We start from the raw sequence: 288358 nt of genomic DNA on the forward strand, positions 1-288358 counted from the left end.
GGTTCCCTGAGGGCAATGAGGTCTGGACTCCCATCCAAGAGCAGGACAGATGTCATGAAGCTCTTGAACTCTTTCAGCCCCACTCACCGTCATCTCCTGCCTTGGTGTTCTTTGGGAAATGGGAGGAATACCTCCTTTATGCATTTGAAAATACTGTGCAAATGCTCAAGGAAACATTATTGACAAGGGGAATGGGCCAGCGAGAAAACTGCCTGGCCCAAAGTCACTCACAGTCTATCTGTGAGAGAGCCAGACCAGAACAATAATCTCACTTTGCTCTACCCTCCCATATTCCCAGAGCAGTGAAACCATCTTGTGCTCCCACAAGCATACTCCAGGATGACCACAGCCACTCTACTTCCCACAGGTGTGCTAGGGCTCTTCCATCCCCTGGCTTCATCCAGATAGAGCCGGGCCCAGCAAGAATCAAAACAGAAAAATCGGGAGACTCAAGGGCCAGAGTTTGGGGATGCTTGTGAGTTGTACATATATGATCAACTCCACATAAGTTGTTTAAAATAAGCTTTCTGTTCTCTGAATTATATAATTGGGCATTTAAAAGAAGCAAACAAATACAAAAAAATCAATTTAGCCCCATGCAGAGTCTATCTAATCATACATAGCAGCCATTGAGCTCCCATACTGCCACTGCAATGCTCTGGACAGGATTCATCCTAGGAACCATCCCTCCCACCCCAGAAGGGAGAAGGGACCATCTGTAGCCTCCTCTGGAGCTTAGCTCAATTGCCACCAGACATCCAGGACGACAGGCAGACAAGATTCAGACTGCTGTACACCTGCTCTGAGAATGCCAGCCCCCCAGGTCTGGCACAGAAACCACAAAATTCCCTAAGTCCTGGTGTATACAAGCTGTAAAGGCAGTAGGTCCCTGATGCTTCATTGGAAGTGAGTTTATGATTTTGGTGGAGACAATAGGTCTCTATCCATAGAATGCAACCACCAAGACACCAAGGCCACTGGAAATACACCAGAAGTATATCACCCAGGTCCTCTTGCTCCCAGCAGCAGCGAAATGTGCCAGAAATATACCAACCCCTGGGAAACATACAAGCTTCAAGGTGTTGGTTCCCTATCTCACTGCTCACTGTCCTGACACACTGGTGTGAGCCCAGGGACCCGTCCTTAAGCCCCAGCTTCTAACGGAGTGACAGTGTGCACTGCAGTTGCAGACTTAGCTCAAGCTCTGTTATGACACGTTTTTACTCTCCAATTAATTATTTGACTCCTGCTCTAGCAGTGGGTTCCTGAGAGGCAATGGGAGTACATATTCCAGATGAATTGACCCTGGCCCCAAATGTCTTCTCCAGACGCCTATAAATATCCCATCTCCAAGGCTCCTTGTGAGAAATATATGATTGGCTCCCAGGGTCTGTGGAGGACCTCTCCCGGCTTCTCCCCACATTTTAGGAAAATCCTGCCTGTTCTTCTGCAACCAGGATCACCAGCCAGAGGTCTATGCCCCAAAGAAGCCACTCACACACACTGACGGTTGTTGGCGACTAAGCTGCATCATTTGGTTTGATTACAGAAAGGAACGCCTGAGTGATTTTATTTGTTTTTATTTGGGGAGAATGAAGGAGGAGGGAGATTTTAGAGTTCTAGACTATTTGGCAACTACAGCTCCTCTCTCTTTGTACTGCAGAGACCCTGCTTATAGCCCCCAATGCAAAATCCTCATCTGCAGTTGCCAGACAGCCAGAAGATTTCCACCTGTGCCAGAACAAGACAGAAGACCACAGGAGATTCTTCCTAGGGACAGGTCTCAAGCAGACCCAATCCCCCATACAGAGAATTTCTTAGAAGAAAACAGTCTCAGCCCTTAGACCCAGCCTCTGGTCTCTCCTCTGGGCCCACACCAGCACAACACCCTGGAGAAGCCCCAAGCCTGCACAAGTACCAAACCCACCAGGGAACAGCACCACCATCCTCGCCTCTACCAGAGTAGAGGGGTGTTCCTGCAGCCCCACCCTAGGCCTCAGGCCCGGGGTCAGGGCCCACTCGAGCTGGGACTGCACTAGCCAGGAAGGCTGTCGCCTTCTTCCTGTGGGAGCTCCAGGCAGAGTATGCACCACCCGGATGCAGCCGCCCCAAAGTTACCGGCCTTGCAAAACGTCCACAGAACCGGGACCAACGGGAACGGCCTGGACGACTAAGTCCAAATAACTGGTTTTACCCAGGGCGGAAAAGGGAAAGAGCCGCTGGAGGCCACAGAAGCAGCTAGCAGCAATCAGATCCCGATTCCAAGCTCTGGCTGGTCCTCCCCTCCCCCCACCCCCAATCTGAGACTGGGCTCTCCTCTGTCCTGAGCCTTCCTCACCCCAGGCCGGAACCCGAGGCCTTCCTGGACACTGTTTCCACCGGCACTATTCCCCTGAAAACTCACCTGGGGCATATTTAGAGAGACTGGCCCCTCTGAATAGGATCTCCACTCCGCCGGAGAGGGGCGGAAGCCGAGGTAGAGGATGCAGACCCGGGTCTTTGCTTTCCCCTTTTGCGCTGAGAGGCCTGCAGTTACGCTGCGGTGTAGTCCTGGGCGATCTGCCGCGCCCAAAGCGAGTTTCCAGGAAAGATAGGGGTGGAGAGAAAGAGGCAGGGCAAGAGGGAGGGAGAGAGAGAAATGGGGGTCAATGGCTGGGAATTACCTCCTGTCCCCGACCAACCAGTCCAGGGAATCGCAAACAGCTTTCCGCCCCCAACCTGCAGGTGTTTGGAGCCTTCCCTCTACCCCCTCCTCCCCCCACCCGCCTTAAAAAACCCTATACATGACCAATCAGGAATAGCTATTTAGTCCAACAACAACAACAGCAACCCCTCCCGACAGGCTGTCTGGAACATTTTCGAACCCTCCAACTGGGATCGGTCTGGTTCAGTGTTTGTTTTCTAAGCAGGGAGGTGTCTACGCGGTTGCCTCCGCAGCCAGATCTCCGACTGCCGCTACACCGGGAAGGGGTAGTCCCGGGCCTGGATGGGCAGAGGTCTGTGTTGGGAAAGGCGAATAGTCCTCAGACTCTGGTCGGTGGGACAGAACCTTGGAGTCCACCCCACCTCATTCTCTCCCTGATGCGCATCCACCCACCTCCAGCCCAAAGCGAAACCAGAACCCAATTCCAGGGGTTGTACTTTCCTACAGAAATGGAGTTGGGAAGGGGGTTTGGGGAGAGATATCTGATATGTTCAGGTCCTTTCTCGTCCGCCTACTGACTAAGAGAAAGAAAAAAGAGAGAGGAAGAGAGAGACAGAAAAAGAAAAGGAAATAAAGACCAACAAAGAGGGAAAGAAGAAAGGGGAAAAGTCCCCCATCTTCCCCTCCACCACCCCTACAAAACGATTTTCGATTTTTCAGGGTTTAGACAGAGTAAGGGAGAATTCTAATGATGTCTTACAGCAATAAACAAGGTGAAAGGAAAGGAACGTAAAAACAAACCCAATACTACTTTCAAGGATGTAGCAGGATTTAGCTTGCTTTTATTTTTTCCTGGTGGATTTTGTTTAATTTGTTTTGCCTAAATCGTCAGGCTTATGATCACACATCGAAGTCTTGGATTAACTGCGAAGCACTCCTTCTGTTTGCCGCGGCTTTGGTGGAAATATAGGAATAATTCTTCCCTGGATTGCAATACAATGCGGAAGATTTTCTTTCTCCGCTTCTAATCCAAAAGAGGGGAGGGGAGGAAAGCAGAGGGGAATCCATCCATTCCCGGCGTGTTATCGGGGGGTTAATGTTTGCGTGTTCGCTGGGGGTTAATGTTTGCCTTATGACCAAGTCTCTGTGTCCGTGCCTCTCTCCATTTTCTCTTCCTACCTCAAACCCAGCAACTTAGAAAACGGCGGTAGCGGGGGGAAAAAACCCGCTGCTTTGTTCTCCCGCCAAAGGAGCCAAAAGGGACAAACTGCTGCGCTCTACGATGATTATTTTAATTAAAATAGGATGTTAATGATGACGATTGTGATGGCGATGGCATTAGCAATTACAATAATTGACTAAACAAAATCCTTTCAACCCGAGTTAGGGCCCCACTAACCCGGTCCCTTCAAGAGCCCGGATTCGGCCTCGGTCTCGGATGCCACGGGTACCAGACCCAAGCGGCAACGTCGCTCACCCGAAGAGGGGGCGGGAAAATCTTCCCTGGAGGTGATCCCGAATGTCCCCACCCGAGGCGCGAGGCCAGGTTAATATGCCCATTGTCCTTTCGGGGCCTCTCCCTCGGACCCCGGCGGCCGCACCCACGAAACTGACCAGAAATGGACGAAGCCGGAGTGCAGCGGGAACCGAAGCCCGCAGCGACCGGCTCGAAGGCGCCGGCCTCGGTGAGCGCTGCTCAGCTTCAAGCCTGGAGGAGCCTCCCATTCACCAACGGACCCCTCAAACACCGAGGCACAGGCGGGCCTCTGGGCAGAGCAGCCGCCGGCCCGGCTCTGTCCGCCCATCCAAGCCAACAACTGGCTCCCGAATACATCATAATTTGGAATAAAATGTGAAATCCCGCTCCCCGCCCCCATGCCGCCGCCCCCACCAGCGCCTCGATCTCTCGCTCGCCCTCCCCCCACTCCCGCCCCCAGCGATTTGCAAACGCACCTCTAAAGGACACAGGCACACAGGCACACAAGTCAGTGCGGACAGGACCACACAGGGTCCAGCCCCACAGAAGGGCAACAAACAAGCACCACTCAGCACTGCTCCAGAAGCCGACTTGGTCAGCCCCGCACACTGCCCAACAGGACACAACGAAATCGGTTAAACGTATCGGCTCACGGACACACAATCCAACACAGTCGGAATCACACACGCCCGACATAACGAAGACACCACCCAAGCACAGTCGCAGAGGCCACACACCCCCCCCTACAGAACCAGATCCCTGCTGAGAACGCCAACGGAGCACAATCGTACGCAACGAAGAAAACGCAGAAGGGCCTCAAAGGGTCCACATCTACACACCCCAACCGCGCAGGCACACCACACTGGGACACACAGCCTGTCGCCAAGAAGACCACACTCAGAAGCAGCCAACGCCGCCCACAGCTCTCATGAACGCACTCTCACAATCCCACCGCATGCACACAACCACGAAGAAGAAATGAAAACCAACCACCGCCTCGCGCATTTCTGTATATTGCGTAAGGAAAAGGGGGAAGGAAGGAAGAGAGTCTCCGAGGCGGGAGGGGCGGCGGCAGCCGGGGCGGTGGCGTCCGTGGAAAATGCCCCCCCATCGAAAGGAACCGAGGGAAAGGGAGCGAAGACCTCTTTTGCGGACGTGGGGAAAAAGAGGAGGAAATTGATGAGGAATTCGGTGGGAGGCCTCGGGTTGCTTTTCCCCTAGAAAAAGGCCAGAATGCTCACGTTTTTCCGCTACGGGGGTAGGTGTGTGGCCATTTTGAGGCCCGGTCCTGAGCGGCGGCGGCCCGGCCCCTCCCGCGGCCCCCGCTCCCCCGCCCGCGCCGCGCCCGCCCGCCCGGCCCCTCCACCGACGCGCTCTAATCCCACTCACGTTCCAGGCCTCGTTAGCATGGGCCGAGGCGCGCCGGGGCCGTGTGCGCTGCGGAGATAAGGCAGTGCCGCGGGTCCGCCCGCCCCCGATAAGCGCCTCGGCCATTATGGGCCAAATGATTCATTTTAATTTGGCAATTTCACCGGAGGGAGTGGGGACTGGTGGAGCGGCGCTAGGACCGGCTCCGGAACGCGCTGCGGAGAGCGTTGGACGCGCTGTCTAGGACCCAGCAGATCCAGCCCCCATCTCGGATCCCAAGACCTCTCAGGAACCCCAGCTCCCCACAACCTCAGTCCCTTGACCTTCCAGACACCTTTCTTCAGCGACTCTCACCCCAACACTCTGTCCCTACCTCTGAAGACCACCATGATATCAAAATCGTCACCTCCCAGCGCTTCTTTCTTATTCTTCCTCCAGTGTCCCAGACACCCAGATTTCAATGGCCAGCCTCCCTATCCCAGAAAGCTCCCCAGCCCTTCCCTACCTCTTCACCCCCTTCTAAAATAGAGCCGGTAACTCAAATTCATGGGCTCTACGGCGGCCTGGCAGAACCCCTGTCAACAGGGATATTAAAATGCCCATTCTGCTAGGTTTCAGGCTGAGCCCAGAGCCCAGGAACACTGCTCCCCCCATGCTAAAAAGTCGGCTGGGCGCAGTGGCTCAAGCCTGTAATCCTGTGCACTTTGGGAGGCCGAGACGGGCGGATCACGCAGGGTCAAGAGATCGACCATCCTGGCTAACACGGTGAAACCCCGCCTCTACTAAAAATACAAAAAATGCCAGCCGGAAGCAGGTGGCGGCCGTAGTCCCAGCTGCTCGGGAGGCTGCAGGAGAATGGCATAAACCCTCGAGGGCGGTGGAGTTTGCAGTGAGCTGAGATCCCACCACTGCACTCTAGCCTGGGCGACAGAGCGAGACTCCGTCTCTCAAAAAAAAAAAAAAAAAAAAAAAAAAAGTTTAGTCTAGTGACTGAAACACTATTCTAGGCATTTTACAAATACTAACTAATCTGCTCTTCATAAACAATCCTGAGAAGTTGGATCCTCAATTTACAGAAGAGAAAACTGAGGCACATAAAGTCAAGTAACTTTTCGAATGATACATAGCTAGTGCTTGATGGAGTCTGCCTTAGAAGAAAATTTGGCACGGAGTCTTCTCTGCAACTCAGTTGATGAAAAGGGGCAGCCAAAACCTAGCCAGGGACAGGGACCTGGGATCAACTCATTGCAGGGACCAAGGTCTTTACTGTGGGGTAGGAATCTGAGTTCAGTGCCAGCTGGATGATGCGCTCAGCCCACGGAGGATCTCTGGGTTCATTCTTTCATGGTGGAGTGGAAAGAACACACGGTCGAATTTTAGCCACTGATCTCTGAACCTCAGTTTTCTCATTTGTAAAATGGGGAGATAATGTCGATGTCACAAAATTGTGAGAACTAACTTATGTGACCTTTAAAAGGTGGTGGTGAGGATAATAATGTACGGAAAGTCCATAGCCCAGGAAAACAGCATATGCACTTGCATGGGAGTTCTGGTTACCATCATAGAGAAAGAAATTAAGACACAGAGAGATGTGACTTAGCCAAAACTTACAGTAACCCAAAGGAAAAGCCAGCACCCGAACTTTGGTGTCCAATTCCCAGTCCACAACTCTACCCTCCATGCCAGGCTGATTTGTCCTTCTAGTATCTGCTTTTGAGCTTTTTTTGGAGCCTGAGAACTGGGGAAAAGCCCCTTCTCTGGTAACAAACTGAGTCCCAGTCAAAGATTGAGCTGAGAGCATGGCCCCAGTCTGGGATCTAACTTCTTCTTGGTCATCAGGATGATTCCCTGAGAAGATACAGTTAACTCAGTGCCGCCTGTCCCCTCTGTTCCTCCTGTGCTCTCTGAAGGGTCAGGCTGTCATGGGGATACAGGTAACTCTCACAGAATCCCACGTCCTAAGAAAAAGTCTAGTTCCTCCCTGCCATAAGGCCTTTGCTTTTGCTTGGCTCCACCACTTAATAGAAAATGAGAGTCATATAATTCTGAGTCTGAAACACAACTCTGCCATTCCGGGGCTGTGGGACCCTTGGACAAGTGATTTCATGTCTCTGAGCCACTGTGAAAACAGGCTAGCCATTCCCATCTAGAAGAGCCCAGGTGGGGACTGCTTCTCTGAGAAAATGAGGCCTGGACTGCGATCGAAGAGTGAAATTTGGGGGTGCGAAGAAGGGTGAGTATCCAGAACCTTCCAGGTGGGCTGAGGAAACAGCTGGACCAAGGGCTAGAACAGAAGGGTGGTAGGTTCATGAAAAGAAAGAGAAAAGTGTCCAGTATGGCTGGAGCATGCTTGTGGACAAGTTACAGGATTTTTTGGCATTTTTTTGTTTGTTTGGTTTGAAGGTGGGGGTGGTACCCTGTATAGAATAAGATTTGCATTTCTAGAAAGTTCTTTGGCTGAAGTGTGGAGGGGGAAAGACTTTGGGAGGCCAGTTCTGGAGCCAGTGCAGTGGTTAGGGGAAGGGGATTAGAGCTTGGACCACTGTGTTGGCAGAAGAGATAACAAGAGGCAAGTGAAGATGACATGTATTTGGGGTATAAAACTGGGTTTATAAGAATTGAATTTGGGCCAGGCATGGTGGCTCACGCCTGTAATCGCAGCACTTTGGGAGGCCCAGGCAGGCGGGTCACAAGGTCAAGAGATCGAGACCATCCCGGCCAACATGGTGAAACCCTGTCTCCACTAAAAATACAAATATTAGCTGGGTGTGGTGGCGCATGCCTGCAGTCTCAGCTACTCAGGAGGCTGAGGCAGGAGAATCACTTGAACCCGGGAGGCAGAGGTTGCAGTGAGCCGAGATCATGCCACTGCACTCCAGCCTGGCGACAGAGCGAGACTCCATCTCAAACAAACAAACAAACAAAAAAGAATTGGGTTTGGGGGGATGAGGGAGAGGAAGGAATCTGGGAAAACCCCTGGGTTTCTGGCTCTCCTGCAGAGCTAGTGGTGGTTATTCCTGGAGATGGGGAACGTGGAGGCCAAAGGGATGTGGGGAGGGCTTATACATTTTGTTTTGAACTCCTTAAGTTTAGATGCCTTTGAGGTACCTGCAGACTGTTGGATTATTTTACAGTGCATTAAATGTCCCCAGCCAGCACCTCCAAGGAAGGTGTCCTTTCCTGTGGTGAAGGAATATGGACAGGTGGAAAGGCATTTGTCAGCCCTATGGCAGAGGGTGTGCCCAGGCCTCTGTCTGTGGGGCAAGGAAGTGACGTTCACTAACTCCCCAATTCCACCCATTTGTTCTCTACCAAGCTCCAGATTCTGACAGTCAGGCAGCCACTCCCAACCTCATCCCCCAAACCCCTGCCAGGGGCTGGGGGCTCATGACGTCTACACCCGCCCCCTCCCCTGTTTCCGATGGTCAGTGGAAAAAAGGAAACTGCGCGCTAAGCGGGGCTCTGCCCAAAATAGCATCTGGTGCCTTTCGGTCAGTGAGTTGTCCGAGCGTCCACGAGAAAGTGACAGGCCGGGACCCAGCCAGGAAATGCCACCCCTCCTCCACCCGCCCCAAACGGAGGCCCCAGTCGGACAGGAAACCCGGAGCGCCTGGGGTGGGGGTGGAGAGGAGGGAGGGGAGGTTGAGACCCAGACTGGTAAGTCTGGAGTCTGGAACTGGGGCAGCAAGAACAGGGGACAAGAACAGGCTAGCTAGGCTCTGGCTCTGAGGCCGTTGTTCACCACCACCACCACCACCACCACCACCACCACCAAAGGTTGGGTTCTCCCTAAACCCCAAAACTGAGCCTCTTACCATTTTTCAAGTGTTTCTGCCTGCCCTCTCTGAGTACTGGACTATCTCTGAGCTTCTCCCCTGAGTTTGTTCTCCAGAAAGATGTCGTGCATGCACTCTGATAAGCAGCCAAGTTTATTTTTAACAAATTACATTGCAGTTACTGTGTGACAAGTACTGTCCTAGGCACGTTATAAGTATTAATTCAGTTAAACCTTGCAAGAACCTAATGAGGTAGGGACTACTCCATTTTGTAGGTAGCACAGAGAGGTTGAGCAACTTGCAGAGAACACCCAGCAGGTAAGTGGTGGAGGCAAAATTCACACCTGGGGCAGTGTGGCTTCAGGCCACAGTGCTTCGAAGGCAGCAAAGCAAGCACAATGATCAGGCAGACCTGAGCTCCTATCCCTGCTCCCTTAGTTGCCAGCTGTTTGATACCAGGCAAATTACTTAATCTCTGAGTTTCACTTTCCTCATTTGTAGAAGAGAGGTGATCATTTTCCATACATAATACTGTTTATATAAGGATTATTTTTAATGAGGAAAATTTCAATTTGAGGAAATGTCATTATTTCCCTCTTCCACTTTCAAAGGACTATTCTCTCCATTTTTGCCCTTGTCCCTTGCCCTGGAAGAACCCCTATCCCATCAGCAAGCAGGCCTCAAGAATTCCGAGCTTGAGAGTCAGGTCTGTGCTTCCAAACCCCAGGACTGCTGTCAGAATTCTCAGGGATGGAAGGAACTCCACTCTCAGTGGCTCTCAAAGTGGATGGTCAGCATCACCTAGGAACTTGTTAGAAAAGCAAATTCTCAGGCCTCACCCCAGGCCTACTACTACTGCTCTGAGGGTGAGGCTCAGCAATCTGTTTTCCCAAGCCTTTCTGGTGATTTCTGACACACACACAAAATTTGAGAACCACTTCTCTAGTTTACAACCCACATCTGTAGCAAAGGCCAAAGTAAAATTGTGTTAAGAAAACACCGTGCTTTTTGTTTTTTTGGGACAGAATTTCGCCCTGTCTCCCAGGCTGGAGTACAGTGGTGTGATCTCAGCTCACTGCAACCTCCTCCTCCCGGGTTTAAGTGATTCTCCTGCCTTGGTCTCCTGAGTAGCTGGGACAACAGGTGAGCGCCACCACGCCCAGCTAATTTTTTTTTTTTTTTTTAGACAGAGTCTCCCTTTGTCACCCAGGCTGGAGTGCAGTGGCACAATTTTGGCTCATCACAACCTCTGCCTCATGAGTTCAAGCAATTCTTGCACCTCAGCCTCCCAAGAAGCTGGGACTACAGGCGTGCACCACCACGCTCAGCTAATTATTTGTATTTTTAGTAGAGGCAGGGTTTCACCATGTTGTCCAGGCTGGTCTTGAACTCCTGACTTCAGGTGATCCACCTGCCTCGGCCTCCCAAAGTGCTGGGATTACAGGCATGAGCCACTGTGCCTGGCCTTTTTTGTATTTTTAACAGAGATGAAGTTTCACCATGTTAACCAGACTGGTCTGGAACTCCTGACCTCAGGTGATCTGCCGATCTCAGCCTCCCAAAGTGCTGGGATTACAGGCATTAGCCACCGCACCTGGCCTGTGCTTTTTAATGTTTCAAAGCCATTTTCCTTTCCCTAACCCATGCGGAAGACCAAAGCGTGCAGAAGCATGCAGAAGACTGAAGTTGCTTTCCAAACTTACAGAAGAGATAGTGTCTAAGCTTAACTGTCCTTATGAGCAGAGAACCCCAATAGCTCTGCCATCAATGATTTTATTCCCAGAGCTGTTAGAAAAGGACAGAACATGTGCACAGCCACCAGTTCTCTGGCTAGCAAGTAGTTGTTGATACTTACTGAGACAGAGCCCTGGCCCAGGAGTACACATTAATACATGTGGACAAGACCCCTTGGCCCCTGAAGGGGACTGTATGTCCTGGGGACTGCCATGTGTGCCTGTACTGCTTCCTACTTCTGCCTCTGTTCTGTCTTTTGATCCTCCACTATAACCTGCCGGGCTGCTTGTGTGATCACCACTTTAAAAATGAGGAAACAGGCTCATCTCACCCAGTCACTCAGTTGGTATACATCCAAGTCAGCTTAGCCCCAGTGCCTTCTCCATTCCTGCTGATTAGAATGAACTATGTATTACTTTGGGAGAACTATTTCAAAATCTTGAACACTTTGGATAGCACTGTGATATCCCCTGGTTTCAATCCTTTACCTTAAAGAAGATAAATAGCCACAATTATCATGAAAAGATTCTTCAACTTGTATTAAGGAAATATAAATTAAAACCACAATGAGATGCCATGACACATCCACTAAAATGGTTAAAATTTAAAAGACTGACAATACCAAGTATTGCTGAGGATGTGAAGGAGCAACCGGAGTTCTCCAGCAACATTGTTGAAGGAAATGCAAAAATTACTCAACCACTTTGGAGAACTCTTTTGCACTTCCTATGAATGTGCAGTTTATAAACATACATTTACTGAGATAGCTGAAAAATATATATCCACAAGAACACCTGTACATTAATATTCATAGAACCTTTATTTGAAAAGCAAAAAACAATAAACAATTCAACTATCCATCAACAGGTGAATGGTAAACAAATTGTGGTACATTCATGTAATAGAACACTACTCAGCAACAAAAAAGAAACAAATTACAAATGCCAGAAACAAACTGACACATGCCAGAATATAGACCTCTCAACAACAGGCTCAGTGAAAGAAGCCAGACACAAAAGACTAATTAGCGTATGATTCCATTTATATGAAACTCTAGAAAAAGCAAAGTTTTTTTTTTTTTTTTTTTTTGAGACAGAGTTTCACTCTTATCACCCAGGCTGGAGTGCAAAGGTGCCATCTCGGTTCACCGCAACCTCCGCCTCCTGGGTTCAAGTGATTCTCCTGCCTCAGCCTCCCAAGTAGCTGGAATTACAGGTGCCCGTCACCACGCCCGGCTAATTTTTGTATTTTTAGTAGATTTGGGGTTTCACCATGTTGACCTCAGATGATCCGCCCACCTTGGCCTCCCAAAGTGCTGGGATTACAGGTATGAACCACCGTGCCCGGTCAGCAAAGCTAATTTCTAATGGCAAAGCTCAGATCAGGGGTGATGGAAGAGGACGTATGACTGCAAAGAGGCACAGGGAACTTTCTGCGTAAAAGAAATATTCTATATCTTGATTGTGGTGGTGGTTATATGAGTGTATGCATTTGTCAAAAGTCAACAAACCATATACTAAAATGAGTCCATCTTATTGTATGTAAATTATGCCTAAAAAATTGACTATAAACATTCTTTGTGGCCCCACATCAATCTTACATCGTCCAGGAAGACTTTTCTGATCAATACTGTCCTCAGCTGCATTGATATCTCCTCCTCTCACCACTTGCTCTCCTGATTAGCATACCCTGGAGCGCTCCGTTACAGTCTAACTCATGCTGCTCAGGGCCAGGCACACAGGGCATGAAAAAGGATCTGGAGATAAGGGAGGAACAGAATTAATGGTATTTGAAAAAGTGACAGAGACATCTGCCAGGAAGTAGGATTATGTCTTCCTGTGAGCCTCAGTTTCCCTATCTGTAATAGGAATGGGGTGGGGCAACCACAGGATCTCTCTCTCCCTTTTATCTCTTATCATCTCTTTCACTCTGCTTCTCATCTATGCCATCTCTATTTTAAGCGCATGTGCATTCTCTCTGTCTCTAAGTCTGCTCCTCTTTCCTACCCCTGCCCTATCTCTCCATCTCTGTCTTTAATCTGCTTCTCATCATTGCTTCCTTCCTCTTTTTTGGTCTCTGTTCAGGCTCTCAAAAAGAACTCCAGCTGTGCACGGGTACCCTATAGAAGCAAGGCATGCCGATTCTCTTGTCACATTCCTGACAGGCTGGACCTGTTAGAAAGTCATAAGCTGGTCTGTCAGTTATATGGGATTGGGGAGACGGGGAAATGAAAAGGAGGGTGGAAAGGGAAGGGGAGAGACTTGGAAAGGCACCGTTCAGGAGGCATACAGGCTTGGCACACTGGATGCAGGGGATTAGGCCTGCTGGACTCTGGCAGAAGCTCTGAGTTCCCAAGAAAAGCTGTGGCAGGAGGCCCGCTCCTCCACACGGCCTGTGTGCCCAGTCCAGAACCCATGCCACAGGACACGGCCTGTAGCTGATTAAGAGCACATGGTTGACTCTCAGGCCACCTTGGACTAGAATGCCTCCTCAACAACTTAGCAGCTGATAACCCTAAGCAAGTTGCATCACTTCTCTGTGCCTCAGTTCCCTCATCTCTAAAATAGAGGTAAAAATAACACATGAGGCTAGGCGCGGTGGTTCACGCCTGTAATCCCAGCACTTTGGGAGGCCGAGGCAGGTGGATCACCTGAGGTCACGTGTTTGAGACCAGCCTGACCAACATGATGTAACCCCGTCTCTACTAAAAATAAAAAAAAAATTAGCCGGGCATGGTGGCATGCACCTGTAATCCCAGCTACCAGGAGGCTGAGGCAGGAGAATCCCTTGAACCTGGGAGGTAGAGGTTGCAGTGAGAAGGAGAGGCAGGAGAATCCCTTGAACCCCACCTCCCAGGTTCAAGGAGTTCTCCTGCCTCAGCCTTCCGAGTAGCTGAGATTACGGCACCAGCCACCACGCCAGGCTAATTTTTGTGTTTTTAGTAGACAGGGTTTCATCATGTTGGCCAGGCTGGTCTTGAACCCCTAACCTCAATGATCCGCCTGCCTTGGCTTCCCAAAGTGTTTGATTACAGGTGTGAGCCACCATGCCTAGCCTCATTTATTCATTTTATTCTACATTTACTAAGTATCTTTTTTTTCTTTTTTTTTTTTTGAGACGGAGTCTCACTTTGTCACCCAGGCTGGAGTGAAGTAGTGCGATCTTGGCTCACTGCAACCTGTGAGGAGGGCAGTCATTCACCCTCTCTGGAACTCAGTTTCATAGTCTGTACAGTGGGCACGGCCCTTGCTTCTTTGTTTATTTTAAACAAACACTTTTTGAGCGGTAGTGCTGGGCCCTGTACTGTCTGCTGGGGATGTGAGGGAACCCAAGAGTCCATTTGCACTGCCTCAGGAGACTAAGGTGTGTGCCTACTACAGGCTTACCAAAATTGAGAGGAATAGAATAAAATTGTGTACATAAGCTCAGTTCTTTTGTGGCACACAGGTGGGAATCTTGCTTCTCCCAGGTTATTCCCACATTGTCTTTTTTTTTTTTTTTTTTTTTTTTTTTGAGGTGGACTCTCGCTCTCTCGCCCAGGCTGCAGTGCCGTGGCGTGATCTCAGCTCACTGCAAGCTCCCCCTCCTGGGTTCACACCATTCTCCTGCCTCAGCCTCCCGAGTAGCTGGGACTACAGGCGCCCACCACCACACCTGGCTAATTTTTGTATTTTTAGTAGAGACAGGGTTTCACCATGTTAGCCAGGATGGTCTCGATCTCCTGACCTTGTGATCTGCCCACCTTGGCCTCCCAAAGTGCTGGGATTACAGGCATGAGCCACCGCGCCCGGCTCCCACATTGTCTTGTTTCCCCACACCCTTGGGGAATTGGGCCCTGCTGAACTGGGTGGCAGGAGGAGGGGGAAGGGTGAACACCAAGTGAACCTCCTCGAGGCAGAGAGAGCCAAGGTGTTTGGTTGCCCTGGGACTCCCAGTGGAGCTGAAGGTCCGTCCTCTGCTCCTGTGTCCCTTCCTCCAGCTCCTTCTCCTGTGTCCCTTAAACATGCTCACAGCGTGGTACCAATCACACTTATCTGGGTGTCTGTGTACCCCACCAAGACCCTAAAAAACTGGGACCACGTCTATGGTTTGTCTATACCCCAGCATATCATGGAGGCAGAGTAGGAGCAAATATATGTATGTTTTAAAAATAAGAGGAGCAGAGACAGAGCTGGAGAAAGAAATTGAGAGAAAGGGAAATCACCCAGCAGGAACCTGGGCCATGAACTTGAAGGAAGCGGGACTGGCTAGCCCTCCTGGCCCTAGAAACCAGCCACAGGGAAATGTGAAAGTATATCCTGTATGTCCTTGTGAGGAGAGATAAATATTTCCATGATTGCATGAACTGTGAGTCCCAGCCCCTTCCTGGGACAGCCCAGGAAATGCAGGCCTTAATGGGGGTTTGGGGATGGGTAGACTCTCCGTATCTCCACAGAGGGTCTCTGTGCTGGGTGGGGAGGTGAGGGCAAGCAGAGGTCTTGGAGAGTCACAGCACAGGCCCCTCCATGGTGGTTTTGGGGGTTTGGAGCAAGTCACTCACAGGAGTGACTCAGCTATGAAACATGAACCTGCTCCCCTTCCAACCAACATCTAAGACCTAGTGTCACTTTATCAAGGTAGGACCAACAGTTTTAGGGAACTGAAGCACATGCTTATTTCAACCTGTTGCTCCCAAGGGATAAGGAGGAGAAAAAGAAGGAGAACATAGGCTCTGAAGCCATACAGACCAGAGTTCAAATCCTGACTTCACCACTTACTTCATCTGTGTGGCTTGGGCACGTCATTTTACGTTTGAGTCTCCATTTCCTCAAAGGGATAATCCCAATCTGATGGTCAGGTTAAGAGCATGAGATCTGGGCTGGGTGTGGGGGCCCACACCTGTAATCCTAGGAATTACAGTTGTAAGGAATAAATGAGTTAACAAATGTAACAGACTTAAGACATAGCAGATGTGTTCAGTAAAGGTTAAATACTGTTATTACTGCACCAAATTGTGATGATTAGATGAAGGAATATGTGTAATAATGCTTTCCTTTAAACCCTACTGATCCCCAATGTGGCAAGCAAATAGTATTGGTTCCGTAGCAGGCAGTTTCTGGTCTTTAAAAAGATCTCTAAGAATAGTTTCATTTTCCTTCCCTCAATCTCATTCTTATTCCACCATCCTGAACCAGGAGTTTGTCTCTTGTTGCAGGTGGTTTCTTCTGATTTGTCCCAATTCTTGGTAATTCTGAATACTTCTGAGTGTCTGCATGTGAAGCTGCATGTCTGCTTCCTCTTACCAGGAAAGGCTATTGTGAGGTCTAAATGAGATACTGAGTAGGACTCTGATCAGTGTTAGACGAAGGTGATTCTGCATATATGTGTCCGAGCATGCATACATGCACACCTACAACAGTAGGATCTAACAGCACCTTCTCTTTCTTTGTTATGCTCCCCAGAGTCTAGCACAAGGCCTCTGACATAGCAGGAGCATTTGGCAGATCTTTTCCATGTAGCTCTTCCTTGGACAAGGGAATCACACACAGTCCCTGCTCTTGAGGAGCTTCCAAGCTGGTTGTAATGAATTTTGTGAGAGGACAAGAAAAGGACCAGAGAAAGGGCTATGGAATTTCTTTTCTTTTCTTTCTTTCTTTCTTTTTTTTTTTTTTTTTCAGCCTTGATCTCCTGGACTCAAGTGCCTCAGTCTCTCGAGTACCTGGGACTACAGGTGCACGTGGCATCATACTCAGCTAATTATTTTGTTTTTATTTTTTTGTAGAGACGGAGCCTCCCTATGGTGCCCAGGATGGTCTCAAACTCCTGAGCTTAAGTGACCCTCCCTCTCAGAATGTTGGGATTATAAGGCATGAGCCACTGTGCCTGGCCTGCTATGAAATCTCAAAGAGGGATAATATCACTTCCACATGAGGATTACAGGATGATTCTTTTAGGATGGGAGGGGAGGCAGAGATTTTCAGGGGTCCACAGGACTTTGAACCTGTAGAGAGTTTGGAGGCATAGGAGAAATGTAAGCAAAGGTAAGAAAGCTGAAGAGTGTCTGTGCGTGTGGGGGATGCCTTCCTTTTCTGTCCTTTGTGCTATGTCCAGGAGAACAGAGAGGCCTGGGTTTGATTGCTCAGTACCTAACTTTCTGACTTACATGCCATGGTATATGGTAGTAAAACCTGGAAGGCTGGAGTCCTGAATTCCAGCCCCAGCTCTTGCTTACAACACGGTGTGAAGTTGAGCAGGTCCCATCTCTTCTTTGGACCCCAGGGTCCTCATGCATAGGAGGACTAAGTGATTGCTTAAGGCTCTCAAGCTCTCACACTCTTGGATACCTGATGTCATCTTCCCATTGTGTTTGTGATTAGCCCCTCCCTCACCCCTTTGTGGCCCCAGACCTCCCATGAAGAGGCAGGACACAGAGCTCTCCCCAAATCCATCCTTTTCCTGGAGTTCAGCCTCTGACCAGGAAGTGGGAAAACAGGATTTCCTCTGAGGATGTTCTCTGTGACCCAGACAGTTCCGGTATGGGGAGTGGGGAGGAAGAGATAGGGAGCATCGTCCAGGATTCCAAACCTTGAAGCACCTTTTCATGGGCTTTATGTTTTGAGCTCCTTAGAAACTGAATGCTTAATTCAGAGCTGAAGAAAGACATGTTGGTACTTTGAACAGATATTACTTAACATTGTTGTGGGGAATGACAGAATTTCCTTTTAAATTATGAAATATATTAAACACTATATTAAATAAAAAGTGAGGAAATCTCACTTCTGCCTGTGGAAATCCTTCAAAATCTTTCAAAGCCCAACCCCAGTGCTTTCTCTTGCAGGAAGCCTTTCTCTCCTCTGGATTTTCAAATAACTGCTCACATACGATTTCCACACCATCATTTCATGCAATCACAGCATATCAGAGACACTCAGGGTTAACCGCTTCATCTCAAAAACTGGGAAACTAAAAACCAGTGCCTTGTCCATTGTCACAGAGTTTGGGGCAGAGCAACAGGAACCCAATTGTTGCTGACTCCTAATTTGGTGTTTTATCTACTTGTGTGTCTTTTCTTTCCTATGTTTGGTTCCCTTCCCCAGATCCCCTGTTCCAAATGCTATACCTATTTATAGCTCCCTGCTTTTGCAGAAGTGGTTCCCTCCATCAGAAATATCCCTGACTCCTCTTTTCTTTCCTATTGCTCCTGATTCTAGGAAAATGTCACCGCCCCTCTAGAATATTCTCAAAATAACCTCCCAGCTTCTCTCATATTCTCACATGTTGTGTAGTTTCATTATAAGCACTTATCTAATGGTATTGCGAATGTTTGCATGTCTCTCCCTCATTAGACTGAATTCCTATAGGATACATTTTGTTCATCATCTTATGCTCAGCTTCTAGCTCACTGTCCAGCAGGATCAACATTATTTATCTGTTGAGTGACTAGGTGCAAAAATGATACTTGTGTGGAGAGGAAAGGTGGAGGGAGTGGCTGCATTGGGCTAGATGCTGTGGAGGGACACTAGGCTGGTGTCCTGGTTGTTAACTATAAGTGTATGATTTTACCCTGTTATACTTTGTGTCTGTCTCATCATTGGTAAAAAGGGATCAATTTTGCCTGTCATACATATTTCAGTAGGGTTTTGTTGTGAGAATTCTGTGTAAAAAATATGTGGAAAAGCACTTTGCAAAGTGTGAAGGAATTTGCAAACGCCAGACATTATCAGGAAATTTATATTGCTGGTATAAGGGCCTCTCAGTTAATCTAGGAGGCTAGGAAAGGTTCTGCCTTCATGAGCAATGCCTAGAAAACAAGGGCACAGAAGGAACTTTTTGTTCCTTCAATTTCCTAGAGCCCTTATAGTACAGACTCAGTACTAGTTTATCACATTGTAAAATCAATGGAAGTGAACACTTTAACATTAACAGAGCTGGGGTTGTTTACTTCAGAACACATGAGTAAAAAATGATTGTCTCTGGTCTTGGCTAACAGGCAAGAGACTCCTTCCTGAAGAAAATGAAAGTGGGGCAGCTTGGAGGACAGCACAGTATTTAAAGACAGCATTGGCTGTAGTATTTGAAATAATTTATTCAGCTCAAGATCTATTTCTTGCAGAAAGCTCTTCCTGAATTCCTCAGGCCTGAGAGGTTGTATTTCTCAATGGCTTAGTAAGACCTTGAGCTCTAGAGTTATACTGAAACTTGAATCTCTGGTAGCAACTTACTTGGGTAAATTACTTCCCTGAAGCTCTTCCCTCAACTATGAAGATAACAATCACTGTCTTAGTCTGTTTTTATTGCCTATAACAAAAATATCTGAAACTGAGTAATTTATAAAAAGGAATTTATTCTTACAGTGATGGAGGCTGAGAAGTTGAAAGTTGAGGGGCTGCATCTTGTGAGGGTCTTCTTGCTGGTGGGGACTCTGCAGAATCCCAAGGTGGCACAGGGCATCCAAGGTGAGGGATGCATCCAAGAGCATGCTAGCTCGGGTCTCTCTACCTTTTCTTTCTTTTTTTTTTTTTTTGTGAGACAGGGTCTCACTCTGTTGCCAGGCTGCAGTGCAGTGGCGCAATCTGGACTCACTGCAACCTCCGCCTCCGAGGTTCAAGTGATTCTCCTGCCTCAGTTTCCCGAGTTGCTGGGACTATAGGTACGCACCACCACGCCCATTCACCATGTTGGCCAGGATGGTTTCAATCTCTTGACCTCGTGATCCGCCCACCTCAGCCTCCCAAAGTGCTGGGATTACAGGCATGAGCCACCAGGCCTGGCCTTCCTTTTCTTATAAAGCCACCATTAATCTATGAATCTATGAACGGATTAACCCATTTAAGAGGGCAGAAGGCTCATCACCCAATCGCCTCTTAAAGTCCCCACATCTCAACACTGCCACATTGAAGATTAAGTTTCAACATGAGGTTTGGAGGGGACAGATATTCAAACCATAGCTATCACCAACTGGGGTCAGCCAGGAGGCTTAAATGAACTAATGCATGTGAAGTGCTCTGCACAATGACCCGTGAGCACACAGTAAGTCTTAAAAAGACGGACATGATCACCAGTACATTGTTGTGGCTCCTTAGAGTCTAGATCACTCATGCTGGCTTTTCGTCACACTCTCATAACTCTTGTGACTATTTCCTGGGTATATCTGTTTTCCGTGGAATCTTTACAGCTGGTAAAGGTAAAGATTTAAACAGTATCCTTGCTGTTACTGTTTAAAATGTCTACGTTTTAAAGGATACTGTTTAAAATTTCTACATCCACTTCTGGGGGGCTTAGCACAGGGCAGGATAAGGCAGAGGACAAAAGTGGAGCATGGAGTAGTTATTGATTTAAACTAATCGGCAAGGGGATTAGAGGTTGAGTGAGGAGACTTTTGGCGAAGTGGGATAAGAGTGGTTGCCAACTGGCCAGGACTCGCACTAACGGGTTTGTTACCCAGAAGTTAGGTAATATAAGTTCCATCATTTTCCTATGCCATTTTGAAGTAGCATCCATGTTATCTTATAAACAGTATGTTGCAGGACTGGAGGAAAGAAATTCAGAGATATGTCACTTGAGAGGCAAGTATCTCCAAAGTTTTTTTTTTTTTTTTCTTTTTTGAGAACAGAGTCTAACTCTGTTGCCCAGGCTGGAGTGCAGTGGCACAATCTCGACTCACTGCAATCTCTGCCTCCCAGGTTCTAGTGATTCTCCTGCCTCAGCCTCCCAAGTAGCTGGGACTATAGGGGTGCGGCACCACACCTAGCTAATTTTTGTATTTTTAGTAGAGGCAGGGTTTCACCATGTTGGCCAGGCAGGTCTCGAACTCCTGACCTGGGGTGATCCACCCACCTTGGCCTCCCAAAGTGTTGGTATTACAGGCGTGAGCCACCGCGCCCAGCCTAAAATTTTAAAATCCAATTTTCGCAGTACTAATGCTTTCTCTAAAGATGCCTAAAAGTTATCATAGCAACTAATTTACCAAATAACTTGTGTTAGGCCATTTTTGCATTGCTCTAAAGAAACATCTGAGACTGGGTAATTTATAAAGAAAGGAGGTTTGAAGTGGTGGGGAGGGGGGTAGGCGCCATACACTTTTTAAGCTTTTAAACGACTAGATCTCACCTGAACTCACTATCTTGAAGATAACACCAAACCATGAGGGACCCGCCCCTGTGACCCAAACACCTCCCACCAGGCCCCACCTCCAGCATTAGGGATTACAATTCAACATGAGATTTGGGTGGGAACAAACATCCAAACTCTATCAACCTTCTCATAGTAGAACACCTTCTAGAGTAGGCTTTAGTAATGGTTCCTCTTCTCTTGGCACATGTTTAGTAGAAAGAGACATTGTTTTGTTGAATTAATCTGCAGTCTAAATTCAGGCTCCAAAACTCCTTAGACATTTTAATTAGATGTGGCCTTGGCCAGGTGCAGTGGCTCACGCCTGTAATCCCAGCACTTTGGGAGGTCAAGGTTGGTGGATCACCTGAGGTCAGGAGTTCGAGACCAGCCTGGCCAACACAGTGAAACCGTGTCTCTACTAAAAATACAAAAATTAGCTGGGCGTGGTGCCACACCCCTGTAGTCCCAGCTACTCAGGAGGCTGAGGCAGGAGAATCACTTGAACCCGGGAGGTGGAGGTCGCAGTGAACCGAGATCATGCCACTGCATTCCAGCCAGGGTGAAAAAGTAAGACTCTGTCTCAAAAAAAATTAGATATGGCCTTAAATTAGATGTGGTAATAAGTGATCAAATTAGACTTTGCCTAAAAAGCTTAGGCTCCATTTTTTAAGATAGCTTCTTGTTTGGTATAAACATTACAGGACTCCCAGTGATAAAGGTACTTGATGAGGCTGTCAGTTAATTCACTTTCTCTGCTTCAATAGTGTGCAATATAAATCATACCTACATTCGTTGAGTGAAACTGAGGGCTAAACAGAAGACACTTGAAGTGGCATTGACAATTCCATTATGTAAACTTACCCCAATAAAACATGTAAGCGAATTTTTATGCTATTTATTAAAATAACTAAAGCCCCAAACAATGTGCATGGAAACACAGGGCAAGACATTGCCATTTACATGTCTTAATTTTAATCATCATTGCCATTTACATGTCTTAATTTTAACTTGAAAGAGCAATGATGTAGGGAAAGATGCACTAACTGGTCCGTGGCTCCAGTGGGGAACAGTAGGGAGCCACCATGTTGCTATACTTGGGCTTGCTACTATAAAGCGGTATCAGGTTGTCTTGGAAAGCCACAGCTGGGTTGAAAATGGATCCAAAGTCTATGTATTTCCAGTTTACATATCAACTTTGATATGAAACGACATCTCAATTTAACTTCATCAGAAAAGCTTTATCTTTCAAGTCAATGAAGACTCTTTCATCTATATTCAAATATAACAATTTAAGACCTTTTAAAAAAGGTTGTGGGGGATGTGCTAGGAAAGAACTGATACACTCAAAGACTTGGATGTATCTTAGGACATCATGCCAAGTGAAAACAGTCAATTTTAAAAAGGTACACACTGTATGATTCCTTTTATATAAAAGATTCTTAAAATGCCAACATTCTAGTGGTGGAGAACAGATCACTGGCTGTTGGAGGTTAGGGTTGGAGAGACCGTGTTTCAAAAGGCTAGCACTAGGGAGTTTGTGGTGATGGAATAGTTCTGTATGCTGACTATGGTAGTAGTTATGTGATTCTATAAAAGACAAAATTTCAGCCAGGCGCAGTGGCTCACGCCTATAACCAGCACTTTGGGAGGCTGAGGTGGGCAGATCACGAGGTCAGGAGTTAGAGACCAGTCTGGCCAACAAGGTGAAACCCCGTCTCTACTAAAACTACAAAAATTAGCCAGGCGTGGTGGTGTATGCCTGTAATCCAAGCTACTCGGGAGGCTGAGGCAGAAGAATCACTTGAACCCAGGAGACAGAGGCTGCCGTAAGCCAAGATCACGCCACTGTACTGCATCCTGGGAAACAGAGCAAGATTCCATCTTGAAAAAAAAAAAAAGGTAAAATTTCATACGGCTATACACCAAAAAGTAAATAAATGAGTGCGTGTAAACACTTGTGAAACCTGAGAGGTCTGTGGTTCAGTTATTAGCATTATAGCCAATGTCAATTGCTTGCTTTTGTTCATTTACTATGCTTATGCATGATATTATCACTGGAGGACACTGGAAGAAGAGTATATGGGAACTCTGTATTATTTTTGTAATTTGGGGGCAGGCTAAGAGTTTTTTAAAAAGTGGGGAATAAACTATAACAGAGAACAAAGGAAAATAGTCAATCTAGACATTTTTATTAAGTTCTATTAAAAAATATTAAGACATTTGAAAAACTCAGAAAGTTTATAAAACATACTCATACTCAATAATTTTCTTATTCTTTGATAGCCAGCGTGACATGTTGAAGATGTTACACTAAAACCAACCCACCACACTGCAAAAAGTTGTATCTCCAGAGTTCACTAAACATGCATCCTAATTAAGAGGAAATACTCTTGTATAAAAGAGTGTTATTTTTACTATTTTCAAAAATAACTTTTCCCTTAAACTCAGAAAGGGCTGATTTCGCTAATTTACCCAATACCATGATAACTTATGTTCTTGTAGTAATATGGGATAAATGCAGAGATGAAACTTGCTAGAACTTCTTAAAATGTACAGTATAGCTGGGTGCAGTAGCTCATACCTGTAATCCCAGTACTCTGGGAGGCCGAGGCGGGCGGATCACCTGAGGTCGGGAGTTTGAGACCAGCCTGACCAACATGGAGAAAATCCGTCTCTACTAAAAATACAAAATTAGCCAGGCGTTGTGGCACATGCCTATAATCCAGCTACTTGGGAGGCTGAGGCAGGAAAATCACTTGAACCTAGGAGGCAGAGGTTGCAGTGAGCCAAGATCGTGCCACTGCACTCCAACCTGGGCTACAAGAGCAAAACTCCATCTCAAAAAAAAAAAAAAAAAAAAGAAAAAAGAAAAAAAAAAGTTAAAAAAGTACAGTATAAAAGAGCAGTTGAGACTCAGAGCTGGATAGTATTTATCTACTTAAATTTGTAGGAATAACTGATCTCAGGGTTTGTTTTTCTTAAAGGTTTCAGTGATGTTGAACAACTCTATTTGAATAATGAGAACTTAGTCCTATCACTAGTCAGCCATCTCACAGAAAAAGTCACTCTTCCCAGTTGGCTGCTACTAAGAAACAGACTGACTCCAGAATGATCAGGAAATCCCCAAACCACCACAAGGCTCTCTGGCTTCCCTAAGTATCTTCAGGAGACACCCTGTCCCTGTATTAAAAGAGCAGGGAGTTAAAAGGTTAAAATAATTTTGGTAACTGTCTGAGATGTTTTACATCTAAGAAGGTGCCTACTGAATTCATGCTATTCATCTGCTTTAGAGTTTCAGAAGGTTGCAGACTTTCAGGAAAAATTGCAATGTCCCTTTCATTTTCTTTCTCAAGATGTTGAGTGAACTCTGCTTTCCCGGTTCGAAGGTTCACTGCAGGACTTGGTTTAAGGTTCTTTAATAAGAAAGCTGGCTTTTCAGTCAACTGCTGTTTTGCTTTTGTCTGCAAAACTTCATTTGTAATATTTCTTAATACTGGCATATCTGCGTTGGTGCCCACAGATTCACAGTTAGAACAATTAATTATTTCATGGTCATTCTTAGAAGGCTCTTTCTGACCACCAAGCTGTTCAGGTATGGACGTATGGTTCTGATTCAATAAATGTTCACTCTTGCTATCTGCATTGTCGGGAGGCTCCTCTTCATCTTCACTATTGTCACTGCTTTGTAGGAGTCCATATCTCTTCATATATTTTTTGGTTGCAAATGACATGTTGTTTGGTGAAATTAAACTAAGCCCTACTGTGCTTTTGTCTGTATTAATATGGAGAAGGCTGAATGGGTCACAATTATTTTGGTTTGATCGAGTGACAGACAGTTGTGACAGCTGATTTTCATTTAAATATTTCAGAGCTATAGCATTTGCCTCCATGCTCAAATCCACACCATTGGGGCTTAAGCCACTCATGCCAACATTAGCAAATGACATGCAGTTTAATCCAGAGATCACTGCTTCTGGGCTGATGCATGCCAACACACTGAAAGACACAAAGCAGTAAACCATCATTTACCATATTCTAAGTAATACCTAGTTCTCAATGCGTTCCATTCTATACAAGCAACAAAAGATCTTCAGCTTTAAGTTCATGGTCCTTTTATCTAAGTACTCAGACATCTAAGTCTTGATGATCCAGATACACAAAGGATAGATATGGGCTGGGTACTGTGGCCCAAGCCTGTAATCCCAGCAGACTGGGACACTGAGGTGGGAGGATTGCTTAAAGCCAGGAGTTCAAGATCAGCCTAGGCAATATAGCCAGATCTTGTCTCTACAAAAAAATTTAAAAATTGGCCAGGCATGGTGGTGCACATTTATAGTCCCAACTACTCAAGAAGCTGGAGGATTGTGTGAGCTCAAGAGTTCAAAGTTACAGTGAGCCATGATCATGCCACTGTACTCCAGCCTGGGCAACCGAACAAGACTCTGTCTCTTAAAAAATAAAAAATAAATAAAAAATTAAAAAAGGGATAAAAATAATAGCCTAGAAGGTAATCCATGATTTACAGGTTGAAAGTGGAATACAAATTAATTTTCCTAAATCTGTATATCAGTCATGGTTTTAACAACAAATACAAGGCCTCAAATGTAAAAGTCATTCAACATAGCTGAGTCATTTAATTTATGACTATTAACCCAAACAGCACAAGAGATCAGCTAATGTTTAATGTAAAGTAAAACATAAAAATAAAATCAAACACAAAACACATTTGATTATATAACAGTACAAGCTTTGGTAAGTAGCTCAGAAAATTAAATTGTTCATAGTTGAGGAGATTCCATTTGCAATGAATAAAAAACATCAACCAGTCTCTGGATATGGGCTTATACACACACACATACACGAATACTTTTTTCATTAGTCATAATCTTCAACTTACTTTGATTAGTGTTAAGTCAACTGACTTACCTTTTCCTTAGTATCACATATATAATAAATAGCTGCTATTTTTTTTTTTTTTTGAGACAGGGTCTTGCTCTGTTGCCCAGTCTGGAGTGCAGTGGCAACTGCATGTCATTTGCTAATGCTGGCACAATTACAGACTCAGGCTGGTCTCAAACTCCTGAGGTCAAGCGAGCCTCCCTCCTCAAACTCCCAAAAGTGATGGGATTATAGGCGTGAGCCACTGCACCCAGCCTGCTAATTATTGAGTCCTTATATATGCCAGGTACTCTGCTAAATGCTTTACATGCATTATTCATATACATTCCTCACAGTAACCTTTCTCAGGGAGGTATTCCCTATTGAATATTTCTATTTTATTCTCCATTTCAACACCTTACATTCCCTTTCCACTACTTTTCTGTTTTCTTTTTGGCACTTACCGTGGTCTATACATTGAATACACATATCTACATATTCAATCAATGCTTGATTCTTATTTACTGTCTAGCACCCTCATGAAAGCCAATGAGGGCAGAGTTTTGTCTGCTCCCCCGGCCCCCACTGCAGTATCTTTGATGCCTGGGACACGTAGTAGGCACTCAGTAAGTACTTGTTGAATGAATAAAAGAAGTAGGTACTATTGTTATATTTATTCTCAGTTGAGAAAGCTGAGGAATAGAGATTTGAGCTAATTTTCTCAAGCTAAATAGTACATAGCAAGCTGAGATAAACCATGACTGCCTTACTCTCTGGGGCTCTGTAACCACTGTTTTACTGTACTATATTCAGTAACTTGGATTTTTTCCATCAGAGTCCTTTGTGCACTATTTGTTGTGGTGAACATTATATTCTAGTCAAATATGCTATGGCTTTCTACATCATCCCATGAAGAAATTCAGCTGTTTTATATGTGCTAGCCACTGCTTGCATTCACAGACCCACAAAAATCAAACAACCATTTTGTATTTTCATTCTTATAAGCACCTGAAATTTGCAAAAAACTGTTTCCAACCATTAATAATCCCTGAAACCAGGCTGGGCATGGTGGCTTATGCCTGTAATCCCAGCACTTTGGGAGGCCGAGGTGGGCAGATCACCTGAAGTCAGGAGTTCGAGACCAGCTTGGCCAACATGGCGAAACCCCATTCTACCAAAAATACAAAAAAATTAGCCAGGTGTGGTGGCGGGCGCTGTAATCCAGCTACTCTGTAGCCTGAGACAGGAGAATCGGTTGAAGCCAGGAGGTGGAGGCTGCAGTGAGCCGAGACTGCGCCACTGCACTCCAGCCTAGGCGACAGTGAGACTCTGTCTCAAAAAAAAAAAAAAATTCCCTGAAACCAGTGATGCCATCACCAAACAATGGAACAGTGTGCTCAATACTGCTGGTCTTTATAACCTTGAAATTCTTCCTTAACCTTCTTGGCATTTAATGCTTTGAAGACTATTTTAATAAGATTAAAGAGATACTACTAATTTATCCAGACATTATTCTTTCATTCATAGTGACAATACTTTTGGAAGTCTTTTTCTACTTTGCCTATTTCCTCAGTCTATAGATAATATTAATGTAAATAATGTGATAAAAGCAAAGAAAACTTCTAATTCAAAATGTTAAATATTTAAAGAAAGCAGATCTAATTTGGGTGTTTTTTTTTTAATTAATTAACTTTTTTTTTTTTGAGACAAGGTCTCACTCTGCCACTAAGGCTGGAGTGCAGTGTCGCAATAATGGCTCACTGTGGCATCGACCTCCCAGACTCAAGTGACCCTCCTACTAAAGCCTCGCAAGTAGCTGGGACTACAGGGGCATACCACCATGCCCAGCTAATCACAAATTTTTCTTTTTGTAAAGATGGGGTCTCACTATGTTGTTCAGGCTGGTCTTGAACTCCTGAGCTCCAGTGATCCTCCCAAAGTGCTAGGATTACAGGCGTGAGCCACCATGCCCAGCCTCTAATTTTAAGCAGAGCTTCTTTTATAGAATGGTTAAAAGATCCATAAAGTAGTTAATATCAGTTTAGAAGGCTATTCAAGTTTCGATGCCCGACACAAGCTAGCCAATTTCAATTTGGAGGGTGGGGCAGGGGCAATAAGATATCATTACTTTAATAGCAAAACAAATCAAGACAGGCACAGTGGTATGCACACCTGTAGTCCTAGCTTCTCAGGAGCCTGAGGCAGGAGGATTGCTTGAGCCCAGGAGTTCAAGGGGCCAGCCTAGGCAAAATAGAGACCACATCGCTAAAAAAACAAATCAATAATACTCAGAACCAAAGCATATAAACACTAGGGTAATTAAGACGAAAAGCAAAAAGGAATCCGCTCCACTAATCAAATCCTAAAAACCTAAGCACAAATATATTCCTATGTTAAAATCTCATTAGATGTGCAGCTACAAGGAATGATGAAAGTCCATGAATAAATCTGAGTAAGAGAGCCACATGCCAACAATTTATGGGAAGCTCTAAAATTATTCCAACTCAGATGAAAATCAAGACTGCCATCTCTACAAATAAAAATAAGTCGGGTGTGCTGCTGCACACCTGTAGTCCCAGTTACTCAGGAAGCTAAGGTGGGAGGATCACTTGAGCCCAGGAGATTGAGGCTGCAGTGAGCCATGATTGTGCCACTGCACTCCAGCCTGGGCAATAGAGCGAGACCCTGTCTCTCAAAAAAAAAAAAAAAAAATCAACTTTGATACATGATCCTATTTGAATCCAGATTAGTTATCTACTACTTATCCTAAACAGAGTTTTTCAACTACTAACCAGATAGCCAGGAAGCAAGGAAAAGAAGCAACTAGAGAGACTGCTTGAGACAGGTTTTGAATTCAAAAAGTCGCTCCAATTGGGAACCTATGTGTAGAGGTTGCTTCTAGACCTCGAACCCACAATCTCCATTTCCTGCACAATTTCTAGGTTTGTCTGGCACCCTCTTTCCCTGCCTTCCTGCCTTTAGACTCTCTTAATCTCTGCGGGATTCTATTAACAGGAAAATAGAAAGCAGGTCTTCTTTCCTCTGCCTTAGCCACTCTTCTGGTGGAATGATGTGCTCCTGGAGTCCAGAATTAGAACATGAAATGAGTTTTCACATCAATAGAATGATGAAAGATGTCTGGTTTACAGAGCTAGAGGAACAGTATGGATTATAAGGATTAGTTTCCTAGAATATTTAACCTATAATTTGTAATAGTTTCTATAGAAAAATGTGTCTTCATGCACACGTATGTTTATTGCAGCACTATTCACAATAGCAAAGACTTGGAATCAACCCAAATGTCCATCAGTGACAGATTGGATTAAGAAAATGTGGCACATATACACCATGGAATACTATGCAGCCATAAAAAAGGATGAGTTTGTGTCCTTTGTAGGGACATGGATGCAGCTGGAATCCATCATTCTTAGCAAACTATCACAAGAACAGAAAACCAAACACCGCATGTTCTCACTCATAGGTGGGAACTGAACAATGAGATCACTTGGACTCAGGAAAGGGAACATCACACACCGGGGCCTATCATGGGGAGGGGGGAGGGGGGAGGGATTGCATTGGGAGTTATACCTGATGTAAATGACGAGTTGATGGGTGCAGCACACCAACAAGGCACAAGTATACATATGTAACAAACCTGCACGTTATGCACATGTACCCTACAACTTACAGTATAATAATAATAAATAAATTTAAAAAAAAAAAAAAGAAAAAAGAAAAATGTGTCTTAAATTCTAAACAACTGCCTTATAAACTTTTAGTATACCAGTTATATTATACCTACACACGTTAAAAAGATAACAATATAAGGTCTTAAATACTGACAGTAAATACTACAAAGACACTAAAAATGAACCTTCACTGTACGCTTCAGTGATGACCTAAGTAGGAGGAATGTTGTTTGTTCAGCAAATGACTCATTGAAGGCCCACTAAGTTAGTGGTAGAGGCAATGAGGATTTAGAACTATGCAAAATCTTCGCCGGATGTGGTGGCTCATGCCTGTAATCCCAGCACTTTGGGAGGCTGAGGCTGGCAGATCACAAGGTCAGGAGTTCGAGACCAGCCTGGCCAATATAGTGAAATCCCATCTCTACTAAAAATACAAAAATTAGCCGGGCGTGGTGGTGCGCACCTGTAGTCCCAGCTACTCGGGAGGAAGGCTAAGGCAGAAGAACTGCTTGAACCTGGGAGGCAGAGGTTGCAGTGAGCCAAGATCATGCCACTGCACTCCAGCCTGGGTGACAGAGTGAGACTCTGTCTCAAAAAAAACAAAAAAACAAAAAAAACTTGCTGAAAATGCTGTCACAAGTACATGCTACAATTTACTGAGAACAAGGTAATTTAAGAGTACAAAACATCGGCCAGGTGCAGTGGCTCACACACGTAATCCCAGCACTTTCGGAGGCCGAGGCAGGTGGATCATCTGAGGTTGGGAGTTCAAGACCAGCCTGACCAACATGGAGAAACCCTGTCTCGACTAAAAGTACAAAATTAGCCGGGCATGGTGGCACATGCCTGTAATCCCAGCTACTCAGGAAGGCTGAGGAAGAAGAATTGCTTGAACCCGGGAGGCGAAGGTTGTGGTGAGCCGAGATCACGCCATTGCACTCCAGCCTGGGCAATACAAAAGAAACTCCATCTCAAAAAAAAAAAAAGAGTACAAAACATCAATACACTCTGAGAGGTCCAAAGAGGTGACATCTGAGTTCAGCTTTGAAAGATAAGAAGGATTTTGGCAAGGAGAAAGGTAAAAAAGAGCATCTCAGATAAAAGTAACATCAAGGAGTCTTGCAAGTGCCAATGGCAAGTAGGCTGGAACTTGGTAGAGAGTGGTAGGCCATTATACTCAAAAACTAAGTTTAAGTCAAACTGAAACAATGCGAATTAATCAGGTAGGCCTCAGATAGGCTGGGAGGACATTCCAGACGTAAGCCTAAGATAACTGGGAAACAAAATTTGACTCTTATGTTGGAGAAACTATTGCAGTACAGTTTCATATTTAATCAAAATGACATAGAGATGATGGCACATGCCTCTGGTCCCAGTTACTCAAAAAGCTGAGGCAGGAGGATTGGCTTGAGCCCAGGAGTTTGAGGTTATCTAAATTATGATTGTACCATTGTATTCCATTGTATTCCAGGGTGACAGGCCTGGGTGACAGAGCAAGATCCTATTTTTAAAAACTAAAAAAAAAAAAATTTAAATATACAGAAATTGCATCAATAATAAAATATAACTTTTAAAACTTTAAGGTATTTTTGGTCTTAATTAGTACAGATCTTTAAAAGGGACCATTTTGATGTAATTACAACACAGTATGAAAATACTCTTAAAGTTAGCTACCTCTCCTATGTGATTCCATGGCATTCTCTATCCTTCCATTTCACAGCAGGTATAAAAGATATTGACTATCTGTGTCTTCCCCACTGAACTGTAAACTCTATGAGAACAAAGATGTCTTTCTTTACCAGGTTATTTTGTGTATTATGATATCTCTTATAAGCTGGCTCACAGTAGAAACTCAGTATGCATTTGTTGAAGTTAATGTATTGGTGAAATGGTAGCTGGCATACATGTATACATGTAGCTGGTAATAATACTTACTCTTTCAGAAAGCAACTTAGCAACGGCTTTAAAATTTTTGTATCATTTTACCTTAGTCTTTCCATTTCCAAGATTCTATTCTAAAACTGAAAAGCAATATTTGCAAAAGATCATCATAGCAACATTTAAAATAGTAAGAAACTGCAACTAACGTGACAAGTTCGTTCGCAGTTCTGACAAGAGGGGAAGGGTTAGGATACATAGCCTCTATCTTACAACATGGATAAAAAACTCCAAAAATGCTAGCCTCGCTCTTCTACACTATTGGCAGGAATATAAACTGGTACAACTATTTGGTGAGCAATGGTACTAGTATCTACTAAGACTATTCAGGAATTTATCTTACAAAGATACTTGTACCTGTAGAATGATGTTCACTTAGGATTGTTTGAAATAACAAATAAGAGATTTGGCTTAAAGGTCCATTAATAGAGCACTGGGATTCAATATATTCTAGTACAAGGGTACAAAAGAATATTATGCATCTGTTTAAATACATGAGAAAGAACTGTATATCCCTATAAGGAAAAGTATCCAAGATATTATAATACCATGTTTAAAACAAAAACAAAAACACAAAAACAGACCAGGTGCAGTGGCTCACGGCTGTAATCCTAGCACTTTGGGAGGCCAAGGTGGGAAGATTGCTTGAGTCTAGGAGTTTGTTTGAGACCAGACTGGGCAAAACAGCAAGACTCCATCTCTGCAAAATATAAAAAATTAGCCAAGTGGTGGTGCATGCCTGTAGTGCCAGCTACTCAAAAGGCTGAGATGGGAGGATCACTTGAGTCCAGGAGGTTGAGGCTGAAGTGAGCTGTGATCACGCCACTGCACTCCAGTCTGGGTGACACAGTGAGACTGTCTCAAAATTAAAACAAAAAAATCAAATCACAAAGTTTATCACATACACATATATGTGAACATGCATGGAACATTTCTACAATACAAAAGAAATGTTTAAGAGAAGTAACTTTTTAAAAATTTTTGTGAGACAGTCTTGCTCTGTCGCCCAGGCTGGGTGCAGTGGCGCAGTCTCGACTCACTGCAAGCTCCGCCTCCGGGGTTCATGCCATTTTCCTGCCTCAGCCTCCCAAGTAGCTGGGACTACAGGTGCCTGGCACCCAGCTTGGCTATGTGTTTTTAGTAGAGACAGGGTTTCACTGTGTTAGCCAGGATGGTCTCGATCTCCTGACCTCGTGATCTGCCCACTTCGGCCTCCCAAAGTGCTGGGGATTACAGGTGTGAGCCACCGAGCCCGGCCTTTTTTTTTTTGAGACTGAGTCTTGCTCTGTCGTCCAGACTAGAGTACAGTGGCGTGATCTCGGCTCACTGCAACCTCCACCTCCCGGGTTCAGGCGATTCTCCTGCCTCAGTCTCCTGAGTAGCTGGGATCACAGGCTCCTGCCACCGCGCCCAGCTAATTTTTGTATTTTTAGTAGAGACAGGGTTTCACCATCTTGGCCAGGCTGGTCTCAAACTCCTGACCTCGTGATCCACCTGCCTGGCCTAAGAGAAGTAACTTTGGAATAGTCAGGCAGGAATGTGGGGAGTTGTGGCTTTTGCATTTTATCTTACACTCTCTTCTGTATTGTTTGTTTTTTAAAACCATCAATTTTTATTACTTTTTAAATTAGAAAACAAAAAATAATTAACAGAAAATATGCTAGCCTTAATAATGTAATCTCCAGACTTTATTTTTTTTTTAATAAGTTATGTGCTGAGGTCGTCTTTGGTAGAAAGGAATCTGAACAGAAGGACATGACCAGTTGGGCACATTCCTAGAAAAAAGAAATGGTTTTGTTTTTTAGACAGCACGATTGTGTAACTGTACATCCAGTAGCTGGCACAGACCTTATCACCTCCAGAAAGACTTTTCAGATGCTACGAAGCGAAACTCCTTTCTCTTTCCTCAAGTCTCCTATTTTGTTGGCCTATCCAGCCAGGAGTCATCCCATAATATCTCTCAAATTACTTATGTATGTAACCCTCTCTCCCACAAAAATGAAGAATCTCTTATTCATCATGCATATGGTAGGCCCTGAATAAATGGTGAATCAACTGAATTGAGGCACAAACATAACTTTTCTGATGAGATTGCCACAATACATCTAGCCAATGATGGGCAAAAATAAATAAACATTTTTTAAAAATAAAATTTATTCTCCCTTTAAAACAAAATTGTAAAAGTTACCTGGCGTGATCCACGTTATGTGCATTTTTCTTCACTTTAGTGGGAGAATCAATTTTTACTCCAAGGCTTCTTAGTTGCTTAAGAGTTGCATTAAGAACACAATCTTTGTCCACCAGTCTTGAATGATGTGTGTTTTTCTTTGTATGGTAAACGTTTTGGGTTCTGGTGCATTCATGACTGATAATTACTGCTTTGGTAGATGGCTGCTCAGTTTCCTTGGAGGAACTACTCAATAGGTGGTTTACTTGACCCTGACAAAAAGAAAAAAAAAATTTTTTTGAAAAATCACTATTAACAATGTTAGGGCTGGGTGTGGTAGTTCACGCCTATAATCCCAGCACTTTGGGAAGCCGAGGCAGGAGGATCGCTTGAGCCCAGGAGTTCAAGACCCTGGGCAACACAGTGAGATCCTGTCTCTACAAAAAACTAAAAATTAGCTGGGCATGCTGGCACACGCCTGTAGTTCCAGCTACTAAGGAGGTTGAAGTAGGAGGACCACTTGAGTCACAAGGCTGAGGCTGCAGTTAGCCGTGATTGTGCCACTATATGCTGCGTGACAAAGTAAGACTCTGTCTCTAAAAAAAAGAAAAATTTAAAAAAAGTTAAAAAACAATTTTACAATAAGACCTTAATGATACAATAAGGCCAGGGAAAATCAGTATCTTGTCAAATTCCACAAAGTATCAAGTAGGCAGGTATTATGTATTATTTGCAGGTATTATGGAGTTTTTATAGAAGCACATCCTAATGAACAATTTCATCAGACCCTAGAGAAAACAGAATGTTTGTTCAGACTTCATTCACTCAAAAACCAACATAGGCTGGGCACGGTGGCTCACACCTGTAATCCCAGTCCTTTGGGAGGCCAAGGTGGGCAGATCACTTTAGGTCAGGAGTTCAAGACCAGCCTAGCCAACATGGTGAAACCCTGTCTCTAACAAAAATACAAAAATTAGCCAGGTGTGGTGGCATGTGCCTGCGGTCCCAGCTATTCGGGAGGCTGAGGCATGGGAATCACTTGAACTCAGAAGGCCCAGGTTGCAGAGAGCTGAGATGGCGCCACTGCCACTGTACTCCAGCCTGGGTGACAGACAGACTTTGTTTTTTTTAAAAAAAAAAAAAAAAAGAAAATAAATAAATAAAAATAAAAACCATCATATTTAAAAATCATTTGAGTACAGGCGCATGGCTCAAACCTGTAATCCCAGCACTTTGGGAGGCCAAGGCGGGCCAGGAGTTCAAGACCAGCCTGACCAACATAGTGAAACCCTGTCTCTGCTAAAAATACAAAAATTAGCCGGGTGTGGTGGCGTGCACCTGTGGTCCCAGCCTCTTGAAAGGCCGAGGCAGGAGAATCACTTGAACCTGGGAGGGATAAGCTGCAGTGAGCTGAGATCATGTCACTGCACTCCAGCCTGGGCAACAGAATGAGACTCTGTCTCAAAAGAAAAAAAAAAAAAAAAGCCAGGTGTGGTAGCAGGTGCCTGTTAGTTCCAGCTACCTGGAAGGCACGAGAATCGCTTGAACCCGGGAGGCAGAGGTTACAGTGAGCGGATCATGTCACTGCACTCCAGCCTGGGCGACACAGCAAGACCCTGTCTCAAAAAACAAACAAACAAAAAAACCTCTTTTGAGTAATTCTCCAAGTATTTTCGAAGATTTATGCTAAATTTTTTATAAAGAACTTTTAAATAATGCTTTCATTTGAAAAGTGATAATATGTTTCAGTTATAAATTAGGCCTTTATGATATTCACAGAATTAGGCTCCTTTTCTTCTCACTTTCTAAAAGAATGACCTGTGATACTATTTCTGCATATTTCATTCCCTGAGCATACAAGCTGCTAGCACCAGTCTAGGACCTAGCAAGCAAATAACAAATAAGTGTTCATTGATGAATACATAGGGCCCTGTGCAGTATGTTTAATTAGCCTTCTCACAAATGGACAAATCAAATGTTCTACAATTTGTATGAAAGTAACAGTCAGGGTTTCTCTATCTTTTAAGTCCCAGATCACATTTTAAGTTTTATAAGACTAGTTCCTCCAATCAGAATTATCCCTTTTATTCTGTGTTCTTTGCTTTACACTACTACTCCTCAACAGCCTGTCTTATAATTGTTTACTAGTCTGCATATGCTGTTGTTTCCCCCAGGCTCTCAAGGGCACAGAGTGTCATATTCACCTTTATATTATCGATTTCACTGAGCCTACTGTCTTAGACTAAGCTAAGTATTTAATAAACATTGGCTTACCTAAACTAAAATCAGTAAATATTATCATAAACATCCCACTACTTTCCAATTTTCAAATTTCCAAGAAACTTGCTTATTTTCTAATACTAATTTTGGTTTGAATTAGGCATATCAATATTTATACTTTAAAAATAAAGCTGTGTTTTTCTAAGTACTTAAGTATGTTTACCGTAAATTACTGAATTTGAGTTATAATTTATGAAAAGCTAAAAGAAATGCTACATTGTTAATTAGGCAAAAATCTTTTTATGTTAAGGTCTCCATCAGTTTAAACCTAGGAAAAGCTTAACTAGTATATCCTATACTAAATAACCTTCTCAAAAAGATGAAATGATCTACATTTTCTTACCAATAAATCCTGGTAAATTTTCTGGTTATCTGATGGTTGATGAGGCAAGGGTTGCATTACTTGCTCAATTTTTGGTTCCTCTGATGTTTCAGAATTGTTACTGGCACCCCCTGTTGGTCCAGTCTGTAAACACATGCTTATACTTTCTGCCAGCTGGCCATTTGGAAAGAACACAGGTACATCAGGTTCTTTTCTCACAACTAGAGAAGAGCTGCTGGGAAGGACATATAATGTGTTAGTCACTGAGGTACCTTTAACATATAATTGAAATGTAGTAACTTTACAAGAAAGGGTTAAGACTCAAGCAGCATCTGGTTTGTATTTTTAGCTCTTAGTTATGCTACATAAACATCCCATCTTAGCCAGGTGCAGTGGCTCATGCCTGTAATCTGTGTTTTGGGAGAGCAAGGCAAGAGACGTTTGAGGTGAGAAGTTCAAGATCAGACTGGGGAACACATGGAGACCCCACTTTCACAAAAACTTTGTTTTAATTAGCTGAGTGTGGCACCATGCACCTGCAATCCTAGCTGCTCAGGAGGCTGAGCAAGAGAATCACTTAGCCCAGGAATTCGAGGCTGCAGTGAGCTATGATTGTACCATGTACTCAGCCTATGCATCAGAGCAAGGTCCTGTTTCTATAAGAAACAAAAATGAAAACACTCCATTTTAACAGGCTGCATATAAACGAAACCATGGTACTTTTTAACTTGTGTTACTTATATTTAAGACAACTTTCTTTGAAGCCTGGAAAACAAGCTGTTGACTTCTCCTGAACTTGATGGCAGTGGAAATTTTTAGAGCATTTAAGTATTTTAGATATGTTATTTGTTCATTTCAAGTTTTTTATTTTTATTTTTATTTTTTTTGAGACGGAGTCTCACCGTGTCAACCAGGCTGGAGTGTAGTGGCGTGATCTCGGCTCACCGTAACCTCCGCCTCCCAGGTTCAGGCGATTCTCCTGCCTCAGCCTCCTGAGTAGCTGGGATTACAGGCATGTGCCATCATGGCTGGCTAGTTTTTGTATTTTTAGTAGAGATGGGGTTTCACCATGTTGGACAGGCTGGTCTCAAACTCCTGACCTCAGGTGATCTGCCTGCCTTGACCTCTCCAAGTGCTGGGATTACAGGCGTGAGCCACTGCACCTGGCCTCAAGGATTTAAAAATATCTGTCTTGGTGTCTAACCTAGGAAGCGAAAACCAAAACTGAAAAAGAACAAATCCAAAACATTAAAGATTATAAGGGTCCTTAATAAAATAACACCAAGCGCTAGATAGCTCCTTTCACCATGTGAGGACACAACGAAGAGGCATCAACTATGAACCAGGAAATGGGCCCTTACAAGACATTACATCTGCTGGTGTCTCAATCTTGGAGTTTCCAGCCCTCAGAACAATGAGAAATAAATTTCTGTTGTTTATAAGTCAAAATAAATAAATAAATGTCTACGCTCTTTAGGGGGAAGAAAAAGAAATAAATAAAAATGCCAAATCTCAACAAAAGATTAAATAAAAAATTTAAAATGCTTCTAATATGCCAAGTATTATTAGGTATGTCCAAAGCACAGCTTCTAAAGAAAAATATGGATCATTTTAAAAGAAAGTCTCTATAAATACTACATACCACTACTCACTGCTGGGAAAAGGTAATCAATAACCAATTAAGCTGCAAGGCAAATAAATTTATCTTTCACAGACTGCTTCAACATCAGAAACACTGATCCAACAAGACATCTAAGGGGGACTGGAAGCCCCAGAGTTGGGTTTCATCTGTGAATACTCAGCAGTGGGAACCAGAGCACGAATCAGACCAAATGTGCGAGAAGGATCCCAGAGAAGCACCAAAACCACCATAGATAACACTGGAGAAAGTATTTATTCCAAATCAACAACCCAAATCGATGCTGAACAAAGATTAGATTTACATCTAGTTATGTGGTGGGATCAGTTAATTAATTGCTCTGAAAAAGCAATTAACTTCATTCTATCCATTAACTCAGATCTGTTTCTAAAGTTAAAAAAAAAAAAAAAAAAAAAAAGGGCAGAACAAGGGCATGGTGGCTCACACCTGTAATTCCAGCACTTTGGGAGGCCGAGGCAAGTGGATAACTTGAGGTCAGGAGTTCGAGACCAGCCTGGTCAACATGGTGAAACACCATGTTCACTAAAAATACAAAAATTAGCTGGGTGTGGTGGCATACACTTGTAATCCCAGCTCCTTGAGAGGCTGAGGCAGAAGGATCTCTGGAACCCAGGAGGTGGAGGTTGCAGTGAACCAAGATCACACCACGGCACTCCAGCCTGAGTGACAGAGCAACACTCTATCTCAAAAACAAAACAAAACACCGCAACAGATTGGATATTTTTAAAAATTCCAATCTGAAAACCCCCATTATTCTAGGAAGTAGTCTGAGTTTACAGAGTTAAGTCAAGGAGAATAAGTAAAGATCCCATGGTTTGCTCCTCTTTGTCCTCAGTTTCTATAATTATTCTAAATAAACTGCAGACCTAGTTTGGGGCTCACCCCATGGGGAACCAGATACTCAGTCAAACTGTAGTTTTTTTTAATTAATTATTTTTTTTGAAACAGAGTTGGCCGGGGATGGTGGCTCACACCTTTAATCCCAGCACTTTGGGAGGCTGAGGTGGGCGGATCATTTGGGGTCAGGAGTTGGAAACCAGCCTGGCCAACATGCAGAAACCCTGTCTCTACTAAAAATACAAAAATTAGTCGGGCGTGGTGGCAGGTGTCTGTAATCCTAGCTACTTGGCAGGCTGAGGTAGGAGAATCGCTTGTACCCAGGAGGCGGAGGGTGCAGTGAGTCGAGATTGCACCACTGCACTCCAGCCTGGATGACAGAGCAAGACTCTGTTTCAAAAAAAAAAAAAAAACCAGTCTCTCTCTGTCACCCAGGCTGGAGTGCAGTGGCGTGATCACAGCTCACTACAGATTCAACTTCCCAGGCTCCAGCAATCCTCCCACCTTAGCCTCCGGAATAGCTGGGACCAAGGGCTAATTTTCGTAATCTTGGTAGAGACAGGGTTTTGCCATGTTACCCAGGCTGGTCTCAAATATCTTAGCTCAAGCAATTGGTTCACTTTGGCCTCCTAAAGTGCCAAGATTACAGGCATGAGCCACCAAGCCCAGCAAATTCTAAAAATATGGAAATTACTATGATCCTTACCCTGTAGGAACTCAATCTAACATACACAAAAGAGCTTTTCTGTATACTGTGGCACATACAATGAGTGCTTAATTGAATCTTATAATTAAAACATATACTATACTAAAAGGAGATGTTTCTCTGTAGTTTTCTGAAGGGACATGTTTACTATTTTAACCATGATTGTAATAACAATGATTTAAAATGTCAAATATCACAAGGCTTATAATCTCTAAAAAGTAATCTACTGCCCGCCCCATGCCACCTCACCAGTTCACCTTTTTTTTTTTAGAAATGGAGTCTCACTCTGTTATTTAAGCCGGAGTACAATGGCACTTACCATAGATCACTGCAACCTCAAACTTCTGGCCTCAAACCCTCCTGTTTCAGCCTCCTGAGTAGGTGGAACTACTATAGGCACATACCACCACACCCAGCTAAGTTAAAATATTTTTTTATAGACAGGGTCTCACTATTTTGCCTAGCCTGCTCTCAAATTCCAAATTAATCTCTTTAAACTGTTTCATGTGCTATTATCCTGGGATGTTTTATACCTACATTTTTCTTTTACCTTCAAAATTTATCCTACACCTGATCCCTTCCACGAATTCCACAAGTCCAAGGCACCTTCATCTCACTTTGTCTTTAGTCTATTAACCAGTTAGTATCCTCGCTTCCACTCTTAACATCCTTCGGTTCTCCAAGAAACAATTAGAATGGCCTTCGAAAATGAAAATCAGATCATAACACTCCCTTATCTAAAATCCTCCACTGGCTTTAATGAGCATGGAATAAATTCAAAATTCTTTTCTATATTGTACAAAGCCCCACATAATTTGGCTTCTATCTGTATCTCAGACTTCATTTCCTGTACTCTCCCTCTCAATCACTATGTCCAGCCACACTGGCTTTCATGCTTACTTCTGTAACTTTTAAGCTCACACTTGCCATTACACTTGCTGTTTCGTCCACCTGGAATACTCATCCCCAGATATTATCATGACTGGCCCTTTCTCATCATTCAGGTCACTACTCAAATGTCACCCCCTCAGAGATGGTTTCTTTCAGCACTCTACTTAATATAGCACCTTGTACCCAGGCTACCATCCCAGTTACACTGCACTTGATCGTTCCAGTTTACTTTGTCAGAGCAGTTGTCACTATATGAAATTATGTTATTTGCAGCTCATGTGGTTAAATTCCATAAAGTGAGGAGCTTTGCCTAACCTAGTATTTGATATTTAGTGTCTAGTTTTGTGGTAGCACATACCAGAAACTCAAATAATATTTGCTGAGTTTGTTTCCAAATTTGCTGAGGATATAAACCACTTTAGGCTGGGTGCAGTGGCTCACACCAGTAATCCCAACAATTTGAAAGGCTAAGGCAGGTGGCTCACCTGAGGTCAGGAGTTCAAGACCACCCTGGCTAACGTGGCGAAACCCTGTCTCTACTAAAAATACAGAAATTAGCCAGGTGTAGTGGCCTGCGTCTGTAGTCCCAGCTACTTGGGAGGCTGAGATTGCAGTGAGCCGAGATTGCGCCACTGTATTCTAGCCTGGGAGACAGACAGAGTATAGAAAAAAAAAAAAATTACTTTAGAATCCGTTTTTTGTTTTGTTTTGAGACTTAGTATTGCTCTGTCACCCAGGCTGGAGTGCAGTGGTGCAATCTCGGTTCACTGCAACCTCCACCTCCTGGGTTCCAGTGATTCTCCTGCCTCAGCCTACCAAGTACTTGGGACTACATGTGTGCACCACCATGCCCAGTTAATGTTTGTGTTTTTAGTAGAGATGGGGTTTCCCATGTTGGCCAGGCTGGTCTCAAACTCCTGACCTCAGGTGATCCACCTGCCTCAGCTTCCCAAAGTGCTGGGATTACAAGCATGAGTCATTGAGCCTGGTCTAGAATACTTATTTAATGGAAAATTTCATAATGAAAAATTTCAAACACGAGAGAATTATTTTACAAATCACCACATACAATCAACTTCAAAAATTACCAACAAATAGTCTATCTTATTTCATTTATACTCCTAGCCATTTCGTTCTCTCACAGAATTAATTTGAAGCAAATCTCAGATAACATTTCATATACAAATATTCAGGTTCTATCTCTCAAAAATAGACTCTTTTATATATAATTGCAATATGGAGAATCTTTAGAAATTTCCCCATCTCACAGTGGCTCATGCCTGTAATCCCAGCACTTTGGAAGGCTGAGGCAGGTGGATCACCTGAGGTCAGGAGTTCGAGATCAGCCTGGCCAATATGGGAAGCCCCATCTCTACCAAAAATACAAAAACTAGCTGGGTGTGGTGGCATACGCCTGTAATCCCAGCTGTTTGGGAGGCTGAGGCTCAAGAATGGCTTGAACCTGGGAGGCAGAGGTTGTAGTGAGCCAAGACAGTGCCATTGCACTCCAGCTTGGGTGACTCTGTCTCAAAAAATAAATAAAATAAAATAGGCCGGGCACAGTGGCTCATGCCTGTAATCCCAGCACTTTAGGAGGCCAAGGTTAGTGGATCACCTGAGGTCAGGAGTTCACGACCAGCCTGGCCAACATGGGAAACTCCATCTCTACTAAAAATACAAACAAAATTAGCCCAGTGTGGTGGCAGGCACCTGTAATCCCAGCTACTCAGGAGGTTGAGGCAGAAAAATCACTTGAACCCAGGAGGCGGGGATTGCAGTGAGCCAAGATCGCACCATTGCACTCCAGCCTGAGCAACAAGAGCGAAACTCCATCTCAAAAATAAATACCTAAATAAAATAAAATAAAGAAAAGAAATTTCTTGGCTGGGTGTGGTGGCTCACGCCTGTAATCCCAGCACTTTGGGAGGCGGAGGTGGGCAGATCACGAGGTCAGGAGATCGAGACCATACTGGCTAACACAGTGAAACCCCGTATCTACTAAAAATACAAAAACAAAATTAGCTGGGCTTGGTGGCGGGCACCTGTAGTCCCAGCTACTCGGGAGGCTGAGGCAGGAGAATGGTGTGAACCCGGGAGGCGGAGCTTGCAGTGAGCCAAGATCGCGCCACCGCACTCCAGCCTGGGCAACAGAGAGAGCCTCCATCAAAAAAAAAAAAATTTCTCCATCTCTATCTGGAACCTAATATTATCAGAAACTCTAGGGTGAGGCCTGAGCTTGTGTATTTTTTTTTTTTTTTTTTGAGACGGAGTCTCGCTCTGTCACCCAGGCTGGAGTCCAATTTTGTGTATTTTTGAAGTTTTCTTCCGATTTCTGATTGATGCAGACTGTTAATATACCCAATGACTGACATCTGGAAATGGTTCTAGAAGGCTCACAGTTGACAGTTACGTAGAAATCATATCAAGTAAAGACATAAATGAAAACATCAGTTAGAAAATAAATCATTTCTGAGTTAGAAGACTTCAAAGAAATTAGAATTAAAAACAAAAAAAAACCTGAACAGAACGGCAACTGTAATGAATAATAATGCATTGTATATTTCAAAATTGCTAATAGTAGATTTGAAATGTTTTTACCACAGAAACAGTTAAGTATGTGAAGTGACAGATTTGTTGGTCTGATTTAATCATTCCACACTGTAAACATGCATCTAAACATTGTGCCCCACAAATATATACAATTATTATTTGTCTATTAAAATTTTTTTTTCAAAGTAGGATAAAAGACTAAATCAAAGAGACCTTACTTGGATACAGAAAGTGGCTGGTTAAATTCTTCTTCCACAGCAATGTTGCTCTCTTCAAAACTGGGAATATCAACTGCTTTTAATGAAGATGCACTACCTGGAAGACTTGTGACTTCATTATTAATATCAACAGAAAAATTCATGTCCTCACTGGAAATTTTGGTATCATCTTGCTTCAGTTGAGAGTCAGGCTCTTGATCCTCACCAGCTGCATTCCAAAACAAGCTAGCACCTGGAGGTTAAATAATTTAAGATACTGAAACAAACATTCAACTTTAAAAATAATACTCTGCCAAACCTTTGTTAAGAATAGCCATATTGGCCAGGTGCAATGGCTCATGCCTGCAATTTCAACACTTTGAGAGGCAGAGGCGGGAGGATCACTTGAGCTCAGGAGTTCGAGACCAGCCTGGGCAACATGGAGAAATCCTGTCTCTACAAAAAAAAATACAAAAAAATTAGCCAGGTGTGGTGGTGTGCCTATAGTCCCATCTACTTGGAGGCAGAAGTGGAAGATCACTTGAGCCTAGGAGGTCGATGCTGCAATGAGCTGTGATTGTGCTACTGCATTCCAGCCTGGGCAACACAGTGAGACTTTGCTTAAAAAAAAAAATGTATATACACACACACACACACAATTACTTAGAACTAAGTTTTTAGATTATATTTCTTCAGAAATGCCAGGAAGAGGTAGGTGGAAGACAGAAAGACAAAAAACTGGGGGATGGGTGGGATGGAAGGGCACATTCTGGGTTCTGCTTTTTCAAGGAGGGTGGCTCTGAAATGATTTGTTTTACATATTAAGGTTCTGAATATGATCTGTGGGGTGGGGTGTGTATGTTGAAAACTGCTGCTCTGAATAATATGAGATAATATATAAAATACAAATCCCTAGGTTCTCTGATTTTGATACTTAAATGCAATATTTAAGAGACTATATTGGTGATGCATCAGACATGTTTAATATCTATAATATCAGGCAGGTATTTAAAAAAAAATCAAATATTTCCGAATCTTTTTTTTTCTTTTGAGACAGAGTGTCATTTTGTTGCACAGGCTGGAGTACAGTGACACAATCATGGCTCACTGCAGCCTCAACGTCCCTGGGCTCAGGTGATCCTCCCACCTCAGCTTCCTGAGTAGCTGGGACTACAGGTGTGCACCACCATATGTGGCTAATTTTTGTATTTTTTTTAAAGATGGGGCTTCATCATGTTGACCAGGCTGGTCTCAAACTCCTGGCATCAAGCAGTCCACCTGCCTTGACCTCCCAAAGTGCAGACATTATAGGCGTGAGCCACTTTGCCCAGCCTATTTCTCAATCTTTATGAACCACTTACACCTATCTTCAGAGCTACTTGCACGTAATATTGTTTACTTACTCTCTTTCTTTAAATTAACTCGTTTTTTTTACTGAGCCTCATTATTTCTGTAAAATCACAGATTTGATATACTTATTGTATTTACACCTATAAGTATTGGAAAAGATGTATTTACAAAATATAAATATTAATTTGTACAACACCCTAAATCATCTTTTGTACCACGAGCCATAGGCATTCTATAATTTGAGGAATATTGCTAATACATAAGGGTTTAAATACATGGTTAAAACCAAAAAGTAGCCTGGGCGCAGTGGCTCACGCCTATAATCCCAGCACTTTGGGAGGCTGAGGCGGGCGGATCACGAGGTCAGGAATTAGAGACCAGCCTGGCCAACAAAGTGAAACCCCATCTCTACTAAAAATACAAAAATTAGCTGGGTGTGGTGGCACGCGACTGTAGTCCCAGCTACTCAGGAGAATCACTTGAACCCAGGAGGCGGAGGCTGCAGTGAGCCAAGACTATGCTATCGCACTCCAGCCTGTGTGACGGAGTAAGACTCCGTCTCAAAAAAAAAAAAAAAAAAAATCCTAGTCAAAATGGTTTCTACGCTGAGGATATACTTGGGTGATTTTATGAAAATAAATTAATACAACCAAGACTGGTTGGACACAGTGGCTCACGCCTGTAATCCCAACACTTTGGGAGGCTGAGACAGGAGGACTGCTTGAACCTAGGATGTGGAGGTTGCAGTGAGCTGAGAGTGCACCACACTGCACTCTCATTTGGGGAACAGAGGGAGACTGTGTCTCAAAAAAAAAAAAAAAAAAAAAAAAGAATTCGGTCCAGTCTAGAAAAGTAGCAAAACCAAACAATACATCATGTTTGCATGTTTGCAGGTGTAGTTTTATTTCACAAAAACTAAAATTACACAAAAACTTAAGTCATACTCTCATCACCTTGGTTTTGGTCCTATTGCACTGTGCACCAATTTGAACATAAAATTCAAAAACCGGATATGAAAAGCATTTTTTAAAATTTCCTTACAAATTAAAAAAAACTGAAATCACCTGTGCTCACAGCAATGCTTACACTTTTTCTCATGTGCAAGCCAGGGGAAGACTGTGCTTCCATGGAAACCAACTCCATTTGTCTTCCAGCTTGCACTGTGTCTTCAACGGTGGTTGTCTTAGGGGAACAGGGCGTCAGAGACTGTGCTTCCAACAAACGCTGAATCTGTATCAATTAAAAACATACTTTAAACTGACAGGGAAGTAATCAACAAAACTGGCTGCAGTTTAATAATGAATTACAAAGCACCCTAGTTATAAGAAACTGACTTTCAAGTCTATTTTCTCACATTTCAACTAGACCATACCATGAAACCTATTCAATATAGAAAGCCATTATCACTAGTAATTAAGAAGCACTTTAAGTATACTTTTTTTTTTTTGAGACAGGGTCTTGCTCTGTCACCCAGCCATGCTGCAATCATGACTTACTGCAGCCTCAACCTCCCGGGCTCAATCGATCCTCCCACCTCAGCCTCCTGGGTAGCTGGGACTACAGGCATGCACCACCATGCCTGGCTAATTTTCGCATGTTTTGTAGAGACGGAGTTTTGCCATGATGTCCAGGCTGGTTTCGAACTCCTGGCCTCAAGCAATCCATCCACCTCAGCCTTTTAAGTATACATTTAGAAGCAAAACATAAAGGTGTTTAGCTTAGTATTCATAAGTAGATACTCATGTAAAAAAGTGTGAATCGTTAATATTTCAAACAAACATTCTATTCCTATTTCACTTATAAATCAAAAGTTAGATTGGAGGTATACTCTGATTCCATATACCAAATACTGAACATATCACACAAGATTATTATAAAGGTAAATCAGAATTGCCCAGGTTTGGCCATGTTGAAATTGGATATATTAATAACAATGGCTAACAGTTACTGAGCGCCTGTTGTTTGCAAGACCCTATTACTACAGGCATTTATGTATGATTTTTTACAACAATCCTCTGAAGAGTATACTACAATTAAACCTTTTTTTACAAGTAAGAAAATCTGAGGCAAGGAAAAAGTTAAGTTACTTGTACAGGTCATATAACAAGTAGCAAATCTGAAAGCTGAGGTTCAAACACCAAAAGCCTCCCCTCTTCCTTTTTAAATTGAGATATAATTCACGTACTATGAAATTAGCTGCTTTAAAGTGTACAATTCAGTGGTTTTTGGTATACTCACAGTGTGCAACAATCACCACTATCTGATTCCAGAACACTTTCATCAAACCCCCAAAACTCTGTACCCATTAGCAGCCACTCCCTATTGCCCTTCTTCCCAGCCCCTGATGGTCTAACATGATTTCTATCTCTGAATTTGCCTGTTCTGGACATTTTATATAAACAGTACCATACTGTGGCCTTGTATCTGGCTTCTTTCACCACTTGGCATAATATTTTGAAGGTTCAACAATGTTGTAGCATTTACTAACACTTTATTGCTTCTGATTGCTGAATAACATTCCCTCATATGGATATGTCACATTGTGCTTTTCCACTCATCAGTTGACAGACATTTAGGTTGTTTTCATTTTGGGCTATTAGGAATAACGCTACTATGGACATTCATATACAGCTTTTTGTGAGGACATATTTTTTTCACTTCTGTTGGTTATGTAACTAGGAATGGAAGAGCCTCCCTTTGTAAACACTATGATTTTCTGCTTCTCTACAAATGGCACTACTGTGCTCAATATAATTAATTTTAGTGGATTAACCTTATTAATATAGGAAAATCAGTATCATCAATCAATTATTAAGGTCAGTAGAAATATAAACTGCGCTAATAGTATAAAATGGCATGTGTATTTATAGTGGTTTGGAGTACGGGCTTTGGTATCATATGGTTATAAGTTTAAATCCTACCCTGCTACCTTTTGGAAAAGTTAACCACTATGAGCTTCAATATCACCTAAAACTAAGATTGTTAAAAGAGATAAATGAAAGTTATAATTTGTTGTGTACTTACTATAGCTAGATCCCATACTAAGCACTTTACATACATACATACACACACACATACACTCATTTAACCCTTAAATCTGCAGATAATACTGATAATTTTTCCTATTTTATAGATGAGAAAAGTGAGGTGTAGAGAAATCACATAGGAAATGCACAATAAAAGACATTACACACACTCAGGTCCTAAAATTGATCACCCAGTGTTTTTAAAACATTAATCACTAGAATTCTGTAGTACATTTTAACATTTGAAATAGCTAATATTCTTTCTTTCTCAAAACTTTTCTTTTTTGTTTTTTTGAGATGGAGTCTCACCCTGTTGCCCAGGCTGGAGTGCAGTGGCACATCTCGGCTCACTGTAAGCTACGCCTCCCGTGTTCACGCCATTCTCCTGCCTCAGCCTCCCAAGTAGCTGGGACTACAGGCACCAGCCATCACGTCCGGCTAATTTTTTCTATTTTTTTAGTAAAGACCGGGTTTCACCATGTTAGCCAGGATGGTCTCGATCTCCTGACCTGGTGATCCGCCCATCTTGGCCTCCCAAAGTGCTGGATTACAGGCGTGAGCCACCACGCCTGGCCTCTTTCTTTTTTTTTTTTTTTAGACGGAGTCTCGCTGTGTCGCCCAGGCTGGAGTGCAGTGGCGCGATCTCGGCTCACTGCAAGCTCCGCCTCCTGGGTTCACGCCATTCTCCCGCCTCAGCCTCCGAGTAGCTGGGACTACAGGCGCCCGCCACCTCGCCCGGCTATTTTTTTGTATTTTTTTAGTAGAGACGGGGCTTCACCATGTTAGCCAGGATGGTCTCGATCTCCTGACCTCGTGATCCACCCGCCTCGGCCTCCCAAAGTGCTGGGATTACAGGCTTGAGCCACCGCGCCCGGCCCTGGCCTCTTTCTCAGAACTTTTAAGGATCATCTGGCAGGACTTCAGTGTTATTTTTCAAAGTTTCTCTCCTCAAGCTGCATCTTCTCCATTAGAAAAAAAAAAAAGCCATTGAAGTTGGAATATTAAAATATAAAGCTGTGGGTGATTAAAACAAATGGTAACTAGTAGTGGTGGGGCAGGCAGATCAGTGGAGCAGAATATAGTTCAGAAATAGATGCAAACATATGATACTTTCATCATACAATAAAAAATGCATCTCTCGCTGGGTGCGGTGGCTCATGCCTGTAATCTCAGCACTTTGGGAGGCCAAGGCAGGTGGACTCCCTGAGGTCAGGAGTTCAAGACCAGTCTAGCCAACATGGTGAAACCCTGTCTCTACTAAAAACACAAAAATTAGCTGGGCGTGGGGGCGCATGGCTGTAATCCCAGCTACTCAGGTGGTAAAGGCAAGAGAAGCACTTGCACCCAGGAGGCGGAGGTTGCAGTGAACCCAGATCACACCAGTGCCCTCCAGCCTGGGCGACAGAGCAAGACCCTGTCTCAACAACAACAACAAAAAGCATCTCTAAATCATTCATAAAAAGATATGTATTTACTAAATAAATATATGAGGCCAGTCATCTGATTAAAAAAAAAAATTACTAAATAAAAAAGAAGCAACAAATATAATCCTGGAGGGAGAGGGAGAATTTCTTAAAAATATTTTTTTGCCAGGTGCAGTGGCTCACGCCTGTAATCCCAGCACTTTGGGAGGCTGAAGCGGGCGGATCACGAGGTCAGGAGATTGAGACCATCCTGGCCAACACGGTGAAACCCTGTCTCTACTAAAAATACAAAAAATTAGCCAGGCGTGGTGGCGGGCGCCTGTGGTCCCAGCTACTCGGGAGGCTGAGGCAGGAGAATGGAGTGAACCCGGGAGGTGGAGCTTGCAGTTAGCTGAGATTGCACCATTGCACTCCAGCCTGGGCAACACAGCGAGACTCCATCTCAAAAATAAATAAATAAATAATATATATATATTTTTTGAGACAGGATCTCAATCTGTTGCCTAGGCCAGAGTACAGTGGCACGGTCTTGGCTCACTGCAGCCTCAGCTTCCTGGGCTCAAGCAATCCTCCTGCTTCAGTCTCCCAAGGAGCTGGAATTACAGGTGCACAACACCATGGTCAGTTATTTTTTTATTTTTAATTTTTTGTAGAGATGGAGTCTCACTATGTTGCCCTGGCTGGTCTCATATTCCTGGGCTCAAGTGATCCAACCACCTTGGCCTTCCAAAGTTCTGGGATTACAGGCATGAGCCACTGTGCCCAGCCAAGAATAAATTTTTTATAATCTTGAAAGGAAGAAGGCTTTTCTAAACATAAAACCCAGAAAGAGAATGACTGATACTTCTTTTTTTTTTTTTTTGAGACAGAGTCTCGCTCTGTCGCCCAGGCTGGAGTGTAGTGGTGCAATCTCAGCTCACTGCAACTTCCGCCTCCCAGGTTCAAGCGATTCTCCTGCCTCAGCCTCCTGAGTAGTGGGATTATAGGCGCTCGCTACTACGCCCAGGTAAATTTTGTATTTTTAGTAGAGACGGGGTTTCACCATTTTGACCAGGCTGGTCTCAAACTCCTGACCTCAGGTGATCCAACTGCCTCAGCCTCCCAAAGTGCTGAGACTACAGGTGTGAGCCACAGCACCTGGCCTACATTATTTAACTGTATCTAAACTGGAATATTCTATACAAAACAAATAGTTAAAATGCAAAACACTTAAGACTAAGAAATACCACATACATATACATATATATGATAAAGGACCAATTTCCTTCATATACAATGAACTCTTATAAATAATAAAATAATCAATTACATATTCTTTTTTTTTTTTTTTTTTGAGACGGAGTCTCGCTCTGTCGCCCAGGCTGGAGTGCAGTGGCCGGATCTCAGCTCGCTGCAAGCTCCGCCTCCCGGGTTTACGCCATTCTCCTGCCTCAGCCTCCCGAGTAGCTGGCACTACAGGCGCCCGCCACCTCGCCCGGTTAGTTTTTTGTGTTTATTTAGTAGAGACAGGGTTTCACCGCGTTAGCCAGGATGATCTCGATCTCCTGACCTCGTGATCTGCCCGTCTCGGCCTGCCAAAGTGCTAGGATTACAGGCTTGAGCCACCGCGCCTGGCCACATATGTTAATATAATGTAAATTAAAACAACTTCTAGGCCAGGTATGGTGGCTTACACCTGTAATCATAGCACTCTGGGAGGCCAAGGCAGGTGGATCACCTGAGGTCAGGAGTTCGAGACCAGCTTGGACAACATGGTGAAACCCCTGTCTCTATTAAAAATACAAAAATTAACCAAGTGTGGTGGTGGGTGCCCATAATCCCAGCTACTGGGGAGGCTGAGGCAGGAGAATCACTTGAATCCCGGGGGGCAGGTGGTGGTTGCAGTGAGTGCAGACTGCGCCATATCACTCCAGCCTGGGTGAAAGAGTGAAACTCTAACTCAAAAACAAAAAAACAAAAAAAAAACACCTTCTAAGACTGGTAATAATTTAAGTTTGCCTAATGTTGGAGATGTGGATGTGGAAAAATGGTTTGGGTATATTAGATTGGTATAATCCGGCATCATTCATCTCATCTAGAAAAATAAATAAATAAATAGATATAGCCTTTCCAGCAGCCATTTTCACTCATTCAGGTAACAAACTATGTATTAAGCAACAATTACACATCAAGTACTATTCAAGGTGCTAAGAAAACAGTGATGAATGTGAGCTCCTTCCCTGGAGCTGACTTTCTATCACAAATAGAACAGAAAAACGTGATTAAGGACCTGAATGATGAGAAGGAAATAGCCATTAGAAGGGCCCCAGGAGGATTACTTCAGGCAAAGGGAACCAAAAGCTGAAGAACCTAAAGTATAAACATGTTCTGGCATTTTTAAAGAATAAAAAGTTAAAGAAAAAAGCACTAGTGCATAGCTAAAGGGTAGTGAACACAGAAGACAGTGATAAGAGATGAGTTTGCAGAGAAAGACAAGCCAAGTCACAAAGGGCTTTAAGGGCCAAAGTAAAGCATCTGGATTTTATTCAAATTGCAACGGAAATCCACTGGAGGATTTTAAGCAAGAGTGCTACAATCTTACCTGGGCTTTAAAGATAGTGTGGGAGGCCGGGCGCGGTGGCTCAAGCCTGTAATCCCAGCACTTTGGGAGGCCGAGACGGGCGGATCACGAGGTCAGGAGTTCGAGACCATCCTGGCTAACACGGTGAAACCCCGTCTCTACTAAAAAATACAAAAAACTAGCCAGGCGAGGTGGTGGGCGCCTGTAGTCCCAGCTACTCGGGAGGCTGAGGCAGGAGAATGGCGTAAAAACCCGGGAGGCGGAGCTTGCAATGAGCTGAGATCCGGCCACTGCACTCCAGCCCCAGCCTGGGCGACACAGTGAGACTCCGTCTCAAAAAAAAAAAAAAAAAAGATGGTGTGGGAAAAACAAACAAACAAAGATGGTGTGGTGTTTCCAAGTATAGAGAATATGAGGGAATAGTACTGGATGGAAGTGGTATGTAAGGGTGTCATCAGACAGTGGTTTGAATTAGGTTAGTAGTGGGAAAGATAGTAAAGAGTAGTTAAGTTCAGGATATATCCACAAAGTAGAGCTGGGTTTGTGACTCCTGAGAATTTTCCCTGAGTGACGAGATGAGAGGTGATACCATTAACTAAGATAATAATAATGTAATAATAGTAATAGTTAACATATATTGAGTACTAACTATATGTCAGCAATACTTTACACCTTTATCTGGTAATTCATTCAAATCCTTAGAACTCCATACAACTTTGCCATATATGTTAAACAACTGAAAAAAATAAATTAAAAAAAAAAAGAACTCGATACAACTTACGTATATCCCTATTTTGTATGTGAGAAAACTGAAGTCAATGAGGTAAGGTAACTTATCCAAGATCATATAACTTACACTACCCACAAACTAGATTAGAATCCAAGGAGTCTGGTACCACAGCCCACTCTCTTAACCCTTATACCAAAATGAGATTTGCAATACTAGAACAGGAACAAATTTGGGTATCTTTGAACATTTAAAATGTTTATGCCCTTTGGCTTCACAGTTTTACTTCTAGATACTTGCACATAGGTAGTAAGATGCAAATATAGGAATGTTCAGTGCTGAACTGTTTGCAATAGCAGAAGCTTTAAATGGTTGAAATAATAGGAGAACAATTAGAAAATGTATTATATATCATTATAATAGAAACCCATGCAGGGTAAGGGAGTTCAATATATACTTATACAGAAAATGTATAAGATACTTTTAAAAAAGCAGTACCTAACAAAAATGTAAGTTCATATATATATATATATACACACACACATAAGGAAAATACTATGTGTATTTACACATAGAAGCATTTTCCATATATTTCATATTTTCTAAATATAATGATTCAGATAGTCTAGACCAGGGCCTGTGATCTGTAATATTACATTTTAAGTATACAAATTCCAAGTAACTAAGATTTCTAAATAGCATAATGGGTCCTTTTAGCCTCTGATTAGCCTTTTTTTGGACACGACAGGAAATAAGTGACAAATAATTATTTTCAACGTAAAAATATTTAGGTATATTCAAATTTTTGCTAAGTGTTTATAATGTTAAAATCCAATTTATATTTTACATTATCTGGGAGTGGTGACTCACACCTATAATCCCAGCACTCTGGGAGGTCAAAGCAGAAAGATCGCTTGAGCCAAGGAGTTCAAGACCAGTCTGGGCAATATAGTAAGACCTCTTCTCTAAAAAAAAAAAATTAAAATTAAAAAAAAATTATACTTTACAATTTCAAATTTACCTACGTTTAAAAAAACAGCAGAGCTAAATTCTTCTCAGGTGTTCCTATCCAAAGCGTTTTCACTGATTTGAAAAATGTCATTGTCTTTTTTTTTGATAAAATGCAATTTTATCAAATTTTATGAAACAAAGATTTTTTTTTAAAATCATGTATGGCCGGGCGCGGTGGCTCACGCCTGTAATCCCAGCACTTTGGGAGGCCGAGGCAGGTGGGTCATGAGGTCAGATGATCGAGACCATCCTGGCTAACATAGTGAAACCCCCTCTTTACTAAAAATATAAAACATTAGCTGGGCGTGGTAGCAGGCCCCTGTAGTCCCAGTTACTCGGGAGGCTGAGGCAGGAGAATGGCGTGAACCCCAGAAGTGGAGCTTGCAGCGAGCCGAGATTGCGCCACTGCACTCCAGCCTGGGCGACAGCACGAGACTTCATCCAAAAAATAAATAAATAAATAAATAAAATCATATGTATATATGCACATTATACATGTATTTGCATAGTTATAGGAGCAAGAAAAAAATTAAAACTACATTTCAGGTTGTTCCCACTGGTGCTGGGGAGAAAGAAAAGAACAACTGTTTTGGGGTAGGTATGTGGAGGAAGGACGTCAGTGAGGAAAGAAGAAAAAAAGACAACACTTACACACTAAACACTGTGCAAGGATATAATTAAGACAAAGAACTCCGTCGAGACTAGCCTGACCAAGATGGCAAAACCCCATCTCTACTAAAAATACAAAAACTAGCCAGGCATGGTGGCGCGTGCCTGTAATCCCAGCTCCTAGTGGGGCTGAGGCAGGAGGATCGCTTGAACCTGGGAGGCAGAGGTTGCAGTGAGCTGAGATCATGCCACTGCACTCCAGCCTGGGCAACAGAAGAGACTCTGTCTCAAAAAAAAAAAAAAAAAAAAAAAAAAAAAAAAGACTAAGAACTCTGCAAGAGAGGTTCTGAAGAAAGGGAACGTTTCAGAATACAAGAAGTAGAGTAAGTCCAGTATAGATATACAGAAAGGTTCCAACTATTTGTTTAAGGGCAGACTGGCTAAGAGTTATATAGGGTTGACAAACTAGAGATGAAGCAGAAGCCACTGTCCAGACTTTATATTCAGCTGTATATAAAGGTTTAATTATAAGAGACTTTTCATTAGAGGCAAAAAATAAAAGAAAAATACAATTCTATTGTAGGTTAGGATATGCGTAAGATGGTTCTACTACTAACTAGCAATGTGGCATTGGGTTAAATTATTCTCTCTAATCCTCACTTTACTTACCTGTAAAACAAGAGGGCCTAGAATTCAGTTTCCAAGGTCCTTTCTAATTCTGACATTCTATAATTCTATAAAACGTCATTATGGAGGAGAGGTGCCAGTTTTTAAGAAATCATAATACCAATAATTTAATAGAACTAGGAAAGCACCAAGCAAACCTGTGCCTGAAGTAGTCTCAGCTGTCTGTCTTGTTCTGTGAGAAACCGATATGCATCTGGAGATAGTCCCATCATTCCATTATCTGATTCAGTCTTGGGTGTGTGCATGCACACTGTGCAAAGCTGTGGGTTACATAAGTCCATATGTGAAGGTAGTCTTGCCACAGGCGATGGTTCTATATTGCTGTGGGGAGAACAACTGTCCATACCTCCCTGAGGTCTCAAGGTTATAGGACTACTTGAAGAACAGAATGCATTACAGTTCAGAGCTGGACATTCACTTGGGTGAAATAATGAATGCTTTTGAAGGGCTCCAGACTGGACATCTTGAATGGATCCAACTGTGTTTGCTCCTTGCCAAGAATTTAGCGGACTATATTGAATATGACTATGATGCTGACAACACCTGCAAACGCTTGTGGAACAGTAAGATGGCGGGGGGGGAGTAGGTATCTGAAGTTCCATTGGTCTTCCTGAATTATGGGGTGAAAAAACAAAATTGGGTGGTTGGGACTGCGGGGCAAGAGAAGATTGCCTAGAATTAAGTTTGGAGGGTCTTATAGGATACTCTTCATTTTGTACATTTCCAGCAGAAACTGTTTGGAGCTTTTCAAATATATCAGGAGATGTTCCATTATGAGAAGATGGTTTAACAGTGTTCCTACTATGGGGGTTCCCTTTCTTACAGGCAGGTGGCTGTCTTACTTTGCACTGTCTCAAAAGAGCTGGTTTATCCTGGTTTAACTGATTTGGTATTCCTCTCAAGGAAGGCTTTCCAGCTTCAACTTCTGGACTGTGTTTCTCATCATAAAGCTGGGGTTGCAAAGGCTTCAAGTGTTCCGAGTGGTTAATCAAAGGAGGATTTTCATTATTCACCATTTCCAATGGAGTAGGCAGAGGGTTTGATTCTACGAAATTGCCATCCAACACAAGTGAAAGTTCAGGAACTGATGGTTGGATCTTAGAAATCTACAAATAAGAAAGAAATAGAAAAAAAAGGTTTTAGGAGAAAATGTATACTTTACTTTCCTCAGACCAGTATTTCCCAAATTATATCTAATTACATATTAACAAGTGTTCATTCTTTTTTTTTTTTTTTGTGCAGTGGCGCAATATCGGCTCACTGCAAGCTCCGCCTCCCGGGTTCACGCCATTCTCCTGCCTCAGCCTCCTGAGTAGCTGGGACTACAGGCGCCTGCCACCGCGCCCGGCTAATTTTTTGTATTTTTTTCAGTAGAAATGGGGTTTCACCGTGGTCTCGATCTCCTGACCTTGTGATCCGCCCGCCTCGGCCTCCCAAAGTGCTGGGATTACAGGCGTGAGCCACCGCGCCCAGCAACAAGTGTTCATTCTTTATTTAGACCATCAGCAATTTTTTTCTGGGCATGTTTTATGTGCTAAGCACTAGGAATACAATTGTAAGCAAAATAAACAAGGTCCTTGCCCTAAAAAAACAAAACTAAACACTTCCCAAACTTACTTAATGGAACTCTTTTTATTAAAACACTAACACTGCTAAGATCACAGAACATAATATGAGAAACTGTTTTATACAACTTTTTAAATCCTCTCTACAAAAAATTGTCACAGCAGAATGTCTTCACAGATCTAGTAGCAAATGTTTATGTACCTTAAATAGTAAAATCTTCCAATAAATATGTCAGAATATTTCTCCACTAAGAAGTCACTCACTGTTATCCCTTCTATTGATATCAACTAAGAGTAAACAAAATACTCGCTGTGATGATTTTGGTTATAATTTGATATTAACTTTAAAAAATCCCTCCCATTACTTTTTCTTCTAAAATAAGTAATTACACCAATTAAACAACAATTCTAAAATAACCCACAGGTTGGTAGCAATCAAAAAATTATGACAAGAATTTTAGCAATTAACCTCTGAAATCAAGTATAATGTTTTCTCAGAATATAGTGATAAAATCCAACGTCAAGCTCTAGTGATAGTATACAATGTTGAGTCTATATGGTTATTAAAAGCACCAGATTCTAAAACCAAACCTCCTGAATTAGAATCCCAGCTTTACTACTTACTAGTTGTGTGATCTTGGGTAGGCAACTTAACTAATCTATGTCTCAGTTTACTCTAGGAAGAAATACATGCTTATTACATAGATATTACACATATGTATATATCATTACATATAACACGAATTATTATATATAACTGAAATACTTATATCTCTCTATATAGATATAACCATAGAGACAGAAATAGCTAGATATATCTAAGAATGATACTTAGGTTTCAGGTAGTATTATTTAGTGTTTCAACCATGAAGAGACTTAGGTCTCTAACCACAAAAGTGAATGCATTTTAAAATCAGTAATACCTTCTGACTCACTGGATGAGGACTAGGAATTGGTCTTGGAGAAAAATCTTCATCTTCAGCACCAGAGTTGTGATCACGTATTGGCATTTTCCCAGGAGATAACTTTTGGGAAGACCTAAAGAATAGAAGGGGAGACCAGAAAAGCCTTCGGTAATCCAGTATTCTTTCTTCTTCTAAAAATTGAATAAAGTCCTTTAATAAGTTGCAGTAGTATCAGATCATTTAATTTAGTATCTGACAACCACAAATTATTTTATATTTCAGGCCAGTGTTAGTTGACTAGGGAAGCTGGCCCAGCCAGCCTAACTACCCTATTTACCTGATCATGGCAAGTTTAACCTTGTATTGTTAATGTCACAATAAATCAAGTCACTGGGCACCCTCTAGTTGATCACTTTGATAAATATAGAAACAAATAAGACATAGTACTTGCTGTCAAAAAATTTATAATCTAGTATTAAAGGTATTAAACACACTATATTACAAACCCTCTGTATTACAAAGGAAAACCAAATAAGGAATTATATTTTCCTATGTACTTATATCTGTGATGGGAGAATACTTTGAGAAATCAATGTACTACCCTCCCATTGAGTCAGGAATACTCATTGTATCACAGATGGCATGCCCTGGCAAAACAAAAAGTTTCTGAGTGCTGGTACCGAGTTTTAAAAGCTGAAATTAGTGTTTAAGACTAAAGATTTGGAATACTATATGCATCAGGCTTTTTCACATCCTACACTAGACAAAGTCTCAATAGGATGCGTTAGGGAAAAGAAAAGCCAGAATGAAGCTAACAGCACTCAGGATTAATGGGATCTCTAAAAAAGCATCCTGCATTCTGTTTCATACAAGTTGAATCCTACCTAGCAGGAAGAACAACAGAAACTCCAAGGCAGATTTGAAAATCAAACAGCAGAAGAGACCTTTTGCCCTAAACTCTGATTGTCTGAAGAGGCAGATCTTCACAGAGTTCTTTCTGTACAAGGTATTACAATGAAGCAGTCAGAATGTCTGCATGATTATGTCTAAGCAGAAATGTGTCTCCGACAGCCCCACAAAGCTCTTCTCCGACACCCAAGACAGCTTGAGATATATAATGATATTCCAAAGCGCTCAGTGCAGCATGGACAGGAAACAAGAAATCCAGTGGCCTGAATAGGGTCAAAAGTTGCAGCAGGAACTTGCACAAATCTGACAAAGACCAGATGCAAATGAAAACACCTCAGCAGATTGTAGCCAGATGGATGAGAATCATGTCACCCCATATCACCAGTACTGGCATACCACTGGTCCCCTCTATATTACATATAACCCCAGAGACAAGGAAATAAAGAAACCTTGAATTAGGTGAAATTTGGTGTCTATAATCCAGTAGAATAAATAGGGGCTTAAAATAGATATTAATTTCAATTACTAATTTTTTTAAGTTACATTCTTTTGTACACCTGAGTTGTGGCATGGAATTAATATCTGTTTTGTACTTAAGATGAGCACACACACAAAACTGTTGACACTGAGCAATAAAATCCATTTCTTAGCTTTTTTTTTTTTGCAGGGGATTGGGGGCGGGGTGGATACCATCTCGCTCTGTCACTCAAGGCTGGAGTACAGTGCCACGACTTCAGCTCACAGCAACCTGCGCCTCCAAAGTTCAAGGATTCTTGAGTCTCAGCGTCCCAGTAGCTCGGACTACAGGCACGTGCCAGTATGCCCAACTAATTTTTGTATTTTTAGTAGACACGGGGTTTCACCACATTGGTCAGGATGGTCTCAAACTCCTGACCTCAGGTGATCCACCCACTCTGCCTCCCAAAGCGCTGGGATTACAAGCGTGAGCCACTGTGCCTGGTCTCATTTCTTAGCTTTTTTAGTACCCAAGGCAAAAAGGAAAAACTTCAGGTTGTATAGTTATAACAACAGTATTTTAGGAGAGACAAACATTTTGATAAAATTTAAAATGACTGTTCCTCATTAAAGCTTTGGCCAGAGTGGAAAATAAACAAGGTTTTTTAACTTTATTTTTTTTGAGGCAGGGTTTCACTCTATTACTTAGGCTGGAGAGCAGTTGGCGTAGCATGATCATGGCTCCCCACCTTGACTTCTTGAGCCCAAGTGATCCTCCCACCTCAGCCTCCTAAGTAGCTTTTAATAATAATCTTAAAGAAAGTGCTATTGTCTCCTTAGTTTGGCTACTTCTTCCATAATTATTCAATAAATGTTGAATAAGGTCTTACAATTTAAGACAGCAAAGATGTTCCTGGCTGGGTGAGGTGGCTCAAGCCTGTAATCCTAGCACTTTGGGGGTCCAAGGCGGGTGGATCATTTGAGGTCAGGAGCTTAAGGCCAGCCTGGCTGGCCAACGTGGTGAAAACCCATCTTCACTAAAAATACAAAAATTAGCCGGGCGTGGTGATGCACACCTGCAATCCCAGCTACTCGGGAGGCTGAGGCACCAGAATTCCTTGAACCTGTGAGGTGGAGGTTGCAGTGAGCTGAGATCACACCACTGCACTCCAGCCTGGGTAACAGAGTGAGACCCTATCTCACAAAAAAAAAAAAAAAAAAGATAAAGACTGACTTCCTGGAGGGAAAAGGAATTCTGCCAGCAGACTGCCTTTAGACTGAAACTGCAATTCTTCCCTGGGTGTCCACCCTACCAGCCTACCTGTAGACATTTTTTGTTTGTTTTTGTTTTTTCTTTGAGACAGGGTCTCATTTTGTCACCCAGGCGGCAGTGCAGTGCCATGAACATGGCTCACTGAAGCTTTGACTTCCTGGGCAAATGATCCTCCCACCTCAGCCCTACAAGTAGCTGGGACTACAGGCATGTGCCACCACACCCAGCTAATTTCTGTACTTCTTTTTTGTTTTTGTAGAGGCAGGGTTTCGCCACATTGCCCAGGCTGGTCTCGAACTCCTGAGCTCAAGCAATCCTCCCGCCTCAGCCTCCCAAAGTACTGGGATTAAAGGGGTGAGCCACTGTGCTTAGCCCCTACCTGTAGACTTTGGATATGCCAAACCTTCACAAATACAGAAGTCAGTTCCTTAAACCAAATATCTCTACATACACACATCTTGTTGTTTCTGTTAATGTGGAGAACCCTAATACAAGATAGTATCTTTTTTTTTTTTTTTTTTTGAGATGGAGTCTCACTGTGTCACCCAGGATGGAGTGCAGTGGCATGCTCTCGCCTCACTACAACCTGTGCCTCTTGGGTTCAAGTGATTCTCTTGCTTCAGCCTCCTGGGTAGCTGGGATTACAGTGATGCACCACCAGGCCTGGCTAATTTTTGTATTTTTAGTAGAGACGGGGTTTCACAACATTGGCCAGGCTGGTCTCGAACTCCTGACCTCAGGTGATCTGCCTGCCTCTGCCTCCCAAAGTGCTGGATTACAGGCATGAGCCACCAGGCCCGGCCAGGAATGTCTTCTTTACCACAAAAGGTAGAATATACTGACCCAAGAAGTCACAAGACTTTATTTAATTAATATTCTCCAAGTGTGTTTTAGAAGTTTTAAAACAATTTTTTTTTTTTTTTTTTTTTTTTTTTAAGGTAGGAGTTACTTTTTTTTGAGACAGGGTCTCACTCTGTTGCCGAGGCTGAAGTGCAGTCGTGCAATCTCAGCTCACTGCAACCTCCACCTCCCGTGTTCAAGCGATTCTGCCACCTCAGCCTACCGAGTAGCTGGGATTACAGGCATGCTCCACTGTGTCTGGCTAATTTTTGTATTTTTAGTCGAGATGGGGTTTCACCATGTTGGCCAGGCTGGTCTCAAACTCCTGACCTCAAGTGATCTGCCCGCCTTGAACTCCCAAAGTGCTGGGATTATAGGTGTGAGCCATCACACAGCAGCTAGTAGTTACTTTTACAGTAGTTTATCTGATAGGTCCAGATTTAAAACTATAAGGAAGCGCTGGGGACGATGGTTCACACATGTAATCCCAGCACTTTGGGAGGCCAAGGCAGAAGGATCACTTGAGGCTAGGAGCTCAAGACCAACCTGGCCAATACAGTGAGACCCCACCTTTGATTTAAATATTAAAATAAGAAACTTATAAGGAAGGAAGAACAAATGGAAAGCACTAAACAAAACAGGAAGCAGATTCTTTCTAAGCAAGATAATTTTTAACAAATACTTTTGTGTTTTTCCTATATAATACATCAACCCAAATGAAAACCATATTAGAGTTGCCATTTCATTAAAATTACTATCCAACTTCCTAATGAATATGAAGGAATGCATTTAAAGCAAAGACATTTATGGTACATAAGATTCAAAAATCGTTTCATCAGAAATAATTTACAGTTATTTTAATTACTCGCCAAAAACTAATAAATGTAATTTTCAAAAAAACATACACATAATAATAAAAAGATCTTTTACCTCTTAATTGAAAAATTCTTGGAAGCCTTACTGAAAAACTCTGTTTCTACATTTTGGCTTTCAGCACTCAGTTCACAACGGATTGGATTTTTGTCAGGAGGTTCAACATTCTGAAATGAAGTAGGTCATATTTTGAGATCTGACTTAAATAAGAACACCAGAGAATTCTATTTAGATGAAAAGTAGCTCTGAAACACTAGATGATGGAGTGGCAGACTTCTGATTTCTGTAACTGTAACCTTCTTTTGTAAACTGTCCAGTTCCCTGCTACATAAGTGAAAAAGTTAATCACTTGTGTTATAATCACAGATTCAGTGAATATAACTATGAAATGAGAATACCATCTAAAGAATAAAATGATAAATGATATGTCTCTAAAACAGAAATAAAGTATTAGATCTCAATTAAAATGATTATATGTATAATTAAAATACAAAAACTTCATAGCTTACATAACCTATATATAAAATGTACATAGATATATAAGTATATTTTATATATAACATATATGTAATATAATGTATATATTATATCATATTAAAATATATATTTATATAAAATATATAGATTTATAACCTATACCTGATCTCAAAGAAGGTACTAAATAAGATCAGAGTGGACACACGTGGTTATTTAAAAGTATTCAGTATTTTTCTAATAAAGAATGTACTTTTATTAGTCTGAGACCTAAAATAACCAATAATTTTATTGAAAAGTAGCCTTTGAATATTTTCGTATAATGACACGTAGTTTCAAAGATCTACTTCCTCTTTTTTTTTTGATACAGAGTTTCACTCTTGTTGCCCAGGTTAGAGTGCAACAGTGCGATCTCAGTTCACTGCAACCTCCACCTCCCAGGTTCAAGCGATTCCCCTGCCTCAGTCTCCCAAGTAGCTAGGATTACAGGCACCTGGCACCATAGCCGGCTAATTTTTGTATTTTTAGTAGAGACAGGGTTTCACCATGTTATCCAGGCTGGTCTCAAACTCCTGACCTCTGGTGATCCACCCGCCTCGGCCTCCCAAAGTGCTGGGATTGGAGGTGTGAGCCACCATGCCTGGCCTAAAGATCTACTTTTCCTACGATCATCATCTAGTTGTGTTTCTAGGTATTTTATTAGATGATATAGTAACAACCTATTCTGATTCCTTAGATACATAATATAAATAATGGCCTTTAAGTATAAAAAACCATTTGTTATTCCCACACATTTTAAAAATAATAAAGTCATGGTCAGATGCAGTGGCTCACACCTATAATCCCAGCACTTTGGGAGGCTGAGGCAGGTGGATCACCTAAGGTCAGGAGTTCGAGACCAGAATGGCCAACATGGTGAAACCCCGTCTCTAATGAAAAAAAAAAAATTAGCCATGCATGATGGTGGGCTCCTGTAATCCCAGCTATTCTGGAGGCGGAGAATTACTTGAACCTGGGAGGCGGAGGTTGCAGTGAGCCGAGATCACACCACTGCACTCCAGCCTGGGCAACAGAGTGAAACTCCATCTCAAAAAAAAAAAAAAAAAAAATACAGTCAGGACAAAGAAAAGTACTGAGATCCCACAAAGTTAACCTTCACAAGTATAAAATGATATACTATATGAACTGATAATATTCTTCAAAGATTTTAGAAAAACATGGGCAAGTTATTTTGTGGGGAACCTCTGGGTTCTCTATTGTAATTTGGTTGAAGATATGATCTAAGATTTACTTAAAACATTTAACCATAAATGAATAAAGTTAACATTTAGTAAGATTATTTGTAAGTAAACAAAGCAAAATAGTTTGGATTACTATTTTAAAGGCTAAAATCTGTTGGGTTTAAACTGCCAAAGAGCAAAACCTAAACAGTCACTAATGTGCTAGGTAATCAAATCACTTACTTTGAAAAGATGTAATGTTTCCTTACTGGTTAGCAACTGAAACCGAAAGTCAGGTATCTTGCCATCACAAGGGAAGCATTCATAAAACTCAGGCTTCTTATGTGTCACAGAATAGAGAACTATGATGAAATTTCCAGATTCTGAAAAAACCCTGCACCAAAAAAATGCCATTTAATTAAAATTTAATGAGGATAACATGATTACACTCAAATAACTTCATGTGAGTCTCCCAATCTAGTTAACAAAATGACTAAAGGGTCCAATTTTTGTTCAAAAACTGGGGCCCACCACTTAGGAAGGCAAAAGGTGGGAGGATCGCTTGAGGCCAGGAGTTTGAGACCAGCCTGGTCAACATAGCAAGACCCCTCCTCTCTACAAAAAAAAAAAAAATTCTTTTACTCGGGAGGCTGAGGCAGGAGAATGGTGTGAACCTGGGAGGTGGAGTTTAGAGGGAACTAAGATCGCGCCATTGCACTCCAGCCTGGGCGACAGAGCGAGACTCCGTCTCAAAAAAAAAAAAAAGGCTGGGTATGGTGGCTCATGCCTATAATCCCAGCACTTTGGGAGGCTGAAGCAGGCAGATCACAAAGTCAAGAGATGGAGACCATCCTGGCTAACATGGTGAAACCCCATCTCTACTAAAAATACAAAAATTAGCTGGGTGTGGTGGCACATGCCTGTAGTCCCAGCTACTTGGGAGGCTGAGGCAGGAGAATCACTTGAACCTGGGAGGCAGAGGTTGCAGTGAGCCGAGATTACGCCACTGCACTCTAGCCTGGCGACACAGCGAGACTCTGTCTCAATAAAAAATAAAAATAAAAAGAGAAAGTAGGCCAGTGGCTATTTAAAATAGGTGGCTCACACCTGTAATCCCAACACTTTGGGAGGCCAAGGTAGGTGGATCACCTGAGGTCAGGAGTTTGAGACCAGCCTGACCAACACGGCAAAACTCCATCTCTACTAAAAACACAAAAATTAGCCAGGCGTGATGGTGGCCGCCTGTAATCCTAGCTACTTGGGAGGCTGAGGCAGGGAGAACTGCTTGAACCCAGGAGGCAGAGGTTTCAGTGAGCCAAGATCACGCCATTGCACTCCAGCCTGGGCGACAGAGCGAAACTCTGACTAAAAAAAAAAAAAAGAAAGAAAGAATAAGAGAGCAATTCAAAATTAATTTTATTGAGGATTTACTGTCAATATGAACTTAAAGCATGATCAGTAATTGATAATAAAACTTAATTGTACTAAATCATAGCAAAGGACCTAAAACTAACATTTAATTTCTGCTATCTAAATATAACTAATTATCTTGAAAAGTTAAAATAAAATGTTAAAAGTAGAACTCCAAAAGCATCTGAAGAAAATACGAATGATTTTTTTTTACTTCAGTAAATATACGTGGAGTGGGTGAATCTTTTCTAAGCATGATAGAAAACAGATTAATAAATATGACTAAAAAACGGTAAGTCTGTTTGGGAAAAATACTGTTAAATGACAGTCTGGGGGGGAACTGTTGCTATATATTATAAATATATATTTCTCTATGTATTTTATATTATATATAGAGAGAGAGCTTGCTAGCACAAGCAATATGAAAAGATGCACAATCTAAGAGAAAAATGGCCAAAGACATGACTAGGCAGTTCCTGGAAGATGAGGTACTGGAAAAGATTATTTTTCATCTATCAGGTTAGCAGAGGTCAAAAGTTTAACGACAGCCCTCTACTTACCTCTCTGAGCTCATCTCCAGCTACTTTCCCCTTCCTTCACTCCTCTCTAGCTACAGTGGCCTCTTTGCTGTTCCTTGAAGATGTAACGTGATCTTTCACCCAGAGCCCTTACACTTAACACATCCTTTGCCTAGGACAGTGCCCCAGACAGCCACAAGGCTTACTCCCTCACCTCAAGTCGGTCTCCCTGACCACCCATTTAAATTGCAACTCTTGGCCGGGCGCGGTGGCTCACGCCTGTAATCCCAGCACTTTGAGAGGCCGAGGCAGGCGGATCACCTGAGGTCAGGAGTTCGAGACCAGCCTGACCAATATGGAGAAACCCCCGTCTCTACTGAAAAAATACAAAATTAGAAGGGCGTGGTGGCACATGCCTGTAATCCCAGCTACTCAGGAGGCTGAGGCAGGAGAATTGCTTGAACCCGGGAGGTGGAGGTTTCTGTGAGCTGAGATTGAGCCATTGCACTCCAGCCTGGCCGACAGAGCGAGACTCCATCTCAAAAAAAATAAATAAAATAAAATAAATATACAAATTTTAAAAATTAAAAAATAAATAAATAAATGGCAACTCTTTACCTGCCACTATCATTCAGACACACAACATCCTCCTCTCAGGCTTTATTTTTCTCCACAGTACTCATCGTCTTTTAACATACTATTTATTTTACTTATTCTGTTTATTGCCTGTCTCGCAGGACTATTTTATTTTATATTTATTCATTTATTCATTTATTTATTTTTTTGGTCACCCAGGCTGGAGTGTAGTGGTGCGATCTCAGCTCACTGTAACCTCTGCCTCCTAGGTTCAAGTGATTCTCCTGCCTCAACCTCCCAAGTAGCTGGGATTACATGCATGCTCTACCACACCAGGCTAATTTTTGCATTTTTAGTAGAGACGGGTTTTCACCATGTTGGCCAAGCTGGTCTCTAATTCCTGTCCTCAAGTGATTCACCCGCCTTGGCCTCCCAAAGTGTTGGGATTACAGGTGTGAGCCACCATGCCCGGCCTATTTTATTTTTTTAAGATAGGGTCTGTATTGTTCAGGCTGGAGTACAGTGGCACAATCATGGCTCACTGCAGCCTGAACTCCTGGGCTCAAGCAATCTTCCCATATCAGCCTCCTGCTGGGACTACAGGCATGTGTCATTACACCCAGCTAACTTTTTTTCTTTTTTTTTGGTGGAGACAAAGTCTTGCTATGGTACCCAGGCTGGTCTGGAACTCCTGGCCTCAAGCGATCCTCCTGTCTCAGCCTCCCAAAGTCCCAAAGTGCTGGGCTTACAGACATGAGACACCATGCCTGGTCTGGGGACCTTTATTTTGTTTGCTCTCATCCCCAATATCGTAAACATAATAGATATAATAGGTGCTCAATAAATAAATAAATAAATAAATAAATAAATAAATAAATATTTCTTTCACAGTGTTAGTGCAGGTAGAGAGAAAAAGGCACTCTCGTGTACTGCTGGAAAAATTATAATCTGGTACAGTCTTTTTGAAGGGCAATTTGGCAATATCTACCAAATTTTAAATTACACACTCTTTGGCCTAGAAAAAAACACTTTCAGAAATTTATCCTACAAATATACTAGCATATGCACACAAAGATGCATGCATAAAATGTTCAGTCAACCACTATCTGCAAGACAAAAGGGCCAGTTGTTTTTAAAATACAGTATGTACTATATACTCTTTAGCTGTAAAATATGTATATTAAATATGTATATGCCAAGATGTAGTGATCTCCAAGGTATAATTTATACAGAAAAAAGCAACATAAAGAAAAGAAAGGATGCTATGGTTTAATTTTTACAGGCCAGGAAAAGGTGATACTTGTCTATGATGAATATTGAAATATTGACTATTTCAGGAAGGAAGCACAAGATATCACTTAACAGTGATTGTCTCTGAGAAGGGGGTCTAGGGAAATGGGGAGGAAGAGAGATCTATTCTATTGTAGATATTTACGTACGTCAATTTATTACTATGTGCTTGTATTGCCTTTTCAATATAGTTTTTTTAAGTCCTTTACAGCCACCTAAGGTAGATAAAAACAGACCTCCTCATTTAATAGATAAAGAAGGTGACAGACAAATACTGACATTTGTCTCTCACCCTCTTTATCTATTAAGAGTTGAGGTTAAAAGTAAAGTTTCCCTAACTATTAATTCCAATGTTTAGGCTTCAGTTCCAGGAAGAAATTAAAAATCTTGTCTCAAGTATTTATTTGTGTATTAGTAGTAACACTGTGTAACTTAATAAAACACCTGTAAGGTAACAAATTCAAACTCATTTGCAGTCATTTCACTGAAAGTTAACTTCCTTAATTACAAAATAGGATGCTACAGTAGACAATCTCTATGGTTTTTTTCCACCCCTAAAAGGTTTGTGTTTTGTGGTTAGGCAAGTGAATTCCTTCGTATTTCCAGGTATACTGCAACCTCATCTTTTTTTAATCTGGTTTTATTCTCATTTAATATAAGGTTTGTTTTTTCTTAATGTACATGTTTATTTATAAGTATTGTAAAAGGTTAAGGCATTACGTGAATTTTAAATGGGACCATAAACTATGAATGGGGGAAAGGATCAAAATAAAGTACTACAGAATAAAATATCACTTGCCTTTCTTGAACAGAAGAATTGAATATGTATCGCAAACAGCAAGCCCATACCTGAGGACTATAGATATGTATAATTCCAGACAGCCAACTAAAAGAAAAAACTAGAAATTAAAAACCATAGTCACTTACATATATAGCATACTTTACATTCTTCCTAAGATAATAAGGTAGATGTATGGCTTTTATCTGCCATACATTAAAGAGTCTTACTAATAAGAAATCTAAAAACGTGCCAATAATTAAGAGGAAGAATATATAGACATCTGTATCTATATAACTATATCGATGTATATAGACAGACATATAGATATATATTGAGAGAGAGAGAAGGACAGAGAGCAAGCACATGTATCTCTGTCCTCTTCTACCTGAGATGTGGGAAAGAAAATGGTTAACAGACATGAAAGCAGTATACTAGAATGAATTAGCTTGGACTGGAAAGAATGGGCTGAAGTAGTACAGACTAGTTTGTAGCCTAAAACTACTTCACGGCCGGGCGCGGTGGCTCATGCCTGTAATCCTAGCACTTTGGGAGGCCGAGGCAGGGGGATCACCTGAGGTCAGGAGTTCAAGACTGGCCTGGCCAAGATGGAGAAACTCCATCTCTAATAAAAATACAAAATTAGCCAGGCGTGGTGGTACATGCCTGTAATCCCAGCTACTCGGGAGGCTGAGGTAGGAGAATCGCTTGAACCCAGGAGGTATAGGTTGCAGTGAGCCGAGATCCTGCCATTGCACTCTAGTCTGGGCAACAAGAGTGAAACTTTGTCTCACAAAAAAAAAAAAAAAAAAAAACCAAAAAACTACTTCACAGAGTTGCTGAGGATTAAATGCTGTAACATATACAGGTAATCAGAAACAGAGAAGGCTCTTAATATTTACTTAAGCATCAACAATCCATTGCCTATACTAGGACTGTAGCAAACTATAAGTAGATTTCATGATCCAGAGAACATCTGTGCATTCTCATTCACTTTGCATGTGCCATTCTCTCACATGGGTTCCCTTCCCCATCAATCTTCCCTTCTACTATCCAAACAATTAAAAGTCTAGTTCAAGTTTGTCTTCTCTAGGAAAATGCTCCCTATCATATCTTTCTTACAAATACTAAGTGTGCACTTTCTATACTGGTCATTTTATAGTAAATCATATTCTTTATTTTTCTGTGTATGAATATTTGAATGTTTTATCACCTCACTTTGATTTTAAATTAAGAAGCTTTAAACCTCAACACATTATCAAGCATAACACTGTATATAGTAAGTACTCAATACTGAAAGAATATAAATTTCTAAATATTCTGTCTAGATATCAACTCAGATGGCTTGAGCCCAGGAGTTCCAGACCAGCCTGGGTAACGTGGTGAAAGTCCGCCTCTACAAAGTATACAAAACCTAGCCAGACGTGGTAGCTGGTGCCTGTGGTCCTAGCTATTCAGGAGGCTGAAGTAGGAAGATCACCTGAACCCCAGAGATTGAGGCTGCAGTGAGTCATGATTGTGCCACTGCACTCCAGCCTGTGTATATATATATATACACACACACACACAGATCTATATATATATATACACACACACATATATATATATATAAAACACATAAATATCATTAACTACTAAAGAGAAGACCGTTAACACTAAAGGAGTTTCTGCAAGATTGCCTGACAGTAGATTTTAAATGGTATTATTATGAGCCGTGAGTTCTTTAGGGTGACTTAAGGATGAGTGGTAGTGAGAGAATATTGAAGAAATAGGGCTCTAAGGCTTCACCTTCAACTAGGAGAATTCAGCTTTTATTTTTTATATTTTTTGAGATGCAGTTTCACTCTTGTTGCCCAAGCTGGAGTGCAATGGCACAATCTCAGCTCATTGCAACCTCCACCTCCCGGGTTCAAGTGATTCTCCTGCCTCAGCCTCCCGAGTAGCTAGCATTACAGGCACACACCACCATGCCCGGCTAATTTTTTGTATTTTTAGTAGAAACGGGGTTTCACCATGTTATCCAGGCTGGCCTTGAACTCCTGACCTCAGGTGATCCGCCCACCTTGGCCTCCAAAAGTGCTGGGATTATAGGCGTGAGCCACTGTGCCCGGCCATAGAATTAAACTTTTATCTGTTTTATATATTAGAGTTCCTCCTAGGGTTGGGCAAAATCTGGCCAAGCACGATAGTTCACGCCTGTAATCCAAGCACTTTGGGAGGCTGAGGCGGGTAAATCACTTGAGGCCAGGGGTTTGAGACCAGCCTGGCCAACATGGTAAAACCCCGTCTCTACTAAAAAAACAAAAATTAGCCAGGCACAGTGATGCATGCCTGTAATCCCAGCTACTTGGGAGGGTGAGGCATGAGAATCACTTGAACCTGGGGGATGGAGACTGCAGTGTGCCAAGATCTCTCCGCTGCACTCCAGTCTGGGCACACAGTGAGACTCCATCTCAAAAAAAAAAAAAGATTGGGCAAAATCTTATTTTAGCTGATTCTACTAGTAAAATAAGAAAACCTGACAACCACTTATCTTTGTGGCTTTATAAAATGATCTAAATAGTTATAGTACAACTGAGTCACACGCTCTTATCATATACATTTGAACATTTGGCTGATAAGGTTTTCATAAATAATGTAATACTTACATTCCCACTAATGGTAGAGAATAAACCTTGGGATCAGATTCCAACAAAAGTAACAATTTGCGTGTTTCATCCATGGTAAGATATCTAAACAGAAGACATTCATGTGAAAATAACTGAAATTATGTACTTTTTACCTAAAAGACATAATCTAGATGCTGAAGCATACTTTAGAAAGTGGAGATAATTCAAATGAACATTGTCTTGCACACACAAAAGAAACACAACAGAAACTTTGTACTGACTCAGTAAAAAGACTCTGGTAAGAGGAAGACATTAAAGAGATTTAATACCTTAAAACTTCCATCTATCAATTAAAAGACATTGAAGATTATACAACTTTTTAAAAAAGTTTTGCTCTATAACTTTACTTACAATTTACTTTAATCAAGAGTGTTAACATTAAGGCAGACAATTTCAGAACCAAGTAGGTTTCCTTGGAAGAACTGAATTCCCTATTACTGGAAAATGTTCATGCATCCAAGTGATTTGACAAGACTGCAACAGATGTGACTTCTAAGTGAAGGAGGCTGAATTAGGAGAGGTATAATCAACCCTCCATGTGCCACATTCCTCCAAACACTGTCAAAGGACTTTGGAACCATCATGATAAAACCCAAAAGCTCACTCTTCCCTAAAAGGACATTATACTATATTTATATTTTATTTATTATTGACAGTAGGTTATAAGAATACAAAAAAACCAAAATAGAATTGTTTATTTTATTGTTATATCTTTCTTCGAAAACAATGCCATTAGTGGGCCAGAAGTGGTGGCTCATGCCTGTAATCCCAGCACTTTGGGAGGCCGAGGCGGGCAGATCACTTGAGGTCAGGAGTTCAAGACCAGCATGGCCAACATGGCAAAACCCCCATCTCTACTGAAAATACAAAAAAAAATTAGCTGGTCATTGTGGCACACGCCTGTAATCCCAGCTACTTGGGGAGGCTGAGGCAGGAGAATGAATCACTTGAACCCAGGAAGTGGAGGTTGCAGTGAGCTGAGATCGCACCACTGCATTTCAGCCTGGGCGACACAGTGAGACTCCGTCTCAAAAACAGAAAACAAAATGCTATTATTGATATAAAGCCTTGGTATTACCACTGATGATATATTTTATTGCTCTAATAACACTAAAACACAAAGACAATACATTTGTCAGGTCTTGTGACAAGAATATTAAGCCTGAGTTGGCCTAAGATTTACATATCAACAATGACACAGCTGCTTTGAAAGTTCTCCCGCATGTCTTGCTCATCTGATACATTTCTACTCCTTAAAAGAATTAGTTCAGGCTGGCCGGGCACGGTGGCTCACGTCTGTAATCCCAGCACTTTGGAAGGCTGAGGCAGGTGGATCACGAGGTCAGGAGTTCAAGACAAGTCTGGCCAAGATGGTGAAACCCCATCTCTACTAAAAATACAAAAATTAGCCGGGTGTGGTGGCGGGCGCCTATAATCCCAGCTACTTGGGAGGCTGAGGCAAGAGAATCGATTGAACCCGGGAGGCGGAGGTTGCAGTGAGCCGAAATCACGCCACTGCACTCCAGTCTGGTGACAGAGCGAGACTCCGTCTCAAAAAAAAAAAAAAAGAAATTAGTTCAAGCTTTCTATGATTTCCCCAGGAAATTTGGACATCCCTCCCCCTACTTTCCCAGCACTGTATATAAACCTCCATTATAACACATCATGTTTAGATGTCAACATATTCAATGGATAGTAAGTATAGTTTTTAATCTATTTGTTTCCAATGTCTAACATAATGCCTATTCCATAATGGGCCCCAGTAAATATTAGAATATATAAAGGGCAAATGTCAATTTTTTTTTTTTTAAATGATGGGGTCTCACTATATTGTCCTAGCTGGAGAGCAGTGGCTATTCACAGGCACTATTGTAGCTTACAGCAGCCTTGAAACCCTAAGCTCAAGCCATCCTCCTGCTTCAGTCTCCCAAGCAGCTAGGATTACAGGTGTGTGCCAATGCACCTGGCATGGCAAATGTCACCATAGATGATTCTAGATAGGAAGGGGCAAGGGGAATAGGTGATTGACAGAATACTGAACATTCTGGTTATTACCAGCATGCCCAGCAGTCACAGATGGATAATTCCAAGAAAGGTAAATTCATGCTATTCAAGTAAATGGGCATGGGTACTAAGGAAAACAAATTAATTTTTTTGTTAATTTAAATAAAAATCCCATGCTCCACTTGAGAAGTACTTTATTAATTCAAGAGAATTAAATGTTTCGTTTAACTCTAACAAGTTTTGCTCACTTTTGACCACTCCATGATTTTGGAATATACCAACAATTTTTCTTTTGGGCCACCAGAAAGCACAGCTCTGGTCAGAATCTGGTTCTGAAAAGGTATTTTTAGAGAATAAGACTTGGAATTGAGTGTACTTTGGCAAACATTTTTAGATTGAAAGGCCTAACAGGAACTAGGGTGGAGTCACTGGGAAAGGAAGCCAGAAGTGTAATATTTGGAGCAGTCTCTGGTCAAACTTTAAAGTAGAGAATGCTTATATTGTCTAACCTAGTTTTGTAGATAATAGATAAAGAAAATAGATGAAGATTCAGGGAAGTAGCCCTGCTGAGGATTAGAAAGCATGCATTTTGGCTTATATTTCCTAAGAAATTAAGAGTGGAGATAGGAAGCTGGAGAGGATTCTACTCCAGCTCTGTAAGGAAACTCCACCCTCAAGTAGTTGGCAATTTGGTAAGCAAGACTACTGTAACTTTTTATTTAATTATCTCCTTTCTCTATCTGCAATGCTCATTATTCACAGTTAAAACTGCATACTATAAATAAATTATCTAGCCTCCCTTGGGTTCATAATTAGTCAGGTTATAGTTAAGAAAAAAAATGGCCTAAAACCTAAATAAAATATGAACAATAACACAGAATATGTAATATAGAACATAATTTCTCCTTACATTTTCAAATAATAAATTATCAACCAATTTTTTTGTTTGTTCTTTTTTTTTGAAATAGAGTCTCGCTCTGCCGCCCACACTGGAGTGCAATGGTGTGATCTCAGCTCACTGCAACCTCCGCCTTCCAGGTTCAAGCAATTCTCCTGTCTCAGTCTCCTGAGTAGCTGGGATTACACAGGCATGCGCCACCACACCCAGTTAATTTTTTTTTCTTTTTTTTTTTGGTATTTTTAGTAGAGATGGCGTTTCACCATGTTGGTCAGGCTAGTCTCGAACTACTGACCTCGTGATCTGCCCGCCTTGGCCTCCAATTTTAATATATTTAACACCAACCTTTTTTTTTTTTTAGAACTGAGGTCTCCGGGACTGGGCATGGTGGCTCACCCCTGTAATCTCAGCACTTTGGGAGGCTGAGGCAGGAGGATCACCTGAGGTCTGGAGTTCAAGTCCAGCCTGGCCAACATGGTGAAACCTTATTTCTACTAAAAATACAAAAATTAGCTGGTATAGTGGCGTGCACCTGTAATCACAGCTACTCGGGAGGCTGAGGTGGGAGGATCGCTTGAACCAGGGAGGTAGAGGTGGAAGTGAGCCAAGATCCCACCACTGCACGCCAGTCTGGGTGACAGAACAAGACACCATCTCAAAAAAAGAACTGAGTTGTCCAGACATTATACTTTATGGCCACTCAGTTTTGTCTTTTTTGTTTGAAATGGAGTCTCTGCTGCCCAGGCTGGAGTGCAGTGGTGCGATCTCAGCTCACTGCAACCTCGACCTCCCAGGTTCAAGTGATCCTCCCTCCTCAACCTCCCGAGTAGCTGGGACTACAGGCATGCACCACCACGCTCAGTTAATTTTTATATTTTTAGTACAGACAGGGTTCCGCCATGTTGGCCAGACTGATCTTGAACTCCTGACCTCAGGTGATCCGCCCACCTGGGCCTCCCCAAGTACAGGTGTGAGCCACCGCGCCGGGCCCTACCACCAATTTTTTGTAGGTGGTGGCACAACTTAAAGAAAACTTTATATTCAACAAAAATAAACCACTTCATTTTTTACTTTCCCTTGTTATTAACCAAGCCACCATATCTCTGGCATGTAAACTGACTGCACAATTCTTTCATATTACACGGACATTCTGAAAATATACTAATGCAACTAATGTTTAGATTAATGTATCTTTTACTTACCCATATTTATAAGTCCCTTGAACTTGAGAAATATTCAGATTACTGCTCAAGTTTCTTGCCAGAGCTGTTGGAATAATGGGGATGGGCTTCACAGGTGTGCATTTGAAGTTATTTGCTAGAGTTACTGCTGCCCAATGCAAGTCAAATTCCACACTGTCCAAAGTCTCCCTGGAAGTGATATGAGCTCTTAGGGAAAGCAGCTTACCACAGTCCAAGGAATCTTTGCTACATATATGGCACTGTAGAGCCTGAGAAATCAATATTAAATAATTATTTTACAACTTCGAAACGTGCAAAGTTTATTTTATACTGATACATATACATATATAATATCTTGCACTAATAAAATTAAATGAGTTCTGACTTACATTTCAGTTCTCATTTCTTCCATGTGACCAAAAGATTATGTGAATAATTATATCAAAGCAAGTAAGATTCACTGTCCCAAGCTCCACTACACATTTCCAATGCAAATATCCTAGCAGCACTTCAGTCATATTGGGAAGCCACCCCCAATAAATACTTACTACATGGGAAAAAATGGACATAAAATAAGTCTTATTTTTTTTCTGAGGAGTCTCGTTTTTTTGCCCAGGCTGGAGTGCAGTGGCGCAATCTCAGCTCACCACAAACTCCACCTCCCAGTTCAAGCGATTCTCCTGCCTCAGCCTCCCAAGTAGCTGGGATTACAGGTATGTGCCACCACACCCAGCTAATTTTTTGTATTTTTAGTAGAGATGGGGTTTTACCATGTTGGCCAGGTTGGTCTTGAACTCCTCTTGATCAGCCCGCCTCAGCCTCCCAAAGTGCTGGGATTATAGGCGTGAGCCACCGTGCCTGGCCTCATAAAATAATTCTGATTGAGTCTCAGAGAATCTAAAGTCCATTCCTCTTTGATTCCTTTCTTGCTACCACAAACTGTCAAGTTAGTTCTCCCTCTGTATTTGCCCATGCCCACTGTGTCCTTCCTAGTTTCACTGCTACCATTGTACTATAGGTTAATACATCCCTCTGTAATACACACCAGCCCAACTACCACAATGGCTACTCTCTATAACTTCAGTCAGCCTACCCTACCAGATTAACTTATTTCTGATTTGACACTGTTTCCTTTTCTCAAGAACCTTCAATTACTACATGGCCCGTATAACAAAGTTCAAATTCCTAAGGCTGGCAGACAAGGCTCTTTTTTCTTGAGAAAGGATCTTGCTCCCACCAAGGCTGGAGTGTCGGGCTCAAGCAATCCACCTGCCTCAGCCTTCCAAAGTGTTGGGATTACAGACACAAGCCACCATGCCCAGGCAAGCCTCTCTATAATCTGACCAAATTAATACTCCAGTCCGACTGCCCACAAATTCAGCAAAAATGTATACCCCGAACACTACCCTAAGTACATCTTGAACTTTCTTATCTTGGTTACACTGCTTCTTCTGAAAGCCTTACCTAGAATTTTTGCCCTCAGAAATACATTTAGTTGGATTTTAGGTTCACAATAATTCAATCAAATTATTGTGAATAATTCTCAAATATGGTTTTACTAAAATACAGCATACTAAACATAGTTTGATTCTTGTGTTGAATTAACTATCAAGTTGTCAATGAATCGCACCTTTAAAGCTGAACTGAAGTCATCTGCACTGTGAACTATCATTTCTCTTGAACAAAGTTCTTGAACATGAACTTTGCATGGAATCAAAAAGTCCCCAGGAAGAGAAGCAGTAGGGGTTATTTCTAGACATTCAGGTACTTCTCGACCAGGATCAAAGCGATCTACTGTCAATGTCACACCTTCTTCATCTGTAGAACAAAAATAACAGCTATTATATAGTATACTTATTAAAAACATAAAATCAACCCAGCAAGACTACATTATAGCAAAGCACTTTGTTCATATCAATAATACACTAAACTCTTAAATACTAAACTAAAATCTTACAGTAAACTAAACTTTTACAAGAGTATACTAAACTCTTACTTGCTTATATACATTCATCCATCTGACCAGATAGTGAAGTCTGTAATTGATGGTTTTACTCATCTTCATATCCTTAGTACACAGCAAAGAAAATTAGCACAAAGCAAATACAATAGTTGACCAAATCAATAAATTCTATTGCAGTCATACAAGTAATTTTTAAAAAGGTTTTCTTGTACTGATGGGGTCTCACTATGTTATGCAAGCTGGTCTTAAACTCTCAGGTTCAAGCAATCCTCCCACTCCAGCCTCCCAACGTGCAGGGATTACAGATGTGAGCACTGGTCAATTTTTAAAAGTGTATTACCTTCGTCTACTGTCAGAGAACCAAGTAAAAAGCACGATGAATTTTTTTTATTCTGCTTAGCATGACGATAAGCAAGTCGGATGGTCTTTTTAGTCACTACAAGCTTTGGATTTCTGAAAAACAACAAGTCTTTTATGAACATGGTAGATCTCATATCTTAAAAAAACCTCCTGCCATAAAATGCTGTCTGAATTATAACACACATTTTTAAAAATGTACAGAAAGATCATTGTCAGGAAATCCCAGGGTCAAAGGCAGGGGATAGGGAGGGCCACCTGGAAACTGGAATGGCAATAAACAGACACTGAGACTACAGTTGTTCTCCAGGCATTTTGTTAACTTGATGAACCTCAGCAGGTAGGTCTCCTGTTTTTGTAAGTTAAAACAATCACATCTATTTCTTTACATACTGTGGATGGGCTTCAGATATAATTAGCATTACAGTGGTGCCCCCTTATCTCTGGGAGACATGTTCCAGACCCCCACGTGGATGTCTGAAACCGCAGATAGTAACAAATCCTATATATACTATGTTTTTTCCTATACATACATATCTATGATAAAGTTTAAATTATAAATTAGGCACAGTAAGTGATTAACAACAATAATAATACAATAGAATAATTTTAACAGTATACTCTAATAAAAGTTGTATGAATATAGTCTGTCTCTCAAAATACCTTATTGTACTATACTGTGGGTAACTGAAACCACGGAAAGTGAAACCATGTATAAAGGGGGGAAACTACTGTATTGAATACAAAATACAGTATGATTTAAATGTTTTAAAAAATGTAAAAGGAAAACCAAAATATGAGCCAGGAATAAGATACTATGAAAACAGACCAGGCAAATTTGAATAAAAAAGCCATATGGAACTTAAAGAAATAAAAAATATAATTTGCAAAAATTCAATGAGTTATATAATTAACTGGGGATAGGTACACAAATGTGTATTTTTATTCTATTAACTATGCATATATACCATAAGTATCCTTTCATATATATGGTACACCGCCACATTTAAAAAACCTAAATGAGGGCCGGGCGCAGTGGCACACGCCTGTAACCCCAGCACTTTGGGAGGCCGAGGCAGGTATCACCTGAGGTCAGGAGTTCGTGACCAGCCTGACTAACATGGTGAAACCCCATCTCTACTAAATATAAAAAAATTAGCCAGGCATGGTGGCACATGCCTGTAATTCAAGCTACTTGGGAGGCTGAGACAGGAGAATTGCTTGTACCTGGGAGGTGGAGGTTGCAGTGAGCCTACATCACGCCATTGCACTCCAGCCTGGACAACAAGAGCAAAACTCCATCTCAAAAACAAAAACAAAAACAAAAACAAAAAAACCCAACCAAACCTAAATGAACAGGTTAGATGGCAGCTAAGCACAGCTAAAGAGAAAATAAGTAGACTTGAAAAACAAAGGAAACTACTCAAAATGTACAGAAAGATAACAATAAAAAAAAAAACAGGACTAACCATTATTTAGTTGAACTTCCGTAAGACTCTCCCTATTTTTCAATAGTATCACCCTTCTCTGCCAACCAGTGTTGAACCTGAATACTTTCTGACTTGTATCTTTCCTTCATTCCTCTAGTCAGTCAATCATCAAATACTACAAACTATTTCTTCAAAACACCTTGTTTCATTCTTTCCTCTTGATCTGAATACTGCTACATTGCTCTAAGTCCTTATAATATATAATAGATGCCATTTATGAAATACTTTCTATTCCAGGCACTGTGACAATTGCTCTACAGAGTCTTATTTAACCCCTAGAAGAGAACTGTGAAACTGGTATTATTATAGTCATTTTATAAAAAAGGAACCTGATCCTTGGCTACTTTACTGAGGTCGCATAAATAAGCAGTAGAATCAGGATTTGATTTCCTAGGCAGTCTTCCTCCAGTTATTGCACTTTTTTTTTTTCTTATTTTGTTTTTTTTACTTTTTATTTTAATTTTTTATTGAGACAAAGTCTCACTTTGTTGCCCAGGCTGCTTTCAAACTCCTGACTTCAAGCAATCCTCCTGCCTCAACCTCCCAAAGTGCTGGGGTTACAGGTGTGAGCCACCACACCCAGCCCAGTTACAGAACCTTAAACCATTACAGTATACACCTGTGTGATTACAGAAAAGCATCTTGAAGCTAGGCTGACTCAAGGCTCTCCCCACCACAATCTATCTTTCTTAGAATACTACTTTTAACAAGTAACTCTTAGGTACAAAACCTCAATAGATCTATTTTCTATTACTTTACACCTAAACTTCTTTCTTGTCTTTCTGTCAAGGTCCTGGAGGTAACCACAAGGTTTTATACTCCTTCTAATCTGATCCACTCAAAAATCGGTTCAAGCTTCTCAATGTTCTACAAAGACACCATGCTGATATGATAAAAGACACTTTCAGTTTTTATTATATTTCACCTCTTTTGAATTCCTACAATATGCAGAATTTGCAAAAAACTGGGAAATTAAGATTATCTCTCAAAAGTACAAGGAACAGATGTTAAGAAGCAGCAGAAGGAAGATTTTGCCTGAGGGGAGCTTCTAAAAGAAAAGTAAAGAAAAATTAATAATTGGTCATAGTAATCAACTTTGCCTTACACATCTTTGTATTACTCTTGTTTATACTGGTTTGATTTGAAAAAAAGAAACATGTTATACCTGTAGTAACTGAGATGTAAGTAGATGAAATCTCCAGTTGGCGTTGGGTTCCAAAGTGCACATTTTGATGGAGGAAAGTGGAAAGGTACCATTCTGCTTGAAGGAAACCTTTCAAAAAACAATTTAAAATTAAAGCACAAGGATTAGCAAACTTGGTAGACATTTGGTAGGAAACAATTAACTATCTTTAAGGTGATGGTATTTCCAGATTACTTTTGTAATCTGCAAAGAGTATATATACATATATATATATATATTTTTTTTTTGAGACGCAGTCTCACTCCATCACCCAGGCTGGAGTGCAGTAGCATGATCTCAGCTCACTGCAACCTCTGCCTCCCGGGTTCACGCAATTCCCCTGCCTTAGCTTCCTGAGTACCTGGGATTACAGGTATGAACCACCACATCCAGCTAATTTTTGTATTTTTAGTAGAGACGGGGTTTCGCTATGTGGGCCAAGCTGGTCTCGAACTCCTGACCTCAAGTCATCCACCTGCCTCGGCCTCCCAAAGTGCTAGGATTATAGGCATTAGCCACTGTGCCCGGCCAAAAAATACTCTTTTTTTTTTTTGAAACAGATTCTCGCTCTGTCACCCAGGCTGGAGTGTTGTGGCGCAATCTCGGCTTACTGCAACCTCCACCTCCAAGGTTGAAGTGATTCTCCAGCCTCAGCCTCCCAAGTAGCTGGGACTACAGGCGCATACCATCATGCCTGGCTAATTTTTTGTATTTTTAGTAGAGACAGGGTTTCACCATGTTAGTCAGGATGGTCTCGATCTCCTGACCTCATGATCTGCCCATTTCACCCTCCCTAAGTGCTGGGATTACAGGCGTGAGCCACCACGCCCAGCCTTTTTTTTTTTTTCAGACGGAATCTCACCCTGTTGCCCAGGCTGGAGTGCAATGGCATGATCTCAGCTTACTGCAACCTCTGCCTCTGGGTTCAAGTGATCCTCCCACCTCAGCCTCCCAAGTAACTAGGATTACGGGGGTGCACTACCACATGCAGGTAATTTTTTGTATCTTTAGTAGAGACGGGGTTTCACCATGTTGGCCAAGCTGGTCTCAAATTCCTGACCTCATGATCCACCGCTTCAGCCTCCCAAAGTGCTGGGATTACAGGCGTGAGCCACCGCGCCCGGCCCAAAATATATTTTTTAAAAAAGAAAACTCACTTGTAACTCTACTACCAGGAGAATAGACACTCAAAATTTGGCTTATTTGTCCTTTTTATCTATGCATATGTAAATTTATATATACACAAGCTTTTAAAAAAGAACAAGACAATCTTATAAAGTCCCTTTTAAGTAACAGAAAAACGAGTATAAATCATAAATTTACATTTAAATTTAAACTAAAATCTTTCTTTTCTTTTCTTTTTTTTTTTTTTTTTTAAAGAGCAGGGCCTTGCTCTGCTGCCCAAGCTCGAGTGCAGGGGCACAATCGTAGCTCACTGTAGCCTTAAACTCCTGGGCTCAAGGGAGCCTCTAGAGCAGCTAGGACCACAAATGTGCACCACCACGTGAGGTTCACTTTCGTATTTTTTGTAGACACAGGGTCCCACTATGTTCCCCAGACTGGTCTTGAACTCATGGTTTCAAGCAATCTTCCTACCTTGGCCTCCCAAAACACTGGGATTATAGGCATTAGCCATGGCTCCTGGACTAAAATCTGTCTTTCTGAACTAATTTCAGATAATTGCTAGACAATACCCAATAGTTATGAAAAGCAAAAAACCTTAATAGATTCTTAATTATTTTCCAGTGTTTCCAAAGTTGGTATTTTGGAATAACAAAATACTGCACAAGTTTAATTACTGAAGCATCAAAAGGACATAATTATAAATAATTCCTCAACAAAGATGGCAGGGGCAGTGTAAAGCAAGGTTTCAATATTAAATCATATAGGCTACCATAAAAAACTTTTCATTTTACATGAATGAATAATACAGGAAAACCACAATAAGAAAAAGACCACTAAAGGGGCCAGGCCCGGTTGCTCACACCTATAATGTCAGCATTTTGGGAGGCCAAGGGAGGTGGATCACTTGAGGCCAGGAGTTCGAGACCAGCCTGGCCAACAGGGCGAAACCAGCATGGGCGACAAAGTGAGACTCTGTCTCCAAAAAAAAAAAAAAATAGTAACTAAGTGTACAGTTGGATTGTCTGTAACACAAAAGATAAATGCTTAAGGGGATGGATAGGCCGGGCGCGGTGGCTCAAGCCTGTAATCCCAGCACTTTGGGAGGCCGAGACGGGCGGATCACGAGGTCAGGAGATCGAGACCATCCTGGCTAACACGGCGAAACCCCGTCTCTACTAAAAACACAAAAAATTAGCCGGGCGAGGTGGCGGCGCCTGTGGTCCCAGCTACTCGGGAGGCTGAGGCAGGAGAATAGCGGGAACCCGGGAGGCGGAGCTTGCAGTGAGCTGAGATCTGGCCACTGCACTCCAGCCTGGGCGACAGAGCGAGACTCCGTCTCAAAAAAAAAAAAAAAAAAGGGGATGGATACCCTATTTCCCATATATGATTATTACACATTGCATGCCTTATAAAAAATGTCATCTACCCCATAAATATATATACCACGTACCCACAAAAATTTAAATTTTGAAAATTAGAAACAAAATATACTGAACTTGTTACACAACTGTACCCTTCTAAGAACAGAAGTTAAGAAAATTTTTCTGTCTACACAGGGTTTCCCAGGTTGCCCAGGCTGATTTTGAACTCCTGAGCTCAAGCAATCTGCCCACCTCACCCTCCCAAAGTGCTGGGATTACAGGCATGAACCACCTGGCCCACTGACAAATTTCTTTTTTTTTTTTTTTTTGAGACGGAGTCTGGCTCTGTTGCCCAGACTGGAGTGCAGTGGCGCCATCTCGGCTCACTGCAAGCTCCGCCTCCCGGGTTCACACCATTCTCCTGCCTCAGCCTCCCAAGTAGCTGGGACTACAGGTGCCCGCCACTACGCCCGGCTAATTTTTTGTATTTGTTTTTAGTAGAGACGGGGTTTCATCGTGTTAGCTAGGATGGTCTTGATCTCCTGATCTCATAATCCACCCATCTCGGCCTCCCAAAGTGCTGGGATTACAGGCTTGAGCCACCGCGCCGACAAATTTTGAAATAAGAGATGGCAGGGGGGTAGAACACAAGAGCCAAAATTAAAGCAAAAGGAATGTATGATAGCCTCCTTGGGTCATGTTTCCCATTATGTTCATCAAGAACATCTGGCACAAAGAAAGACATTACAGAGAATAAAGGGGACCCATGAATGTAATTCTAGTTTGGAAGAAAAAAAAAATGCACATGTCAGCATTAATTGTTGTTCCCTAGGGGAAAAAAGAGCAATAAATGATCCAAAGAGCCAAACAATGCAAGTTGATTTGCCCAGTCCCCATAGTAACTAGGGACAGAGAAAATTGGAAGACAGGTGGCAAGCTCCTACTTCACATGACAAAGGCTTAGGAACATCTGAGGAAATTTGGTATACCTAATGTGAAATTATTCGCATCAAGGAATTAGTATTTGTAAGAGGGAAGGAACCCGACCACTTTCCCACTTGTCTAGAAAGTAAACAAACACCGAGGTAATTTTTAGCCTCTTAAGTTCAGGTACTATTTCCCGTCAATAAAGATCTGTGTTATGAAAATAACTGAAGGAGGGGACGGAACTAGTATTTACTGAGTGCCTATTACGTACCAGACCCTTTAGTTTAGTAATCTTATTTAACCCTTCACAATAATCTTCTGTGAGACAGAGATTACCATCCTCATTTTACAGATGAGGAACTGAGGCTTAGTTAATTAACTTGATCAAGGTAACCTACCTAACAAGTGGTAGAGCTGGGATATGAACCCAGAATTTCCTGATTCTAAAGATTATGTTCTTTTTTCTCTTCCAACCTACCTTCCCAAGTTATGTGAACAGCTGTAAGACAAATATTTGTAAAAATATTTCTATACCTGGTATTCATCTGGGGCCATGCAAGAGGATATATAGGCTCCATGATGTCTGGTGAATGATTTCTTTAATTTCAAATCCTCAGTATCCTAAAGAATTAAAGAGAATATTACTAATGAATGATAAAAACAAAGAAGAAAAATATGATTTAACGACATATTAAAATTACAGGCAAAATTAGATTACTTCTTATATGAAGTGTGACTATAGATTAATGAGATTAAATGCTTATAGATTCTGCCAATCATTTTCATATGTTACAGTCATTCTGCCAATAAATTACTGTGAATATTTATTCTAGGCAGCAAAATCTACCAATATACCTATCCCTTAAGGAAAGCTCAGATTCTGCCCCAAAACCTTGGTATCAACTTAGTGAGCTTGATAGGGCAGGTCGTATTAAATGTATGAGATTTTGACCAAAAGCCTTACAATCCTCATAAAACCATGAAGCAGCAGAAAAGAATGATTTGGGTTAGATATTTATTGGGCCTACAATGAAGTCATTAAAGAATCTTCAGTGGAAAAAAAAAAAAGTACTGCATTCCCACAAACTGACTTGTGTCACTAAAAAATCAGTGTACTTTTTTTCTTTTTTTTTGAGACGCAGTCTCGTTCTGTCGTTAGGCTGGAATGCAGCAGCGCAATCTCAGCTCACTGCAACCTCTGCCTCCTGAGTTCAAGTGATTCTCCTGCCTCAGCCTTCTGAGTAGCTGGGACTACAGGTGCGTGCCACCACACCCAGCTATTTTTTGTATTTTTAGTAGAGATGGGGTTTCACCATGTTGGTCGGGATGGTCCCGATTTGACCTCATGATCCGCCCACCTCGGCCTCCCAAAGTGCTGGGATTATAGGCATGAGCCACTGCACCCAGCCCAGTATTCTTTTTTTAACTCCAGATGCTCTCTCTGGGTACTCTCCTCCACTCCTATTGCTTCTACACTCACCTATCTATAGCAAATCTTTAGCTCCACCTCTCTTCTGAGTTTCAAATCCATTTTCTTTTCTTTTTTTCTTTTGAGACAGGGTCTCACTCTGTAGCCCAGGCTGAAGTAGTACAGTGATGCAATCTCAGCTCACTGCAACCTCCACCACCTGAGCTCAGGTGATCCTCCCACCTCAGCCTCCCGAATAGCTGGGACCACAGGCATTCACTACCGCACCTGGCTAATTTTTTTGTATTTTTTGTAGAGACAGGGTTTTGTCATGTTGCCCAGGCTGGTCTCGAACTCTTGGACTAAAGCAATCCATCCGCCTTAGCCTCGAAAAGTGCTGGGATTATAGGCATAAGCCGCCATGCCTGGATGTTTCAAATCCTATTTCTAACTGCCCACTGGATAGTTCCATCTAAGACCTCATAGTTCTTTCTTTAGAGTTTAGTATGTCCTATATTCTTTCAAGTCTTAGAGTTCTTTAGGTCCTGAACATTCTGCATCAATTCTAGGAAAAAGAAACTGTCTAAGGCCGGGTGTGGTGGCTCATTCCTGTAATTCCAGCACTTTGGGAGGCTGAGGCAGGTGGATCACCTGAGGTCAGGAGTCTGAGACTATCCTGGCCAACATGGTGAAACCCCTTCTCTACTAAAAACACAAAAATTAGCTGGGCATGGTGGTGCACACCTGTAATCCCAGCTAGCCAGGAGGCTGGGGCAGGAGAATCGTCTGAACCTGGGAGGCAGAGGTTGCAGTGAGCCGAGATTGTCCCACTGCACTCCAGCCTGGGCAAGAGAGTGAGTCTCTGTCTCACTCTGTGTGAAGCAAGATAAAGGAGAAAAGGATAATTAATCCAGGTGCAGAGATTATTTAGAAGAGACTTTTTAGATAAAGTCAGAGGCTGAAAATCCTATTGAAAGTGCTCTTATACCTTGTTCAAGGCAAGGAAAAATGTGTTCTTAATAAAGTTGACTAGGCCAGGCACGGTGGCTCATGCCTGTAATCCCAACACTTTGGGAGGCCGAAGCAGGCAGATCACGAGGTCAGGAGATTGAGACCATCCAGGCTAACATGGTGAAACCCCGTCTCTACTAAAAATACAAAAAATTAGTGGGGGGTGGTGGCGGTCACCTGTAGTCCCAGCTACTCGGGAGGCTGAGGCAGGAGAATGGCGTGAACCCAGGAGGCGGAGCTTGCAGTGAGTGGAGATTGCACCACTGAACTCTAGCCTGGGTGAGAGCGAGACTCTGTCTCAAAAAAAAAAAAGTTGACTAAAAAGTCCTTCTTAGAAATATCTGGACTTAAAAGGTTTAATGCAGCTTCCATGGAATGCAGGCTTTAAATCCTAAAACCCTTCCTTAGTACTTGGTTGTCATGGATAACAGTATTCACGTGGATAACTATAACTCTACAAAGTATAAAAAGTGCCAATTTTTTCTTCATTAAACAGAAGTATCTTAAAATGTGCTATTTGTGTCTTCTTTATTCATTGGAGTGAAAAGATGGATTATGTTGATTTCTCATTTTAAAACAATATACATAAGGTAGTTTCACTGTCAGTGTTGTGCAAGCAATTAAAGCTAATGAAACTAAAACCACACAACATCTATACCTAGCAAAACATATTCTCAGGTGAAGGCATCATCGTATACAATAGAAACCTTCAAATCATCCTCACCCCTTCTTCCATACAAATCATCTTTCCATACCCACCAACTCAGTTGCTAACTTCATCAACTCTCACGGTACTTACGGAAAAGTCCCCACAGTGCTGCTAGAAGGGTATTTCCATATAAATCTGATCAAATGATTCTCCTGCTTTAAAAGTCAATGGCTCATGTCCGGCGCGGTGGCTCACGCCTGTAATCTCAACATTTTGGGAGGCCGAGGTGGGTGGATCACCTGAAGTCAGGAGTTCGAGACCAGCCCGGCCAATATGGTGAAACCCTGTCTCCAGTAAAAATACAAAAAACTGCTGAGCGTGGTGGCATGTGCCCATAATCCCAGCTACTAGGGAGGCTGAGGCAGGAGAATCGCTTGAACCCGGGGGACGGAGGTTGCTGTGAGCCAAGATCATGCCACTTCACTCCAGCCTGGGCCAAAGAGTGAAACTGCGTCTCAAAAATAAAAATAAAAATAATTTTTTTTAAAAAGCCGATGGCTCTTCTTTACACACAGAATAAAGGATCTTCACAATCCAGCCCCACTCTATTATTCCAACCTTAACCCCCATCCACTCATCCTACATTCCAGTCAAACTGAACTACTTGCAGTGCCCCGGTTTCAGTATCTGCACAGGCTGCCCCCCTTAACATGGAATGCCCTGGTAAACCCCCGCATCCCTCACAATCCAACTCGAATGTCACTTCCTCTGTGAAACCTTCTCCCAAACACCCTGGTGATGGTACTATACTGTCTCTGTACTCACACGCATAGCATTCTCGCACTTTGCGGCTTACACTTTACTTCCAGTAGTCCACGAACTTCAAACATTAACTGATCCCTTTACTACGTAGCAGAGTGTAAGCCAGAAATTGTGAGGAATGCAAGAGGGAGCATTCAAGGTTTCAGGCCTCAAGAAATTCCCACCGTAAAAACAACTTTAAATGGCACGTTATCGACTGCAAACCTCTTTCGCATATCTTAGCTCAGATCATACCCAAGGATTTCATGGAATGCTTAATTTCTACCACTAGCTCCCCTTCTCGTCATCCGCTCCAGGCTTCTGGAGGGCGGAACCCACTACAAGGCTTTGAATGTTCCCACCAACCTTCCCCGGGCCCCGCTGCCGCCCCTCAAGGGGGAACCAGGAGCACAAAGCTCCACTTACCGCAACTTCCGCGGAGCTGAGGTCTGTTTGCAGGGTAGAAGCAGGAGCCGGCTCCAGGGAGCACCACCGCCTCACCACCAACTCCGGTACCGCCTCTGGGACGTTGGGGTCGCGGGAACCTAGGCGGCAAACACAGGCTCGCGAAACCGAAGGCCGCGCCGCGCCTGCTGACTGGTCAGAAACCCCGCCAGTCAGGGAGCGGGGGTGGTGCTAGAGCGCCGCGCACGGTCGCCGTTACGTACTGGCGTGCCAACCAATCAGCGCCCCGCGCTGGTTCTGCGCTCGACCAATCCCAAGTCTTCTTGGAGAACTGCGTGCGCCATCGGCGCTCCAGGATCGAGGTTCCGAGGATTTAAACCTTTCATTTCGTCAACGGTTAAGTTCCGGGGCGGGGTAGGCTTTCCGCTAGCGCAATGGAAAGCCCAGCTAGGTAGACGGAGGAGCGAGTGGCAGATGAAGCCGGAAGTGCTCTATAAGACGGTCGTCGGTCGGCTACTGGAAGCGGACACCTGAAGAACAGTTTCCAAACTATTGACCCGAAAGCACAAAAGACAAAGTTAGAGTTCTTCCAGTTTCTTACTTTTTAATTTTTATTCTAAAATTTACATTTTAATTTTTCCTTTTTCTGATCACTTATCCTCAAGTTCTAGATTTCTTCCAGTTTATTTCCTAGGAAGCCATCTGTGTTACTGATATTATTTATTTATTTATTTATTTTTGAGGTGGAATCTCACTCTGTCGCCCAGGCTGGAGTGCGATGGCGCGATCTCGGCTCACCGCAACCTCCCCCTCCCAAGTTCAAGCCATTCTCCTGTCTCAGGCTTCCAAGTAGCTGAGATCTACCACCCACCACCACGCCCGGCTAATTTTTGTGTTTTTTAGTAGAGACGGGGTTTTACCACGTTGGCTAGGCTGGTCTTGAACTCTTGACCTCAGGTGATCCACCCGCCTTGGCCTCCCAAAGTGCTGGGATTACAGGCGTGAGCCACCACGCTGGGCCCAAATTTTTATTTATTAATTTATTGATTGATTGAGACGGGGTCTTGCTCTGTCGCCCAGGCTGGAGTGCAGTGGCACTATCTTGGCTCACTGCAACTCACTGCACACTGCCTTCCAGGTTCAAGCAATTCTCCTGCCTCAGCCTCCCGAATAGCTGGGGTTACAGGCAAGCACTACCACGGCCGGCTAGTTTTTGTATTTTTAGTAGAGACCAGGTTTCACCATGTTGGCCGCCAGGCTGATCTGGAATTCCTGACCTTAAGTGATCTGCCCACCTCGGCCTCTGAAACTGCTGGGATTACAGGAGTGAGCCACCGCCCCCAGCAAAGTAACATAAAAATTTTAAATTCTCGTTGAATAGAAGAAAAGAATGTGACTTAAATTTATAAACCGGCCGGGCGCGGTGGCTCAAGCCTGTAATCCCAGCACTTTGGGAGGCCGAGACGGGCGGATCACGAGGTCAGGAGATCGAGACCATCCTGGCTAACCCGGTGAAACCCCGTCTCTACTAAAAAATACAAAAAACTAGCCGGGCGACGTGGCGGGCGCCTGTAGTCCCAGCTACTCGGGAGGCTGAGGCAGGAGAATGGCCTAAGCCCGGGAGGCGGAGCTTGCAGTGAGCCGAGAGCCGGCCACTGCACTCCAGCCTGGGCGGCAGAGCGAGACTCCGTCTCAAAAAAAAAAAAAAAAAAAATTTATAAACCATATATGCCTATCTCTACAACTATTGATATTATATATAGTATTGATATTTTATGTATTTATGTACAGTCAGCCCTCTATCAGTGGGTTCCATATCCACGGATTCAGCCAACCACAAATGGAAATATTCAGAGGGGAAAAAACCAAAATAACAACAATAAAAATAATACAAATCCAGTCTGGGCAACATGGCAAAACCCTATCTCTACAAAAAATACAAAAAATTCACCAGGCATGGTGGCATGTGCCTGTAGTCCTACTACTTGGGAGGCTGAGGTGGGAGGATGGCTTGAACTGGGGAGGCAGAGGTTGCAGTGAACTGAGACTGTGCCACTGCACTCCAGCCTGGGTGACAGATCAAGACCCTGCCTCAAAAATAATAATACAAATAAGACACACATATTGGGTGCGGTAACTCCTGCCTGTAATCCCAACACTTTGCAAGGCTGAGATGGGAGGATCGCTTGAGACCAACAGTTCAAGACCAGCCTGGGCAATATAGCAGCATCCTGTTTCTACAGAAAATTTAAGAATTAGTGGGATGTGGTAGTACAGGCCTGTAGCCCTAGCTACTGGGAAGGCTTAGGTGGGAGAATTGCTTGTGCCCAGGAGTTTGAGGCTGCAGTGAGCTATGATTGTACCACTGCACTCCAGCCTGGGTGACAGAGTGAGACCCTATCTCGCAAATAATTTAAAACCATAACCACTTTGACCAGGCGCAGTGGCTCATGCCTGTAATCCCAGCACTTTGGGAGGCTGAGGTGGGCGGATCACCTGAGGTCGGGAGTTCGAGACCAGCCTGACTAACATGGAGAAACCCCATCTCTACTAAAAACACAAAATCAGCCACGTATGGTGGCACATGCCTGTAATTCCAGCTACTAGGGAGGCTGAGGCAGGAGAATCGCTTGAACCCGGCGGAGGTTGCAGTGAGCCAAGATCGCGCCATTGCACTCTAGCCTGGGTGACAAGAGTGAAACTCTGTCTCAAAAAAAACAAAAACAAAAACCTATAACCACTTTTTACATAGCATGTACACTGTATTAGGTATTATACAATGTGCTAGGTATTATACAATTAGTTTATACAATTAGTTATTATAAGTAGTCTAGAGACGATTTTTAATTTTAATTTTTTTTTTTGAGACAGGGTCTCGCTCTGTCACCACAGACTCAACTTCTGGCTGAAGTGATCCTCCACTTCAGCCTCCCCAGAAACTGAGACTACAGGCACATGCCACCATGCCCAACTAATTTTTGTTTTAAGATAATTTAAAGTATAAGGATGACTGTACACTGGTTATATGCAAATACTACGGCATTTTATATAAAAGACTTGAGTATCTGTGAGCCAAATTGGTATCCCTGGGGTTCCTGGAACCAATCCCCCATGGATACAGAGGGAAGACTGTATATATTGTATTAATATTCCTTTGATAATTTATAATTATTTCCACAGCTAATGTGGTATTAGTGCTTTCTCCACCAGTATCTGATATTATTCTCCTAACAGCCAAAGTACAGAAGTGTTATCCCTATTTAACAAGAGATGAAATGTGTTACGATCCCACAGCTAGTTAGTGCAGAGTCAGGATTTGAAATGTCACTTACTTTGCTCAACACTCCACTTTTGTTAGTTTCCTGAGCAATATGGAAATATCTTAAAGTCTGAGCTGTATTTGTAGGCTGCCCTGGTCAGAGTAAGCATCTACCCTTTTAAGAGAGTGAAAACACTATTCTGAAAAATGTATCAAACTAGCAAAGAAATATGTACTCTAAGGCCAGGTTCAGTGGCTCACGCCTGTAATCCCAGCACTTTGGGAGGCTAAAGCAGGTGGATCACCTGAAGTCAGGAGTTCAAGACCAGCCTGCCCAACATGGTGAAACACCGTCTCTGCTAAAAATACAAAAATTAGCTGGGCATAGGGGTGGGCACTTGTAATCTCAACTACTAGGGAGGCTGAGGCAGGAGAATCGCTTGAATCTGGGAGGCAGAGTTTGCAGTGAGCCGAAATCACAACACCGCACTCCAGCCTAGGCAACAGAGTGAGACTACATCTCCAGGAAAAAAAAAAAAAGAAAGAAATATATGCTCTATAGAGCATCATTCTCTGCTTTCCTGAAAAAATTCTTGGCATCTAGGGCACACATTTTAAGGGGAATGATGGTCAGTTCCTGAGCTCTAGTGTGAGAACAGGAAGGGCCTCAGACAGCCATGCATGTCTGACAAACTGCTGGCCAGCCCAATGAGGAGCTCCAGAGCAAAGATTGTCCATTAGAGGAGTCCCACATTAGGCAGAAATGGCTAGGCCCTAGAATACTTGCTGTGCCTAGTCATTGCCTGAGGCTTCCAAGAAAGAACAAGCACCAAAGCTAAGGCAGATTCCAAAGGCCACAGCGGGAGGCTGTCAGGCAACTGCAGTCTTTGCAGCTGACTGAAAAGTTCTTTCTGGAAAGAAAAGTTACACATCTCAATGATTGCCATTAGCCACATGAAGTGCAAAGGCCCTGAGTTACATGGGACGCCTTTGGATGATTTTTTTTGAGACGGAGTCTCTCACTCTGGCGCCAGGCCTGGAGTATGGTGGTGTGATCTCAGCTCACTGCAACCTACGACTAGCAGGTTCAAGCGATGAACCCTGCCTCAGCCTCCCGAGTAGCTGGGATTACAGGCGCCCGCCACTATGCCCAGCTAATTTTTTTTATTTTTAGTAGAGACAGGGTTTCACCATGTTGGCCAGGCTCATCTTGAACTTCTGACCTCATGATTTGTCTGCCTCAGCCTCCCAAAGTGCTGGGATTACAGGCGTGAGCCACCACCCCCGGCCTGGAAGATTTTATATACAGGACTGACATAATCTAATTTTAGGTTTTTGTTTGTTTTGTTTTGTTTTTTGAGATGGAGTCTTGCTCTGTTGCCCAGGCTGGAGTACAGTGGCACCATCTAGGCTCACTGCAACCTCCACCTCCCAGGTTCAAGCATTTCTTGTGCCTCAGCCTCCCGCAGCTGGGAATACAGGTCCCCGCCACCACGCCCAGCTAATTTTTGTATTTTTGGTAGGGAGGGATTTTCACCATATAGGCCTGGCTGGTCTCAAACTCCTGACCTCAGGCAACCCGCCTGCCGCGGCCTCCCAAAGTGCTGGAATTACAGGCGTGAGCCACTGCACCTGGCTGAGGCTATGATTTTAGGTTTTAAAAGGACCATTGATTGCTATATTGAGAATAAACTGTATGGGGCAAGGGCAGAGATGCAAGGAGACCAGTTCAAAAACTGCTGCAATAACTTAGGAGATAGATGGTGACTTGGACCAGAATGGTAGCAATGGAGGTGGTGAGAGGTTATTGTATTCTGGATATATTTTGAAGGAATAATCAATATGATTTGATTCCAGATTGAATTTAGCATGTAAAAGAAAGGAATTCTGTGTCAGCTTCTCATGATTTATGATTTTCTTTAAAAGTACTTTGATATTAGAAAGAGAAATGTAGTATGAGTTAGACAAAAGGGAAGGGGTGAGCATAACACATAACCCCCACTCCTTAGGTGTGGGCTGCACGTAATGACATTTCTTCAAAGTGTATAATATTGGGTTGAGGGAGAAAGGCAGAGGGAGGAAAGTGACTTTACAACGGGAAAACCTGACAAACACTACTTCTGATGGGTCATCAAGCCAAAGTCAAGGTGATAGTAGGTACACTTCCTTCTTTCCTTTTTTTGTTTTTTAGAGACAGTGCCTTGCTCTGTTGCCCAGGCTGGAGTGCAGTGGCACAATCATAGCTCACTGCAACCTCAACCTCCTGGTCTCAAATAATCCACCTACCTCAGCCTCCAAGTAGCTGGGACTACAGGAGGGTGCCACCATGCCCAGCTTTTTTTTTTTTTTTTTTTTTTTTCAGTAGAGAAGTACTCTCTCTATATTGCCCAGTCTGGTATTGAACTCCTAGCCTCAAGTACTGGGCCTCCAAAGTGCTCGGATTTCCAAAGTGCTGGGATTGCAGGCGTGAGCCATAGCACCCAGACTACTATGTACACTTGATATGATGGGATTAAAATGGCACTTTAGGCTGGGCGCAGTGGCTCACGCCTGTAATTGCAGCACTTTGGGAGGCCGAGGTGGGTGGATCACCTGAGGTTGGGAGTTCGAGATCAGCCTGACCAACATGGAGAAACCCCGTTTCTACTAAAAATACAAAAAATTAGCCGGGCGTGGTGGCACATGCCTGTAATTTCTACTCGGGAGGCTGAGGCAGAAGAATCGCTTGAACCCAGGAGGCTGCGGTTGCGGTGAGCCAAGATCATGCCACTACACTCCAGCCTGGCGACAGAGCGAGACTCCATCTCAAAAAAAAAAAGAAAGAGAATAAGTTTAATGGAATAAAATCTACAAATGCTATACCAAGGACCTACTATACACTAAGTTTTGTGCTAGCTGGTATGGGGAGTTGAAAGGACATGATAAGCATAGAACAGGGAAGGCACAATTTTATAGGCTGTGTAATAAGAGGTAATTATCCAAAGCAAATATGAATAATTGTTAGATGACAGGCCTGTTTAAATAGACTGAAGATATACTATGCTAGTCTTTGATCCCTGTTTATATATATTTATGTGTCATTTCATTTTTTTTTTTTTTTGAGATGGAGTCTTGCTCTGTCACCCAGGCTGGAATGCATTGGCATCATCTTGGCTCACTGCAACGTTCACTTCCCGGGTTCAAGCAGTTCTCCTGCCTCAGCCTCCTGAGTAGCTGGGATTATAGGCACCCACCACCATGCCCAGCTAATTTTTGTATTTTCAGTAGAGACGGGGTTTCACCATGTTGGTCAGGCTGGTCTCAAACTCCTGACCTCAGGTGATCCACCCGCCTTGGCCTCCCAAAGTGCTGGGATTACAGGCATGAGCCACACCGCACCTGGCCATTTATGTATCATTTCAAGATACTGTGGAATTGCTACTACTTTTGGTCCTTACAGAGAAAAGCTACTGGTTTTATTTTTAAAATTTCCAAGTTCTTTAGTTTGCTTTACAGATAACCATTTCCAGTGTGTCATTTTTTTAAAGTATAAATTTGTTGCATAAACAATGTTATAATAAGAAAAAAATTATAAAAGGAAAAATTCATCCAGAATTCTATATTCTAACTGCTGTAGACTGAATATTTGTGTTCCCCACAAAATTCATATGTTGAAATCCTAACCCCTAATATGATAGTAAGTAGGGGGAGCCTTTGGGAGTTGATGAAGTCATGATGGCAGAGCCTTCATGAATGGGATTAGTACCTTATAAAAGAAACCTCCAGAGAGCTCCCTTGCTCCTTTCTGCCCTGTGAAGTCACATGGAGAAAATGGCTGTCTATGAACCAAGATAGCAGGCCCTCCCTAGATACCAAATATGCCAGGTCCTTGATCTCTAACTTCCTACCTTCGAGAGCTGTGAAAAATAAATTTCTGCTGTTTATAAGCTACCTGTTTATGGTATTCTGTTACAGCAACCCAAAGACATCAATTGTTTTTCCTTATTCCTTTTCAGTCCCTGTCCACATGACATGGTCTTTATGATTAGACCAAGTAAATTTTCAGTGCTATAAACCTTGATGGTGCCTGCTAACAGACTGGCTGTGGGGATTAAAGAACTATTGTTATCACCAGGAACAGGGAAGTTGGAATCGGTTATTTCTCCTCTTCCTGGTTCTGTTACTTATTACTGTACTAAGTTTCTCCAAACACCCAACTTTCCCTTTCTCAACTTACACTTTTAAGCTAAATTGTACTACTGATTTTTAAAACAACTACAGGTTTGCTTTTAAGAAACATATTTTTATGTCTATTTTTTAAAAAAGACGGGGTCTTTGTCACCCAGGTGGGAGTGCAGTGGCAAGATCTCAGCTCACTGCAGCTTCAACCTCCTGGGCTCAAGTGATCCTCTCACTTCAGCACCCTCTCCACCCCAAGTAGCTGGGACTACAGGCATGTGGCACCACACCAGGCTAATTTTTGTGTTTTTTGTAGAGATGGGGTTTCACCATGTTGCCCAAGCTAGTCTCAAACTCCTGAGTTCAGGAGATCTACCTGCCTTGGCCTCCCAAGGAGTGCTGGGATTACAGGCATGAGCCACTGCGCCCAGCCTTAAGAAACATATTTTTAAAGAAGATTGCTAATCTGTCAACTTATGCAAAATTCCTTTTAGACACTTAAAAATCTTAGGAGAGGCAACAATTACAATTTATGTCTCAAGTCACATTGACTTATTTTACTTATTTTTTAAAGCTTGGATTACTTGGAATGAATACTGGAATGATCAAATATCACATACTGGTAAATTCTCTAAAAGTATTTACTAAACTGAGCTAATGTACCATCATCCTGATTTTGCAGACAAAGAAATTGCAGGTATAACCAACCTACCTAAGCTTGCGAAGTTAGCAAAGATGTTGCAAATTTAGCTAAAGACAGTCAGTCTCCCTTCACTGGTCTGCCTGCAGTTCTGCAGTATAGAGCTAAGCTCAGCTCAGAAAGTCACTCCCAGGAGAGCAGTCATATTGTCTGCTGCCAGATCTGTCACATCACTTTTTTTTTTTTTTTTTTTTTTTTTAGACAGAGTCTCGCTTAGTCGCCCAGGCTGGAGTGCAGTGGCACGATCTCGGCTCACTGCAAGCTCCGCCTCCCGGGTTCACGCCATTCTCCTGCCTCAGCCTCCCGAGTAGCTGGGACTACAGGCGCCCGCCGCCTCGCCTGGCTAATTTTTTGCATTTTTAATAGAGACGGGGTTTTCCCGTGTTAGCCAGGATGGTCTCGATCTCCTGACCTCGTGATCCGCCCGCCTCTGCCTCCCAAAGTGCTGGGATTACAGGCGTGAGCCACCGCGCCCGGCCTACTTTTTTTTTTTTTGAGATGGGCCAGGCGCAGTGGCTCAGAGATGGAGTCTCACTCTGTCACCCAGGCTGGAGAGCAGTGGCACGATCTCGTCTCGCTGCAACCTCCACATCCCAGGTTCAAGCGATTCTCCTGTCTCAGCCTCCCAAGTGGCTGAGATTACAGGTGTGTACCACCACTCCCAGTTAACGTTTGTATTTTTAGTAGAGACGGGGTTTCACTGTGTTGGCCAGGCTGGTCTTGAACTCCTGACCTAAGGTGATCCAACCACCTCCGCCTCCCAAAGTGATGTGATGTGAGCCGGGCGCGGTGGCTCACGCCTATAATCCCAGCACTTTGGCAGGCCGAGGCGGGTGGATGACGAGGTCAGGAGTTCAAGACCAGCCTGGCCAACACGGTGAAACCCTGTCTCTACAAAAAAAATACAAAAAATTAGCCAGGCATCGTGGCATGTGCCTGTAATCTCAGCTACTTAGGAGGCTGAGGCAGGAGAATTGCTTGAACCCGGGAGGCAGAGGTTGCAGTGAGCCGAGATCATGTCACTGCACTCCAGTCTGGGCAACAGAGCCAGATTCTGTCTTAATCAACCAATCAATCAATTTTTCAAAAGAGATGGGGTCTCACCATTTTGCCCAGGCTTATCTTGAACACCTGGGCTCAAGTGATCCTCCTGCCTTGGCCTCCTAAAGTGCTGGGATTACAGACATGAGCCAACATGCCCAACTTTTTTTCTTTTTTTTTTGAGACAAGGTCTCTCTCTGTCAACCATGCTGGAGCAGCATGATCACAGTTCACTGCAGCCTCAACCTCCTGGGCTCAAGCAATCCTCCCGCTTCAGCTTCCTGAGTAGCTGGGATCACAGGCACGGGCCACCACATCTGTCTAACTTTTCTAATTTTTTGTAAAGACAGGGTCTCACTAGGTTGCCCAGGCTCAAGCTGAATTCTGAAACATGAATATAACATAGGCAGCCAAGGGGAGTAGTCAAGGCTGGGAAAATGAAAGTATGGGAACAGATATCTATCTCTAAGAGGCAATTATGATAAATAGGATTGATGAATGGTGACAAAGCCTATTTCCTAATCCCCTACAAAGGGCACTAGGAACATAGATATACCCTGGGAATAGCATGCAGGTACTGAATGTATGTGAAAAGACCTAATGTACTCCACGATAAACACTTACAGGTAAGGGTGGGTTTTAAGGATAGCCCTTGCTATACATCTTTCTGAGATCAGTCTTCTGGTCTGTAATGCAACATATTTTGACGGGATTTTTGTGAGTATGGAACTTTTCATGGAGTCAGTGTTGTATAGAAATGCACATTTTAAAGTCATACATGCTGAATTTGAATTTGACTTTGTCATCTATTTGCCTTGTGGGTTTTTTTTGTTGGTGGTGTTTTTTTTGTTTTGTTTTGTTTTTGTTTTGTTTTTGTTTGAGATAGAGTTTCACTCTTGATGCCCAGGCTGAAGTGTAATGGCACGATCTTGGCTCACTGCAACCTTCACCTCCCAGGTTCAGGTGGTTCTCCTGCCTTAGCCTCCCGAGTAGCTGGGATTACAGGCACCCAGCACCACACCTGGCTAATTTTGTATTTTTAGTAAAGATGAGATTTCTCCAAGTTGGTCAGGCTGGTCTCAAACTCCCGACCTCAGGTGATCCGCCCACTTCAGCCTCCCAAAGTGCTGGGATTACAGGCGTGAGCCACCGTGCCTAGCATTGCCTTGTGGTCTTGAGCAAAGTACTTCTACTTCCTGGCTCTATTTCTCCATCTGTAAAATAATAGTACTAACTTCACAGCATTATAAGAATTTCATAGGCAAGGCAAGGCTGATATTTAGCTAATACTCAACTGGAAAGGCTATATTGGTGATTAAAATATTGAAACACGCTGGGCGCAGTGGCTCATGCCTGAAATCCTAGCACTCTAGGACGCTGAGCTGGGTGGGTCACTTGAGCCCAAGAGTTTGAGACCAGCCTGGGCAACATGGCAAAATCCTGTCTCTACAAAGAATAGAAAAATAAGGAAGGCATGGTGGTACACACCTGTAGTCCCAGCTACTCAGGAGGTCAAGGCTAAAGTGAGCTGTGATGTGCCACTACACTCTAGCCTGGGCAACAGAGACCCTGTTTCAAAAATAAGCAAACAACAAAAATATTGAAACATTTACATACGAGTTGGCATATAGCTACTTCCCTAAGCACTTCCAGTGTCCTCTAACTCTCCCCTGGGACACACTGGACCTCCTCACAATCTAGCAATTAGAATATATCTGAGGCCAGGTGTGATAGCTCACGCCTGTAATCCCAGCACTTTGTGAGGCCAAGGAGGGCAGATCACTTGAGGTCAGGAGTTCAAGACCAGCCTGACCAACATGGCAAAACCCTGTCTCTACTAAAAATGCAAAATTAGCCAGGTGTGGTGGCGCATGCCTGTAATCCCAGCTACTCAGGAGGCTGAGGCAGGAGAATTGCTTGAACCCAGGAGGTGGAGGTTGCAGCAATCTTGGCTCACTGCAACCTCCACCTCCTGGGTAAAAAAAGAGAAAATAAAAAAAAAAAAAAAAAAAAAAAAAAAAAAAGTGGCACAGAAATCTTCATAGGTATTCTGATTGATTTATTTTAAAAGTCGATTATCCAAAAAATGCCTGGCACATAGACTTTTTTTTCTTTTCTGAGATGGAGTCTCGCTCTGTCGCCCAGGCTGGAGTGCAGTGGTGTGATCTCGGCTCACTGCAACTCCACCTCCCAGGTTCAAGTGATTCTCCTGCCTCAGCCTCCCAAGCAGCTGCGATTATAGGCACCCGCCACTATGCCCAGCTAATTTGTATTTTAGTAGAGATGGGGTTTCATCATGTTGGCCAGGCTGGTCTCAAACTCCTGAGGTCAGGTGAGCCACCCATCTTGGCTTCCCAAAGTGCTGGGATTACAGGCGTGAGCCACCATAGTAGACATTTAATAGATATAATCAAATTTATTTAGCCTACAGATTCAGTCTATAGATATAGTTAGGAAATGCCCCTTTACTGGGTGACATACACTTCTATATACATTTATTGGGGCATACTATTATTGCATATCTGGTGGTTTACCCCTAGGTGGAATTCAATGCTTCTCTGCCACCTCCAAGGAGCAATAATATATGGCTAAGACGAAATGGATTCCTTGGAGACAAATTAGGATCAAGATGCTAAGCGGTAGACCTTTCACTGTGGACAAGCAGCAGGGTTGAATTTTCAAGCATCAGTGTAGTATTGTGTCTTTTATTTATTCCATGTCCTCGGCTTGGCTCCATGTGACTGCCAGTGTGATAAAAGAGGCCCAAAGCTACTTGGAGATCCTAACTTCCTTGGCTTATTTCTCTTTTTGAGTGCTCCTGTTGATCTGGTCTAGCTTGCCAGGGAGGAGTCTAAGAGAAGGAAGGTCATCTAGGCCTGTCTTGATTATACAAGAGTTTTCTCTAAGCTCTGTAAAATCCATCTCAGCTTACTAAATCTAAGGTTCCATAGAGGGCTTTTGGACCCTGTAGCAACTTTAAAACATGGCACCAAAATTCTCTGACACTCCTCTTATTGAGAAGTAGGGCTTGTGTACCCTCTCCTTGAATCTGGGCTGTGTGTGTGGTTGACTGAAAGAATATGGTGAAAGAAGAGGTGCTGTGGCAGTTTCTAAACCCAGGTTTTAAAAACTGGCAGTTTCTCCTCCCCATCTCCTGGAATGTTTACTCTTGAAGAGTAACATTCAGCCATCATGCTGTAAAAAGAAACCTAAGCAACTAGTGGTAAACCCCATGGTCTTTAGGGAAAGAGGGTTTCCACAATGTTAGGGGGAGCCAAGTAAAATTTAAATAGTGTATTTTCTAGCTTCCCGTCTCTACACCAAAATTAAGTATTGACACTCACAAGAGGAAAAAAAATATCCTCTGTCAGCCATGTGAATGAGCCTTCTTGGATATGGATTCTCCAGCCCTCAGTTGAGCTGCCCCAGCTGATGCCATGTGGGATGAAGATGAGCTGTCCCCACTGGGCCCAGCCCAATTTTCAGGTCATAAGGAAAATAAATGTTTCTTGTTTTGGCCAGGCACCGTGGCTCACGCCTGTAATCCCAGCACTTGGGAGGCTGAGGCAGGCGGATTGCTTGAGGTCAGGAGTTTGAGACCAACCTGGCCAACATGGTGAAACCCCGTCTCTATTAAAATTACAAAAATAAGACAGGCATGGTGGCAGGTGCCTGTAATCCCAGCTACCCAGGAGGCTGAGGCAGGAGAATTGCTTGAACCTGGGAGGTGGAAGTTGCAGTGAGCTGAGATTGTGCCACTGCAATGCCAGCCCAGGAGACAGAGCAAGACTCCGTCTCAGTAACAACAAAACAACAACAAAAAGGCAGGGCTTGGTGGCTCATGCCTGTAATCGCAGTACTTTGCGAGGCCAAGGCAGGCGGATGACCTGAGGTCGGGAGTTTGAGACCAGTCTGATTAACATGAAGAAACCCTGTCTCTACTAAAAATACGAAAAAATTAGCCAGGAGTGGTGGTGTATGCCTGTAATCCCAGCTACTTGGGAGGCTAAGGCAAGAGAATTGCTTGAACCCAGAAGGCAGAGGTTGTGGTAAGCCGAGATTGTGCCATTGCACTCCAGCCTGGGCAACAAGAGTGAAACTGTCTCAAAACAAACAAATAAACAAACAAAAGAATGTTTCTTGTTTTAAGCCATTGTTTTGGGAATGGCTGTTTTGTAGCAACAGATAACCGGAACAAACTCAAAGGGCCAACTAGTCATAAAGTGGTATTTTTTTTTTTTTTTTTTTTTTTTGGTTTTTTAGATGGAGTTTTGCTCTGTAGCTCAGACTAGAGTGCAGTGGCGCAATCTTGGCTCACTGCTAGCTCTGCCTCCCGAGTTCACACCATTCTCCTGCCTCAGCCTCCTGAGTAGCTGGGACTACAGGCACGTGCCACCACGCCCGGCTAATTTTTTTTGTATTTTCAGTAGAGATGGGGTTTCACCGTGTTAGCCAGGATGGTCTTTATCTCTGGACCTTGTGATCCACCCACCTCAGCCTCCCAAAATGCTGAGATTACAGGTGTGAACCACCTCGCCCAGCCCATAAAGTGTTTTTTTGCCTCACCTTGTCATTCCTGGAAATGATTCCCTGGAAAACCCTTGGCAGGGATGGGTATCTGGGTTTCAGTTTTGAGAAATCTTTCCACATTAATATTTTCCTTAGTTGCCTAACATAACTGGCAGAAGGAGACAGGCAAGGAACAGGACATTAAGTACCCAACCACCTGCGGTCATAATTATCCAGAAAGATTTTTTTCTCTGTGAAAAAAAATCACTACATATTGCTTTAAGTAGGCATACAAGGAAGTTTCAGACCCAAACCCCTGTGTGGAATCCATAGTTCTGGTGTTCTGTCATGGAAACAACAAAGATTGTCCTTTTGTTTCTGTCCTAAGGCTTTCACTAAAAGTATGCCAAGTGTGGTGTCTCACAGACACCATATCCTTAAGATCTTTTAACTCTAACTGTGTGAACAAAGGAAAAGAAGGCACATTTGTTTTGATATGGCTTTTTTCATACTCCTGCTACTCATTCCCAATATGACCAGTTGTCCTTGTTCTTGGCTGCCCATGTCCTAGCTCCTCCTCTCCAGAAGCTGAAGGGTTTGGAGCCGCCTTCTTTTTTTTGAGACAGCGTCTCGCTCTGTCACCACGCTGGAGTGCAGTGGTGCGATCTCAGCTCACTGCAACCTCCGCCTCCCGGTCTCGGCTCACTGCAACCTCCGCCTCCTGGGTTCAAGCGATTCTCCTGCCTCGGCCCCCCAAGTAGCTGGGATTACAGGCGCACACCACCACACCCAGCTAATTTTGTATTTTTAGTAGAAACGGGGTTTCACCATGTTAACCAGGCTGGTTTCGAACTTCCAACCTCAGGTGATCTGCCCGCCTCGGCCTCCCAAAGTGCTGGAATTACAGGCATGAGCCACAGCGCCCGGCCATGTTTTTTTAACGTGAAAATTCACATATCTAAACGTGGGTCCCTGTTTTTGTATAGCCTTCAAGCTCAAAATAATTTTCACATTTTAAAATGGATTTTAAAAATAAAAGAAATAATATGTTGGGACACATGCAAATTATATAAATTCAAATTTCAGTATCCATAGAAAAATGTTTTTGTTTTGAGACAGGGTCTGGCTCTGTTGCCCAGGCTAGAATGCAGTAGCACGATCTTGGCTCACTGGAGTTTGCACCTCCTGGGCTCAAGGGCTCCTCCCACCTCAGCCTCCACCTCCTGGGCTCAAGAGATCCTCCCACCTCATCCTCCACCTCCTGGGCTCAAGGGATCCCCCATCTCAGTCTCCCATCTCAGCCTTCCGAGCAGCTGGGACTACAGGTGCACACCACCACCTGTAGTGTAGTGTAGGCCTGGTTGGGCACGGTGGCTCATGCCTGTAATCCCAGCACTTAGGGAGGCTGAGGCAGGAGGATCGCTTGAGCCCAGGAATACAAGACAAGCCTGGACAACATGGTAAAACCCCGTCTCTACTAAAAATACAAAAATTAACCAGGTGTGGTGGCAGGTGCCTGTAATCCTAGCTACTTGGGAGGCTGAGGCAGAAGAATCACTTGAACCTGGGAGGTGGAGGTTGCAGTGAGCCAAGATCACAGTACTGCACTCCAGCTTGGGCAACAGAGTGAGACTCTCCATCCCAAAAAAAAAAATATTTTTTTCCAGCTGTGATAATCCAAAATATCCCATAAATATCCCATTTTCCTTTCTATGGTAGGAAGGAAAAGGCAGAAGTTGTGGAGAGGAAACAGGTAAAAATTAAAGGGAGAACAGAAAAGAAGGGCAAACAAAGGCAAGTAGGTGAGGAGAAGGACAGGAAAAGAGACACGGAGAAGGGAGGGACTTATAAATGGGAAAAGAAGGGCAGGAAGGATGGGAATAAGTAAAAACAACAACAACAAAAAGAAAGCAAGGAGAGACAGTGGAGATGGGGAAGAGTCAGAAACCACTGAGTGAGCTAAGAAAGGAGCACCAAAAGAAAAAGGAGAATGGGGGTGCTCAGACAGAGGGCTATACCACCATCTTCCTCTCCTGTTTGCTTTCATTTACTAACATCCTGGTCACTTTGCTCTCAATAGCTTAGTTCCTTTTCCGTAGTCTCTGTTCACTCCAGTAATATCTGACTTGAATTTGTACCTGTACGACAAATCTAATACCCTGGACTCTTAGTTCTATAAACAGGGCATGCATTCTGCCTCAGCCTTCCATTCCCACGGTCTCACCCTGGACCTTGGCATCATCAGAAACTCACAAGTTGGGACATTTCAATTCCAAATATCCCACTCAGACCAGCAGCATCTATACTGCCAGCGTACTTGCTCATATAACCCACCGCAACCTTTCTTGGGTCAATGCTCTAAGACCTTGGTCCCTTTCCCCACCACCCTCCAACCCCTCCACTACCAGGCTTCATGTGCCATTATTTGCTTTCCTGTACGGTTTTGATTCTACAGACAGCATCATAAACATTATCTTGCAAACACTCTCATCACTTGGCCCTCTCTCTCTGTTGTACTTGCCAGGAAAAACCCCAACCCTCAATAAATGCAACAAGCTGCCTTCTCTGCCTGTGCCTGAAATGGCCAAACATCTTCAATTATTTTAAATCCATTACCTCAAATATCAAATGAGCTCTTAACGTTGGCCAGAAGGCCTTTTAAAGGCCTGTATTCACCAAGGCTCAGTTCTTGAACTTCTCCTTTTCTTCTCCCTTAAGATTTTTTCCCTAATGAAGGGAGCAGGCGAACGGAGTTAAAGGGCTTCCACTGCAGTTAGAATACAGCCCAAATTCCTTTCCATAACCAAAAGTCCTGATCTGCCACCGACCTCACTTTCTCAACTTTTCACCTTCCATTCTCCCCTCATTTAACTCAGCCCTGGTCTCACTGTCACTGGCCTTTTTTCTTTTTCTTTTTTTGAAGCAGTCTCACTGTCACCTAGTGCAGTGGTGCGATCACAGGCACGGGTCACGGAGTCCGGCTTTTAAATTTTTGGTCGAGACGGGGGTCTCGTCATTTTGTCCAGGCTGGTCTCGAACTCCTGGGCTCAAGAGATCCTCCCTGCCTCAGCCTCCCGACGTGCTGGGATTACAGGAGTGAGCCACCGCGCCCAGCCAGGCCTTCCTTCAGTTGCTCTAACATGCCAAGCCAACTTAGATTTTTTGCACATGCTTTTCTCTGTCGGACACTCTATCCTGGTGTTTGCCTGGTTTCGCTCTTTTCTATCCTTTTGTCTTGGCTTGAATGTCACCTCTTCTGAAGCCTTCTCTGGCGACACTGGCCATCTTATGTCCTACTTGTTATTTCTTCAAAATCGTACTGCCGTTTGTATGTACTGGTGTTTACTCATTCACACCGGCTACCTCCGCGTACCTCACTGGCTGGAATGGAAACTCCTTGCGAGCAGAGACAATGGGTTTTGCTCTCCCGCGGATCACGTCCCAGCCTCCAGGTCAGCACCAGACACTTGGGGGCGCAGGATAAAATATCTGCGGTCAGATAGCGCTAATAACCACCTAACGGGTGGAGGAAAGCTGGCGCGGACTGTAAGACTGTCTCCGAGACGCAGCCGCTGCGCGAAGCTCCTCCCCTTCCGACCGCGCCGCGGACGCCTGGGCAGCCACGGCGGCGGGGCCGCGGCGGGCGCCGGCTCAGCCCGCCCCTTTCTCCCACCGCCTCCCTGCCCCGCCCCGCGCCTCGCCGGCCGCTGTCAGCTCCCTCAGCGTCCGGCCGAGCAGCTGTGTATGCTGAGCCGCTGCCGCAGCCGACTGCTCCACGTCCTGGGCCTTAGCTTCCTGCTGCAGACCCGCCGGCCGATTCTCTTCTGCCCTCCCCGTCTCATGAAGCCGCTGGTAGTGTTCGTCCTCGGCGGCCCCGGCGCCGGCAAGGGGACCCAGTGCGCCCGCATCGTCGAGGTGAGGCTCGGGCAGCCGGCTGGCTCCTTGGGGCTTGACGCGACGCGGGCCGGCCTGTCCCGCCGCCCCTGGTCCGCCCCCCGGAGTCGCCGGGCCGCAGACTACGAGTCCCGGCGGCCACCGCGCCGCCCGCGTGGCGGTGGCCGAGGGCCGCCGGCGCGCGGCATGCCGGGACTCGTAGTCCGCGCCCGCTCGCCTTGGGAGGCACCGTTTGGGGTCGCTTTGTTCCTGCGCCCCTTCTTTTCTTACATTTTGGGGACCAGATTCGTCTCTAGAGTGGACTGGGAGAGGGATCCCGGAGGCCAACCTTTGGGGGTCCCCCAGCGCGCAGAGGTTAGCAAGTAGCTGATCGTGTGGTGGGTGAAGGCAGCAGGAGCGCGGATTTGGGTTAGAGGCCGTGTGCGCCCGCAGTTGCCGGAAGGGGAGACCTATTTTTCTTCTCCGTGCCTTCCCTCTGGTTCTCTAAACTCCGCACTGTCACCTAACCTGTCTTTACCGTAGGAAGGAGCCCCGTGGGGCGGGGTGTTATTTTAGGCGTGCTGTGGGCTGCGGCTGGCGCTCTCGAGCCCAGTCCCCGCAAGCTTTAGGGCGGGGCCAGCCCTGAGGCTCGGCCCGGGACGGGGATGGGGAAAGCCGGGAGTGCAGTTCTGAGATCAAGCTTAAACCTTTGGCCCTGCTGCCAGCTCACGCTCGGCCCTCGGTCACTTCCTCTCTCCCAGCCTCATTTAGCCCTTATAATACAGTAAAAAGAGTCTCTGAACCCAGATTTTCTCAGGATATAGAACACCTCCCAACTGTAAAATCCTGTTACTTTTTTTCCTTTTGCTTTAAGACAGGTTACCAGTTCAATTCTTTTAACAATTTTTGGGCCTGATGTATGGTTGGTTAGCTGCACTGACACTGTGAAAAATAAAGGCTTCATGGACAATCTGGGGAATGCTTGGGAAAGAAGGAAAACAAGATATCTAGAAACAGAAGAGGCGACCATTGGTGGCCTCTAGTGAAATCGCCCTGAAACTCTGTAACCAACAAAAGTTTTTTTGACCTAGAACTTCTAATTTTCTCCTCTTCTAGGATATGGCCAATATTAGCATTGGGCTTTTGCTTCTCTCCTTATATGTTCATAACAAGCAACCTGTATTTTGTTCCCTAAATAGCATCCAGAGAAGGTTAGATGAGTTCAACAAGTCATTATGTGTTGCACAGATGTATTTATAAATATTGATCATTTTGCCGGGCGCGGTGACTCACTCCTGTAATTCCAGCACTTTGGGAGGCCGAGGCTGGCGAATCACGAGGTCAGGAGTTCGAGACCAGCCTGGCTAACATGGCGAAACCTCATCTCTACTAAAAATACAAAAATTAGCCTGGCGTGGTGGCGGGCGCGTGTAATCCCAGCTACTCCTTAGACTGAGGCAGGAGAATCGCTTGAAACTGGAAGGTGGAGGTTGCAGTAAGCAGAGATCGCGCCACTGAACTCCAATCTGGGCGACAAAGTGGAACTCCGTCTCAAAAAAAAAAAAAAAAAAAAAAAGATCATTTTTAGGTGTCAAAGTGGAACTAGTCCAACTAAAAAAATACGTGACATTTACATCCTCTTTAAAAAAATTTTTTTTGTTGGTTCTCTTTACTTTCTTTTGTTGTTTTTTCTGTTGTGTTATGTTTTTGTTTTTGAGACAGTCTCACCCTGTCACCAGGCTGGAGTGCAGTAGTGAGATCTCGGCTCACTGCAACCTCCGCCTCCCAGGTTCAAGCGATTTTCCTGCCTCAGCCTCCTAAGTAGCTGGGATTACAGGCACAGGCTACCATGCCCTGCTAATATTGTTTTGCATTTTTAGTAGAGACAAGGTTTCACCATGTTGGTCAGGCTGGTCTCGAACTCCTGACCTCAGGTGATCCTCCCACCTCGGTCTCCCAAAGTGCTGGGATTACAGGCTTGAGCCACCATGCCCGGCCTTCTCAGTTGTCTTTTAAAAATTAAAGAGCCTGGCCACTGCACTCCAGCCTGGGTGACAGAGCGAGACTCTGTCTTAGAAATAAATAAATAAATGAAGTGAAAAATGGGAGTGATTTCAAATTTTTGTTTAATATATGTGATCTCTCTTAAATAGCATGATAGGGGAAGGGGCAAAGACTTTAGCATCAACGAGATATGGATTCAAACCCTGAGTCTGCCATTTACTGTTTCTCTAGGCCCAGAGATGTTGTTACCTTTAGTTTGAGTTCCTCTGTGAAAAGGGAAAAAATAGAAATGCCTATTTTGTGTGGTATTTGTGAATATTAAATGAGGTAAAATATTTGGCACACAGAGACAGATGCAAATATTTTTTTTTCTCCATTAAACTTCTGATCTTATTACCTCCACTTTAAACTTCCTAATCTTATTATATTGGTTATTTTTATTGGTGGGTTTTGTTGTTGTTGTTTGTTTTGAGATCGAGTCTTTCTCTGTCACCCAGGCTGGAGTGCGGTGGCGCCATCTTGACCCACTCCAACCTCTGCCTCCTGGGCTCAAGCCATCCTCTCACCTCAGTCTCCCGAGTAGCTGGAATGACAGATGTGCACCACCACTCTCTGCTAACTTTTTTTTTTAGGGTTTTGTAGAAACGAGGTCTCACTATATTGCCCAGGCCGGTCTCGAACTCCCAGACTCAAGGGATCCTACTGCCTTGGCTTCCAAAGTGTTGGCATTATAGGCATGAGCCACTATGCCTGGACTGGTTATTTTTTATTGCAAAGTAGTATTTTTCTTTTAAATTACTTTATGCATGTTATATTTGAATGCATTTAAATACAGTATGCTATTTGTGAATCATAATATGCCTTTAAAATGTCTATACCTAAATGAGTAATACTCATACTACTACACCAGTTAAAAAATAATCTACACATTCTGGGCCAGGCGTGGTGACTCACGCCTGTAATCTCAGCACTTTGGGAGGCTGAGTCAGGTGGATCACGGGGTCAGGAGATCGAGACCATCCTGGCTAACAAGGTGAAACCCCGTCTTTACTGAAAATACAAAAATTAGCCTGGCGTGGTGGGGGGCACCTGTAGTCCCAGCTACTCGAGAGGCTGAGGCAGAAGAATGACCTGAACCCAGGAGGCGGAGCTTGCACTGAGCCAAGATCGCACCTCTGCACTCCAGCCTGGGCAAAAGAGTGAGACTCTGTCTCAAAATAATAATAATAATAATGATAATAATAATCTATACATTCTACAATTATTCTTTATTCTGTTCGGTAATGGCAAATAATATTTTAAACTTGTTAATTATCAGTTACAAGATTCCATGATGAGATATGTTCTGTAATGTGTTATATTATTAAGATTTCAACAATTATATGACCTTAAACTGTTTTCAACTGTTATCTTCTTTAATGAAAATGTCTTCTCTTGAGTCTAGTTGCCATAAACTTTATTAAGCTGTCAATCAACTAATTCCAAATAGTTTATAATTTAGCAGTTGCTATTCTCTAGCTGGCTAGACAGACACTGGAATATCTATTGTTAGTGAAGTCAGCGGTATGTTGTTTTTTTCCTTTGTGAATCTCTTTGTTTTGACTCAATATTTTATTATACAGGCAATTATAAACTAAATTCCAAAATAATGCAATTTTTGGAGCTTTTTTCCTGTAGGGAAAAAATTATATAAATCCACGTTAAATTCTCCAGTTAATCTGGTCGAAGCTAATGTAGCTTACAGGGCACCTGAAATTGTTACTTTAGTATGTTGATTTCCAACTCAGCCTGCCATAAGTACGTATTTGAGTCCTAGCTACAGAAATCTTAAGATATTCAGTTAACAGAAAGAGAAGAAAAAGAGAAAACCAAAAACCCTTAGGATATCTTGCTCTCTAAGACACTGGAATTAGTGAAGTGGGTGTTGTTAGAGGGAATCTGGTATTTTTTCTCTGGAGGTGAATTCTGCTCTGCAGATTGCGCCTGGAGACCTAGAGAAGGTAAAGGCAAGTCTGATACAGTATCTTCTGAAAGTGTTCTGTACTGGGAAGGAAAGATTGGAGGGAGGTTTTGGGACTGATTTTACACATTTATTTGTACTGCTATTTTTCAGTTTTGTTTGCCTGCCTGCCTGCCTTCCTTCCTTCCTTCCTTCGTTCCCTCCCTCCCTTTCTTTTTCTTTTTTTTTAACCAAATACCCAGACTTGAAGGAGAATTTATTTTCTAATTGTTTGTAAATCTGTATCCTCTAATACCTAATTTGTTTTTGAAAATGAGCTATTTTCTAAATCAGTGTGATACTTACAGTTAAGTTTCCAGAGTGGAATTATTGTGCAGTAGTTTATTTATAAAATCATGATGGGAATACTGTGTTATTCTTGAATTTTTAAAATTAAGCTTTATTTGTATTTGTTGTTTTGGCCCAAATGAAATTATGTCAATGTAACCTAAATTTATATTTGAAAATAACCACAATTTTACATGCATTAGTTGGAAGAAATATTTAAACCTCTCTTTTAAAGATTGTGAACATTTTGCTTACATAAACAAATTATGACTAAAGCTTATAACCATGCCAAATTGCTTTCTGTAGCGCCCAGAAAAAAAATTTTTTTTTTTTGAGAGAGGGTCTCACTGTGTTGCCCAGACTGAAGTACAGTGGCGTGACCCCGACTCACTGTAACCTCTGCCTCCTAGGTTCAAGAGATTCTCCTGCCTCAGCCTCCAGAGTAGCTGGGACTACAGACACATGCCACCATGCCTGGCTAATTTTTGTATTTTTAGTAGAGACAGGGTTTTGCCATGTTAGCCAGGCTGGCCTCGATCTTCTGACCTCAGGTGATCTACGTGCCTCAGCTTCCTAAAGTGCTGAGATTATGGGCAGGAGCCGTTGCGCCTGGCCTCACCTAGAAAGCATTTTATCATCTGTGTCAACTTCCTCCAAGGCCTGTGTGGGTAACTCTTACTTTTCCTGGCCATCCTACTTACTGCACTTAGAAAAAGTTTTGGATGATAATTGACTTTAAGCATATATAAATCAGAAACTTGATTTCATTTATCTTTGTGTCCCCAGTGTTGAACATTGTGCCTGACACATAGTAACTGCCTATCAAGCACTTACTGAATTATAAGTTGAATAGGTTGAATTCATAGAGTGTATTTTTTGTCCTGAAGATGTAAAATTTTTAAAAATTCGATCCCCAGAGGGCGCTCCAGTGGCAGTTGGCTCTCCCATTTTCAGGACCAGAAGTGTTTGAATGTCTTCCTCTGATTTTTCTTTCTTCCTTTCCTTTTTCTTTTTCTTTTCTTTTTTTTTTTTTTAGACGGAGCATTACTCTGTCGCCTAGACTAGCAGTGCAGTGGCACAGTCGCAGCTCATTGGCTCACTGCAACCTCCGCCTCCCCGGTTCAAGCTGATCTCTCCTGCCTCAGCCTCCTGAGTTAGCTAGGAATCTACAGGCGCCCACCACAATGCCTAGGATAATTTTTGTATTTTTATTTTGTAGAGATGGGGTTTCACCATAATGTTGCACAGGCTGGTCTCAAACTCCTGACCTCAGGTAATCCGCCTGCCTCGGCCTCCCAAAGTGCTGGGATTACAAGCGTGAGCCACCGCACCTGGCTGATTTCCTCGTCCTTCTCTTCTTTCACTTCCTGTCCTTCCTCTCAATGAATGAATAAATGATATGGTTGTGAAAATCTGCTGAGATTTCCAGGCTCCTCATTACAAATTCTCAAACAGAGCAGCATTTAGAAGAAACTAGTAGATAGGAAAATCCACTGGATATTAAGGTCCAGTGTTTAAGAATAGGCTTCTTTCCTTTTGGTGGAATAATAATTTTTTTTCTTTTGAGGCGGCGTTTCACTCACTCTTGTTGCCTGGGCTAGAGTGCAGTGGCATGATCTTGGCTCACCTCAACATCCGACTCCTGGGTTCAAGCGGTTCTCCTGCCTCAGCCTCCCGAGTAGTTTGGGTTACAGGCATGTGCCACCATGCCTGGCTAATTTTTTATTTTTAGTAGAGACGAGGTTTCTCCATGTTGGTCAGGCTGGTCTTGAACTCCTGACCTCAGATGATCCGCCTTCCTCAGCCTCCCAAAGTGTTGGGATTACAGGCGTGAGCCACCGTGCCCAGCAAATTTTTTCTTTTTTAAGAAAGTTTATCTGTAAAAGAGGTGGTCCACGGGATACTTGACTCTTCAGAAGCACCACTGTTTCATTAAGGGTGCTTGTGACATGGGATTTTTGTTAACAACTTGGAGGAGGGGAGAAAATCTTCAGATTATTTACTGCCCTTAATTTTGAAAACTTTTGTTTTTTGCCTTTCCATTTTAAGTTATAAGAGTAATACATGCCCATTGGGAAAAGTTACATCTTTTATAATCCCGAGGTCACCAGTAGTAACTGCTTGTTATGAACTGCTTCCCCATCTCTTTCTCAATGTTCTTGTGAACAAAATGCAAATATTTATATTTTTTACCTTCAAGTGAGATTATTGTATTTTTTGCCGACTGTATCATGGATATCCTTTCAGTTCTTTACCTATAGATTTAATTCCTTTGTGTTTTTGTTTGTTCGTTTTTTTGAGATGGAGGCTCACTCAGTCTGTCACCCAGGCTAGAGAACCTTGGCACGATCTTGTCTCACTGCAACCTCTGTCTTCCAGGTTCAAGAGATTCTCCTGCCTGAGCTTCCTAAGTAGCTGAGATTACAGGTGTGTGCTACCACACCTGGCTAATTTTTGTGTTTTTAGTAGAGACAGTGTTTTATTAGGTATTTCTTTATAGCAGTGTGAGGATGGACCAATACAGTCTACTTTAAGATTTTTATTTTTATTTATTATTATTTATTTATTTATTTAGCTAGAGCCTTGCTGTGTCACCCGGGTTGGAGTGCACTGGTGTGATCTCAGCTCACTGCAACCTTTGCCTCCCAGGTTCAAGCGATTCTCATGCCTCAGCTTCCCGAGTAGCTGGGATTATGCCCAGCTAATTTTTTTGTATTTTTAGTACAGACAGGGTTTCACCGTGTTAGCCAGGATGGTCTTGATCTCCTGACCTCGTGATCCACCCACCTCAGTCTCCCAAAGTGCTGGGATTACAGGCGTGAACAACTGATCCTGGCCAATTTTTATTTTTTTGGGACAGTCCCCCAGGCTGGAGTATAGTGGCTCCATCACCGCTTACTGCAGCCACTTGGCTCAAGCAATCTTCCTGCCTTATCCTTCAGAGTAGCTGGGATTACAGGCTGACACCACCAGACCTGGCTAATTATTTTTTATTTTATTTTTTTGAGATGGAGTCTTGCTCTGCCACCCAGGCTAGAGCACAGTGGTGTGATCTCGGCTCACTGCAACCTCTGCCTCCCAGGTTTAAGCGATTCTCCTGTCTCAGCCTCCCAAGTAGCTGGGATTATAGGCACCCACCACCACACCTGGCTAATTTTTGTATTTTTAGTAGAGACAGGGTTTCATCATGTTGGCCAGGCTGGTCTTGAACTCTTGACCTCAGGTGATCTGCCCGCCTCGACCTCCCAATTAGCCTGGCCTAGCTAATTATTTTTTGTAAAGACAAGGTCTCACTGTGTTGCCCAGGCTGGTACTCACTCAACTGCTTCAAATGCTAATCTCTTCCAGAAACACCCTCACAGATGATAATGTTTACCAGCTATCTGGGTATCCCTTAATCCAGTCCAGTTGGCACCAAAAATTAACCATCACAAACATTATACTTACTATATTTCTATCAGAAGTATATGAATATCAGCTTGGATGATTATTTTAATTTTTACAAATTTGTTAATCTGTTTTCTAAGGTTTTTGAGAATAAATTCTTTTCTTTTTTCCTGTTTTTCTTTTTTTTTTTCGAGACAGGATCTCACTGTGTTGCCCAGGCTGGAGTGCAGTGGTACCATCTCGGCTCACTGCAGCCTCCGCCTCCCAGGTTCAAGAAATTCTCCTGCCTCAGCCTCCCAAGTAGCTGGGATTACTGGCACTCATCACCATGCCCAGCTAATTTTTGTATTTTTAGTAGAGACAGGGTTTCACCATGTTGGTCAGGTTGGTCTCGAACTCCTGGCTTTGTGATTCACCCGCCTGAGCATCTCAAAGTGCTAGGATTACAGGCATGAGCCACTGTGCCTGGCAATTCTTTTTTTTAAAGTGAAATGGCATAATTAGCTGTGTGTATTTTTTTTTTTTTTTTTTTTTTTTTTAATCAGAGTCTCGCTCTGTCACCCAGGCTGGAGTGCAATGTCATGATCTCGGCCCACTACAACCTCTGCCTCCCAGATTCAGGAGATTCCTGTGCCTCCACTTCCCAAGTAACTGAGATTACAGGCGCATGCCACCACACCCAGTTAATTTTTGTATTTTTAGTAGAGATGGGGTTTCACCATGTTGGCCAGGCTAGTCTTGAACTCCAGACCTCAAGTGATCCGCCTGCCTCGGCCTTCCAAAGTGCTAGGATTACAGGTGTGAGCCACCATGCCCAACCCTGTGTATATTTAAAAAAAATATTTTCCTGACTTGGCATGGTGGCTCACGCCTGTAATCCCAGCACTTTGGGAGGCCAAGGCGGGTGGATCAGGAGGCTGTAATCCCAGCTACTCTGGAGGCTGAGGCAGGAGAATCACTTGAACCTGGGAGGAGGATGTTGTAGTGAGCTGAGTCCACGCCATTGCACTCCAGCCTGGGCAACAGTGAGACTCCGTCTCAAAAAAAAAAGTGTGTATATATATATATATATATATAAAACTTCCCTGTACTTGTCATTTATTCAGAAAACATTTTTTGAGAGCCAGGCACTGCGATATTGGTTGTTGAACTGAGTAAGAAGACACAGACTGACCAGGTGCAGTGGCTCACGCCTGTAATCCCAGCACTTTGGGAAGCCAAGGTGCAAGAATCACTTGAGCCAAGGAGTTCAAGACCAGCCTGGGAAACATATGAAAAGCCCATCTCTACAAAAAATTAACAGGCCTGGTGATGCGTGCCTGTGGTCCCAGTTACTTGGGAGGCTTAGGTGGGAGAATCACCTGAGCATGAGAAGTCAAGGCTGCAATAAGTCATGATCATGCCACTGTGCTTCAGCCTGGGCATGACCATGTCTTAAAAAAAAAAAAAGACGGACCCTGCTGCCAAAAGTTTACAATGTAGTGAGGAAACAAGGAAATTAATTGGTGATGACTACAGGATAGAATGATAAATCCTATGATATAAATATACCAAATATACCATTTAGGTAAGGGAGGGGACATCTAAATTTCAGTTTAATGAGTCAGGGAGGGCTTCCCAGAGGAGGTGATGTGTATGAGCTCAATTTTGAAGGACAATGGGAAAGAAGCAGCTGGGAGATGGAAAACGCTCAAAGCAGTTATCCTTGTATAGGGTTATTGGAGGATTTAATTCTGAGTAAAGTGTGAGAGAGTAAACTGACATAAGTGAGGCTGACACAAAAAACACTCCCTTGAATGCAAACAGATATGAAAGAACTTTGCAGATATTAAAGTTTAACTGTAAATTATTTTTTTTCTTTTCTTTTTTTTTTTTTTTTGAGATGGAGTCTCACTCTGTCATCTAGGCTGGAGTGCAGTGGCACAGTCACGGCTCACTGCAACTTCCACTTCCCGGGTTCAAGCGATTCTCCTGCCTCAGCCTCCCAGGTAGCTGAGATTACAGCCCACCACCACACCTGGCTAATTTTTGTATTTTTAGTAGAGATGGGGTTTTACCATGTTGGCGAGTCTGGTCTCAAACTCCTGACCTCAGGTGATCTACCCGCCTCAGCCTTCCAAAGTGCTGGGATTACAGGTGTGAACCACCATGCCCGGCCTAACTGTAAATTATTTTGAAACTGTTTATCTTTCAGTTTTGCCTCCCTAACTAGAGTGTAATGTCTTTAAGGGTGGGGACCCTGTCTTTTCCCTCTCATTTCACTACATGTTTTTCATTTATTTATTTGTTTTTTTTTACACAGACTCTGGCTCTGTTGCTCAGGCTGGAGTGCAGTGGTATGATACCGGCTTATTGCAACCTTTGCCTCCTGGGTTCAAGCGATTCTTCTGCCTCAGCCTCCCGAGTAGCTGGGATTACAAGCGTGTACCACCATGCCCAGCTAATTTTTTGTATTTTTAGCAGAGATGGGGTTTCACCGTGTTGCCCAGGCTGGTCTTGAACTCCGACCTCAGGTGATCTGCCCGCCTCAGCCTCCCAAAGTGCTGGGATTACAGGCGTGAGCAACCACACCTGGCCTTCATTCTACTACATGGTTTTTGAAATGCCTAGTATCCTTCAGATTTTAGCTTAAAGACTCCCAAATGTTCTCAGTTTATGATGCCCTTAGTGTCTCAGTTTTTTTTTTTTTCCATGAAAACCCTAGTGCACAAAGAAATACCTAACAGCTATATTAAGTAAGTAATGAGTTCCAAACAATTCTTTTTTTTTTTTTTTTTTTTTGAGACGGAGTCTCGCTCTGTCGCCCGGGCTGGAGTGCAGTGGCCGGATCTCAGCTCACTGCAAGCTCCACCTCCCGGGTTTACGCCATTCTCCTGCCTCAGCCTCCCAAGTAACTGGGACTACAGGCGCCCGCCATCTCGCCCGGCTAGTTTTTTGTATTTTTTAGTAGAGACGGGGTTTCACCGTGTTCACCAGGATGGTCTCGATCTTCTGACCTCGTGATCCACCCGTCTCGGCCTCCCAAAGTGCTGGGATTACAGGCTTGAGCCACCGCGCCCGGCCCCAAACAATTCTTAGCAAGTATTTTATAACAAGTTAGTAGCTGTTTGAAGAAATGATACATAGAAATTAGGAGAAAAAAAGTAGCAATTTAATTTCTTTTTTTTTTTTTTTTCTTTTGAGGTGGAGTTTTGCTCTTGTTGCCCAGGCTAGAGTGCAATGGCGTGATCTTGGCTCACTGCAACCTCCACCTCCCGGGTTCAAGCAATTCTCCTGCCTCAGCCTCCTGAGTAGCTGGGATTATAGGCATGTGCCACCATGCCGGCTAATTTTGTATTTTTAGTAGAAATGGGGATTCACCGTGTTGGTCAGGCTGGTCTCAAATTCCTGACCTCAGGCGATCTGCCCACCTTGGCCTACCAAAGTGCGGGGATTAGAGGTGTGGAGGTGTGAGCCACCACACCCGGCCTTTTTTTTTTTTTTTGAGACAGAGTCTCACTGTGTCGCCCAGGCTGGAACGCAGTGGCGCCATCTTGGCTCACTGCAACCTCCGCCTCCTGGGTTCAAGCAATTCTCGTGCCTCGGCCTCCGGAGTAGCTGGGACTACAGGTGCCCACCACCACGCCCGGCTAATTTTTGTATTATTAGTAGAGATGGGGTTTCACCATGTTGGCCAGGCTGGTCTGGAATTCCTGACCTTGTGATCTGCCAGCCTCGGCCTCCCAAAGTGCTGGGATTACAGGTATGAGCCACTGCGTCCGGCCTAATTTCATTCTTAAGTAACTACACTTACTAATGAAATGTATATGCTTGTTGGGCACTGTTTCTCATACATTGGAATCAGATTGCACACTTCCACCTGCATTTCTTACTAATTTTCTTTCTTTCTCTCTCCCTGTCTCTTTTCTTTCTCTTTTTTTTTTTTTTTTTTGAGTTGGAGTCTCACCCTGGCACCCAGGCTTGAGTGCAGTGGCACTATCTCAGCTCACTGCAACCTCCGTCTCCTGAGTTCAAGTGATTCTCCTGCCTCATTCTCCCAAGTAACTGGCGCTACAGGTGCGCGCCACCATGCCCAGCTACTTTTTATATTTTTAGTAGAGACAGAGTTTCACCATGTTGGCCAGGCTGCTCTCGAACCTCAGACCTCAGGTGATCCACCTGCCTTGGTCTCCCAAAATGCTTGGATTACAGGTGTGAGCCACCGTGCCCGGCCCCTGTTTGTTTGCCTCCCCCTCCCTTCCCCTCCCCTCCCCTCCCCTCCCCTTCACTTCACTTTTCCTCCCCTCCCCTCCCCTCCCCTTCACTTCACTTTCCCTCCCCTCCCCTTCACTTCACTTTCCCTCCCCAAGCGATTCTCATGCCTCAGCCTCCCAAATAACTGGGATTACAGGCGCCTGCCACCATACCCGGTTAATATTTGTATTTTTAGTAGAGACAGATTTCACCACGTTGGCCAGGCTGGTCTTGAACTCCTGACCTCAGATGATCCACCTGCCTCAGCCTCCCAAAGTCTTGGAATTATAGGCATGAGCCACTATGCTCAGCCTATTTTATTTTTTTATTTTCTTTCTTTCCTTTCCTCCCTCCCTCCCTCCCTCCTTCCCTCCCTCCTTCCTTCCGTCCCTCCTTCCTTCCGTCCCTACTTCCTTCCCTTCCTCCTTCCTTCCTCCCTTCCTTCCTTCTTTCCTTTTTTCCTTCGTTCCATTCATTCATTCTCTCATTCATTCGCTTTATTGCCCAGGCTGGAGTGCAGTGGCACAATCATAGCTCATTGCAGCCTCCAACTCCTGGAGTCAGGCAATCCTCCCACCTCAGCCTCATGAGTAGCTGGGACTACAGGCACATCGCACCATACCTCTCGAGTGTTTAAAATTTCTGTAGATATCTCATTATGTTGCCCAGGCTGGTCTTGAACTCCTGGCCTCAAGCAGTCCTCCTGTCTTGGCCTCCCCAAATGCTGAGATTACAGGCATGAGCTGCTGTGCCTGTCCTACATTAATTTTCATGTGGTACTTGTTTTTATCACAGCAACAACCCATAAAAGAATCAGCCTCACAAAGATATGATGTCTTTGAAAGGAATGTACTATGATCTTTTTGTTGTTGTTGTTTTTGGTTTTTGTTGTTGAAACAGAGTCTTACTCTGTCATCCAGGCTGGAGTGCAGTGGTGCAGTCTCAGCTCACTGTAACCTCCATCTCCCAGGTTCAAGCAATTCTCCTGCCTCAGCCTCCCGAGTAGCTAGGACTACAGGCATGCGCTATCACCATTCCTGGCTAATTTTTGGATTATTAGTAGAGGCGGCGTTTCACCATGTTGGCCAGGGTGATCTCTAGCACCTGACCTCAAGTGATCTGGCTGTCTCAGCCTCCCACAGTGCTGGGATTACAGGTGTGAGCCATCGTGCCCGGTCTGTGATCTTAGGTTGAAAATTAACTATCTTGAGCTGGTAGTTCACATAGTGTCACTTTGACTATTGCTGTGTTTCCCTTAAAAAATTACACCCAGGGCACTATTGTGAATCTGCTGTACCACATTCCAGTTTAGATGCTAATGCAAAAGGATTGTAATCACTGAAGACCTCCAAAAGTCACATAGGAGTGCAGTATTTTAACGGGTAGCTTTCTGAATTGAAATTCAGAGGATTAGAGAAATCAATCTAGTAGTGGGACTTTTTGTCCAGGTTACAGAGAGAAAGGGTGGGGACTCTGCTGGGAGTATGGAGGCAGCACATATATTTTGATGTTCTATTTTTTGTGTCATGTTGGCCTAGTCACACTGATTCTTACTACCTTAAAGCTAATACTTTTAGCCCAATTGCTATATGAAAATGTGTTTGCTCTTACATTTTAGTTGCTTTAACCTGACAAATTAAGAACATTTTTACAGACTAAACATGTGATAAGAGCATTTAGAACTTTAATAGGGAACAGGTGTGACAGACATACTGTTAGTTGACAGTTTTATGCTGCCTGGTGCGTAAAGTTAACAAACCATCACTTTGGTAAAGGAAAAAGCAGCAGTTGTTACTTACTAGTCTCAGAGGCCTTCAGTTTGAGGGACTGGGTCCCGTGAAACATGTTCTTCCATGCCTGGTTTCCATCAGTCTTCTCCAGAAGACCTATAAGCTGGTTCCATTCTCCTTTGGAATGTATCCTATATCAACAAGCAATTGAATATGCCTAATTTGGGACTACACAAAAGTCTGTTTCTGTATCCATTTTCTGTTTGGAGCTTCCAGAATGTGTTAGTCATTGATTGGTATTGGAAAATGTTACATGTTTAATTTAACACACAAGCTTTACCTGTATAATTATGTATGATTTAGGTAGGTAATAACATGAATTTTCATTTGTTTGTTTGAGACAGAGTCTCGCTTTGTTGCCCAGGCTGGAGTTCAGTGGCACAGGTCTCAGCTCACTGCAGCCTCCGCCTCCCAGGTTCAAGTGATTCTGCCTCAGCCTCCCAAGTAGCTGGGACTACAGGCACATGCCACCACGTCTGGCTAAATTTTTGTATTTTTAGTAGAAAGGGGTTTCACTGTGTTAGCCAGGGTGGTCTCGATCTCCTGACCTTATGATCCACCTGCCTCGACCTCCCAAACTGCTGGGATTACAGGCGTGAGCCACTGCACCCAGCCCATAATGTTTTTAAGCTTCCTCCATGTTAGCATGTATCAGGACGTCCTTCCTTTTTATGGCTGAATAATGTTCCATGATATGTATGCAGCACATAGTGCTTAACCATTCAACTGCTGACGGACACTTAGGTTGTTTCCACCTTTGGTTACTGTGAATAATGCTGCAGTGAACATTGGTATACAAGTATCTGGTTGAGTCTGTTTTCAGTTCTTTGGGATGTACATAGAAATGGAATTGCTGAGTCACATGGTAATTCTGTGTTTAACTTGTTAAGGAACCACTAAGTTACTTTCCACAGCTGCACCATTTTACATATCCACCAGCAGTGTACAAAGGTTCCAGTTTCTCCACATCTTCGTCAATGCTCATTTTTTTGTTTTGGTTGTTGTTTTTTAAATTATAGCCATTCTAGTAGGTATGAAGGACTTTTTTTTCCCCCTCAGAATAGTGCATTTAAAAAATTGTCTTTGGCCGGGCATGGTGGCTTACACCTGTAATCCCAGCACTTTGGAAGGCCTAGGCAGGTGGATCATTTGAGGTCAGGAGTTGATGACCAGCCTGACCAATATGGTGAAACCCCCTCTTTACTAAAAATACAAAAAATTAGCTGGGCATGGTGTTGCACGCCTGTAATCCCAGCTACTAGGGAGGCTGAGGCAGGAGAATCGCTTGAACCCGGGAGGTGGAAGTTGCAGTGAACTGAGATTGCACCACTGCACTCCAGCCTGGGCAACAGAATGATATTTCATCTCAAAAAAGTAAGTAAATAAAAATAAAAAATCGTCTTTTAATTGGGTTATATATCTTATCAAGCTGTAAGAGTTTGTATATTTTAAAGATTTTAAAGTCCCTTATCCAGATATATGATTTACAAATATTTTCTCCCATCCTGTGGGTTGTCTTTTATTTTCTTGGTAGTGTCCTTTAAAATGTTTTGAATTTTGAGGAGATCTTACATCTTGTACAATAGAACAGATAGTATGCTTTCTGTTGCCTATGGTGTAGAGATTAAAAAAGCTGATATGCTAGTCCAAAACTACAAAAATAAAGATGTAACTGGTATCTATATAGTGCCACGAGTTGGGAGTGGAAAAGAGGGGGTAGTGGTAAATGGAAAGGAAGGTGGGGAGGGATGGGGGAGTCACAGGTTCTCATTACTTCTTTGACCAGCTCCAGGGCATAATTGAGTTCAAGTTAATTAAATCAGATTAGTAGGATGCCCATTAAGCAAAAAGTCACCTATTTTGTAAATGGTTTTCAGTGCTTTTTCTATTGTGTAGTCGTGACAGGAAAGAAAATATGGAAAATTTTTCCATAAGATTACCACTTCTTAGGTCATTTTCCTTGATGAAGTTAGGCCCTAATCAAGAACCAAGAGGCTCATGTGGTCTGCTCTACATTATAGAAATGGGTACAGTTATTTATGGTCATCATTAAATCCCATGCTGGGCTGTGGTTTGATTGCAATATTGTTTAAAAATGTATATCACTAAACTGACTTTAACTGTAGATTGAGCAAAATATACTTATGAAGGTAAATTTTATACCAGAATTTAAAAAAAATACTACTTTTTAAAGCCAAATAATGATTTTTCTCACACTTCTATTAGCACAGATTATTGAAGTAACAATGAAGGTGATTCTTTGTTATCTAAGCAGTGGCTGATTTTTTTCTAAAAAGTCAATTAAGAGAGGTTACTTGGCACAATAAAGTTCTGAAAGTGCTCCAATGGGTTATTTTGGAGACTAAGGGTAGTATGCTTATATTGTCTATGCCATAGAAGTGGCATTTCCAGAATATCTTGCTTATAATTTTGAACTCTAATGTCTGGAGGAGAGCTTCATTGAAATATGTTTCCTTTTAAACTTTTGCTGCTATACCTTATGGATCCTCTCAACTGAGTATGTCTCTAAATTTCCATCTGTTTCTAGGCTATAAAACTGGACTGTTTTCTGTCTCCTTCTGTAACTCTTGACTTCATGCCCATGCAGTGTGTTTCTGTGTTACTATATTATACTTTTGTTTCTCCTTTGTTTAAGGAGTGGATCACTTTCCAGAAAAATTTTTATCTAAACACTTGAATTGATTTTTGGATTTAGAGCAGTTCACCAGTATGTCTCCAGAGCTGCTATTCTCTATCATGACTTAGTTTTAAATTTTAAATAAGTTTTTGATTATGCAGGTCCTGTTCCCCTTTTTTCTTAATATCAAATGGTGGTTTTTATATTGGGATTCTTATCCTTACCTAATGTGAGACGACTGAATTTTATTTTGCTGTGCTCTTAGGATTTGATGTTAATAAAACATTTAAATTATCAATCTTTCCTTGTGATATTTACCTTTTTTGTGTGTGAGATGGAGTCTCACTTTGTCACCCAGGCTGGAGTGCTGTGGCACGATTTTGGCTCACTTCAACCTCGGCCTCTAGGATCAAGCAATTCTCCTGCCTCAGCCTTCCAAGTAGCTGGGATTACAGGCACCCGCCCCCATGCCTGTCTAATTTTTGTATTTTTAGTAGAGATGGGGTTTCACCGTGTTGTCCAGGCTGGTCTCAAATTCCTGACCTCAAGTGATTCGCTCGCCTTCGCCTCCCAAAGTGCTGGGATTACAGACATGAGCCACTGCGCCTGGCCTGATATTTACCTTTTAAAGAGGTATAGGTTGGGCGTGGTGGCTCAGTCTTGTAATCCCAGCACTTTGGAAGACTAAGGTGGAAGGATTGCTTGAGCCCAGAGTTTGAGACCAGCCTGGACAACATAGTGAACCCCATCTCTACAAAAAATAAAAAAGTAAAAAAATTAGCCAGGCATGATGGCATGCCCGTAGTCCCAGCTACGTGGGAGGCTGAGGCGGGAGGATCACTTGAGCCCAGGAGGTAAAAGCTGCAGTGAGCTGTGATTGTGCCACTGCATTCCAGCCTGGGCAGCAGAGCAAGACCCTGCCTCAATAAATAAATAAAGATGTATGGATAGTGCATGCTGTTTTAAAACTAAAATGTTAGAAGTTTATATGTGTATGTGTATATTGTAAAAAAATTCAAACAATTTTGAAAGTACACAAAGTAAAACATGAAAGTTCTCTTTAATCTCATCCTACTCTCCTTCTGTAGTCACTTGTCAGGTTTTTGTGTGCGTGCCTTTCTGGTCCTTTTTGGATGTGTTTATACTCAGATATAATGCACACGTGTATGCACATACACATTGCTTATTGTTTTGTGACTTGCTTTTTTTTTTTTTTTTTTTGCTTAACAGTATATCTTGGAGAGCATTCCATATCGGAACATACAGATTGTTCTACTTCATAATGTACACAATAGTTTATTTAGCCATTCCCATATTGGTGGAAGTTTAGATTTGTTTTGGTGGACATAGACATTTGTTTACAAATGACACTGCTGTAAGCATTCATGTACATATGTCTTTGTGCACATGTGCAACAGTAGCATAACTCCTAAAGAAATGGAATTACTGAGTCAAAGTTTGAGCAAACTTAAACTTTGATTGAATGAACTTAAATAAATTGCCCTCTGAAAGACTGATTTATACTTCTATGAAGTATGAAGATACTGGTTTCTCCGTATTCTTACCATTGCTGAATATAACATTTTATTTTATATTAATTTTATGAACAATTAGTTTTAGAAAATTTTTACTTTTAATCCAGTGGAAAATGGAATCACATTGTGTTTTTTTTTTTTTTTTTTTTTCGAGATGGAGTCTTTGTCGTCCAGCTGGAGTGCAATGGCATGATCTCGGCTCACTGCAACCTCCGCCTGCCAGATTCAAGTGATTCTGCCGCCTCAGCCTCCCAAGTAGCTGGGATTACAGGCACACACCATCATGCCCAGCTAATGTTTGTATTTTTGTGGAGATGAGGTTTTGCTATGTTGGCCAGGCTGGTCTTGAACTCCTGACCTCAGGTGATCCGCCCACCTTGGCCTCCCAAAGTGTTGGGAGCATGAGCCACCATGGCTGGCCTTTTTAAAATAATTAATTAATTATTATTATTATTATTTTTTTTTTTTGAGAGGGAGTCTCGCTCTGTCACCCAGGCTGGAGTCAGTGGTGCGATCTCGGCTCACCGCAACTTCTGCCTCCCAGGTTCAAGCGATTCTTCTGCCTCAGCCTCCCGAGTAGCTGGGACTACAGGCATGTGCTACTATGCCCAGCTAATTTTTGTATTTTTAGTGGAGACGGGGTTTTAGCATATTGGCCAGGCTGGTCTCAAACTCCTGACCTCGTAATCCACCCACTTTGGCCTCCCAAAGTGCTGGGATTACAGGTGTGAGCCACTGTGCCCGGCCTTTTTTTTTTTTTTTTTTTTTTTTGTGACGGAATCTCGCTCTGTTGCCCAGGCTGGAGTGCAGTGGTAATCCCAGCCTTTTAAACTGCTGGGATTACAGACATGAGCCACGGCGCCCAGCCAGAATCTCTTTATATACAATATATAGTATCCCATCACCTTTGTCTAGTGAAAATATTTTCCTCCAGGCTGTTACTTATTATCTGATTATACTTGTGATGCCTTTCTTTGTTCAAAAGTTTTTATCATTAATGTGTTCAAACATAAATCCTAGCTGTTTTGGTTCTCGTTTAGTGCCAAGCAAGATGTCTTTTCCTGTCTCAGTTTATTTTCCTCTAGTACTGTCATAGGGTTTTTACTTGCTGTGTGTTTTAGAACTTTAATTCACCTGGAGTTTAGTTTTGTTATAGTGTAATGCAGAGATCTAATTTTATTTTTTCCCAGATGGATAGCCAGTTGCACAAGTATCATTTATTAAATAGTTCATTTTTCTCCACCTATTTTAGGTGCTTTTATTACTTGTTGAATTCTTATTTATACTTGGGTCTATTTCTGGACTCTCTTGAGTTTCATTGTTCTATTTGTCTATTTTTATACCAGTACCACCCTGTTCTACTTGCTGTAGTTTTATAAAATCTTATGTCACCTGGTGGGACAAGTCCTCATTTGTAGTTGTTAATATTATTTCAGTTTTGGCCATTCACTCACATTTACTCTTTCTGAAAAGTTTGAGAATCAACTTACCAAGTTTCATTTAATACAAAAAGACAAATCCCAATCAAAGTTTGCTTGAAGTTGCCGTAAGTTTATCGATTAATTTGTGGAGAACTGAATAATTACAGTACGAATTTTTCTATCTAGTAATACAGAATGCCTTCTATTTATTTATTTATTTGAGACAGGTCACCCGGACTGAAGTGCAGTGGTGCAATCAAGGCTCCCAGTGGCCTCCACCTCCCAGGTTCAAGCAATTCTCGTGCCTCAGCCTCCTAATTAGCTGGGATTAGAGGTGTGTGCCACCATGTCAGGCTAATTCTTGTATTTTTAATAGAGATGGGGTTTCACCATGTTGGCCAGGCTGTTCTCTAACTCCTGGCCTCAAGTGATCCGCATGCCTTCACCTCCAAAAGTGCTGGGATTACAGGCATGAGCCACCGTGCCTGGTCTGCCTTCTTTTTATAATATTGATTTTATTTGTCCTACACTAAAGTGTTTTTAGTTTCTTCATATAATTCTTACACATTTAGTTTTACATTTATTCCTAAACACCACCAGCATCTGGTGAGGGCCTTCTTACTGTGTCATCCCATGATGGGAGCCAAACTCATCCTTTTACAGGGAACCCACTCCGTGATAATGGCATTAATGCATTCTTTGTTTTTCTTTTGAGACTGAGTTTCGCTCTGTCGCGGAGACTGAAGTGCAGTGGTGTGATCTCAGCTCACTGCAACCTCCGCCTCCCAGGTTCAAGTGATTCTTCTGCCTCAGTCTCCTGAATAGCTAGGACTACAGGCACCCGCCGCCAGGCCTGGCTGATTTTTGTATTTTTATTAGAGACAGGGTTTCGCCATGTTCATCAGGCTGATCTTCAACTCCTGACCTCAGGTGATCCACCTGCCTCAGCTTCCCAAAGTGCTGGGATTAAAGGCATGAGCCACCGTGCCAGCCAATCCATTCTTGAGGGTGGAGCTTCCGTGATCCAAACACCTCTCATTAAGCCCCACGTCCCAACACTGCCACATTAGGGAGGAACTTGGGGCACATTCAAACCATAGCACATAATATTGATATTGAGCCAGTTTGGTATTTCTGTTCCTTTATTGGTGTGTGATTTGTAGTTAAACCACTGATTATTTTGGACTTTGGTCTAGGAGTAACCTGTATGAGTTTGTCTGTCTCTTCTCTGACCTACCTTGAGTGCTGTCATAGTAGGTTTCCTTTTTTTTTTTTTTTAAGGGACAGAGTCTCATTCTGTTTCCCAGGCTAGAGTGCAGTGGCACAGTTATAGCTTACTGCCACCTCAAACTCCTGGGGCTCAAGCTACCCACCTGGCTGAGCCTTCCGAATAGCTAGGACTACAGGTGCGTGTCACCATGCCAGGCTAATTTTTTCATTTTTTGTAGAGATGACATCTTGCTATTTAGCCCAGGCTGATCTCAAACTCCTGGCCTCGAGCAACCCTCTCGTCTTGACCTTCCAAAGCGCTGAGATTACAGGCGTGAGCCACGGTGCCCAGTCACTCTTAGGAGGTCTTAAATCTAGTAGTGTAGTCCCTGTTTTTAGGAGTGTGTTCTTCAAGAGATGCTTCTAGTTGTGACATCTAATAATGATATTTTGCTGTGGCTGTTAGTATAGTATAGTATAGTATGGTATGGTATAGTATAGTATAGTATGTGTAGATATCATTTTTGGTAGCATACATATTATTTCTGTTTTATAAACAGATCTAAGAAAGATTAAATTACCCACTGTCACGCTGGGTTGTGACAGAGTTATAAAACTTTAGTTTTAGTTATAAAGTTTTAAGCACTCTAGTTCAGTGTTCTGAGTGTGTGATTTCCTGTAAGGTTCAGGTTCTTGTGATCTTTGCTGAGTTCTTTGTGTTTCCCTAAATGTATTTCCCCATTTGGTTGATAATTTTGCAAATGCTCAAATGTTATGTTTGCTTAATACTATTATTTGGAATTTCGTCTCCTTTGTACATTTTTCTGGTGTTGATTCTTAAATTCAAATAAATTCTAGTTCCTAAAGAGCACCTGAGATACTAAAATGTGATTACTTCATGATGAGGTTCTTTACATGTTGCATTTTCAAGCAGTTGAATCTTTTTGGCCAACTTTCTTGCTTTTGAAATTCCCTAGGTGAATGATATCCTCATTTTAATGTTATTTACCTTTTTATAATAAGAAAGAAGTACAGGCTGGGTGCTGTGGCTCACGCCTGTAATCCCAGCACTTTGGGAGGCTGAGGCGGGCAGATCACAAGGTCAGGAGATCGAGACCATACTGCCTAACACAGTGAAACCCCGCCTCCACTAAAAATACAGAAATTAGCCGGGCGTGGTAGTGGACACCTGTAGTCCCAGCTACTTGGGAGACTGAGGCAGGAGAATGGCGTGGAGGCAGGAGAATGGCGTGAACCCAGGAGGCAGAGCTTGCAGTGAGCTGAGATTGCGCCACCGCACTCCAGCCTGGGCGACAGAGTGAGACTCTGTCTCTAAATAATAAAAATAAAAAATAAGAAAGAAGTACAGTTTGGCCTGTTTAGTGGTTGTTAAGAAACCTTTCTTCCTTTTTTTTTTTGAGATGAAGTCTTGCTCTATCACCCAGGCTGGAGTGCAAAGGCATGATCTCAGCTCACTGCAACCTCTGCCTCCTGGGTTCAAGCGATTCTCCTATCTCAGCCTCCTGAGTAGCTGGGATTACAGGCGCCTGCCACCATGCCCAGCTAATTTTTTTGTATTTTTGTATGGATGGGGTTTCACCATGTTGACCAGCCTGGTCTCGAACTCCTGACCTCAAGTGATCCACCCGCCTCAGCCTCCCAAAGTGCTGGGATTATAGGCATGAGCCACCGCACCCAGCCTGAAACCTTCCTTTTAGAAGGAGAAATAGGAGAGGTTGGTCTTGAACTCCTGACCTCAAGTGATCCACCCGCCTCAGCCTCCCAAAGTGCTGGGATTACAGGCATGAGCCACCGCACCCAGCCTGAAACCTTTCTTTTATAAGGAGAAATAGAAGAGGTTAGGGCTTCATCTGAGTGATTTGATGTATACAAAGATTCATGTTACCTTTGCTGTGTGCCTTTCTCCAAGTATTCTCTTAAGAACTGAATTAACTGATTCCTAGGCTTTTAGACCACCTGCAACAATATCTGGGTTGTAGTGATACATGAGAGACTTAAGATATTGCTTCTTCCTAGAAATAAGATGAGTATGTAACTTGTATGTTCTACAGTGACATTAAGAATTTATCATTTAATTAACAAGACTAAGTGAGCATTTCCTAAGAGTAACAAGAGCTCTGTGCCTATCCATTAAATCTGGAAGTTTCCAATTATTGTGTCTGAGCTCCTGGACTTCCTGAAGGTTTCTAAGCCTGGTCTTCATCTTTGATCATTTTCCATTCCTTCTATTGTAGGGAATGCAAATTGATTCAGAATGGCTGAGGTGAATTAAAATAAATAAAAATACTGGAATTGACCAATTACAGAATAAAATTAGACGGTGAAAATTCCAGTGTACTTTTTCTATAGGGTCCATTTGGCACGTAAGTCAGATACTATAATCCTCTATTATCTGAGAAACCATCCGTAAAATGTTAGAGGGACATCCAGGCCTTACACAGATGAGGAAACAATCTCTTTAGTGACTTCTAACTCACTCTTAAGTTTTATTTATTCTATTTTCTTGCCATTGCTTCTGAAGAAGCAGCTTCCCCAAGCAGACAGTCATCAAGTCATTAAAGACTTTAAGTTATGCAAATATAAAGAATTGCGTTTATTAATTAGTAGTGAGGCTCAAGTCATTTTATAGATGCAAGTCACTATTGCATTCTTTGTTAATATAACCATTTTACATCCTCTGTATCAGCACATTGCTTGGCACTTTGTAGACAGCAAATACTTATGGATTTACAGTAAGTTGAAGTGTTGCCTGAATTAAGGTTTTCTTACATGGATGTTGTCATCCAAAAGACCACCAGGATGGCTACATAGTAGAAAGAGGAGCTTTATTGGTGATATCAGTTTGCATACTGGGTAGAGAGTCTCTGGCATAGATTGTGCTCCATCTTTGAGGAGGAGACGGGCAGGTTGGGTTTTACGCTTCACGTGGTCTAATATATAGTAGTCTTAAATATGAAGCCGGTTTGGCTATACATATTTACGAGGGGAATTGGGCACATGTGCAATGGATAAACATATATGTAACATTCATCCCATGTTTACTTTGGGGTGGGCTTTTAGCGTTAAAATAAGGTGGAATTGCTGGGTGCGGTGGTTCACACCTGTAATCCCAGCACTTTGGGGGGGCCAAGGCCGGCTGATCATGAGGTCAAGTGATCGAGACCATCCAGGCCAATATGGTGAGACCCTGTCTCTACTAAAAATATAAAACTTAGCTGGGCATGGTGGCGCATGCCTGTAATCCCAGCTACTCTGGAGGCTGAGGCAGGAGAATCGCTTGAACCCAGGAGGCGGAGGTTGCGTGAGCCGAGATTGCGCCACTGCACTCCAGCCTGGGCAACAGAGCGAGACTCCGTCTCAAAAATAAATACGTAAATAAAATAAGGTGGAATTTGGCTCTTTATGTCAAAGGGCAAACTATAGGACACAAAGAGAAGTTTGTGTGCAACCTCTGTAAAGTGGCTGAAACTGCCTTAAGATCTGCAACTGCATATCAGAAAAGAATGTTTCTAAGGCTGGTCCTCTGTGCAATCACAGTTATAGTGGTCTGGGTCGTAAATCAGAGTTAGGAGGGGTCTGATAATTTGCAAGAGTGTGATTTTTTTCTTGTAGCTGTAGGCATTTAGAAATTTGCCTTGCCAGCCAGGCCCTGAATCCCGGACCTGTGAACAACTTTTGTTTCCTTAACCTTAGGGTCCATCTTAGTTGATAAAGGGATGTCTATTTTGGTCTTTCAGATTACAAGGGAAAAAACATTGAGGAAAATGAAATGAGGGAAATGTTGTAATTATCTGCAGTTCAATGGATTATATCCTTCCTTTTTCTCCTTTCCAGGATATAAGCTTTTAAAATATTACTTTTTTTTTTTTTTTGACCGAATTTTGCTCTTGTTGCCCAGGCTGGAGTGCAATGGCGCGATCTTGGCTCACCGCAACCTCCGCCTCCCAGGTTCAAGCCATTCTCCTGCCTCAGCCTCCTGAGTGGCTGAGATTACAGGCATGCGCCACCATGCCCGGCTAATTTTGTATTTTTAGTAGAAACAGGGTTTCTCCATGTTGGTCAGGCTGATCTTAAACTCCTGACCTCAGGTGATTCACTTGCCTTGGCCTCCCAAGGTGCTGGGATTACAGGTGTGAGACACAGCACCCTGCCTTTTTTTTTTTTTGGAGACAGAGTTTCTCTCTTGTTGCCCAGGCTAGAGTGCAGTGGCTCAGTCTTGGCTCACTGTAACCTCTGCATCCCAGTTCAAGCGATTCTCCTGCCTTAGCCTTCAGAGTAGCTGGGATTGCAGGCACACACCACCACGCCCGGCTAATTTTTTGTATTTTTAGTAGAGACAAGGTTTGACCATGGCCAGGCTGGTCTTGAACTCCTGATCTTAGGTGATTCGCCCGCCTTGGCCTCCCAGAGTGTTGGGATTACAGGCGTGAACCACGGCATCTGGCCTGGAGATAGAGTTTCACTCTTGTTGCTCAAGGTGGAGTGCAGTGGCGCGATCTCGGCTCACTGCAAGCTCCATCTCCCGGTTTCAAGCCATTCTCCTGCCTCAGCCTCCCTAGTAGCTGAGATTACAGGCGCGTGCAACCACGCCTGGCTAATTTAAAATATTACTCTTTAATTAGAAAAAGAAACATGCTTCACGCTAATTTGGAGGTTTTCTGCAAAAGCTTTCTACTTAAGAAAATATTTAGCTTCACTGAGAACTTCCATACTTTAATATGTGGATTTGCGATGAAATATGCATGGTCAAATGCAATGCACACATTTACAGATACTGTGAGTGCAAACTAAAAATGAGATTAGGAATCCACTAGCAATTTAAGTCAGATGTTGTACTTAGCTTTCTCCCGCTAGACATAATTTTTTTCTTAATGATAAGCTTCCTTTAAGAGTGATTACAGGAAAAACCCTTTTTTCTAACCTCTATAGGTGAGACTGGAAGAAATTCTAAAAAGTTGGCCAGTAAATATCTGGGCAGTGTATTCTTATAGTCAAAGGAAAGTAAATTCCCCAGGGATGGCAGGTATTTTTTTTCTGGAAAATCCTTATCAGATGTCTTATTTACATTACAGATGTTCCTCAACTTAAAATGTGGTTGTGTAGTAAGTCAAAGTGTGTTTTAAACTTACAGTACAGTATTTTCAGTTTACGATGGATTTGGAGGTAACCCCCATCATAAATGAGGAGCGTACTGAATGTGTATGCTTTCACACCATTGTAAAGTCGAAAAATTGTAAATTGAACCATCTTCAGTCAGAGATTGTCTGTAATTGGTAAAAGTACTATTAGAGCTGTTTTGAGGTCGGGTGTGGTGCCTCAGGCCTGTAATGCCAGCACTTTGGAAGGCCAAGGCGGGCGGATCATTTGAGGTCAGGAGTTCAAGACCAGCCTGACCAACATGGTGAAACTCTGTCTCTACTAAACATATTAAAAAATTTGCTGGGCATGGTGGCGGGTGCAGTAGTGGGCACCTGTAGTACCAGCTACTTGGGAGGCTGAGGCAGGAGAATCGCTTGAACCCTGGAGGCGGAGGTTGCAGTGAGCCGAGATTGCGCCACTGCACTCCAGCTTGGGCAACAGAGTGAGACTCCACCTGAAAAACAAGCAAAAAACCAGTCAGGCACGGTGGCTCACACCTGTAATCCCAACACTTTGGGAGGCCGAGGCTGGCGGATCGTGAGGTCAGGAGTTCAAGACCAGCCTGGACAACATGATGAAACCCCATCTCTACTAAAAATACAAATATTAGCTGGGCATGGTGGCGGGTGCCTATAGTCCCAGCTACTTGGGAGGCTGAGGCAGGAGAATCGCTTGAACCCAGGAGACAGAGGTTGCAGTGAGCCGAGATTGCACCACTGCACTCCAGCCTAGGTGATGGACCAAGATTCCGTCTAAAAAAAAAGAAATGTTTTGAAACAGATAATAGACTTACATAAAGTGTTGCTGGGATATTGTGGGCTCTAAAGCTGTTGTTTGCAGCAGGCACCAGACTGGTGCATCTGGATGACTGCCTCCCCGCCACGCCATAGTACCTGCAGCATTTGGGGGTGTTTGGGTGAAGGTAGATTGTTGACAGCATGTAACCAGCATTTAGATTTTAAGGCTCTCTCTTTAGATATGGGTTCATGGCAAAAAAAAAGAAAAAGATTTTAAGGTTTAGTAGTCTTATGGAGAATGCAACATAACCTTAGTCTTCAGTGCTTCACAGATGTAAATCTGAAGGACACCTAATAGTTTTATATATATATATATAAAATAAATATAAAAATATATATATATAAAATATAAATATATTTATATAAATAAATATATATAAAAAACTATAGATGTGTGTGTGTATATATAGTTTTATATATTCATATATTTATATATATTTAGAGACAGCAAGACTAAAAAACATAGAAGTTAATATAATGTATAATATATAAATTACATTTTCATATATTATACAATTTATATCATATAACTTATGATATATAATATATAAAATGTGTGTGTAATGTAGTATATAATTTATAATATATGTAATATAGTATAAAATTTATAATATATTATCATATATTAAAAATATAAATATATGGCTGGGTGTGGTGGCTCATGCCTGTAATCCCAGCACTTTGGGAGGCTAAGGTGGGCGAATTACCAGGTCAGGAGATCAAGACCATCCTGGCTAACATGGTGAAACCCTGTCTCTACTAAAAATAAAAAAATTAGCCGGGTGTGGTGGCGGGCGCCTGTAGTCCCAGCTACTTGGGAGGCTGAGGCAGGAGAATGGCGTGAACCCGGGAGGCGGAGCTTGCAGTGAGCCGACACTGCACGCTAGCCTAGGCGACAGTCTCAAACAAACTATACACACACATATGTATATATGTGGAGGTTATAGGGAGCTGAAATCGTGCCACTGCACGCCAACCTGGGTAACAGAGTGAGACCCTGTCTCCAAAAACAAAACAAAAAAAAAGTGAGAAATTGAACAAGATATAGTTTGAGATTTGACCCCATAAAGTTGTCAACATTTGCCTAGTTGGAGTAAAATAGAATGCCATTTTGTACTCGTTGTGAACATGGTGCTTTTTTCTCCCTCCAAATCTTAGTGCATGATCCGTAAAGGTTATTGAATTGTTTTTCAATTTTTTTTTTTTTTTTTTTTTGAGACGGAGTCTCGCTCTGTCACCCAGGCTGGAGTGCAGTGGCCGGATCTCAGCTCACTGCAAGCTCCGCCTCCCGGGTTCACGCCATTCTCCTGCCTCAGCCTCCCGAGTAGCTGGGACTACAGGCGCCTGCGACCTCGCCCGGCTAAGTTTTTGTATTTTTAGTAGAGACGAGGTTTCACTGTGTTAGCCAGGATGGTCTCGATCTCCTGACCTCGTGATCCGCCCGTCTCGGCCTCCCAAAGTGCTGGGATTACAGGCTTGAGCCACCGCGCCCGGCGTTTTTCAACTTCTTAAAGGAGAAATTTCAGTTAAAATTTTAGGCACTTATTCTAAGTGAATTGAGTGTATATATTTGTCACTAGAAAATTACTATCTTTAGGCCAGGCATGGTGGCTCATGCCTGTAATCCCAGCACTTTGGGAGGCCAAGGTGGGCAGATCACCTGAGGTTAGGAGATGGAAACCAGCCTGGCCAACATGGTAAAACCCGTCTCTACTGAAAATACAAAAATTAGCCAGGCATGGTGGTGCCTGTAATTCCAGCTACTCGGGAGGCTGAGGTACGAGAATTGCTTGAACCCGGGAAGCGGAGGTTGCAGTCAGCAGAGATGGTGCTCCAGCCTAGGCGACAGAGCAAGACCCTGTCTGAACAACAACAAAAAAAGTTACTATTTTTAGTTCAATAGTAGCTTATAATTGTAGCTACAGTATTTGTAAGTTGCTGTGGTTTTGAATGTTGCTTTTAAGACTGTTGTTAGTTACCCGCTAAGTTTTAATTGCAAGGAAATTTCAGAGAATGTGAAAAAGTTTTGGTTAAGGCTGGAAAATATCTATTCTTGCTTTCCTCAAAATTGGCTTCAGTGATTACTTAATGACAGCAGAATGCTTTGAAAATATGCTCTTTAAAGTCTAGCTATTATTAAAATGCCATAATAATTTATATGTAAGTGATAGTTGCTTTTTTGTTGTTGCTGTAACTGTGGTAAGAGGAAAGCATTATTAGCAAAATCCTTAAGAAAAATATAGTATAAAAAGCTGGTAAATAGATAATTTACAAAAATGGAATGTGAATGAGAACATGAGACACCTGTGTATAGGTTTGACATCTTTATATTCATTTGAATTCTTTGTTTCCTTGGACTTTGCAAGTAAGGTGGTTTTTTCTTTTTGACAAACCGTATAGTAATAATTATTATTATTATTTGAGATGGAGTCTCATTCTGTCGCCCAGGCTGGAGTACAGTGGCGTGATCTTGGCTCACTGCAACTTCTGCTGCCTGGGTTCAAGTGATTCTCCTGCCTCAGCCTCCTGAGTAGCTGGGATTACAGGCATGAGCCACCACGCCTGGCCCCTAATTATTGTTTGTAAATTAAACAAATTTTTTTGTAGAGGCCGTGTGCTGTGGCTCTTGCCTATAATTCCAGCACTTTGGGAGGCAGAGGTTAAGGGATTGCTTGAGACCAGGAGTTTGAGACCATTCTGGGCAACATAGTGAGACCCCATCTCTATAAAAAAATTAAAATAAAAATTAGCCGGGTGTGGTGGCACATTCCTGTAGTCCCAGCTACTCAGGAGGCTGAAGTGGGAGGATCGCTTGAGCCCAGGAGGTTGAGATTGCAGTGAATGGTGATTGTGCTGCTGCACTCCACTCTGAGTGAAAGAGCAAGACCCCATCTCAGTCAATCAATCAGTAATAAAATACAACAAAAAATAAAATTTTTTGTAGAGACGAGGTCTTGCTGTGTTGCCCAGGCTGGTCTTGAACTCCTGGCCTCAAGCAGTCCTTCTGCCTTGGCCTTCCAAAGCACTAGGATTATAGGCATGAGCCACCATGCCAGCTAAATTATTTTTTAAAAGATTATTTGTATATATCTACAATTTCCAACTAGTTTCTCATTTATTTATTTATTTTTTTGAGACACAGTCTCACTCTGTTGCCTGGGCTGGAGTGCAGTGGTATGATCACGGCTCACTGCAGCCTGAATCTCCCAGGCTCAGGCAATCCTCCTGCCTCAGCCTTCTGAGTAGCTGGAACCATAGGCATCCACTACCACGCCCAGCTAATTTTAAAAAAATTATTCATAGAGATGGAGTCTCCCTGTGTTTCCCAGGCTGGACTTGAACTCCTGGTCTCAAGCAATCTTCCTTCCTTTGCTTCACGTGATCCTCACTCCTTGGCCTCACCCGCTGTTGGGATTACAGGCGTGAGCCATCACCTAAAGTGATACCAGACTCAACACCCATTTTAATGCAATATAAAGCTTGCAAAATTGAACTCTCCCATGTCAGGAAGCAAACTATGTTCTAATTTCTAAATTACTAACTGGGCTTCTAAATGTATCTGTTCATACAGTAGAGCATTACAGAGTGCTCTGTATATTGGTGTTTCACTGAGTGTTTGCCATTGTTTAGTACTGTTTGTCTTTCCATTTATTCAATATTACCATATGCTATAATCACTAGACCAGAGTAGAGCATTCAGCAAGCAAAGAGTTCCAAGTAGGAGTCAAAATAAACTGGGAAATAAAATTGCCATAAAATTTTGTGGATAGTAGTTGAAAAATGCTTTTCAAAAAGGGTCTATAGTAAGTGGGAAGGTAGGTCACACCTCATTTTTTATAAAGTTCTTTCTGCACCCAACTTTCAGAAGTTTGTGTATACTCAGTGATTAAAGTAGGCATTTATAAATGGTGTGGGAATAATTTTAAATTGAGTTTAAGGAGTTAAACAATTTTGTACTTATTTCTATTTTCTGTAAATGATGGGAGTTTTTTAAAAAAACCTTTAATAAAATACACTTTTGATCATTTCTTCTTCTGTTTTTTTTTTTTTTTTTTTTGAGACGGGGTCTTGCTCTGTCACCCAGGCTGGGGTGCAGTGGTGCGATCTCGGCTCACTGCAAGCTCCGCCTCCCAGATTCAAGCCATTCTTCTGCCTCAGCCTCCCGAGTAGCTGGGATTACAGGCACCCGCAACCACACCTGGCTAATTTTTTGTATTTTTAACAGAGACAGGGTTTCACCATGTTGTTCAGGCTGGTCTCGAACTCCTGACCTCATGATCCACCCACCTCGTCCTCCCAAAATGTTGGGATTACAGGCATGAGCCACTGTGCCCAGCCAGGATATATTTACATGAACATTATAGCTATGAAGAATAAAGATACCCATTAAGAAACTGGATTATGTGAAATATCTTAAATTTTTCTTTATTATTTAACATACAAGCAAAACTTCTTTATTGTAGAAAAATTAGAATATAGAAATTGATACAAAGGAAAAAAGTATAATCCCACCACTGGGTTGAATGAATTCTGATATTTTTCTTATGTGTGCTTCTTCCAGAAATATGGCTACACACACCTTTCTGCAGGAGAGCTGCTTCGTGATGAAAGGAAGAACCCAGATTCACAGTATGGTGAACTTATTGAAAAGTACATTAAAGAAGGAAAGATTGTACCAGTTGAGATAACCATCAGTTTATTAAAGAGGGTAAGGAGTGTGAATGAATGCCAACCAGTTCAAACCAGCGAGGAAACAAGAAATTAAATTTACGTTTTGGCCAGGCAGTTGCTCATACTTGTAATCCCAGCACTTTGGGAAGCCAAGGCAAGAGGATCACTTGAGGCTGGGAATTCAAGACCAGCCTGGACAACCTAGTGAAACCCCATCTCTACAAAAATTTTTTTTTAAAAGCCAGGAGTGGTGGCATATGCCTGTAGTCCCAGCTGCTTGTGAGACTGAGGCAGAAGGATTGCTTGACCCCAGAAGTTCAAGTCCAGCCTGGGAAACATAGTGAGACCTCCTCTCAAAAATAAATAAACAAACAACATTAATAATAAAAATAAATCCACCTTTCATGTGTGTAATGAAAAATATCAAAAGTTTTGTTTTGTTTTGAGACAGTGTCTTTGTCACCCAGGCTGGTGTGTAGTGTCCTGATCATAGCTCACTGCAGCCTCAACCCTCCAGGCTTAAGCCATCTTCCCACCTCAGCCACCTGAATAGCTGGGACTACAGGTACATGCCACCACACCCAACTAATTTTTTTCTATTTTTTGTGGAGACAGGGTCTCACTATGTTGCCTAGGCTAGGCTGGAACTCCTGGGCTCAAGTGATCCTCTCACCTCGGCCTCCCAAAGTGCTGGGATTACAGGAGAGAGCCACCACATGTGGCTCCGAGTATTGAATTTCTTGCTTGTGGAAGGTGGTTATGCTTGAGAATGGCAGAACTAGAAACTTTGCTTTCACCTGGGAAGAAATCGGACCGTGGCAAGGATTCTCTACTTTGATTTAGGATCACCTGTAGCTCAACTTAACATCCATTTATGTGCACTTGGTCCTTTCTTCCCAACATTCAGACAGTTACTCTCTTCCATTTCTGTTTCTTCTTTTATCCTCCCTCCCCTGCTCCCTTTTCTTTTTTGCTTTCTTTTGTTCTTTTTTGTTTTGTTTTGTTTTGAGTTAGAGTCTCACTCTGTTGCCAGGCTGGAGTACAGTGGCGCAATCTTGGCTCACTGCAACCTTCGCCTCCCGGGTTCAGGAGATTCTCCTGTCTCAGCCTTCAGAGTAGCTGGGATTACAGGTGTGCACTACCACGCCCAGCTAATTTTTGTATTTTTAGTAGAGATGGGGTTTCACCATGTTGGCCAGGATGATCTCGATCTCTTGACCTGGTGATCTGCCCGCCTCAGCCTCCCAAAGTGCTGGGATTACAGGCGTGAGCCACCGTGCCTGGCCCCTAAACCTCTTTCTTCTTTCTCGTGTTTTTGTGTTTTGTTTTTTGTATTTTGGAGATGGAGTTTCGCTCTGTCGCCCAGGCTGGAGTGCAGTGGCGCAAACTCGAGTCACTGCAAGCTCCGTCTCCTGGGTTCACGCCATTCTCCTGCCTCAGCCTTCCGAGTAGCTGGGACTACAGGCGCCCACCAACATGCCCGGTGAATTTTTTTTTTAAATTTTTTAGTAGAGACAAGGTTTCACTGTGTTAGCCAGGATGGTCTCGCTCTCCTGACCTCATGATCCACCCTCCTCGGCCTCCCAAAGTGCTGGGATTACAGCGTGAGCCACTGCGCATGGCCCTTCCTCTTTTTTAACCCACGTCCTTCTCATCATTGATGTTCGCTCAGCCATGGTGTCTACTTTTCTGGTGCATCACCAGCTTCAATGTGAAATGCTAAGACTTAATAGCTTTCAAAACTAAAATATGTCACATCTGAGGCTTGGTGCAGTGGCTGATGCCTGTAATCCTAGCACTTTGGGAGGCCGAGGCAGGGGGATCACTTGAGGTCAGGAGTTCGAGACCAGTCTGGCCAACATGGTGAAACCCCGTCTCTACCAAAAAATATAAAAAATGAGCCAAGTGTGGTGGCATACACCTGTAATCCCAGTTACTCGGGGGGCTGAGGCAGAAGAATGGCGTGAACCTGGGAGGCAGAGGTTTTGGTGAGCTGAGATCATGCTACTGCACGCCAAGCTGGGTGACAGAGGGAAACTCCATCTCTTAAAAAAAAAAAAAAAAAAAGTCCGGGCATGGTGGCTCACACCTGTAATCCCAGCACTTTAGGAAGCCAAGGTGGGTGAATCACGAGGTCAGGAGTTCAAGACCAACCTGGCCAACATGGTGATACCCCATCTCTACTAAAAATACAAAAAAAAAAAAAAAATTTAGCCAGGAGTGGTGGCAGGCATCTGTAATCCCAGCTACTCAGGAGGCTGAGGCAGGAGAATCACTTGAACCCAGGAGTGGAGGTTGCAGTGAGCCGGGATCAAGCCACTGTACTCCAGCCTGGGCAACAGGGCGAGATTCCGTCTCGAATGAATGAATGAATGTATGTCACATCTGAAAAACAGACACCTTGTATTTACTAGGTAACTTTTCATTCTAGATTCCTAAAACTATAATCATTAACAGGTATTTTCACATATAAGAACAGTGAGGAAGAAAAAGAAGTGCAATATTGGGAACAACAAGAAATAGCTGAAGCCTGATGGAAAAGAGCTATATAAGCATCTGGTTGGAACTAAAGACATTGGGGATGAAAAGTGGCTCATAAACACTTTCTTACATCTTGTCTCAGAGGTTGAAGTAACCTGCTTCCGTTGCAAAATAAACAAATCCTCTCTCCCCATTCCCTTTCTCTAATGTCCTTTCTCTGCTCTATAAAGCAGAGAAAGCATTGTGAAAGAGCAGACTATATGGTTTTTACTTTTTCACTCTCTACTTTTTAACCCTTTGCAGTCAGATTCTGTGTCCATCTCCATTGCAGCTGCTCTTGCGTGTTACCAATGATGATCTCTATCAAATAATACTTTTAGTCATTATTTTTCTTGTAGTATTTAACTCTGATCAGTCTGTTTGAAAATCATTCCTCTTTTGTTCTTTATGACAGCATCTCTTTTTCTTCTCCCTACTGAGTGACTGCTATTTCTCAATCCTCTTTAATAGTTATTCTTTTGCAAGTTTCCAAAACCATGATGCTTCTCAGTGTTTTATACTTGGTCTTCTTCGGCTCTCATTTTATGTGTTTCTTTCTGGATGGTTTTAGCCATACCAAAAGCTTTCACTATGCTAATGTTGCTAAAGTCTATAGCTCTAAAACAAAATGTTTGTTTTGAATTCTAGACATATATTTTTAATTACCTAACTACTAGGCCTCTATCTGAATGTCTCACAAGTGTCTCAAAATCAGCATGTCATAGGCTGAGTGTATTGTCTAAAATGTGATCTTCCTTTGCTTCCTGTCTTGCTTAATGGTTCTACCATCTACCTAGCTATTCAAGGCAGAAATCTGGGAATCAATCTATATCTCCTGCCTTTTCCTTACTTTCCCAAATCCATTCAGTGAGCGTATCTTTCCAATTATCTTTCTTTTAATCCTCTTCTGTTAGTCCCTTCTCTATCATTACTATCACCTTAGTTCACATCCTCTTTTTTTCTTTTGTTTTTTTTTTGAGGCAGAGTCTCGCTCTGTCACCCAGGCTGGAGTGCAGTGGCACAATCTCGGCTCACTGCAACCTGCACCTTCTGGGTTCAAGTAATTCTCTGCCTCAGCCTCTTGAGTAGCTGGGATTACAGGTACCAGCCACCATGCCCAGCTAATTTTTGTATTTTTAGTAGAGATGGGGTTTCACCGTCTTGGCCAGGCTGGTCTTGGACTCCTGACCTCATGATCCACCCACCTTGGCCTCTCAAAGTACTGGGATTACAGGTGTGAGCCACTGCACCCGGCCACATCCTCTTTTTTTCTTACCTGGACTATCAGTAGAGACTCCTAGTTAGTCTTTTTGCTTTTAATCCATTTTTGTCCCCTTCGGATTAATCCTCTTCAGTGCAGTCAGAGTGATTTTTTTTCTAAAAGGCAATATGAGCCTGTTATTTTACTGCCTAAAATTCTTAAATGTTCCTCTATTGCTTCCAGAATAACACTCAAACTCCTTGGTGTCCCATACAAAGTTCTTCATGAGTCTTACTCCTTGCTTACTTTCCAGTCATATCTCCCACCACTCTCCACACATATCCTAAGAGTCAGTTGTGCCGGCTAATAGATTCATTTAAGCGGTTTTGCTTTCTCATTTATATTTCCAGTTTCCACTATCTGGAGGACGCTGATCCCTATCTGCCTACACGTGCCATTTCATTATTCAGGATTCAGTTCCACTGCCACTTCTTTGGAAAAGCTTTCTTTGGCAGTTTCCTTGCAGTTTGTGCTGACTTCTTTGTTTTACTATAGCATCCTTTACATACTTGATTATAGAACTTAGCACATGTGTGTATACATATTTGTCATGCACTCAACTGTGACTCCCCCAGGGACAAGAGTCATGACCTTGCTCTTCATGTTCCCTGATGGTAGACCTCGAATGAGTGTATGCTGAATGAGTATGATATTGATGTGCGTTCTTCAGATATCTTCCACTACCATAATTGTGGTAGAAAGGCTATAGCAGAGGCCCAAAAGCATTCTGCTGAAGTTTTGCAAATATCAAAGAAGCTAGATGATAGGTTAAAACCAATTCTCAGATAAAGGGATCATGGGTCCTGACAGCCATTGTTCTTGAGGAACCAGAGAAGTTTGAACATGGAGAGTACTGAATGTCAGTTCGTTTTGGAATAGAGGCTCCTCTAAGGTTTATTACAGTCGTGTACTTGCGCTTATCCTGTGGTGATTGAAGTGGCAAGGATTTGGAGATTAGAGATTTCTGTCTCATATTTACATATTCCCACATTCTACCTAAATTCACGCTTTGGAAGAGGATGGTGAAATGGGTTGTTCTTGCTATCTTTCTGAATGTGTTCTTTTGTTCCCTTTGTTTTGGGGCAGCCAGTGACATTTGGGTTTAATTAGCTTCCATTAAAAAGTATTTTATCCTACATTAATAATTAATGCTAATGGTCTTTTATATTTGTCCAAAGCTTTGTGTTGTTGGACTTGAATTACATGAATAGCAGAGCTGAGCACCTGTAGAAGTAATATACTTTCCACTACAGCAAAACGACTTGGGAAGAGCAAAGGGAACACAAGACAGGGTCTCTAGTTGCTGAAGCAAAGATAATGGTTAATGGTTATTTTCCTCTTATTGCTGCTTTTATTGCTTATTTATAACTTTGTGAATATGTATGTGAAAGTAACATACACTTAACTGTAGAAAATTTGGAAACCATAGAAAAAAATTGTGTGTAAAAATGAGATGGTTGTGAGAGGAGCACATACCCATAACCACACCAGCTTGAGGCAACCATGTTAATACATTGATAGATTTCCTTCTAGTCTTTTTTTGCTATGTACCCTCCACCCTTTACTTAGGGTTTAAATAATAATAATAAAACAAACACCCATGTATACACTACCATGCTTGAGAAATTTCATTTTGTTAATGTAGTATTGAACCTAAATCTTCTTTTTCCTTTAGGAAATGGATCAGACAATGGCTGCCAATGCTCAGAAGAATAAATTCTTGATTGATGGGTTTCCAAGAAATCAAGACAACCTTCAAGGTTGGAACAAGACCATGGATGGGAAGGCAGATGTATCTTTCGTTCTGTTTTTTGACTGTAATAATGAGGTAATGAAAATCTTCATCTGCCCACATAGGCTTTAAGCAACTGTTAGTCAACTATTGGAAAAAAACAAAGGAATTTTTTAGTTACATTTTATATTGGCAGCAGTGTTTTTTGAATTGGTGGATTGGATGGACAGAACAGCACTGTCTTGCTGTTGGAGTATTAAAAACTATTTGGCATTGGCAGCCTTGGGGAGCTAAATTTTCCTTTATTTTCAAAATAACAAGAATCAGTTTTGATTTTTAAAAAATAAGAACTGACATACATAATAATATTAGGTAAGAAGCTGACCTACTTTCTTAGGTAGACATTATTATCAAAGAGTATCTTGCCTTAGGGTGTTGTTTACTGGAAGAGAAACACGTTTCTGAGAAGTTGGGAAAACTTTCTGTTTTAAAGAAACATACAGGGCCGGGTGTGGTGGCTCACGCCTGTAATCCTAGCACTTTGGGAAACCAAGGCAGGCGATCACCTTAGGTCAGGAGTTCAAGACCAGCCTGGCCAACATGGTGGAACCCCGTCTCTACTAAAAATACAAAAATTAGCCTGGCGTGGTGGCACACGCCTATAATCCCAGCTACTTGGGAGGCTGAGGCAGGAGAATTGCTTGAACTTGGGAGGCAGAGGTTGCAGTGAGCCAAGATTGCACCACTGCACTCCAGCCTGGGCAACAGAGCAAGACTGTCTCAAAAAAAGAAAAAAAAAAAAGAAATGTACAGGATAGCCTGATTTGTCTTAAGAGTGAAATGATCTTGAAAAAAGCAAAAAAATGTACTTTTCTTTCTGGTAGTTCTAATAACGAAGTCAGACATACTTTTGAATAACTAAATACATTTCTCAGAATCATTTAATTAAGAAGCCTGAAGTAGTTAGTACCTTGAAGGAAGGTGATTGTTCTTAGGTTGAACTGTAAATGTGCCTCTGGTGGAGCGACTTGCTGCGGCCTTTGCGTTATTTTATTTTATTTTATTTTATTTTATTTTATTTCTTTTCTTTTCTATTTTATTTTATTTGAGATGGAGTCTTACTTTCTTGCCCAGGCTGGAGTGCAGTGGCATGATCTCAGCTCACTGCAACCTCCCAGGTTCAAGCAGTTCTGCCTCAGCCTCCCAAGTAGCTGGAATTACAGGCGTGCACACCACGCCTAGTTAATTTTTGTATTTTTAGTAGAGACAGCGTTTTGCAATGTTGGCCGGGCTTGTCTCGAACTCCTGACCTCAGGTGATCCACCTGCCTTAGCCTCCCAGAGTGCAGAGCCTCCCAGGGATTGTAGGCATGAGCTACCATGCCTGGCCTTTTGCATTGTTTTAAAACGCAACTCTCGTCTTCCAACCCCCAAAAATATGTTTTCATTTACCCTTCAAAGTTAACTTTAGAATGTTACCACAGCTTTATAACTAAGGAATGTTTATTCACAATTAACAAGGGATGCTTTATTCAAATGCAAATATGTTGACTCAAATATTTGGAAATTTATGGAATTATCAAAAAGCAGGCAAAAATGAAACAAAATTTGAGGCATGTAATTCATACCTAATAAGTTAATAATAGATCTGAGATGGGACCATACACATACAGATCTTTTTATTGCAGTTTGAAAAAAAATACACAGGAAAAACTGAGTCATGAATGAATTCTTATTATGCTCTGTACTTATTTAACCTAGTTTATATAAATTGAACCACATGTTTAATTTTAAAAGGACTTTGCATGTTGATTAATGAATTAGACACACTGGGTTTATTGCAGGGGTTTTTTTGGTCATCTCTTTAAACTCTTGTTTTCTTTTCAGGTTAAAAGAATGGCAAATTCATATCTTTATGTTTTTGATAACTTTATATCTCTTTTTAGATCTGTATTGAACGATGTCTTGAGAGGGGAAAGAGTAGTGGTAGGAGTGATGACAACAGAGAGAGCTTGGAAAAGAGGTACTTTGCAGTTTTTACATACAACCACTTCAATCCCAGACCTGCCCTATTTGGTATAGAAAAAAAGAGTCACATTTAAACATGTAAAATGGCTTGTTTAAGATGTTAAGTCAATCGGTCGGGGCAGATCCAGTGTTCTGTGAGCTCTTCTATAACATATAGAAGAAAGGATAGATACCTAGAACCTTGCAATGTTTACTTTTGCAGAATTCAGACATACCTTCAGTCAACAAAGCCAATTATTGACTTATATGAAGAAATGGGGAAAGTCAAGAAAATAGATGCTTCTAAATCTGTTGATGAAGTAAGTGTTCCTAGCCTGTCTTTAAAAAAATATGTCAAATAAAAACGTGATTATTTGTTTTGGGGTAGGCAGGAGAAAAAGAAATACTATCACAGATTAGTTAGTTTTTCAAGACACTGGAAGCCGGGCATGGTGGCTCATGCCTGTAATCCCAGCACAGGAGTTCGAGACCAGCCTGGGCAACATACTGGGACTCTGTCTCTTAAAAAAAAAAAAAAAAATGAAAAGAAGACACTGGGGACTAAATGAAAAATTAGGGTTTTTTTCCTATCTGAGTAAAACCTAAAATGAGGTTTACAACTTCAAACTTGTTCTTCATGAGAAATGGGTGGTTTATGAATTCTGAACTTGCTCCCAAGCACTAGAAAACTGGTATTTTAAGAAATGTGAGTTGGATCACATGAATGGCAAGTCATCTAGCTCAAGAGCTCCAGGCTTCTTTCTTCTGCCACAGAACAAATAGCACCACAGGTGGAAGGTTTCCATGACTTACCACTTCTCTCTTTTTTCATAAATAGTGATCTCTGAATTGTGGTTTGCAAGCCCAACAAAATTTCTAGTGTCTCTTAATGAACCTAACCTCCCTTTCCCCGATTCCCTGGATCTTCATCCTCTTATAGTCATAAGATAAAAAAGAATGGCCCAGGGGAAGAAGATTCAGGGAATCTTTTTTTAATCCATTCACACTTTGTATAGAGGTGATGTAATACATGAGAAAACTGTGTTTTAGAATCAGAACTAAGAAGCCACTTCAGTTTATATTTTATCAAATTATTGGTAGCCTATCAAGAATATTTTGTCCTGGCCGGGCGCGGTGGCTCAAGCCTGTAATCCCAGCACTTTGGGAGGCCGAGGCGGGTGGATCACGAGGTCAGGAGATCGAGACCATCCTGGCTAACATGGTGAAACCCCGTCTCTACTAAAAATACAAAAAAAAACTAGCCGGGCGTGGTGGCGGGCGCCTGTGGTCCCAGCTACTCGGAGGCTGAGGCGGGAGAATGGCGTGAACCTGGGAGGTGGAGCTTGCAGTGAGCCGAGATCGCCACTGCACTCCAGCCTGGGCGACAGAGCGAGACTCCGTCTCAAAAAAAAAAAAAAAAAGAATATTTTGTCCTAAAAGCACTAATTGAATGTAATATAGTCATAATTTTATGTATTATTTATATAATATTACTGTCTAAAGTAAAATAGATGAAACTAAGTATGTGATTTTAAAAAATGAATCATTTTGAAAATTAATGTAAATTTGATTTTTTTTATGTGAACTTGTTTGGAGATGGAGTCTTTATTTTTTATTTTATTTTATTTATATATATTTTTTGAGACAGTGTCTCGCTCTGTTGCCCAGGCTGGAGTGCAGTGGTGTGATCTCGGCTCACTGCAACCTCCATCTCCTGGGTTCAAGTAGTTCTCCTGCCTCAGCCCCCTGGGTAGCTGGGCGCCTGCCACCACACCCGGCTGATTTTTGTATTTTTAGTAGAGAGGGGTTTCGCCATGTTGGCTAGGCTGGTCTTGAACTCCTGACCTCAAGTGATCTGCCCGCCTCGACCTCCCAAAGTGCTGGGATTACAGATGTGAGCCACCACGCCCAGCCAAATTTGATTATTTTTAATAAGAACTTAACTGTATGGTATTTTAACAGTGCCTGCTTTTAAAATTATTATCATCTTTTTCCTTTACAGGTTTTTGATGAAGTTGTGCAGATTTTTGACAAGGAAGGCTAATTCTAAACCTGAAAGCATCCTTGAAATCATGCTTGAATATTGCTTTGATAGCTGCTATCATGACCCCTTTTTAAGGCAATTTTAATCTTTCATAACTACATCTCAATTAGTGGCTGGAAAGTACATGGTAAAACAAAGTTAATTTTTTATGTTCTTTTTTTGGTCACAGGAGTAGACAGTGAATTCAGGTTTAACTTCATCTTAGTTATGGTGCTCACTAAACAAAGAAGGGTATCAGCTAGTTTTTTTTTAATTCAAAAAGAATATCCCTTTTATAGTTTGTGCCTTCTGTGAGCAAAACTTTTTAGTACGCATATATATCCCTTTAGTAATCACAACATGTTAGGATTTAGGGATACCCGCTTCCTCTTTTTCTTGCAAGTTTTAAATTTCCAACCTTAAGTGAATTTGTGGACCAAATTTCAAAGGAACTTTTTATGTAGTCAGTTCTTGCACAATGTGTTTGGTAAACAAACTCAAAATGGATTCTTAGCAGCGTTTTAGTATTTATCAAATAACTGACCATTTACTATAGAAAGGTGAAAAAACTTAAGCTTTGTTTTACTACAACTTGTACAAAGTTGTATGACAGGGCATATTCTTTGCTTCCAAGATTTGGGCTGGGGGCACTAGGGGTTCAGAGCCTGACAGAATTGTCAGCTTTATTCTGACATAATCTAAGGGTATGGGGCAAGGATCACATCTAATGCTTGTGTTCCTTATACTCTGTTATATAGTATTATTCATGATTCAGCTGATCTTAACAAAATTCCTAGCAGTGGAACCTTGAAATGCATGTGGCTAGATTTATGCTAAAATGATTCAGTTAGCATTTTAGTAACACTTCAAAAGTTTTTTTTCTTTGTTTTCTAGACTTAATAAAAGGTTAGAATTAATTAGAAGAAGCAATCTAGTTAAATTTCCCATTTGTGTTTTATTTTCTTGAATACTTTTTTCATAGTTATTTGTTTAAAAAGATATAAAAATCATTGCACTTTGGTCAGAAAATTAATAAATATATCTTATAAATGTTTGATTCCCTTCCTTGCTATTTTTATTCAGTAGATTCTTGTTTGGCATCATGTTGAAGCACCAAAAGATAAATGATTTTTAAAAGGCTATAGAGCCCAAAGGAATATTCTTTTACATCAATTCTTCCTTTAAAAATCTCTGAGAAATTTGTTTTCGCCTTACTTTTTTTTTCCTCTGTCACCAATGCTAAGTGGTATCCAAGATTCTTAATATGAGATTTAAAATCTTAAAATGTTTCTTATTTTCAGCACTTAGGTCATTTGGTACACAGGGTCAAATAGGGCAAATAATTTTGTCTTTGTATACTTAGATTTGATATTTAAAGTCACTGGAAATAGGACAAGTTAATGGATGTTTTTATATTTTAATAGAATCATTTCTATGTGTTATGAAATTCACTTATTAATGATAAATTTTTCAACATACTTGCCATTAGAAAACAAAGTATTGCTAAGTACTGTAACATACTGGCCACCAAAATTCGTATTGAGATTATCTTGGTTTCTTGTAAGAGATAGGAATGAGTTCTTACCTAGTGTTGCAGTCCAGCAAATACAGAGGTGGTTTAATCAAACAACTCTAGTGTGAAGCAAGAGTAAAGACTAAGGTTTTGAGAGCATTCCTACTCACATAAGTCAAGAAATCTGTCAGATAGGAATCTAAGTATTTATAGTGAGATTGTGAAAGCAACCTTAAAGTTTTGAAGGACTGTTGAGACTAGGTGCTTTGCTTCCTTTCCTCAGATATCTTTCTGTGGCATTTGAGAACAGAAACCAAGAAACACGGTAATTACTAAATTATGAGGCTTTGCTTTTTGTTTGCTTTTAAGTAGAAAAACATGTTGGCAACATTGAGTTTTGGAGTTGATTGAGGTAATCAGACTTAACTAGTTTTGTCATTCCATTTGTTAAAGATACAGTCACCAAGAATTTTTTGAGTTTTTTGAAAGACCCCAATTTAAGCCTTGCTTATTTTTAAAAATTAAGTTATTTCCATTCAGTGATGTTGGATGTATATGAATTATTTAGTAAATAATCTCAATAAATTTTGTGCTGTGGCCTTTGCTATTTGTTGGTTCAGATGTCTGTTCTCTAAGCATATTGAAGATCAAGAAGTATCCTATTTAGTATGTGGGTTCTCACACTACAAAAGCAGAGTTCAGGACTGTCGATGCAAAGAGTCAAATTCTGTAAAATATTTGAAGATATTTATTCTAAGCCAAATGTGAGTGATGAGTGGCTTGTGACACAGTCCGCAGGAGATCCTGAGAACATGTGCATATGGTGGTCGGTGTGCAGCTTGTTTGTATACATTTTAGAGAGACATGAGACATCAGTCAATACAGGTAAGATGTAAACATGGTTCAGTCCAGAAAGGTGGGACAACTGGAAGCAGGAGTAGGGAAAGCTTCCAAGCCTTAGTCATATTCAAAGATTTTCTGATTGGCAATTGGTTGAAAGAGTTTATGTAAATAGAAAGGCATGTCTAGGTTGATACAGGGTTTGTTGGAGACCAAGGTTTTATCATGCAGATGAAGACTTCAGGTAGCAGGCTTCAGAGAAAATAGATTGTAAATGCTTCTTATTAAGAGTCTGTTCTAGGCCGGGCACGGTGGCTCAAGCCTGTAATCCCAGCACTTCCGGAGGCCGAGACGGGCAGATCACGAAGTCAGGAGGTCGAGACCATCCTGGCTAACCTGGTGAAACCCCGTCTCTACTAAAAAAATACAAAAAACTAGCCGGGCGAGGTGGCAGGCGCCTGTAGTCCCAGCTACTCGGGAGGCTGAGGCAGGAGAATGGCGTAAACCCGGGAGGCGGAGCTTGCAGTGAGCCGAGATCGAGCCACTGCACTCCAGCCTGGGCGACAGAGCGAGACTCCATCTCAAAAAAAAAAAAAAAGAGTCTGTTCTATCAGTAATTTCAAAAGGGAGGTGAGGTATAATGAGGCATGTCTGGCTCTCCCTTCCCATCATGGCCTGAAACTAGTTTTTCAGAGGAACTCTGGAATGCCCTTGGCCTAGAGGAAGGGTCCATTCAGATGGTTGTAGGGGCGCTTAGAATTTTATTTTTGCTTTACAGGATCCAGGAAAATTTTTCATCCTGTTTTTGTGTTTTGGCTTAAGCAGAAAGCATGATTTTATCCCATTCCTTCAAGAAGTAATCTCCACTGAGACACAAGCAGCCTATTTCATTACCTACCAGCAGCATCAATCACTTATCTCTTTTGGGGGAAGATGACAGTAAACAATGTATATCAGGATGTGGGCTTTTTGTGGACTTTACTCTTGTAATTTAAGTGGTTCACAAACATTCCAGTGGTCCCTGGAGATAATAGTGGCTGTAAGTACTGGGCAGATGAGGTTAGCATCTTCTCCCTGGAGGTTTGGTTGTCATCTTCAAACAACTACTAATTGCACAAGCAAATAGTGCTAAAAACACTTTTTCTGGCCGGGCGTGGTGGCTCACGCCTGTAATCCCAGCACTTTGGGAGGCCGAGGCAGGTGGATCACAAGGTCAGGAGTTTGAGACCAGCCTGACCAACATGGTGAAACTTTGTCTCTACTAAAAATAAAAAAAATTAGCCAGGCATGGTGGCGGGCACTTGTAGTCCCAGCTACTCGGGAGGCTGAGGCAGGAGAATGGCGTGAACCCGGGAGGCGGAGCTTGCAGTGAGCCAAGATTGTGCCACTGCACGCCAGCATGGGTGACAGAATGAGACTCCGTCTCAAATAAACAAACAAACAAAAAAAATTTTCTGCCTTCCAGGAGGTTTTGCTTTTTGTTTGTTTGTTTGTTTGTTTTCTAAAACATTTGATATAGATAGACCTTCCAATGTCTTCTGTTGGTTAACTTTAATCATTCTTAGGTATTCTATTTCAGTTCTCCCTAGCCCACCTGCATACTTCTGCTAAATTAAGTGTTCCTTAATTGTAAACATTTATTTTTAATGAAAGAAAGGAAGCTCATTAATTTTGTACCAAAGAGAAAGGAAAACAATGGTCCTAATCACTTACTCCTTTATTTCCTCATCCCTGAGGCCAATGTAAATACTCACTTGGATTCAGGTATGCTTTTCTTTGGCTGGGTGTAGTGACTGTGTTTGTGATGTTACTCTTGGACCTCAGATAAGCCTGGAAGGTCACTATCTTTCCTGTTGTGAGAGAGCTGAAGGACGAAGTTGAATTTCTGGCTGCTGCCATATACCTGATGTCAACTGTACCATATCTAGATTATCACTCAGGTTCACACCTTTATGGGAATGCCTTTGTGGGAGTTTTTTTGTTTGTTTGTTTTTTGAGATGGAGTCTCGCTCTGTTGCCCAGGTTGGAGTGCAGTGGCGCGATCTCCACTCACTGCAAGCTCTGCCGCCTTCCGGGTTCACGCCATTCTCCTGCCTCAGCCTCCCTAGAGGCTGGGACTACAGGCGCCCGCTACCACACCCGGCTAATTTTTTTTGTATTTTTAGTAGAAACGGGGTTTCACTGTGTTCGCCAGGATGGTCTCAATCTCCTGACCTCGTGATCCACCCGCCTCAGCCTCCCAAAGCGCTGGGATTACAGGCGTGAGCCACCGCGCCCGGCCTATGGGAGTTCTTTAGAGCAGAACCTGCTTCTCTTAGGTTCCTCTTCTTCAATGAGGCTTTTCCTTCATGGCTTTGTCCTCCTGAAACAAAGAGGGTAAGAGAAGAGATTTTAATTATTTTGTCTTACTTAGGGAGACAAGGGTAATACATCAGAACATTTCTGTAGGTGAGGTTCTTTCAGCTACAGAATATAATTTTTTATTTATGATACATTTCGAAGTAACCTGTATGCAACTTGTGAACACTAGCCTTTGACACCATCCAGAGTAAACGCATCTGCAGAGACAGGTTACCAGACACTTTCCCACATCCCAGCCCTAATGTTAGATAAGCACAGATACACTCTAACAATTGTCTTCCACACAATGAAATCAAGCAGTTAAGCAGCATACCACATATGCATCCTCATTTAATTGAAGAACCACATATTAAAAGAGAAAGCAAAATTTTTAAAAAGCCATGAATGTGAGCTTTGGGAATGTTCTTACACTACTGTTTTGAAGGCTTTCTGGAAGAAATGTACTCTCAGTAGCTACTTCTATGACATTAAAAAAAAAAAAAAAGTATGTGGTCTCAAGATGAGCTTCCAAAAAAAAAAACCTGAACTGAGTAAGTTTCCTTGCTAGTGTCTAAGCCTTTGCAGCCCTTTGAGGACTGTGAGTTGAACTGTCTTTCTTATAGCTGCTTGGCTCCAAGAACTTCCAGAAGGGAAAGAAAATGAATAGGTTCATTAGTTGGTACTTAAAAGGACAAAGTGTGTGCATGGCTCACCCTAAGTTGTTTGTTAGTTTTATCAAAAAGGATTTTCACAAATGGCTCCAAAATAGCTGCCAACACTTGGCCAGTCTTGTAGGTATGATTGTGAAGAGACTGCATCAAAATGTCCTTGTCAAAATGTCACAGTTTTCTTTTTAATTACCAGGTGCACAATAAGCACTACCATTGTTCTGTCCTCAACTGGGATAACAGTCAAGTGATACATTATTTACATGATTTGGAGGGGGAAAATGCTGAAGTTTAAAGACTCATTTTTTAGGGGCTGGGTGTGGTGGCTCATGCCTGTAATCCCAGCACACTGAGGCCCGCAGATCACTTGAGGTCAGGAGTTTGAGACCAGCCTGGCCAGCATGGTGAAACCCTGTCTCTACTAAAAATATATAAAATTAGCCAGGCGTGGTAGTGTGCACCTGTAGTCCCAGCTACTCAGGAGGCTGAGGTAGGAGAATCACTTGAGCGTGGGAGGTGGAGGTTGCAGTGAGCTGAGATCATGCACCGCGCCACAGCTTGGGCAACAGATCGAGACTCTGTCTCAAAATAAATAAATAAATAAATAAAAACTAATTTTTGATTGGGTCAAAATATTCCCACATTAAAATGAACAAGTTGAAACAGCTACATCAAAATCCCCCTGGTTCCAAAATAACTCAGAATGCCCATGTCATATTCAGTATCAAAGACGATTGAGCAGAGACTGTATCTATATTCCTTCCTTTCTCTGTTTAAGGCCTTTACTTAGGTCTGGATAAGTGATGTCTGGGGAAAGGATAACTCCTGGACTTGCAGCTGCTGCTACTGTGTGCAAATGGAAATTCTGAAACGCAGAGGATGTGATGGGATGAGAGTAAAACCATTTGTATAGAGAAGCAGGTTTTGTTCCATCTAGTTTTACTTTATACACGATGCTCCAGTTCTACTTTATACACGATGCTTCTTTTTTATTCTTTTCTTTTCTTTTTTTTTTTTTAAATGGTGGCAGCGGAGGAGACACACAGCTCAGCCACCAGCCAGAGAGGACATGATGGTTCTTGCTGGAACTTTCTTATTCTATCAATAATCACTCCCAAAACACTGTGTCTTAATCTGTTCAAAAGTCTTCATGTTCACAGACCGCACTCGCACTTCTCTCCATGAGTATTTTGTGGATGAAAATGGGGTTCAGGAATGTGATTTCCTTCACACAATCTATCTTCATTTATCTTTAACTTGTGGTTTCAGTAATTTTGTGGCTATTTCTGAGTTTTGTGTATGTATTTGACTTAAGAAAGTAGCTGTTTATTGTCAGCAGCTAAATCATTGTTTTACACGACACAGATTATGGCTAGTTGGTGAAATAATAGCTAGGTACACATAGAAGGTATTACCACAGTCTGTAATCACATTCATGCAAGGGTCTGTTATTTTAATTTAGCTAACTGGTCGTTAGCAAGATAATTTTCAGAGATGCTGACCCCTGTGACTGGAATCAGATTTGTTGCAGGTAGTCCACATCTTCCTTAGGCCATGCGTCTGTCACCGGACCAAGGGATGACAATAGCACCAAAATAATCACATTACACAAATTGGCTGGCCATCCATTCAAAATATGTTTGAGACATTGGGGATACAATAGTCAGTTAATACACCCCACTGCCCTCAACAGGCTTACTAGATAAGCTCAAATCCAGTGGTTTCTTAGCTGATTGTGTTCCTGTATAGTGCTTTTAATGCTGGCAAACTTTTTTACCTCTGTGATTTTGTTTTCTTTTCCCAGCAATTCTGAGGCAGGTTGGAATGGTGATTTTCCGGTTTCAAGGATGATTAAACTGAGGCCCAAAGAGTTCAAGTCAGTTGACACAATCTTTGTGCTAGAGAGTGGTGGGTTTGGGACTAGAACCCAGACCTCTGGGCCTGAAAGATCTGCCTCCCAGGCCGGGCACGGTATCTCACGCCTGTAGTCCTGCACTCCTGCCTGAGAGCGAGACTCTGTCTCAAAAAAAGAAAGAAAAAAAAAAGATCTGCCTCCTGTCTCTCTAGTAGCCCCTGCTACCTATCTGTAATAAGGCAACGTGACCTCTAGTACCCCGCCATGCTTCCCATCACTAGTCTATTACCCTTGTTTATTTTCTCATTGCATATATCACCATGTGAAGTTACTTTTACTTATTGTTGATTTCCCCTCTAGATTTTAAGTGCTAGAAGAGCACTTACCTTGTTTATTCCTGTTTTCCAATACCTAGACCAGTGCCTGCACATAGTAGGCACTCAATAAATATTTGTTGAAAAAATAAACTGAAAAGGAAAGATGATTTTGGCAGTAGCTGTAGCTACAAGTTATATCACTGAACTTTGGATCCCAGTAGAGTCTGCTTCTGATCTCCTTAGGATTCTATTTTCGTTCCCCCGAAGATTGGGCGCTGATAATCATAAAGTACTGGGACCCCATCGGCTTCCCTCTTTTTTCAGTACAGAACTCATGAAAAGACTTAAAGTGTGACTATCTCAGAGGGAAAAAAGAAAGGGATAAGAAAACAATGGGTGAAAAATCTCACCCACCCATCCATAGTTCAATCTATGTTGATAGATTTTTTTATCTATTGTACCTCTGTTTCACTATTACTATGTCAGCACATGGAAAATCTCTACTTTATGAAGGCTTTAGACAGTTTTTGTTCACGCCACAGATTTGAAATGACTTAATATAAATTTCTACTTGAAGCCTTTTAAGATGATAGTACATCCTAAGCACTCTGCTTATTAAATTCGAAAAGAATAAAGTTAGATGTTTTTAGCCTGCCTTCTCCTCTATAGCTGTGTGTTGTGGTTCTTAATCAATGGAGTCCATTCAAAAATGGGAAAGAGATTTCAGAAGTCTTAGCAGGATTTCTCTATTGTCTTACTAACCTGGCACAAAGTAGATAAATAAATGTTTGTATATTGAAAGAAGGAAAGTGTCTGCTTCAAAGCCCTCCAGTTAGGAGCAGAACTAGGCCTAGAACCCAATTCTCCTTTCTCCCAGCTCTTACTCCTGAAAGCCAACATGTTTTGTTTTGTTTTGTTTTGTTTTTTCCTTAAAAAAAAAAAAAAAGGACAGGGTGTGGCTCTGTTGCCCAACTGCAACCTCTGCCCTTGATCAGGCTCAAGCGACCCTCCCACCTCAGCTTTCCGAGTAGGTGGGACCACATGCATGTACCACCACACCCAGCTAATTAAAAAAAAAAAAAATTATAGAGACATGTTGCCCGGGCTGGTCTTAAACTCCTGAACTCAAGTGATCTGCCTGCCTTGGCCTCCCAAAATGTTGGGATTACAAGTGTGAACCACTGAGCCACCGTGCCTGGCAACCAACATGCTTTTACCTCAGTCATTCCTAACAAACACTTGGAAAAGCAAAATAGTATCCTGTGATACTCCAGAACCACTATGTTACTATGTAACAGGATTTCATTCAGTGTGCTGAGCATTTGTTGAAGGTCTTTTAAACTATATTTAAAACAAGAATCAATGCCTCAGGCCCTACCCCCAGAAACTAATTTAATTTATTTTATTTTATTTTAGTTTTGAGACAGAGTCACTCTGTCACTCAGGCTGGAATGCAGTGGTGCAGTCTTGGTTCACTGCTACCTCTGCCTCCCGGGTTCAAGTGATTCTGCCTCAGCCTCCCCAGTAGCTGGGTCTACAGGCACATGCCACCACACTCAGATAAATTTTGTATTTTCAGTAGAGACGGGGTTTCACCATGTTGGCCAGGCTGGTCTCAAACTCCTGACTTCAAGTGATCCCACCGCCTTGGCCTCCGAAAGTGCTGGGATTGGAGGCATGAACCACTGCGCCTGGCCTCTTATTTATTTATTTATTTGAAACGGGGTCTTGCTCTGTTGCCAGGTTGGAGTGCAGTGGCACAATCTTGGCTCACTGCCGTCTGCCTCCTGGGTTCAAGTGATTCTCCTGCCTCAGCCTTCTGAGTAGCTGGGACTACAGGCATGCAGCACCACACCCAACTAATTTTTGTATTTTTAGTAGAGATGGGGTTTCACCATGTTAGCCAGGTTGGTCTTGATCTCTTGACCTCGTGATCCACCTGCCTCTGCCTCCTAAAGTGCTGAGATTATAGGCGTGAGCCACGCTCCGGCCCTGCATTTCTTTTATGTGTGAAGTGATACTGATATTGATACTTTGAGAACCACCGTAGTAAACAAAGTGATCAGAGCAGATAATGAAAACTCACAGCCTTGTATCTTTGTGGGCAAGGGATCAAGTCTTGGTCTTTTCGACACATTCACTCATAAGTTCATCACAGCATTATACACAATAGCAAAGACATGGAATCAAGTCAGGTGCCCTTCAGCAGTTGACTGCATAAAGAAAATGTGGTACATACACACCCCGGAATACTGTGCAGCCATAAAAAATCCCAAAAGTATGCCCTTTGCAGCAACATGAATACAGCTGGAGGCCATTATCCTAAGCGAATTAATACAGGAACAGAAAAGTAAGTACATGTTCTCACTTAAAAGTGGGAGCTAAGCATTGGGTACACATGGACACAAAGATGGGAACAATAGACACTGGGGGCTGCAAAAGAGTGAGAGGCAAAGGAAAAACTACCTATTGGGAATGATGCTCACTACCTGGGTGACAGGATCAGTTGTACCCCAAACCTCAGCATCATGCAATATAACCATTAACAGACCTGCACATGTACTCCCTGAATCTAAAATAAAAGTTGAAAAAAAAAAAGTCTTGGTCTTTTTATCCACAGTGTCTAGTACAGAGGAGGTACTTAGTGTTTGCTGAATTGACAGTTGGTGACAAACCATAGTGAAAGGTCACAAATTAAACCGCTCCTTAGTCTGCTGCCATTCTTGAGCTCACAGAGTGAGAGGGAAGCACTGCAACAGTATCACAGATGTTCTCCCACTAAGGGAGTTGTCATATGGATGGCAGCTTGGCATAGGGGGCTTCCTATTAACTTACTTAGCAGCTGCCACTGTCTTTAAAGGTGAGGAGAGGCCAGGCACGGTGGCTCATGTCTGTAATCCCAGCACTTTGGGAGGCCGAGGCAGGTGGATCACTTGAGGTCAGGAGTTCGAGACCAACCTGACCAACATGGTGAAACCCTTTCTCCACTAAAAATACAAAACATTAACCAGGCGTGGTGGCTCGTGCCTGTAGTCCCAGCTACTTAGGAGGCTGAGGCGGAGAATTGCTTGAACCCAAGAGGTGGAAGCTGCAGTGAGCCAAAATTGCACCACTGTACTCCAGGCTGGTGACAGAGTGAGACTCCGTATCAAAAACAAAAACAAAATGGTGAGGAGAAGCCAGGGGACTACCACCACTGTCTGCAATCCTCTGAAGGGAGGTGGAGTAGATGTATTCAACGTGGGCTTGAGGGCAGAGCTAGGGCAGTGGAAACGACATAAGGAAGACCGTCTAAGGTTAGAGCTGCCCAACAATGAATTGGAGTGCCTGAGGACATGATGACTGTCGCTGGAAGTGTGCACGCAGATCCTGGATGCTTATTCGGCAGGATGCTTTACTCTTTCACTCTGGAGATTCTGTGGTTTGGGGATCATCTTCAAGTAGGTATCGAAGTCTGAAGTCCACCTGGAATTCCCGACATACTCTCTGACACATAAGAGTTCCCTGTATATACAAGTGGGGAGGAAAGGCTAAGGGGCATCATGAGGATCTGTGCCTTACCATAAGAACCCAAATGCTGAGAAGTTTCCCTAAGCCTCTGTTTCTGCCTCCCACCCCCTCCCTGGGTGTCCTCCCCAGTGCCTGGGATAAGTGCTTAACAAAGTTTACTGGCATTAATGCTGTTGGTGGGCAGGAGGTGCCCAATTTGCATTGGAAAAGAGAGAAACAGCAGTAGCAAAAAGATGGCAATGAGGGACAGGAGAGACCCACTTAGCTGGAGGGGGTGAGGGTCCATGCACCAAATAGGAGTATGCAAAGAAAGCGATAAACCTTTCATAACAGGTAAAGGAAGGTGAATTTTATCCAGTGTCGTGTTTAGCTGAGTTCAGACTAGAAAGCTGGGCTGGATGAGTCAGTTTGACAAGGCCTTTTTAGATTTAGGAGGCTGTTCCGTTTTTCTCCTCTTCCTCCTCTTCACTGTAAGCTATCCCTTGAGCTGTATTCTGAAACCCTTAATGGTTTTTCCATCTCACTAGGGACAGTTTGCAAACCCTCTCTGGCTTGGCCAGGGTTGGGGCTGGGCACAAGAGGAGGTGGCTCCCAGCAATAAGCAACCCACAGAATTGTGTCTGTTATTTAAGAAAAGTTTCTGGTTTTCGGCTAATTGCAAAAATACATAATGGATGCTTTTCGCATCTGCTAGTTATTCTGGTACAGGCCTGCATCCAAGAGCAAACTTTAAACAAACAATAAGATTATCGAGCTTAACTATTTCAATGTGTAACAGAAAACCAAGTCCCATACACTTAAATTAGCACACATGCACTCAGACACAAGCACACAAGAGATCATATCAACAGATACACAAACATACACACATACAGATGCATGTTTTGGCACTAGTGCATGCCCAAATGCATACTTACACACTAGCACCTAGTACATACAAGCATGCACAACTTGCACATGTGCCCAGTCACCAGCACCGATAGACATATTCTCAGACACACAAATAAACATACATACACTCACACACTAGTATATACCAACGCATTTGGGCATCACAGACACACAGTCTCAGACACAGATGCATTTACACAAATCATTCTTACTGCAATGAGAGATAGACCTGGGTAGGTGTGTGTGTCCTCCCAGTGCAGAGTTAAAGGAAGCAGTCCATCAGCTGGGCACTGGCTGTCCGGGTGTTACCAGGTGTAGTTACCAGTATGGCCACCAAGAGGCGCCCAGGATCCATCCTGCATCCACTTTTCATGGCTTCTGCCAGCTGGTCAATTTTTTCTGTACCCACAAGCCTGCATCTCCCTGTTCTGGATCCCTGCACAGAACTAGGAGACTCCTTGATCCCAGCCCCAACCTTCCAGGATCCACTGTGCTCACTCTCATCTTTTCCCTGTCCCACACCACCGAAACAACCACAAGTCCCATCCCTCCTCCCTCCTAGCAGAACACATGCTTCAGAACTCCCTGCTTGTCCTGTGGCTACTCCATGGAGAACTGAATCTGTCAGGTCTTGAACATGATGTGACTTCTACCTGGAACTTCTCCCACAGGAGCAGCTGTCAAAATCTCACCTGTATTACAGTCTATTTCAGAATCTCCCAGTGCAAGGCTGCCAGAGTCAAGAATACATGTTCAAGTAATTCAGTGAATGAATTAATGCCCCACTCGAATACCTGACTCTGCCTTCCCTGCTAACCCCAGCTGGAGAGGTCTCTCACCTTCTAGCACCTGCCTCCTGGTGTGTGTGTGTGTGTGTGTATATATATATATTTCAATAAAACAAATGCCAGGCTCGGTGCAGTGGCTCACGCCTGTAATCCCAGTTACTTGGGAGGCTGAGAAAGGAGAATCTCTTGAACCTGGGAGGTGGAGGTTGCAGTGATCTGAGATCATGCCACTGCACTCCAGCCTGGGTAACAGAGAGAGACTCTATCTAAAAAAAAAAAAAGAAAATCCCCCCCACCCCATGTCCCCCTCCAACACAAAATGCCAGCTTCAAAACACAAGCTAGAGGCAGACTCAAGATGTCATGAAGTCAACCCCTTCCAGCATCCCTGACAAGTAGCTACTCTAGCAACAGATAACTCACCCTTCCCTGAGCAGCCCTCTTCACTGGATAGCTCAGACTTCCAGAAAGTTCTACTTTGTTCTTCCACATTCTCAGAGCTCTTTCATCATGACAGGGGCTGTGGCAACTTCTGATAATGCAGTAGTAGAATAAGTGCAAAGTGCAGGGGAGAGTGTGTAAACTTTCCAGAGAAGTGGGGGCAGGGAATTGGGATCAATTACAGAGGGAGTACGAGTATAAAAACAATCATTCCACCTGCTGTTTAGTGAATGTTTACTGTGCTCATGACTGCAATCTTTATAGAGGAAAAGTTCTAACCCAGGTCTGCCTGTCTGCAGTCTAGTCTAAAACACCTCTTGGGACACAAACAAAATAAAGCGTTTTGGGAGCAGACCGGTAGAGGGACAGCCAGGTGTGTAAATTTTCTTTTGCTACATAATATATCACCATAAACTTAGTGACTTAAAACAACATCCATCACCAGGTGTGGTGGCTCACACCTGTAATCCCAGCACGTTGGGAGGCTGAGGTGGGCAAATCACAAGGTCAGGAGATCAAGACCATCCTGGCTAACATGGTGAAACCCCGTCTCTGCTGAAAATACAAAAAAAAGTAGCACGTGGTGGCACCTGCCTGTAGTCTCAGCTACTTGGGAGGCTGAGGCAGGAGAATCGCTTGAACCCAGGAGGTAGAGGTTGCAGTGAGCTGAGATCGTGACCCTGCACTCCAGCCTGGGCAACAGAGCAAGAGTCTATCTCAAAAAACAAAAACAAAAAAACCATCATTTATTACCTCACAGTTCTGTAGGTCAGAAGTCTGCGCAGGCTTGACTGTGTTCTCTGCTCACAGTATGGCAACTCTGAAATCAAGGCTTCAGCTGGGCCTGGCTCTCATTCAGAGGCCCTGGGAAAGAATCACTTCCAAGCTCATTCACATTGTTGGCAGAATCCAGTTCCTAGCGAGTCCCCATTACCTTGGTCACTGCTGGCCATGGGGTGGCCTTGGCACTAGAGGCTGCTCTAGGTTCCACGTGCACTTTCCACTTTCAAGATAGAGTCCTCATGCTTTGAATTTCTGACTTTCTTTTCTGTCACCAGCTGGACAAAACTCTGCTTTTAAAGGGCTCACATGATTACCTTAGGCCTACCTGGTTAATCTCCCTATCTTAAGTCAACTGGTTAGTAACCTTAATTGCATCTGCAAAATTCTTGCCATGTAATATAACATATTCCACAGAAGAGCTAAGTATCCAAGGGTGAAGGTCATTGGGGCAGGCCGAGTTCTATGATGTCACCAGTGACCCTCACCCTTGTAAAGTGCCCTCCCCTTTGAGTGTGTGTTGAACCTGTGGTTATGTTATGGTATGTGGCAAAAGATAGATTAACTGGGTGGGCCTAATCAAATCCCATGGGTTCATTAAAAGTGAGTTTTCTCTGGCTGGTAAGAGAGAAGGAAGTCAAAATCAAGTCATGAGAAGTACTTGACCTGCCTTTACTTGCTTTGAAGGGAGTGGGGGCATGTGCAAGGAAGGGAGAATGGCTTCTAGGAGCTCCACTCACCCCCGGCCGACAGCAAGGAAATGAGGACCTCAGTTCCACAGCTGGAAGGAACATTCTGCCAACAGTGTGAAAGAGGCTGGAAGAGCTTCTAGATGACATAGATGACAGCCCAGCCCTGCTGACATCTTTTTTTTTTTGGTGGAGTCTCGCTCTGTCACCCAGGCTGGAGTGCACTGGCACAATCTTGGCTCACTGCAACCTCCACCTCCCAGGTTCAAGCGATGCTCCTGCCTCAGCCTCCTGAGTAGCTGGGACTACAGGCGCATGCCACCAGGCTTGACTAATTTTTGTACTTTTAGTAGAGACAGGGTTTCACCATGTTGGCCAGGCTGGTCTTGAACTCCTGACCTCAAGTGATACGCCACTCTCGGCCTCCCAAAGTCCTGGGATTACAGATGTGAGCCACTGCGCCTGGCCCCCACTGACATCTTGATTCAGATGTTGTAATACTGTGAGCAGAGATCCCAGTCAGTGGCACCCACCCAGATATATGAACTACAGAACTATGAGGTAATAAACAGGACTGCTCTAAGCTGCTGTTTGTGGTAATTTGTTATGCAGCAATAGAAAACTAATATGCCGGGCAAACCGCACATCATTGCCCGACCAAGGACATCTCTTATTATCTACCTACATCCTCCTTTTTTCCTCCTCCTCCTATTCCTCTATTTAAAAAATAATTTCGGCCGGGCGCGGTGGCTCAAGCCTATAATCTCAGCACTTTGGGAGGCCGAGACGGGCGGATCACGAGGTCAGGAGATCGAGATCATCCTGGCTAACACGGTGAAACCCCGTCTCTACTAAAAAATACAAAAAACTAGAAGGGCGAGGTGGCGGGCACCTGTAGTCCCAGCTACTCGGGAGGCTGAGGCAGGAGAATGGCGTAAACCCGGGAGGCGGAGTTTGCAGTGAGCTGAGATCCGGCCACTGCACTCCAGCCTGGGTGACAGAGCGAGACTCTATCTCAAAAAGAAATAAAAAATAAAAAATAGTTTCATCTGAATATTACTCATCCATAAAAAGGCTGATTCTGACACATGCTACAACACGGGTGAACCTTGAAGACATTATGCTACATAAAATAAGCCAGTCACAAAAATAAAAATACTGTATGATTCCAAATATATAAGTAATCAGATTCATAGAGACAGAAAGCAGAATGGTGGTTGCCAGGGGCTGGGAGGATTGGGGAATGGGAGGATTGCTTAATGGGTTTGGAGTTTCAGTTTGGGAAGATGTAAAAGGTTCTGGAGATGAATGGTGGTAATGCTTGCGTAACAACATGAATGTACTTAATGCCATTGAATTGTACAATTAAAAATGGTTAAATGGGCTGGGTGTGGTGGCTCACGCCTGTAATCCCAACACTTTGAGAGGCCAAAGCAGGTGGATCACTTGATGTCAGGAGCTCAAGACCAATGTGGTCAACATGGTGAAACCCCATCTCTACTAAATACAAAAATTATCCAGGTGTCCTGGCACATGTTTGTAATCCCAGCTACTTAGGAGGGTGAGGCAGGCGGATCACTTGAACCTCGGAGGCAGAGGTTGCAGTGAGCCGAGATGGTGCCATTGCACTCCAGCCTGGGCAACAGAGCAAGACTTCGTCTCAAAAAAAAAAAATAAAAATAAAAAAACTCCAAAAAAAAAAAAGTTAAATGGTGAATTTTGTGTTATGCTTATTTTACCACAATAAAAACAATTTTTAAAATAGTCTCATCGAAGTAATGCATATCATGGTTAAAAAGCAACAGCCTCCATCTGCCTGACACCTTCTATGATGTCAAAGAGTTCAGACTCAGCCGTTTCTTCTAAGACTTGCCTTTATATATTTATTATGCTTCTCCTGCCTTTTTTTTTTCTTAATGTAGGCAGAATAAATGGTAAAGATTTCAAACAGTGAAAATTAGGTCTTCATCCGACCCCCATTCTCTCTGTTCAAAAGCCCCCCTCAAAAAAGCAATGCCAGGTTTCCTGTATATTTTTCCCCTTGGTACTTAATGCATAAATAAGCATATTCTATACATATATACATAGCTTCTTTCTCTTTCTTCTTTCTCTTTCTTTCTTTTCTTTTTCTCTTTCTGTCTCTCTCTCTCTCTGCTTCCTTCCTTTCTTTCTTTCTTTCTTTTTTTTTTTTTTTTTTTTACAGGAGACCAGAGTTTTATTATTACTCAAACCAGTCTCCCCCAAAACTTGGGGACTGCAGTTTTTAAGGATAAAATGATGGGTAGGTGGTCGGAAAGTGGGGAGTGCTGATTGATCCAGTTGGAGATAAAATCATAGGGAGTCGAAGCTGTCCTCTTGCCCTGAGTCAGTTTCTGGGCAGGAGCCACAAGACCAGATGAGCTAGTTTATCAGTCTAGGTAGTGCCAGCTGATCTGTCGAGTACAGCGTCTTTAGTTACAGAAGAGGAAGGCAGTGGCAATCTGATATGTTAGGAACCCTGTACTGTGACTGTGTAGACAAGGTATGAGGCCAGCTCTCCTGAGGGGCTTTAATTGCTCTGTAACTCAACTTTGATTCCTTAAAGCAGTCTGTTTGTATTTGAAAGCATGCCATTCCAGTCAAAGCCTTGACAAAATAACCAGAATCTCCAACTGTGTCCCAAAGTCAGGCAATTGGTGCCGTGCAATTTTCCTTTGAATTGGGGGTCTCTTCAGTATAGTCCCTTCATGGTTTGCCAGGAAGATGTTACTGGAAAGGAGTCCCAATCCAGACCCCCAGAGAGGGTTCTCGGATCTTGCACAAGCAAGAATTCGGGATGAATCCATAGAGTGAAGTGAAAGCAAGTTTATTAAGAAAGTAGAGAAAAGAAAGGCTACTCCATAGACAGAGCAGCATTGCTCCTTTGCTTTTTGCACAATGGTGACACATATGGACTCCCTCTTTTTTTTTTTTTTGGACAGGGTCTCACTCTGTCGCCCAGGCTGGAGTGCAGTGGCGCGATCTCAGCTCACCGCCACCCCCACCTCCCGGGTTCAGGCGATTCTCCTGCCTCAGCCTCCTGAGTAGCTGGGACTACAGGCATGTGCCACCACGCCTGGCTAATTTTTGTATTTTTAGTAGAGACGGGGTTTCACTATGTTGGCCAGGCTGGTCTTGAACTCCTGACCTCAGGTGATGCGCCCGCCTTGGCCTCCCAAAGGATTATAGGCATGAGCCACCGCGCCCAGCCAACATTCTATTACATTTAAAAGCATATATATTTCTTGAATTTTCAAGAGCTCTCTCTCGGTCTCTGTTTCTTTTTTCCTCATACCATCCAGTTGTATTTGATGATACAATGCCCCCTTGAATGCCTGGGAAAATGTAAATAGAGGGAAAAAACTATTTTTTAGTTCTTTTTTGTTTCTTGTGTTATTCCTATTTCCTCTGAGCCCGTTTTATTTGTTTGTCTCTCTCTGAGTTTGGAGGCTTTCCTCAAATGTGTGGTCATCTTTGATTGTCCATTCATATTTAGGAATGAAGAACTAAAAAGCCCATTGACTAGCTGGTATGCCTTAGGTTGCCAGTGGCAACCAGTCAGTCAGTCACTAGAGTAGAGGACTTCTTCTCTCCACTCCCACCCCAGTGCCAGAGCATGTCTTCTGGGGACATTAGATTTCTCCAGAAACCCCCTGATCTCCCACCTGAAGCATAGATGCCAACTTTCCCAGTGCTCTGCACACAGTGGTGGGGAGAGACTGTCCAATGTACAGACTTCCAATCAATCCCCTCTTTAAGCTCTGTGTCTTGCTGGTTCTGCCCAGGTGCTCCCTCCGTCGTCTCTGCACACACTCTACTGAGGTTTTCTCTGCCCTGCTGCATCTGTTACCTCCATTTGCTTTTTTTTTTTTTTTTTTGAGATAGGGTCTGGCTGGGGTTTAGTGGCACAATCTTGGCTCACTGCAGCCTCTGCCTTGCGGACACAAGTGATCCTCCCACCTCAGCCTCCCAAAGTGTTGGGATTACAGGTGTGAGCCACTACACCTGGCCCATTTGCTTTTTAGTGTCCTGAAATTTGTTGAAATATCTTGTCAACTGAGGTTACCTCACCCATTATCTTTATTGTTGTGGGTTTATTTATTTATTTTTTTATTCCTTAACAGTCATTTTAGAAGGCCCTTAAGAGACAAGGGGATAAAACAAGTGATCAGTTTATCATCTCTGGTCATGACATGCCAGCTCAAGCTCACTTTTGCCCCCACTCAGTACCACACCGGCCCAATTGTGAGGTCCTCAAAGTGTCTCAGGCCTCCTATTATGGCTCCTTCCTCCCTTAACCCCAGGATTAGGGGGTTCCCAAAGTTCTCTCCTCCTCAGGAAAGCACTGTGGACTCCTTTATCCTGAGGATGCATGACAGGTGTCACAGTCTGTATTGGTTCAAACCTAACAAATGAAGTGTGAATGGTGCAATTTCAGTACTAGGCTTGGTTTGGTGAAGACAGATCTCAGGCATGAATGCAGTCCTTATATGTTTTGAGCACCTAAATTGGTATCATGTTACTCGCTGGTGATAACACAAGACTGACTCTCCCAAAGGACTGAGACAGTTTCTGGAAAGGGGCTGTTCTACTCAGCACTACACTGTGTCCTCAGACCCTGACATGCAGCCTGTGATCACTGAGGGGCTTTTGCGGTCCCTGACCAATGAGACGTAAAGCCTGGTTGCCCTGGTGGTAGCTGCATGGGGCAGACCCATGGGCCTAGGTGATATCCCCAAGACTAGGACACCAGGCCTCCTAGAGGCCCCTACTTAGAGGATCTCCAGCAGACAGGATCTGACCAACCAGCCTGGTTTGTGCAGGACTGAGGGGTTTCCCAGGACATAAGATCTTCAGTGCTAAACCCAGAAAGTTCTTGGCATATGGGGATGAGTTGGTCAACCTACATGCAGAGGGCTTCTCTGCTGGCCTCTCCCTCCCTTCAACTTCAGGCTCTTTCCATAGAGGAAGGTTTGGGGCCTTGCTGGCTGCTCTAAGCTAACTTGCCAGGGTCCCAACTAGACCCCTCTGCCCAACCCCCAAATTATAGGCTCACTCCCACCTCTTCCCCATCACTGAGCTGTAAAGGACAGTCTGGCTTCTCCCAGGGCAGAAGCCCTTCTACAGCCTCCTTCACCGGTCCCCCAGCTCTGCCTGTAGCCCCCGAAATGGGAGCTGGGGTTGCTGTGTCCCTCACAAAGGGCTTTCCTGACACCTCCCCTCAATATTCCAACAATGACCTCATTGGACTCCTCTTCCTCATCTCAATTAATAATGCTATAAAATAATGATAAATGACATTTGCAGATCACTTATATGTCAGACCTCATGCTAAGCTTTTACTATGTATCACCTCATTTAATCATCTGAATGACATCACAGGCAGGTACTATTATCCTTATTTTACAAATGAGGAAACTGAAGCTCAGAGAGGCTAACTTACTTAGAGCCACACAGATGGTCATAATTGCAGAAATAGAGCTCAAACCTAGGAGTATCTGATGCCCAAGTCTAAGAATGTGAAATGGTCTTGAAACGTCCAGTTTAAGTCCCGCCTCCTCCAGAAGGCCTTCTCCAATCATGTTTGCCCCCCACACCAAACTTTCACAGAAAACCCAACTCCAATGGCTTAACTCTTTTTTTCTTTTTCTTTTTCTTTTTTTTTTTTTTTTAGGTGGAGTCTCACTCTGTTGCCCAGGCTGGAGTGCAGTGGTGTGATCTCGACTCACTGCAAGCTCCGCCTCCCGGGTTCACACCATTCTCCTGCCTCAGGCTCCCAAGTAGCTGGGACTACAGGTGCCCACTGCCACGCCCGGCTAATTTTTTGTATTTTTAGTAGAGATGGGGTTTCACCGTGTTAGCCAGGACAGTCTTGATCTCCTGACCTCGTGATCCGCTTGCCTCGGCTTCCCAAAGTGCTGGGATTACAGGCGTGAGCCACCGTACCCGGCTGGCTTAAACTTTTAGGACATTATTTGTTTTCTTAACAAGAAGTCCTTGTAGGGATGGTGCAGTAACTTAGATATAACAAGGACCACAACTCTTTCCATCTTACTATATCATTATCCCAAGGGTATAGGCATGGCAGATTGTACTTACCCAATATAATACTTGGACACAACAATATCTCCCACACCACTTGCTCTTCTGCAGTGTGACCTTGCCATTCCCTCATCAACAGGTACAGTCTAATTCTCTTCCCTTTGAATCTGGGCTAGCCTTAGTGACTAGCTTAACCAATACAATGTGGAGGAAATGACATTTTGAACTTTCAAGGTTAGGTCGTAAGTCTTGCAGCATCTGTCTGGGCTTCTTAAAAGTCTTAGTCTTAAAACACTTGCCCTTGAAAACCAGCTGCCATGCTGTGAGACACCTGAGCCATAAGGAGGTGCCCTGGTGAAGAAAGTGACCAGGTCAAGAGCTCCGGATGAATTCCCAGGGAATATGCAGCATCAACTGCCAGCAATGTGGGTGAGCCATCTTGGACATTCAGTCCAGTAGTCTTTAAATGAGTCTTGGTCAGACTGCAAGAATGTGAGAGCCCTCATGTAGGACCCGTTCAGTTCAGCCCAGTCAACCTACAGGATAGTGAAAGATAATAATACATTGTTTTAAGGTACCAAATTTTGGGGGTGATTTGTAAAGCAGTAATAGATAATTAAAACAATTGGCTTTCTTCTAGCCTGTTGCCTCAAGTTATAAGATGACTGCTTCAGCTCCAAGCATCATTTGTTTTTTTTTTCTTTTTTTGTTTTTTGAGACGGAGTCTCACTCTGTTGCCCAGGCTGGAGTGCAGTGGTGTGATCTCAGCTCACCACAAACTCCACCTCCCAGGTTCAAGTGATTCTCCTATCTCAGCCTCCCAAGTAGCTAGGACTACAGGCACCTGCCACCACACCCGGCTAATTTTGTATTTTTAGTGGAGATGGGGTTTCACCATGTTGGTCAGGCTGGTCTTGAATGCCTGACCTCAGGTGATCCACCTGTCTCGGCCTCCCAAAGTGCTGGGATTACAAGCATGAGCCACTGCACCTGGCCTCCAAGCAGCACTTCAAACAACCATATATAAAAGCAGAAGTGAGTACAGAGCAAAGGCTTTCTCCTTGAGTGACTTTAAGAGGGATGAAAATCTTAACCCAGAAGTCCCCCAGTATTATCTCTGCATATCTCATTGGCCAGAATTGGGCTATACCCTCTCCTAACCAAGAGAGAAATGGGCAAAGGAAAAGGAAGAGGGAAATGATTGTCGGGTAGACAACCAACAGTGTCTGCCATACTTGTTGATGTGGTGGCTCTAGGAGAAAGAAGAGTCAGGTGGGAAAATGATCCAAGGCTAAAGAAGGAGCCTTCCCTATTTCCAGAAGCAAAGCCTCAGCGGCAACAAGTCTATTGAAAGCTCCTTCTTTAGATAGATAGCATGGTGTGCTGACTAGAGTTCTGCTCTGGGAGGCAGAACCTGGCTCTAGTGTGGTATAATATTGCTGAGTCAGTTTCCCATTTTGTGCCTCAGTTTCCTCATCTGTACAATGAAAGGATTCCTTCTAATTCCTTCAGGTTAGGAGAAGCCAGGGCAGAAGGGAGGTGCTGGAAGCTTAGCTTGTGTGTAGGTGGTAAATGGTCCAAGTCAAGCTCAGCAGAGCCTGCCTCTAGCCACAGATGCCGGGATTTACCAAACAAACCCTAATCACTTAATGAGAAATGAAAATGGTGCCTGGTTCCTCCACTTAATTACCCCTTTGAAAACAACACACAGGAGATTTATGGTAATCACCATAATCACCTCATAAAAACCCGAGTGTTTAAAGATGGACACGCCTCATTTCTGGGAGGAATTAGAGGCAAAAATCAAGGCAAGGAATTTCTGGCCTGCCTTGGCCTTGGCTCCCTGGAATCCAGAACTCTGGCCACAGAGTGCCCGCTACCCTGGATAGCCTCCTGGTCCCAGCCAAATATTGTTCCTAATGCTCCACAGCCAAGGTGTCCTTGCAGGCCTGCTTCCTGGGTCTCCTCTGTCATGATGTACCAAGAAGACTCACAATTCTGAAGGTCAGGTGGAGGTCCTTTAGGAGGAGACAGGAACATCTCTGAGTCCTGTCACTTATAAAATCTGAGCTAAAAGACTGGAGGGGAGGTTGAGGGACACAGGCTGTTCCTAGCTGTGGAAAGCCATAGCTCATAGGTTTTCCTGAGGCCATCCAGTCCTGACTTGTACATCTCCCATGACGAGGAATCTAGATCTCCCGGGACATTTACTGAGATACACAGACAGCTAGAAGATTCACACCCTGCTCAGCAGAAATCTGTCCTCTTTCAGCTCCTTATAACTAGACTCAGATCACTGGGCATCAAGGTTGTAAGTGTCCTCTGGGTTTATCTTCCCTCCATAGCAATTTCTTTCTTTCCTCTCACTCTCCTATGTGCAATTCCTTCATTTATTCAAAACTATTAAATACCTAATGTGCATCAGAGACTACCAATTATTTTTTTTTCCATTTTTTAAAAGAGATGGGGTCTCATTCTGTCACCCAGGCTGAGTGCAGTGGCATGATCATAGTTCACTGCAGCCTTGAACCCCTACACTCAAGCAATCCTCCCGCCTCAGCCTCTCATGCCCGGCTAATTTTTAAATTCTTTGTAGAGATGGGGTTTCACTATGTTGCCCAGGCTGTTCCTAAGCTCAAGCGCTCCTCCAGCTTTAGCCTCCCAAAGTGCTAGGATTATAGGCATGAGCCATTGTACCCAGCTTGACTATCAATTCTTAACACAGTAGGCAGAATGATCCTTTGAAAACCTAAACCAGATCATGTTACTCCTCTGTCACTCTCCAGTGCCTTCCCAAATCAGAGTAAAGGCACAATCTTACAGTGCCCTGCAGGACTCTCATGTCCTGCCCTTTGCTCACTCTGCTTAAGCCACACGGATCTCCGTGCTGTTCCTGGAAAACACCAGATCCTCTCCCGCCTCCACACCTTAGTACTAGCCCACTGTATTCCCACTGCCTGGAATGCTTTTTTTGTGTATCTACATGGCTCCCTCTCTAGCCTCCTCCAAGGCCCTTCCTGACTTTCTTACACAAAATTGGACCCCCTCCTTCTCTATTATACTATCCTGCTTTATTTCTGTCCATATTGCTTATGACCATCCAAAACAATACACTGCAAAATTTGCTTATTTATCTTGCTTAATGTCTATTTCTCTCTTCTAGGGGTCAAACTCCAGAGGGCAGGGGTTTTCTATCCTCTCTCTCTCTCTCTCTCTCTCTCTCTGTTGTATCCCAAACACCTAGCACAGTGCCTGTCACATAGTGGGCAATAAATATTTGTTCAGTGAATGAACTAATGGGGATAGAGCAGTGAAAAAGATAAAGCCCACGCCCTCAAGGAACTTAAGGTCTAACGGTAGAAGCAGACACCAGACAGTCACCCACAGGACTGAGCAACTGAATGATGCATGTGGATAAATGCTAGGTAGGGAAGTAGCAGGTGTAATGACAGTGGTCTGACTGTAGCCAGGAACACTGTCGTGAGTTACTCCAAAAAGCTGTTTGTGAGAGGATTGGAGTTCAGGGTGATGAGGGTTTGGAGCCACAAAGCTCTGGGAGGAAAAGATGCTGGAGAAGCTCAGATTGTCACTTCTAGGCCCTTTAAAGGTGATGGGACTCCAGGCAGAGGGTACTATCTGCAAACGGTGTTCAAGTGCCCACTCTGCCATGTCCAAGACACGTGCTCTGGAGCAAGCCACCTTGGCGCTGGAGTACTTGCTTCCTTATCTCTAAGATGAACATGGGATAACTAGCTCTTAGGCTGGTTGGGAGGTACAAGTGAAATGTTTGTCAGAGCTGGAACCTGCAGATATTCAATAAATGCTAGCTCATTTTCTGCTCCCTTCTTCTTTGTCAAACCTTTTAACATCCAGCCTCCTTTTACCTGGTCACTCCGTTCTCTCTCCTGGCCCTGTGTAAGCATGAAGAGCTGTATGAAAAAGGGAAGCATCTAATCATCATAAATGTATAACTGCAGGTTAACAAAGGTTAACAGGATCTTTCAGGGGCAGAATTTGACAGATTAGACCGATCTCTACTGTGCCCCAGGACGCTTGGCTTTGTTGCAATTAACTAAATCTCCCATCAGCCTCCCGGTCTGATGCCTGTTGGCCTATAGGACCATGCCACTAGAATGAAGTTGGAGCAGGGGGTGGCACACACAGCTAGGCCCTGTGGTTCTGCCCATGGCCTTCCTCTGGGGGAAGCCCTCCTTGACTACAACCTAGAGAGAGCTCCTGCACATACCCATACATACACATACACACATGCAACACATATGCAGAGCTACACACAGCTCCCAACTCCACCCCACACCATGGGAGGATGGACTCCCGGCCCCTCAAATCTTTCTCTCTTATTGGTAGGTGGAGTAGGAGGTTGATAAGGAGGCAGCAAGCATATTACTATTTCCCATGGTTAGCATGGACAGTGGGCACACTCAGGCACTGAGCAAATTTTCACCTGTGCAGGGGCCAGCCCTAGCATTAGGCAACAGAGAAGCAGATGAATCAGATCAGAGTCCTGGCCTCAGGGCTCACATTCTAGTGGGGGAAACAGGTACTTGCACAGGTAATTATAATATAAACTACACAGTAGTGGGTCCAAGTGGGAACCTACAAGAAGAGAGCTTATTTTCCCTTTGGGCTAGGGCAAGGCTGTAGGGATTAGGCAGCCTTTGAGCTGGGCTGAGGTAGGATGGAAGGGCTCCTAGGCAGATAGAACTGCATGAAGAAAGGCACAAAGGTGGGATAGTGTGGTACAAGTTCAGGAAATGACAAAGCCTCTGATGTCAGGGTCAGGCTAGAGCATAGGATGGGGACATAACTGCTTTCACTGTAATGATTTGGTTTGTAACCACCCCTGGGAAACCCCTCCATGAATTAATGCCTCCCAGTCCCTCCCTATACCCACTTGACACCTTGGATGGTTTTGACCAGAAGAACTCTTTCTTGTTTACTGCTTCACTGCTTCACCTCCCTGCCTGGCCGCACATTCAGCTCCTTCAAGTCAGCCTCCCTTGCATCACCTCAAGGACACAGCAGTCCTGCACTCTGGCCCACACTGGCCTTGTCATCTGATCATCTCAAATGGCTGAAGTACCGAGATGATTTCACACAACAGCACCCTTTCTAGTAAAGGTACTTTGCTATATGCTATCTTAGGATGCTATTTTCATAAGAAATCCACTACAGTCAGTTTAGACAAAGAAAGGGGAAGTGATTACAAGGGAACTGGAAGTCGAAAGGAACCAAACACAGAAAAGGACTTGGCCCAGACTTGGGAAAGCTCTCAGGAGTTTCTCCCTGCCTCTGTGCTCTTTTCTCTTCCCGGACTGACCTTCTCCACCAATCAGATCACATGGAGGAAAACATGCCTGCTGACAGCACCTGACAGGTCCAGCCATGTAAAAACAGTCTCCAAATTCCCAAGAGGAGGCGACCGGTATAACGGAACCGCATGTCCAACCCTGGCCCAATCAGCTTTGGGTAGTGGCATGGGGTCACATAAAACAAACATGGCTGCTAGGCTACACCTCGGGGGGTCATTTCTCATAGTCATGTGGATTGGTGAGTGGGCTGTTCTGAAAGAAGGGAGCACAGCAGATATCCCAAAGATGCCCATTACACACCTATAATATAGTGTGACAAAATGCTCATACGACTTCTAGTTCCTAGACTATCCTACTGACCTACTCTGTGACTTCAGGCAAGTCTCTACCATCTTGGGGCTGCAGTTTCTTCATCTGTACACAGAGGAGGATGAGACTAAGCATCCTATTGGATGCCATAACTCTCCAATTACTTACCCTCTCTGAACTTCAGTTTTCTCATCTGTAAAATGGGAGTAATGATATCTACCTCACAGAGTTATTGTAAGATAATGGGTATGAAAATATCTAACATGGGTTGAGTACAGAGTTATTCAAGAAATGCTGGTGACCCTAGTAGATTTAAATTGAGTGGCTGTCCCTCTCACAATGGTTTCCCCCAAGGGTTGTAGCTATGATTCCCCACGTGTTTGGGAGAATTGCTCCTCCTCTAGTTGGGAGCTGCCATACTCCACAGTGAATTGTCAAGGGGTGAGCATGGGTCCACATTGGGCCACTCAGAATCCTTCTCTGGGGCCTTGTTTCAACTGCAGCTCTTGTATCTTCATTTGCAGAACTCTAAGGAGAGGGGCATGTTGCTGCCAACAGCCAGACCCCAACCTTGTAGAGAAAGTGGCCTCTGAGAGTGAACCTGACATGAAGAGGACTTTTGAACACTCAGTTTCAGACATTTTGAAGTCCAGTTTCATCCTTGCCCTGATTTATGATTTACTACATTTTTCTTTTCTTTTCTTTCTTTCTTTTTTTTTTTTTTTTTTGTTGTTGTTGTTTTAGACAGAGTTTTGCTCTGTCACCCAGGCTGGAGTGCAATGGCACGATCCTGGCTCACCACAACCTCTGCCTCCCAGGTTCAAGCGATTCTCCTGCCTCAGCCTCCCAAGTAGCTGGGATTACAGGTGCATGCCGCCACGCTCAGCTAATTTTGTATTTTTAGTAGAGATGGGGTTTCTCCATGTTGGTCAGGCTAGTCTGGAACTCCCGACCTCAGGTGATCTGCCCGCCTTGGCCTCCCAAAGTGCTGGGATTATAGGTGTGAGCCACTGTGCCCAGCCAACATTTTTCTTAAGTTAGTTTGAGTTGGTATTCTGTCACTTCCTTCCTGATGATACCTTCTTCCTTTCTCTAAGCCTCGGTTTCCTTAACTGTAAAATGATGAGGTCTCATCCTCTCCTCTTTCATCTCTGACACTTTATTACTGTATTTATTCATTTATTCATTCAGTCAATTAGCCAATCAGTTACTTGGCATTTACTGTGCATGTTATTCTGTCCCTGGTCCTATACTGAACACTGGCAATCTTGCTAGAGAAACAATCACTTCTCCAGTTCTCAAGATTCATATAGTTAGGTTGGAGAGAAGGGTAAGAAAGGATTCAGTACCATGGGTGATGGTGGCTGTGACAGAGAGAAGCACAGGCACTGTGGGGAAATCAGAGGACTTATCCCTGCTTGGAAGGCTTCCTGCAGAAGATGGCTGAGTTTTTCAGACAGGGGTGAGCGCAGAGAGAAAAGGAAAGGTACTACAAGTGGATGAACCTACCTTTGTAAGGGCCCAAAGAATGACAGAAAGCAACAGCCTGGGTGGGAGGGGAAGGGACACAAGAGATGAGGCTGCAGGTTCATCTCTACTCTTCTTGAGCTTATTTGTATTTTTCCCCCATGAAACTTCTAGGGAACAACAATAACAACAAAATACCTCTCCATTTTTTAAGCTTGGAAAATCCCCTGGGTAGAGTCTTTGAGTGCAGATAGATGAAAAGAAGTGGTTCTTGACCACAGAGGAGCACTGGAGCAAATGATTCTTTCTCCATCAGTGTGCCCCACTGGTCCCATGTCCTATCAGGGAAGCCAAGCTGGCTGTGACATCTAGCGGCTGGTCTAGGGCTGTCTGACGCTTCTAAAAATAGGAAGGCAGGTGAGCCTAAGGCCAACCAGAAGGCAGAAGAGCAGCCCAGGCAGGCCAGGGAGGAATGTAAACATCCCTCCTCCCCTTATAGGAGACATACTCATTACATTTTGAGCAAAGGAGGCTCACAATGCACCCTAGAGAAAATATGCAGTTATTGCCCCTAACATGCCAAAGCCCTACTAACGACTGCACGCCTGCTCCAAAGGCACAAACTGTTCCAGATGTTGCTCCCTGCCTCTGGGAGGGCCCTTCCTTCCTCCCGCCCAAGGTTCTGGACTGTTTCTAGAGTTACAGTCTTTTGAGAGATATATGTCCCGCTGAGGGGCTTGGGGTGAGTGACTGTCCTCCCTGGGCCTCACAGGGACAGTCTAGGTTATCCTTTCCTTAACAGACTGTTGTAGAGACTATGCCTGTTGGCCTGGTGGGGTGGTGAGAGAAGAGGTGCTAGGCTGGGAGTGGGCAAAGTGGTGAGGGAGGGTTCTAAATTTGGGTATTTTCAGTTTTTGCATCTATGAAATAGTAATGAGTCTGTAGGGAGGCAGTAATTTGCAAACTCAGTTCTTCAAACACACTCAGGAATTGCTATCTCTGGATGTGTACTGGCATTGGAGCCATCTTCTAGCTGGGTAACTGGGCTCCTTCCACAGTTGTGGCCTTCTGTTCTCTCATCTGTAAATTGGGGATGGTTTTTGAAATTAACATTTTTTCCTAGTTAAAGAATGTATGCATTCTTGTAGCTTATTTTTTTTTGAAAACGTAATTAAATAATTTTTGAGTAGGTTACGTAACTCACATGATTCCAAATTCAAAAGATGCAAATAGTAAAGAGTTAAAGTCTCCCTCTCCTTCCTGTTTCATAGCCACACAGTTCTCTCCTCATGAAGCAACCACTGTTTTTTGTTTTTTGTTTTTTTTGAGACAAAGTCTCGCTCTGTCGCCCAAGCTGGAGTGCAGTGGCGCGATCTCGGCTCACTGCAACCTGTGCCTCCTGGGTTCAAGTGATTCTCCTGCCTCAGCCTCCCGCGTAGCTTGGACTGCAGGCGCGTGTCACCATGCCCAGCTAATTTTTGTATTTTTAGTAGAGATGAGGTTTCACTTTGTTGGCCAGGCTGGTCTTGAACTCCTGACCTTGTGATCTGCCCTCCTCGGCCTCCCAAAGTGCTGAGATTATAGGCATAAGCCACCGTGCTCGGCCTGAAGCAACCACTGTTATTGGCTTTTTGTATATTATCTATGGATATATTTTAAAAATCTGTTGAAGTATTAACATATATATAGCAAAGTGCATGTGTCGCAAGAGCACAACATGGTGAATAATGTTCATAGTTTAAATTCTTAAGAAGATAAAGAAACAATAAAAATCACCCCAAATCCATCACCCAGAGATAAAACTGTTGATATTTTGGTGTATTTTCTCTTTTGATGTATATATGTGTGTATGTGTGTGTATATATATGTATATGAACATTGGAATCATGCTGTATAACTGATACCCTTTTTATAGTTAATATTATATCATGAACATTTTCTCACTTCATTAAAAATTCATCAAAAATAGCTCTTTTAATGTTTTCCTAGTGTTCCAAGGAATGGATCCAAACTTACCTCAGGATATTGTTCAAGTTTTCCTCTGTGATAAATAACACAGTGATGAGCATCTTTGAACATACATCACTTGGCACATCTCCTCAGGATGAATTCCTAGAAGGGGAATTACTGAATCAAATCGTATGTCTCCTTTAGAAGTCAGGATGTAATAGGGAGAGTCAGGCCTGATTCACGGAGCTGCTTAAAGGATTAAAGAAATTATGTGAGACTCTGGTCTAGTGCTTGGCACAGACACTAAGTTCTGTGAGTGTGAGCCTAAGGGGTCCCAGGGAGAGGAGAGGTAAATGTGTATGCCCCTTCTCCCTGGTGGTTCCACCCGCTAGACCTTCCCTTCCTGAAGTTTGCTGACTGAGCCAGATGGGAGTCTCAATCTTGTCTGATCTTTATTATTTTAATCATTGCAGTCTTGCCAAGTGGTGGGCTGGTGAGTGTTTAACAGCTAGATTTCTGGCTGGTGGGGGGCACTCTGATTGGTAGCGTTCGTCAATTTCTGTGGTGTAAATACTCCCACTGTGGCCGATTTCAAACGACGACCATGATGTCACCAAAAGCAGTGTTGGGATGAGATGCATAGTCTCACAAGCTAGTTGGAACTGGCTCCAGATCACCAGTCCCTGTTTTTGTAGCCACCGAAATCTCCCTTTCCTCCCTCTCTCTTCTTAACCCCTCCCCATTTAGCCCCCACGCTGGGGCTTTTCTGAGGTGATAGAGACTTAACATTTTGTGGAAGGTGAATGTTGCTAAAGAACAAAAACATCCGGGGCCTATCATGGGGAGGGGGCGGGGGGAGGGATTGCATTGGGAGTTATACCTGATGTAAATGACGAGTTGATGGGTGCAGCACACCAACAAGGCACAAGTATACATATGTAAGAAACCTGCACGTTATGCACATGTACCCTAGAACTTAAAGTATAATAAAAAAAGAACAAAAACATCCTCTCCCAGTCCTCTAAAGGAGAAACTGATGCTCATGATGGTCAAGATGATTGTCCCAGGTCACCCAGCCAGATGATTTTTCACGGAGTCTTATTACCTGATTCCTGCTTGGGACATTTCTCAGCTTCCTGCAGTGGAAATAAACTTTCTTTTCTAGCCACTCCTTTTCTTCCTCTTTGTCTTCAGCGACTGCTCTCCTGGATCCACAAGAGGATGAGGCCCAGGCTTTGCCCTCAGGAGCTAAGAGCAACTGGAGAGGCCAGACACATATGAGCAGCTTGCCAAATTATTACCACTTTCTCACTCAAGTTCTTCAATCAACAGGAGCTTTATACCACTTTCTCACTGAGGTTCTTCAATGGCTTCTTTTAACACTTAGGACAAATCTGTTTAATGTGTCCCTCCGTGCATAACCACCACCCTCCCCCAAATGTCAGCTCCTGAGAGTAAGAATCCTTGGTCTTCATTTTTGGCTCCCTGTGCCTAACAGAGTCTGCCACAAATCAGGTACTGAATAAATACTGTTGAATAAGTGCAGAGAGGAAGGAGGTGGGTGGGGGCTGGGGGAAGGGGTGAGTGCAGTGTGGTTACAGTTCTAGGCTATGAACTGACTTGCTTCAGGACTTTAGACAAGCCTCTCCCCTTTCTGGACCTCCATGTCCAAAACTGTAAAGAAGACATATTGGATTCTAGCAATAGTTTAAGAATGGGGATTTAAAAAATACCTGCCAGCTACCTCATGTGATTGTAGTTATGCTTTTAGTATCCATTGATGGACCAAAAATCATGACAAAAATAAAAACAACTGCCAAACTTTTAAATGTGGTTGCATTTATCAATCACAGCAGCATCTACATCCATTTGAAAAACATTCAGACTGTGTGTGAGAGACACACTGTGCATGCAGTTTACAGACAGCACTGGGTGCCACATGGTTTCCAGATGCCTTTAGCTAAGGGGCCCAGATCATCTCAGAGTCCTTCAAGTACGAGGGACTTATGTGCCTAACATGGATCACAGGAGGTGTGCAACTTGCATTGGGTCACACAGGACATGAATGGTGGATTCAAACTCAGTCTTCTCCATCTTGGGTTCCCTTTGCCCTGGCAGCCTGCTGACAGCACCACTCCCCTTCGGCTCCCCTGGAAATAAGAAGCAGGGAGGCCTGAGAGCACGGAGATTGCCTAGGGTGCGGGGGTGAGGTGGATGTCAGAACGCTGACAGCTCGAAATGACACGGAACATACTTCAGATGCCTTGTGTGTGGTTTAGGAGCGGCTGGAATTACACCCTCAGGGCTGAGCCAGCATTGTTGGAGCCAGAGCTGAGCCTGGACCCTGCTGAAGCAAGGCCCCACATGGGGGGTCTTGGCCCAGGACCACAGAGCTGAGCAGTGGCAGTGAGGGCAGGAGGCAGATTCCTAGCTGGAAGCCAGCACACGGACCTTTTACCTTTCCAGACAGGTGTGGTCATTCATTCATTCACTTATTCATTCAGCAAGGTAGTCAGTCAGGCACTCAACAGATGCTCACCGAGCCGTGCCCCTCTGCAGCCTATCATAGGGTTCAAGGAGGAATTGCTCCCATTCCTCTGGGGAGGCAGGCATGGAGCATGTGATCCAGTCTCTCTGGGTACGGTCAGGCCAGAGGTGCCAGTGGGCCTTTTGCCTGGAGAAGGAGCAAGGAATTGGGAAATGTTTTCTAGCAGATGAAATGGTTATCTTCTGTGAGTGGTTCTCAAGGGACAAGCAGGAGTACACCAGGCAGGTCAGGGAAGAAAGGGCCCTCCTGGCAGAGCGGCCAGTGGGAAAAGTAATTAGTTCCCTCTCTACCTTTGGATGGGAAAACTCTCTGGGTTTTCATTTGCTTATTTGTTTGACAATGTGGAAATGGACTTTTTCACAGGGAAAGATGAGACTTGTTGCTATAAAGGTCTTAGAGATGGAAGGGCTAATTAGACAAATACATGAGACTGTATTTGTATCTAAAGCTGGCCAGTCAGGTTGTTGTAATTTTGATTAGCAAAAATGCAGAGTGGGAGGAGACTTGGCACTTATTTGGCTCAGTATAGAATTTGTGTGTTGCAGGGAATCAGGCAACAGGGAGGGCGGTGAGAAATGAGGAAGGAGGGGTCCACTGGCCAGTTGTGTGGTGCCTGCCAGCCATGCTGATGATGGGGCCTGAGCACTAAGAGTGACGGGGAGCCACTGGAGGTGTTTAAGCAGGGGCCACAGATGAAGCATTGCTCTAGCTGCTGAGTGAAGGAATCCGAGGAGGAGGCAGAGAGACCAGCCAGGAGGCTGCTGCAGTCTGCAGTGAAGAGAATGGATTCAACAGAACTTTCTGAGACCCAGCAGGTCTTGAGACTGGAGGTGGCTGGAGAGGGAGAGAAAGGAGAGGATGATGGCCAGTTTCTGGACTGTGTGACAGGTCAATGTTTAAGCCACCATCTGAGATGGATGGCTGAAGGTTCTCTCTCCATCCCCATCTTGAGTGAAGGGGAGCCAAATGTCTGATGTGGCTCAGAGCCACAGCCTTGGTTCACACCTCATCACATGGTCAGCCTTCTACCTGGTCTCTTGGCCTCTAGCCTCTTCCCTCTCTAGCCCATCCCCTGGTAGACTGAGTGACCTAAATGAGACATCTGATCATGTCACTCCCCGGCTGGAAACATTTCAGACTCCCTGTCTCTAGAAAGGTCCTACTTGGTCCAGCACATAAAGTCATCTCCAATCTGAGCCCGTTTACTTTCCTGTCTCAGTCCCTTGGCAGTCTACACCAGCCACAGTGAATACCAGTAGCAACAACAGCTAACAGTTACACAGCACTGATATGTACCAGGCAGTGTTCTAAGAACTTTACACATATAACTTGTGTAACTCTAAGAAAAACACTTCCCAAAAAATCTTGCACATCCCAGAATGGACAATACACACTTGCCTTCAGATTTTGCACCCAAAGTTGTCTCCACCTGGTATTCGGCCATCAACCTTCCACCCATCTGATACATATTTATTGCTCACCAACTTCTCCCAGGCACTATACTAAGTACCAGGGATCCAAAGTTGAGTGAGACATGGTATGTGCCCTCAACGCATACAAAGTTGAATGGGGCAGACAGACACACGAAGGAACAATTATAACATGATAAGGTAAGTGCAGTGATGGAGATGTTACGGAGCCACAGAGATTGAGCCCCTAATCCAGTCTGGGGCCTTCCTCACTTGGCCGTCTGCAGCTTTACCCCTTCCGGGATGCATTCCCCACTTTGCAGACAGCGTAAGGTCTCTTCTTCCTGCAGTCCTTACTCTACCCACACCATACACCAACTACCTTTTGTGGGGGAAGTTCAGGGGCTGCTTCCTCCTGAGCACAGTGAAGGCAGAGAACAGTCTGACTCACCATAGGATCCAGCACCCAGGGCAACCTGGACACAGATGACTGGAATTTGCTAAATGAAAGAGCCTGAAGAATAAAGAATCACAAAGGGGGCATCTTCCTCCTGGGTTACTCCCTGACGCTCTCTCCAGAGTCAGGCCTGTACCTGCTACCTTTCCTAAGCCTGGCTCAGGCCCTCTGGAGTCAGACCCTGCTGGTAAGGATGGGGCTGTGGCTGTCATCCCGAGTTCAGGAGCAGTCTGGTTAGAAAAGGCCTTGCCAGAGGCGGGTCCCAGGATGCCCCCCAGCCAGCGGGAAACTGCCTGCCTCGGGCTTCTGAGGAACAAGCAGTATCCTGGGCAGCTCTAGTTTTGGGTGTAAGAGGGAGGAAGCCCTGCAGCAGCCTTCAGGACCTCTGAGTGGCAAGAGATGGTGTTGGGGAATCTCTGAGATTTCCTTGGCTCCAGAGCCCCTTCTGCAGCCTCTGGGCTCTGAGACTGGTGGAAGCTGTGATGGAGGGCTTTAGAAATAAATGACTCTGGGATAGCCTCAAACTAAAAGTGTTTGAGGAACATTCCAGGAAGCCTTCAGTAGCCTCAGGCTGGTCCCTTGGGCACTCACTGAGTTAACATGGCTCTTTCTTCCCAGAGCTCTGAAGGGCAATCATGAGGATGGGTGTCTTGGGGCCAGTACCTGAAAGGGCTTTCTGCCTCAGCCCTTTCTCCCAGGCAGAGTAGTTGGGAAGCCCTGGCCCCCACCCCATGTTCCTTGCCTCAAGGTCTGTCTTGGCTAGTGGTGCCTTTGCAGAACTGGAGCTGGGGGCAGGGAGTCTTGGGGGCTAGTGCTAACAGCTTTGGACAAGGGTGGGAATTTCCACTCCTATCTAGAGAGTCATCGACGCTGTGTGCCCTGACCTGGGCCTTTGGCCTCCAAAGGGCAGTGGGAAGGCCGGCCCCAGGGCCAATCCCTGGCCATTAATCCCTCCTGCCAGCCCGAATATCCACCCAGTGTGGTCAGACAAAGGACTGCCCAGCCCAGCCACTGTGTTCCTCCCGCCCCAGGGGCTCCACTCAGACGCTGGGCCGCCTGGAATCCAGGCCCATGAGAAAGGGGCCGCCTTCACTGGCCATCTTATGCCCGGATGCTCAGCCGCATCACGTCCGGCCCAGGGCCTGTGAAAAGAGGGCCCAGCCACGCTGAAAACACGGATTAGCCCTTGGGCCGCCCCCTGACACTGGCCTGCTCGGCTCCAGCTCCGGGAAGCAGGCCCAATGGAGGGGGCCAGACAGGCACAAAGAACTGGAAAAGTCTAGGTTCTCACCCCTTTGGCCTAGCTCCCCACCCCCACCCTTCCCAGGATTAGCATAGCCAACCACACATTCAGTTTCATTTATTGAACATGTACTATGTCCTAGGCTCTACACATTGACCAGAAGACTGAAAGTACAAGGAAACTGCACGTAGCTACAGGTGGTAATAAAAGCCACTTTTCCCTCAACCCCCTCACTCCCTGGAGGTGTGAGATGGAGGCTGTGGTGGGTGCTTCAGAGGGGCTTCATCCCTAAGGGAAGGTGGTGGCGGTGTATGAACCTTGTCAGCTCTGGTCTGCACTTGAGTCTAGCTGCAGGATTATGTTGCACCTGGTTGAAAATATGCAGGTGCTGAAATAACTTCTCTGGCCCTGCCTCTCTCCGTCCCCTGGGTTAATACTGATTATGCCAATTGTGTAGTAGGAAAAGAAAGCACCTCTTGCTAAGTGCCATTGAGGGCCAGGCACTTTCATACATGATCTCATTTGGCTCTCAAAATGCTGAGAGGGGGCATGATTGCTTCCATTATTCTGTTTGAGGAAACTGAGGCTCACTGAGGCTCAAATGAGAAGTGGCCCCAGGTCACTCTGCTCCTGAAGCTAGATTTCCTGATGCTGCAGTGGCTTGTCTTGTCTTCTTCTTTGGTGAGCTGGGCATTGTGACTGCACCATCTTATGTTCCATATGGCCTACCTTCAGGTGCTAGAATGCAGGGTGGGGCCAGGTGCGGTGGCTCCCAGCACTTTGGGAGGCCAAGGCGGGTGGATCACCTGAGGTCACAAGTTCAAGAGCAGCCTGGCCAACATGACGCAACTCCGTCTCTACTAAAAATACAAAAATTAGCCAGGCGTGGTGGCGGGTGCCTGTAGTCCTAGCTACTTGGGAGGCTGAGGTAGGAGAATCGCTTGAACCTGGGAGTCAGAGGTTGCAGTGAGCCCAGATAGCCCCACTGCACTCCAGCCTGGGTGGCACAGCAAGACTATGTCTCCAAAAAAAAAAGAAAAGAAAAAAGAAAAAAGAATGCAGGGTGGGGAGGTTGAAGAGGGTTCTGAGGCAGGACCTGCTAGAATATAAACTGAGCTGACTCTTCATTGTTGTGGGTGAGGGATTGTCTCTAGATCTCCAAATGTCATCTCTTTCCTCTCTGCTTCTGTAGCCCCTCTGACCACCTCTACTATAACTGGCAATTGTCTATCTCTCCATCAGATTTTGTCTTCATCTCTGTCTTGCCCGGAGCACTCGCTAAGGGACTGGTCCAGAAGTACTTGGTGAGTGATGAAGGCTGAACTGAGGCCAGGAGAACTGAAGGACGGATGGATCCAGGATCCATGTGGAATTGACGGGACTTGCAGTTGCCTGAATGTGGAGAGTGAGTGGGGAGGAAGGAGCCCGAGATGATGATAACCACGCTTTGATCTGGTGGTGGCGGGAAGGAAAAGGGAGAGGTCCATTTGCTGAGATATAGAATGCTGGAAGGAGAGCCGTCCAGGGCTGGAGGATGTACTGGGTATAGGAAGAGATGCATTTCATTTAGGACATTTGGGTTTGAGATACCTTGAAATATCCATGTGGTTATGCCCAATGGGCACCTGGATATGCTGACCAGGAGGTGAGGAGAGAAGCTAAGAATTTACCTTGGTAGCTGAAGGTGTTGGTGCTGGAAATACTCTTAATTTTCTAATGTCTCAGCTCAGCTTTAAAGGATGGCATTCTTAGAAAAGTGGGGTACCAGAGCTTTGAACTTCACATTTAATTCCAGCTCTACCACTTACTACTAGCTGTGTGAAGTCAGGGAAACCACTTAACCTCTCAGAACCTTAGTTTCTTCATTTGCAAAACAGGAATAATAACAGTACTCACTTCATGGGGTGCCCAAACTTAAGTGCAATAATGTACATAAAGTGTTTACCAAATACAAAATGCTCAGTAATGGTGGCTGTGATGTCATCAGCTGAGATTGGAGCTGAGAGAGGGGCCCTTGAGCTCCATGCTTTGCATTTGGATTTTGAACTGGATTTTGAGTTTGGAGTTTACAGGCCTGCTGTAACTAGCTTTGGTCACCTATACCTGGGGACACTCTATAGCATGGCTGGGGGATTAGGATGGGGCAAGTGAGACACCCATGACCCCAAATGTAGGGAGGCCCTGGCTCTCAAGTGCTGACTGCACTTGCAAGGCCCTGAGACTGAACTCCCCTTAAACTCAGTCAGGTACCTCAGTGGGCTCACTGTCCTTCCAGCCCTGCTCCATGTCCAAGTCCCTTGATCTGCCTGTCCCCAGGACAACGCACTTTAAGACAAGTCTCCTTCACTCTGTGGTTCCCTCTGAGCTGGGGATGGGTCTCTCCTGTCTCTTTGGAGAAGAGGTTTCCCAAAATAGGCTGAGTGCTGCATCCCTCTGGATGGCAGTAGTGGGTGGAATTTCTCAGACTGAGTTTTTAACAAACACTGCCAAAGACCCCCATCCCCAGTGAGATGTGTGGTGTTTCTGGGTCAGAATGCGGCTCTTTCAGACCCCCAGCCTGTGGAAGCCTACATTTTGTACTCTGTGTGTGTGTGTGTGTGTGTGTGTGTGTGTGGGCGCGCGGGCGCGCGCGAACAGAAGCTGTTTTCTCCAACAGGAGGGGTGTGGAGAGGAGGCAGCCAGAAAGGCAACTCCAAGTTGTGGATTTCCTGGGGGCTCTTGATTTAAAGCGGCTGCACCACTTTCCACGATTCTGTTTTTTCAGAGAATGCTCTCAAGGCCTGGAGGGAGGGCAGGACAGGGGTATGGGGGAGGGGGGTGGCAGAGAGGCGAGATGGTGACCCTGATCTGGAGAAGCCAAACATCCTCCCAGAGACAAAACTGGCCTGGCTCTGTCCTGCCCCGCTGCTTCATTACCTTGGCCCAGGTTCCCTAATGTCTGCGAGTGGGCCTGACACCTCCCCATCAGGATACTGAGGGCTGGCAAGGCAGCCTTCATTTCTGTCCCAGCTGGGGATGGAAGGACCAGGAGGAGGATGAGGGGACCGACTACTGGGAGGAGCAAAATGGGGAGGGGGCTGGGAGAGTGAATGGGTGGATTTGTGATTGGGAATGATCCAAAGGAGAGGGGGTAGAGGGCGGGGTGGAAAGGGAAGGGGACTGACCAAATACAGTGCGATGGGGCCAGGGCCAGGGGCTGACCTAACCGAGATGGGGAAGGGGTAAGTCTGGGTCTGGGAAAAACTGATCCAAAGGCAGAAAGGGAGGGGCGAAATGGAGGTGGGTACCGTGAACAGAGTAAGGGGGCTGGGAGAGGAAATTAGAGGGGAGGCGCTGGCCAGCAGGGAAGGCCTGAGCCCTCTCCCCCGGCGGTGGGCGGGGGGGGGGAGGTGGCAGTGTCCATATAAAGCGGGTCGGCGGCCCCTGCCGTCCCGGAGTCGCGCGGGTAGGGGCTGCCGCAGCCGATGGCCGGGCGCAGCGACATGGATCCGCCCGCCGCGTTCTCGGGCTTCCCGGCCCTGCCAGCGGTCGCGCCGTCGGGGCCGCCGCCGTCGCCCCTCGCAGGAGCCGAGCCAGGGCGGGAGCCCGAGGAGGCGGCGGCTGGCCGCGGGGAGGCGGCCCCCACGCCCGCGCCCGGCCCGGGGCGGCGGCGGCGGCGGCCCCTGCAGCGCGGGAAGCCGCCCTACTCGTACATCGCGCTCATCGCCATGGCCCTGGCACACGCCCCGGGCCGCCGCCTCACGCTGGCCGCCATCTACCGCTTCATCACCGAGCGCTTTGCCTTCTACCGTGACAGCCCGCGCAAGTGGCAGAACAGCATCCGCCACAACCTCACGCTCAACGACTGCTTCGTCAAGGTGCCCCGCGAGCCGGGCAATCCGGGCAAGGGCAACTACTGGACGCTGGACCCCGCGGCCGCCGACATGTTCGACAACGGCAGTTTCCTGCGGCGCCGCAAGCGCTTCAAGCGCGCCGAGCTCCCCGCTCACCCGGCCGCGCCGCCGGGGCCGCCGCTCCCCTTCCCCTACGCGCCCTACGCGCCCGCGCCCGGCCCAGCGCTGCTGGCGCCGCCGCCCCCTGCCGGCCCGGGCCCAGCGCCGCCCGCGCGCCTGTTCAGCGTCGACAGCCTGGTGAGCCTGCAGCCGGAGCTGGCGGGGCTGGGCGCTCCGGAGCCGCCCTGCTGCGCCGCGCCCGACGCCGCCGCCGCCTTCCCGCCCTGCGCGACCGCCGCCTCCCCGCCACTCTACTCGCAGGCCCCCGACCGCCTGGTGCTGCCCGCAACGCGCCCCGGCCCCGGCCCGCTGCCCGCTGAGCCCCTCCTGGCCTTGGCCGGGCCGGCAGCCGCGCTCGGCCCGCTCACCCCGGGAGAGGCCTACCTGAGGCAGCCGGGCTTCGCGCAGGGGCTGGAGCGCTACCTGTGAGCCTGCGCCGCACGGGAAGGCACCTGTGCGACCTGTCCCGCCCCAGGCCTGCGGCGCCGCCCGCGAGCGCCCCACCTCTGCCCCCACCCTGGCTTGGAGCACACCCAGCGCCTCTCGTCTTGGCCTCCTGGACTCAGACTCCTGCTACACCCTTCTCCGTCCCCCATCCGTGGGGAGGCTCCCACCATCTCGCCACCGGACAGAAGCGTCCCCTGTGACCTGCCAGTCTCTCATTTCTTCTCCCTCCACTTGTGAGCGCCCCCAGCTTTGCGGCGCCCCCCACCCCAGGTTTCCTGGTGAGTTCCAAGACTTTGCAAGACAGATCTGTGATCCCAAGCCGTCTCCTCCACCGACTGTACTTCATCAACCTTCTCTCATGTTTTTCCGACACGTTAGAGGTCAGACTCCTGGGTTCATGACTTACTCGCTAGAGTCCCTTCATTTCCCAAGTTTGCCCCCCACCTCCACTTACCTGTCTGCCCTCAGTTTCTTCCTGGGTAAGAGCCCCCGTTTCACGTAGACACACCTGGCTGCCTTCTTCACGCCCTGAGGACACTTCTTGGAGATTTCAGAGACAGGCAGCACCAGGGCTCATGACTGAAAGGGGAGTTGGTGGGCCTTTAGGTCTGCCCCACTCCCTGGAAAACTTAGGACTTATTGGGTTATTATTATTTTTAATTAAAGTTGGTTTAATTAAAAAGAAAGAAACCTTTTTCTGGGCTTGGTGTGCTGGCTGGTGACTTGGGGGAGTGGTCTGGGGAGACCGGGTGAGCTTTGTTCTAGATCTTGGGTTGCCACATGGGGTGAACCTCCTTGTGAGACATCAATCAGAAGTTCATTAAATGGGATTAGGAAGTGATTCTCCAGCAGGATTAGTGGCTAACACGAATTTGTTTTAAAAAGGAAGTGATTCAGCCATAGCTGTGCACATAGTAGGACTAGTCAAATGCCATCTCCTGCACCTCAGCCCGGTAGAGACGAGATGGGCTGGGCATGTGTGTGTACACACTTGTGTGAATGTATCTGAGCAGCAGGTTGCCTGCTGTCTGGGATTATTCCCAGCTCCCATGGATAAAGAAGCACTGGCCGTTGATTCACTGTTGCAGTTAGTTAATGTGCCGAGCCTGTGCTAGGCACTGGGGAAATATCACTGAATAAATGGGCAAAATCCCTGCTTCATGGAGGTTGTGGGCCAGTGGGGAGAGTCATTAATCCAACCATCAACACCCAGAGAAATAAGGTAAGTGCTCTACAGCCTTGCACTCAAAGTGTGGTCCACAGACCTACACCACCACCTGGGAGCTTGTTAGAAATGCAGAATCTGGCAGGACGTGCTGGCTCATGCCTGTAGTCCCGGCATTTTGGGAGGCCAAGGCAGGAGGATCGGTTGAGGCCAGGAGTTCAGGATCAGCCTGGCCTAACATAGGGAGACCTCATTTAAATAAATAAATAAATAGAAATGCAGGATCTCGGCCCCACTCAGACTCACTGAATCATCAGATTTTGCATTTTAGCAAAATTCCCAGGTGACTAGTATGCATAGTACTACGGAGTAAAGGCGCTGGCCTCAGGCAAGAGGCTCAGCCTAAAGGATTAGAGCTCCCTGCTATAAAGAGTGAGGCCAGGCCACAGAACCATACCCCACCCACTCTGAACTTCCAGGCACTGCACCATTGGCTATGCCCCGTCTTACCTTCCCTGCTGGATTGTAATAAGGGGCAGAAGGGACCTGAGCTGATTCCTGACTGTCCCCAGCACCAAGGACAGGGTAGCACTCAACAGACTCAGAGGTGTGAGGGAGGGAGTTGGCCTTTGACCCTGTCCTGCTGTCTGGTGCTGACCCAAATGCTAAGCATCAGGCTTTTGCAAGCTCCCCCACCCCAGGGCTCCCAGTCTAGTTGAGTCTGAATTAGGGGTAGGTGAAGATGGGGGAGGGAGTCAGTGTGTCTTGAACCCAGGGTGAGTGTGATTTGCATGCAGGACATGCAGGATGTGCCTCTCTTGGATACCAGAGTTTGAAGCTCTGGGGTGGTGATGGAAGATGAGGGTGGACAATGGGCCACCCATAGAGGAGAAAGTATGAAAATCTGAGAAGGCCAGGAAGGCCCTCTTTGAGGGTAGGGGAGTAGGTTTACACAGTATGGTAGGAAGTGACCTGGATAGACCCCCTCCACCAGCTATTAGCCCCTTTGAGCAAGGGTCAGATCAGATTTGCCTGATGCACAGCAGTCCTTCACTTAACATATTTTGACTGCTCGAGGGCATGAATCCCTGCTGTCTGATACTGTGCCTGACTTACAGAACAATGACTGAGTGGACAGTACTTTGACTTTGGCACCTTCTTATCCATTCTCACTCATAATCCTCATAGTGACCTATAGAAAGGGTGAAAGAGGTGAAGTGGAGGCTCTTTCCCCACTTGTAAGTTTAGCAAACTGCCCCTCCCTAGGTCTAGCAGGTAGTGAAAGATCCAGCTCTCAGTTCTCTAGGAAGTAGAGCTCTGTAAAGATCAAAATGCAAACTTGCTTTTGCTCCAAATGGTATTATAGCCCCTCCCCCTGCCTCAGAGCATCTGTTGATAAATTCCTTCCCAGTCTAAGAAATCCCAGGGAAGGAAAGGCCTCTTCTCTCTCTCCTGAAGCCAGGAACTGCTTCCTGAGCTCTGAATTCAATGCTTGCTACTACCTTGCAGGTGTCAGTCCCAGGATCTTGGAACACTTCGAGGACAGGTAGAAAATATCTGTAGGGAAATACTAGGAGGGTCACCCTTGAACTGGAAAATCAGATTTTTATTTTTTAAATGCTTCCTTAATTTTCCTTTATTCAGGCCGGGCATGGTGGCTCATGTCTGTAATCCCAGCACTTTGGAAGGCCGAGGCGGGTGAATCACCTGAGGTCAGGAGTTTGAGACCAGCCTGGTCAACATGGTAAAACCCTGTCTCTACTAAAAATACAGAAAGTAGCCGGGTGTGGTGGTGCATGCCTATCATCCCAGCTACTTGGGAGGCTGAGGCAGGAGAATCGCTTGAACTCAGGAGGTGGAGGTTGCAGTGAGCCAAGATCACACCACTGCACTCCAGCCTGGGCGACAAAACGAGACTCCGTCTAAAAAAAAAAAAAAAAAATCGAAACAAGCACATAATTTGACAAGTCACATAGCAATCAAAGGCTTATAGTGGTATCTTGTACCACTCTCAGGATCTCTACTTTGTTCCATACAAGAATCCGCTTTCAGTTCATATTTTTCTCTCGAAATATACTTCCATATTTTCATGCTTATACTCCTCTCTCTTGAAACAGTAATGATTAACTTCCTATTATGATAGATGAACATTTACCTCTAAAATCTCTTATCTCCTTCCATTCTCCCTCAAATTACCAACTTTTGGTTAAATAGTTTTAGCATTTAGATTGTTACTATGTAAATATTGTTCTGTGATAAGCTACTAGTGTACTATGATTATAATTCCTTTTGTGTGTGTGTGCAACCTTTTATTTTACCTGAACTTAATAATGCCTTATTTTTTCATTTGTTCAACTTCCTTTGTACCTAAAAGGTACAAAGCTAAATCTATGGGAAGCTAAATCTTCCCATACCTTCCAGTAACACTGTGGTACAGCTTTTCATGAGGTGAGGTCAAACTTACCAGGAAACCTATAACTGCTTTTGGTGGTTGTGCTTTTCCCTTCCTGGGGCATCTCTCCCAGAGCCCTCCATCCTTCAGCTCATCTGGACTGATGGTGCTCCAAGTCAGCTGAACAGAGCTGGATCTGGAAATTCCCTTCACCATTACCTTGGGAATTCTGTGTCCTGTTTTGGATCTTCTACTTCCTGATGTCCCTATTTTCCCTTTTTTCTTAGTTTATTCTCTTGTTTCAGTCGAGGTAAAATTTTGGAAACTTTGCACGTCTAAAATTGTTTTAGCATGAGAAGCTAAGTATGCATGTGACAATGAAATATTTGCGTCAACGCTGTGCTTCTCTGTAGACCTTTTTTTTTTTTTTTGAGGGAATCAGAGAATGGGAGATATTTTCTCAGCTTAGTATGCTTTACCTGTAGGGAAGCAGGGAAGGTGGTGGAGTATTATGGAAATGAGGGGTTAGAGTTTTGGCAGGAGGACAGGGCAGGAGAACTCTGGAGATTTCCTTATAGGAGAAGGAAACCTGAGAGGAGAAGGCCTGAGAGGGGTGACTTCCTGACTTAGGGGGACTTGGAACACAGGGAGGGTCGCTTTGGGCCCAGGATGGTGCTGAACTGGTTTGAGGGCCTCCTGGATCCATTTAAGAAGGAAGCCAACATTACCCTGGCACATGGAAATTTGAGAACATAGGAAAGTGACACCCTTGGCAGGGACACTGGCAAACATGACAACAGAGAGGCTCCTTCAAGAGAGCCCTCCACTATAGTGACTGGATTGGTTTTGAGCCCAAGTGTATTACCTCTCTGGGAGATCCTAGAAGTAGGGGGTGAGGGGATTTTGCATGTTACCGGTTATTGTGGTTTACTCTTAAAGGGAAAGAATTCTGTGGACTTCAGTATTGACTTTAATTTTTTTTATTATAATGTCAGTATTTGCAGGTATAAATTCCTTAGACTTGTATTTCTTATGTGATTGTTAAAATGGTTTATAAATTACATTCAAACAATGAAATAAAAATTCAAGTTGATAATATTAGTCAAATGTAAAATAATATATTGTGGCTGGGCGCAGTAGCTGACGCCTGTAATCCCCAGCACTTTGGGAGGCTGAGGTGGGCGGATCACGAGGTCAGGAGATCGACACCATCCTGGCTAACACGGTGAAACCCCATCTCTACTGAAAATAGAAAACGTCAGCCAGGCATGGTGACATGCGCCTGTAGTCCCAGCTACTCGGCAGGCTGAGGCAGGGGAATCGCTTGAACCCAGGAGGCAAAAGTTGCAGTGAGCCTAGATCATGCCACTGCACTCCAGCCTGGGTGACAGAGTGAGACTCCGTCTACAAAAAAAAAAAAAAAAAAAAAAAAAAAAAAAACCCAAAAAAACACCCCATATATATAGAGAGAGAGAGAAACAGAGTTTTGCTGAGACTACATCACTTGCACCATGAATATGGCTCTGACTTCTCCTAGCAGGTTTTCTGGGTTTGTCATTCCTTGGGCCATGTGATGACTAAAGTCACCACTTTTAATTTTATTGATTGATTGATTGAGACAGAGTCTCACTCTGTCACCTAGGGTGGAGTTCAGTGGTACAATCATACCACACTGCAACCATGACTTCCTGGGTTCAATCGATCCTGCTGCCTCGGCCTCTCGAGTAGCTGGGACTATAGGCATGCACCACCATGCCTGGCTAACACCATTTTTTTCTTTTGAATGAACTGCAGGGATTCCTTCATGTAGCAGGCCATGATACCAACAGACCCAAATATAGCATATATTTATAAAATCTACATTTTTTTTTTTTTTTTACCTCATCTCAAGATTAAAGTAGCACTACCTGACAATAAATGGAAATAAAGACTTCAAGTATTAGGTATTTCTTACAAGGAACTCACTTATGTGATCCAGAATATGCTTATATGAATGTGCTTACTATCAAGAAAAAAACCACCTATGTGATCCAGAATATGCTTATATGAATGTGCTTACTATCGTGAAAAAGACAACATTCAAAAATTTTTATAAATTCCCACAAGAATAAGAATATATTCTTGGGCCAAGCACGGTGGCTCACACCTCTAATCCCAGAACTTTGGCCGACGTGGGCAGATCACCTGAGGTTGGGAGTTCGAGACCAGCCTGACCAACATGGAGAAACCCCGTCTCTACTAAAAATACGAATTAGCTGGGCGTGGTGGTGCATGCCTGTAATCCCAGCTACTCGGGAGCCTAAGACAGGAGAATCGCTTGAACCCAGGAGGCAGAGGTTGCGGTGAGCCGAGATTGCGCCATTGCACTCCAGCCTGCGCAACAAGAGTAAAATTCCGTATCAAAAAAAAAAAAAAGTATGTATTCTTGGACCATACTTCAAACTAAGCAATTAAACATTTTAAAACATTTATCTAAATAAATAACTCTTTGGTTAGAAGAAAGTTGCCATTACAGACTATTTATAAATTAATAAAGGTAAGAATAGTACCTATTAAAATCTAAAGGAAGTAGTCAAACTTGTGCTCAGAGGAATTTCATAGCCCCAAATATGTCATGGAGACAGAGTTAGAGGAGCCCTGGGGTGGGGTAGGGATACCAGTTACAAGGCTACTGCAGCATCCAGGCAGGAAAGGGTGGTGGTTTGCTAGAGGTGGAGGTGCAAGTGGAAAAAAGTAGATATACAAAGCTATAGAAAGAATCGGCCGTTGGCTAACATCATCCTAATCCACCAAAGCCAAACACTTTCCCATTTAATCATAGCCTCTGGCCAATCCTGAAAGGTTGGAGTGGTCATTTCACTGGTAGTCACCCCTGGTCTGGCTTGCCTAATTTAAGGAGTAACTAATTTCAATAGACCTATTAGCTCAGAAGGAACAGACAACATTGTCAGAGACGGTTCCTCCACTGCTCCCACCAGAGGGCACCTAGGTTAGCTGTTTTTTCCTGTGAATTCTGTCAAACCACTGAGGAACCTATTTCTCTAGTTAAATAAATTGCTCCAGAACACAGAAAAAATGGCAGTCATCCCAATTCTACCTACTATGTTATCTAATTATGCTATTGAAACCTGATAAAGGAATACATAAAATATAGCCTAATCTCACATATGAAAGATGATGCAAAACTTGTCAGCAATGTATCAGCAAATTAAACTTAGTAAAAAAAAAAAAAATACACAGTCGTGCAGTTTATTCTTGGAATGCAAAGATGTCATTTTTAGAATTATTTGCTCCACATTGTAGGAGCTGTGCATCATCACCTTTATAGATGATGAAAACTGGGCTCATAAAGGTTAAGTGACTTACCCAGGTCAAGCTGCAAAGTAAATTATCCAGGACTTGCTTCCAGGTCGGCCCGACTTCAAAGTCATTCTCCTTTCTCTCAGGAAGAAACAAGTGGAGGTGGAAACTTGGATGAAAAGCCCCAGGCACCAATAAAATTCTTCAGTTCACCCTAATATCACCCTCCCCTACACCCACACCCACAGTCCAAATCTTGAAAAGAGCCTTTCCAGCCATGATGACAGGTCTTTGGTTTCCTCTTTTTTTGTCTGTCTTTCACTCCCCACCCCCTCCCCACACCCCTATAATCCCCTCTCTCCCCTTTCCCTCTTTCTAATCTCCTTTCTCCCATCAATTTTTGGAGATAAAAGCGCCACCTGTTGGCCGCCTCATGTGCACCTGATTTGAGCAGGAAATCATTGGAATGAAGTCAGGATCCATTCGGATGCTATTTTGGGCTGGCAGGAGCCCCTGGTGGCTGAAAGGCACTTGCTCCAGCAGGGAAATCAATTGGTGCAGAAGAGGAAAACTAGCTGCAGTTCCCACCTCCTCTAGAAAATCATCCTCCCCACTTCCTCTTGGCAGGGTTTGGTAGTTGCTCCACGGCAAATGGAATTGGAATGGGTGTGAGGTTGGTGGCCCTAGGTGCAGACAATTTATCTACTCTAAGAGGGAGACAGAGGAAAGGGGGCTGGGCTGGGGGCAGAAAACCTGGGGTCTAGTCTCAGGTCAAATACTTAGGCAAGTCCTTTCCTTTCTCTGCCCTTCATAGCAATTACTGCCTCTCCCCAGGCCCCTTGATTGTGCCAGGCCCTGTGCTCTTTCCCAGCTGAGGACTCAGAGATGGATCAGACACTGTCCCTGCTCAGAGAGCTCAAATGTTGGCAGATGACAATATAGTATGCAGAATGCTTTATGAGATAAAGAGTTGCTAGGTTTCCTTGGTCACTCACCAATTCCCGCCTCTATCCTGACTCAGCCTCAGTCTACCTCTGAAAATAGAGAATGTGCCCTATCCTCTCTGCCTGGGTAGGGACGGCCTTTGTGACTGCTAAAGCATTGTGATGATGGGTGAGGATTTTCTACCCTGCCTGACTGGGGCTTCCCAGACAGGGCCTGTGTCTTCTCTGCTCCACTGTATGGGCAGCCTGGCCAGAGCTGAGCATACTGCAGCTTTGGTTTGAACTGCCCTTATCTGGAGGCTGGACTTGGGGTTTAGGGAGTTGATGAGACTTAGAGACAAGAGGCCTGGACCCTGCTTGAGGGAGACACAGGCCCCACCCTGGGCAGCAGTCTGTCTCCCTTGAGTTATGAAGGGGCTTCCTTTGTGGGCTTCACAAAGGAAGGCTTTCTGAAGGTGGTGGGTTGGAGTTCTGAAAGGAGGGAGGGGAGGGCCTGCTGCTCCTGTTCCTATGAAATCCCTTCTTCCTCTATCCATCCTAACCCCTGTCCAGCTGGCAGACTGAAAAAAACTGACTACTTTCAAAGTAATTTAGATGGGACCAACAGAGGGAGGGAGCCAAAGACAGAGGGATGGGAACAGAACAGGAAGGAGGAAAGGTGGAGAATCTGGGGTCCTGCCTAGCAGACTCAACTGCTTCCCTGTCTGATAGACAGGCAGGTGACACTCACAGGCACCTCACATGTCTGGCTTCACGTCCCTTGCTTTCAACATTCATAGCCACCAACCATATTTTCAAGTTGGAGCCCATAAAAAGTGTTCAGCACACAGTAACAGTTTTTATTCTTATGTTCTGAACACTCAGTCTTATTTATTGAAATAATCCAACCGTTTCTTTTAAAGTTTTTATTTTATTTTATATTTATTTTTATTTATTTAATAAAATAAAGTTTTATTTTATTATTTAATTGTTGAAGAAGTAATACATTCACTTCACTTGGCTTTACAAATATAAAAAAGTTGTCCATGAAGTCACCCATTTGTTTCCAATTTGCCGTAGTGGATAATCAGTTACTAGATTTTTATTCATCCTTCTAGATATTTTTGTTGCATATGTAAACCAATACAAGTACACATTATTTTCTCCTTGAAAAACACAACTGGATGGATGTTTACACTGTTCTATACATCTTGAATTTTTTTTTTTTCCACTCAACAATGTATCTTGGCTGGGTGCAGTGGCTCATGCATGTAATCCCAGCACTTTGGGAGGCTGAGGTGGGTGGATCACTTGAGGTCAGGAGTTTGAAACCAGACTGGCCAACATAGTGAAACCCGGTCTCTGCAAAAAATACAAAATTAACCAGGTGTGGTGGCACTTGCCTGTAATCCCAGTTACTCGGGAGGCTGAGGCAGAAGAATCTCTTGAATGTGGGAGGTGGAGGTTACAGTGAGCGAAAATCACATCACTGCACTCCAACCTGGGCGACAGAGCGAGACTTCATCTCAAAAACAAAAACAAAATGAAAAACAAACAAACAATGTATCTTGGAGCTTTCTCCAGATGAGTACATAAAGAACTTCTATATTCTACTTTTACAGTATACTAGTCCCTTTTTTAGATGTTTCATTATTTGCTTAACCTGTCCTTGATTGACACTTATGTTGTTTCCAACCTTTTGACATTCCAAACAGCACTGCAATATGACTGTGTACATATGTCATACCATATGTGTGCAGGTACACCTGCAGGAGAAATCCCTGGAAGTGGATTTCCATGTAGCCTTTGTCAAGGCACCACGCGCCCTGTGTGGTCACACTGGTTCCTTTCAACAGCAGTCCCCTTTTATTTCTCAAAGGGACCCTTGGTGACCACAGTCAGATTTTCACCTGCTCAAACCCCACTGTCTTCTTCTCCAGGGCCTTCCCATCAGTCTGCCACCAGAGTCCTTTCACAAGGTATCCTGGCCTCTGGATTTGGAAAGCATGGGTACTTGCCATGCCCACCCTGGGGTGTGCTGTGCCCTGGCTGTCAGTTCATCCAGGGTGGTGGCTCCTTCTCCTTTTTAGCTCCCAAATCCTGGGTATCCATGGCAGGTGTAGGGAACTGGCTTTCTGGACCTCCATCATTCAGGCTTCCAGGCTTCCTGCCAAATGGTGCTGTCTCCCCATCTGGGCCCCCAATTGTGACTCCTTTCTTCTGAGCATAGGATAATGCCGTAAGATCTGCTCCTCTACTATTTCAGATTTCCCATTTCATTGCCTCTAGTCCCCCAGATATGACTGGCCCCAACTTGGAAGGAAGGCGTGGATGAGGGAAGATAACACAGAGCCCCTGTGAGAGGTGTTCATGTAACTAACGGGGAGTCAAACTTCAAGGCTGGAAATGAGGCCCTTGGCAGACTGGGAACCTCTGGGTTGCCCAGGCCTGTGATGTCAGCTCATGCAGCATTGTCACCATTTGGGGCTGACCTAGGCAGGGGATGAGAAGGAGCCTGTTCCAGCAGACCCTGAGGGGGCTGGGCAGGGCAAGGCCAGGCAGTCACATGATTATTATTGTTGTGATAGGTATAGCACAATAGTTAAGAGCCCTGATTCTAGACCCAGATTATCTGTGATGGGGATACACTTCTCATAAGTTGGATGAGGAAACTGAGGCCCTGGAAGAGGCAGGGGCGTGCCTGAGGTCACATAGGAAGGCAGGGAGAAGACAGAGAGTAGGGCCTAGGCCTCGTGGCTTAGGCCCCACTGTTCCTCTGAAGTTGCAGGAATAAACCAGTGGGTAATGCATTCTCATGACAGGATGGAGGTGTCCCTGAACATGTCAAGGTTGGAGAGGAGGGCAAGGAACCTCACTGAGACATCCTGATCCATAACAGGCTCCAGCTAGAGCACTAGGTCTCAGGAGTCCCCATGAGGTGGCAGGCTAAGAAATTTCCCTGGTCCATTTCCAACCCAGCTATCTGGATACTTTACAAATGAGGAAATGCAGGCTTAGAGAGAGATTAATTATGAGACTAGTAAGTGATAAGAGCATAATTTGAACCCAGCTCTAAGACCTGAACTCTTCTTGCTACACCTGGGTGCCTCTATGATTCATACTCAGTGATTACCCAGCCCCTAGTCTAGCACTTCCAGTGACAAGGAGCTCAGAGTCACCAAGGTAACCTATTACATCTCAGAGATAGCCCTGTTAGAATGTTCTCCTTGCATGGAGGCATAGAAAGTGAGGCTTTTTACCCCTTTCTGGCTCTCTTTTGCCTTGGTCTCTCTGTCCCAGATCAGCCCTGTGGAGATCTGGAGATGCTGGCTGTGTTAAGCCTTTATTCTCCAGGCTAACTACCTCAGACCTTTCTTTCGTGTTTATAGGACATTTTGTCAAATCTTCATGCATTAAGCAGGGTTAGGTTCAGTTGTGAATGACAGACTGGCCCCCCCAATCCCACATCAGTGGTTTAAACAAGACTAAAGTTTATTTCCCTTTTACGTAACAGTCAGTGCAGGCAGCTCAGGGTGGTATGGCAGTTCAGTGGTCTCAGAGACCCAGGATTCTTCTCTTTTGTGGCTCTGCTATTTGTGAAATTCAACTCAACTAGCAGAAATCCACCTCAACCTAGCTTAGCAAAAGGGGAGATTTCTTCCTTTTTGAATGTCTGGAAAGTGTAGGGGTTCTAGTTTCAGGCGGAGCTGCATCCAGGGACTCAAACGCTATTTTTAAGTCTCTCTCTCTCTCTAGGCTATTTTCCTCTGTGTGTGGGCTTTGATGTCAAAACAGCACTCTCCATGTGGCAGGGAGATGGCTTCTGACAGCTAAGCCTGCGTGCTTGTCTTCTGATCCACAAGGAAAGGCGCTCCTCCCAGAGTCCCAGAGTGCCAGTCCCGTGGTCTACATATTCCCAAATCTCAGAGTCCATATGTCAAATCATGTAGAAGGGGTGACTGGCTACTTAGGTCACTTACCACTGCCTGGACCAATCACTGGGCCTTGAACTTGCAATGGTGTGTATGACCCAGCTGGTGGCCTGTCTGCTCCTGGGGAGTAATTGTGAGGGGGACAAATTGGACAGCCCCATCAGGACCACATGGAACACAGGAGGGAAGGTTTCCTTCAACAGAGGGCCGAGACATGCAAAAGCTGTAAGCACGTTCAGCTCATCATGCCAGGGAGACCGTGTTTTGTTTTACAAGCAGTGTGGAGCCCCTGGAAGACTTTGGCAGGGCTCAGTCTGGAAGTTGGTTTGATTTGTCACAACCATTTTAAAAGGAGGAAACTGAGGCAGAGAGAACAGACAAATCCAATGACTGCTAGAGCCAGAAACCATGGATAAACTCTGTCTGAGAGGGAGACATGTTCTCCTTCCCTCAAAAATGGGGACTGATAGGGGAGAAGCAATCTCTGTTCTTAGCGAACACATAGTTCTATTGATGATCTGAGCTACAACCTCTGTTCTCAGCGAATACAGAATTCTATTGATGATCTACTGATGAACTCCCTAGAGTTCTATAGGGAGTCCCAGACAGAGAGGGAGATATGCCATACCTTCCTTTCTTCATTCCTTTTTTCTTTCTTTCATTAATATATCCACATTCTCTAACATTAATTGAGCACCTACTGTGTGTCAGGCTTTGTGCCTGGCAGGAGGTAGAGTGATTAATAATGATGATGCAAAACATTTATTGAGTTTTTTTTGTTTTTTTTTTTTGTTTTTTGAGACAGAGTCTCACTCTGTTGTCAAGGCTGGAGTGCAATGGCGTCATCTCGGATCACTGCAACCTCCACCTCCTGGGTTCAAGCAATTCTTCTGCCTCAGCCTCCCAAGTAGCTGGGATTATAGGCGCTCACCACTGCACCTGGCTAATTTCTGTATTTTGTTTTGTTTTGTTTTGAGACGGAGTCTTGCTCTGTCGCCAGGCTGGAGTGTGGTGGCACCATCTTGGCTCACTGCAACCTCCGACTCCCTGGTTCAAGCTATTCTCCTGCCTCAGCCTCCCAAGTAGCTGGGACTACAGGCACCTGCCAGCACGCCTGGCTAATTTTTGTATTTTTAGTAGAGACGGGGTTTCACCATGTTGGCCAGGATGGTCTCGATCTCCTGACCTCATGATCCACCCGCCTCGGCCTCCCAAAGTGCTGGGATTACAGGTGTGAGTCACCGTGCCTGGCCTAACTTTTGTATTTTTAATAGAGATGGGGTTTCATCATCCTGGTTTCCAACTCCTGACCTCAGGTGATCCACCCGCCTCAGCCTCCCAAAGTGCTGGGATTACAGGCATAAGCCACCATGCCCAGCCTCTAATGAGCTCTTTCAAAGTTTCAGGCAGTAGGCTAAGTGCTTTACATGAGCATCATCTCATTTAATCCTTACAGCAATCCAATGAGGTAGGTACAATTATTATCCCCATTTTGCAGAGGAGGAAAGATAAAGAGGAACACAAAATGAGCCCTGTTCTCAAGGAGCTCACAGTCTAAAGCAGGGATCCCAAACCCCCGGGCCATTAACTGGTACCTAACCGGTGACCTGTTAAGAACCCAGCCACACAGCAGGAGGTCAGCTGCAGGTAAGCAAGTATTACCACCTGAGCTCCGCCTCCTGTCAGGTCAGTGGCCACATTAGATTCTCATAGGAGCACAAACCCTATTGTGAACTGCGCATGTGAGGGATCTAGGTTGCGTGCTCCTTATTTTTTATTTATTTATTTATTTTTTGAGACTGGAGTCTTACTCTGTTGCCCAGGCTGGAGTGCAGTGGTGCGATCTCAGCTCACTGCAACCTCTGCCTCCTGGTTTCAAGGAATTCTCCTGCCTCAGCTTCCCGAGTAGCTGGGACTAAAGGCACCCACCACTATGCCCGGCTAATTTTTGTATTTTTAGTAGAGGCGGAGTTTCACCATGTTGGCCAGATTGGTCTCAAACTCCTGACCTCAAATGATCCACCCACCTCAGCCTCCCAAAGCGCTGGGATTACAAGGCGTGAGCCATTGTGCCGGCCTGTTGTGTGGTCCTTATGATAGTCTGATGATATGAGGTGGAACAGTTTCATTCCAAAATTATCACCCCACCACCACCTTGATCCATGGAAAAATTGTCTTCCATGAAACCAGTCCCTGGTGCCAAAAAGGTGGAGGACCCCTGGTCTATAATAAAATCTACAGACTGAAAAACAAATAACGAAACCAGATGGAGCTAAGAGCTTTGGGAGCACAGAGGTGGGAGTCATGTGAGCGCAGGAGTGTTGTCAGGGAAAGCACCTCACAAACTTGATGTGTGAAATTAACCAGGAAGGATTAGGAGAAGTGAGCCTGGCTAGAGTGAGCCACTTGCAGAGGTGAAGAGGGAAGAAAGAGCAAATCAGGTGTAAGTAGAGTACAGGAGTTGGAGGTAAGGCTGGACAAGCAGGTAGGGGCCAGGCTGCCAGGTATCCTGTGCAGACAAGGAACCTATACACAGAAAGTGATGCAGCCCTGGGCAGGCCTCAGGCTGCTGAGCAGGTTATCACTGGAGCCTCATGCAAATCACGCTTCCACCTTTTCCACTAACTCCATAATTGCAAGCACCAGAAGGCCTCCTGTTGATCTGGGGTCACAGCAGTGCCCTCTGAGTGTATGAGCAGGAGAAGTTTCTCAGCTCCTCCTTCCCTTGGGTGGTGGTGGTGGATGGGGGAGGGTGGTATTTGCCAGAGTTGAGTCTGTTCCCAGACCTCAGCCCTGCCCACTTGCTGATGTAAGAAATGCAGCCAACCCCTGAAAAGTGGAACCCTTCCAGGTAGCTTGATCTGGGCTGAGGATGGGGGAAAGAAGGGTCTGGCCTCTCAGCATAGCATTGCCCTGCCTGCCTCATCCTGGAGCAATGACCACTCTCCACGTTTCCTCCTGCATTTCCTTGCTCCAATTCAGGTCTCACCCACCAAAGTGAGTTCTCCCCCAAATTACCTGCTCCCCATCCAGGTGAGATGAAGAGGACCCTGGCCTGGGAAAGGGTTTGATTTCCTCCTCTGCTACCAGTTTGCTGTGTGATTTTGGGCAAGTCATCCCTCTCTCTGGGTCTCAATTTCCCCATTGGCGAAATTAACTTTGAAAAATCTACAGTCCAATTTTGGAATGAATAACTTCAGTCTTTATTCACTGGGGGGTGGGGTGGAGTGGGGCAGGGAATGGCATGCCCAGCATGCAACACAAGGCGTGGATGGTGTGGATTCACGGTCTTTTTGGAGAAGAGCAGGCAGGAAGCAGGTCAGCTATGCAGTGTGGCCTGAGAATGAGCTCAGAGCAGGAAGAGGGGAAGAGGAACTGGGCTGTCCAGAAGGCTTCTTTCTGGAAGAGGCAGGACTGGAGCAGGGATTTGAAGCGTGGGTCAGGTTGGAAAAAAAAGCAAACATAAGGAAAGAGTGAAGTCCGGAGGTTGTAAGTCTCTGGATAACTTTTCTAAGCAGGTGGAATGGGAGTAGGGTGAGGAAAGGGTGCTTTGTCTCAAAACTTGTCCTCTAGTTCCTGACTCTCTGTGTGGATGAGAGACTCCTCCAGAGGTCGCTGTTCCCCAGGAATCCATCACTAGCGTCCGCACCGCGAGGCCAGAGCTCCCACTGTTCCCCTGGCTCTGCTTCTATGAGGCTTACGCGGCTCTGCATCCGCCCAGAGGACACAGAGACCTGACAATATTTCCGCCCCCACGAGGGTACTTACGGCCTCGCCAGTCACCCTGTCTGGGACTCAGAAGGGTTACACGCGAAGGCGAGCGCATGTGCACGTCTGTGGTACACGTAGGTAGCTATGGCTCTGCACCCTCCCTCCTGCGCTGCCCCAATTCAGGGCCCGGAAGGGCATCCGGTTCCCGAGGTGCCACTGTGCCAGCAGGCAGTGTGTAATTGGTAGGAGGGAGGCTGCCGCTGGAGTATTCTTGGCTGTCCCTCAGTGCGATCCCTGCATGAACTCCTCCTTTTCCATGCTACAGTCACAGACACTCAGCCCAGGCGCACGGTCGCACATCCTTATTCCCCATTAAGGTCTCGCTGCTGACCCCAGCAGGTTTGTCGTCCCTGACCAGGTCGCAAGGCTTCAGACTCTGGGGGGAAGTCGTGGGCCTAGATGATGAGGCTTCCAGGCAGTCCTGGGTCCACTCTACGGACACCAAGTGTGAGGTCTGGAGGGAAGGACACAGGACACAGGATGCAAGACGGGCGCCCGTCACTCAGGGTCGCAATCCGCCATACAGAGCCACTGTTGTCCAGAGGACAGACACGAGGACAGAGAAAGAGAGGCTTGGCCCATGGGGCCGAGGAACCCACAAGAGCACACTTAGACATGAGGTTCTCCCTTCCACATACCTGGAAGCATCCCCCACTGCCCCTGGCCGCCTCTGCTCTCAAGAGCGTGGAGCCTTCCCTACCACTCCGTGAACTCTGTGGATCTTCGGGACCGGCGGGTTTTAAGTGACGCTATTTTTGCTCTCTCCTGAGGTCGCAACCCTCTTCCCACAAACAACAGCCGACAGGCTCCGCAGCTCGCCTTGGTCTCCACGCGCAGTACTCGCAGTACTCGAGTGCAGAGTGCTTAAGCGAGCCCCCTGCCACATAGTCCAGGGTTGGGGGCGGGGGGAGATGGGGCTGGGAGGGGACAGTGGCCAGGAGTAGTGGAAAGAGAAGATGGAAATTCATACTTTCGAACTTTGCCCAGCAGACGTGTGGGGGTTACGGCGGAGGCACCTGCCTCTGATCCAGCACCTGAAGTGGGCAGCTGGGCTTCAGAGTTGAAGGTGCACACACTGGAGCCCCAGTCATTTCTGTGCATGGATAACATGTCTGAGGTCTGCCCCGGCAAGTCGCAGGATCTGGAGTCTCCCGCCTCCCACCTGGGCTAAGGAAGCTGATCGCTCCTGAGCAGCCAAAGATCCGGGTGGAGAAAGGGGCCGGGAGAGATACCGGCTGAGGCTAGACAGCTGTCTTGCTTTGGAGCTGCAGCTAGGTCCGGAGTGGGAAGGAGGAGGCTCACGCGGGCTTTGCCGCTTTCCCCGAGGGTGGCCAGTTTTGTGAATAAAATTAGATAAGTCTGCGAGCGTAGTTCCCCAAGCCCAGCTCAGGCTTCCGTTTGCAGCGGCGCTGGCCGAGCTCGAACCACTGAAAAGGGCCGCGTGCAATCGTTCCGCTGTGCCTCGGGACAAACTCCGCTTTAAGCCAGTGCCGCTCTCCAGCAGTTTCCTGATTGTCTTAATTAGATCCGTATAATCGCTGGAAGGCTTTTCTTTCCCAGAGCCGAGAACAGCTCATTTATGGGGACCAAAAGGAAGAGAGGGAGAGGCGACCCGGACGCCACTGACAGCAACGTATTCTTCGCAAAAACCACTCAATACTAGTGGAAAAACCCAACAGCCATCCCCCGCAGCCCGCCAACGCTTCCTCCCAATTGTTCTGGGCTGCACGAGGGAGATGGCCGGGCCGTGGAACAGATGCAGAAGCAGGCCGGGCACGACCAGAGACGCTGTAACCCAGACCCGCAGAGTCTGGGGCTTTCCGCTCTTTGGCGGCTGCAGCAGGAATGGGTGCTGGAGCCCAAGGCTTCCGGAAAAGGGTCGAGGTTTTCGCGGAGGGAGCGACGGACTCACGCGGGTTCGCAGGCACTGCTGCAAGACGCCGAACAGGCTGAGCCCGCAGGCGGAAGAAGCAGGGGTCACGGGAGAAGCAAAGAAAACGAAATAAATTCTGAATCCCGCGGTCGCCTTTCTCCCAGACCACAGTGCGCTTACTCCTGACACTGTTGAAAACAAACTGGCCCAGAACCTTGGAAGGGACGAGAGACTACTAGAAATCCCTCTATACAGAGCAGAGCTCGGTTAGGGAAATAGCTATTTGGACAGAGGGGTTCTGGGCTGGGAACCCAGACATGTAGGTCCACCTCAGCTTAGGGCCCCTCAAAAGCCTGACAAGTAACATGATCTCCTGGACCTCAGTTTCAGCTCCTGTAAAAAGTATGTACGTGAAGGGTCTGGATTCTCCCTCCCCAACCCTGCAGAGCAGAGGCTGGGGATTCTGTACTCCCCTTCCCCAGTGCAGGTCTCAGTAGCAGTGAATGTGCAGCAAGGCCAGGCAGAAGCAAGGGCTGGCTGCTGCAGTTGCTTGGTAGAACTTCTTGTCTGAAGCAGGAAATTTGGGCAGCAAATGCCCTGGCTAGTCTTACCCTGACTGGAGCCTGGGTAGACAGGGCAGTGTTGGCAAGGAAGGAAGCTGCTGGTTCCCATTTGCCGTTTTAGAAATGAGGACATTCAGGTCGGGCGGGGTGGCTCACGCCTGTAGTCCCAGCACTTTGTGAGGCCAAGGCGGGTGGATCACCTGAGGTAGGGAGTTTGAGACTAGCCTGACCAACATGGAGAAATTTCGTCTCTACTAAAAACACAAAATTAGCCGGGCGTGGTGGTGCATGCCTGTAATCCCAGCTATTCCTGAGGCTGAGGCAGGAGAATCGCCTGAACCTGGGATGCAGAGGTTGCGGTGAGCTGCTGAGATCACACCATTGCACTCCAGCCTGGGCAACAAGAGCGAAACTCTTTCTCAGCAAAAAAAAAAAAAAGAAAAAAGAAAAAAGAAAGAAAGAAAGAAAAAAGACATTCAGAAGGTGAAATGGAGTAGGATGACGCCAACACTGTTTTTCTCTTCACTTATTTAGATAGTAGCAGAGCTGAGCTGGCTTGGAGTTGGTGTGTGGTCCATGGTGTGGGGTTCTGGGAGTGTGAGACAGATATCCATGTAGTCAAGAGCGAGCTTGAGGTATGTGTAGGGTTGCCAGATAAAATAAATCTGCTAAATCTAGCAACCCTAGGTATGTGAGTTTACTTGGACTCATGCAAGAAGCTTCTCTCCAAGACCTTTTTCCCCCAGATAGTATGTCACCCAGGAAATTCCAATTCCAGGGCTACAAGTCCCTGTCCAATTTGCTGTCCATGGTTTGAGGACGGGATTTCTCTTTTTTCCAAGGACAGTTTATGCTGGAACAGCACATTAAGTGGATCGCCTTGGTCAGAAGTCCCAGAGGGGGCCCAGGCGACTTGCTCTCAAAGGACATAAGTAGTCACACACCTACCTTCCATTGTTTTCTGCCCTTAGCTGGGGGCGGGGGGGGGGGGGGATGAAGAACTCTATTTTGAAGATTCTGTGAAAAGGGTTGCAATACAACCTGTTCTATCTCTTTGCAGGAGCCTGGGTGAGTTTTTTCTCCCTATCCTGGATCTGTGTAGCTCCATCTGTGGAATGGGAGAGTTGGATTAACACCAGGCTATCCCGTAGATTGGAGGCTGCTGTTAGATGAAACTGCGAAGTGTTCTCAGTACCCTTTCCTAAATGGCCTAGAATATGGCTACACTTATACATCAGTTCTGAGGTAGGTGTTACTAGCCTCCTTTTTACAAAGGCAGAAACAAAGCGCAAAGAAACTTGCCCAAGGTGACAGAGCGGGTAAGTAGTGAAGCCAGGATTGGAACCCCAGGAGCCTGACTTAGGTCGCTGCTCTTAACTACCATGCAGACCCAGAAACTGAGGCTCCGAAGCGGGGAAGTCATCTAATGAGGGTCACACAGCCTTGCGACAGCAGAGGCAGCTGGGATTCCGACCTCGCACGCCCGAGCTTTGACCACTGTGCGGCGCTGTCGGGGCAGCAGCCCAGGCATCCGCTCAGTTCTTGCTCACGTCCAGCGCCCATCTCTCCCTTCCGTGCCCCAGAGGTTGAAATGGGCCCACTCTGTGTTGAAGCTGCTTGTTTCTGGGTCCTGGAGGGAGGCCAGGGGAGAAAGAGGTCTAATAGGATGGGCAGGAACCTGGCTGGTGAGAAACAAGGCACAGGGCCAACCTTACTTGCACAAGACTTTTGAGATGAAGGCAACACTTGGTCGAGGTTAGGGTTCACTGACCGGGTGTCGGGCGGGGGGCGGAGGGGGTCCTGCCGCCTGTCGGTGGGGCCCAGAACCCTGGGAGCCAGGAAGGTAGGAGGTGTCCAGTCCTCAGGGCAACTGGGGCCAGGGAGAGGAGAGGGAGAAATTAAGCGGATTCCCAGACCCGTGAACAGACACACCCAGGCAAATGCCGTTTCCACAGAGACTCATGGAGAGTGAGACAGTCACAGAGACCGAGACAAACGGATGCCGAGACCGAGAGGGTTGGAGGACAGGCAAACTCGGAGCGGCAGACCGGCCCGCGCCCCAGGAACGCGGCCACAGCTGCCGCCGCTCTGCCCGGCCTCCCCACGCGGAGAGGGGTGGCGGGCTCGGCCGCGGAGGGAGGAGAGGGCGCCCCGCCGCAATCTCACCTCCCAGGCCCAAGGCTGCGGGCGCCAAGTTTGCTCCTGGTGATCACTCGAATGCGTCTCCTCTCGGGCCGGAAGTCCTGCGAGCTCGGGTGGGCGCCGCGGGCCGCGCTGGGGCAGCGTGGGTCCCGGCGTCTCAAGCTCGCGCTCCCACTGCGCTACGGCCCCAGTGGCCCGGGCGCCGCCTTGGGAAGAGGACGGGTGGGGACTGCTGCCACTTCCCTGGCTGCGGCTGGCGCCCGAGTGAGCCTTAACATCCAGGGACTGAGCGTTCTGAAGGCGGCGACTCCACGGAGCGCAGGGTGCAGGAGCAGCGGCGAAGACAAGGGCCCACCTCCGGCCACTCCAGCCCAGCTCCCGCCGCGGCGGCGGTTTGTTCCCGCCGGGCCCCTCAGCGGAGGCGCTACGCCCGCCCCTGCCGCCTCGCCCCACCCCGCCCAGGGAGCTCCGCCCTGGCCCGCGGCTCTTCCGCCTTAGGCAGCCGCTAGGCGGGAGGGACAGTCCCCCACCCCCAACCACTGCAACCCCGAGGGGACTAGGAGCTGAGGCCCGCCCAGGTAAGGAAAGGCCTCAGCTCCTTCCGCCCCTGCGGCGGGTCCCAGCTCCGGCTCCTGGGGTAGTGGCGGGGGCCGCCAACTGGGCGCGCCCTGGAAGGTGAGCGCGGCCGAGCTGGGCCGCCAGGGGGCGCTGCGGAGCCGGGGGACACCCCTCCCTGCCTGCCTCAGTCCCCCGCCCCCTCCCCGCCCGCGCGCAAAACGCACTCGCCCCAGAGGCAGCGCGGCCGAGCCGGAGCCGCTGCCGGAGCGGAGCCGGAGAGTGGCGGCGGCGGCGGCAGCGGCACCATGACCCTGGGCAGCTGCTGCTGCGAGATCATGTCCTCCGAGAGCTCCCCGGCCGCGCTGTCCGAGGCCGACGCAGACATAGACGTGGTGGGCGGCGGCAGCGGAGGGGGGGAGCTCCCAGCCCGCTCCGGGCCCCGCGCCCCCCGGGACGCGCTCCCCCACGGCCACGAGCCTCCCCCGGAGGAAGCCGAGGCAGACGTAGCCGAGGACGAGGAAGAGTCGGGTGGCTGCTCGGACGGCGAGCCCCGAGCTCTGGCGCCCCGGGGGGCGGCGGCCGCAGCAGAGAGCCCGGGGCCAGGCGCAGCGGCGGCCCGCGGCGCAGCGGGGCCCGGGCCGGGACCGCCGTCGGGGGGCGCGGCGACGCGGAGCCCTTTGGTGAAGCCGCCCTACTCGTACATCGCGCTCATCACCATGGCCATCCTGCAGAGCCCCAAGAAGCGGCTGACGCTGAGCGAGATCTGCGAGTTCATCAGCGGCCGCTTCCCCTACTACCGGGAGAAGTTCCCCGCCTGGCAGAACAGCATCCGCCACAACCTCTCGCTCAACGACTGCTTCGTCAAGATCCCCCGCGAGCCGGGCAACCCGGGAAAGGGCAACTACTGGACGCTGGACCCGGAGTCGGCCGACATGTTCGACAACGGCAGCTTCCTGCGGCGCCGCAAGCGCTTCAAGCGGCAGCCCCTTCCGCCGCCGCACCCACACCCGCACCCTCACCCGGAGCTGCTGCTGCGTGGCGGGGCCGCGGCGGCGGGGGACCCCGGCTCTTTCCTGCCCGGCTTCGCTGCCTACGGCGCCTACGGCTACGGCTACGGGCTGGCTCTCCCGGCCTACGGCGCACCCCCGCCGGGGCCGGCCACGCACCCGCACCCGCACCCGCATCCGCACGCTTTCGCCTTCGCCGCGGCAGCCGCCGCCGCTCCTTGCCAGCTGTCGGTTCCCCCAGGCCGCGCCGCCGCGCCTCCACCCGGACCTCCGACGGCCTCGGTGTTCGCGGGCGCGGCATCTGCCCCAGCTCCTGCGCCCGCCTCAGGCTCGGGCCCGGGCCCCGCAGGCCTGCCCGCCTTCCTGGGCGCCGAGCTGGGCTGCGCCAAAGCCTTCTACCCGGCGTCCCTGAGCCCTCCCGCAGCCGGCACCGCGGCGGGTCTGTCCACCGCACTTCTGCGCCAGGGTCTCAAGACGGACGCGGGCGGTGGTGCAGGCGGCGGGGGCGCCGGAACAGGGCAAAGGCCTTCCTTCTCTATAGACCACATCATGGGCCACGGTGGCGGCGGGGCAGCACCCCCGGGCGCCGGCGAGGGCTCGCCGGGACCGCCATTCGCGGCAGCCGCGGGTCCTGGGGGCCAAGCCCAGGTCTTGGCCATGCTGACTGCTCCGGCCCTGGCTCCGGTAGCGGGCCACATTCGCCTCTCGCATCCCGGGGACGCGCTGCTGTCCTCAGGGTCCCCGTTTGCCAGCAAAGTCGCCGGCCTTAGTGGCTGCCACTTCTGACCGCAGCAGGCCCAGGGCCGGTTAGGTCCGCACTCCTCAGCCTCTCCCGGGAGCTTCTGCGGTCCCAGCGGAACTCAGGGAGTCTATTTATGAAGTCTCCAGACCTTGGGCCGGCACGCGTGACTCGGCACTTCAGTCTCCACGCACAGAATCTCGCAGATAGTTGGGACCAAGCGGGCTCTATCGTTCAGGGCGACAGGCCCGGGGCTACGCGAAGAAGTCGCAGGCCAAGATCCTTTACAGTTTGAGAAATAAAAGCAGGGGGGTGGGGGCTTCGTTTTTCCCCTGCCTCTGCGCCTCTCGGCGAACACATTCCCGGAGAGATGCCTGACCAGGCTCCACGGATCCCGCCAGAAACACCAACAGAGGGTCTCCCTTTCTGCGTTTCCCCTCTCACTTCTTCCCCAACGTTGAGACCCGGCTTGTCCAATATTATAATTTAAAGACATCTATTATCTGCTTTGTGCTTAAAAGAAAAATTCAACTTTTTTTTTTTTTTTTTTTTGCTGTTCTCCAAGGAAGTTCGTTTCCTCTGAAGCCTAAACCAGTGTCTACGCAGGCGGAGCGGAACGAAGAGGTGAAGCGGGGGTCTTTATATTCCCAGCAGAAACCCTGGATCCCACTCCACTGAGGAAAATCCTTTCTCTTTTGTGTTTGGGTGCTTTTAAAGGAATTTTTTTCCTTTCCCTTGACTGGCTGGGTCCAGCCATCCCCGACCAGCAACCCTGTCAGTGTTCCACCCTGTCCCAGGCCCTGTGATATTTATTGTGGCTAAAGGCAATGAGATTGGGTGGAAGAGAAGGGTCTGGGCCAGGGACTGGAGAGGTGGGGTTGGAGTGGGCAAGGGCACACCCTGTGGCAGGGGGTCCTGTAATTTTATGTAAATATCTGTACAGCGGGCTGCTCGGCGTTCTCTGTCCACTGGGTGTGCATTGATTTAAACTTCTCCACTGTGGGGAAACTCTGTGAAATCGTCTGATGGTCTGTGTGGAAGAAAAGAAAAATCTGTCTACCCCCTATTCCCCATTGGTGTCAATTGAATAAATGTATGTGAACTTCAGCAGTCACCAGCTCTGTCTGCTTGCCTGCACTCTCCCTGGCCCCTAATGGGGCTCTCCCAGAAAAGCTTAGCTCCCCAGCAGAGGGGGAGTGAGGAAAGGCCCCTGTGCAGCCCACGCAGGCAGAGAAGGGTTTGAGCTTAGAGGATGCAAGGGGCACTTTAGTCTTGGCCTTCAGCTGCTAATGAGGCCGAATCTCTGGGAAGCCTGTGGCCTCTCCCGCACTTTCATTTTCGTTCTAGTCTTAAGAAGGTTTTTGGCTGGAGTTTTGCCTGAGGTTGTGTTTCCAGTGCACCTGAGGATTCTCATGTCCTTCTAGTTTGGATGTTGGCACAGCTCGGGCAGATCTGGGTGCTAAGGGTTCATGAACACTCTACCCACTAAGTACAATTTAAGGTGAACATGTCTGGTGATGTGTACTCCGTATGCCTCTATTTCTGAGTGAAGGGCTTTTATGGAACTTTTGATTCGTTTTTGTGTTTGTCTGGGTCGGCACAGCTGCTTGCTTTTTTGTCGTGTGTGTGTGTGTGTGTGTGTGTGTGTGAACTGTATTTCAGAATATCTGCATTTTTATTTCTATGTATGTCGGTGAACATGTCTTTGTGATGTTTGTGATTCTCAGTCCTGTCTTTCTGTCTCTGAGAGGAGAGGTTTCTCCCTGGCCGCTTTAGGGCCTTGTCTGGAATCCCCTCTCCCCCCCCCACCCCCCAACACAGTAACAGAGTAAAAGGCTTGGACTGAGGACTGTGAAACCTTTCTTTCCTCCAGCCTCCAGAGAGGGTTAGAGGGGCACCATGAGCTGCTCATTCACTGTGAGATGAATGAGTCAGTGGGGTTACACTCAAGGTAAAACTTCTCATCCCTTGAGCCAGACTCATAGCTGGAAGCTACTGCCTGAGTGCAAATCCATTGGTCTTGTTGGAGTCTTCCATAAACCCATTGAGCCTCCCATTTCTCTGCTTGTGCCCAGGACTCCCAGTGGCCAGACTTGTGTTGAGTGAGAGATGATCTTTTGGTGAAGCAGAGATGACTGCTTAGCTCTTTTCTCTGTATATTCCAGTGAGATTAATAGGAGAGGAGAAACAGAGGTGCAAGAAGAGGCAATGTAGCCTTCACAGAAAACAGACACATGTTGAGGGCAAGGGTTGGGAGATGAAGTGACAGACAGAGAAGGAAGAAGACAGGGTCAGAGACCCAGATGCAGGGAACTTGAGAGGGGTGAGCCACACAGGCCTCTTCAGCTAGGATCCCTGCAGCTGGCAATAGTAGAAAAGAAGGAGGAGGTGGAGGACTGAGACCACTGTAGAAAGGGTGTCAAAATCAGGATTAGGGTGGGAAGAACACACCAGAGCTGGGGAAGGGTTGTTTGGGATTCCCAAGTCTCTCATCGCCTTCACCAGTGGAGAAGAGATGAGGCTCAAGGTGCATATAGTAGACGCAGTCCCTCTGCCAGAGGCAAGGCAACCCTCTCCTTGTTGAGAGACTGTGGAAGTGGAGGGAGGTCAAATGGAGTGGGCCACCTTCCCACCATTTATCAAATGGTCCAGGCGAAGTAAGGTTAGATTGGATAGTATAAAGGGAGAAACAGCTGCTGATACTGGGATGATGGTCTCTGGCTGGTTGCTTCATTTACTTAAATTTCTCCGAGTTTAATTTCGTTTATTTTCACTTGAGGAAGGGTGACTGTGACTGAAGGAACATGCACGCACACAAGTGAGCGTGTGTGTGTGTGTGTGTGTGTGTGTGTGCGCGCGCTCTCAGTAAAGCACTTTGTAGCTATGTGACCTCACCATGAATATGTCACTCCCAGATATTAGATTGGAGCTTTATGTAAAATATTTATTAATTGGTTTTTCCTCTTTAGAGGAGAAAATTAAGTCAGCCAGAATTATGTCTGATGGTGGATAGTTAGATAATTCCACAACTGCTATTTATAGGAGAAGCAGCAGACCCTTTTGTGTGTGTGTGTGTGTGTGTGTGTGTGTGTGAGAATTTATCTGAGCATGTTGCTTGGTGTCTCTGTATTGGAGGAGCCGTATCAGGAAAAGATAGGAAAAAGAGGACTGGGGAACAAGAGTGAGATGCACCCTTATAGGGGCTTCTAGGGATCTTGGAGCCCCAGACCCATGACTCAAACGCCACTTTCTCAGTGGGCCAAGAAGGGTAGACCTGAGCCAGAGAAGATTGTGGTCTGAGGACTGGGAGTCAGAAGCCACTGATGCCCAACTGGCCTCGAAAAATACCCAGAAAGGGAATTGCTGCGGGAGCTCCCAAGACTCCAGGTGCTTATGGCAGAGAAGAAGGGAGGGTATTTAGAGTTTGGGGCTCCTTTAGGTTGTCTTTCTGGGGAACCTGTTAGGAGCTGGGAAGAGCCCATTTGGGATCTGGACTTCAAGGCAAAGGATGAGGGAGTTCAGGATTTGTATGGTAGAACCCTCCTGTATGTTTTTTAATTCCTCCTGACTGGAAGGGCCTAATGGGTGACTCTCTCCCAACCTATGGGTGCATAGGGTGGGTGTTCAGTTTAAGGAGGCTCACTTAGGCATCCTGGGAGGAGAAACAGGCTATCCCATCTGGAGGGGCTCCTGTAGGTTGCCTCTGTGCTTGGGTGGAGGCAACTGAGGTTCTGCTGCCCTGCAGGCCCCAACAATCAGTGACAATAATAAGAAAATATTCAGGGCATACCTTCATCTCTCGAAGGTGAGAAAAAAAAAGAAGGTAGAAAATCGGCCTGGGGTTCAGAGTGCTGCTGAGAGCTGGCAGTTTAAAGGGAAAGAAAATTGGCGAATTTCACTGGTCAATTTCACTTCATTTCGTTCAATTTCGTTCAATTTCATTCCTTTTCATCCAGCGCCGGGAGGCCCGAGGCCACAAGGAAGGGGAGGGGGTCTTTCCGGGCGAATTTCCCTCATCTTATAGATTTACTTTCCAGGGCTGTGAGGAACAGCCTTGATTCTGAAACTTCGACATACGTTTTTCAGCCGCCGCTAAGAGCAGACATTTTATTTTATTGAAGGGTATTTGGTTTGGGTGATCGAAGCACATCGGTAAGCCTCTCCGCACTTCTCTTTTGCAGCCCAATTAAAGCGGTTAATTCTTTTCACCGCTTATTCCTCCCCATCTTTCTTTCTTTCTCCTGGGGCTCCTCGGACCACCCAGGAGCCGGAGTTGAGGTGGGGGCGGACACTTCCCCTCCATATCCAATTTGTTCTCGCCACAGCGGGCGCGTCTTCGTGGTTACAAAGCGCTTTTTCCCTGATGACTTTTTTCCCTTTTTCAAAAACACTTCTTTCTCCCCCCCTTCAACTAGCAACCCTCCCCAGGCCCACCCCTCCTCCCTCTCCGCTCCGGTTTATTTAAACTTCGCCTCCTCCAGCGCCGCCGCAGCGCGCACTTAATGAAGTTGAAGGCTCGGTGAGCCCGGGTGAAGAGGGTTTGGAATCTGTTGAAAGGGGCGTTTTGTGACACTGATTGGGGCGGGGGCGGGGGCAGTCGCGGACCAGACAATGACCGACCAGGAGGGTTTTCCTGCGCACAGGGTCAGGCGAATAAAGGCGCCGACGCTGTTTAAACGAGGGACCCCGCAAGAGAAAGGGAGAAAAGATTTTGAGTGTGGAGCGTGCCTCGTAAGGTTTCGTGCTTAGGGGAAGTTGGGAGGAGGCACCTCGCCTAGAGTCTTTACGAACCGAATTCGGAGTTTATTTAGAATCCTATGCATCAAGCCAAAGAAAAGCGGGGCGAGTTTGGGTTTGCGCCTAACTTAATTCCGATACATGCCTCAAAAGGTGGTCTAGGCTGGGGCCTGGGGAGGCGTTCAGGAGGGCCAACCGGGACGATGACATCCAGCCCACATTTGTCTCTGTGGCTGGCGCACTGAGGTTTGGCGCTCTGGAGAAACGTTGAAAGAAAACTAAAGATGGGCAGTGGTCGGGCAGGATAACTCATCCTCCTAAAGCGTTTGTGAGCAAAACAAATGTTGATTGGATTTTTTGGAGCGGAATTACTCTGCTCTTTAAGGTCGGCGCAGACACATACCAACAGAGAACCTGCAGACAGGACAGAGGTTTCCAGCTCTGGTTTCGGGAACGTATTTTTCCGCGGGCTAGTGGGCGCGGCGCGGCTCGGCGCTGGGCGGAGCGGGCACCGCCTCCTTCCGTAGCGGAGCGAGAGCTGCGGCTGGAGGCTGCGGCCGCTCCGGAGGCCTGGAGGCTTCGGACTGCGGGGGAAGGAAGGCGGTTTCCTCCGCAGCGCCCCGGAGCTGGACTCCCCACCGTCACCTTGTGGGTTGTTTCTGGCGCTCCCTCCGCTCTCAGCCTCGAGTCCTGGGTCCCTGCGGAGCGCTGTCTTTTCGCTCCACGCGGACTCCGAGCGGAAGTCGCTCGCTGTCCGCGACTTTGCATTTCTCCCGCAGCGGAGGTCTCTGCCCGGTGCCTTCCTCCTGGCACACCAGCCTCCTCGCCGAAATTTCGTCGTCAAGAGGGTAACAGAGTCCCAGGCTTTACTGCCACTCCACTCCCTGCTCGGTTATTTAAGAGATATGCGGCTTCCGGGGGGTTTTCTTCAGACCCCGCAAGTGCGCTAGGCTGGGAAGGATGCGCTCAGATGCAGCTACAGAGGTTCCGCGCGTTTCACCACGGGAAGCCCGGGCCTTAGAGATCTGTTCTCGGTTCTCCAGGTGTTGGAAAGTTGCCTCAGGCTGCTCCCACCTCTGGGGCATTTCTGTCTACGCAGGCAGAAGGATCTTTGGAATTGCGGTTGCATGGATCTTAGTTCTGGAAAGGGGGAATCACTGGGGGAACAAAAAATTCACATCCGTCCCTTGTATTCCTAAAAATCACTGCAGACCTGAAAAGTGCATTTCGAGTTATCTGTGTAGACACTGCCGGGGTGTGTGTGGTGGCGGAGGGTGGGAGAAGCGCCGGGGGTACAGGAATGGACTTTATTGTTCACATTAACTCACCGGTGCTTAGAGAGGATCCGCGATTCGCGCCCTCCTCCCCCAGCAGGTGTCTATGCAGTTCGGACTCCTGGGCTTGGATGCCCCATCCCATTCAGATGCAAATGTGCTGGGTTCGGGTTGAGTGTGGGAAGTCCACCCCCCTACCCCCACCCCTGCCCACGCCTTCCTTCCCTGACGCCTCTTCTGGGCCTTTTGGGTTCCGGTCTCAACTTTGAGTTGCCTGTAAATCTTTTTGAGATAGGTCTTACCTCCTCAACAGTCACCATAGACAAAGAGGGCAACTAGTGAGGCTACTGCGTGAATTAGCCTCGGACCCAGAGGGCAGGAGCTTGGGGGTTTTGAGGACAGCACGGCTCCACTTTCCACTTTGGAGTGGAACCTCACACAGCAGATAGTTTGTGCAGCTGGGAAGATGGGCCCTGAACCGAACGGTATGAGAATATGTATCCTAAGGCTGGTTTTGGCCCCAGTTCACTAGGTCCCGGCCGCCCCAGCCAGCTATGGTTTGTAGAGTCCGAAGGCAGGCAGGAGGATCTCAGATTGAGGATCGAGCAAGGACTGAGGATCGTTCCTTGTGTCTGTTTGCAAGCCCATGGGTCTTGCAATGCGAGGGCAGACAAACTACGAAGTGGGCTCCGGTTCCGATGAGCCATAGGGCCTCTCCGGCCCCTGATCTGAGCACCCCCCACCTTGGTCCATCTGCTGACCATCTAAAATGTGTAAGGCCAGCGTCAGGGCTCAGTGTGTGACCAAGAACAGTTTTCCTGCTTGAGGGGTTACCTGGTAATGCTGAAACACAGGCGAGTTAATTTTCCCCCAACTCTGGGGATCTTTTTCCTGTCTGGCTCCTTCTTTCCTTCCTTAAATATTTACTGAGCACCTACTGTGTGCTGGGCATTGTCCTGGAGGTGCAAGCAGTGAATTTCTGCCTGGCATCATTACAAGCAATCTAACTTGGTAGTTGAGAAACCAAAGAAAGATATAACGATGAATTATCACCATATTTGAAGTTAAAAAAAAAAAAAGAAGAAGAACTTTGGTGTTTTAAGGGTTAAGTTTGTAGCTTTTCACTTTGTCATAACTGCTCCAGGTATCACAGCCCATCGATGTGTGCCTTCTGGGTGTTTGGGATCTGTGATTGTGTTTATGCTTGTGTGTGAGAGGGTATGGATATGCATCAGTGTGTGCAGGAGAATGTGCTTAGGGGTAGATATTGATGAATGACTATGTGTGTGCTAAGGTATACTTGTGATGTATCAGTGTGAGTCTGTGAGTGCAGTGAGTCTCCCTGACTGTCTTGGGCAGAGGCTGGAGAAATGTGAGTGAAGAGGATTGGAGTGGAAGGGTTAGGAATGGGTCCCTGCCTGAGTTCCCAGCCTCTTCCTCTGTTCCTTAGCAAAGATTAGGACCTGTCCTTCTTCCAGCTTCCTTCCCTACTGCAGACAAGGATGGGAACGTGGAGCACAAAGTGAAGGTGCTAATGGAGTGCAGTGAGGGCAGCAGTGGAGCAGTCAGTCCTCCTCCCATGGTTCTTACCTCTTACCTTTCCCGCTATGTCCAGCCCCTGCAGCCTGCCTGGGGGTCAGGATCCAGGTTGTTCCAGAGTAGCTGAGAGGCTTCTTTGTGTGGCCCTAGACCTGTTCTCTGGCCTGGTGCTGCTAGCCCCCTCTCCTCTAGACCACACAGAGTGTGCTGGCTACTGGTCCTAGGTGACTGTGGAGTCTTCCCTTCCATTGCCAGAAAACTAGCCTACATCAAGGAGGCAGGTGCAGGCTGTCGAGCCTTAAATGCCAGAGCTTGCAGGGTCTCCAAGGCTAACATTGTATGGGAAACTGGACTAGAGGGGGTGAGCAGTGGCATTTACCCAGAGTTGCTCAGCAGGATCCTGGATATAAAGTTGGACCCTGCAGCATCTATGCACTAACATATAAAATTAACATAGACAATTAACATAGACAAATAACATAGACAATAGACACTGGTCCAGATCTTTTCCTTTTATTTTTAGTTGATGCATGTAATTGTATGTAAATTACATACAATTTAATTGTATGTAAATCCCATATTTGTGGGATACAGAATGATATTTGATACATGCATACAATATGTAATGATCAAATAAAGGTAATTAGCATAACTCTCACCTCAAACATCATTTCTTTTTGTCGTGAACATTAGAAATCCTCTTCCAGGTTTTTGAAGATATATAATAAATTATTGTTAATTATATCTACCCTACAGTGCTATAGAACACTAGAACTTTTTTCTCCTATCTTGCCGCAGTTTTGTTTTCATTAAGGTATAGCTATTTTGAGAAAACTCAAAACCTAGCATCTCCTCTTGTCTCTAGGGAAATCTCAAATGTCACCTGGGCTGTCAGTGCTGCTGAATGCCCCTTCCTTCCTAAAGGCAGGATGGGAGTAAAGTCAAGATCAAGGTGCAGGATAGCAGACAATTATCCAGATAAATCAGGCATGGAATAGATCACCTTTAGGTGAGAGAGGTGCTGGTGGCTTTAGGGAGAAGTGTAGGCTAGCAAGAGCGTCTGGCGCTCCACTTTCCCCAGGGTTCCTGGGCTGGGAGAGGTGGCCGAATTATCCTCCTGGCCCCAGGCAGAGCAGAAAGTCCAGTGCCAGTGACCCCCTTGGAGGAGAGGAAGGGGTAGGGGAATGGTCAGAGTTTGCCAGTAAATGTCTCTATTTTTCAGGTCTTCCAATGTGGTGGCTTCTCTGCCTCTTTTGCTTCCACGAGTCTGTTGGAGAATCTGTCAGTTGGCCCACTGGAGTGCTCCAAGCCTTGCTTCCCTCACCCCACCTGACTCTAGGCCTTTTGTAAAGTGAAGAATAAACAAAGAAAATCTGGGCCACTCGGGTCCCAGGCAGCTTTGGTTGGAGCCATTCCTTCCTGGGTCAGATATGCTGACCAAGCCTCAGGGCTTTGGGGTGTGTGTATGTGTACGTCCAAGTGTAGCATTAGGAATTCTGAACTACACTTACCTCTGGAAGCTACCAGAGCTTTTTGGTGTCTCTTTTCAGTCCTCCTGGATCTTTACCTTACCACCTACCCTGAAGATACTTATCTAATATTGGGAGTAGAGAAGGGGAGGAGGTGAGAAGATTCCTGATTCCGGCCTGGATGCTGACTCTCTGTGGCCTTGGGCAACTACTCCCCCTACCCACACTGGGCCTCCATTTCTCTGTGTCAGAAATGGAGCTGGGGAAAGTTAGCCTGGACTTACCTCCTGGGTCTGGGGTCAGTGGCTGCTTCCCAGCTCCTCTCTTTAGTCTGCTGAACAGCTCATGCCCCTCCCTCAGCTCTCCCCCTGCAGCAAGGGTGCTGGATGGGACAGTGCTGAACTTTGGAGACATCTCAGGAGCAGCCTCAGGACTTCTACCATAGCTGCCTGTGGGAGCTTGGTTTTCTTTCTGGATCTAAGAGGCTTCCACGTGGGACCCAGGGCTTTTTCCTTCCCTGGCAGGGCCATGGAGAGGTGGCCAAATCTCTGTGTATGCCTTGGTCGCCGGTTTTGCATAAATATACCTCCTTTGGGGAGAAGGGGGAATGTGGATGAGGGTGAAGGTGAGTCGCTGCCTGAAGCTGGCAGAGCTCAGCCCATCCCATTGTGTCTCCCGTGGCGCTGAGATAGGGTGGCACAAAATGGAAAAGGGAGCGTCTAATCCAGCTCTCTTTTACTCCTGTCTCTGTTCACCCTGAGCCACCCAGCCTTCTTTCCCGGAAGCCTTGCCCGGATGAGTGCTGGGGAGTGGGGAGAGGCGGGGCACCCCACAGGAGCTGGAGGGCTGGAACCTGCCTTTGTGGGGGAGGGGGTCAGAATGTTCTCAAAGCCTGAGTGGGGAGGGGGCTGTGGCTTGGCTCCCTCCCTAAAAGTCCCCGCCCAGGCCAAACCTCAGAACTTGCTTTTGTGGGGTTGTAGCTGGAAGTACTCGAAGCCTGGGGGCCCTGGGGGCCGGGTCCAGAGCTTTCAGAGGCAAGTCCGCCGAGTGAGTGTCTGAGGATGGAGACGCGAGGGGGAATGGGGAGGGGCGGGCTCTGTTGCCGCTTACCCTGGAGCTGGGGCTCCGGTTTTCCGGTTGAAGTTCTCCTCTCTGCCTACATCTTGGATTCTGGGTCTCAGATGCAATCGCACACCCAAATTGCATCCTGTGACCTGAAAGAGTCTCAAACATGCGTGCAAAGAATATTCAGAAGCAGAAGCAATTTCTGAAGAGCGAGGCCCGGGACTGAGTCGGCGAGGCTCCCAGTTCGAGAGAGCGGAGCCAGGGTGGAGGGCTCCGGACGGAGATTCCTGAAAGCCTCCCTGGCACCGGATCCTGAGCGCAGGCCGGGCCCAGCCACTTGGGGGCGCCGCTGGCCCCAAAGTACCGGGAGCTTGCCCTCTGCTGACCAGGATTCACCCTGGCTGGCAGAGACTACCCTACGCTCTGCTCACCGGGCCACCCCGCCCCGCTCGGCGCTGACCTTCCGTTAGAGGCTGACTCTGCAAACTAGGACGATCTTGCTCCTATGCGGGACGACCCAGCGCTAAAAAGGGATGACCCGATACCATCGGGGGTGACCCTGCTTTGAGTGGGTCTGACCCTGTGCTAACAGAGATGACCTTAAACTGACAGAGGCAGATCCTATGCTAACCGGGATGTGCTTGCGCTACCAGGATTGGCTTTGTGCGCTCCCTCTTAAGGCTTACCCTGCACAGATTAGGTGCTAAGGCTTGTAGTCCTTGTTACGGTCCCTGTAGCTCTTGCACCGCAGCAGGGATGCCCTATTCCACCTCCAAACTGGTAGCTGCTTTATTTCTCTCCCCCTAGCCCTTTGGGGGCAGTTCTGGGACACCTGGTTGGAGAGAAGGCTGCAATGGCTGGGCACACCCTGCACCTCTGGGAGGAGGAGTTCACAATCTCAAGGAGGAGGTGGCTGAGTTGTGGCGAGGGAACTGATTTTATGGAGGCTGCAGCATCTTGGGGGCCAGGACTGTGAGTGCTTTTCTGTGTCTGTGCTCCTGACCCCAGAGCCCCGCCTTGCCACACCCACACCCTCTCCACATACATAGGCGGCTTTCTTTTTGCACCACTCCGTCCTCCCGGGCCTACTCTCCCTCTCTGTAAAATGAAATGAGCTTATCACCAGACTGCCCTCATCTGCTGGAATGTCCTTGTCAGTCTCAATTCACTTCACCATTCTTTTATTACTCACGTTGTGCCTGGTCCTCTCCTCTACGCTGGGGAGACAGTGGTGAACAAAACCAATGTAGTTCCTATCCTCAAGATGGTGACAATCTAGTGGAGGAGAGAAAAATGCATGTGGAATTAAAGCGTAATATGGGTGCAGAGGGAAGAATGCTGATGGCCTTGAGAGAGAATAGCTGAAGGATGTTATGGGGTGGGGATTCCTCCCCAGCTCTGGAGCCCGTTGTGGGGAGAACTTGTCACCCCATACTCGATCCTGTTTGACTCTGATTTCAGTGAACAGACCTCTGACCACTGGGCTTGCTGGTCAGGGCAGCTATAGGGAGCCAGGAGCCCCTCCCAGTGTGTCATTATCCATCCCAGATTCCCATTTGAGCAGCCCTCCTCCAATATCACCAGGAGGGATTCACCCTTCATTCCAGCACCCAGAGCAGCTTCCTCTCCCCAGGTCCTTGGATTTGGAAGAAGCAGTCTACCCCTCAAGACCAGGGTGTGGAAGTCAGGCTGGCTTTGGGATATGAGACCGCTTCAGTTCTGAGATCTCTCTCTCTCTCCCTCTCTTTCTTTTTCACTGAACGCCACAGTCACACTGAGATCTCTATCCAGTATGCTGTCTGGCACAATAAATAGTTGTTGATGAAAAGAATAATTCTAGGAGCATACTTTTCAATGAGCCCAACAGCCAGAGTGATTCTGTGGTTCATGGGCTGATTATCTGATTGTTCCTTTTTCCACTTTCTACCTGGTTCACTCCCTACTCAGGGTTGCCTCCCACCAAGCCTTCACTAGCATCTGCCCCTCCCGCAGACTTTTTTTTTCCTTCTTTTTTGGAGACCGGATCTTGCTGTGTCACCCAGGCTAGGGTGCAGTGGCATGATTATGGCTCGATTCTCAGGCTCAAGCAATCCTCCCATCTCAACCTCCTGAGTAGCCAGGACTACAGGCTAGCCACTATGCATGGTTAATTTTTTATTCGTAGAGGTGGGGGTCTCCTTATGTTGCCCAAGCTGGTTTCGAACACCTGGGCTCAAGTAGTCCTCCCACATCAGCCTCCCAATCCTAAGACTCTTCATACTTTTAAAGAACTTACTGTGATGTATTATTTTCTGCTTGCTGTTCCCCCTCCCTCATCTTTTCCAGTACACAGCACAAGGCCTGGAACATGAAAGAATGAATCAACTGCATGTGTAGAAGGGCTCCAAAAATGTGTTGCATTGCCCAAAGACAAGTGGAGTTAATGTGATTCAGAAATATGTCCCTTCATAGAGCAATAATGATCTCTGGTGCCTGGTGTGGTGGGGAAGGGGGAGTGGGGGAACAGTGTCCAGGACAGCAGCGGCTGGGGGCCCCTGAGCCCCAGTGTTGCAAGATAACCCAAAGGGAGAACTGTACTCAAGTTCGGGGCACCTCTGTTCTCAAGACAAAAGGAGCTTGGACTGGGGGAGTCATACCTTGAGGGAGGGGGCTAGGGAGCTGTCTCACCACCATCCCTACACTTCCATGGTGCAGCAGCTGTCCAGGGAGCAGGCCCCAGCTCTCTAGAGCTGCACGGAGAAGATGAGTGCTCCCAGCCCAAGGACAGAGGCTCCAAGTGCTTGTTGGAGATGGAGGCAGAGGTGGGAGAAGAAGGGAGGGGTTGAGCAGAGGGAGTGGCTTTCGAGGGTGTGGGACAAAGAGGCTCACTCTGCCGGGGACCCCTGAGGAGGTATCATTCTCCAGGGTTGGAGAGGACCCATCTTTCTTTTAACCCCTTCATGACTTCTAGCCTTGTCTGGCTACCCAAACTACAAAGACTTAGAGGATGATATACATTGGTTGAAAATCCAGCCCGGGTGGAGGTAGTTCTAGAGAAGGGAGATTGAGGGACAGCACTAGTACTAATGTGGGAAAGCACTAGTACTTCCTCAGCCCCGCATGTATCATCCATTCTCCTTAAACACACACGATCTGTGGGGACCCGGGCCTGGCTGTTGGGGGATAGAGCTGAATGAAACCATTTTCTGACTACCCTCTTACCTCCCATGCAACATTTACTGATCCTACTATGGCTGGGTATCCCTGGAAGAGGCCCATTGTGGGTGTGGGGTGTAGGTTTGGGGACAGGAAGGGAATTTATTTCTCCCCCAGGAAAGCTCATAGTCTGAAGTTAATAGGTCTTGGTGCTTCAAGTCAGGGGCGATACATTTTGTGAGTGGAGAGCAGGCATAGGAGACTTCCTGGAGGAAGTGGCATTTGAATTGGGCCTTGAAATTGGGGAGAATTTGGACTATAAAAGGTTGGGTGTGAGGGGAAGACATCTAGGGCATTTCATCCTTTATGAGTGAGGGCATTTGGGAGAGCTGAGTGAGTTCAAAGTTAATTTAAGCTGAGAGGTCTTCCCTGTACTCTTCCTGTAGTCACATAATAGAATCCCTCTACATTATAAATGGTCCTCAAGTTCTCAGCTGTTGAATAAATAAAGGTTATTTTTCACTTCTCATAGTCCAAATATTGGATCACTGGTGGTGGTGGTGAGATAGGGGGAAGCTTCGTTCTACATAGTCATTCAGAGACCAAGTGGACTTCCATCTAGGGGTTCCATCATTCTCGAGGGGAAGCGCTCTTACTTTTTTTTTTTTTTTGTACAATGGACCCCCTTAGGTAGATTAATGATCAGCTTATGTATACCTAAAAATAAAGATTTTTTAATGCATGAAATCAGATTTACAGGACTATGAAATAAGTCAATTATATTGAGATTAAATTATCAAAATCATTTAAAAATTTTGTGATGGCCAGGTGTGGCTCATGCCTGTAATCCCAGTACTTTGGGAGGCCGAGGTGGGCAGATCGCCGGAGGTCAGGAGTTCGAGGCCAGCCTGACCAATATGACAAACCCCATCTCTACTAAAAATATAAAAATTAGCCAACTATGGTGGCATGCACCTGTGATTCCAGCTATTTGGGAGGCTGAAACAGGAGAATGGCTTGAACCCAGGAGGTGGAGGTTTCAGTGAGCTGAGACTGCACCATTGCACTCCAGCCTAGACAACAAGAGTGAAACTCTGTCTCAAAAAAGAAAAAAAAAATTGTGACATAAAAATATTTGTGATAAAACAATTGAATAAACTTGTGATATAATAATAATATAGCAAGTTAAATAAAATATAGCAATGGGATTAACAGTGCAATTTCAAAGTGTGTTCAGCATAAATGACCTTTTGATATTTCTGCAACAACTTAACATGCTATATAAAAAATACCTGCAGTTTCTTTTTTCTTTTTTTTTTGAGACTGTGTCTCAGCTTGCTCTGTTGCCCAGGCTGGTATGCAGTGGCATGATCATGGCTCACTGCAGCCTTGACCCCCCGGACTCTAGTGATCCTCCTCCATCAGCCTCCAGAGAAGCTGAGACTATAGGAATGTTCCACCATGCCTGGCTGAGTTTTAAATTTTTTTGTAGAGATAAGGTCTTGCTATGTTACCCAGGCTGATCTCAAACTCCTGAGCTCAAGTGATCCACCTGCCTTGGCCTCCCAAACTGTTGGGATTACAGGCATGAGCCACTGTGCCTGGCCAATACCTGCGATTTCTATGGCTGGCAAAATTACAGGGGTGGGGAATATTACTGTGGGTTGTTGCCTCCCTTTATAATTGAATAAAATGCAGAATTTGAGTTTAGACATTTGGATATGTAGATAAAGCTTTTTCCAATCCAAATTTATGGAGTTTCCATCCATTAAATTCTTCCTCTTCTTCTCCTATTATTTTAAAATTATTATTATTATTATTATTTTTGTGCTGTGGTCTCATTTTGTTGCCCAGGCTGGGGTGCAGTGGAGTGATTATGGCTCTCTGCAGCCTCTAACTCCTGGCCTCAGTGATCCTCCTGCCCCAGCCTCATGAATTGCTGGGATTAGAGGTGTGAGTAACCATGCCTGGCCCACTCAACAAATTCTTCTTTTTTTATTCAATTTTTAAACTGTTAAAGGAAGTTAATTTTAATTTTAATTTTATTTTGTTTTACTTGTGAGACAGGGTCTCACTCTGTTGCCCAGGCTGGAGTGCAGTGGCACGATCTCAGCTCACCGCAACCTCCATCTCCCAGGCTCAAATGATCCTCCCACCTCCAGACTATAGGTGTGTGCCACCATGCCCAGCTAATTTTTGTATTTTTTGTAGAGACAGGGTTTCACCCTGTTGCCCAGGCTGGTCTCAAAACTCTTGGGCTCAATATATCCATTAGCCTTGGCCTCCCAAAGTGCTGGGATTACAGCTGTGAACCACTGTACCCAGCCTCTTTTTTTTTTGACAGGGTTTGGCTGTCGCCCAGGCTGCAGTGCAGTCATATGATCTCAGTTCACTGGAACCTCTGCCTCCCAGGCTCAAGCCATCCTTCCACCTCCACCTTTCAAGTAGCTGGGACTACAGACATGTGCCACCATGCCCAGCTGATTTTGTATTTTTTAGTGGAGGTGCAGTTTTGCCATGTTGCCCAGGCTGGTCTCGAACTCCTAACCTCAAGTGATCTGCCTGCCTTGGCCTCCTAAAGTGCTAGGATTATAGGCATGAGCCACTGTGCCTAGCCCAACTCAACAAATTCTATCCATTGAGCCCTTGGAGGCTGTGGACCCAGTTCTAGGCCCTTAACATCCTCCATTGGGTCTTCTAAACTCAACCAAAGAGGGAGAAAGAGAGTATAGAGGATTTTAGGGGGAGATCTTTTTAGTTTATTTTAAATAATTTTTTATTTTTAAAATTTTTTGTAGAGATGGGGGAGGGGGTCTCATCACGCTTCCCAGGCTGGTCTTGAACTCCTGGACTCAAGTGGTCATCCTGTCTCACTTTCCGAAAGTGCTGGGATTACAGGCATGATCCACCATGCTCAGCGGAGAGGGAGATCACCTTTTTAGAGGGCCAGGTCTGCAGGTGGCAAGTGTCACTTCTGACCACATTCCTTGGCCAGAACCAGTCGTTTGGCTCCACCTAACTGTAAGGGAGAGTGGGAAATGAAGTCTTGCTGTATGTGCAGGAGGAAAGGGAAATGGGGTTTGATGACTGCGCAGCATTGACTGCCATGTAGTCTCCTTGAGTCTTCTGTTCCATTCAGTGTTTCTTTTTTTTTTTTTTTTCTGAGACAGAGTCTTGCTCTGTCGCCCAGGTGGGAGTGCAGTGGCATGATCTCAGCTCACTGCAACCTTCATCTTCCAGGTTCAAGCGATTCTCATGCCTCAGTCTCCTGAGTAGCTGAGGTCACAGGTGCGTGTCACCACACCTGGCTAATTTTTGTATTTTTAGTAGAGACGGGGTTTTGCCATGTTGGCCGGGCTGGTCTCGAACTCCTGACCTCAGGTAATCCACCTGCCTTGGCCTCTCAAAGTGCTGAGATTACAGGTGTGAGCCACTGCGCTCGGTCCCATTCAGTGTTTTAAAGATCTGGATAGGCCGGGCATGGTGGCTCATGCCTGTAATCCCAGCACTTTGGGAGGCCAAGGTGGGTGGATCACAAGGTCAGGAGTTTGAGGCCAGCCTGGCCAACATAGTGAAACCCCATCTCTACTAAAAATACAAAAATTAGCCGGGTGTGGTGGCACGCTCCTGTAGTCCTAGCTACTCGGGAGGCCGAGGCGGGAGAATCGCTTGAACCCGGGAGGCGGAGGTTGCAGTGAGCCGAGACCATGCCACTGCACTCCAGCCTGGGTGACAGAGTGAGATTCCACCTCAAAAAAAAAAAAAAAAAAAAAAAAGAATCCAGGTGGGAGACTGTGACTAGCTTTGTTGGCAAACACAGACGGCATCACGATGTCTTGAAAAGGAGAGAGGAGGACAGAGATATTTCAAGTCTAGTAAGTCTAGTTCAAGTGGCACACAGATGTCTGGGCTCTGATCTGTGCTGAGTGGCTCCTAGAGCCAAGTACACCTCTCCCCTCTCTGGCTCCTCCACACCCCATGTACTACCCTATGCAGAGAGGTTACCCAGAACAGCCTTCCCAGCAGGCTGTGGGATCCCCAGATGGAGACCTGCTCCACAGACAACACTTTTCCATCTCCACCTCATTCTTGTCACCAGATTCCATTGAAAATGATCCTTCTTTGATGCACCCATTATTTCATGGGTGCATGAAAGAGGCTCACATAAATGTGTGTGGAAGGAAGATGAATCAAGTCACATTTGCCATAGTTTTAATCTGGGTAAAGTAGCCTGAATTCCCTGATCATAACCAGGTCTTAAACAGTACCTGACACATAATAGGTGCTCATTAAATAATGTTGAATTAAACATCTGAATGAATGATGATCTTTCCCTGGAGATCTCTTGCCCTCTTGTTGCCACTGTCCTCATTCCTCTGTCTATCCATCTGTCCTTCAGACAGTCTGTCAGTAATTTTTTTTTTTTTTTGAGACGGATTCTCTCTCCGTCCCCCAGGCTGGAGTGCAGTGGCGCAATCTCGGCTCACTGCAAGCTCCGCCTCCCGGGTTCACGCCATTGTCCTGCCTCAGGCTCCCAAGTAGCTGGGACTACAGGCGCCCGCCACCACACACAGCTAATTTTTTGTTTTTTTTTAGTAGAGCTGGGGTTTCACCATGTTAGCCAGGATGGTCTTGATCTCCTGACCTCGTCATCCACCTGCCTCCCAAAGTGCTGGGATTACAGGCGTGAGCCACCGTGCCTGGCCGGTCTGTCAGTAATCTTTCCCTCTCAGCCAGCTCAAATCCTTTGTGGAGTACAACATTATGCAAAACACTATGGAGGTTCCTCAAAAAATTAAAAATCCAGCTACCATATGATACAGCAATCCTACTACTGGGTATACATACAAAGGAAATGAAATCAATGTGCTGAACAGATATCTGCATCCCCATGTTTATTGCAGCATTATTCACAATAGTCAAGATATGGACTCAATCTAAGTGTCCAACAACGAATGAATAGATAAAGAAAATATGGTATTGGCTGGGCACGGTGGCTCACGCTTATAATCAGAGCTCTTTGGGAGGCCGAGGTGGGCGGATCACCTGAGGTCAGGGGTTCGAGATCAGCCTGGCCCACATGGTGAAACCTTTCTCTACTAAAAATACAAAAGTAGCCAGGCATGGTGGCGTGCACCTGTAGTCCAAACTATTTGGGAGACTGAGGCACAAGAATAATTTAAACCTGGGAGGTGGAGATTGCAGTGAGCCAAGATCGCACGACTGCACTCCAGCCTGGGCAACAGAGTAAGACTCTGCCTCCAAAAAAAAAAAAACCCACAAGAAAATATGGTATAAATACAGAATGGAATACTATTCAGTCATGAAAAAGAACGAAATCCTGTCATTTGCAACAACATGGATGAGTCTGGAGAATACTATGTTAAGGGAAATAAGCCAGACACAGAAAGACAAATACTGCATGATCACATTTATATGTGGAATGAACTTCTTTGTGGAATTAGGCAGGACACACAAGCATACGTAAGTATTAATAATAATAGAATCTCCATGCTGATGGAGAACTACTCACTGTCATTTCCACCCTGTGACTTGTGACTTCTCCCCTCCTGGGTGGCAATCTTTTTTTTCTTGAGACAGGGTCTGTCTTACTCTGTCACCTAGGCTGGAGTGCAGTGGCACATTCATAGCTCACTGCAGCCTCAACCTCCCCAGGTCAGGTGGTCCTCCCACCTCAGCCTGCAGGTAGCTGAGATCACAGGTGTGCACCACCACACCCAGCTAATTTTTGTATTTTTTTGTAGAGATGGGGTTTCACCATGTTGCCCAGGCTGGTCTTGAACTCCTGGGCTCATGCAATCGACCCACCTTGGCCTCCCAGAGTGCTGGGATTACAGATATGAGCCACTGCACATGGCCCCTCCTGGCAATCTTGATTAGCAAGGAGATTCACAGAAATTGCTAGAAAGCATTTCTACCCTTATTGCCTTATTGTGTATTGCCTCAAGGCACTACACAGTGCCTTGAGATGGGCACTTGTAGCCACTATATTCCAGATGAGACTTGGTGAAGTTCTGTGGCTGCTGCAGGTTTGCGTCATAAATAGCATCAGAACTTGAACTTCTGAATCCATGGGTCCAGCTGCTCCCCAACCGGAGGTTTGCTTTTTATTCTCTCCCCTTGGCTTCCTGCTTGTCCTAGGGACCCCAGTCAGATCCTTTTGCAGGTCTGCTGGGAGGTATGCTCACTCCTTTCCTGCTCTGCTGCTGTAGGCCCCTGGGATGGTTCCTGTCCCAAACTGCTGAGAAGGGCACAGGGCAGGACCTACCTTTTGTCAGTGGCCTGCTAAAGCTGCAGGAGAGATCCCTCTGCCCTGAGTCCTTTCATCAATGGCTCTTGCTGGGAGAAACAGTTAAACTGTCGTTTATCTCTGAGTGTAGCTCTGGATCTGCCCTGGGCTTGAGTCTTCCCATCCATCCTATTCAGACATTCTTTTCCCCTCTTTTGCTATTCTCACCCTTTCTTTCCCCATTTATCTTTCTAGTCTGTCTCTGTGCCTAGTCTGAATCTCCTTGTCTTGTACAGGCCCAAACCTCCATAGGAAAGTGGCCCTACAGGGCTTCTTCAGCTGGGGCTCACTCTGTTGCCAGCACCCTATGGAGCCTCCTAGGCACCCTTTCCAAAGCACCTCACAGAGCAAGGGATCTAGGAGGGTCCCAGAGGGGCTGGAAACCTGCATCCTCCTCAGACCCTCGGCTGGTCAACTCTGGTCCATTTTTTTTTTTTTTTTAAAGACTGACATGGAGTCCTGCTCTGTTGCCTGGGCTGGAGTGTAGTGGTGTGATCTCGGCTCACTGCAACCTCCGCCTCCTGGGTTCAAGCGATTCTCCCGCCTCAGCCTCCAGAGTAGCTGAGATTACAGGCATCCGCCACCACGCCCAGCTAATATTTGTATTTTTAGTAGAGATGGGGTTTCACCATGTTGGCCAGGCCTGACTTGAACTCCTGATCTCAGGTAATCTGCCCACCTTGGCCTCCCAAAGTGTTGGGATTACAGGTGTGAGCTGCTGTGCTCAGCCTCTGGACCGTCTTCACAGTGACTGCACATGTTCCTGAACCTGTTCTCTCCTGGGTGGATGGATCCCAGTTTCTTCCTCTGCCCACATGGCCCTTACCCCCTCTCATTCCCCTTCCTTATTCTCTGCTTTCTCTCTTCTTTCTGACCCCACATTGCTATATTTGGTGGGGGATGGTTGGAATCTGGTTTAGGGATGTGTTTGCTCTTGGATAGTTATGCAGAGGGCAGTTTTACTCTGCAGAGACTCCCTGGGGAGAGGACCATCAACAAATTGCTGGATCTGCTCTGTGCAAACAGACACACAGAGGCATGTATTGGTGTGTGAGCATATGTACACCACAATCCCCGACCCCCATCCCACAACACATACAGGCCCTGGCAAATAGATACGGAGTCAGGGGTTTAGGTAGGTACATCTGGATGGAAGGCACATACAAATGCAGTGCATCCAAGTGAAAGCTACATTTAGCACAAGGAAATGAAAAAATATATGTAGTGTTTATCTGGTTACCCTAATGCAGAGTTGAGCATGTGGGTAATTTTCTGATAGATAATTATGCGGGAAGAGTATATTTCCTGGGACTCTATTTGGGATGGGCATTACTAGCAATCACTCACTCATGAATACTGCTTTACACAGAGTATCTACGGCCATTATCTCTGTAGCGTCTCACATGCTGATGACAAGAGGGGTGTGAACTAGGTGAGTCTGGGAGTCTGTGATACATATCATGTGTATTGGTGGCTGTGCCCTCAAAAGCAAATTGGGATTGCTGTGTGATGGTAATGGTGTGTGTGAAGATGTCTGTGTGTGATGGTGTATTTGGCATGTGTGCACATGTGTGCATGCCTGGGGCCAGCAGGAGAAGTGTGCAAGCATCAGGAGCAGTAGAGAGGCAGCTAGCCTGGCTCTTGGGAGAGACACTCATGTATGAAGAGCTCAGCGCTTGAAAGCGGCTGTTTAACAACTTGAGCATCAAATTATAGCCCACGTGGGCAGAGGTGTCAGCGGTTGCTGGTTGCTGTAAATACTTCAGTGCAATTGACAACAGCTTGTGGAGGGCTAAGTGAGATGGGGAGGGGTTAGAAGGAGGGGTAGCACCTCCCACAGGGACCCTCTGCCCTATAGTCCTGTCTCTGCTGGATCTAGTGCTGCTGGGGAGGGGGTATGGGATGGGGAGCAGCGAGTCTGTAATGGGGTGGGCTTCAGAGCCAGACGGGTTCTAAATAACCCATCATTGACAGTGGGTAACCTTCGGCAAATGACTTTTCTACTCTGTGCCTCAGTTTCTCAATGTGAAATAACAACAACATTAATCACAATACCCTGCGAGACTTTTATGAGGAATGACCAGAACTTCTTTCATCTGAAAGCGCTTGTTGTGGTTATGCAGAGATTAGCTTTTATTGCCTTTTTCAGGATAATGCATGGGAATTAACACAGCACCTCTCACATAAGAAGTCCTCAATAAATGTTAGGTAATGTTGTTAGCCTATTGCTATTGCTATTGTCCTCATAAGCCTGGACCTGTAGCTGGAGATACCACAGTCCTTCCAAATATGCATGGAAAAAAGGCTTCCCAGAGGGTAGCCAGTGGGTTTTTGTGGATTTTCAGAGAAAACGTTTTTGGTCTCCAATCTTTCAGAGAATCCTGCTGGACAGGATCTGAGACTGAGAGAGTGTGCCCGGGGAGTTCTTGCTGTAGATCCGCCTGCCTTCATTAGTACCTTGGCTGCGTTCTGAAAAAGTCATGAGAAAATGGATGTTTGCAAACTCAATCCATTTGAAATGCACTGGCAGGGCTGAGGGCTTAAAGGCACCCTGTGGTGAATTCTTTTGTAAAGCAAAGAATCTCCTGAATGTGTCTATTTTTTAAAGTACTGATATTTATAAAGTAGTAATAGTCAGGATTTCTTGAGTGCTTATTGTGTACCAAATATTCAACATCTGTTACTTAATTATAGCCTCATAACAAGCCTATGGGGAGCAGTATTTTAACTTTCCAGAAGAAATAGATGCACAGAGAGTAGCACACACCTCCGCAGCATCACACAGCTAGAGTGTGATAGAGCTGGGATGGGAACCTGTCCAGTTCATGTGAAAGTTCATCTCTTTGTGCTGTGCCCCCTCACTTTGCCCTGCCCTCCTCCCCTCCCACTTCACCCCCACCTTCTCTTTTCTGCAAACACACAAGAATCTTTATTTTCCATGTACCACAAAGAGGGTAGTTCCAAGTCTGGTATAATCAAGAGTCACCTAAATCACAAACAAAAGCTTCAACAGTTTTTAAAAAGTAGGAGCAGTATCTCTGAATTTTTGAGGCCACTTTTTAGAAATTTATTTCTTGGCCAGGTGCCCTGGCTCAAGCCTATAATCCCAGATATTTGGGAGGCTGAAACGGGAGGATAACTTGAGCCCAGGAGTGGGAGACCAGCCTGGGCAACATAGTGAGACTGCCTCTCTACAAAAATAAAATAAATTATCTGGGCATGGTGGCGCACACATATAGTCTCAGCTACTTGGAAGGCTGAAGTGGGAGGATTGCTTGAGCTCAGGAGTTCAAAGATGGAGTGACCTGTGATCATACTATGCAGTCCAGCCTGGGTGACAGAATGAACGTTTCTTTCCTATGAACATTTTCAAACCTACGTAGAAGTAGAAAGAGCAGTACAATGAGCTGCCTGTATACCCACCACTTAGATGCAACAATTATCAGTTGTTTTTTTTTTTTTTTTTTGAGATGGAGCCTCGCTCTGTCGCCCAGGCTGGAGTGCAGTGGCGTGATCTCCGCTCACTGCAAGTTCCGCCTCCCAGGCTCATGCCATTCTCCTGCCTCAGCCTCTCAAGGAGCTGGGACTACAGGTGCCTGCCACCGCGCCTGGCTAATTTTTTGTGTTTTCAGTAGAGACAGGGTTTCACCATGGTCTCAATCTCCTGACCTCGTGATCCGCCCACCTCGGCCTCCCAAAGTGCTGGGATTACAGGCGTGAGCCACCACGTCTGGCTAATTATCAAGATTTTGCTTCATCTATCTTCTTCCTTTTTAGAGATCCCATTTTAATTTCGTGAGATAGGGATAGATGCACCATTTGCACTGGTATTCTGATCATCCAGTGAACTATATCCATGGAGGTGTTTGTTTTTATGCAGAAGAACTTGATATGTTATTATATATTGTAAGCAGATGTCTTTTCTTTTTCTACCTTTCTCCGGTAAGTTATTGCAAGACCCTTCTAGGTCTGGCTAGGTTATGCTAACTCTCTTATGCAGCACATTCAGTGTTCCTAATCAGACCCACTTGAGGAAGGAGTTTCTTATCAAGTGGAGGGGACTCCTCCTCAAGGAGTGGAAAGAAAGTAACTACTCTAGTAGTTACTCTAGTGAATCTTTCCACTCCTCCTCAAGTTAATAGTATTGATAATAGTTACTACTACTATTTGTGATCCTCTGCAGCTTTCCATTCTCCACAAGGATCTCTTTCTTAATGCACTAGTGAGTGGTCTTGCTTCTATTCCAATGATTAGCTTTTGGATGTTGAATTCACCCATGTAGAGTCCTGCCTGTAGTGATGGTTCCTTGGACAGGTGCATGCCTGAAGCAGCAGGAGGGAGTTCTTCCCTCTTAGAGTAAGCTGTGGCTTCCAGGTGGGTTCTGCTCCTTCATGACATCTGAGACATTGGTTTCAGGTCTGTTGGATAAGCCTTAAGCACTCTGCATGTAGCTCCAAGCACACCCCAGAGAGGTGTGAGGACCCTCTACAGACAGGTGAGTCCTCACACCATGATGCCTGTCTTTCTCATGTGGGGCCAAGTGCTGGGCCACCTGGGACAGTGGCTTCTAAAGCAATTGGCTGAGTGGAGATCATCCTCAGCATGGCAGATGGCTGCCCCTGGAGCTGCCTGGGTGGGCATGTCGTGGGATCATCATATGAGAGTGTGGTGAGCTGGAGCAAGATCACATTACATCTTCTAAACTCTACCTCTGCTCTGCTCAATAGCAAAGCCTTTCCTACTCCCCCTCAGCACTGAGACCTGCCCATCCTATTAGGGCAAGCAGTAACCTCACCGAAGGAGCTAATACCTCAGGAAAGTCAAATCATTTGTCCAAGAGCTTTGAGACACGATTGCATCTTTGATTGGCTTCTTATTATCCTTGTGATAATGTGCTTGATGAAATTACAGAGTTTGATTTAGCTCTCACTTCCTTTTAAATGTACTCTACAAAGAATACCACCTTACACTGGTTTGGCCCCTTTCCACACCGAGTTTCTGTATCTTACCAGATTATTTTTGACCAATAGTCTTTAATGAAGACTTTTCATTGTTCCACTTCCTGAACAATTTTGGGGGCAGTAGATGGAGAGATGAATTTTGCTGGTTGAAGTTGTACCTGTTTGCCATGCCATGTTTTGTCTGTCAAGCAACCCATTCAACAACTACTAAAATAATATCAAAGGACCATCCAATATAGTAATTTTGAGCAAAATAAAGTTAAAAATGATCTGGCTTTAACCATAAGAATGACACTGCTCAACACAAACATCTAGATCTGTGCAGTTAACACTGAGACATTCCAGACCAGCAGCCTTTTACAACATCAGAAGTACCCTGTACACATCATGGTGGTCCACTGAAGTGCCCCCAGATTTGCTGTGGCATGGCACACGTCAGACATGATGGTCCTTGCGTGGCATACTGGGACAAGTGGAAGGAAAGTTGCAGGTCGGAGGCCCCGAGGCTGTGGGGTTCGTGATGACACCCACTGTGGAAAGTGAAATAATGTGATTCAGCACAGGGCTGCCCACAGAGAAGCCCACTTGGCCCCATGAGGGGTAGTTTAGAGGACAAGGGGATTATGGAAGATTCCCGGAAGGAGATGGGCATTGCTTGAAGGCCTTAAAGATTTAAGAGAATTTCCCAAGTGGAGATGGTAGTAGAAGGGAGAGATGGATGGTTATTGAGTGCCATTCTGTGCAGGCATTGTAGGAAGTGATGGAGCAGGCACTCAGACAGAGGGAAGGTGAGCAAAGGGGTAACAGGGAAGGCTTTGAACTCCTTGCAATTGGGTAATTACTTTTTAATTACTGTTTTGAGAGCAGGGACCCTATCCACTCACCCCTGTATCTCCAGAATCTACCACCACTTAGTAAGTTCTCAGTCAGGTGCTTGTCTCCAGCAGAGCCTTGAAGGATGGTAGGATTTGGAGAAAGGGAGAGGAGAAGGGAGGGCATTCCTGGAGGAGAAGTCATGTGGGCAAAAGCACAGAGGTAGGAAAGCATGAAACATGTGTTGAGATCAATGAGGAGCCTGGTTTGTCTGGAAAAAAGGGTTTGTGCCAGGGAGTTGTGGGCGATGAGGTTGGAAGGTGGGCAGGAATGCAACATTTTCCAGGTTGGAGTTGAGGCCACAACAGTAATTCCCTGCAGAAGGGAAAGGGAAAGGATTCGGCCACAGAGGATTTGCTGTGTGGCCTATGGTGGGATGGGGGTTGGTGGGCAGGAGTCTGTGGCCACCTCCTGGAGTTTCTGTCCAGCTCCTTGTCTCTTCCGGTGTTATGAAACTGGGATTGGGGGAGGGGCCTCAAATGTCATTTTTTTTCTATGAATAGGGACACACACACACACACACACACACCCCAATCCTAAGAATGATTTGTTTTCCATTTGTCAAGAGCCAGAAAAAAGCTGAAGGTATAAAGTTCAGAACTGGCAGGGCTGGAGGGCAGACAGGGAAGGGCTGAGGATCTTTGAGTTTTCTAAGCTGTGGCATCCATTAGGAGCTGGGGAAAAAAAGAAAGAAGAATTTCCACGAAGCATCTGCTATGGCCTGTGGAAGGCTCTGTGGAGTTTCTGGAGGAGGGTGTGTGCTTTCTTTCTGCAGAGCCTTGGCTACTCTGGGGGTAGGGATCTGTGCCCACTAGACTCTTCTTCAGGGTTGGAAGATGAGGCCCTGGATGCCAGAGCTAGAAGCACCTGGTCCCACTGCCAGAGCTGCACAGCCTGTGTTCAAGTCCTGGCTCCACAGCCTGCCAGGTCTGTGATCTTAAGCAAGCCATTTAACCTCTCAGTGTCTCCCTTGCTTTGTCTACAAAGCCAGAGTAACACATCTACCTGCCAGGGGTTAGGACGGTTACATGAGCTAATGCTTGCTTGGAACAATGCACGTGGTAACTGCGTAATAAAAGGTATTATTATTCATTATTATTATTGAGAAAATGGAAGTAATACTTGCTTGGAACAATGCACGTGGTAACTGCGTAATAAAAGGTATTATTATTCATTATTATTATTGAGAAAATGGAAGTTTGTGAAAGAAGGGATATGATGAGGCTGCATGCACTCAGGCTGAGCTGGGACTAGAATGGGTGCCCTTAGGCATTAAGAAATGGGTAAACCACTTTCTGTATATCCTGATTAAAAAGTTAGAGAAACAGTGTCATATTTTTAAAGAACAATTTCTAAGAATGATTAAAATTGATACTTAAGTCTGTAGTCATCCAAAAGCTTAGATATTTGGAATAATACATTAATCAAACGTTCTAGATAGCTGAAGTTTTACTGTATATGTATTTATATATGTGACAACTGGACATATATGACAATTAAAAAATTAAATGGAAGCACAGTCAACATTGGGAAGATTTCACACAAAAGCACGTTTGTCCTATAATGTAAAGGCCACTAGACTTGGAGACAAAAGATTTGAGTGCTGACAGCATCAGCTCCTGGCTACACCTGTTTGGGCAAGTTACTGAGTATTCCTGAGCCTCAATTTCCTCATCTGTAAGATGAGAATAATAATCCATAATTAGTGATGATAACAATACCTGGAATTAAGAATCCTCACAAGAAATAGCAATACAGGTAATGTCTCTTAAAATTTTAAAATGCTAACTTTTCTCAATCCCTAAGTATAATTTATATTTTCAAATTTTTGCTTTCTCACCTTATTAAATAAGTAATTCTTATTCATTGTAAAAACATTAAAACTGACTATGAGCAAAAAGAAGGGCATGAAAAATCAGCTTAATGTCATCGTGTTGGTTTACCTTTAATGAATGTACAATAGGTGACAGTTTGCATTTTATTTCATTCTCATTAAAACCTCTGGGATTATTACATTTGTTTATAGGCAAAGGAATTGAATACTGGAGAAGTTTCTGATTTGACTAAGGTCACACAGCTAATCTTGTTTCTTCTGGATAGAGGAGGTAGAAATCCTTTCCAGTTATGACAGCTGGGGAACGTGGGAAGAGGGGAGGGGGAAGGTGGCTGAGCTGGCCCAGGACAGGCAGAAAGATATTTGAGCTCTAGCAGGAGACATGTGGGTGGAGCTGTGGGCTTGTTCCAGAGTTGCCCCTTAAAACTCCAAGGATGGGAAAGTTTTTAGACAGATGGAGTAATAGCTGGAAAGAAGGGGGGTGATTGAATCCACAATTTCCCAACTCTGTGTCCCTTTGGCCTCTTCTACTTCTCCCATCCACCAAACTGCTCCTCCTCTGTTATCCCTGTCTCAGCAAAGACACTGTCCTTCACCTAAACCTAGTTCTCACCTCTCCAGGAAGCTTCCCTGATTCCCTCTGCCAAGCTATGATCATGTCAAGCTTTCCTGAACTGGTGCCTCTGTGTGGCCTTGGTGTAGGGTGCATGTGTGCCCACACTTTTCCTTTCATATACCCTTACTACTTACTACTCTCCTTCCTCTCCCTGCCCGCCTCCTGACCCAGTGGGTGCCTATGGGTTAGACCTTTGCCATCATTGTTGGTGGTGGCTGGAGTCATGCTGACAGCCACCACAGCTCCCAGGTTCTTCAGGACAATACCTCTGTCATATGCTCCACTCTGTTGTCACTCTGTTCCCCAGACTGGGAGTTAGCAGGTGTGCTGAATATCAGGTAGGAAAATCTTGTCACTACATAGGTACAGTTTCCAACTTAGGTGGGTATAGGGCATCAAGCCTGAGTTTCACGTCTTTAAACATTTTCACTGAAACGGCCGAGTGTGGTGGCTCACACCTGCAATCCCAGCACTTTGGGAGGCCGAGGCAAGCTTGGCCTGACCTGGCCTGACCTGAGGTCAGGAGTTTGAGACCAGCCTGGCCAACATGGTGAAACCCCATCTCTACTAAAAATACAAAAATTAGCTAGGTGTGGTGGCGGGCGCCTGTAATCCCAGCTGCTTGGGAGGCTAAGTCAGGAGAATCGCTTGAACCCAGGAGGTGGAGGTTGCAGTGAGCCAAGACAGTGCCATTACACTCCAGCCTGGGCAACAGAAGCAAAACTCCGTCTCAAAAAAACAAAACAATAACAACAAAACTTTTCACTGAAACAAAACAAGTTATGTAGTCTTTTTTTGTACATTTAAGAATTATCTTCAAAAGTAAATGTTCATCATTACTGTTACTATTATTAATAGCATCTCCATATCTCCCTCAAGGTGAGAAATTGTCTTCTCTATCAATCTGGAGGTCTTTTCCTGGATCTCCTTATAAATGAGCAGGTTCCTTTCCCATACCAGGGTCATCATTCATGTATATTCAGCTTCTCAGTCAGCCTACCTGCCTTCCTGCCTGCTTCCCTCCTTTCCTCCCTCCCTTTCTTCCTTTCTTCCATTGCATATGCTAATCCACCCACCAACAATCACCCACTCACCAATTCAATTCACCCAATATTTATAACAATGATAAACCAGATAATGAACCTAATTTTTCATTCATCCATCCATCCATTCATCCATCCATCCATCCATCCATCCTTCATGATTTTCTTTCCATAGCATTTCTTTTTTTTTTTTCTTTTTCCCCAATATCAGACAAGGAATCATTCATGGCATTTCTTTATCTCAGCTAGTCAATTTCTCTGAGTGGGCTTCCCAATCTCCTTACCTTCCAATTTATAACTATCCCTTTGACATTGTAGGTATCTTCTACAAAGCATCTATAACCACTTAAAATTTTTTTTTTAAAGCTCAGAGGGTTTTCCAGACTCTGCAGTTGTCCTTCCAGGAGGGTCTCCCTTGACTTGGTTTGCTTTAGTCTTATTGTCTCAGACTTGAGTTCTCCTTTTCTGCCTGGTCCCTTTGTATTTCATCCATACCTCTATGCCTCATCTCAGACCATTTCCTCTACCTGGAGCGCTCTTCCTTGTACCTTCTCCTATTCACCAACCTTCTTTTTGTTCTTCAGGATGCTCAGTTCACATGCCACTCTTGTGACACTGTCTTTTTCACATCTTTCTGTGTCCCCTTTCCCAGCTGAATTAATAGTTCCCTCCTCTGGGCTCCCACAAACAATATGTACGTCTGTCTTGCATAGCACTCGCCACGCCGAATTTTTATTAATTGCTGCTTGTCCATCTTATTGGCTGAAGGGAGCACACTTAACCCATCACTGCATCTCTGGCACCCAGCACAGAGCTGGGCTAGCGGTAGCATCTATCCATCTGTCTGTCTCTCTCTCAATTATTTATCATCTGTCAACTATCTATGAAATCTATGTATCTATTCTCTATCAATCATTTATCATCTGTCAGTGTAACCTATGTATCTATTATCTATCAATCACTTAGTATCTGTTTCTCTATCTTTTAAACTTTTTATTTATTTATTTATTTTGTAGAAATGGGGTCTTGCTGTGTTGCCTAGGCTGGTCTTGAACTCCTGACCTGAATTGATCCTCTCACCTCAGGCTCCCAAAGTGTTGGGATTACAGGTGTAAACCACCACACCCAGCCTCTATCTATCTATCATCTCTCTCTCTCTCTCTTTCTCTCTCTCTCTATCATCTATCTACCTACCTATCTTTTTTTTTTGAGATTTGAGTCTCTGGCTTGTGTTTCAGGCTGGAGGCAGTGGCCGGATCGCGAGCTCATTGCAAGCCTCGCCTCCCCGGTTTTTACGCCATTCTCCTGCCTCAGCCTCCAGTAGCTGGGACTACAGGCTCTCACCACCTCGCCTCGCTAAGGTTTTTATTTTTTTAGGTAGAGACGGGGTTTCACCGGGTTAGCCAGGATGGCTTTGACTCTCACACTTTGATCCGCCCGTCTCGGCCTCCCAAAGTGCTGGGATTACAGGCTTGAGCCACCGCACCCGGCCCTACCTACCTATCTAATTTATTAAATAAATAGTTAAATCATGCTGTGGATAAATGACCTCTTTTTCAACACTGTGGTCCCCATTTACCTATTTACATCCCAGTCTTTCTTGAAAACTTTGCTCAAGTACTTGCTTCATAAAGTCTTCCTTGCTTTCTCCACCTCAGTCAGAGTTTCCCGCTTCCTGTTCTAATTGTTCCCGTGCTTTGTTGAAGGGCAGATGGTGACGGAGAGTGGGAACAGGTAGCATATAGAGACTGACAGGTACCTTTCTTCTGCTCCCATCTCTTCCTGGGCTGTCTCCATAGCTGTGTGTCCTGCAGGACCTGGCCAGCCTGGCATGCTTGCTCTTCGGGAATCCAGCCCCCACCCCATGCCCTCCATGACCTAGGCAGGCTAAGAGAGGAGCCTTGAGAAGTGCTGAGACAAGGCTGGTGCTTTCTGGGACAGGAGGGACATGTTTACCTAGAGAGCTGCCCAAGAAGATGGGCCTTGGCTAGGGACATATGTAAATCAGAAGCAAATTAAATGCAAATGTTATGCAAATATGCATGTGGTTCTCCTGATTGCTTCTTTCAGTGGGAAGGGGCCCTTGGCAAGCCTCTTGCCTGGGTCATTTGGAACACAATGAGCAGGGGCCCTCCCCCACCCTTCTCACCCTACCTCCTCCTGCAAGGCCCACCATCTCTATTTGTGACTGCAACTACAGCCCTTGTTTCTGCAGTGAGTGGGAGGGACTGGGGTTTGCTACCACCCCCTTCTTAGGGATGGGACTGGCTTGTGTCTCTCCTGTCAGAATGGGGGCTCCCTATGGGAAAGTGGGGCCAGGAAAGTTGAGGTAGGCTCATTGCTACCCTAACTGAGTCCCATGAGGATATCTACAGGAAGAGATGGCAGCCAATCCTTCTTCATGGCTCTCCCAGCAAGTACAGGAATCCAGCTGTGTGGAGCAGGAAGGTGAGGGAGCAGGCAGCTGGACAGGGAGGAATGTTGTGTCCCCGGAAAGAACAAGATGAATTGAGCATCCAAGAGGGCAGGAGGGATTCTGGTTACACAGAAAGGCTATCTTTCATGTCAAGGGAATAAATTATAGTCAAGAAGAATGGCGGGTGGTGGAGTTTCCAATCATGATTTTTTAATAAAGAAACTAAAAATTGGCCACTCTTAGATGGTTAGTGGTTCATCGGGGTAAAGGCAGCTGGAGTTTACCTCTAGTACTCCACTCATTCATTCATTCAGATTGCTTTTGAATACTTAGTCTGTTTCTGGCACTTTGCCAAGTACTGGGTCATTTCATCACTTTTGATTCTACTCTGTAATTCTATGAATGTGACTGATTTCTATACTCATGGTGCAAAGCCTGACACACAGAGCTCACTGGGCATTTCTCGACTCAACATATAAACCTACCAACTCCTTCAGTTTTTCCTGAAAATGTTCAGCTCAGTTTAACCCACCTTTTCTGAGTACCCACTATGTGCCAGGCTCTTACTAAGCTCTGGGGAGACCCTGAGGGATCGGACACACGGCAAGATACATAGTGAGATGAGGGCAAGATGAGGGCCCTGACAGAGACACCCTGGGCTGCGCTGGAACATGTTGGGGAAGGTCTGCCCCAACCTGGGCATCAGGATGCTCTCCTGAAGGAGGCAATGCCCAGAGTTGAATCTTGAAAGGCAGGTGGGAGTCTTCCAACTGTAGTGAGGGGGCAAGGCATTCCTGGCTGGGGGAACAGCATATGGAGAGGCACAAAGCGGGGTAGCGACAGAGAATGGGGTAGACACAGAACAGAAGGTGTTATCAGGGGACACATGGGGTGTGTCGGAGATATGGACTGCCCCCAGTGGCCGGTCCAGCCACAGCGCCAACTTCCTCTCCTTTCTGCGGGCTGTGGGGAGGAGGCACGGATGACTTAAGAAGGGAGAGATGGTCAGACTTGGGCTTAGATCCGCCCTGTGAAGGGCGGATTGTAGTGACCCAGGCAAGGCAGTCCTACAGAGGTGAGGACATGGATGGACTTGGGAGCTCATTGGGATTTGCATTGACAGGATTGGTGGACCAATTAGTGTGGGGCATAAGAGAGAGGAAGGAGTTGGGTTTCTGGCTGAGGTGATTGACAGGGTAGTAAGGAAGCCTGGAGAGGTCCATGATTGTGGAACAATGGGTGGCAGGGGATGGGGGGACAGGGGTGCATCCCAGGAGCTGTTCTCTGAGCCTCTCTAGACTAGAGATGGAGATTTGGCAGGCAGTAGGACACCATGTAGCTGAAGCAGTGGTGTCTGAGTCAGGTGGACCTTAAGAAGGGGTGGCTCTGTAATCCCAGCACTTTGGGAGGCCGAAGTGGGTTGATCACAAGGTCAGGAGATCGAGACCATCCTGGCTAACAAGGTGAAACCCCGTCTCTACTAAAAATACAAAAAATTAGCTGGGCACAGTGGCGGGCGCCTGTAATCCCAGCTACTTGGGAGGCTGAGGCAGGAGAATGGCGTGAACCCGGGAGGCAGAGTTTGCAGTGAGCCGAGATCATGCCACTGCACTCCAGCCTGGGCGACAGAGTGAGACTCTGTCTCAAAAAAAAGAAGGGGTGGCTCCAGGCTGGGCACAGTGGCTCATGCCTGTAATCCCATCATTTTGGGAGACTGAGGTGGGCAGATCATGAGGTCAGGAGTTCAAGACCAGCCTGGCCAACATAGTGAAACCCCGTCTCTACTAAAAATACAAACAAAATTAGCCAGGCGTGGTGGCAGGCAACTGTAATCCCAGCTATTTGGGAGGCTTAGGCAGGAGAACTACTTGAACCTTGGAGGTGGAGGTTGCAGTGAGCTGAGATTGCGCCATCACACTCCAGCCCAGGTGACAGTGCGAGAGTTGGTCTCAAAAAAAAAAAAAAAAAAAAAAGAAGGGGTGGCCCCTGTCCATCTGGACCCACCATTTTCTGGAGCATCTCATGGACTTTAGGTTATGGGAGCTACAGCCTTACCTGAGCAATTCTGTCCCTTTATGTCCCATTGTCCTACAGCCAATACCCCTACAGAGGAGGGAAACCCCCAGGGAAGGTTCCTGAGATGAGACTTGGACTTCTTGGTTTGGAGTTTATGGCAGAACCTCTATCTTGGCTGAGATATTTTATTTACTTCACACACAAAAAAAGATTGTTTTTCTTGAAAGAGGAAAATCTCAAGTCATTTCCATAAAAAGGTCCACCTCCTCCTCTGAGCCAGAGAGCAGACTCCTTAGCACAGATTGGCTCATGGTCAAAGTGTAAATGAGTCAGTCCCCACTGGCTCTCTCCATAGTCCGGGTATGTCTTTAATTAAGGGGACAATTGCTTGGCTCAAGGGCTGGGGCTTCCAGCCAACAGGTCCGCCCTCTGGCAGATCCAAGATGTCCTGCGAATCTTCTCTAAGCCTGTCCCAGCTTCAGGCCTCTTTGTTTTCTCTTACCAAAAGGGACAAGGTGTGGGCAAACTGGAATAAGGCATAGGGGTGAGTAGAAACACCTTCTGTGATCATATCTGGTCATTGGTGAGTGTTTTACCAAGAATCTGGAGTTGATAAGAGCAGAATCGTGCTGGACCAGAGCCCTTGAAATCTGTATCATTCAGTTCTAGGAGGGTGCAGAGGCCAAAGCCTCATTTTATAGGGGCTTATGGAAGGAAGTCTTCTCTTAAGGTCATGTAGAAACCTAGTGACAGAATGCTTACACCAGGATTCTGGTCTTGTGTTGAGTTTAGTTCATTGGCTTCTTTGTCCAGTAGGCATTGACCCAGGGAAGAAATGAGATGATGGAGGCCTGGGCCAATGGGCTTGGCACTCAGTAGGTTCTTTTCTTGGCAGGCGGTTGTGTTCACAGCAGCAGACTCGTTCCCCTTCCTCCAAAATTGAGCTGCTTGTGTAAATACAGCCTTTGTCTATTGGTCAGTTGGTTGTTTGTTTCTGTCAGTCAAGCCACTGGAAGTAGAGTCTTTGAAAGGCTTTGTTATCTGCAAAGGCCTCTGTTGGTGTTCCCGGGTGATCCCCAGAGTTGGGGATGAGTTGGATCCTGGGATGCTGAGGATGAGAGTGAATGGCTCTGAGGTTTGGATGCTTGATGGTTAAAGTGCTGGGCATTTCCTGGGCCTGCTGGGTCACCAGGAGGGTTAGCAGCATCTCCCCCAGGTTATCTCTAGAAGAGAAGCGAGGCCTAGACACCCAGGGACCATGGGGGAAACGAGGATGTGAAGAGGGCTGGAGTGCTTCTCTCTCCTCAAAGCCCACTGAGAAGCTGGGGATGCAAGCTTGCTGGGTGGCAGGGAGTGTTATGCTCATACACACAGAGCCACTTCGCCAGCCCCTCAGTCAGGATCAGTGAGCCCCTGCTAAAGGTAACCTGTGGACCACGGCGAGGGCCCAGGGAAACAGTCGCAAGTCCTCATATTGTGAGCACAATCTGAGACCTGTGACATTAAAATGACAGCAAGGTCTGGTAGGGAAGTGGGGCCTGAGGCTGCTGTCCTCCTGTGTATCACGGGGTGGCTTACTCCAAAGTGGGTGCCTTGGAACCTGGTGCATGGGACCCTGGGCATGTAGGGCATGTACCTTCCCCCCAGGTATTCTATCCAGGGACATCATGGATACACTATAGTAGAAGGTGGGGCTGGGCCAGAACAGGTACAGTGGGGACACTGAGGTTGTAGGGTGTGTGTATGTGTGTGTGTGTGTGTGTGTGTATGTTAGGGGCACGTCTCACCTCTCAGCATCTCCAGTATTGTGTGTAGATGTTAAGGTTAAGGTCATAAGGTCTAGAGCCAGACTACTCAGGTTCAAATCCTGCCTCTGTCATTTACTAGTTGTAGGACCTTAAACAAGTCACTGTACTTCTCTGTGCCTCCATTTTGTCACCCATAAAATGGGGATAACCTACCTTATAGGGTTGTTGTGAGGATTAAATTCATGAGAATGCTGACATCTAGTTATAGTCAAAGAAATGCTGGCTCTTATTTGTGTTATTTTGCACAAGAATACTTCCCGCCAGTCTGTCTTATGAGTCTGATGACTGGGGTCAGTGGCAGCTCCACAAGGGCTCACTGCTTTCACCTCATTTCAGAGGTGGCCTGGTGGGTGGGGGGGGAGCATGGTCCAGCAGAGTGAACCCAGGCTTGTGCAGCAAAGTAGACCTGGGTTCAAAGCCACTTACAAGGTAGATGACCTTGGTCAGCTGACCTCACATCACCACACTTCAGTTTTCTCATCTGTAAAATGGGGACAACAATTCTTACCTCATAGAGAAGTTGAGAGAATTAGATGAAAGAACATCATGAAATGTCATGACAGCTCCTCCCTCACTGCCTGCCAGGAGTCAGTGATTCTTGAGGCGGGTTTGTTCCTTTTTGCTGTTCAGAATGTCTGCGACAGACCCAGCAATCCCACTTTTGGGTCTAAGGTTGAAGAGACCTTTGCACATCCATGTTCATGGCAGCATTATTCACAATAGCCAAGATGTGGAAATAATCCAAGTGTCTGTGAACAGATTAATGGATCAAGAAGATGTGTATACACACACGCACACACACACACATGCGCGCATACAACAAAATACTATTCAGCCTGTAAAAAGGAAATCTTGCCGTTGTGACAATGAGGATGAACCTGGAGGACATTATGCTAAATGAAATAAACCATGCACAGAAAGGCAGACACTGTATGATCTTACTCATACGTAGAATCTAAAAAAGTTGAACTCATAGAAGCAGAGAGTAGAATGGTGGTGACCAGCGTCTGGGGTGGGCGGGAGGGGACGTTGGGGAGATATTGATCAAAAGGCATAACATTTCAGTTTGATAGGAAGAATAAGTTCAAGAGATTTATTGTACAACATGGTAACTATAGTTATTAATGCTATATTGTCTACTTGAAGTTTGCTAAGAGAGTAGATCTTAAAAGTACTCAGCACACACAACAAAAACATGGTAACTACATGAGGGATAGATATGTTAGTTAGCTTGGCTGTGATAATCATTTTACAATATACAGTGTACATCAAAACACCACATCATAAACCCTAAATATATGTACTTCTGTCAAAAAAGTGTTATTAATTTCTTTAAAAAAGAGAATGGTTATGACAGAATTGGATGTTCAGTTTACCTGTCTTTCTTTAACTATAATGATTGGATGGCAGTAATAACTTCAATAATAGTTATAGCCTATGTATAGTACTATGTTGAATACACATTGCTTACGCGTATCATACAGGTATTCATCCAACAGCCTGTGAAGTATGTGATATCATTATCCTCACTTTACAGATAAAGAAACTGAGGCACCTAGAGAGGACAAGTGGCTGCTGAGAAGGTATTTGGGCAGGTTTTGCCAGGGGAGCTCATTTCCAGCCAAGGAGAGGCGTGGCTCGCTTGGGTCTGGGGGGCCTCTGTGCTTATGTAAATGGATGAGTGCTTATCGCTTTGCTAATGGGAAACACACAGGGAGATAGGATCTGCAGCAAAGCAGAAGGCCTTTCAGAAAATTAGAGCTGGGAAAACCCCCAAAGAAATCTGGGAAGATGATAAGGCAATGCCCAAGAACTCACAGCAGCGCTGTGGGCGGGTGGGCTCCGGGGCAGAGGGGAGCTCCTGAAGCATCAGCCAGTCCTGGGTGTCCAAGTCCAAGGGAGGCAGGGCGGTGAGTAGTCATCCAGCTGCCTTGGACCCAGAGCAGCTTGAAGAGCAGATTCCATCTCCTTGAGCCAGGCCCACTTGCTGGCCAGTCTAGCCCAGAATTCCTGGACAATTTCTCTTTGCTTTGCCCTATGCTGGGTTCTGGTGTCACGCAGCCACATCTAAACCATGCCTCCCAGGAGAAGAGTTTAACCAGAGTGAGTACCTCGGATCTAGAGCCAGATGATCTGGGTTCAAAATCTCATTTCTGTCACTTACTAGCTGTGTGATGTTGGGCAAGTTACTCAACCTCTCTGTGCTGCAGTTTCCTCATCTGTAAACTGGAAATGTTTTATGATAGCAATGATGCTGTAGTGATGATTAAGTTAATTAATCCATGTAGGTTGCTTAGAAGAGTAGCTGAGACATAACAAGAACTGGATACATGATAGATATTGGTGTTATTATTTTAAGAAGATTGTACAATTTGACCAAGCCCTTCTCTTGCTTAAATCCTTTCTGTAGCATCCTGTTGCCCTCAGGCTCAAATGCATCCTCATACTGTGGTCTACTTCTGGCCCTGCTCATGGTCCAGCTTCATTCCTCTCTGACCACTACCTTTCAGCCACCCCCAGTGATCTGTACTTCCTGAGTGTCCCACTCTCTTTCCTCTGGGCCTTTGCATGTGATGTTCCCTTGGCTTGGAATTCCCCCTTCCAAAGAGTACCCCTTGCCATGTGTTTGGCTATTCCCGAGGGAGCTTTATTTCTGAAGCCCATCAGATATCGATGCCTGCATCTGGTCTTCCATGGCCTCAGATGTCCCACTATTTCAGGATGTAGCACTGTGCTGCAATTGTTCAGGGTCTGTCCCTCTGCTTGGGTCACCTCTCTGAATTCAGTGCCCAGAGCAGATCTTGACCCAGAGGAGGCTTGATAAATGTTTGCTGGATGACTCTAGAGGGGGCAAAAACAAATACGGCAAGCTGTCTGTCCTGAGGTCCCATCCAGCTTCTATAGAAGGGACAATATGAATCTGAGGACAAGACAGCTTGACAGGCAGTGGAGGATGGTGGTGATAAGAACAGGCTCTTGAGGCAAGCAGCATGGGGATTTGCAAGCTGTATGACTTTGGACAAATTGCATAACCTATCTAAGCTTCAGTTTCTTCCCTGGTAAATGGGAAGAATAACAGACCATTGAGCATGAAATGAAAAAATGATGTAAAGCACTTTACACTACATAAGGCATGTATCTGGCACATAGTAAAGGCCACTGAATGCTGACCATCTACTTCCTCATCACTGTGATGCATGCCCAAATCTGCTGACTACATGTTTTGCCTTCCCAGGCACTACCTCTGACCTGGAGGCAGCAACCACGTGTGGGAACCTGGATCCAGAGGTTGTCAACCATCTCTCTGGGCATGACGCTCAGCTTCTCGAGTCGGGCGCCGTGGCTCACGCCCGTAATCCCAGAAATTTGGGAGGCCAAAGTGGGTGGATTGCTTGAGCTCAGGAATTTGAGATCAGCCTGGGCAACATGGTGAAAGCCTGTCTCTACAAAAAATACAAAAATTAGCCAGGTGTGGTGGTGTTCGCCTGTGGTCCCAGCTACTCAGGAGGCTGGGGTGAGAGGATGGCTTGAGCCTGGGAGGCAGAGGTTGTGCTGAGCCAAGATTGCACCACTGCACTCCAGCAAGTGTGATAGAGTCAGATCCTGCCTCGAAAAAAAAAAACAAACCTCAGCTTCTTGCAGTGTCAGCAAGGAGAAGCCCCTTGGAAATTCTGAGACAAGCCTAGGTGGGTAATTGGTATCCTCCATCTACTTGTCTGCTCTGCAGGACCCAACCATTTCCACAGATCTCTTCTGGGGTTTGGATTCTAAAGTTTGGTCCCATGGTTGTCGAATTCGTATGATTAAAGCCACATTGTGTATGGACAAATGCCAGCATTCATTCATTTATTCATTCAACATTTTTTGAGCATTTGCTAAGTGGCTGATATTGACGATACCAAGGCTAATATGACACTGTGTGCCTGCCCTCAAATTACTCACTATCGGGAAGAGGAGGCAGAGATGCAGACAGGCAATTAAAGACCAAGTTGGAAGGGATTGTGAAGAGGTCAGGGATGTGGATGTGGTAGCACCAACAGGGATACTCAACAACCCCTGAGCCCTTTCTCTGTATCAGGTACAATGCTAAGGGGTCTTCATACCTACCTCCAGGGTTCTTGTAAGTTTATATATATACATATAGTCACACACACACATATATATATAGTTATATATATAGTTATATATAGTCACACATATATATAGTTATATATATATAGTCACATATATATAAACTATATAGATATAGTATATTTATATGATAATTTTACATACAAAGTTATTTAGTTCTTACTTACAAGAACCCTGGAGGTAGTATGAATGTGGTACTTAGCTGAGTTAGTTTCCTATTGCTGTAACAAATTCCTGTAAACTTAGTGACTTAAAACAACCTAAATTTGTCATCTTACAGTTTGGAGTTCAGAAGTCCAAAACAAGTTTCACCGGGCTAAGGTCAACGTGTTGGCTGGGCTGTTGCTTCTAGAGGCTCTGAGGAAGAATCTATTTTCTTACCTTGTTTAGCTTCTAGGGGCTACCTGCATTCCTTGGCTTGTGGCCCCTGCGTCTCTCCAATCTCTGCTTCTATCACCACATTTCCTGGTCTCAGTGTGACCTTCCTGCCTCCCTCTTATGGGGATCCTTGTGATTACACTGGGCCCACCCCGATAATCCAAGATAATCTCTCTCCTTCTGCGATCCTTCATTTAATCACCTCTGCACAGTCCCTTTCACCATGTAAGGTAACATATTCACAGACTCTGAGGATGAGGATGTGGACATCTTGAGAGTGGGGAGCATTATTCAGCCTCCCATACTGTCTTGCAGATGAGAAAACTAAGACTTACAAAGGTCAAGGAACTTGCCTAAAGTTCTACAGCCAGTAACTGGCAAATCCCGCACTCCTTGGATTTGAGTCTCCAGCTCTTAACCTCAAAGCAAGAAGAGTGCTGGTGCAGGTGAACCTTGAACTAGGTTTTGAAGAATGAATCAGAGTTAAAAAAAAAAAAGGTGTGTCCAGTGGAGAAATGGTGTATGCAAAAGCAAGCTCAGCACTGGGTGTGCTTTGGTACCATAAAATGCTCAGACTCGCTGGGGGGTGCAGGGAGGTGAGACAAGACAGGTAGGCAGGGTCCGGATGGTGGAAAGTCGCCTAGAGCAGGCAACAATGTTTGCAGTTGAATTGAAAGATGTGAAAAACCACTGGAGGATTTCACCTGTATGTCCTGGGTAATCCCTTCCCCTTTCTGACCCTCAGTTTCCAGCTCCTCTGCCCTGATCTGCTTTTTCCCTCCCCACTGTCCCTTTGTCCCCTACCTTCTCGCCCCCTTGCTGCCAGGCCTGGTCCTATCCATCCCTGGGCAGGAATGAGGGCTGGGTGAACTGCCCCCTTCCCCGACCCCCAGGACAGCGACGGTTTCCAAATATCTGTCTGTTGAAATAATGTTCTCTGGGCACTGGGCCTCCCTCCCTCCCTCACATTCCTGGGCGAGCCGGCCTGTTTGGCTTGCTCAGACAAATATTGACTTTCTCTGTCCTTCTCACTCTGGGTCTGTTTAAAAGGCATCAATCTTTGCCGGGGTGTGAGCTCCCTCTCCGTAACCTGTGGCCTCTGCGGTCCTATCCGGGCAGGGAGTGGTGGGGAGGGGCTCACAGGCTCTGGGGATACCCCTTTCTTGTTTGGCTGCAATATAGAGGCTTTTGGTGCAATGCTGTTCCTTGTCAGCTGCTTTCCACACGGTCCTGAGTGGGGCCTAACAGCCCACTTATGGAGCCTCTACTCCGAGGGTCAGGCCTGTGCCCATGGCATGTGCACTGAGACCTTCATACACATTTCTCTAGACTCCTCAATAACCAGGCAGGAAACCCTGCTGATTCTACCCTCAAACAATTATTCATCATCCAACCACTTCTCAGCCTCCACTGCTTACCCTCCAGGTCTCAGACACCATCATTTCCTGGATCTCAGTCCTGGATTATTAAGTTAACTTCCCAAATTCTGCCCCACTTCCCTTCAGTCTGTTGTCAATTTTGGAGCCAGAGGGATGGGTGAACATGTTGGTTAGCCTGGCCTAGACCCCCCTGCTCCCCTCCCCTCCTCTTCCTCCTCCTCTCTCCCTGTGGGCCTCAGGGTGTTTCCTCCCAGCTGAGAAACTTCGCAGGGAACTGTTCTCTCTGCCTGGAATGGTCTTCCCAGGGTCTGGTAGATTCCCTCCCTTACCTCTTAGTGAAATGTTTCTGCCAAAATGTCACCTTTTCAGTGAACCTTTCCTGGACAGCAGCTTTTGCGTGGAACCCGCCTTGCCTTGCCCCATCACCTGGGTACCCCCTCTCCCCTCCTGCCTTGTCCTTCTCCTCAGCACTTCCTGCCGTCTCACACTGTATCTTTAAATTGCGTGTTTTGTTTACTGTCTGTTCCTCTGGAGGGCAGGGCTTTTTGTCTCCATTCACGGCTGCGTCCACACCTAGAGCAGCAGATGTGTGAATCCCCATTTCGTGGGTAAGAGTTAGTATGGTGTAGCAGCTTCTTTTTATTACTCACTTTCTGCGTTTCTTCTATTTATCACTCACTTCACAGACTCTAGCTTGCCAATGCTCACAACCACCAATCCATAAAGTGGATATGGTTATGGTCGCCCTTACATGGGCAAAGAAAACCAAGGCGGTGATGATGGTGTAGGGATTGGTCCTGGCTGGACTGCCACCCGAAGTCCCTCTTCCTGCCTCGCCAGCTGCACACAAACTGGGCGTGCGTGTGCCGCAAAAATGCCAGGATGGGGGTGAGCTGGTGTCCAAGCCCACGAACCTTCACCGCCCCTCACCTCTTGGCCTCTCCACATGTTGCCAGGACTTGCTGATGCACGAGATCAGACTCATCTTGGCCGATCTCGTCCCAGAGCATTTGGCCGGGCCTCTTCTCTTTCAGCTTCTCCTTGCTTCCGGTCTCTCTCTCTCTCTCGGCCTCTATCTCTATGTCATTGCTCTCTGTCTGCTTCTCTGTCTCGCTCTTTCTCTTTCTGTCTCGGGATCATCCTATCCACACTGCTGCCCCATACATTGCCCTAAGACTAAGACCTCCTCTCCACCCTCTCTTTTGCCCTTTGCTTCATGGGACCAGAGCTCATCTTCCTCCTGGATTTGAAAGTGCTATGTGATCTGGCTTTAGGAGACTCCCCATCCCCATCCTTCTCTCTCAATGCAGGCTGGCTCCACTGTTTCCCCCACCAACCCTATAGTCATTCCTACCTCTGCCTTTGGGATGCCATCTCCTATTTTCTCAATCTAGCTAAATAACCCTCCCCTACCTTTTATATTGAACAAATTGGAAGAACAGAACAATAAGAATCATACAACAAATACTCCTATGCACTTTTTCTAGATCCACCAATCATTAACATATTTCCTCTCTCTCCTTTCCTTCCCTGCATCCCTCCTTCCTCCTCACCTCTTTCTTTCTTCATTTGTGAATAACGAATCTCACCCCTCAAATTTCAGCATGCATCTCTTTAAAAAAGGACATTCTCCTCTATAACCACAATATAATTGTTGCCCTAAAATTTTAACTTTGATGCTCTACTATTATATAATACATAGCCTATTTTCACGTTTTCCCAATTTTCTAAATAATGTCCTCTAGAATATTTTGTTTTAGTTGTCATGTCTCTTTAGCTGCCATTAATCTTGAACAATTTCCCAGCCTCTTTTTGAGGTCATCTTTCATGATATGGACATTTTTGAAGAGTCTAGCTTGGTTATTCAGCAAAATGTCCCTTGATTTAGACTTTTTGAGTGTTTCTTCATGACTAGTTTCAGGTTAAGCATTTTTGACAGAAATACTCTCCTCCCTGTCTCCAGCGTCTCTCTCCCTGGGATGACCCGCCCACAGCCTGCCCCATGCTTCACCCGTGGATCTCACCAGATCCCACCGGGGCTTCTCCACCTAGGCCCAGCCCCGCCTGCTGGGTCAGCGAGAAGTCCTCTGCTGGCGCCCAGGGACTGGAATGGGAGGAGCTGGGGAGGCTGCCCTGTCTTGCTCATTGGGAAGACAAGAGGGGGTCCTTCATCTGGAGAGACTCTTGAGGCAATGGTTTGCTCTTCAGATGGTTTTTGGCAGCAGAAACTTCTGTTCAGGCACATCTTATGTGGAAAAGCAATGAAGACCGGCCCTGCTCTTACTGAAGGATGTGTGTGTGGATGCGCATGTGTGTTCATGTTTGTGTTCACCTGCAAGTTTGTTCTTGAGCTTCAGTTCTGAAACTCTGGGTTCTCAGGTTACCTCTCTGTTCCATCATGTCCCTTGGATATTTTCATAGAACTCTTGGGCAGGGTGTGGTGGCTCACGCCTGTAATCCCAGCACTTGGGGAGGCCGAGGCAGGAGGATCACGAGGTCAGGAGTTCAAGACCAGTCTGACTAACATGGCGAAACCCTGTCTCTACTAAAAATACAAAAATTAGCCGAGCGTGGTGGTGCATGCCTGTAATCCCAGCTACTCAGGAGCCTGAGGCAGGAGAATCGCTTGACCCCAGGAGGTGGAGGTTGCAGTGAGCTGAGATGGAGCCACTGCACTCCAGCCTGGGCGGCTGAGCAAGAAATAAAAAAAGAACTCTTAGGGCCCCACTGATCCAAAGAAGCTGAACCCTACCAATATCCATGGGACTTACTGCATGCTGGCCCAGTGCTAGGCCTGGGAAGGGATTGAGGGTGGGTAGTGCAGTGGCAAAGCACACTGGTTTTGCAGTCAAATAGATCTTACCCTGTTTCTTTCTGCTGTATAGTTCTGGGTAAGCACTTCACCTCTCTAAGCCTCAGTTTCGTAATCTGTAAAATAGGGATAATAATGGTATCTACTTCTTTTGAAGTGGAAATGTGAAGATGAAATGTAATAACATGCTTGAAGGCCTGGCACATAATAGACAGCTGCCTCCATGTGGAGTGAGGAGAGGCAGGAGGGGCTTCCAAAGGATGGGATGCTGAACTGCCCCAGCCGGCAGGTGGAGGCTTAGGAGCAAATTGTCAGAACAGTTGTTTCTGATACACAGAGGCTTGTTAGTTTCCATCCAAGCTTGTCATTCTGTGGTAGGTAATCAAGTGGGGCTTTGATGGCGGATGTAGTGGATTAGGGCTGGGAGGAGTTTCCAGGCCCAGCCCTTGGCAGTGACTTTGGGGAGGAGAGACTTTCAGAGCCCAGTGTGGGAGCAGGAAGGCAAGGAGCCCTAATTCACACCAGCCTCTGCCTTGGTGCTTACCTCACTCTGTGCTTGGAGTCCACTGGAGCTTGTCCAGATGTGGGAGAGGAATTGGTCCCATAACTTGGTCGCTGGGGGGTTTGAGTCCTAGTCTTGGCTCAACCAGTGACTGTGTGCATGAACCACAGTGCCACTCCCTGCTTCCCAGCCTATTTCTCATCTGTAAATTGTATGTGTGTGATTGTGTTTGGATTCATTTATTCATTTATCAATATTAGTTGAGCACCTACTATGTACTAGATTCTGGGATATAGTGATGAACCATGGACACAAGGTCCCAACCCTTGTAGAACTTACATTCTGATGGGAGAGATACACAATTAGTAATCAGAACTGTGATGAATGCTGCAAAGCAGAGGTGCAGAATGCTCTGAGATTGACTGGTGATGGTAGGGGACTGTCAGGGAAGGCATTCTTGAGAATGTGACTCCTGAGCAAGGCCTGAAGGGCATGTGGGAGTCAGTTATGCCAAGGGAAGGAAGGGATGTATATGGAAGGGCAGGAGAGAGCCCTAGGCAGAGGAAATGTATGTATAAAGGTCCTGGGGCAGAGAGAGTCCAAATGATTTACAAGGCTCTGCCATATGAGGGTCCTTGACATACCCTCCCCATCTCATTTGACTCACGGTAAGTGCCTCTCACAGCAGATGGGAAGTGCAGACTCAGCCTTCATTTCCTCTGCTCTCTGTGGCCGCAGAGAGTGGGAGGAACAGAGAGGAAGCTGCAGAGGGAAGTTCTATTCCCCTCTAAAGCCCCATCAGTATATTCCTTGTATTTTGGGTCTTCTCTCCTATTCTCCCACTCTCACAATGGCACATGTATTGTCATAGTTGGGTTTTTCCTATTTATTCTCTTCTCCTGCTGGCTCTTGCTCCCTTCTTCCTAGCAATGTTAGGAAAAATTTAGTTTAAAAAATTGTTCAAAAAGACTTTTTTGTGTGTAATCTGTGTCAAACTACCTTATTTCAGTGTAGGTGACCCCCTCCCCACCCTGTGGAAAGCAAAAATGAAGTGTGTGTGTATATGGAGGCTGTCTTCCATGAAGTCACAGCCTCCATAAGGCCCCAAGGAAATCCTACTTAGTTCTGAGAGTTGATAGGGAGACATGGCAAAGGTTGGAGTGGGTGAAGGCAGTGACAAGAAGGGGTGGTGGCGGTTACAATTAGAAGGCTGCAGGTTGGAGAACCTAGCCCTCAGCCTTGCTCTGGCTTTGTGGGTAGCATGTAGATGGCAGGAGAAAAGGCTTTGGAGAGGCCCTCCTGACCTTAAGTCCTTCTTGGCCATAGTCCTTGGCCAATCAGCTATGATTTCCCTCAGGGCTCATCTGGAAGAGGAGTAGGGAATTGTCTTAAGCTGGCTGGTTACAAAGTGCTGCTGGTACCCTGGAGTTGAACACTGAGAGCAAACTACTCTAGTAGGTCCCTAATGGCACCCAAGGGACTGGGGGCTGCTGACCGAAGCTTCACTATGCTGTTCCATATGACCAAGAAGGCTAAGGATGGCCCATGCAGCTGAGTGTCCCTACAGTGCCAGGTTGGAAGCAGACAACTGCCAGGGATAGATCTCATCTAGGAGGCTGAAGGGGAGACAGGAGGCTGTGGGGTGTCTAAGTCCAGGAAGAGGGAGGATCCTGGGAGGAGGTAGTCCACGAATCTGGGTTTGAGGACCTCCAGGGGACTTGTCTGAAATGGATGTATGAAAAAGTTGTCAGACTGACCTGAGGCTAAGGAGCAGGAAGACTTGGCTCCACCAGCCTGGCGGGAAGGCAGATGGTCCTCCAAAGGCTGTGGCCAGTTCCAGAGCACACCGTGTGGAGAGAATGGTGACTCTTCCTCCAAGCTGCTTGAGTCTGTGCCATGTGTGGCTGCATTATTTCAGGTCCTTATAGTTCAGGCAGGCTAGTTCAGCACAGATTCATTCAACTCAATAGATCAGCTCCACTCAGCCTAGCTACACGCACCTTCTCGCATCTGACCTCTACCCAGCTCTGCTCAAGGAAACTTGACTCAATATGACCCAACTCGACACAGATCAGAAACTTAGCACAAACTCTCTCCCTTCAACCCAATTCCATGAAGCCCTGTTTAACTCAGCCTTACTCTGGACAATCCATCCCAACCCACCAAACTCAATCCAGTTGACTCAATCTCCCCCACATCTATTCAACTCATTCAGAAGAAAATACTTTACAGCACATACGACATTTTCAATTCAATTCACCCTGAATTAAATAAATATAACCCAACCAATTTCAGCCCAACAGAACTCAACTGCCTTAGCTCAGTTTATCCCAGTTTCATCTAGCCTGGTCCAAGTCATCTGGAACAAGACTAGTCCTGTACTGCCCTGTTTATTCCAGCCCAGTTCAAAACAACTCAGTCCAACTCAAATCAGCCCAGTTTGACTCAATTCAGCTCAACTAAAATTTTCTGGACTTGATTTAATTTAGCTTAACCCTTCAGTAACTCTGCTTAGAATATGAAATCTATGAGGGCCAAGAGGTTTGTTTTAGTCACCTGTGTACCCCAGATGTATCAAACAGGGCCTGATACATAGCAGAAACTCAATAAATGTTTCTTAATGGAATTGTTGAATGAACCCTTCCTGGCCCAACATAACCCAACTCTACTTAACTCAACTTGTAGATCTTAGTTTGATTGAATTCTACAGTTTCTTATATCAACCATCTAACTTGTAAAAATGTCATGTATTTATTCAACTGTGTTCCAGGAATTCTGGTGTTGGGGTATTTCAGTAAAAAATTGACAAAATCTCTAATGTCCTTGAGACAGGACATTAAGAGGGAGAAACAGAAATAAAATAATAAAAATGAACCAATATATGCATGTGTGTGCATGTGTATGTGTGTGTGCTATAATGTTAGATAGTGATAACTGCAGTGAAGACAAATTCAGCAGGATAAAGGGGAAGAAAACAATGAGGGGGGAAGTAGTGGTGCTGGTAGCTATTAAGAAATATGGTGGTGGCCTGGTGTGGTGGTGCATGCCTGTAATCTCAGCACTTTGGGAGGCTGAGATGGAAGGATCATTTGAGCCCAGGAGTTTGAGACCAGCCTGGGCAACATAGTGAGACTCCATCTCTACAAAAAACAAAGACAATTAGCCGGGTGTGGTGGCAAGTGCCTGTAGTCCCAGCTACTTGGGAGGCTGAAGTGGGAGGATTGCTTGAGCTCCAGAGGTAGAGGTTTCAGTGAGGTGAGATTGTGCCACTGCACTCTAGTAATAGAAAGTCTCTCTAAGTAGGCCAGGCATGGTGGCTTATGCCTGTAATCTCAGTACTTTGGGAGGCTGAGGCAGAAGGATCAATTGAGGCCAGCCTGGGCAACATAGCAAGACCTCATCTCTACAAAATATACAAAAATTAGCCAGGCATTGTGGCATGTGGCTGTAGTCCTAGCTATTCAGGAGGCTGAGGTGGGAGAATTGCTTGAGCCCAGGAGTTCAAGGTTGCAGTGAACTATGCTTGTATCACTGCCCTCCAATCTGGGCAACAGAGCAAGACCCGTCTTATCCCCAAACATAAGCAAAACAAAACAAAAAAGCAAGTCTCCCTGAGGAGAGGATGTTTTAGCAGAGACCTGAACAAACTGGAGGAGCCAGCCCTCTGGTTATCAGGAGCAAGTGCTTTTTAGGAATAGGATGCAGCAGGTGCAAAGGCCCTGAGGCATGGCACAGGTGTGTTCAGGACCAGTGTGAAAAGAACAGTGTGAGAACCAAAAGGCTTATTTAAAGCTACTGTTGTGTTAGCTTTGAGAGGGTCAGGACTGTCTAGTACACAGCTGTATTCCTTGCATCTGGCACATGCTGACATACAGTAGGCACTTAAAAGCTGTTTTTTGAATGGGGTGGATTCAGCTGAGCATCATGCAAACTGATTAAACCTAATTAGGTTAATTAAGCTCAACACATTTGAATTCAGCTCAACTCTGACAAGACTTTTTTGGATCTTGCAGCCTCTGGAAAAAAAGACTGCAATCCTACACTCTGAAAAGTGCAAGGTTTTCTTAACTTTCCTTAGCCTCAGTGAACTTGTCTATAAAATGGGAATAGTAACACCTGCTTTGCCTCTTTTGTGGGTGTTGTGGGGATCGAGTTAGACTGTGAGTGTGAAAGTGTTGTGTATACAATCAAGTTCTGGGGCGACCTTGTCCTTGGCACTGTGTGAGTGAGGAGGAGGGAGGGCAGACTGTGTGACTGCCACGGTCACTTCTGTTTATGGCATTCCAAAAATCTGTGATTCTACAAGAATGTCGAAGACCCGGGCCTGAGAATGCTCTTAAAAACCTTTCCAGGGATGCTCAGTGGATCTAAGACAAAGTCTAAAGCCCCCACCGTGGCACACAAGGTCCTTATGAGTCTAGCCTCACCATCCACTGCAGCCTCCTCTCTCCCCACTTGCTCCCTGGATCTCTACGCCCAGCTCTGGCTGGACTGCCTGTAGTCCTGTGTTCCCTCCTACCTACTACCTTATTTCCTTCTCTGTTGCCTCTGGGTCCCAGCACCTTTGGTTTTCTCTGTCTAGACTCCAATGGCTTCCTACTTTTTCTTTTCCTTTTTTAAATCTCAAGTAGGTGCCACAAGTTTACTTAATTGCCCTCCTTCTTATGACAAGCCATTATTATCCTCATCTTTTCTGCAAGGCCCAATCTTGCTTTGTTGTATTCTATGATTTTCCTATCCCTTCATTTCCCATCCCCCGCTTCTATTTTCCTCTTCCTTATAGGCCCCCGCTCTAATATATTTGGTGTATGACTTGGAAATGCATGTTTCTTTGAAAAATATATGGTGTTCTTTCCTTTATGTATACTTTTCATTTACATAAATGGTAGTTTGCTTTAGAGCACCTTCTGTTTCTTATTTTTTCCCACTTTACACATGTTTTTAAGATCGATCCATATCGTATATCCCTCTGGAGTCTGGTTCATCACCTCTAACTGCACGTGTGCTGTGGCATCCACTGCATTTTCCTTACCCACTCCCTGGTGCCACCCAGCTCCACACCACAAACAGTATCTGAGTGAACATTCGTGTATCTTTCCCCTCAGGGATCAGGGCATGAGTGTCTTTGTTGTGAGTGCCCACAGAGGGCTCATAGATATACCTGGATTTAATTTCTCTGCAGTGCACAAGGGTTCAGGTTTCCCTAAGTCTTTGCCAGCATTTGGTATTATTCAACTCTTAACGTTTATAGTCTGATGGGTGTAAAATGGTATCTCATTGTTTTAATTTGCGTATCTGATTACCAGGGAGGTTGAGTGTCACTTATATGCTTGTTTGCCCTTTTGGCTTCTTCTGCCCCTCTTTATCTGAGTTAAGGCCTGCTGGTCCTACAGTTCTTAGCACAGGTGCACCTCCTCTGGGAAGCCTTCCTTGAATGCCCTTTCTTGACTGTGTGTCCTGCTTCCCCTTTGTTCTGCTCATCCCTTGCACTCCCCATTGTGATAGAACACGTCCTATCACGTTATAATTTTCTGTCTCCCCCTCTAACTACGAGATTCTGCAACAGGAGGTCGCTGCCAGGTGTAATTCCTCTCCATGTCTCTGGAGTATGGTACAGGGCCTGGCCCAATGAAAGTGGCCAGGGAATGTTTGAGGAGTGACTGACTGAGAATGAACATGAGGTGAGATAAATGAGGATAGATCATGACTCAGAATGAGTGTTGTGATTTGGAAGCGCTGAGGGGTCATGCTGGCACGGGGCAGGGTGAGCCAGGCAGAGGGCTGGGAGATTTATGACTGGAGAGAGCAAGGGAGAAAGCAGAGCATGAGACAGGAAAGCTAGATTCAGAGTCTATGGCTGAGCCACAGGCTTGAGTGAGACCTAGAGAGAGAGTCCCCCCAACGTTGGGGCTTTCGTCTGCTATCTCTCATTGGAGGAGCCAACCGTGAGGTGCCCAGCCTCGGCTGGGTGTGTCGATGTAATTTGGAGTGGAGAGAAGTGTGGCTGCCTCTGACACTCTGTGTAAGTGTTTTGCTCACCAGTCCTGAGTGGCTGCCAATCTCTACTACCTCATTTAATCATGGTTCTCACTTCCTCTTGCCCCCTGGCTTAAACCTGAATCCAAGATACATCTCCCTAACTCACTCGTAGCCTTTATCTTGGAGCCAAAAGCTGATGGGGCTGCTGGCATGGCCTTGAGCTTCAGACCAGTCTAGCATCAAAAGCCCTTGCAGTCACTAGCAGCTGCATCTGTGGTCGCCTCAGCTGGAGGATTCTCTCCGTGGCAGCCCACTACCCCAGCCTGTGGCTGAGGTCATTCTCCGCCACAGTCGGCTCCCTTCTCTTCAGCTCCCTTCTTTTCCTTCTACGTGGTTTGGCAGAGGCTGAAAGGCAGAAGATTATAGGCATGCAGTACAACCCCACAAACCAGCGTGAAACCCAGGGTTGTCTTTTTCCACCCTCTGCCTCTACTTAGTTTTTCCTTTCTCTGAGGAACTGGGTTCCCAACATCTCCTTCTTCCCCAGGATCAATCAGTTGGCAGGGTGTTGTGGGAAATAAATTTGCATCCCATCATGCCCACGGCAACCATCCTAAGCAGGGCTTGTGTTTCTGTCCTCAAGCCCAGACGCCATTCTGTTTAAAAGGCTTGGGGTTTACAAAGCTAAGTGGACTAGAACATAACTTTTAATAGCACATTTGAACAGAATTTAATGAGGTTTTAAAACAGAACTATAAAGTGGCTTTTCTGCAAGGACTATTATTAATCATAAGAATAATCATAGCAATCTATCTCATCTGCCCAGCATGTTCCAGTATTTAAAATATTTTCACATTGGTCATCTCATTTGACACTCTCCTGGGAGGTCAAGAGGGCTGGCGTTACCATCTTCATTGTTTAGAACTGTGTTTCTCAAACGTTCATGGGCGTATCAGTCACCTAGGGATCTTGTTAGGCTGCAGATCCTGATTCAGTGGGTCTGGGGTTGGCCTGAGATTCTGCATTTCTAAGGAGATCCCAGATGAAGCTGATGTTGTAGATCCATGGATGACACTCAACAAGAATGAGTAGCTCAGAATACTCAAACTCAGAAAGGTTAAGTGACATCTAAGTATTCATAGAAAAATGGTGTCGGTGCTGGAATGTCTTCCTTTTTTTTCTTTCCCTTTTTATCTCTCTTGTGGTTTTTCCTTTGACAGATAACAACCAAGCACTTGCTATGTGCTAGATGTGGTTCTAGGTAGAGGAATGAATGATATTAAAAATAATTAACAACAGGGTTAGGTACAAGCGCTAGCTATGGCATTAACTGGGGCATTAACAGTTTAGAGATGGATGGGGGATGCTCCAGAGGTCTCAGGGAGAGGGTAGGTGGCCAGGCAGTTGGGGAATATCCAGTGGGGTCTCAGTAGCAAAGCCTCTCAATATTCTGTACCATTTATATAATATCTGTGGGCACATGGGGTGTGGAGAAGGATTGAGCAGAGCTCCTGGCCTTGACCAGTTCACAGTGCAGTGGGAGAAACAGGCATGGACTGAAAAGGCTGGCGGAGCGTTCTGGTAGTGTTTGTCAGCTCCATAAGAGCCGGCAATCGCATTCATCTGTCTTCTTTGCTGCTGTATCTCCAGTGCTTGGGCAGTGCCTGGTGCATGGTGGACACTCCATACATATTGTTTTTCAAGGAATGAATGACTGAACAGGGCACAAGGGGCCCCAAAAAAAGGAGGCATTGGCAGGTCAGTTCTGTCTGGGGTGCAGAGAGGTAGGGTGGGGAGGAGCTGTCAAGGAAGGCTTCCCAAGGGAGGCGATGCTGGAGGTGAGTCTTAAAGATCATTGGGTGTTTGCCAGGCAGATGACCAGGGGAGTGGGCAGGTCTGAAGCAGGGGTCCTGTTTTATCCCACAGCTGCCTTAGTACAGGCAGCTGGCAATTCTCTCATGTATTTAGAATGCTGGACCACTCCTCTGATGCTCTGCTCTTTTCTAGGGTGCTTGGGGACATTTGGATGTGGCATCTGGGTTCTTCCAGCTCCCTAAGAAGTCTTCGCTTCAGGGAAAGAAGAGGCCTCTCCAGAGGATGACTTAGGCCTGCTTGCGCACACTGTGTTCAGAGTGGGCTCAGGCCCAGGAAGCGACCTCTCCAGTGTTGAATGTGAGGGCCTCAGAAATGAATCAGACAGAGTCTCCGGGAACTCCTTGTCAAGCCCTTCCAGATTTAGCCTCATGGGCCAATTGACTCTCCTGGCTGACAATGCCAGTCACCTGACTCTGCCATCCCCACACTCTGACCCCAGCTGCTACTGCCTTCTTTTTCTCTCAGTTCCTACTTCAGTAGTTTGCTATGGTTTTTAAATTCCCATCTTACAGATGTGGAGACAAAGGCTTTGAGAGAGGCAGTGTTTTGACAAAGGACATGGAGAGAACTAGAACTCAAACTCTGGACTCTGATTCTGGGTCCAGTGACCTGGGACACCAGGCAAACTTTCACTCAATCAATCGATAAACAAATATTTATTGACTGTCTACTGTGTGCCAGGATCTACTCTAGACTTTGGGGATCCAGCACCGAGCAACAGAGCCGAATCTCTGTCCTTGTGGCGCCATCTCTTTAGTTGGGGGTTGGGGGTTGGGGGAGATGAACAATTAAAAATAAAAAGTAAAATATAGGATGGCAGGATGGCAGACTGTGAACACATTATGGAGGAAAATAAAGCTGGGAAGACGGTAGGAAGCACTGAGGGGTTGTGCTTGTAATTTTAGGGAGTGTCTCCTTGGGAAGATGACTTTTGAATAAAGACTTGAAGCAGATGATGGAGCAAGCTTTGCAGATATCTAGAGGAAGAATGTTCCAGGCAGAAAAAAAGAGCAAGTTCAAAAACCTAAGGTGGGAAATGTAAAAGCCACCACATTTCCCAAGGGCTACGGCACTCCTTTTAATGCGATTTTGGTCATCACAGCCACACAGGGACAAGATTCTTTTCTCGTCTGTTCTCTGAATCTCCCACAAGGCACCCAGCATGTGGCTTTGCTAAGCCAGGGCACTGGGAGTCCCTGCAGCTGCTGGAGTGGGTGGTGACAGCCAGAGAGGCCTGTGAGAACCCACAGTGCTGGGATGCCCACTCTCCCATGGCCTCTCTGGGCCAGTGCCCAGCCTGCTGTCTGCAGCCCTGGGACATGTCTCTCGAGCTGCGTAGTATTGAAAGGTTGATCTCCCCATTAGAAGGGATTTGTCAGCACGAGCTAGGGCTTAGCAGCCTAAGCCGTGGGTCTGAAGGCTCAGACAGGTTCAGGGCCCAGAGGAGCTGACTCAGGCCTGACTCCCCCGGGAATCAGGGAAAGGCCACCAGCTGAGACTGCCGGGGGTCAGAGTCAGGATGAATTGCTTGGTGTCCCCAGGGGCACTGACAAAGCAACTGTCGTTCCCAATATTCTCCCTGGGGTATAGGAGCAAGCTCCAGTGCCCTAGCCTGGCATGCAAAGCTGGGCAAAGCCCCATGGCTCATCTGGGTGGCAGCGCAGCTCACCCTGCGCGCTTTCTCTGGGATGTTTCCTCCTTTCCTGTGGTGTTGGATACCATCTGTACATCAGCAGTCCCCAGACTTCCTCCACACCGCCCTCCTGAATCCACCTGACAGTTTACCTGATGTCTCTACTAGCATGACCCATAATCCTCTCCAACTGAATGCATCCAAAATGGGACTCCCATCCTCTCCACAAAGCCGCCCGAGTCAGCCAGGCATAGCTCACTTTCACCATTTCACGCTCTTCCTCGTGTGTCAACTCACTTCAGTACTTTCAACAGCCTTGTGGGTAAGGACTTGCTCTGCCAATTTACAGATGAGGAAACTGAGGAAGGGGAAGTTACATCACATAACACTTGCATTATCCTGGCTCACTGAGTCAGAAAACTTGGAATCAACCTGAAACACTGCAACTCCGTCCTTCCTGCCATGACTCCATCCCGGCCGCTGTCACTGTTCCTTCAGATGACTCTGACAGTTTCCTAGTAGGTCTCCACTTTTGTTCCCTCTAGCCCATTCTCTCCCAGAGCAGATCAAGTGATTGTTAAAAAAAGCACAGAGCTGATTTTGTCACTTCTCTTGGTTCTTAGGCTAAAACCCAAACTCCTCAACATGCCCTGCCTGGCCCTGTGCAGCATGGCTCCTGGGTCTGCCTTCCTGGCTTGTCTTCTGTGTCCTCTGTGTCCCTGGCCTTGTGTCACTCAGCACACGCCAACCCTACTGTCTTCCTTTTGGTTCCTTGACTGTAACAAGCTCTTCCCAACCTCAGAGTCCTGCCGTGTGCTGTGTCTTCTGCTTGGGACACTCCTCCATTGCCTAGTTACCGTCATTCTGCAGGTTTCTATTTAAATGCCACTTCCTCAGGGGAGCCTTCTTTGACTTCTTTTCAGGTGTCACCCTCTCTCATGGCTCTCTTATGGCTCCCAGAACTTAATGTTGACAAAAAATAGCGAAACTGCAATTAATGAGTTCTTTGCCCCTTCCTTGTTAGACTCATGGCTTCCCTGCTGGGTCATAAGGCCCATGAGGGTAGAGACTAAGTCTGTGTGGCCCAGACCTGTATCCCTAGCACAGCATCTGACACATAATGGGTGCCCCATAAGGGCTGGTGAATGAGCAAATCACCTTCTCAGCCTTTCTTTTCATCTGGTCCCTACTGTTCTCCTAAACTGCTTTCCTTATTTCCCTTGACACAGCCATGCTCATTCCAGCCCCCTTGCCTTTGCTTGTGCTGTTCCTACTGCCTGATGTCCTGCCACTTCTCTCCGCTCACCCACAACCTACCAGTCCTTCAAGGCTCCTCTGTGTTCTCTGCTCCCCCAGGAGGCCTTCCCTCTGCGCACCAGCAGGTTAAGTGTCTCTTATTCTTCTCGCTGTCCTGTGCTATTTCTCCTCCAGTATGGCCCCTGCAAGAATCCTTGACCTAAGCTCCATGTAGGCAGGGACTAAGCCTTCTTTTTAGTGCCCTCCCCAAAAGGGATGAGCTCCGAGCTTGGGCACAAGAAGAAGCAAGTAAAGATGGTAGTCTGCTGTTTCCATTTCTCCTGGTCTTTTAGGTTCCACTGGAAGGTGAACCTCTCCATGCCTTACCTCCTCAACTTAGACCACCTGAGTGCACTTCTCATGCACTAGATTCCATGAACAAGTTTGACTGTGAGAAAGCAAAGGCAGTGGAAAAGCAAGGGTTTTGGAGTCAGATAAATCTATACTAAACTCCTATTTCTTTGAGGTTTAACCATAATGAAGTTGCCATTTCCATTAGGTTGAACTATATGAAGTAGGCCAAAGATGATTGAATATCAAGTTTCATGTGGCTCCATTTAATATGTAATCTTAGGCAGTTGGTCTGATGTCTTTTAGACTTAGTTTCTTCATCTGTGAAATGGGCGGAATAGAGCCTCATTTATGGAGTCGCAGAGAGGAGAAAATAAAGCTGTGTATCATTATGGGTCAAAGTTTGAGTTCTGGAGCCAAGGCCCAAGTTTGAACCCGGGATCCCCCATCTTATTGGGGTTCCTAATTGCAAACAACAGAGTTCATTATGGCTAGTTTAAGCAGAGCAGGCATTTATTACAGGATGTTGGGCAGCTTACAGAAATCCCTGGAAGGTCCTGGGAAAAAGGCCTGACCAAACCACGAGGACATTTTTAGTGAAAACACCACTGCCTGGTCACTCAGTCCCTATAGCATTTGGGGCTGGAACCAGTGGCTCCACCACTGCTGTTCCAAAGAACTGGATGCCTTTGCAACTGCCCTGGCCATAAGATCATTTCTCTCACCTGGCTGCCTCCTTGTGAAGCTAGGTTTCACCCAGGTGTGTCTTATTCATGGCACCTGGGTCATATGTCTGATCCTGAGCCACAAAGGGGTCCGGGGATGAGAATTTTCTGGCTTCTACCTGGAGAATGTTGGACTCAGAATGGAGTAAGGAAGGGCATTCAATGGCGACAACTATTTGCTATTTCTTTTTACTAGCTGTGTGATCGTGGGTGAGTAACTTATCCTTTCTGAGCCTCAGTTTTCTAATAGGTAGTATCTATTGCACAGGATTTTGAGGATTAAATGCATGGATTTGTGAAAACGCCTTTAGAAGAGAGCCTGGCATATAGCAAACCCTCAATAGATGCTAACTCTATTTTTATATTATTATTTAATATGAATTTGAGACCTCTTGGCACAAAGCCTAGCATGGAGAAGATGCTCTTTAAGTGTTTGTTGAATGAAAATCCTTGGCTGAGATATTAGTGTTCAGAATTCCTCTAGCTGGCCGAGAGCACCACAGACAGCTAGAACCAGTGGTATGCTGGACTGGTGCGAGCCCACTGGTAACTTTTCAGAAATTTCACGAGCCAGTTAATATCATATTGGTAGCTTGAAATCTGCCACTGTGGGGGAATTTACACCAGGGAAATTGGCAAACACTACAAATCGGGGATCTCCTCTCCTTAGAAATGGCAACTTTATCTGGTTAAACCTTTACCTGTACATCACAGACTGATACAGGGCATGAAGTGTGTAAAGTGCCTAGCACCATGCCATCTCTCTTGGGCCCTTCAAATATGGTCCTTCTCTCTAGTTAGCAAATTCTTAGGATCAACTTTATTTTCTAGGTGTCAGGGAAAATAGATAAACCACTGGATTCATAGATTTTTCATGGTTTCCTTGGTGGATACCTCTTTTGTATTGATGAATTTCCACCAGCAGGGAGTTCTTTTCAGAACAGGCCCCAACACTGGGCACAAGGTCTAGCTAGCACTCAGTAGTCCAGGAGGCATGGGTAGAATGGCTCCGTGGATGAGATTTCTGCAGCTGGAACCCTTTCCCTTCCCACATTGGCTGGCAACACTCTCTCCTTTCCTGGTGCCTCCTAGAGGGGCATCACCACTCCTGTTTTCCTTTTGCCATGTGGATCATATAAGAAGGGAGTGTGGTGGAGGCTGGGGAGTGGGAAGGGACGCTCGAATGTTGGGGGCTGGGGGGCTGTCTCCTGCATTAGAAACATTCCTCTGATTGCTCTGTGCAGCTCAGCAGGCTGCCTGGCTTAAGACGAAAAGAAGGGAGAGGCAAACACCCTTCATTTTAATTAAAGCCAACTTTACATTGTTATTCCATTTGGCTGTGTTGTTGCACCAGCTTACAATAAAGTTATATGGCACCCCCAGGGCAGCTTGAGCTGCGTGATAGAATGTGTCTAAGTTCAGCACTCCCCAACTATACTCAGCTTCTCTGCAGGGAGAACCACAGCCAGTCCCGTGTCCTTTCTGGGGCTCCAAGCGATCCCTCAGGCTCAGACCTGTAGCAGCACTTTTATTTATATTTCATGTTTCAAAAACATTTATTTAGTACTTTCTATGTGCCCAGCAGTGAGCTAGGTGCTGAGTATACCCCTGACACATTGCTGTGCCTCCAGGGTACACATGCTCCAGTCTCCAGGATCTGTCCCTGACCAATCTCCTGAGATGTGGAGCTCCATGTGGTCACCCCCAACTCCCTCCTCAAACGCTTATTTTGGTCTTTCTTCTTTTGCTGTGTGGTGGCATCAGCGATTCAGCTAAGCAATCCATCATATTTAGTAATTCTCTAAGTTCTTTCACATCTGACATCTCTGATTCTCACCACACTCCCATCCAGATCCTGCCTGCTCTTCAAGGCTCACTGCAAATACTGCCTCCTCACTGTAGCCTTTCCCAGCCACACCTTTCTCTAGACCCCTTTGCTGCCTTTTGTGGATTTCATCACAAATTTTAAAACGGATTTTATTTTATGTTTTAGAAATAGGGTGTCACTCTGTTGCCCCAGGTTGGAGTCCAGTGGTGCACTTATAGTTCACTGTAGTCTCAAACTGCTGGGCTCAAGCAGCGCTCTTGCCTCAGCCTCCTAAAGTGCTGAGATTATAGGTGTGAGCCACTGCACCTGGACCCCCTCTTTTTTTTTTTTTTAATTAAGGTATATTTTACATACAGTGAAATGTAGGGATCTTAAGTGTGGTTTGATGAGCTTTGGCAAATGCACACACCTATGTAACCATGACCTCAATCAAGCCAGGACATTTTCATCACCCAGTAAGTGCCTTCATAACCTTCCCCAATCAATTCCACCCTTCAGATGCAAACACTGTTCTGACTTCTAACACTAGAGATTAGTTTTGTTTTTTGTTTTTTGTTTTGTTTTGTTTTTTGAGATGGAGTCTCACTCTGTCACCCAGGCTGGAGTGCAGTGGCGTGATCTCAACTCACTGCAACCTCCACCTCCGGAGTTCAAGTGATTCTCCTGCCTCAGCCTCCCCAGTAGCTGGGACTACAGGCACCCACCACCATGCCCAGCTAATTTCTGTATTTTCAGTAGAGACGGGGTTTCACCATGTTCACCAGGCTGGTCTCAAACTACTGACCTCAGGTGATCTGTCCACCTTGGCCTCCCAAAGTGCTGGGATTACATGGATGAGCTACCACCCCGGCTGAGATTAGTTTTTGCCTGTCAAACTCTTGTGTCTGGCTTCGTTTGCTTAATGTTTTTGAGCTTCATCCATATTGTTGGTAGATTAGTGGGTAGTTCTTTGTGACAGCTGAATTGTATTGCATTGAATGGATATACCACATTTTGTTTATTCATTTATTCAGGTTATGCACAGTTTTAGACTATTATGAATAAGGCTGCTATAAACATTTCTTATACAAGAGAAATGGACATATGTCTTTATTTCTTGGGTAAATACTCAGCAGTGGAATTGCTGGGTTATTGAGTAGATGTATTTTTAACTTTATATAAAATTACCAAAGAGGTTGTATCATTTTACACTCCCACTAGCAATATATGAGCATTTTTTCCTTCCTTCCTTCCCTCCCTCTCTCTTTCCTCCTTCCTTCCTTCCTTCCCTCCCTCTCTCTTTCCTCCTTCCTTCCTTCCTTCCTTCCTTCCCTTCCCTCCCTCCCTCCCTCCCTCCCTCCCTCCCTCCCTCCTTCCTTCCTTCCTTCCTTCCTTCCTTCCTTCCTTCCTTCAACCCTTCCTTTTCTTTTTTTTTTTGGCAGTTTCACTTTGCTGTCCAGGCTGTAGTGCAGTGGCACAATCACAGCTCACCGAAGTCTCAAACTCCTGGGTTTAGGTGATCCTCTCACTTCAGTCTCCCAAGTAGTTGGAACTACAGGCATGCATCACCATGCTTGGCTGGCTTAAATTTTTGTTTGTTCGTTTTGGAGAGATGGGGGTCCTACTGTGATGCCCAGGCTAGTCTTGAACTCCTGGGCACAAGCGATCCTCCCGCCTTGGCCTCCCAGAATGTTGAGATTATAGGCATGAGTCACTGCACCTGGCCTATATAAGCATTTTGATTGCTTCATATCCTTGCCAACATTTGCTGTTGTCAGCCTTTTATCGTTTTAGCTATTCTAGTGGGTGTGTAGTTATATTTCTTTGTCATTTTAACTTGAATTTACAGATGATTAATGACGTTGAGTACTTTTTAATGCACTCACTGGCTATTTGTATCTTTTGTGAAGTGATTATTCAAGTGTTTGCCCAGTTTTTATTGGATTGTCATTTTATTATGAATTCCTTATATATTCTGAATATAATATATAATATAAGGTAGTCATATTGATTCTCTTATATCTTGTTTTTTCTTTTTTTACAGTCCAGAGGTCTTTTATTTTTTAACACCTGTTATGCCATACATTCATAGGGAAGAGGTTCCAGCAGCTCCAGTTCCTTTTCATTGGTTCTCACAAAGTATGCTTCCCTGGGTGGAGCAGGCTGGCACTTCTGCTGAACCCAGTTACCTTTCTCTGGCTTCCTTCTTTTTCTGATCATTTTCCTTCACGCATTTCAGGAAGCTGTTTTGGCTCTTAGAGTGCTCAATATGCACATTAATTCTCTTGGCAAGAATCTTGCCCAATAAGTTAACTAACTAATGCTGAGTGACATTGTAGACTCTTCCAGTTTTGCCATGGTTAACATTTGTGGGGCATTGCTTTTTGAATAGTGCCCATTTCCTTGATGTCTACAATATTGCCTTTCTTACAGATTCACGTGTATTCCAAGGAACAACTCCATGTTTTCTAAAAGGCCTGGAGAATATGTATCAGGTGCCTCTCCTCTTTCCCTTTGTATTGTCGTTTTGGTGGATACAAAACGACAGATGGAGGTTTGGCCGAAAGGCTTAATCATATTTTTTAATGAATAAAAGTTTAAAATTTGATCAGGTCCAATTTAATAATTTCTTACCTTATGGTTAGTGATATTTTTTGTGTCCTAAGAAATTTTTACCTAGTCCAAAACCACAAATATATTCCCCCATGTTTTCACTTTTAAGTTTAGGTCTAGAATCAATTTTGAATGAATTAATTTTTGGTATGGGGTGAGGTAGTGGTTGAGGTTCAGTTTCCCCCATATAGTTATCTGGTTGTCCTACTACTATTTTTTGAAGGGACATTCTTTTCCCTATTAAATTGACTTGGTCAAAAATCAGTTGGTATGTGTGGATCTATTTTGGACTCTGTTCTGTTGACCTATTGTTGTCTACACTTATGCCAGTTCCAACTTTTTTGATTATTGTAGCTTTATGGTAACTCTTGAAATCAAGCAGTCTTAAGTTCCTGATCTTAGGGAAAAAAGAGCTTAATATTTCATTATTGTCATGTTAGTTGTATATTTTCCACGTTAAAAAATCAGATTGAGAAAGTCCTCTTCTATTTTTAGATTGCTGAGAATTTGGATTGTAGAGGGGTATTGAACTTCATCAAATTATTTTTTAGCCCCTATTGAGATGATCATTTGATTTTTCTCTTTCATTGTATTCATTTGGAAAATTGTACAAGCCACCTGTATTCTTGAGATAAGCCCCACTTGGTCTGTCTATCTATCTATCTATCTATCTATCTATCTATCTATCAATCATATATCATATATAGATACATGTAACCAAATTTGATTTGACAGTACTTTAAAAAAGATTTTTGTGTTTATGTTTTTGAGGGAAATTGGTGTATAGTTTTCTTTCTTATAATAATCAGGCCTGGTTTTGGTTATCAGAATTATACTAATCTCATATAATAAATTGGAAAGTGCCCCCTCCTCCTATATTTTCTGAAAGAGTTTATGTAAGTTTTGTATTGTTTAGTCATTAAATGTTTGAAAGAATGCACCATTGCAAACACCTGGAGTTTTATTTGTGGGAATTAAAAAAAATTATGAATGCAATTTCTTTAAAGACATAGGGTTAATTCAGATTTTCTATTTCTTCTTGTGTCAGTATTGGCAATTTGTGTCTTTCAAAAACTGCGTTCATTTCGCCTAAGTTGTTGAATTAACTAGCATAAAATTGTTCATAATATTCTATCATTTTAATGCCTTTAGTGATGTCTTTTCTTTTATTTCTGATGTTGGTAATTTGTGTCTTCTCTTTTGTTTTCCTTGATCAGTCTAGCTGGAGGCATATCAATTTTATTAATCTCATCAGATAACCAGTTTTGGTTTAATTGGTTTTCTTTATTGTTTATTTTCTATTTCAGTGAGTTTTACTCATCGTCAACATTTGTTTTCTCCTTCTTTACTCCTCTTTTTCTATATTCTTAAAATGGCAACTTAGAGCATGGATTTTAAATTATTCTTATCTTTTAATGTAAACATTTAAAGTTTAAAAATTTCCTATACAAATAACTTTAGCTACATTCCACAAATTTTTTTTTCATTATAATTGAATGCTCATATGCTTACTCCATTCATGTCTGTGATCAACCATCAGTTTCTTGGAGTCTTTCCCTTATCAGTTCATATAGAATAGCCCCTTTACCCTTACCAGCCTTACTTACTTTACTCTGTCTTACTTTTTACTCTGTCTTATTTTTTACTCTGCCTTACTTTTTATAACACCTAATATTTATTTATTATAATAAATATAGAATAATTATTTGTATAACAACTTTGCCTTTTTAATAACACTTAATATTATATTACTATAATGCATTTATATATCACATTATACATATATAATATATATATATGAGATTATGGCATGTTATACTTTATTTGTTCATCTTTTTATTATCTGTCTTCTCCACTAAGCTCTTTGAAGGCAGGAACTATTTATTTTGTTTGGTGATGTAACTCAGCACTTTAGAAGAGCCCCATAAATATTTGTTGAATGAAGAAATAGAAAAATTATTTGACAGCTTGTGCAAATAATTCCTTCTCAGAAGCCTTACCTGGCAGTTTTCTTTAATTCTCAGAGAAGTTCACCTCGTTTATACCGTTTTTGTACTTTCTTATACTTTATCACTGATTACAACTGTGTCATTATTGTCTGTTTCTGTCTCCCCCACTGACCACCTGCCCAAGGACAAGGACTGCGTCTTTATTCACCAGTGCTCAATACAGAGCCTGGCACAGAAGAGACTAGCAAATGTGTGACAAATGAATAAATGAAGTATCATCAATCACTCCTGCCTTGCAAATCATCTGTGAACTAGACTTGGCTGTTAGACCAGAAGGCCTCCCTGTAAATCTGGAAGACGTGAACTGGCAAAAGCTTTTAAGTTTATAAGATGGTGTTGTTTGTCTGTGATTTGGGCAAGGAAACAAGTCTGCACTGTGTTTTTCAGTTTAGAAAACCCTTTCCTACACATTATCACATTGGACCTCCACAACATACATGGGAAGAAGGCATTATTATCCTCATTTTTCAGATGAGGAAGCACAAGCTTAGAAAGTTGAAACCATGTAGCCAGGAACTGGAGAATTTGAGACTGGATCCAAGGTTTCTGAAATCTCCAGTCTTTTCCCAGATCTATGGAAGGAAGCATGTGCGTGACCTGGGGGCAAGATGAGTTCCAAGGCCTCATGGTCAGGTGTTGAAAGGTTTGGCATCCAGTAAGCTGATGGGCCCATCAGGGGTGAAGGTGCTTGAGTGGGCTGAAGTACACATTGAATTTGGGCTTCGTTGCTTTGATCCACAGACACAGCCTTATGTAAGGAAAGCTCTTGGATTGATTTTATTTATTTATTTATTTATTTATTTATTTATTTATTTATTTTTAGACGGAGTCTCGCTCTGTCGCCCAGGCTGGAGTGCAGTGGCCGGATCTCAGCTCACTGCAAGCTCCGCCTCCCGGGTTTACGCCATTCTCCTGCCTCAGCCTCCCGAGTAGCTGGGACCACAGGCGCCCGCCACCTCGCCCGGCTAGTTTTTTGTATTTTTTAGTAGAGACGGGGTTTCACTGTGTTAGCCAGGATGGTCTCGATCTCCTGACCTCGTGATCCGCCCGTCTCGGCCTCCCAAAGTGCTGGGATTACAGGCTTGAGCCACCGCGCCCGGCCTATTTATTTATTTTTGAGACAAGGTCTGGCTCTGTCATTCAGGCTGGAGTGCAGTGGTACGATCTCAGCTGCTGCAACCTCCGCCTCCTGGGTTCAGGCCATCCTCCCATCCCAGCCTCCTGAGTAGCTGGGACTACAGGCATGCACCACCTCTTGGGTTTTAAAACTGACCTCTCTCTATTATTAGTTAAGAACCTTGGACAAAGGACTTCTCTCTGAGCCTTGGTTTTCACATCTCCAGAATGGAGCTTAAATATCCACCACCTAGAGTTGCTGTGAGAGTGACAGGAGAGATTCGTGTAAGTGGATTTTGTAGGGACTCTTATAAAGCAGCTCCTTTATAGGAGCTTAGATAACTTTCTTTGGTCCCTAAAATGCCCTTGTATTCATAGTATTCTCCCTGGCGGTGTATCTCTCATTGATATTGGACAACAGAACAAGGGAAGGGTGGCACAGCTCGAGACTATAAACTGTCATTGTTCCATCATATCTGAGCTCCCAGCAGTTAAGCAATGGCTCTGGCCCCATGCTGACTGTCTGGGGATGAGGTCAGCAGGTAACAAACCGCAGCACTTACTGAGCACCTGATCATAATGACAGCTATCATTTACTGACTGACTGCTATTTATTATTTATTCTGTTCAGAGAAAAGATCTGAGCCCAAATTCCCTGGCTGTGTCCTAAAGGTCCTTCCTCCAGATCATCCCAGTTGTCTTTCCTCTCATCTTTGGGCAGCTAGATCCTGCTCCCTGTACTTTGTCTCTGTCTGTGGTCCTGTTTCAACTCAAACCCTCCTCTGGGTCCCTTTCTCTAATGTCAGTAGCAGCATAGATTGAATATGGCATGATTTGATTCCAACTAATCTTACCATCTGCATTTCCTGCCACTTCGAGTCTACAGTCTACACATTGATCTCTTACTGCCTTTCTTGGAACTTGGCCAACACCATCCTTTCTCTAGGCTTCTGCCTATGCTGTTCCCTTGCCTGGAGCATCCTTCACCAAATCTCTACTGGCTCTTGATGACAGGTCTCTGCCCAGCTGGATGATTTTGCCAAGACCACTTAAACCTGTCAAAACCTGACCTATTTTGCTTAGATGGACCATGAGGCTCTGGTCCTGTAAACTCCAGTGCATCTAGGATAAGGATGCCAAATTTAGGAAAAAAAAAAAAATTAGTAATAATAATAATAAAAATAAAATAAATAAATACAGGGCTTCTAATCAAATTTGAATTTCAGATAAATAACAAATAGTTTCAATATAAGCATGTCTGTACAATATTTGGGACATACTTATGCTGAAAATGATTTGTAATTTATCTAAAATTCAAATTTAAGTAAGCATCCTGTGTTTTATGTGGCAACCCTAATCCATGGGTGTGTAAGTGTATCATAGCTCTGCAGCCTTCTGAGAGGGGTGATGCTTTTGTTATGACTTAGACTGGGAGAGGGCGTCGGGGGCCTGAAAATGGACTTGGCCTGAGAGCCTGTCTAGTCTAGGGCCCCCATTTCACAGACCAGAGAATGAAAGAATGTGCCCAAGTTCACACAGCAAGGGGGGCAGCAAAGGGGAGGCTGGAACTCAGGGCCCCAGATTCCCAGGCAAGGCTCCCTCCTGTGCCAGCAACTCTGCTCTGGGCTGATGGAACATCTCAGGTTCGCATTCCCCTGCCACTGACCTGCCCTTCGCTGGCTTCAGAGGGGGGTCTGATGACGAAATGTGATCCTGCCATAAAATCTATACCAAACCAACTCTTCTCACAGCCCACCCGCCCGCCTCAAAGGGGGTCGCCTAATCCCCATTTATGGAGCCAAGCAGCTGGGCCCGGCCTGAGTCTTTGAACGTGAGCTTGGGGTACCCTGGGTCAGCCCAGTCTTGGCCAGAGGAACCTGAGAGTGAGGGTATTCAGGGAAGCTGAGCAAGCTGAGGGGCCAGCCGGTCCCAGGCCACCCAGCCCAAAGAGCACCAGTCAGGGTGAGAGCATAAATCAGAGTGGCTGAAGGCGGAGGGTCCCCGTGGACACATCTTTCAGGGTGTGTTCCCGAAGACTAGACTTTATTCCAGCAGCCGAGGAGAGATACTGGAGGTTTAAAACAGAGGGCAACACGGTCCTCTTAGAAAGACGGATTGGAGACCCCTTAGTGAGATAACTCTGGAAGTAATTTGGGCAGAATGATTACAGTTCTGACTCTGAGAGTGGTGGTGGGATGGAGAGAAGTGGAGAGAGAGCAGAGAGGTGTCAGGAGGTAGTGTCTGGGCAGCTCGGGCTCTAAGGAGTCACAGGGATGCCCACTATCTGGTTGGGGTGGTGTGGTGGGCAGAGGTGCTGCTACAGACAAGGAACATTAGGGAAGGTGCAGGAAGATGCTGGCTGTCCTTTGGGATGCTGAGAGGGAGGAGCCTGTGGGGCAGTCAGCAGGGATGCAGAGGAAGGTGAGAGCCTGGGGTCAAGGTAGAGAGTTGGGATGGAGATGCCAAGTTGGGCATTATCAGCCTATGGACCTTGAGACCACGATTACTCACTGAGGGGAAAAGAGAAGAGAAGAGGGTCGAGGAGTGAGCCCTGGGGAACACCAACACTAAGAGCTAGGCAGAAATGGGAGGGCCCACAGAGGAGATGAAGACGGCAGGCCACAGAGGAAGGAGGAAAACCAGGAGAAGATGAGGGTGTGAGAGTTAAGGAACAGCGAGGGCTCTGAGAGCCCCGCAAGCCAAGCCAGGGAAGCTCTCGCTGGGTTTAGCAGCAGGTAGGTGGCAGCCTCGCCACAGCGGGGTAGCGGGTCTCAGGGAGTGTACTGAAGTGCCAAAGGATGGGAGGGTGAGGATGGTTAGTAATTAGTGTTAGTAAATTTTTTTTTTTTTTTTTTTGAGACAGAGTCTCACTCTTGTTGCCCAGGCTGGAGTCCAATGGCACAATCTCAGCTCACTGCAACCTCTGCTTCCCAGGTTCAAGCAATTCTTCTGTCTCAGCCTCCCAAGTAGCTGGGATTACAGGCATGGACCACCATGCCTGGCTAATTTTGTATTTTTAGTAGAGATGGGGTTTCACCGTATTGGTCAGGTTGGTCTCAAACTCCTGACCTCAGGTGATCCACCCGCCTTGGCCTCCCAAAGTGCTGGGATGACAGGAGTGAGCCACCATGCCCAGCCTGAGTGTAGACGACTCTTTAAAGAAGACTGGTTGGGAGGAGATTTGGGGGATGCAGTAGCTGAAAGAGAACTGGGCTTGAGGAAGGGGTTGAGATTCTTAAGGAAGTTACCCACTGATGGGAAGGAGGCAGTAGAAAAAGGGAGGTAGAAGAACGTCTTTCACACTTTCTTGACACAACCTATGGTTAGATGGACATGTTCTTCCAGACCTGAGACACACACACACTGACACACCTGAAACAAAAGTTTTATGACATACACTCATCTTTACTGTGTGTGATGTGCTCTGATGTTTTCTTTCCTATTTTACTTAAAAAAATGTTTTTTTTAAGAGATAGGATCTTGCTCTGTTGCCCAGGCTGGAGTGCAGTGGCATGATCATAGCTCACTGCAGCCTCGAACTCCTGGGCTCAAGTGTTCCTCTTGCCTCAGTTTCCCAAGTAGCTGGGACTACAGGTGCATATCACTACCCCTGGCTAATTTTAAAATTTCTTTTGGAGAGATAGGATCTTGCTATGTTGCCCAGTCTGGTCTCAAGCTCTTGGGCTCAAGTGATCCTTCTGCCTCGTCCTCCCAAAGTGCTGGAATTACAGACATGAGCCATCATGCCCCGCCTTATTTTATTGTTAAATACTGCTGGTCACAGTACCCTGAACTGAATTTGTGAATCTAAAATGGTTCAAAATGGGCAGTTTGAGAAATTCTGAGGTAGAAGATATGGACAAAGAGAGGTGAGTCAATGGGGTGAATTCTCCTGGATGGATCCAGAGGGGAAGGGCTGGCTTCTTATGGGAGGAGAGATGCATTCATTCCAGTAAAAGGGAAGGAGATGAGGTTTGGAGGAAGCACAGGTAAAAGTGTAGGTTTGTGGCTGAAAGTTGATGGCTTTTGTTTTCTCCAAGAAGGTCACCTATTGAAAGGGCAGGGGAAGGAAGGGAAAGGTTGGAGGATCTGAAGAGAGAGAGAGAGGACAATTTGAACAGCCATTGTGGGAAGCATAAAGAGCAGCGAAACAGTTGCATTTCCTGGCAGTTTTGAGGCTCGATGGAGGTGGGAAGCCGTGAATTTAAAGTGGTATGCATTTACCTGGGATATTAGTGAAGCCTAAGCAAGAGGGTCCCTTCTTTTTTGGTGGGGGACAGTTAACGCCTGGCACAAAACAAGGGCACAGGGATTATATGATAAGTGAATGAATGGGCAAATAGCTCAATGAACAAATTTATCAATTCAACCAGTATTTATTGAGCACCTACTATATGCCAGGTTCTGTTTTAGGAGGGGAATACAGGGGTGGCAATGGCAAAATTCTTGCCCCTTTGGAGGCAACATGAGCAATGGCGCTTTTGAACTTCATGAAGCTTTTCTGAGGATTATTTTTGGTTTGTTCTTATTTTTAAATGTAGCTAACCCAGTCTAATAGAAAATTTGGAAGGATGATCATCATCTCGCCACATCTCTGTTGGTGTTCTATTTCAGCTAAGATGAAGGGAGCATCATCTTCGTTTTCACCAGCTTGGAGGGCAAAGCATCTTGTCCTGGGTCACACAGCACATCTGCAGAGAAACTGGTAGGGGTTGGGACAGCAGTTTCCCACTTTCAGTGCTGAGCTATTCCTGCTCACCATGTAACCAGTGTCTCCACAGATTCTGACTGTGGTAGGATAATGGGGTGGGAGGTATGGGTGCCTGGATTTCAGCTTTCTGGAGGGAAATCTTGACATGCTTTTATTTTCTTGTTTCTCTGGAGTGGAGCAAATAAAAGACAGTCAGGGGCTCCATCAGGCCTATGGGTACTGGTTCCAGGCATAGCCTGTCAGTGGGAATATCTGGCCTCAATGAAAGGTAAGAGTGCATGCAGGACCTAGCTGCCCGCTCTTACAGCACGGACACCAGAGAAGGTGTGGGGAGTGGGGAGTCAGCATTTGTTAAATTGTGTGTGAGCACAAGTGCATAACACAGACACACATCAACAGTGCAGATGCTTGTGCAAACACAAATGTACAAGTCCTTTTTCGGATTCACAAGTATGGGTCACATATACAGGCGCGCGCGCACACACACACACACAAATACACTCATGTTCATGCATAAATACCCAGGCACATGTGCACACGTCCAAACAAACATACACATTTTAAACATGCATAGGTGTAGGTGCATGTCTTTGGCCATATTCAAATACGCATACATTAAGTGTATACTCATATACAACAAAGAATCAGTCTAAAAGTGCTCATTGAGAGGTGCGCACTGTGTATGCACTCACATTTCCCGAGCCTCATTTCTGTCTCAGTGCCTTTGCTCATGATCACCTCCTCTTTTGCTTCAGGGCCTTTGCATAGGCTGTTCTGCTTTTGAAATATCTTCCCCTGCTGCCTCATCTTTTAGTCAGTGTATCTAGCCTTTCCTCTGGGACCCTTGCCTGGAGCACCCACTAGAACCCTCTACTTCCCCTTTCATAACACTCAGCCTCTATTGTTGTACTTAACTGTTTCTCCCTAGACTGTCAGCTGTCTGTGGGTCCACAGAAAACAACCTTAATAAATAAGTATAGGTTGACTGAGCGAATGACTACCATGTATGGAGTACTTACTGTGTGCCAGGATCTGGAGTAGGTAGGCACAGCTGTTTTCTTTCTCTTATTGTCCCCTAAATTTTATGGAGGAGGAAACGGAAATATCGTCAGTACCAGAGCTGGGATTTGAACCCAGGGTGGACTCTTTCTATGCTCAAATGTTCCTCTGATTTTTCTCTTGCCTTGGAGTCTACTGCAAGTCGAGTTCATCCCCCTCTTCAGAGCATCTTTGCTCTGTCCCCCACCCGGGCCCCTCCCGCTCAGCGGGGCTGGGGGAGCTGGGAGCCTTGAGTGTCAGCTCGGCTGTGGCATCAGGCCGGGGCTGAGCTGGGCCTTCCCGGGCGGGGGCAGAAAGGGACTCCTGGGAACAAGTTTGCAAGGGATGCGGCCGGGCGGGGTTGTTCAGAGGACTCTGAAGGGGACCGTCGCCGGGAGAAAGCTCTCTCTGAGTTGAGCGGAAACGCCGCGGGCGTCCTGCGCCTGGCCGGTTCCGGCGCTCTTATCTGGCGGGAAAGCCAGCCCCTCTACCGTGTACACTGTGCGCCCGCGATCCTCTGAGGACGCCCTCCCCGTGCCAGCCGGTCCTGGCCTCCACACGGCCCCGGAGACAGGGCGGGCAGGTGGCACCTCCGGGCCCCGCGGGGCGCCAGCCGCGGCGTGGGGCGTGGAGCGGGCGGCGACAGAGCGCGGGCGGGGACAGCGCGCGGGCCGCGGGGGGCGGGGCGCAGTGGCGAAATGGCTTTTCCAGATTAGGGGCCCAGCCCGCACTGTTGACACAGTCATAAGTTTTAATGAGAAATTTTGAGTATTTGTGTGGGAGACGCAGCCTCTGTGTGCACAGATGCTGCGGGCCGGCGGCGCGGGGGGCCGGCCCTCCCTGGGGCCGCCGCGGCCGCAGGCCCGGCACGGATTCCTTTCAGGCAGAGGGGAAACATTTAAACTCGCTCACCTTTGAACTGCCAGGGACGCTGTTTACCTTGGCTGCCCGAGTGGCAGTTTTACAGATATTAAATACCGACCCGAGGCTGAGCCGGGGCTCCTTCGCTCCCTGCCCCCGCCCGGGGGCTGCGCTGGGCACACCGAGGCCCGGGATGCCCGTTCCACCGGGGGTCATCTCAGTGGGGGTCCCGAGCCCCTCTCTGCAGATGGCTTTCTGGAATCTGTACTGGGGAGACGCCCTGGGGCTCTCCGTTCTCGTCCACTCCTCAGCCCATTCATCTCCTAATTCGATTTTCTGTGTCAGGGCGGAGCAGTGTGGATGGAGGCCGAGAGCTGTCTGGGCCCTGCGCACACATTTCTTTGGCATTTCTGCATCTAGAAAGGGGATGTCATAAGCGAGGCACCTCCTAAGTAGGGGCTCCGGTGGCCTGGCTCTGTCTTTTCAAGGGACAGAGGAGACCTCTCTCTCCGAAGACGTCTATGGGACAGAGGAGGGCTCTGCCTGAGCCGCAGGCTTCAGCGGGCAGGCAGAGGGCTCCCTGCAGAGGCACAAGCCATGTTGATTTTACGGAGCAGGCTGCTATGCACATTTCACTCCTGATTTATTGGTTTTTAACTAGATCCTTATGCTGGGCTAAAAAAGCCATCTTGCACTTTGCAAGGCTCTGCTGACTGCTGCCGAAAATGACACACGGGGGCTCCTTCTGCCCTCCCCGCCCTCCCACCTCACCCCACCCAAAGGGCCATGGCGGAGGTGTGGGTAGGCAGCGCTGTTCTGAGGAGGAAGCCTCAGCCTGCAGCCTCCCTGTCCGCTGACCACCTGTGGTGTGTGTTGGGGTGAGTGTGTTTGTGTGTGTAAGGATTTATGGACCTGAAGGGAGGGGCTGGGAGAGGGGCAGGGCCTCTATTGAGCCTGGGCATATACTGCCGTCCTTTTCTCCTTCAGGTCCCACAGAGCACTTGTCATGTATTTTAATGAACTTTGGGGTCAGACAAATCTAGATTGACCCCCTGGTCACTATCCTACTGTGTAATTCAGGAAAGTTAGGTAACTTCTCTGATCCCTGAATTGTCATCTTTGGAATGGGCATAATTCTTATATATGATGTGGGGATCACATGAAGTATTGTATGAGTGTCATACACTAACCCAGTGCCCAGCATACAGACGGGGCTTACTGATGAGATTTGCTCCTAATTTCTTCCGCCCACCCTGGCTGGTCACTCCTGGTAAAGGAGAAACCCCTGAACACAGGCGGTGGCTGACTTCACACTGCCTCCTGGTTCCACATACAGTGCTTCATAATTCAGATAGAAAATTATATGTTAATATATACCATAAACTAATAAGTTATAAAGCACTTTTAACCCATTAGCTCATCAAATCCTCACAAAAGTTCTATGAAAGAAGAGACAGGGTAAAAAGAAGTAGCAAGGTCATTTTACCCAGAGAGATAAAGGGATGTTATCACAGAACTGTGTTGGAAGCCAGACTGGACAATTTCCAGTTTAGAGAATTTTTCTTGATGTCACAAATGACTCTCATATTATTCAACATCGTTCCCTTTCTCAGGGAGGATGGTTTCATGAAAAGGAGGATCTTATGTAGAGTGATTAGGTACACAAATGGTGTACTTTCAGGTGTGGGAGCAAAGCAGAGCTATTTTAGGGGACGGGGTACCAGGTGGACACCCACCTGTAGAAGAGGTTTCTTTGGCCAGCCCTGGAAGAACAACTAGGTCTGATTGAGACCCCCAGAACTCAAGGAGCCCAAGGAGGACGCTGGCTGCATCTGCAGAATTCATCAGGCGGCTTGATGGGTCGCCGTTAAACAAAGATGGGATAAGGTTACATGTGTTTTCCGTGGGAGTCGGCTCCGATTTCAGCCTGATGATTTAGTCAGGTGTAAGCATGAAGTTTCCAATTTAGAGAAATAAATCTCCAGTGATTTTATTATCCCCTGTTTTACCCTGACACCCAACTTCACCCCGGCCCCCTGTCAAAGCCCTCATGATGTGTTTATATAGGGCACACTGTAATTGATTGGCGTGCAATAGAACATGACACAGAAAATGTGGCCTTCCCCACCAGGCCCAACTCTGGGAGCTTCCATATTTCATCATCCCCCGGGCCCAATCCAAGGCTCCCACTCCTGTGGCCACAAATTCTTGGGATTCTGGGTTGTCTGAGAACAGGAGCACAGGGCCAAAGGGTCCAGTCAGGCCCCCCAGAGCGGCCTCACAGGATGTTCTGGCCTGGAGACGGAGGGTGAAGGACATTGGGCAGAGGCATCTGTCATGGGTAGAGAGGCTGGTTGGGGTGGTTAGACTTATGACTTCAAAGGTCTTGTCTACTGTGAGAGTAGTTCAACCATCCATGATGTCTCTAAGTTTGGTTCTAATTCAAAAGTTCTAAATTTCTGAGGTGGTCAGTTTAGAAAATCTGTTATCAAGCATATATGAATCTGTGGCCCTAGATTTATGATTCTATGACAATGCCATGTAATATATGTAATACCATTGTATACTATGGTAATACTTCTAATAAATATGAATACAAACGTGGCTTTGAATGCTGATATCAATGCTAAAACCAATACCAGTTCCAATATTATCATTTATTGAGGGCTTTCAATGTGTTCAGCACTGCACTATGTATATTACATAATTCTTTCACTTAATTCTGCCAACAATCCTATGAGGCATTATCTCCATTTTACACATGATACCATTGAAGATCAGAGAGGGTAATAACTTGTTCAAGGCTACACAGTTAGTCACTGTTTAAGAGTCTGAGATTTTTAAACTCTTGCCTATAAAGCAGTGGAAAAAGTAGACAGATATGGCTTCGAAGCAGTCCCGACCTCATGGGTTGTGGTCGGAGTGCACCCAGTGATTTCTCACAGTGCTAGCCCAATTGTCATTGCCTCTATCCTCAGCCCCAGGAGTGGTATCAAGGTAGAGCATCTCCAAGATTCTGGGTAGAGAATAAGGGCCCAGATTTCACCAAACCCAGACGATGGGGGGTTTGCTTCCGGTTCTTTTAGAATCCTACAGTTTCTGTGTCGGAAGGCAAAAGTCATATACTTCAACCTCTTGACCAGTATCTGAATTCTTGCCTTCCCCAGTACCCTGATTGGGCAGGGGCTGGTGGCTGGGCAGGGAGGCGGGCACTTTCTATTTCCACATCTCTAGTGACAGGGAGTTTCCACCTTATCATGAGCTGAAACCTGTCTCCCTGTCACTCTGACTTAGTGATCCTAACTCTCTCCTGTAGGTTCACAGAGCAAATTTACTTCCTCTGTTCTGTGACTTTGGAGATTTAGACACAGTAAATCAAATCTATCTGCTCTCTTATTCTGCCCTACCCTTACCCTTTCCCTGCCATCCATACCCCTCCCACCCATACTTTTATCCATCTATTCATCCTGCCCATCCATCCATTAATCCCTTCATCCATCTACTCCTCTGTCATCCACTAATCATATAATAATCCATCTCTCCATCACCCATCTAGTTATTCACTCACTATCCACTCATCAACCATCCATCCATCAATATATCCACCCTTCCCTCCTTTTTTCTATCCATCAATCCATCATCCATCCATGTCATTGTTCAGTCATCCATTGTTTATCCATTCATTCACCTATTTACTCTTTCACCCACTTATTCACTTATTTATTAATTCATTGAGGTACAACCATTCAAATAGTACTTGTTAGGCACTCTGGGGAAGGAAACAAAGGTGAATATGCCCTCAGTAAACTTGAGAGAGAGAAATAAACCAGGCTCACACCTACAGAGCTTACCTATTCCTAAATGTCAACAAGCTAGGAACTTTCTCAGCAATTTGTAAATAAGTGTCCAGTGAAAGGTTTAGGCTCTAAGTGCAATCAGGAGAGGGGGCCAGTGTGAGGTAGGCTGCTCAAGTCAGGCTTCCTTTGCATTATAGTCCTCATGGAACCAGCTGGTATCTCAAGACACAATCCTGCCTGGACCAGCATTGAAGTTTTGCACTGTGCTTAGTCTTGATTCCATTCATTCATTTGTTAAATGAGTACTTTTGGAGCACTATTACCTGTCAAATTCTTGGGTGGTGAATAACAGACAGATCCTGTCCTTGTTGATCTTATCATCTAGTGTGGGAAATGAACACTAAACAAGCACCTAATATAATTTCAGACACTGATAAGTGCTATTAAAAAAAGAGCTGGAGAAGACAGCAGGAAGGAAGATGATATTTTAGACAAGAAGATCAGGAAGGTTTTTCTGAGGAGTTGACATTTGGTCAAGGATAAGAATTCCTGAGAATTCCTCGGACTGGAAATTCCTGGGAATATCCACTGGAGAAAGGGAAGGAGATGAACAAGGGGACTGCAATGGTGGGAGGCTTGGGTCCTTAATTGGAGAGAGAGGATGATACATCAGGAAGCAGGAGCTAAAGTTTTCCTTTGAAGAACTCTGCTCAAGAAATCAGCCCTTTGTGGTCTATAAAGGGTATTCACTTGATTTATCTCACCTGCATGGCATTTTCCTCATTTATGGTGAGGAATGGAAAAGAGACAGGGTGTAATTTAACTAAGGTACCAGAGTAGGTCAGGGGATCAGGTCTCACATTTGGACCAGGATGGACTCTAGCTCCTAGTCCACGCCTGTCCACCAAACCTCCAGGTCTTGGGTAGGCTGTGTATGGGAGGTTTCCCCACCCTGTCAGTCCTTTTCTGGAGGTAAAGGTATATTGGGGTCTAGTTCTTGGAGACTCCTGATTTCTCTTTTTAACCTGTCAGACCCAGGGAGTAAAAAGTGAGTCTCAGAATCCCCAAGAAACCAGGATAGGGTGGAGCTCAGGAGACGAAGAAGGCCAAGACAAAATGAATGCCTTGCCTTTGGGGACAGAGGAGACAGATTTTATTCACTCAACCTAAAAACAAGAGCTGAATGGAAGTAGTCCGTAGGCTGAGAGTCCAGACACCTGGCCTCCAGCCCTGGTCTCTGGATTGTTGTGTGCCATGGTTTGGATATGGTTTGTCCTTTCCAAAACTGACATTGAAATTTGATCCCAAATGTGGTGGTGTTGGGAGCCGACTCCTAGGCAGGGAGGTGTTTGGGTCATGGGGGTGGATCTCTCATGAATGGCTTGGTGCTGCTCTCCCAATAGTAAGACCTAGGTTCTGTGCTCAGGGCCTCACCAGGTTGAAATCCAGGTGTTGGCTGGGGCTGCAATCTTATCTGAGGCTCATAAGTCCTCTTCCAAGCTTGTTTAGGTTGCTGGCAGGACTCCATTCTTTGTGGCTATAGGACAGAAGCCCTCATTTTCTTGCTGGCTGTTAACTGGGCAATTTCTCTCAGCTCCTGGAAGCTGCCCTAAGGTCCTAGCAGCATGGTTCTCTCTCAACATGGCACTTCTTCAAAGCCAGCAAGAGAATTTCTCTCCAGTCTATTATAATGGAGCCTTACATGGTGTATTGCAATCTATGCCATCACTTTACCATATAATGTAACCTAATCAAAGGAGTGTCTTTTCCATCATATTTTTAGTTTTTGTACATGTTTTCAGGTGTGTACACTGTGGGTGGGATTCTTGGGGGCCAATGTAGAATTCTGCTTATCACAAAGGCCCAAATTTAAGACATAGCAACTTTCCTTTTTGTCTTGAGAGCCCTGAGCTATGATATAAGAAGTCCTGCTACCCTGATGGAGAAACCATATGGGGAGGCTAGGGGAGGGATTGAGGGAGGGAGATACTTGGGGAGGGAGAGACCTAGGTGCCCTAGTATCCCAGCTAAGTCAAGCCTTCCAGCCATCCCCAACAAGGTGCCAGACATATGAGTGAGTCATCTTGGGTATTCCAGCACAATTGAGTCCCCTGAAGACTGCAGCCTCAGCTTACATGTAGGGCAGAAGAACCACCTAGCTGAGCCCCAATCAGCCCATTAAGAGAGTACACTAAATTGTGCAAGAGCCTTTCACTGACTCCATCTGCCAAATGTTTTTTGTTCTGGGAGGAAACATGGTTCTGCCCATTGTATTTCTCAGTGATGGGAAACCTGTCTCCTGCATGGACATTTCCAAAGCAGGGTCTCCATTGTGCCATCATTGAAAGTCTATCTGGTCCCAAGGTTGGTCCTTTCCTAATGATCTTGAGAGGTGGCAGGGCTGAATGGCAGAAAAATTCTAGACAGGAAAGCCAGGGACCTGGACTGTAGCACAAACTCTGCTGTTACCCTGCTGTGTGATTTTAGAACTACAGCTGTCATGTCTCTGGTGCTTTCTATGTGTCAGGCAGTGTTGTAAGTGCTTTATACATACTCACTCATTCAAACCACATAATAACTCTAGGAAGTAGGTACAATTATTATCCAATTTTACAGATGAGAAAATGGAAGCATAGATATATTAAATCACTTACCTAAAGTCACATAGCTAGGAAGCCATGGAATCCATCTCTTTCCTGGACACAATGGTCTGATCCCGAGATTCTAGAATTTCATGGTTCTAGGAGTCTAAGATTCAACCATTTTTAAGGTTCTGGCAGCCTAAGATTCCATCAGTTTGAAGATCTTTGAATCCACAGATCACAAGCTTCTAGAATTCTCAGATTCCAGTTTGAAAAAGCAAATTCCTGCCATCTATGGGGGTGGGGATCAGGGGACATGATGGGGAATGACTCAGCTTGAGCCCTCAGCCTTGCTCAGCCCTCTGCTCCAGGAGTTAAAGATGTTGCCTACCCCTTTAGGCATTTACTTCATTTATCTGAAACCCAAAACCTCTCTTGGAACTGGGAGCCCTGGGTGGTATGAGAGCAGGAGGGAGACCTCCTTGCCTGATAGGCCTGCAGCATCCGCGGAGAGGGGCCAGAATAAGCAGTGAAACGAGGACTTGGAGTTCCCTGAGAATGATAACATTCTCTGCATCCCGCAGACCCCAAATAAACCCACGTTTTCCGCAGGCTCTGCTGAGGCCTGAGGAGAAAAGGGAAGGATGGTGGGAAATGGCTGATGTTTCCATAGGACCCACCACCCTGGGTGTTGTGTTTCTGTTGGAGAGGGGGTCACCTGGCTGGTAGCCCTAGAATAGCTATACACTCCAGGACCACAGGGAGGCCATCCAAGGCTCAGAAGCAGGGCTGGCTGGCCGTGTTGTATAGGCAAAGATAAGGAGCTGGGTCGGGGTTGACATGTGGAAGTGTTTAGGAGCCTGGGAGACTGGGCACTACAGAATGACATATTCTAGAGGGACTAGGGGGCCCAGGGGTTGCTGACTCCAGTGGCCTCATTCTGCAGATGGTGAAATTGAGGGGAAGAGAGTTGTTGCATGGTACGTTTAACATGGGGCTCAATAAAATCTCTGGAATTGACCCCAATACACTGAAACCCCTGTGCTTCAGCTACACCAACTAGTGACCTTAACCCAAACTCTGGGCTTTTGCTTCTGTTGTGCATGCTACCTGGAATGCCCTTCCACCCTCTTCTTTGCCTTTCCACCCTCTACTTCTCTTGGAAGGTACAGCCCCAACTGTACTGCCTCCTCTAGGAAGCCTTCCTTCATCCCTCCCCCGTTTCTGATGTCCTCTCACCCACTTCTAGGAGCACTGAGGGCATTTCATCTGCCCCTTCCTTTTGCTCTATGTCATGTTTTCCTTCAGGGCAATTGATATGATTTGGCTCTGTGTCTCCACCCAAATCTCCCCTTGAATTGTAATAATCCCCACGTGTCAAGGGCAGGACCAGGTGGAGATAAGTGAATTATGAGGGCAGTTTCCCCCATGCTGTTCTCATGATAGTGAATTCTCATGAGATCTGATGGTGTTATAAGGGGCTTCCCCCTTTGCTTGGCACTCATTCCTTCTCCTGCACCCTGTGAAGAGGTGCCTTCCACCATGATTGTAAGTTTCCTGAGGCCTCCCCAGCCATGCAGAACTGTGAGTCAATTAAAACTCTTTTTTGAGACGGAATCTCGCTCTGTCACCTAGGCTGGAGTGCAGTGGTGCGATCTTGGCTCACTGCAATGTCCTGGGTTCAAGCAATTCTCCCACCTCAGCCTCCTGGGTAGCTGGGACTACAAGTGCCCTCCACCACGCCAAGCTAATTTTTGTACTTTCAGTAGAGACGGCGTTTCACCATGTTGGCCAGGCTGGTCTCGAACTCCTGACCTCAAGTGATCCTCCCGCTGCAGCCTCCCAAAGTGTTGGGATTATAGCATGAGCCACCATGCCTGGCCGCCTTTTTATTTTTCATCTATGCATCTGTCCCCAAGCCCTCTACCATCAACCCTTTAATGGCAGGGCTGCTGTTTTCCTCATTGAGCTGTCCCAGGGTCTGGCTCAAAAGTGTTCAGTGAGAGCTGGATTAATGATGACCTCTGAGGCTGTGTAAGGTGGAGTATTTTGAAGGGTCCAGATAGTGAGTGTCCAGGGTGTTTCTGGTCCCTGTTCTATTTGAAGACTGCTTCCTGGATGATGGGAGCTGAGCTAGCCCCTGGAAGATGGGATGAGAGGCTTGTTTAACTGGAGTGGAGCACCAGAATGCTGAAGATTAGGAGCCATAAGCCACATGAGCCACAGCTGGAAAGGCACGAGAGGCATGCACAATCCACAGTGCAGTCTTGGTGGCAGAGTGAGGGAGATTCCCAGGGTAGCTTTGGAAGGAACTTCTCTAGACCTCTCTCCTGGCCTTTCCCAGGGCTCTTGCCTCTGCTTTCAGTGACACAGAGCTTACCACCTCACTAGAAGGTGATCCTATGGTGTTTCCTGGAAGAATTCCTTGGGTAGAGGCATCTGGAGGTGACAGAGGGGTAGGAGTGGGCTGGGGGGCGGTCAGGGAAACCATTCTGGATGTGGAAGGGGATATTTAGCTCCTCAGTGCTGACTGGCTAGGCACCATGTGTGATAAGCACAGTGCTGGACGAAGAGTCACAGATTACCTTGTCTTCTGACCAATAGTGGGAGTCCTGGGTTACAGTTCTGAAGCTCACTTAAATGTGTAACATGTACACATAAAAGCCTAAGCTTTGGGATGAGACAGGTAGGGCCCAAACCCCAGCCTCACCACTTACCACCAGGTTCCTTTGCACAAATAATCTCTCCAAACTCAGTTTTCTCATGTGTAAAATGGGGATAAAGACCCCTATTTCTTGGGGGTGGGGTAGAATACATGAGCCACAGGAGCGTTTGGAAAATGATGGCCATTCCCACGGTGGTATCTCACCTTTATCTCATCCTTACACATCTCATCTCTCCAGCTGGGGATCTCAGGTTCTCTTATGGTTCCAACCACAGTCCATGTACCCACAGCACAAACCTCGATCTATCTCTAGATCTTTCTGGAGCTGTAGACTGGCTGTCCATCTGCCTCCTGGTCAGTCTCCTGGATTTGGGCCCAGAAACCTGGGTCAGCTCCCATAGTTGCTTGATTCTTTGATTACAAGATTTGCAAGCCCATGCTTTCTTCTTTAGCCTTTCTGTCAACAGCCTCTCTCCCTTTTGCTCCCTCCCGTCTTGCTCTAGCAACACAGAGCATTTCTCAGTCCCCTCAGTGTTGCTCCACTGGCCCTGCTGCCTCCTAGCCTCTGCTCACTCTCATGTCTCTGCTTGGAACACCCTCCCCTCACTCTCTACCCAGCTACCTCTTTCTTCTCCTTTTGGTTTAGATGTCACCTCCTGAGACTTAGATTGCCATGGCCTAAATGTGTGCATCCCTCCCACCCTCAAATTCATATGATGAAACCTAACCTCCAAGGTGATGGTATTAAGAGGTGGGGCCTTTGGGAGGTAACTAGGTCATGAGGGCAGAGCCCTCATGAATGGGATTAGTACCCTTATAAAAGAGGGTCCAGGGAACTTCTGCCGTGTGAGGGTGCAATAGCAAAGCACCATCTTTGAAGTGGAGAGCTGGCCTTTACCAGATACTGAATCTGCCAGTGTCTTGATCTTGGACTTCTCAGCCTCCAGAATCATAAGGAATAAATTTCTGTTGTTTATAAATTACCCAGCCTGTGCAGGCTAAGACACAGGTGGTCTGGGTGCTATCGCTGCAGTATCCTAGTGGTGGTGGGGCAGCTATGCATGCATTCATTTGTTCACTCATTCACTCAGCAAGCACTCACGGAGCTCATACTCAGGCACTGTGGTACTAGAACACTGAAGGAGATGTACAGCACATGCTTAAGAGTAGAGACTTAGCTACTCGCCTGGCCAAAGTATGAGTCCTGATCCTGCCACTTTCCAACTGTGTAACCTTGAAAACCTATCTAACCTCTCTGAGCTTTAGCTTCCACAAGGTAAAATGGGGGAAAACATGGGCCTTTTCTCTGAGGATTGCTGTGAAGATGAATAGGAATAATCCACATTATGTGTGGCCTGTAGCCACTCAGTGCTTAGTGATTGCTACTGCAAAGCCTCAGCTTAAGGGCCACAGGGCATTATTATCATTATTACGAATAAGACCCAGTGCCTGTATCCTTCAGAGTCCCTGGATCTGGTGGCAGAAACTGGCCTATAAATAGGAAATGATAATAAGGGCATG

At 45.3% G+C, this 288358-nt stretch overlaps 5 protein-coding genes and 1 long non-coding RNA gene across 15 annotated transcripts in view; 3 read left to right on the forward strand and 3 right to left on the reverse strand.

Moving 5' to 3' along the window:
* TAL1 (TAL bHLH transcription factor 1, erythroid differentiation factor) overlaps positions 1–5530 on the reverse strand; it is a 16354-nt gene extending 10824 nt beyond the window's left edge. Inside the window, exons 1-2 of one of the 4 annotated variants that reach the window (XM_009208053.4) lie at positions 5363–5530; positions 2405–2559 (exon numbers count right to left, since the gene is read on the reverse strand). The gene's annotated coding sequence lies outside the window, so the exon portion shown is untranslated. The other 3 variants (XM_003891840.5, XM_031668367.1, XR_004185044.1) reach the window with 3 other exon arrangements.
* An 18387-nt stretch (positions 5531–23917) lies between these two features.
* On the reverse strand, positions 23918–104414 carry STIL (STIL centriolar assembly protein). Of its 4 annotated transcripts, none has more exons than XM_009208077.4 (18): positions 103403–104413; positions 87141–87668; positions 83380–83466; positions 79415–79522; positions 76743–76855; positions 76070–76257; positions 74461–74708; positions 70336–70419; positions 67709–67795; positions 63359–63509; positions 61479–61588; positions 57089–57203; positions 54738–55706; positions 45621–45786; positions 43228–43459; positions 36387–36600; positions 33785–34035; positions 23919–25087 (listed from the first exon to the last, which is right to left on the reverse strand). In XM_009208077.4, exons 3-18 carry the CDS (start codon positions 83421–83423, stop codon positions 24301–24303), a joined length of 3867 nt encoding a protein of 1288 aa, XP_009206341.2. In that variant the 5' UTR covers positions 83424–83466; positions 87141–87668; positions 103403–104413; the 3' UTR covers positions 23919–24300. The 4 variants fall into 4 exon arrangements, with proteins under 4 accessions (XP_031524234.1, XP_009206341.2, XP_021797024.1 ...); XM_021941332.2 differs by having other exon boundaries at positions 24301–25087; positions 36387–36597; XM_021941334.2 differs by lacking the exon at positions 23919–25087 and adding an exon at positions 33270–33371 and having other exon boundaries at positions 103403–104414.
* On the forward strand, positions 104380–147453 carry CMPK1 (cytidine/uridine monophosphate kinase 1). Its single transcript, XM_003891842.3, has 6 exons — positions 104380–104701; positions 135682–135828; positions 141248–141400; positions 143250–143326; positions 143534–143630; positions 145313–147453. Exons 1-6 carry the CDS (start codon positions 104531–104533, stop codon positions 145352–145354), a joined length of 687 nt encoding a protein of 228 aa, XP_003891891.1. The 5' UTR covers positions 104380–104530; the 3' UTR covers positions 145355–147453.
* A 2423-nt stretch (positions 147454–149876) lies between these two features.
* On the reverse strand, positions 149877–194264 carry LOC103884902. Of its 4 annotated transcripts, none has more exons than XR_002523424.2 (7): positions 192100–192306; positions 185631–185755; positions 177620–177754; positions 176186–176338; positions 175147–175242; positions 166082–166560; positions 149877–150048 (listed from the first exon to the last, which is right to left on the reverse strand). It is a non-coding gene; the product is annotated as an uncharacterized LOC103884902 (long non-coding RNA). The 4 variants fall into 4 exon arrangements; XR_001904913.3 differs by lacking the exon at positions 149877–150048 and adding an exon at positions 193029–194264 and having other exon boundaries at positions 165868–166560; positions 192100–192172; XR_002523421.2 differs by lacking the exon at positions 149877–150048 and having other exon boundaries at positions 165868–166560; positions 192100–192308.
* On the forward strand, positions 184096–185877 carry FOXE3 (forkhead box E3). The gene has a single exon (XM_003891844.4). The coding sequence runs from the start codon at positions 184202–184204 to the stop codon at positions 185156–185158; it is 957 nt and encodes a 318-aa protein (XP_003891893.1). The 5' UTR covers positions 184096–184201; the 3' UTR covers positions 185159–185877.
* Positions 194265–203728: 9464 nt separating the features above from the next.
* Positions 203729–208648, forward strand: FOXD2 (forkhead box D2). The gene has a single exon (XM_021941360.2). It carries the CDS (start codon positions 206101–206103, stop codon positions 207586–207588), a length of 1488 nt encoding a protein of 495 aa, XP_021797052.2. The 5' UTR covers positions 203729–206100; the 3' UTR covers positions 207589–208648.
* The last annotated feature ends 79710 nt before the right edge of the window (positions 208649–288358 follow it).

This window comes from Papio anubis, chromosome 1, assembly GCF_008728515.1.
Source record: "Papio anubis isolate 15944 chromosome 1, Panubis1.0, whole genome shotgun sequence".
Classification (NCBI taxonomy): Eukaryota; Metazoa; Chordata; class Mammalia; order Primates; family Cercopithecidae; genus Papio; species Papio anubis.

Coding starts and splice junctions, on each gene's coding strand:
- STIL (XM_009208077.4), bottom strand. CDS start 83,423: ATGGAGCCTATATATCCTCTTGCATGGCCCCAGATGAATACCAG. Junction 61,589..63,358: donor AAACATTACATCTTTTCAAA/GTAAGTGATTTG, acceptor ACTTCATTTCAG/AATGTTGAACCTCCTGACAA. Junction 43,460..45,620: donor AAGCATTGCTGTGAGCACAG/GTGATTTCAGTT, acceptor TTTAACCTCCAG/GTGCTAGCTTGTTTTGGAAT.
- FOXD2 (XM_021941360.2), top strand. CDS start 206,101: ATGACCCTGGGCAGCTGCTGCTGCGAGATCATGTCCTCCGAGAGCTCC.
- CMPK1 (XM_003891842.3), top strand. CDS start 104,531: ATGCTGAGCCGCTGCCGCAGCCGACTGCTCCACGTCCTGGGCCTTAGC. Junction 135,829..141,247: donor CCATCAGTTTATTAAAGAGG/GTAAGGAGTGTG, acceptor TTTTTCCTTTAG/GAAATGGATCAGACAATGGC. Junction 141,401..143,249: donor TTTTTGACTGTAATAATGAG/GTAATGAAAATC, acceptor ATCTCTTTTTAG/ATCTGTATTGAACGATGTCT.
- FOXE3 (XM_003891844.4), top strand. CDS start 184,202: ATGGCCGGGCGCAGCGACATGGATCCGCCCGCCGCGTTCTCGGGCTTC.